We start from the raw sequence: 288,358 nt of genomic DNA, 5'->3' as shown, positions 1-288,358 counted from the left end.
CTTATGATTTTCTTATTATTCCTGAAATTTGCTGATACTTGCTCACCCCAACTCTCATTTGTATTCTTTTAAGGAGTCTGCATTTTCCAGACAGAGCTCTATCTACTTTTTCTTTTACATCTAATTAGTTGCAAGAAGTGCACATACACCTGTTTTTTTTTTCTTTCACTGATAATTTTACTTCTTTCCAACACTCATTGCCATTTTTCAAGTGCCCACCTTCCCTCTTCTTGTATAAGAGCAAATAAATAGTGAAAGAAGGAAAGAAATAATCTAAGAGTTTCTAAGGTAGAAATTTGCCTTTTAAGATTAGGCCAGTGATGGATGTTTCTTAACATGTGTTTTCAGAAAAGAAAAACATAGATTGCTTCATATTTATGTCATATATTTTGATGGTAGGTATGGGTGCGACCATCAGGAGGCAACAACTACATGAGAGTAAAGAATACAGCTAATAAGATACAGCTTCATGATCAGTATTTTCAAGGTGTCAGATCAGCATTCATCTCAGGTAAGAATACTTCAATTTTGATTATATGCATATTTGTGATCTGAGATACGGTCATAAGAATGTCTCCTTTATTTTCTTGTAGGTATACGAGGTGATATAGGGTTATAATTAGAAGTAGGAACTGCATATTTAGGCTAAACATATGGAGATGGTTTTGTTAAACAGATATGGAAATATACAGATTGATAATAAATGGATATAGAATACTAGTTGCATTTCTCATGCATGTTGTAGGAGGCTGGAAACCATCTCCTTATAGTATCATTTACATCCACTCTGCACATGTCATATATGATGCACCAAAACCAGACCCCCCATCCACAACCACATTTCACAGACCTTTCTGTGGTTTTCTCTGACTGCTTCATATTGCCCATTTCAGCCCATTGACTGTACCCTTCCCTTGTAAACCAGCAAAAGAGGGCAATAGATGTAATAAAGTAATGAAGACGGGAAAAGGTGAAAACATGCTATATTGTAGATGCCATATTGGTGGAAGCAAGCTCTTAGAATCAGTCTGTGGAAAGGGCCTTAGAATATACGCTATGTTGAATATAACATGAGAAACTCGTGTGAGGAAACCACAAGAGAAGCGAAACAGTGTTTGTTTAATACATCTCATAGCTACCTAAGTCAGTGGGCCTGCTCTCATGCTGGTAGAATAGCTAAGTGGGTTAGCTGTTTTCGTGATTTGAGCTTTCTGCCTACTGTTGTTCCCATGCTGTTCATGCACTTTATGGTTTTCACAATCATTTGGGAGACACCATCTTGCATTTTGAAAGTATTGACTGTTGGTACAAGTTAATTTTTATTGGGAGCTCTTATTGTAATGTTACTTTTTTTCCTCTAGATATCAGAGTATGAAAGTAAGAGTAGCAGATTGGTGTTCTCAGTATCTAAATTATACTTAGAAGGTATAGCAGCATAAATTGGAAATTAGATTCTCTATTCTATACATTTCTTGAAAATTTAACATGGTCTGCAACACCTAATTTTAGGTCTAGGACTTGCCTGGTTAGATTTTTTGAAACTTTAAATTTTGATTGTTCATGAAAATTTCCTTTTCAGAGGGATTTATCAGTTGCAATCATTTTAGGGACAAGGAGATGGCAGTACAGGAGAAGTGGCAGAAGTGTAGCAGACACATCTGTGCATTTATCAGCCAATAAAGCAGAAACTTTAGATGTTTCAATTAAACTTCAGAAATTAAATTTAACTGAAATTAAAAGATTATTTACCATTGTGAAACCAGAGAGGTGGACTTTGACATGTAAGTACACTATTTATTTGTTATTAACCTAGGTATTTAACAGAATTACCATGAAAATGCAAGCATACAAACAAATATGTATCATCTGTTTTTCATAATGATAGAATATATAGTTGCTTGATTATTAATGCTTTTTTGTCATCTCTTTAGGTGCGATTGGACTTCTTACAATATCAAGTACTATAACAATGGCAGTTCCCTTTGCTCTTGGCCATGTTATCGATATCATCTATACAGCTGACACATTAGCGATGAAACAAAACTTGCAAAATGTTTGTTTGACTTTAACTGGTGTCTTTTTGACTGGTGCTGCTGCTAATTTTGGCCGGGTTTACCTCATGAATGTTGCAGGTATTGGAAGCTGCCAGCTGTTTGTCTTTTTTACAGATGATTTTAGATGCACTTGTAAATATGGTATGAATGGTAATTTTCTTGGGGTGGAAGAAGGTCTTTCCCAAGATTGCTTGGAGTGCTTGCAAAGTCTACCATGTGGAATAATTTGGACTGCATATCGGTCCAAAGCAAGAAAGACAACTACATGAAAATGTATATTTTAGAACAGATAACATGAAATTATGCAAGAGTTTTAGGAAAAAAAAGATGTAAAGTAGTTCTTTTATGGTGTAAGATTGGTGGGTAAATGGAATGAAATAACTGAGGTCATGGTTAATTCAGACATCATACAAATATTTAAGAAGTTGTATGATATTAGAGAATGTTCGAGAGGTGAGACCCCACGAGTGTAAAGCTCTCATAGGTAATTCCAAGAAATATTGCCGTTACATAGAGATGTAGTTGTCCAAGATTTTTTTTTTCCTACCATTCCATATGCAGCCTAAATTATTTTTGTTGTATTTGTCATATTTCCTGTCTTATAGATAGTTATATGGCTTGATTAAAGAAGAAACTGTGCAGTTACTACTCAGTTATTCTTTGTACATAGACACTCACACATCACAACACTTTATGACTTTTGGTCTCAACTGAATACTGCAGGAGCTTCATAAGGATAGGTGGGACTCTTACAGCAGGAAGTAAGTGATTAAGTGTGGCATGAGAGATTCTGTTAAGTTTTGAGGTATAAGCAGAATACAATTTCTATCTTGTTAAGTACCTTAGGCTGAATTATTCATCATTTTATCAGCTTCTGCATGATATAGTGAAAATTCTTTATGGAAATTTCTATAGAAATTATCATTTTCTTGGTTCAGTTTTGCTTCAGAGCATTTCAGATGTTCTTTATGTAAACTTTAAAGTTAAATTGAGTTAGAAAAGAAACAAAATGAGTAGTACAAGGATCATTCCCATAGAATCTAATTACTCGGTATTATAGTAGAAGAAGGTTTGATTTTATTATCATAACAATACTGATGCATGAAACAAGTTGTAGGAATGACAAAACTTTGTAAACATCACCATTTGTTAAAGTTATCCTATCCATAGGCCATACATTCCATGATTCATTGCTGAATATTTTTTAACATTTCTTAGTGTACCATTTTTTTGCTGTTCTCAGTCTTATTCATAATGTAAGCTACTGTAGTACTGTTTTTTCACTTTTAATCAAGCATAAAATTAGAGTGTCCTTCATTTGAAATACATTTCATGTTTTTTCTCTCATTTTCAAAATGAATTCCCCTGAGAGTCTGAATATCAAAAACAAATTTTGATTGCAAAAAGTTTAATGTTAACTATCAAAACAGCTGTTGACAAAAGTCATGAATAGCTAGGGAAACCCCTTCAGTATTTTATTACTGGAAATGATTTTGTATACAATAGGACTGTTGTTATGTTTTGATGTATGTTCAAGAAGACTTTGAAATATTCAGATATTTTACCTGCCAATACAGTACTTTACTTTTCAGGGCAACGTATAACTCGCACTTTGCGGTCATCAGTGTTTGCTGCCATTATGAAACAAGAGATTGCTTTCTTTGATAGGAATAAGACTGGAGAACTTATAAACCGGCTGTCATCTGATACATCTGTTGTCTCACAGTCACTAACAATGAACATTTCAGATGGGCTAAGGTCTACTGTCATGGCATTAGCTGGAGTTGGGATGATGGTAAGCATGATCTGTTAACTGAAAGATATAGGTTAGGTGAAAGGAGTTCTTTTTTTATTTATTCATTATGATCGTAAATTCCTGGAAAGGTTGTATTTATTGGGTTAAATTTGCCTTTTTACTTTGATACAAAAAGTAGCTCTTAGAAAGACTGCCAAACCTCCACCCTTGGGTAGATATCACAATGATAATCTTACTCAAGTGTCATACTCTTCATAGTAGAATTTGTGTAGATTACATCAGATTTTATATCCAATAAGTTAAGCTGATTGAAAGTGGGAGGATTGGGCAAATTTTTCAGTAACTGGTAAGGTTATAGATTTTCTTTGACTTCTGTACATGTACCTGTGTGTTGTGATATACTCTTTTTCCTTCTGTTTGAACTGTTCCTATTTTGTGTTAACTAGAGTGCTATGTTCATCTCTGTATCTATAGTTTTTATGATTTGATCACTGTGGCTGGCTGACTTCATTCTAGTTTTCATTTGTTCCATCAACATTGGGTAGAAATCCTCATCAAAACCAGGCCATGGTTAAGAAAAAAAAGACAAAATGAATAATAGAGAAATGAAAAGTTGAGGGGGAGGTGAATGGAAACACAAGTCTTGAATGCAATTGTATATTCTAACATTTCTACAGTCTTGGTCAAGGAACTGACTTAAAGACAAACAGTACATACTAAGTATAAACTTAGGTGTCCTCCTGACATCTTTGGCTTCACCCACCTCTGCTTGATCTCCAGTTTGTATTGGACAGTTTAGTAGCAGCTCTTACCCAGTTGATGAATCCAGACCAAATATTAATTGTTTCTTTCATTTTATAGTGCATGGCTTTTAGCAGTTTTCTTACTTCAATATGGCTTTGCATGTAGATTACTTAGGCTTCTTCCCATCTCAATATATTGTTTTCCTTGTTGATATGCTGCTCCAAAGCATTGTAGGTTCTTTATACTCTTGCATCTAAATTGTGATCCAGTATCTTTGCCAATCCTCCTTGAGTCTCACCTGAACTCATGCAGTGGCAACACCCACACAGAATGAGGTCATTTTGACCTGAGCCCTTTCCCTAATGTATGGCCTCTTTAATCCATTTACCACCCCTTAACTTAATATTGGTCAACATGAATTTCAAAAAGAAAATTCTAAAAATGAGTCAGAACAAGCATTTGGATAAGATGAAATCAGGAGAGGTGTATGGAGAATAGAAAAAGTTATTAAGTTGCTTTGCAGTATGATGCCTGCTTCTTTCCCTACACATCAAAGCTTTGGAACTCTTTATCTTCTCATGTTTTTCCCAATACCTATGACCTGGAACATTTCAAAAGACATGTTTTTCATTTCTTAAAAAATTCATGGACACTTTCCCTTGTCTTTTCTTTTCCACTTCATAATTCTCTCTTTATATCAGTTAAAGCCTAACCTTGATGTGAACTTTTGTCCATGACTGGAGCCTTCAACATAAAAAAGATAAAGAATTCTAGCCTGATCGTAATTTTCTCAGTATCCACAATTCCTTCCTATGCTCATGCTCTCTCAGTAACTCTGGACATTTGTGAATCAATCTTCTTCCTTATCCTTCAACTTAATCTGATCCAGAATCAGAGGATTAGTATCACTCATCAGATATTACCTATCTCCTTTTTTTTTCCCCCGAGCATCAAACTTGTTTATTTGGACTTGTGTATTTGTAGTTTCTTCCTCTGTTTCTACTTTAAGAACTGACAGTTTAGGAGACCTCACTCTCATCCCTTGTAGTTTTCTCTTCTAGTGATCAGGAGATACATGGGTAGTAATTTTTTCTCCATCCTCAGAGTCAAAAGATGTCTTGCAAACACATTAAAATGTTATTTGTGGATGATATTGATTTATATTGTAGAAAGAAGGTGATTTATAAAGCATTTTGAATTACTGAGGAATTATAAAGTTTTGAATTTTATAAGGTTTGCTTATAAAATGGTTTAGATGTAGATGTCAGGAATGCTGTCATAAGTGTTTATTTATATTCTTGAGCATCTCATACTTCCTTTTATCATGATTTCACAAGCATTTCTCAGAATTATTTTCATGTTTTTCAGTTTTATATGTCAACTGAGTTAGCCATAGTGGGAATGAGTGTTGTTCCTCCTGTGGCCCTTATGGCAATATGGTATGGCCGCTATGTACGGAGCATAACAAAAAGTGTACAGGTGAGGAATTTGGATGTATTTTTGTATTCTCTGTAGTATAGTATATTTGAAATTGTATAAAAGGCATAATACTTGAAAACACTTAACTCACACAACTCATTCTTTGTAATTCTAGATTCTCTATGGCGAGTGCTATGCGCTGGCCCTGCCTTTTGGCTAAATGTTAGAGGCAGTAGATAGCCGTAGTAGTAGTTAGGAACATTAGGCAGGAGCATAAGGTAGTAATATTAGGCAGGAGGATTAGGGAGAAGTAATGGTTGAAGCATAAGGCAGAAACATTTGGTAGACACATTAGGTAGAAGCATTCAGTAGGTACAATAGGTAGGATCCTATGGAAACACTCCGCTTGACTTGCCCTCTGCCAGTTGCCTGTTAAGGCTGAGGTACTAAAGGCTTAGAAGCAACAATGGAGTTTCACCAGTTATGGAGACTTTTACCGTGGTCACTGCTTTGAAGAAGTTCCTTGAGGGAATGGGCATCAGAGATAGATAGAATAGATTGAAGAAAAGGATTTATCCTCTATTTATTTGCAGATACTTTTTATTTTATCAATGAGAGTAATTGTTCCAGATTGATGCAAGGTAAGCATTTTTATTATACTTGTGTTATTCCTTATTTTCCTGTATAGAAACTTTTACTAGTGGATAAGTTATATAAAAATAGATATTGTTAGGGAACAGTTTGACTGTAGATAAAGTCATTATTGCAAAGTAATAAAGAATATGAATATAAGATAACATTCAGATTAGAGATTGATCAGTATGGAACATGATATGGTTCATATGCATGTATGATATGGAACATGATATGGTTCATATGTATGTAAAGTATGACTTAAGACTTATCTAGTTGTCACTTTATCTAAAATATTCATGATGTATATGGTTACTTTGTAAGGTTTGTGAAAGTAAATGTTATTTTAGGATACTCTCGCACAAGCAACACAAGTAGCAGAAGAAAGAATTGCCAGCATTCGCACAGTGAGATCATTTGCACAAGAACCTCTGGAAATGAAGAGGTATGACAAAAAAATTGACAATGTTCTTCGTATGACATATAAAGAATCTCTTGCAAGAGGAATATTCTTCGGACTGGTAATTAACCATGTTGTTGTTCATTCTTTGACTGTGTATGCATGGGTGTTTCTTTGTGTGTATGCATTTATTTTGTATGTAGTGATACATCAGTTCATATGTGTAATTACCTATTTGTACTGTACTGGCAGGGAGCTTTACACTCAAGGGGCCCCTTACCAATTTGTACTGTATTGGGAAGGAGTTTTACATTCGAGGGGTCCCTTTCTTGAATATTCTCTACTATCATACAACCTCTTGAATTTATGCATGATGTCAGTATTAACCATGTCTTTGGTCATTCTGCTCCATTCCTTCATCACTTTACGTCCTTTTAACAAGTTTTTCTTACTTTATTTTATATTATATCCCTAAATTCTTTCTTCTCATATCTCTTGAAGAACTGTTTATTGTCCACATTGTTGATCTCATTTAAAAACTTAAAGGTGGGTAAGTTTAAATCCTGTAGTCTTTTCTTCTAACTTAGCTTTCTTAATTATGATACCATCTTTGTTGCCCTCCTCTGAACCTTTCTTATTAGCTCTTTGTGTTTCTATGGGTGCAGTGACCACACCTGAGAAGTTTTGGTCTAACTTACATTATGAGAAGCTTGTTGAATACTTCCTTATGCATATATTTAAATGTAATTTTGATATTTGCCAGCAGCCAGTCTGTCTCTTTAACTGTTCTTCCAATGAGAGTCTCTGGTGACAGGTTAGGAACGATGCTGATTCCCAAATCCTTTGCACACTCAGTCGTGAAAATTATTTCCTGCTAGATAATATCATGTTGAGGCCATCTTTTGCTTTGTCCCATTCTCATTACTTTACATTATTTCTGTGAATTTCATCAACCATGATTCAGGCCAATTTTGGAGTCTCTTTAGTGTCCCCATGTAGGCTGATGCAATCCTCCTTACTTTTCACTTCCCTCAAGACCTTTGTATCATCTGCAAACATATTTCAGTATGATTCCATACCTTCAGGCAAATCATTTATATAGATCAAGAAAAGTAATGGTCTTAGAACTGAACCCTAAGATTCCACACCTTTAGGCAAGTCATTTACATTGATCAAGAAGAATGATAGTCCCAGAACTGAACCCTGTGGCATTTTTGGTCACTCCAACCCCTTTTAAAAAGGCTCCTCTGACTTGCATTGTTTATTACCTCTCTCTGAGGTAATCTTCTATTCATTGTGAAGGAGTTTCCTCCTTGTTCCTGCATGTTGGTTTAGCTTCTAATTGAGCCTCCCGTGTAGGAGAGTCAGATGCTTTCAGGCAGTCCAGATACAAACAGTTCCACTCAGCCTTCCTGTTTGTCCAAGACTGAGTTCATACTCATGTAGAACTTTAAGAGGTTAGTTATATGTGACCTCCATTTCCATAAAATGGTTCTCCTTCTCTCAAGGAATTGTTCCTTGTTAACAACATGAAATTCACTGAGGAGGTAGAAAGCTGTAATTGTGTCTTAATATTTTCTCCATCATTGTTCCTTGTAAACATCATGAAATTCATTGAAGAGCTCAAAAATTGCAATTGTCTCTTTCTTCATCATGGATAAGTCTGTGATTATTGACCTCTTCCTGTAGCTTGGTACCTTTATTTAGGGTACATGATTTGTTGTCTTGCTCATGATATGTCTCTTAATTATCCATCCTGTATTTTGCGCTCTATATCCCAGACTTTTTTCAAAATTTTTGGATTTTTCCAGATAACTTTCTGTATTAATTAGTTAGGGTACATACAGCAAAGTAGCTAAGAATACAAGAACAAAAAACTGTTTTGTATATGAGGGAACTTTTTCAAACACTTGACAAATTCAAATAATCTTAATTTGCTCATGTATGTGTTTATTGATCAATTGTTTCAGACTGGGCTCAGTGGAAATATCATCATCTTGTCTGTTCTGTACTACGGCGGAGGTTTGGTCACAGAATCTGCTCTCACTGTTGGACAGCTTTCTTCTTTCCTCCTGTATGCAGCATATGTTGGCATTGCACTGGGTGGAATATCTTCCTTCTACTCAGAGATGAACCGTGGCCTTGGTGCATCTTCAAGATTATTTACTTTGATGGACCGTGTTCCAATGATCCCCACTCATGGAGGTAAAAAAAAATTTTCATCTGTCATTCTTTCAATATTATGATGTTATTTTGTACAGCTTTTACCAGTGGCCTTGGTATCCCTATTTTGGACTTTATATTGGTAAATCTTCATTGTTAAGGGATACACAAGGGTCATAATTGCTGATGGTTCACTATGGTGGTAGAATAGCAGGTTCTCAAGATAAAGAACATTTTCACCTATTGACTGAGTCTTGTGTGTATTAGAGAAAGCATTTGCCCTCAAGGAAGTTGCAACACCATTCTACTCCCTAAATATATGTTCACATGGATTTCTTGCTTACTTACCACCATAATATCAGTGGTGTGGCAAATGTGTGTTCATAGAGACCCTGCATCCATGCAACAACTCGCTCAAACCTAATAAGATTATTAGCTTAGAGATGCAGGGGCTAACTTCTGGCTACCAATCTTCATTACTCTTCACACTTTCACATTGCAGTCCTGTTGACTCTGCTCGTGCTTTTGTCAGTACAGTACCATCATTTCATGACCTATGGTTTTTGCCTTCACAGGTGTTAAATCTGTATTCTTTACTCATGACTGTGTCTAGTAATGATATTTTTCTTGATAAGAGCAGAATTATGAAATTTCGTTAAATTACTAGCCACACCAGTTGGATGCAGTTATCAATGTCTAGTGGATGTGTGGAATACTGCCTCCACTTTTGCTGGAAAACCTTCACCTTCCTTATCTTGATCAACTTTCAATGCTGGAAGAGTCCATGAAAATACTCTCCACACCATCTAAGGACAGATCGTCATTATTATATAATTCAGGATCATCTGTCATGTCCTCTAAATTTAGCATAGAATTGCTGTTTCCCCTCGTATAAATTTCATAGAAATTTGCTCTCATATTAGCATGGCTGGAGTGTGACTTTGGGAGAAATTATTACATGCTATCACCTCAGCCACTTCACAGACTTGGAATGGGGCCTTGAAAATTGAGGCACAAAACTCAGTGTGTAAGCAGCCATCTAGAGGCATCACATAGCTTGCATAACTATCCATCTGATGTTAAGGGGGTAATTAATGCATGAGATATGTTAGTTTGGAAGAGAAAGGGACTGTTTTGGGTGTGTAGTTTGAAACTGGGAGAGTATCTACTTACCTACAAGTACCTATGACAGGATTTTACTGTGATGGCAGGGCTAATGCACATTACTTTTTACTCTTTATGTGTCTTGCTTGTTGCATAAAGCTATTTTTTGCAGCAGCTACTGCTTTAGTGTAATTACATATCCAAGGATCCTCAGGTATAGTCTTTGACTAAAAGCTTCTTGAATGTTTTGCTAGTCACGCCATGTGTGTGTTTTAGGTCTTTAACTGTTACATTAAAGAATCATTCCAGCATCTTCACTGGGCATTAAAATATTTTAGCCTGATATATCTGTTGGGAGAGAGTGAAAGGTGCACATGGGATAAAGTGAATTGGAGTGATGTGATATACAGGGGGAGACATGCTATTGGTGAACTGAACAAGGGAATATGAAGCAATTGGGGGAAACCATAGGAAGGTCTATGAAACCTGGTTGTGGATAGGGGGCTGTGGTTTTGGTGCATTACACATGATAGCTAGAGAAGATGTGTGCAAATGAGGCCTTTCCTTTGTTCCTGGCACTGCTTCATTCTTGAAGGAAATGAGAAACAATTATGAAAGAAAGGAAAACCTCTTAAGTGTATTATAAGGTATTACACATGATTTGATGATACTGTATTGCCCTTGCTGATTTGCTTTTAGGTTTAAAAAAATAGCCATTATGCCCTCAACTTGTTTCCAAGTATGTGTTATTATGTATTTCTCTCTCCTTCATTTAAAACCATATGGTTCAAGTTCTTTCAGTTGCTTGAGGTAGTTCAAATGCTCCAATCCAGTAATATTGCTTGTAAAATGTTTTGTATTCTCTCTGTTCAGTTTATTTCCATTTCCTTAATTTGCACTAAGGAATGTTTCAAGAGCCAAAGGATTGTGATGGAAGTAATCATGGAATTTGAAGAGAATTATGGTATGGTATATGGAGATTGAAAGTGAAACAGCAGTGTGTGTGGTATGTAGTTATGGGTATTATGATCAAACAGAAGTGAAGTGGAAAGACGGGATATGTAGTATTTTATTATGTCGTGTCACTCTCTATTATTATTTGTACTCATCCTTTACATGTTACCTCACAAAGAATGATTTTGTTTAGCATATTGCTTTTGTTTTTATTTGGAAAAGCATCTATAATGGATCATTACAACGTGTTTGCAATTTCCAGGTATAAAACTTCCTCTGGATGGCTTCAGAGGTGATATAGAGTTTACAGATGTAAAGTTTGCCTATTCCACAAGACCTGAAGCCATTATTTTTAAAAACCTCTGCTTGTCAGTACCATCAGGTAAGAGTCAGTATTTTGTAGATGTGTTATCAATATGTGGTTGACTGTTTGACATTTATCTCTTACCCTCATATCAGGATCTTCTCAGGATAAGTAGCTTGCCTGAGTTCTTTTAATTTCAAGGTTTTGGATAAGGGCATCTCTTGCCAGTCTACTTCTAAAGAGTAATGAGCATCTGAACCTTTCTGCACACATCACAGAATACGTGACTCGTGGCTGATCTCTTAAATGTCTATCTATCTATCTATCCATCTATATCTCTGAAGCCTGTTCCAATTAGAACTCCATCAAAGGGGCTGCCATGAAAACAGTCTCCATAACTAAAGAACTCCAGATGATCCAGTTATGCCATAATTGTGTATGAAACTCTTTCATAGTATGTGCACCAGAAGTGATAAGCTAACTTGCTTACTGCTTTGTATATTGTTGATAAATTTGACTGCATAGGATGACTCCTCGACTAGAAACTCCACATTTCTGTATTTTTTTTTTTCCCCAGACATATACCTCTCAGTACTCTACTCTGGTTCATAATTCATGGAACAAAATGTGTTGTTCATTACATGTTTTTTAGATTTAAAATTATTTCATGTTATATGAATTTGAAAAGATTATGGATAAAAAATATAACTGATTCTTACAAAAGTAGCGAGTAGTATGTAGAATTTTTTGATAATCGGCTTTATGGTCACATTTACAGTAGATATGATTTACCACACAAAAGTGTGTATTGTTATAAGAATACGTTGGGATTTAAAAGAAAAATGTATTGCTGCGAGAACTGAGAAAAATCAAATTTACATAAACACGACACTACTACTTTTACACAGAATTAAACTCATCTAATCACTATTACGCAGAGCTATGCATTATATGCTTTCATTACAGTATGAATTAAGATATTTCTCTGGGAGCTGCATCTTATCTGATTTGATTCTAATATAGTATCAGATAATGCAAGGCATGAGGCAGTATCAGAAGATATCTTAAATGGTAAGAAAATTATGAAAAAGTGACTAAACTACAGATTAAATTTTGCATGAGATTCAGATATGTATGCCCTTACTAGGTACAAGAAAGACATTGACACAGTTTGAAGTACCTTGCGCTACACACTTGTCTTTGACATTTTTAGGTTGATGCACAACAGGAAGTAGGAAAATATAGCAAAACTTACTTCCGAGGAAAAGAATATTGATTCCAAAGATTAATCTTTGTTAATGCTTTATATCCTCAGTAGCTCTTCTTGATCCCTGCTAATGCTTTTGATCCTAGAGTATATTATTTTTTTTCCATACAACTATATAATATTTTACAGGTTCAGTTGTTGCTGTTGTAGGCTCCAGTGGATCTGGCAAGAGTACCATTGCATCACTACTCTTGCGCTTGTATGACCCATTAAGTGGGGAGATTACTATTGATGACATACCTGTAACTCAGCTAGATCCAGCTTGGTTACGGGAAGTGATTGGCTCTGTCAGTCAGGTAATCAAAGAAATATTATTTCAGGATATACCTATAAATCACATCGAAGTCAGAGGTTAGATTGGGCAGAGGGGAATTTTAGTGTGTAGTTGTGTGAATTAAATATATTACCCTGAAAAACTCAAGAAAATATTGAAAAACAGTGTAGGCTGCATTAATAAATTTCAAAATGGCATTTGATAGTTGATGTTAAGGAATTGTCAAATGCATTAAGTGTATGGCTTTGGGGGAAAGCTTGTGGAAGAGGTTTTAAGCTGAAGCTAGGATAAGACAAGGCCCTTGAATATTGTTATGATTGTCCAACATTTATATGGATGGAGTTGTTAGGGAATTCTTGGAAGGTGATGTATGCAGAGGAATAAAGTTAGAAAATAATTAAGGGGAATGGAACATAAAGATATCCTGTTTGAGGAATAGTTTGCCAATGAGTGAAACTACAGAACTCGGAACATTGTGAGAAGAGTGTGGTAGAAGAGGAAGCTGACTGTGAATGCTAATGAAAGCAGAGTGGCTTTGTTTAAGGGGTTACTTTTATGCTGCAAGATGTGATTGAAAGTTTAGGAGCTGAAGACAAGAATGTCTGGGAGAGGATAAATGTGTTGGAAATAAAATGTTCAAGGACAATATGTGGTGTGAGCAGGGCTGATTGATTGAGAAATGATATGATAGGGAGAAGTGTGGTTATGAGAAGACTATGGTTGAGAGAGCTGAAAAGGGTGTGCTGAAATGATTTGGACATATGGGGAGAATGACTGAGAAGAGGTTAGCACATAAGGTATATATGTGTTTGTCAGAACTGCAGTGGACAAGGAGAGGGAGATTGAACTGGAGATAAAAAAGATGGAGTGAAAATGATTTTGAGTGCTTGGGGCCTGAACATGCCAGAGGTTGTAAGGCATGCATGGGATAAAGTATAGAGTGATATGGTGGAAAGAGAGTGATGTGCTGTCAGTGAACTGAATCAGGGCATATTCATTGATCAGGGGAAACCACTGAAAGGTCTGTTGGACATGGTTGTAAATAGGAGGCTATGGTTTAGGTGCATTACACATGACAACTAGAGAGTGTATGCAAGCAAATGAGGCCCATTTGTGCATATGTTTCTGGTGCTACCTCTGTAATTCAGGAAACAGTGAACAGGAATGAATTTTTTTTTTTTTTTTTTTTTTTTTGAGATCTTGGTGTATTTATGAAGATTCTGCAGGAAGCATCTTACCTAGAGCTGAAAAGTGGTAGGATATGGGTGAATAGATTGATGGATGACTTTAACATGTACCCTAATTAAGAAATGATTTAATTTGTGACAGAAATGCTTTGTGCATAATGTCATCAATCTAGTGTTTTCATGTAGTTGGTAAACTGACTGTCTCTGTAAATATTCTTTCCTGACACCACAAATTGAAATGAATGATAGAATAGTTTATTGTCATATGTTTTGGTTTACCATGTTTATTTATAATTTTATCATCCAAACAGGAACCAGTACTTTTTTCTACCACCATCCGTGAAAACCTACTGTATGGTGCACAGAATCCTGCTGCTGTAACTGACAGAGAGCTTCTTGATGCTGCAAGAGAGGCTAATGCTCTGTCATTTATCAAATCTTTTCCGGAAGAATTTGATACCATTGTTGGGGAGCGGGGAGTAATGCTGTCAGGTGGCCAAAAGCAGAGGATTGCAATAGCCCGTGCCTTAATAAGCAATCCACGTATCTTGTTACTGGATGAGGCCACCAGGTACAATGCTCGTTATGTTTTGTTTGAAAGATAAGTTCATCTAAAGTATTTTTATAGTCTGATATTTGATTTTTTGTATTTATAACTCTGCAGGTTTGCACTGTCAGTAATTTTGTTTCAACAGAATATTTGTACTCTTTTTCTTACATATAAAGAATCCAGTTTGGATTAATCTGAACCATCTGTGTTTGTTTTGTACTCACCGTCTCTCATTATGTTGAAGGGTTGCCCATGCAGACTCTGATGAAGCAATGTATTCTTAAAATGCCAAAAATTTTTCACTTTTATTCCCCTCAGCCACATACTTCATTTTTTCCTTCCAGGACACTTACCTTCCCTAGTTCATTTATTTCATTTCTCTTCAAAGTTGTCCATATAAATGCTTTCTGGTACTCTATTAGGTCAGGGTTGGGAGGACCCTAATTTATGCAACTGAAACATGGTCGTAGGATGAGTTGCAGAGGTTAAAAAAAATGCTGTGTAAGTGAGTTATTTGAGAGGAGCATGTGTGGTATGGCTAGATGGAATGAATTGTAGAGTGGGTGAAACATAATATGATGTGGTTTGGGCTTGTGGAAAGAATGCAAGATAGGAGGTTCACAAGGAGAATGATGACAGTACAATTAAAGAAGTTGGTGTAAGAGGAAGACCACATATGACATGGGAATATGAAGATGAAGAGTACTAGAGGGAGACTTATGGGGGAAGAATGCATGGAATGGTATATGCGAGGGAAGCATGTAAGGACAGGGATAACTGGAGACTGTTGCTGTAGCTACTCCCTTGATGAGAGTTCCTGGAGGGAACTGGCAACAGAGATATAGATAGATAAATAGCACAACAAATATCCATTTCTACTTTTGTTTTTTGCCTTGAGAATAGGGTGTATCATTCAGAATCTTCTTGAAATACTATGGTTAAAGCACATCGATATACATTTATTCACTCTTGTGACTCGGAGAGTTGCATCCCCCGTGCCTCATGGGCACATATCCTTTTTTACACTTTAGCGATACATGCCCTTTGTACTTAAAGTGTATAAATATCTTTTAAGTCTCACTCCACTGTATTGAACAGGAATTTTTTTCTTGTTCTTCCTTATCTTTTTCATGTTTCATTACAATATCATTATTCTGTCCTTTGCTATATATATTGTATCCTGCACTGTCTCTTTGCATTCTGGAGCATCTTCAGTTTTTGCACACTCCATTATCTATAACTTCTGATTTTGCTAAGTTGAGTAATCTTTTATTAGAAATCCAGTGGCAAAGATTATCACTTATTGTTTGATAAGATTGTATGAACAGATTGCATTGCTTTTAAAATGGACTTCTTCCCACTTACAGTGCACTGGATGCTGAGAGTGAAAGCTTGGTGCAGGAAGCCCTAGAAAGGCTTATGCATGGTCGCACTGTTATCACTATTGCCCATAGGCTGTCAACCATCAGGTAATATATTTTTTGGAATGTTATTTTGTTTACAGTCTGAGAGTACAACTTCTTTCTCAAATCAGGGTGTATAAAACCTTATATTGGCATCTCAGAAAGGATTTTAATATTCTGTATTGTAGGTAATGAAAGAAGGTGAAAAAATTATTTAAAGTCAAACTTTATGATGCCATTGCTGTTAGCTTCTGACTTGTTGCTTAACCTCATGTAAATCTCATTGTTCCCTCTTAAACTATCAGCAGCAATATCCAGGTAAAGTTAATTTTTTAGTATATTGTTATTCTCCTAATTTATGAAATTGATTTAGATGTAATGTGTAAACATTTTAATTCAGCCAAGGTTTTGTAAAATGCATCCTTAAGGAATTTAGATTGCATTTTCAAATATTCTGTTGCAAATTGGACCTTTCAATTGAAGAAACAGGTTATAGAATGTTCAAAATTTTTTCTTTGTTTTACTGTATTGCTTGTGGTGCAAGCAGTAGGTGGACAGCTTTACTTATGTTACTTCCAGATAGTAACTTTGGGAAATGTTTTAAATGTTCCTGTTAGGTCATGTCACTTAAGGGCAAAAGTATGGATCAGGTTATAGGGGAAGATTCTCTATAGCCCTTGTGATGTGAATATGATAAATGGTGTACAAGACAAAAGAAAATGGTTTGTATCTTTCACAAATGCTTACTTTCCCCACAGGAATGCAGACCAAATAGCAGTGCTGTACGAGGGAGCGATAAGTGAGTTGGGTTCGTATAAAGAATTAATGATGAAACCAGATGGGATCTTCCGTAAGCTAGTTGAAAGGCAAACTATCACTAGTTAGGAGCTCCTATTTTTGCAGAGGGACGAAGTTTACTATTGGAATTAGTTGTTGCTAAATGTGCACGTTAATAATAGTACATTGAAACTAGTATTTCTGTTATTAGGTACAGTATTTGTTATGCCCTTTACAGTCTGGTCCCAGGTACAAGTGATATAGTCCCATTACTTCAGTTGTAGTGACTAATATTTTTTTCTTTTTGAAAAATCTGACGGTCCTGTGAACAGTAGATAACTCCAAAAATCATATTGAGAGGAATAAGACTTACACATCTTTGGCAAGAAACCTGGGTTATGAGGAAAACATTTGACCGCAAGGTGTTGAGTCAATTTGTACCATCAGAGAAGTATAGCAGACACATGATTTGTCACACCAATGAATTTTTATATTCCAGACACTGAATCTGGTGTATAAATCTGTATTGGTCTTTAATTTTAAGTGAAGTCAGATTAATGCTAAATACGTAGCTTCTGGTTGAGGTGCTAGAAAGATGTAATGAAATGTTATGATCCAAGAATAACAAACTGTCTTTTATACTTCATATTTTTTTTTTCAATTATCAGTATATTGTTCCAAGAATATGCAAAACATAAACCAAAGTCCATATCCATGTCATGCTTTGGTTTAAGAATATTTTTTATTTATTTATTATACTTTGTCGCTGTCTCCCGCGTTTATACAGCAGCATAAATTTTCTTAGTTCAGGTAAGATAACATATAAGAAATTAACTTATTTCAATGTTCATTGTCTAATATAATTAGACATTTTTATTACAAGTGATAAGAGCAGGTATAGGTGGTTTACATCAGGAAATATCTTTGATCTTTGTATGATGCTGTCCTACTGTTGCAGCAAGAGGTGAGCAGGTAAGTAGTTTTACTAGATAAACATTGTTATCATATTGGTGAACAATATAATTCTGTGCATTGCATCTTCTTTTTAGTTTTGGATATAGATCAGGGTGGCTTATGCAGTCCTTCCTCCACTGCTCTATTTATAAACATTACACTGCTCTCAGCATGACAAATCACTTTTCACATTCCTTTGAATACAGTTTGATATAAAGTCACAGATTATTTCATTATTCAATCAAATTCTCTTATAGTAACACATGTGTAGATTGAATCTACAAGAGACAACTCTTACAATCAATTTCCACAAGATAAAACTCTTAAAGTGACTTTCCATTCAAACTTTAAAATCATCGAGTGTCACCCCATGTATGAGTCAGTTTTTTGGGTCGGTAAACCATATTGTACACATCTGTAAATGCTAAAGTTCATAAGTCTCATTTTCTTGTCTGTGCTTTATAATGAAATGTATAGCAAATTAAAGACTATTTAGTTTATTCATCATTGATTGACCCAACCATGGACCAAGAGTCAGGCAAACAGAGAAATTCAGAGCCATAGTACTATTTAGTTTTAGATATTTCTTGGATGTTTGAATATGGTTTATTTTGTATACATAAGAAAAATTATCTCAATTTTTCTCAAAATCCAGTGTGGCGGTTCCTTCACGTACAGTAGATTGTTAAGATGAGATGATATACAACTCCCTCTGGGACTTTGTACCCTTACAAAATTTTCTCTAATTATCTAGGTTACTGGGCTTTGTATATAATAGATCACTTATCCCATTCTTTTCTTTTTTATGTGCATAACAACAAATCACAGAGATCTTTCTCTATGCAAATGTTAATGAAAAGCAGATTAGATCCCATGAAGTTGGGAACTCAGATTGAAAAATAAAAGCAAACAAATGGGAACGTAAATGAAGGGGGCAAATGAGGAAGTGGTAACAACTTGTGGTGAGGTGAGGAGATGAAGGGAGTATTTTGAACAATTGTTAAATGTGTTTGATGAAAGGGTGGAAGCTGTAGAGTGTTTGGGTCGGGAAGGTATACGAAGTGAAAGAGTCATGGAAAGTGGTTTGAAGGAGAAAGGAAGTGGTGAAAGCCTTCCACAAGATGAAATATGGCAAGTTGGGTGGAGTGGATGGTACTGAAGTTGAATATATTAAGAAGGGGGGGTTGATGTGTTACTTCATCTTCCTTTTCAGCATCCTTCCCCCAAGAAGCTTTATCAAAGCGATCCACTGTTATATCTAACTCCTTATCTGATAAAAAAAAAAAACTACAACAAAACTGCATCAGTAGCACACAACTGTGGTACCCTCCATTCTTTCATCATAATTTGGCAGTTCATTGCTATCACCCCCACTTTACTTTCATCTCATATAATGCCCAACACTGAAAAATATTAAAAAAGCCATGGTGACACCAAACATCACACAAACTTGACTCATACTAATTTGAAACCATTCATTCGAACCATAATTTGTTCTCAAAAATGCACTGCTTCTATTATAAAAGCCTTTAAATGCATTCAGAAGTCTTGCATCTACACCATATAGAGTGAAAACATCCCAGAGAGCTTTTCCAGTCACTTTATCTTATGTCTTTTCTAAATTGAATCTATCCCATGCATACCTTACACCCTCCTACAAGTTCAGGTCCCAAACTCTCAAAACCTTATTTGGCTTCAGCCTCCCATCTCTAATTTGGTCTCCCTCTTCTCCTTGTCCCTTTCACTTGTATATATATATATATATATATATATATATATATATATATATATATATATATATATATATATACACCCTCTTTGTCAACCTTTCCTCTCTCATTCTCTTCATATGTTCATGCCTTCTTTAGCTCTCAACCATACTCTTATTACCACACCTCTCACTTACCCTATCGTCTCTTACTTGATGAACTTTCCTTACAACTTATGTTGTCTTCAGACATTTCATTTCTAACACATTCACCCTCCTCCATACATTGTCATCGAGAACCCATGCTTTGTATCCATAGCACTAGGTCTACTGTACCTTCAAACATGCCTGTCTTTCCCCTCCCAGTGTGACCTCTTTCTACATATTCCTCAGTGCTGGCATTGGAGATTCAAAACAGGCATATAAAGGACTTCAGACCAAAGCTAGATTTTCTATACCAACATGAAATAATTCAGTCCATAGAAGGTTATTGTAGTTAGTAGTTAGTAGGCAGTCAACGACCAGGGAGGTATATTATCAGTATGTATGTGGACAGAATGCCGGTACACATGTGTAGCAGGCCAGCACTTAAGTGGATGTCAAATTGCACTCCTTTGACCCAGACAGCTGTCGACTTTGTGCTTCACCCACATGTGGATTACTGGCATTCTGTCCACAAACATACACTCTTTCCTTGTCATTGATAACACTTGACAATACTTAACTCAGCTCTTTCTTTGTAACTATAGATTTTCCTGCAGCTAGCATTATGAGCTGGCCCTGCCTTTTAGCAAAATGTTAAGAGCAACAGATAGAATTAGTAGGTAGGACCATTTAAGCAGGAGTATTAGTTATTAGTAGTAGGCATGGACATTGGGTAGGAGCATTAGCTAGAAGTAGTCAGTAGGAACATACGGTATAAGCCTCTTCAAACAGTGGGCCAGATTTACCTCCAGTCAGTGGCCTGCTAAGGATGAGGAACTAAAGGCTAAGAAGCAGTACTGGGGATTTGCTTGTTGCAGAGACTTTTGCCATGGCCACTGCCTTTAGGCAGTTCTAGTTGGGAACAGGTGTCAGAGATATAGATAGATGAAAGGTTATAGTGTTCATGCAGGTGAAACAGAAATCTGTTAACCCTAACAAATCCACTGATATGATTTTTGTCAGTATTGTTATTTTCAGTTCTCCCTCTAATCTTTTTTTTCTTTTTTTAAGCTCATGTCTTAGTGATTTTATACTGCAAAGCAAAGAAAAAATGGCCAAAGATACAAATTTTTATAAATACAAAACTTATATTCTTTACTCTAACAGTGATGTATCATAACTTTTATAAACCAGGACTCAAGATTTCAGTCCCATGATCAGGAGCAAGTTAAGGTTCATTATCACATTCTCCTTTTGCTGACGTGTAATAATTCATAATGATTTTATTTCGGTTACAGAAGTGCATTCAGCTTGCAAGAAGTAATAATGCCATATGACATTATATAATCCTGAACTTTTTTTTTCAGTTTTAGAATTAATGTTTTTGAAGAAACTTACTACTTCATGAGGAATGGCAAAATCAACAAATAAAAGTACTACTATTGTCAAGGAGTATGGAAAATCAGTGTAAAAATATAAGAAAGGACAAAAAGCTACAAATGATAACCTGTACTGCTCAACACTTCACAAACCATTCCTCAATCACTGGTAATTCAGTATGAATGATACATTAGAATAAAGCAGATGTAGGCTTTGGCACACAACAGAAAAAAATCAAAACACAGATAAGAGCAACCTAGACAAAAGCCTTCCATCAGTAGCAAATTTCATAATACAGAGGACCTGCAAAAAGTTTATATGTAAAGGGAATATTATTGCATTACTAGCACTGCCTTATTCTACCTTACAGTAAAAGACTGATAACAGCCTCTAACAGAAAGTTCACTAACCACAGAGTGAGATGCACATGAAATTTTAACTTATAGATATGAAAATCAAAAGAAATTAATTTTCTATATGAATGAAAGACAACATATAGGGAAAGGAACAAGATTAGGATGTGATAAGAAAAGTGGACATAATGAGGCATGAGAAAATCAGAGTAAGGTATGGAATACAGAATGAAGTGATAAAATGGTCCAAGTACTAGTAGTATATTGATTTAATGTTTACACAAAGGCAGATTAAGATGGTATTCGTGAGCAAGTTGAAATTAAAAAGAAGGGAAAGACTAAGTGTGAGATGGAAGGACAGAGTGAGGGAGTATGTGGCCATGGGAAGTAAACATGGAGAAGTGTGGGGAATTGTTTAAGGATAGGAATGCATTAAGGAAACTCTATGTATACCATTACATATACCATCCTGGTGCATGTAGGTGATGGCATATTGGTTACAGACTGGATATAGAAAATGAAATGTCTACACCAACAAAATGTGAATATAGATATAAGGTACCTATATTGAAAGAATTTTCAGTGACCAAGAGGGTAATTGCATTCATAATATATGAGGAAACTTCTAGAAATAAAATACAAGACTCAGTATTTATTAAAGGTTGTAGAAACATGAAGTACTACTCATTTAAACAAACATATATTCAGTAGTAAGCAGCAATATAGGAAACAACTAATACAACGTAATGATGAATTCCTGGATTTGCAGTGGGCCACATACACTGAGATTGAGATGAAGAGGTAGATTATGATGGGTGTCAAGCTCAGTTTGTCTTTTTAATGAAAAGGGATATGAAAGCTTGACTAACAAATTGAAGCATATCAGTAGTAAGAATACCACGGCCACGCTGGGTGAAGGCGAGACCAGAAGTTCTACGGGTTAAGGCACAAGCACCCCAGGCAGCTACTACTGTAGGAGGGTAAACTGGCTTTTCTGTCGAGGCAGCAGCTGTGCCAAATGCCCAGTATAGCAGAATTGCAGCAGCACCACTGAGGACATCACCTTGGCCTCCACAACGTCTAGGAGATCCTGGAATCTCACAAGTGACTAAAATGTCACCTGATGCAATAATATCCACATTACCTTTACATGCTACTGTGACACCTAACTTTTGAGCTACTTGCTGAACATGTTTTGACGTCACCTGTTCTGCCTTCATGTCTCCCTTCATGACTGCTCGATACAGACGAGCAAACTCTACCCTGTTTGGAGTCAGGATAGCGTTGCCATATCCTTGTAAAGTATCGTAGTTCTCATTAAGGTAGAAGAGTGCATCAGCATCAATAACGAGTAATAATTGGCGGTCCTTAGCTGCTTCAATAACATGGCCTAGGGTAGCAAATGTCTGTGGTCTTCTACCAAGGCCAGGACCCAGCACCAGTGCATGGAGGCGAGGTAGCCACTCTTCTAGTTCAGTCAGTGGGTCATTAGCATCAAGCAAAGGATGGACTATCAGCTCAGGGGAATATGTTTTCAGTGGTACAGCTGCATCACGATGACAGAAAATGTGAGCTAAATCTGCTCCAATGCGTAATGCAGTCATGGCAGAAAAATAGGGTGCACCAGTATATTCCAAGGATCCACCCATGATACCAATGCGGCCAGCCTGACCCTTGTGAGCTGCATAGGTAAGGGGTGGCACAACCTCAGACACCAAGCTTGCTAATTGTGGCCCGTTGACCGACATCTTGCGGACCACCCATACACACCTAAAAGTAGAAACAGCACATTATTTATGATAACTCAAAGGAAAGCAAAAGGATGGGCACAAAGTTTGTATATTTGTACCGAGAAATATTATGGGAAGAAATAAATTCACAGGCACGGAGATTAAGCGAAATCACTGTAATATTTGCTGTGCATGCTCTGAAATTTCCTATTTCTTCATTATGAGGACCGCCATCTTTTGAATTTTCTTTATCTTACATAACTTTTTAAACAATGGCAATCTGTAGCCTTCAGCTTCTCATTTTAGCTCAATTCTCTTAATTCAGGTACCGTCTTGGCCTTCTCTGGACCCTTTCATTTCGGTTTTTATGCTTCTTTAGTTCAATTTATCAGATATAGCATAATCCAGTTTTGGTCTATGTTGGGAATGGTTTATCAAAAATTTTCCCATTCGTTTTTAACAACTAAATGTTTGTTATTCCTTTCAACTGCTGTCATCAGGTTAAATGTTTATTAGTGTTGTTTGTTCTCACCAGGTAATTCTCAAATGATCCTCATCAGTATTATCATTTCATTTTTGTTACAATATATCATGTACACAAGTCCTTTAAATCAGCTGTTGGTTCATCACCTAAAAATATGCTGGAAAACACTGAAGTAGAGGGAATGCACCTTTGAGAATTTTTAGGTAAAACATAGGGCACATAATGTCATAACCAAACTATATGATGTCTCTCCTAAATTAAGGAAGAAGTTTATAAACATGCTACAAGGAGTTCAGTGGTTTACAACAAAAATGATGACAACTGAGAGAGCTAAACTGTGAGGAGGAGAATAGAGGAGAATATCCCATGATCTACCTACATTAGAAAACAGAAGAAAAAAAGGGTATGTATCTACCTTTAAGTGCCTCATCAGTATTGATGACATCAACAACACAAAAATCATCAGGAAGAAAGTGCTCAATAACTGGGGCACATCAGGATCCCAGACAAAAGCCAGGAAATATGTGCAAACTAAGTGAACAAGCTCAGTGAAGATCCATGCTGAAGAACTATAAACAAAGGAACAATATAGAGGTAAGACCTCACATGTTTACCCATATGTTTCTCAACACCAATGGCAGGAAGCTTGAATTTGCTTCCTCTCAATGCCCAGGGTGGGAGGTTGAAATTTGCTCATTAACATCCACATTGGGTTTAACTTGAATCACACGGGCTTTAACATAGGACTTTCTTCCTCTTATTAGAGGAAGTCTTCATCTCTTATGAGAAATCTACAGCCATAATTGGATGGTGATGTAACCACTACACAGCCATCTTGGATGGATAATGATATTGGCTGGTGTTTAATCAGTCTGGTGCCTGTCATTGTGTGTGTAAGGTGACTTTACAGTGTCTAGTGATAAAAATGCTTTACATAATACATTAGTGTTTAAATTTATTATTATTATTAATATAGGTGATTTAAAGGTGATATATGATCTGTAGAGGTCAATGACAGGTGTGTAAGTGGCTAAAAATGATGGTAAATGGTTCAACATGCACTTCGGGGTTTTTGTACACCGCAGTACATTGACTAATTATAGGATTATAAAGTGCATCCATTTTTCACTTCTTTAAACCATCAAGGAGAACATACTTCCAACCATCTCTGTGTGTTTGTAATTGTCTGTGTTTAAACACAACAATTTTCTTAGTTAATTCGCTCATCATGAATAATAATCTTTACTTTCTGCATCAAATTGAGTTCAAAACTTGAAAACGAGAGAGAATATGTAGATGGTTTGATCTAGTTGTTTTTAATAAAAACTATTTGCCTTATATTTACACAGCCTTGGCACAGCCAACTCTCATCACTAGTGTTTGCAAGTGCCAAAATATTACATAAACACGTTAAAAAAAAGTTTGTCTGCTCTCTCAAATGATGGAATGTATTCCAACCCCTTTAATACAGGGTCTGCCTTGTAGCCTCTTGAGCTCTTGTTACTTGTGATGAATAGCCTTAAACTGACTAGTCTTATGATTATGTAATCCATCAAGTATACAATGACTAAAGCCTGTTGAATTGTGACAGTATCTTCATAGGTATAATGACCGACCACTTGAGTATAATGACAGACCCCTTGAGGTTTGATTACAGACCAATTAGTGAATACGTACATCATCATCAGTATAATGACCTACCTTTTATTACTATGACTGTAGGCCTCTTTGATTATAATGCCCATAGCCACCTAAGTAGCAACTGTAAGTCACTTGCATTAAGAGATTGTAGCAACATGAACACACTAACCTAAGGCCACTTGACTACAATGACTGTTGCCTTTTGAGTATGACTATCATTTTGATTGTAATGTACAGTGTAAGAATAATTATTTAGTCATATCTGCATTGGCTGTAGTCAATTGGGCACAATGACTAACATCTCAAGAACAATGACTGCAACCTTGAACAGACTCTTGAACACAATGAATGGTGATACAAGTGAAGTCACCTTTGGCGAGACTGTATTATTGGGAGTACAGTCTCCTCAAAGAATCTACCCCAAAGGAGTCTACATTTTCTTGCTATTAGAAGTAGTGCAGCCTTGAGCTGCAGGATCCTTTAGAAAGGTGCTGGGTAACACCAGGACTTTTATTTTTTTAATGGCCCAAAGTAATTGTAAAATCACACTGATTACCGACAAATACGCTAACTGCATTCTCTTGAGTACAATGACTACACAACTGAATACTGTGACTGCAACTTTATATAATGACATATTGAGTACAATGACTTGCCTCTTTGATATACATAATGAATAGTCCTTTGAGTACAATGACTAGTGTTATAACCAGCCCTGCAATGACAATCCTGTTGAGTATGACTGTAACCTCTTCAGTATGACTAGTCTTCCGAGTACAATGACAATAACCTCTTTGAGTACAACAGCACAGTGCACCTCCTACGTATATTCAATAACCGTACATGGTAGCCCACTGTATGGTACAAAGCGTTTAGTAACCATTTATATAATATATATATATATATATATATATATATATATATATATATATATATATATATATATATATATATATATATATATCTGAGCGGGGTTTCAAGTTGTGCCAGGAACACAACCAGGCGTTTGCAGACGAGCCAAGACAACCCACCTCAGTCGCTACAAATGTCCACTCGGTAGCCAGAAATACCACCACCTGGGTACGAGTAGTTCCTCACGAACTACTGCATACTGATTCACGGAGCTTTTGTTTTCATGACCACATAGTCAAGTCACCACATCAAGTTTCTCTTCATAAGTTATGTGCCTTCACCTCTAAACATAATTCAAATCCATGCCCAACCGGTACTTTACAAAGAGCTCTTAACTACTTTAATATCACCTGCACTTCTCTAAATCTACATTCAACAGTTAACCCCAGTTCCAGCCCAGCACTTGTTCAGTTCAACTAATACACGTAGTATGGGGACCGTCTGGATAAAACCGCGCTTAATTAAACACCAGTAATTCAATTTCATCCATTTATGAACCACATCCACAATTAACCATTCAGAGTCAACATAATCCCTCATTAAGATTCATATTGTTATTATATCCAAATTCTTACCGCATCCACACTTTCCTTTAGATTTCCCTCTCCGATCATTGGTAGGTAAAAGATAATTTTTCACCTACCCACTTGTACCAACGATACATATCACATTACCACAATCACGTACATCTCAATGCTACAGACCTACAGGCAGGGCGAGTGTATGGTACCGATATGGGGTACCACACTCCCACTAACAGGTACCACCACAATACCACTAACAGGTACCACCACAATACCACTAGCAGATACCTCACCACAGTACCACTAGCAGGTAACTTCACCTCAGAACCAAATGTGGGTACTACATAGTTCCACCAGTAGTTAACATTACAGTAGCAGTAGAATTTACCTAACCGCAGTAACAATCGCAGATACACCATAGTGCCACTAGTAGGTACCACACCACAGGTCTACAAGCATGTACCACACTACAACAGCTAGCAGGTACCTCACCACAGTACCTCTAGCAGTTGGCACACCACAGGAGCATTACATCACTGTACCATTGGCCCAGATTTCAGGCACAATATGAGTACTGTACCTGACGATACAATGCAGGAGGGAGGGAGAGAGGAGTGCAGCGGCTGGCGGGGCTCAACACTCACTAGCGTTCCTCTCACACGACACACGACCGGCTTTTTTGAGAATTCCCACCAGATACCCTTGGCAGCCCGCTCGCTCGTCCGACAGTCTGCGCCCGTTATTGCCGAATACATTCAGTTTCAGACATACTGATGACGTTAGACTAGTTTTCAGGTTAGGGTTGAAGTGCCAAGCAAGCAATGGCCAGGCTAGCCACACCGGTTGAGTTGGTACAGCCAGAGAGTGTCAGTGACATTGGCTCTAGTTCTTTGTGTCTGGTTGTTCCTGGCAGGTTAATACTCGACAGCCTGCCTGCCCAACCTACAGAAACTCGACCTATCCACCTGACCAACCTTCCGAAACTCGACCTATCCACCTCCCTAACTTAACTACCTATCTACCTGCCCAACCTCCCGAAACTAGACCTACGGACCTGCCCAATCTCCTGTAGCATAACTTAGGCACCAACCCAGTCTCCTGTGACTCAACCTATACACCAACCTCCTCAAACTCAACCCATACACCTGCCCAACCTCAGATTCAACCAATACACCTGCCCAGCCTCCACCAACTGAACCTCCACGTCAACTGCTTTACTGAATCTTGGCAGTTGGTGAGGGAAGTGATGAGAGCGACAGGTGGTGGTGATTCTCACAGGTGGTAAGGTGTTGACACCTGTCAAGGCAGTGATGATGGCAGGAGATGCCATGGCGGTGGTTAGAGGACGGTGTTGACAGGTGGTATAGGAGATGGTGTTGACAGGTGTGTAATGGGGTGATGAGAGGGGGTCAGGGCCTGGTATTAACAAGCTGTCACTGACAGGTATTTTGGAAGATTGTTCTCGTAATGTGATTAAGAGGATAAAGCTACAAGGTGATGAGTGACTCATACTGACGTACTGAGTAGTGTTGATCGGGGTTAGGGGTGATGACGCTGAGGGATAATAACGACACGTGATGAGGGAAGGTGACCACGTGACAAGGGGTGGTGATGAGGTTGGTGTTTACATTTTGAGGGATATTAACAGTTTGTGAGGTGGTCCTAGTGGTGTTGGGGGAGGAGGGAGAGGGCCTTGGCCGGGCTACACACACTAACACGTATTAATGGGCTGTGGGCGAGTGTTGGGGGGGGGGGGGGGTAGACGTTCCCACTGAGGGGAGGGGAGGTGTCTTACCTCGGGTATAAAAAGGTTTCTCATGACTCCACTTCGAAGTCTGTACTACAGTGGAACCCTAGGCTTCACGGTACTTCATTTGGGGGCCTACAATACAAGGAATACTAGGCTTCACAAAATTGCACTTGGAAGCCAATAATAAACACTGGAACCCCAGCCTCTCAACACCAACTCAACAGACAGCGGCTGTATAGAGTGTGAAATCCCTCGAAAGAAAGGCTCATGAACTGGGAAAATACGTAGATCCGCAGCGAAGGGTGACGAGACACAGGTGAGGGTTAGAACTAGGGAAAGAGAAGATAATGCAGCCTTGAGACAAGAATTTACCGAAGATGACCAAGGTGGAGTATCCGAAAGTGACAGAATGACTGGAAAACGGAATTTACACCTCAACGCGTAGTCATGGAAGTGACTTGCAAAAGAAAAAAAAATCAAACGACTCAAATTGTATGATTTTGTCGCAAGGATCTCGAGTGAGATCACTGTCAATGATGAGGTGTCCCTGAGGATGATTAACATGACTCTGGCGGGACACGTCATACAGGAGGTTGAGGCTCGTGCCGCCTAAAGGACCAGACACGAACGACTGTACAATAATGAAGACAACGAAGAGGATGTTAGAGAGCCTAGATAACACTGGACAGGAAATATGAGGAGTAAGGCATTTAAAGAGAAAAAAGTAAAGAGTTAATAAGGAGGGGAAGAGGAATAAACAGGGAAGAAAGAGCACATGAAACTGGCAACAAACGACCTTCACGGCCTGTAATATATACGACATATCTCTTTGCTCAGGGAGCTGACAATCTTCATGTTCAACTTCGGGTGGAAACAAACCAGATTCTTCTTGAAATAAGTTTGTGTTAGCATTCATAATACTAGCAGGCAGGTTCTATGTAATGTTCTGACCCCTTTATACTGAAAACAATTCTTTATCGGTATGAACACCTCTTGTTGGCTTTACCCATTGTTTTGGGTTACGGGATCACCTGTGGACTCGGTGTTATTAAATTATTGTATAATGTAATCAAGAACGCCCCGTCACCGTGGAGGCTCTATAAAGTGAGGTGTTTACGTTCCTTTAATCTTTCGTTAAGTGGCTCGTGACTCAGTCCTGTTAGTAGCCTTGTGGCTCATCCCTGGTTTCCTTCAGACCAGTCCTGGTCCAACTGACATTCTGGAGAGCAGAACTGTACCGGGTACCTAAAATGTGGTCTCGCTAGTCAGCTGTACAGGGTCAGTAATGGTGTTCGAAGTTTTACTAGGAGAGTTCTTAGCGGTCAATAATGTGTCAGCTTTTTAAACGGCAGCTGCATTTGTTTAATGTTACCTAAGCATACGAATCATCTCTCCGTGAACCCTTGTGTCCTTGTGTGTATTGTTACCAAATTTTTACGGTACAGGGAGGTAGTTCTACAGTAATGGAGCCCCATCTCTTGAAATTCCTTTAACATACAATTTTTGAACATTGTGGATGCTTAGTATTCAGTTCATTACTTAATTTATTTTATTCGTCCACTTCTATGCTATGAAGTATTTCTTTATTGTCTTATCTAACTAGTTTCTTCCGTAATTACTATTTGTGTGTAACGTGAATTTTACACTTTAGTCTTTTCACTTTGTATATATGTATCATGTATTTATTCCTATGTGTGTAACTAAATATCTGTACTGTATAGGGATGGAGTTTTACACTCGTGAGGCCCCCATCTCTTGAACATTTTGTTATTGTACAACTTAAAAGTTATGTATGCTGCCTACAGTGTGTGTGTGTGTCAGAGACAGGAGAATTCATGTGGGCTAGACAACACTATCATCCCTCCACAGATCTCAAGAAAATGTCCCTCACACACACACACACACACTTGCATTTACACAGTACAAATGCTCATTGTTGCTCGCAACGCAGCTGCGTTAATAAACGAGACTTTAAGAGCAAAAACCATCTGCATGAATGACCCGTGGAACATTATCTTCCTCAGTGGTGAGACCTTGAGCACGAAGGTACAACCCTTGAAACGACGGTGCAGCTTATAGCCGTTTGAATTCGTAACGTGGTGGTCAAGTTCTAAATCATTTTCCCCACACGAAAACATGAGACTGGATGTAGGTACTAGCGACTCAGATTGACAGATACTCATACGACGAGAGGTTAGTAGGTAACATAGTTAACCCAGTGTGACGTGGCGTGGACTCCCGGTTGATATTCATAGCTCAGACGAGGCAGGCGAGATGGTTTATAATACAAAACAAAGGGTGAGATATGACCGTTGATGCATGTAGGTCAGTGTAAGAAGGTGAGATGCCATGGACTCCTTGCGATGTTTTAGGATCAAATATTCAAGGTTAAGTATATCGGTGGTGATATCGAACAATCAGGGGGGAAAGAAGTTTAATAATGAAACGGTGATGTACAAGAAAACTCTTGTGTAAGGATCTTATCACGATCTGAGCGACTGGCTGCAGCACCGGTGTATATATATATATATATATATATATATATATATATATATATATATATATATATATTCCCTGGGGATAGGGGAGAAAGAATACTTCCCACGTATTCCCTGCGTGTCGTAGAAGGCGACTAAAAGGGGAGGGAGCGGGGGGCTGGAAATCCTCCCCTCTCGTTTTTTTTTTAATTTTCCAAAAGAAGGAACAGAGAATTGGGCCAGGTGAGGGTATTCCCTCAAAGGCCCAGTCCTCTGTTCTTAATGCTACCTCGCTAATGCGGGAAATGGCAAATAGTTTGAAAGAAAAGAAAGATATATATATATATATATATATATATATATATATATATATATATATATATATATAGGTGTGGGGACTAGATGACATGACAATAAGCAGGAGGAAGAGGAGGAGCAGCAGGAGGGAAGCTGGTGCTGCCGGAGTATTTATAGCAGAGCTGGACGCGGGGGGGTTGACCCCAGTGTGTCTGTACCCACTACTGCTGCACCACACCACCTGCCATGCCATACCATGCCTGCCACAGTCTCCTCTCATCTGTTGCTCTAGTCTGCTGCTTCCCAGTCTCCTAACTCCGGTTTCTCAGTCGGTCCCACGTCATCACACATCACCTGCTCTGTTGCTGGTTATTTTCCTGGCAGGTGCAGCAGCCTCTGCTACTGCTCACTGGATGTAGCAAACTCCCGTAGTTACCCCTAGACCACCGCTGTCATTCATATGTACCGTACAGTAATAATAATACATTCATACCACTAACAAATTGTCCGGTCATGTATGAGCGCTACCAACTGATAAGGTAAAGATAAAATGTATCTAGCTGTACAAGGGGAGGGACAGATAATGGATGACCTGATGGTATATGCGAATACGGCAGGAGAGCAATGGTATCCTAAATACTTAGTCAATGAGGAGTGGGACAAGACAGTATAGCTAAGGTTCCCTGCCCAACCCGCCATTCCCCGAATGATAAAGGAAAGGAAATATGATGATAAAATAATGTGAAGTGAGATTGTGGAAGGTTTGGTGTTCCGGTCCTGGCGGTGTTGATTACGATCTTGTTCTGGCCAACCATCGGGGTTGACTGGCTGCCTGCAAAACATGTCCTTCCCACCTTCCTGGATCCTCTTACCCTCCAGAAGGAACTCATGAAGTGACACTGCTGATCTGTTTCCCGAGCCAGGGACTTGTCTGAGTCGATCCGTCAATTTATTACATTCCTTTACTCGTCCGGAAATCAAAGTATTTGTTTGTTTCAATACACATGTCCCCAAGGTCTGTTGTTACTCCACAATCCCATCCACTTAGGACTTCAGTGTGTGGTCAGTCATGTAATGATAGTGCGAATAATACAGTGAGGTGAATGTCGTCAGGATTCGGGCAAAGCCTCGCTTCACCCAACTGACAACATTTGGTCGACCCTCTCGCTACCTGTCGCTGATGAAGTTTCATATTTAACCTGTTAAGGATAAAGGTACGACCCATTGGTGAATACTAGGAGTGACTGAGAGAGCTTTCAGGGGCGACTGCAAAAAATCTGGTAAATCACAGAAACTTTTCACATCAGTGGCACGACGGAGCTGCTGAGGTATTGTTTAAGTGCTTTTAGTAGGCACAAACAGGCGTCGCTCTGTACTCACTTAAGAGGTACTTTGAAGTGCTTGCTAGGAGTACTTGGAATTATATGGGTTCGAACCATGTCAGACGTGATCGTATGCGAGTCACCCGCGCCACACAGCACCCTCACCTTCAGTGACTCCGTCACCTGCTTTGCCTGCCCGCCTCCTACACGTTACTCTTGCCACCTGCTTCTGTCTAACCCGTATACCACGCCTGTAAACCGCGATTTTACGATGTACCTGTAAACTATACCTGTACCAACTTTTGCCCCTACAAATGAATACTGCATCTGTATCCTGATTTTTGTCTTCCATCTGCAACCTCCTACTCTACGCCAGTGCTGTATCATCCTATTGTATCCAACATATGTGTAGCATACGTGCATACGTATTGCATCTGTATTGGAGGTCCATACAACTTTAGACGACCATACCAACAGTACGGACGCTCCAGCAACCATCTTATTCACTAAGATACTCTAGTCACCTTCCCCACTACCACTACTAAGGCAAATGAGTTAATAAAGCATTCTTATTTAGGTATGTAGGTGCCTGTGTCTGGTACAGTCACAAGGACAGCGTGGTCAGCTGTGGAGTGAGGCGTGGGAGCCGGAACGAGAGGTGGGTGGGAGGAAGCCTTTCCTGCACGTCATGTGAGACGGAGACGTTGGAGCTGGAACGGTAGGTGGGTGGGTGGGAACGAGGCGTGGACGTCGTGCCAGGGGTAGACGTGGGAAGCCAAGACGGGAGAAGGTGGGTGTAAGGGAGCGAGATGTGGCCGCCATGTTAATATACCAGTTAATATCAAGTGTCCACATTAACGAGAGGTGGTGAGTAAGCTCCCTTCCGAGGACTGGCTACCTCCACGTGTTCTTCCCAACTACTTCATCAGAACAGTGAAAATCTTTTGTGCTCTGTGTGCACGGTAGGGAAACCCAACCAGTTTATTACATTATTTTCACACTTATAATCATGACTTACACACACACACACACACACACACGTTGTCATAAATGATCTAACTCGTCCGGCTGGCCGGGTTACACCGAAGCTCTCTCTTATTTCAGCTGTAAGTTCTCAGTGGCTAATAATCTGAGAATCAAGATCAGTCATCAGCATCCAGTATGGATTTCCTGTTTCTTAACGCAGACCAAATGCGTACTCTAATAATAGTTTTACTATTTCATTTAAGGTCTGGCTCGATGGGGACTTTAGTCCGCGACTGGTACCTTCAACTTTGAAAGAAAAATGGGGTCATTATGTATCTTAGAAAAGGGGGTATCATTATGTATCTTAGTATCCATCCTTATACCAATACAGTCAGGATTCTCAGTCAGACTACCACGTCATCCCTGTTTATGTGTGATGAAGTCACCAAAACAACAACCAGTAGCCGCAGCAGGCCAGGAACATGAGTCTACGTGGCTCCATCTGTCAGTCAGGATCATAACTCATTTATGAATTCATCCTGATTCAAACATGTGAAGTTGTGCATTATACCAGATGCACAGTGTAACAAATTGAGTAGTTTTTATGACGGGTGCTACTGGAGGGTGTTTCATAGGGGTAATGCCGAAGGGGATATAATCTGGGATGTATATAGGAAGGAATGTTTGTGGGACGGTATGCCAGTAAGGTGTGTGTGTGTGTGTGTGGAGGGCCCATATGGTCACGAGTAGTTTATTAAAGCCATTTTTTTTTCTATAGGGTGTACAATGATGTTTGAGTGAGATCTAGGTTGGAGTGTTAGAGTGAAGATACACGGGAGGGAGGGTCACTTTTTTTTTTAATGAACAAATGTCCATGAGCGAGAATCGATATTTATAAGAGAGATTGTTCAAAGATACGAGTGATTAGAAAAGATGATTTGAGGAGGAATTTTAGGGACGATGTATTTTCATTTACGAGGAGGGTGTGTCTGAGGAGGTTCTATCTGTGGGATGTTGTTTGTAAGAGAACATGATTCCATACACCTATCGAGATGTGGGATCAATTCTTCTCTTTAACACAGTAACACTTATTGAGATAAACTTTAATTTCTACTGTATCAGCTACTAAATTAGGATTTACGCCCAAGAATTTTCATCTCTACTTTTATTGCCCAAATAGAGAATGTTGATCAAACCTGAAATATCCTGGTGCACGTTTCCACATACGTCAATAAGTTCATTTCAAAAGTTTATATGATTTACAGTACACTGCATACTAAAGATTACATGCAGCTTTTGGGCTAAGATTATTGTCAAATAAGATGATCATGATTAGACGAGCTAATTCTAACGACTGTATTGGTATAAAGATGGATACTAAGATACATATGCACAAACCTATCACTCCCATCTAACCAGTTTTTGACCTCATAAAATTCACCTGTATATACCTAATAAATATGAATTCTGAATGACGACTGTAAATGAATTAATCATTCATTTACCCGTTTATCAGCAATTTTTTCCCCCAGTGGTAAATCCTCCTCCCAAACATAACAGGTTTTCCCTTTTCAGCACTTGAATCACAACAAATCATCTCGTAAGTATGCCTTATATTAGAAAAAAAGAGATTAAACTAATTCTTGCCGTGACCGTGGAATGAGAATGATGCCGAAGTTGATGAATCTTTGCGTCAAGAAATTGTCTGAATCCTTTCTCAGCTGATTCGGGTGCCACAGAATCAGAAACATTTGTATTCCTTGGATCGTCTAAATATAGATTAGTGAAAGTTAGAATATGACGAATGCATTATAGCTACTGACTTTTTTTCCCTTACATTTTTATCGTTATCATATATCTAGGTGAAAATTAATTAAGTAAAATAGTAGACATTATATGTCTCATCAGTGGTTATGTGTATGACGAATAAATACTTGAATGGTCAGGGTGACGCATGTTGCTCCTTTTGAACTACATATTTTCATCTTATTTTGTTGATTTAATGAAGACATATATTGCATATTACTCCTTTGTAAAATAAATTCCCGAGAACGTCTGGTGTATGTGATCTTCATTGTTTACACCTGATCGGAAGAGGACGGTGCCTGACGGAAGTGTCAACTACACACCTATAACTTAATAACAGCAGCACCCCTGCCAAGGCTAAGTTAAAAGTAATTCTGTTTTTAGAACATGGTTAGCACTCGTATATGTTACATTATTTGAAGATGAAAATTGGAGGTTTTCTGCGATATTAATGGTAGGTGAATGATCAGCCCATAGCTGCTTAAACATTGACCCTGACATAGTATGAGGGTAACCAAATGATGGTAAATAATGAATGATTCAAATTAGATTATTCGTATATGGCTACTTTATGTGCTTGAAAATATGTGATTATGCATTGCAATTTCCCTTGCATATGATAATAGTACACAAGAATGAAACCCGTGGGCAGTAGGAAGAGAATGTTGTCTTTAACGTTGTAGGTTACCCATGAATTTGATCTTGTTGGTGGCTTTAGACTGAAAGAAAGTATAATGACAGTACCTATGTAGAGACTATTCATTGTCCACGATTTGATTAAGAGGATTTAGTTGCATTGAAATTATATATTTGTAAATATGTATTTACTTGAAAAGGCACTTAAAATAAATAGTGTAAAGGAAATGTTGGGGTTATTTTGCTGATTAGGTAGCACAGAAAAGTTAATAGTTATTTTGACTTAGTTGTAATTTATTTTTCATTTTGTACTTTGCATCACAGAACCCTGCAGTTAGGGGTTAGTTAAGGCTGATTTGTTTGTTTAAGCCCAAAACCTTGCTTAGACTTCAAAATGAGAAAAGATATGAGTTCTGTGATGCTAATGGACTTCTTGCAGTTAGAATTCATCAGAATTTATGTCTGTTTGAATATTGATATTTAAAAACCTTTTTTCATATACTTCACTGCCTCATATTATCATGCCGTGACTTGTGATATTTGGGATTTTACGACACTTTAGAAGTAATGTTGTGTTGATTTCTTAAACTACTTTTTGATGCAACACCTGTTCAAAGATATGAATTTATGTTGTTAATCTATATTTTTCTCATTCTTATTTACGAAGTATTGCATTAGGGAGGTAGTGCTTGAAACAGACAAAAAAAAATTGGTATTCATTTGCTTACATCCACTGTCATGTATAATGCATTTCAGATAGAGGCCCCTTATTCAAAACCAAGCCCCACATACCTTTCAAAGGTTTCCCCTAACCATATCATGTGCTGGTAAAGTACATTGACAGCATGTTGCCCCCTTTTGAACCATGCCACTCCAGTTTGCACTATCATGTGCATGCATCTTACCTTCAAAATGCTCAGGCCTCAGTAACTCAAAGTTTCTCTCTATCCTTCCATTTTGTGTTTTCTCACATATCCTTTCCATGTGTCCAGACCATTTTAGTGCACCCTGGTCAGCTCTATCAAACATATGCTGCTTACTCCCACACTTCTTTTTCATAATGTCATTACTTGCTGTAAACCCTTCTTACAGCATATATTGCCCTCAGGCATTTCATTTCCATCCCATACTCGTCCTTTTGCAATTAGGATCTACAATTCGCATCCATAAGCATCACTGAGACCACTGTACCATCAAACATACCAATGTTTGCCCTCAGATAGTGACTGATCTTTCCACACACTCCAACATCCTCAGTACAAAGTTCTTTTCAACTTTACTTGACCCCTCTCACCACAATCATTCTATAACCAACAATCAACCCAAGCTAAAATAATAACAGCATACCTCATCATGCATTTGATAATACTTTTCGATACCTTCACTCTGTCAACAAACAGAACATTGACAAAATATCCTCACCATAGTGACTTGTTAAGCACTGAATAATGGTCCAACAATCCAATTTTGGACCACTCCACCAGATATACACTTATGAGACTTCATTCCCCTGACAAGTATCAATTAAAATTCCTGGTTGCTTTTTTGGATATTACCCATCCATTTGATTTTAAAAGATTAGTTCAGCATATCGAAAGACCTGTCATGTCCATGAAGCAGTTTCTACACGAAAATGCTGAATAGTTACTCCTCCGTTGTCCTTTCTTCACCTTGCAATCACAGTTTTGCAGCATTACTTCAATTTTTGAACCAGAGGCCCCCACCTGTTCGAAGTGGCTAGCTTTCTGAGTGCTGTATTAACCCTGTAGTTGGTGACCCTGGAACAAGAAGTTGAGGTAGATTGTATGTATATATGAATACATGATTTGAATATCTCTACTCTCTTGTCCGTAATTTGCAGTTGTAGTTTTGCAGTATTGTGCATGCACTTTAATATTAGAAATTCTTTTTTAGGGTTATGTTCTCTGGCGGGGGAATTGAAAAAAAAGGCAAGATTAAAGGTATTAGTCAGCTTGGCAGTATAAGTAGCAGTAGCAGCACTGGTGGGACCACCAGCAGCAGTAGTAGCAGTCACAGCAATAAAAGTGGCAGCAGCAGCAGTTGCAGTAACAACAGTGGCAGCAGCAGCAGTGGTAGCACCCCACCGGGAACCCCACCCCACGTTCAAATGGCTTCACACGAGAGTTTAAATTCAGAATCTAAATCAAGCTCCCTCAATTCCAAACTTGGACATGAGTCGGTGAGTAAACTAGATAAGTATAGGACTAAGAGTAAAGTTCCAGTTTAGTGCCATCAGAGAAATAGCTGTGGAATATGAGTGATTTGATTTTTTGATAGTAGTGTAGTGTTTGGAAAATAGAATGAGAGTAATGGAGAATGACATTGAGAATTTTTGATATTCTGCAGTAACAAGTTGGTAGTGGCAAGAGCTAAGATGATCAATGGAAATATGGTTTTTACCTCTTTATTATAGTTGTCCTAATATCCAAAGTACTCTGTCTATTTTAGTGGGATACTCAAAAATGTTCAAAACAAAATATTTCCATAAGTTTGTTATAGTTAATCAGAGCATACTTTTCTAAACACAATAGTATAAATGTACTAAGTGCCACTTGTCTATAGGTGCTCTGTTGCTTGGCATATGAAGTACTCCTGGATATTTTTTAGCCATACTTAATGAGGAGTAGTATTTTTGGAATTGTTTATACAATGTACTGACCAGTGTTTGGTAAGAATATAGGAAACAGTGTCTGGTGAATCATTACAAGCATTAATGGTTGCATATGTAATCCCCAGCTGCTGTGAACAGAAAAAAATACCAAGGCCTGTATGCCCTAGCTCCAGTCAATAGAACAAATTTGCTTGGGCATATACACCCATAATAAAGTGAAATGGTTGATTAATACATATATAGAAGTAGATGAAGCACTCAGGGAAATCAGTAGAACCTTTGAACATTTAAGATAACTTTCCATTGCAATGGAATTTTGTCATAATTTTGAGTTTTGTTGTGGAAATATACCAAAGTTAATGGTGTCTCTTGCATCCCTCAACATGGTGAAGAATGTTCTCATTGGTGATTTCTTGGTGCTTTCTTTGCTTGGATGCTTTTGAATGCACAAGCCTTCCAGCAAATGGATATAAAGAAAAAAAAAGAGGTTGTAATGAGGCTAGGATGCTTTTGAGTGCACAAGCCTTCTAGCAAATGGATATAAAGAAGAAAAAAAAGGTTGTAACGAGGCTAGGATGCTTTTGAGTGCACAAGCCTTCCAGCAAATGAATATAAACAGAGGTTATAAAAATAAGTTATATTTCGAATAATTTTGAAAATTAAATAAATCTTGGCAAGTAGGTAAACTTAGGTGCCATTTTTTAGATTCTATTGATTTCTACAAATGTTTCACCTACATTCATGTAAATTTTCTCCATATTTTTCCTGATCTCCATAGCCCATTACACTAGTGTGTAATTGCAGAATATAAAAAGATGCTCCAAATCATAATCCGCTACTCTTCTATTTGGTCAACACAATCATTGCAAAACAAGATCACTCATATTATAAAGCTATATCTGTGCTGTCATTGAATTGGAACTTTACCAGACAAAGTTATTCAGTCTGTTGTCTTTTTCTGTTTTATAAACATTAAGCTTTGGATGAGAGACTGCCATAGAATGCCAGGATTTTATGATAATTGCATTAACTGGTGTTCAGGCAGGATTGTAGAAGAGTTTATAGTAAGAACAGTATTGTAGTTTCAAATATTATTTTTCTGTAGGGACTTAGAACTATAGTGTCTTTAGTACTGCAGTTTCTCTGACATTTTAATGTAGTGAAAAAATATGCCATTATCATTTTACTGAGAAGCGTAATTGGTATGGATTGTGAACTAACATTTGTAAACTTGCTTTTCTTCTGCTTTACTTTTTGAGGCATGAGAAATGGTACTTGGCAGTCAAACCCACCCATTTCTGTGATATGTTGATGAGATATATCTCAATGAATAACTGGCTAAAGTTTTTAAGTATGTGGCTGCCTGGAGATATTATTAATGGTAATCAGATTGTTTAGTGATTGTCATGATCAGTGTATCCAAATCAATTAAACACACTGGTGGCAAGTTTTTAGTAGCCATTTTTTCAGAAGCTCCCTCTGCAAGTTTGTTTTATGGGATCAGTTCTGCCAACAGGCCTATTAAGAAGGGAGGTAGGGGGGTCACTGCCCCAAGGCCCAGGCCCAAGCTCCTTTTTCCAAAAAAATCACACAATCATATTTTTAACATTAAGCAAAAACCGTTATCCTCACTTCCTCATTGTTATGCAATACACTACGTGCATTTTGGTTTATTTTGTAGCTCTGCTCTCTTACTTTAGGATATTCTTTTGAATAAGTTTCTAGCAACTTCTGTTGCTGATAAAGTTCCATTCCCATTCCTGTTGTGGAAGTATGACATGCAAACATCAAGCTGTGGATTTGACTATGGATTCAGGTATTTACACAGCAATGTTTACTTCATATGCATAATTATTACTAAACCTTTCAAGTTCATTGCTAAAGCATTGCCTTTCTTTTCATGTAATGAAAAAATGCATGGGTAGCTCTTTAACCCAGTAACCTAACAGTTAAGGTCTCCCTAATTTTTTTAGTTGTACAAAGTATAAGAAACGTTTTTTTATTCCTAATTGCTTCTCCCACCATAGTGAGGTAGCATCAGGAACAAATGAACGAAGGCTTCATTTACACACACCCTCTCTGTTTGTTGTTTATAATGTACTGAAACCTATGCTCACCATCCACAGCCAATCCCCAAAGACTTCATTGTTTAATGGTTTACCTTAAGAGTGCATAGCCTCCCATATACCACATTGATCCTGTTGATTCTAACCCATGCTTATTTTGTGCTTCTGAATATGTATATCCCAAAATCCTACTTCACTCCATCCTTCCATCTCCTTCTCAGTCAATATTGACAGACAAGGAAACAAAAGTAGAGTATAGTAATTTCTCTCTTTGTGACATTAGATTAAGCAAAAATGATGAATTTAAGCAGTGTCGATGTGGAACATTGACAACACTGTGTAAAGGCCCATCAAGGAAAGTGATAAAGATGAAACAAATGTCAAAGGTCATTGAGTCATCAATAATGAGAGATTATGAATGAAAAAGTGTACAGTACATGGTATCAGCATAATTACACACCCATAACATCTACACAAACTGCATGATTTTCTCCCTCTCTCACACCTTCAAGGTACCTGAAGAGACTTTTTCTCCAAAATTGTCCAGCTCCAAATTGCCCCCTTTTCCACATAACCCTACCCAGAACTTAGCCTTGAAATTGTGATGGTAATTCTTGGTCCATAAATGTGTGGGAGATTGGGTTGCCATGATACATGTAGGTATAGGAGTAGAGAGGAATAAGTGTACTATGTTCCATTTATATAGTTGTGACATATTCTCCAGTCCTATTTAGTGTAGAAAAACCTGTAAACTCTTATATCTGATTAGTTAGCAGTATGATATGCATAGTAAACCTTAACATTTGAATGGCAGTAAGCATCAGTTGATGTTCTCTTAGGAAATGACAGTTGACATCACTTGATCTAACTTTTGTTGCCTTTGTTTGAATATCCAGCAGACTTATCATTTGGTTAGTAAGTAGCATATGTAGGTCTTTTCCATATATTCATGTTACTAACCACCAAATGCCATGCATCTGTATGAAATAAAAGTAATAGTAGCAGATAGTGAAACCCTGCTCAAGAAAAATATGAAACCTATATCGTCACCATATGTATCAGCCACTCTTCCTCACAATCATATTCAGCAGAAGGTTGTGTTGTATTTCTAATTACTTTTCTGATATTCACTGCCAACATTGTTCCTATGTGTGAAATAAGAGTAGACTACAAAACTGAGCTGAATAGAAAGAAATGTCTCCCTGACTTTGCCATTTACTCAGTAGTGGACCAGCTGATAAAAGGTTATTCATATTACTTTTGGAATAGTCTTTTGCATTTGAATACCATTCTGTCATTTAACATTGGATATTATTATTATTATTTTTAATGCACATATGAAGATGGACACTGCAACCATTATTACCAAGTAAGAGTTAACACACTGTCTTGAATTTCAATTATAAGTCTAGATTGCTAATACCAGGTAAGATATCATGAAATTATGTTTGACTGTTATGGTATAGTTTATATGGGTTCTCTGCAATCAGCCTTATCATGTAAATGACAGAAGACGAACCATCTCTGAGAGTAGGAATTCTGGTATATTTCTGGCGTAGAGGTGATATCTCCAATGTTTTGTTTAATTTTTGCAGTTATGGTGTTATGTCTCTAATGTTATCAAAAAAGTTAAAGGATTAGTTGCTTGCAGAAATATCCTACTTATATGAAATGGATATTTGAATTTTGAAATAATCTCAAATTTTTAAATATGTATGAATATGATAAAAGAAATATCCTTTTTGTTTTAATCAATAAGTATGTGCTTACTTTTAGATTTCTATATTTAAACAAAAACAGGTATAAATAGTTTAATGCTTGTCAGAATAATACTTGATCCTTTTCACAGTGGATGCTTGTAATCAAATTTACCATATGTACTCCTTGCAGAAATGATACTTATGCCTCTCTAAAGTGAAAAGGAAATGGGGCTTAGCTGTTACTACTGATCTAATAAGATTTTCTTTCTTAGTTTTCAGCATCTTAGTTTCTGCCTTGTCTGATGGGTTGATATGGAATTTATTGAATACAAGCTTTTATTTTCTATTAACCATCCTCAGCAAACAATTTAGAGCTTATCTTTGAGTATGACATTATCAGGATTTAATGAACTAAATTTTTTTTAGATGGTTTTTCATCATTCTTGAAAAGAATAATGATTTAGTAAAGTTTAAAGTTGGTAGTCATACCTGGTAAGGTTCACACAAAACCCACTAGACAGTCTTTTGTCATAGCAGAATCATAAATGTTGGTCATACTAGGCAAGATTCATATAAAACCTAGAAGATTACCTCTTGTAATAGGAGAATTGTGAAGGAAGTCAAGATTAACTGTTTAATCAGCGTATTAAAAAGTGGCAGTCATGAAGTGAGCATGATTAGCTCAGGATTTAAGTGAAATTTGAGATAGCATGATTTCTTATATCTGGTCACAGCAGCAAGTAAAACAGGCAAAACATGTCTTACGTTTAGATGTGTATCATTTGCACATTTCCATAAAATTTGACATTTTTAGATGAGCTATGTATGTGTACAGGACACAAGCAAGCTCATGTATTTTACCTATTTTTCTTGCTTTTTTAATATTATTTTTGTGAGATCTAGACACAGTTTTTTGTTGATTTAAAGGATACATATTTTTTGAGTCTGACTGGAAGTTAGGGGCACTTGGTTGAGTCTCCTCTGGGTTCTGCTTTTGACAGCAATTAGTTATTATTATTTTTGTATGTACTTTGGTATGGTTGTATTCCCTCTTAGATAATTTTTTTATATTTTATTCATAGATTTATTTACCTATTTTATTTATTATACTTGGTTGCCGTTTCTTGCGTCAGGAAACAGATGAAGAAAGACTGATCCACTCGTATACACACATATATACGTACACGCCCATACATGTACTTATACACATCAACATATACACATACACATTTTTATTATACTTGATCGCCATTTCCTGCATCAGTGAGGTAGCGCCAGGAAACAGATGAAGAATGGCCCATCCACACATGTACACACACATGTATATATACATAAACACCCATATGTGCACATATATGCATATATTCATATCAACATTACACATATACATACACATACTTAGACATATACAAATATACACATGTACACATTCATACTTGCTTGCCTTCATCCATTCCTGGCGCTACCCCGCCCCACAGGAAACAGCATTGCAACCCCCTGCTTCAGCGAGGTAGTGCCAGGAAAACAGACAAAAAAGGCCACATTTGTTCTCACTCACATATACATACACATAAATATCTGTTTTATTCACATATTTGCTTAAATTTTTGGATACTTACGTACATACAAAAAGAAAAATCTTCAATCCAAATTTCTTATAAGTACTCATCACCACTTTTAGAAGTGAAATTACCTCATTAATATATAGTTTTGAATTTTTAGATGGTACTTATCTTGTTGTGATATTAAGTTATTGTATTTCCTGGTTTACTTTTGCACTTTTCTGGGAGATTTTATTCTTTCGAATATATATTTTCCTGGCACTACCTCGCTGGAGCAGAGGATAGCCATGCTGTTTTCCTGTTGGGCGGGGAAGCGACAGGAATGGATGAAGTCAAGCAAGTATGAATATGTATATGTATGTAATGTCTGTGTATGTGCATATGTGATATGTCTATGTATGTATACATGTATATGTGGGTGTTTATGTATATATATATATTGGGAGGTGAGTTTGAATGGTGAAAAACTGGAGGAAGTGAAGTGTTTTAGATATCTGGGAGTGGATCTGTCAGCGGATGGAACCATGGAAGCGGAAGTGGATCATAGGGTGGGGGAGGGGGCGAAAATTTTGGGAGCCTTGAAAAATGTGTGGAAGTCGAGAACATTATCCCGGAAAGCAAAAATGGGTATGTTTGAAGGAATAGTAGTTCCAACAATGTTGTATGGTTGCGAGGCGTGGGCTATGGATAGAGTTGTGCGCAGGAGGATGGATGTGCTGGAAATGAGATGTTTGAGGACAATGTGTGGTGTGAGGTGGTTTGATCGAGTAAGTAACGTAAGGGTAAGAGAGATGTGTGGAAATAAAAAGAGTGTGGTTGAGAGAGTAGAAGAGAGTGTTTTAAAATGGTTTGGGCACATGGAGAGAATGAGTGAGGAAAGATTGACCAAGAGGATATATGTGTCGGAGGTGGAGGGAACGAGGAGAAGAGGGAGACCAAATTGGAGGTGGAAAGATGGAGTGAAAAAGATTTTGTGTGATCGGGGCCTGAACATGCAGGAGGGTGAAAGGAGGGCAAGGAATAGAGTGAATTGGAGCGATGTGGTATACAGGGGTTGACGTGCTGTCAGTGGATTGAATCAAGGCATGTGAAGCGTCCGGGGTAAACCATGGAAAGCTGTGTAGGTATGTATATTTGTGTGTGTGGACGTGTGTATGTACATGTATATGGGGGGGGTTGGGCCATTTCTTTCGTCTGTTTCCTTGCGCTACCTCGCAATACGCGGGAGACAGCGACAAAGTATAAAAAAAAAAAAAAAAAAAAAATATATATATATATATATATATATGTATATGAGTGGATGGGCCATTCTTTGTTTCCTGTTGTTGCCTCGCTGACATGGGAAACAGCAATTATGTATAATAATGATATGTATAATATGATTTATTTATTCATTTATTATACTTCATTGCCATTTCCTGCATCAGCGAGGTAGTACCATGAAACAGACGAAGAAAAACCCATCCACTATTACACACGTATATGCATACACACACATACACAAACATATACATACAGATTCATACACATACGTGTACATATATACACGTGTATATTCATACTTGCTTGCTTTCATCCATTTCCAGCCCAGAGGAAACAGAATCGCCACCCTTTGCATCAGTAAGGTAGTGCCAGTAAAACAGAAAAAAGGCCACATTCTTTCACACTCAATCTCTAGCTGTCATGTCATATACATATTCATTTACATATTGTTGCTAAATGATGTATCATGGCCTCTGGTTGTCCTTTCCCTTCATTTTTTAAAGAACTGTTCACTGTCAGCATCATCCATCTAATTTAGAAACTTTAAAGCTATATGGGAAAATTTAATGCTTCTAGCCTTTCTCATTAGTTTCTTCATTCGAGGACCATCTTTTTGTGTGTGTAATTACCTGTTTCTATCGTGCGGGGAGTTATACACTTGTTGGAGCCCATCTCTTGAGCATGTGTATGAGTGTGTATGGCGAATGTAAGAAAGCAATTGTAGTGAATGTAAATGATCTACCTCTGAATCAAGAATGACAGAGTTGGGGCAAAATTTAGCTGGGTAATTTTTCTTATGAATTTCATTTTTCATAGATTGATTTATCATTTTCTGACACACATTCCCTCCAGGAAATCCCTCAAGGGGTTAGTTGTGGCAAAAGAGTCTCCATAACTGGTTGACTCCAGCGCTGCTTCCTAGCTTTTAGTGCCTCACCCTTAACAGGCCACTGGCAGAGGGCAACTTGAGTATGAAAGTAAAAGATTGTGCAGGCTGGAGAGAAGAATATCCTTTTTGATTTATTAGTTTTGAATTGGGTCTGGGTAGTGCCTTGTAAGTTAAGGAACAGGAAGTTCATTATGTGAGTACTGAAGAGAAAGGGATTGGGTCTGGAAGAGGAGTTGGATGTGGCAGTTAATCCAATGGCATAGGCAGATCACATGGTCTGAGTTCCTCATAGAAACTTTTGCTGCAGAGATTTCCCTTTCCTACAGATGACTTTTTTCCTGATGCATTTTTTTCTTTTTTTGCCTAACTTGATGGTATAGCTTTGCAAACCCAGTACCATCTTCACCTACCTATAATAGTCCAATTTCCCCATGTAACATTAATTTTTTTCACAAACTCTTAGTGATCGTGGATACAAGTGTTAAGTCTCATTTATTCTAGAAACACAATAGGTTTCATGAATATTCATCTGTTATTTTAAGTATTGATTATTGTTGAAAACAGCTTTTGAAGATCTGGAGATAGTCCATAGCTGAAATATTTAGAATAGATTTCTCCCATGCTGCCATACTTTAAATTCAGAAAATCAGCATAAATAGTTGCACAGGTATATAGTAGGTGAGAAACAATAAAGTACAAAATGATAGAGAGTGATTTAGATTTTGTTTAATACAGTGATAAATAGAATAGTTTAAGTATTCACTTGATTATGAAAACTGAAAAGAATCTAATGTTTGACTGAGCACTGTAAATTAAAGATTTAAGTGTTCTGTTGTGAGTTATGCATTGCTCATGTGAATCTAGATTTCTCTCTTTTTTATTGTTACTTAAGTAACCTAGAATTCATATATATTTATACATATGTCTGATAATAAATATCAGAAGGGCTGTGTGTGAACCTTGCCAAATAGGTAATTAGTCCTTTGTAAGATATTCCATTAAGCCATTGTATTCACTTAGATTTTTGCCATTCACAAATTCATTTTCATGAAAAACATCCAAAGAAGTTACAGAACTGATAATGTCATCACTGCAAAGCTTAGTGTCTGACTCTTTACCTTTGTTTGCATGCGGGGTTCAGGCGGGGTCACCCTCGGCAGGGTCTCCCTCCCCCCCAAAGAGCGCCTGCTCTTCAAGTTCCACCTCCACTGACCAACAACATCACCACCAACTCTCGCATGTCCTCAACGCCACTTCCAAAGTGAGTAATTTGGGCTGCAGTAACTCTGAACATGAGCTTAAACCCCATGCTCAGAAGATGACTTTGATAGAAACTCATCATGCATACTGTAGCAGTACTCTTGTACTTATTCACGTAATGGAGATGACATGGCTGTCTATTTACTAGATATTTTATCTTGAACGTCCTCTGAGAATGGGCCTGAACTGGAGATTAATGATGCTGAATTTTGTGCTTGTTGCATCCTTCTCTTGGTGATATTTAGCTGGGGTTCCAGAATATATTTATTCATCCAAAGAAACAGTATTTCATCCTAAATAACACTTCATCTCTCCAGTAGTAGGAGAAAAACTGTCCTCAGTTGTGAACACTTGAAAGTATATTCCTTCTTGAACCTTCCCTTTGAGTCCTTCAGTTTGATTATTTGTTCTTATGCTAATAATCTGCTCCTTATAAGTCTCAACAACAGTTTCAGTTTGTGTTTTTCCAATTCCTTGATGTTGCTTTCTTTTGCATGTAAGCGTTTGAATGAATGATGCAGGTGGTTATGGACATTGTTCTGGTTATAAGGATAAAGGACTGAAAATTTATGATTTCTTTTTGAATATACATATCAAACTTGGTGCTGAAAAAGATCAGGTTAAGTTTCCTGAGTGAGATATAAGGATTATTATTCACATGACCTCAGGACCACTTTTACTGTGAAACCTTACCACAGTGAAAAGTTAAAAGCTGAAGGATACTACAGCCATTTCAGGCATACCTGGCATCCTGGTCCTATGCCAGTATCTCATACCAACTGTATGCTCCATGATTGCCTCCACCTGTTATTTGGCTGTCAGTCAAACTGTCACCAAGTCACTTTGTACTCTTACACAAATAAAGACGTTATGGTCAATTAATCAGTGAAACAATATAGAGTAGCGTTGAGCAGTGCTTATGGTTTTGTCGAATCCATTAAGAGAGGTTTCCTTAGGGGTATTTGTCAGTGTATGAATTGGTTATGAAGAGTGATTTATGGAAAATGTTTTTTTAAGATATGTTAAAAAAAAAAAACTTAAATCGTCAAAATCAATGATGAATAACAGATTGAAAAGATTGATGCATATGAGTAAAAAGGAAGACAAATTAGGATTTCAGAAAAAGAATGAACACAAATCTAAGGGAGCATAATGATTTATTTAGGAAGGATACAATAGTTGCAGGAAGTAAGTCTGTAAAATGTAATGGTGTGCTTCACAACTATGGAATATTGTATGTCAAAAAGGATGAAGTTCATTTGATGTGAAAAAGTACTTTAGAATATTGAATTGAGTTGATAACATCACAGGAAAGTGTATTGATGCAGTAAGTTAAATGAGGGGAACTTGATTAGATGTGAGGTAAAGTAGAATATTGTAGAATAAGTTGTTTTAAGATCAATTATACACTTTAAGAAATATAAAATATGGGTTTTAGATGGGATGGACAGGGAAATGTTCAAGAATGGAAGTGAAGTTGCAGTTGAATGGATTCAGATATTAAGAGTGCCAACATGGAAATGTGATACTTTGCCTAATGATAGGAGAGGTGGTGGTGGATGGTTATGGGATACTGAATGGAAGCTGCTGTAGAACTCACACTATGCATGCTTACCTATCATTCTCTTTTATGAAGAGTGTATTTCATACTCTTTTTTTCCCCTGACTTCACAAATGCCTGTACCAATGATGACCTTTGATGATTACAAATAAAGTAAGAAAGGACATGATCAATTTAGTCAATGATATCCGCAGATTTTTAAAACTGTATTCACTTGCCCTTGGCCATAGATGACAGTGCGTGATGGCACCAGAACTCTGCGACCTGATGAGCCTTCACTAGTTCCGGGAGAGCATCTCGAGGGAACAGCAAGGGAAGTAACCTACCTCTGCCCATACACAGGTCCAAAGAAAGGCACCCTGTCGGTTACCAGTTATCGATTATACTTTCGGAGTCCTGACACTGATCCTCCATTTGAATTAGAAGTTCCTCTGGGTGTGGTGAGTTTTAGTATTATAAGACAGATGATAATAGAGTGTAAATGTAGATAAATTCAAATAAGTTAGGTAGATTTAATTTTATAATGCCTTTATGACCAATTTTTCTTTCTCCATTATTTTTATATGAATACATATATAAAGTGATCAAGAGGAGTACAAGAGAAAACTATTGCAGTTCAAAAGAAAATTAAGAGAATTGAAAAGGGAGCAAATTGGAAGGTATAAATGAACTTCAAAGGAAATGTGAAAATGTTTTGGAAGGTGAAAAAGTTTGAAGAGAACAAATGGAATTATCGTGAGATCAAATGGGAGTGTTAACAGGCAAAGTGGGGAAGTGAACATTGTAAAGGATTGCTGTATGTGTTAGACAGTTGACACACATACATGATGGGTTTGTACTGTGGTGGCATTTGAAAAGAGAGTCATGGCAAATGGTAAGGTGGAAAGAAAGGAGGCACAAGAGGCAGGAGTGGATAGGATTGCATTTGAGTTTCTCTAGAGAGGGGGAGACAGTGCTTTTGTTTGGTAAGAAAGGTTGTTCATCATTTGTTTGGCTCAAGATAAGCTGTCTAAGTACTGGCAGAATGCATGTAGAATGCCCTTTTACAAAAGCAAGGGGCGGGGATGAAAATGAATGACCAGATCACATAGATATACCTTTTCAGCATTTATGGTGAGGTGTGTGAGAGTGTGAATTTAAGGAGTGGGAGTATGCACAGAGCATTTTACTGGGGAGGAGCAATATGGTTACAAGAGAGATGAAGGGAGTATGGATCAGGTTTTGATTTGAAGAACTTGTATGAGAAATATTTGGAGAAAAATAGTCAAGTGTATGTAACATGTATTGTCTTGGAAAGAGCATATGATAGTTAACAGGGATGCTTTGTGAAAAGTGTGATGAATATATATAGGGTAAATGGAAAAGTATTAAATGCAGAGAGGAGTTTTTTCTTGGGAGAGCAATGCATGTGTATGGGCTGGAAGGAAGATGAGTGGTTGCTGGTGAAGGTGGATCTGAGTTAATGGTATATGATGTCACCATAGCTGTTCAATCTGTTCATGGACTGGGTGGTGAGTGAGATAAATGCAAGATCCTGGATTGAGAGGCAGGTCTACAGTGTGCTGGGGTTAGAAGCACATGGTAGTTGAATTAGCTGCTGGTTGCAGATGACACAGTTCAAATAATAACACCAGATAGAAGCTCCAGGAGGTAGTGTCCAAGTTTGTGTGAGTATATGAAGGGAGAAAGTTGAGAATGATTGTGAACAAAACTAAGATGAGGTGCAGAAATGGGTGAGACTTTATGGTTTAAGTTTAAATTGGAAGGACCTTGAGGAATGGGAGTGCTTAAGGGACCTGAGCATAGACAAGGAAAATATGGGGAATGAAGTGAATCAAAAGGTAGAAGAGGGAACTAATCTTAGGACAAAGATGGAAATGTTTTTAAGGTGAATGTGATGGCCTCCCACGTATTCCCTGCGTGTCGTAGAAGGCGACTAAAAGGGGAGGGAGCGGGGGGCTGGAAATCCTCCCCTCTCGTTTTTTTTTAATTTTCCAAAAGAAGGAACAGAGAATTGGGCCAGGTGAGGGTATTCCCTCAAAGGCCCAGTCCTCTGTTCTTAACGCTACCTCGCTAATGCGGGAAATGGCGAATAGTTTGAAAGAAAAAGAAGAAGTGATGGAAATGAAATGCTTGAGGGCAATATGTGGCATTAAGAGAGTTGATCATGTGGTTACACTGTCCAAAATATTTCTGGTACCTTAATTAGTTATAGACAATAAATATTTGGCTGATGCATCAGTTTTTAGGCCACTGGATGATAAGAAGGTGCATTAGATGCCATTGACGAAATGTGCCTCTGTTCTAGGAGCTGAAATGTTTTCCTAATGTGCTCATATCACTGACATATTTGTAACTTTCAGGTGTCAAGAATAGAGAAAGTGGGTGGTGCAAATACTAGTCGTGGTGAAAATTCTTACGGTATTGAAATATTCTGTAAAGATATTCGAAATTTGCGGTTTGCCCACAAACAGGTATGGCCTTTAACTAGAGCATTTTATCAGTTATAATTTTGGTATAGTTTTTTCATTATTTTAAAATGTTTCTCAGTTGTCTTTGTTGAAATGATTGCAGGCATTACTTATCTCACTTTTCAGGCTGGTATATTTTGAATATGTCATTTTGATATTTCTGCATGATTTTTGAAAACCTCTTTCTCTGATTGTTATATGCTTCTTGGAAGCAGCACAAACCTGGATTTTTTTTACAGGGCATATTACCAAATGACATTTTTTTTCATTCTCCCATAGTAATGATGCTGTTCAGCTAGATTTTTGTCATTATCTGAACTGAAAAGTTATTCTTGACACTCATCACATTCTGACACATGCCACACTCATCTTTAACAGTATGGGAGGTCCTTGTGTTTTGAGTGGGTTACGTTCCTGGACTCTGTTTATAAGTTAGAAAATATAAAGAATGCATGAAATGGAACAATAACCTATACCTTAATGTAATGACATATTAGATATTGTATCTCAAAGTAAATGAAGTTAATAGAACATCACATTCAAGCAACACTTACTGAAAAAAGATGCAGTTCATCTGTTCATCAGTGTAATTGATCGTACATCAGACTAGGAATTAATCTGATGCTATCCCCCTTACTTTTCACTTCCCTCATGACCTTTGCATCATCTGCAAACATATTCAGGGAAGTCATTTTCATGGATCAAGAAGAGCAATGGTCCCAGAACTGAACCCTGTCATAATTCTGATCACCTCAACCCATTTGAAAATTTCTCCAAACATGTGTCCTTTCTTCTCTCAAGCTGAGATTATCTTCAGTCCATCATAGGAGTTTCCTTCTCATTACTGCCCAGTGATTCAATTTCTTAATCCTCCTCCTTTTGTGGTATTGTCAAATGCTTTCTGGTAGTCCAGATGCAGACAGTCTTTGGAGATGTAGACGTTCTGTTTTAGATGAGCCACAGTTCCAGTTGTGTAATGTAATTGTGTGCTTATAGATGATCATAGAATATTACTTTTACTTAAAATGAAGAGATGCAGCTGTAACTTGTCGCTTTCTTTAAGATTTTTTTATTTTTTTCAGCTTATCTGGTTACAGATTGTGACTAAGTCAAATGTAGATTAGTGCTGAATTTCAAGATGAGTTTCAAATAGATTCAAGTATTTTTATTGTTGTCTTCTAGAAGTGGGGTAGCTTTGACTACTTAAGCATTTTGGATGTAGTTTCAGTAATATTATGTTTTTATTGATCCTCAGGAAAACCATTCTCGGCGAATGGTAACAGAGAAATTGCTGCAGCATGCATTTCCTGCTTCTCATAAGCTGCCTTTTTTTGCCTTTGAATACTGTGAACAGTATCCTGAGAATGGCTGGAGTGTATATGAGCCCATTGCTGAACTAAAGAGACAGGTAAGACCTAGCTGCAGATGTATCTCAGACTTTGATGAACTATATGTTGTGCTGATATTGCTCTCGATTTAGGACAAATTTTTTAATGGCTCAGAGGTTTGAGAGCTAATTCTACTGGATATTTGTGTTATGGCACTCTCATTATGTTTTAGGGCAAATAAATTAGATTAAAGTATTTGGTAACAGCTCTGTATGTCACTTAATGTGGACTGTCAAAAACTAATTGTGTAGACAAGCCAGTTGTGTGAGAAGATAGATGAATTTAGTATGTGACGCAACAGAGATATGAGCACTCAAGTTAGGATGAAAGAGATTCTTTGTTTTTTGTTGGACGTAGATTATATGGTTGAATTAGGTGTAAACACATTGCTGTTAAGAGCTAATTACTAATGCATTTAGTAATCAGTTTTTTTGTGTTTGTTTTGCCATGTCAACCATACATGTATTTAAGTTACAGTCTCCAAAAGTTGATAAATGAAACTGGGAAATATTGTAGGTTACCCAGTTTAGGAAGAAATAGATTTGCTAGAAAATGTCCAGTAGGGGCAACAGCAGGGAAAGGATAGCAGCCATAGGTTTACCCATATCAAAAGAGAGAGGGGAGATGGGAGACATTATTATCAATGTGTTGATTCCAAGGAGTTTGTAGAAGCAAGGTGGCATGCTAGTGGTTACAAAAAGAAACTTAGGCAAGAGAAGTTAAGAGATGTAAAGAACTTTTATTGTAGAGATTCTGAAGATAAAGGGAACATAGTAAGGGAAGAAAGGTTCAACATGTTGTTTTATAGAAAAGAGAGGTTTAGACAGTCCCACTGATGCAGAACTCTCAATGTGCATGCACAAATGGTTAATTGCAATGAGATAATTGCAGGAGAATGAGAATTTTTTGTTGTTACTCATATAGGATGTACATGAATTCTGATAATCATACAGGAAAGGAATCAGAGATTGGGAGGGAAAAGTTTGTATGTTGGGAGTTATTTTCATATTGCACATTTTTTGGTGATAGTTATGAAATAGTTTATCTTATTTACTGCTGAACATTATTTCTTGCTACCTAGGGACTACCAAACGAGTCATGGCGCATCACCCGTATAAATGAAGAGTACGAGTTGTGCGAAACTTACCCAGCAGTGTGGGCAGTTCCGGCAGCAGCTAGTGAACATGACTTACGTAATGTGGCAGTTTTCAGAAGCAGAGGAAGGATTCCGGTAAGATCAGAACTTCATATGTTGTTCTTATTTACTTCCTTGTCTTTGTTGATATATTTTACTAACTGGTACATCCTTTGCTGTGAAAGAAAAAATTTCTTTGATGATTAAGTGGGTGGGTTTGTGGCAGGGGTGTGTAAATTCACCATGGCTGTTTAATCTGTTAATGGAGGGGATGGTGAGAAAGGAAAATGTAAGAGTCTTGGAGAGGGGATTGGAGCAGGTATGCAGTCTGTTGGGGATGAGTCACTTGTGGTTTGCTTATGACACAGCACTGGTGGCAGATTTGAGTGAGAAACTGCTGAAGCTGGTGCCTGAGTCTGGTAGAGTATGTATAAGGAGAAAGTTAGGAGTAGATGTGTTTAAAAAAGCAAGATTATTAGGTTTAGTAGTGGAGAGATACAGTTTGGTTGGGATATGAGTTTAAAAGGAGAAAAAATGGAGGAATGGAAATGACAATGAATGGAACCATAGGGCTGAAGTGAGTAATGGGGTGGTGATAAGAGGGTAGGTCCTGGAAGCAATGGGGAGTGTGTGGTAAGAGAGACCACTATCTTTAAGGCTGAATGTCACTTTAGTAAAATCATATTGGTAATCAGAGTGAAGTCTTCGAGATTTAAGATATATAAGATAATGGAAGTTGAAAAAAGATTCATTACATTTAGGAATGTATAGTAAATGAGATTACTATCTAGGAGAATGGATCTCTTTGCTGATAATCATAGAGAAGACTGAGATTTAAGTTTCTTAAGGTACTGGAAATTGAAAAAAGATTCAAAAACTCCAGAGCTAGTAGAAGTGAAAGTAGTAAAACAGTAGTAGGAAGGGTTAAAACAGACACCCAACTATGTTATGGGCTATATGAAAAGCTTGTTTTGAAGATGACAAAAAATTGCTTTATAGGCTAAAGCTAAAGATGAGAACACTGGGCACAGGTTCTTATGCACATTTCATCAAGACACATATTGGGATGATTTACCTAGAATTTTTTTTTTTTTCTGTGTTTGGATATCACATTATTTTTTTTAATGTTTGGAGTTCATTATCATTTATTTTATCCAATGTGATTTTTGTTTCCCAGGTACTAAGCTGGATTCACCCAGAGAGCCAAGCAACCATTACTCGTTGTGCTCAACCACTTGTCGGTGTCAGTGGAAAGCGTAGTCGAGATGATGAATGTTACATACAACACATCATGGATGCTAATGCTCAAAGCCACAAGATATTTATCATGGATGCCCGGCCAAGGTAATGAAAGGAATATTTCATATTGCTTTTACCACCTTTATTGGTTTCAGTAGCAATACACTGGATTTGTATCAAGATTTTATATACAGATGCTTCTTGCCTTACGATGGGGGTTACATTCCGATAAACCCTTCATAAATTGAAAAATGTTTTAAGTCAGAAATATATTTCATACATCTAATACTGTACATCGGACCCACCAAACATCATAACTTAGCCTCTGCTGATGGTAGCAAATGCCTCTGCCAGTTTCTTTGCTGTGAACTTTCGTAGTGCCTCGGGTATAACTTCATGCTGTGCAATTATCTAACATTTCATCCTAAGAGTAATTGCCTTCCTCTTCTCACCAGTGGCAGGAAGCTCAGATAGGCATTTTGTAAACATGATGGGATGCAGAAAAACAGAATCCAAAAAACGCTAGCTACACAGTACACTGTAGAGTAACAGTTGTTTACAGTCGTGATCACGTGGCTGACTGGAAGTTGCAGCTCACTGCCGCTGTGCAGCATCATGAGAAAGTATCATACCACATATCTCTATCCCGGGAAAAGATCAGAATTCAAATTTCAAAGTATGGTTTCTACTGATTGCGTATCACTATCACACCATTGTAAAGTAAAATAATCATAAGTCAAACAATTGGGGGACATTTGTATATATGTATATTTTTTTATACATATTAGCCTTTTCCCATGTTAGCCAGATAGTATCAAGAACAGAGGACTGATCCTTAGAGGGAAAATCCTTGGCTTCCTTCTCTGTTCCTTCTTTTGGAAAAGTAAAGACTGGAGGAGAGAATTTCCAGCCCCCTTATAATTGCCTTCTACAACACACAGGGAATATGTGGGAAGTAGTCTTTCTCCCCTACCCCCAGGGATATATATATATATATATATATATATATATATATTTTTGCTTTGTCGCTGTCTCCCGTGTTTGCGAGGTAGCGCAAGGAAACAGACGAAAGAAATGGCCCAACCCACCCCCATACACCTGTATATACATACGTCCACTCACGCAAAATATACATACCTACACAGCTTTCCATGGTTTACCCCAGACGCTTCACATGCCCCGATTTAATCCACTGACAGCACGTCAACCCCGGTATACCACATCGCTCCAATTCACTCTATTCCTTGCCCTCCTTTCACCCTCTGCATGTTCAGGCCCCAATCACACAAAATCTTTTTCACTCCATCTTTCCACCTCCAATTTGGTCTCCCTCTTCTCCTCGTTCCCTCCACCTCCAACACATATATCCTCTTGGTCAATCTTTCCTCACTCATTCTCTCCATGTGCCCAAACCATTTCAAAACACCCTCTTCTGCTCTCTCAACCACACTCTTTTTATTTCCACACATCTCTCTTACCCTTACGTTACTTACTCGATCAAACCACCTCACACCACACATTGTCCTCAAACATCTCATTTCCAGCACATCCATCCTCCTGCGCACAACTCTATCCATAGCCCAAGCCTCGCAACCATACAACATTGTTGGAACCACTATTCCTTCAAACATACCCATTTTTGCTTTCCGAGATAATGTTCTCGACTTCCACACATTCTTCAAGGCTCCCAGAATTTTCGCCCCCTCCCCCACCCTATGATCCACTTCCGCTTCCATGGTTCCTTCTGCTGCCAGATCCACTCCCAGATATCTAAAACACTTCACGTCCTCCAGTTTTTCTCCATTCAAACTCACCTCCCAATTGACTTGACCCTCAACCCTACTGTACCTAATAACCTTGTTCTTATTCACATTTACTCTTAACTTTCTTCTTTCAAACACTTTACCAAACTCAGTCACCAGCTTCTGCAGTTTCTCACATGAATCATCCACCAGCGCTGTATCATCAGCGAACAACAACTGACTCACTTCCCAAGCTCTCTCATCCCCAACAGACTTCATACTTGCCCCTCTTTCCAAAACTTTTGCATTCACCTCCCTAACAACCCCGTCCATAAACAAATTAAACAACCATGGAGACATCACACACCCCTGCCGCAAACCTACATTCACTGAGAACCAATCACTTTCCTCTCTTCCTACACGTACACATGCCTTACATCCTCGATAAAAACTTTTCACTGCTTCTAACAACTTGCCTCCCACACCATATATTCTTAATACCTTCCACAGAGCATCTCTATCAGCTCTATCATATGCCTTCTCCAGATCCATAAATGCTACATACAAATCCATTTGCTTTTCTAAGTATTTCTCACATACATATATATATATATATATATATATATATATATATATATATATATATATATATATATATATATATATCTTTCTTTCTTTCATACTATTCACCATCTCCCGCATTAGCGAGGTTGTGTTAAGAACAGAGGACTGGACCTCTGAGGGAATATCCTCACCTGGCCCCCCCCCCCCCCCCTTTGGAAAATTAAAAAGGGGAGGATTTCCAGCCCCCCGCTCCCTTCCCTTTTAGTCGCCTTCTACGACACGCAGGGAATACGTGAGAAGCATTCTTTCTCCCCTATCCCCAGGGATAAAATGCAAATAACTGGGAGATGTATAAAAGAAAGAGGAAAGAGGTCAAGAGAAAGGTGCAAGAGGTGAAAAAGATGGCAGATGAGAGTTGGGGTGAGAGAGTATAATTAAATTTTAGGGAGGATAAAAAGATGTTTTGGAAGAAGGTAAATAAAGTGCATAAGACAAGAGAACAAAAGGGAACATTGGTGAAAGGGGCAAATTGGGAGGTAATAACAAATAGTGGTGAAGTGAGAGGGAGATGGAGTGAATATTTTGAAGGTTTGTTGAATGTGTTTGATGATAGAGTGGCAGATATAGGGTGTTTTAGTCAAGGTGATGTGCGAAGTGAGAGGGTCAGGGAGAATGATTTGGTAAACAGAGAAGAGATAGTGAAAGCTTTGCGGAAGATGAAAGCCGGCAAGGCGGTGGGTTTGGATGGTATTCCTGTGGAATTTATTAAAAAACGGAGTGACTGTGTTGTTGACTGGTCGGTGAGGACATTCAGTGTATGTATGGTTATGGTGAAGTGCCTGAGGATTGGCGGAATGCATGCATTGTGCCATTGTACAAAGGCAAAGGGGATAAAGGTGAGTGTTCAAATTACAGAGGTATAAATTTGTTGAATATTCCTGGGAAATTATATGGGAGGGTATTGATTGAGAGGGTCAAGGCATGTACAAAGCATCAGATTGGGAAAGAGCAGTGTGGTTTCAGAAGTGGTAGAGGATGTGTGGATCAGGTGTTTGCTTTGAAGTATATATGTGAGAAATACTTAGAAAAACAGATGGCTTTGTATGTAGCATTTATGGATCTGGAGAAGGCATATGATAGAGTTGATAGAGATGCTCTGTGGAAAGTATTAAGCGAATATGGCGTGGGAAGTAAGTCGCGAGAAGCAGTGGAAAGTTTTTATCGAGGATATAAGGCATGTGTATGAGTAGGAAGAGAGGAAAGTGATTGGTTCCCAGTGAATGTTGGTTTGTGTCAGGGGTGCATGATGTCTCCGTGGTTGTTCAACTTGTTTATGGATGGGGTTGTTAGGGAGGTGAATGCAAGAGTTTTGGAGAGAGGGGCAAGTATGCAGCCCGTTGTTGATGAGAGGGCTTGGGAAGGAGTCATTTGTTGTTCGCTGATGATACAGCACTGGTGGTTGATTCGGGTGAGAAACTGCAGAAGTTAGTCACTGAGTGTGGTAAAGTGTGTGAAAGAAGAAAGCTGAGAGTAAGTGCGAATAAGAGGAAAGTTATTAGGTTCACTAGGATTTAGAGACAAGTAAATTGGGAGATAAGTTTGAATGGAGAAAAACTGGAGGAAGTGAAGCGTTTTAGGTATCTGGGAGTGGATTTGGCAGCGGATGGAACAATGGAAGTGGAAGTGAGTCACAGGGTGAGGGAGGGGGTGAAAGTTCTGGGAGCATTGAAGAATGTGTAGGAGGCGAGAACATTATCTTGGAGAGCAAAAATGGGTATGTTTGAAGGAATAGTGGTTCTAACGATGTTGTATGGTTGTGAGGCACGGGCTATGGATAGGGTTGTGCGGAGGAGGGTGGATGTGTTGGAAATGGGATGTTTGAGGACATTATGTTGTGTGAAGTGGTTTGATTAAGTAATGAAAGGGTAAGAGAGATGTGTGGTAATAAAAAGACTGTGGTTGAGAGAGCAGAAGAGGGTGTATTTGGTCACATGGAGAGAATGAGCGAGGAAAGATTGACAAAGGATATATGTGTCAGAGGTGGAAGGAATGGGAAGGGGAAGGATGGAGTGAAAAAGATTTTGAGCGATCGGGGCCTGAACATACAGGAGGTTGAAAGGCTTGCGAGGAATAGAGTGAATTGGAACGATGTGGGATACCGAGGTTGATGTGCTGTCAATGGATTGAACCAGGGCATGTAAAGTGTCAAGGGTAAGCCATGCAAAGTTTTGTGGGGCGTGGATGTGGAAAGGGAGCTGTGGTTTGGGTGCATTACACATGACAGCTAGAGACTGAGTGTGAGCGAACGTGGCCTCTGTTGTCTTTTACTAGCGCTATCTTGCACGCACTTGGGGAGGGGGGGCGGTGCCATTTCATGTGTGGCAGGGTGGCAGCGGGAATGGATGAAGGGAGCATGCACATGTGTATATTATATGTGTGTATGTATATATATGTATACATTGTAATGTATAGGTATGTATATGTGCGTGTGGGCGTGTATGTATATGCATGTGTTTGTGGGTTGGTTGGACCATTCTTTTGTCTGTATGTATATATATATGAAGAAAATTTAGGGTATTTTATGAGTAAGAAGGCCATATTTTCCCTCAGTGTAAATGCTGTTGCCAATAAAGCCAAGGGTGGTGGCTATGAAAGCGAAGATGCATATCAAAATGCTGAGGTGCAGTTCCTTGACATCCACAACATCCATGTTATGAGAGAGTCTCTTCGCAAACTTCAAGGTAAGCCTTAAGTGTACAGTATTGGGGAAGGAAGTAATATGTCTACCTATCTATCTACATCTCTAATGCCTATTTCCTCCTGGGATTCCCTCAAGGGGATGGCCATGCCAGTTTGAAGTAGTACAAAGAATAGAGTGAATTGGAACTTTGTGGTATACCAGGGTTGATGTGCTGTCAGTGGACTGAACCAGGTGCATGTGAAACATCTGGGGTAAACCATGGAAAGGTCTGTGGGGCCTGGATGTGGATAGGAAGCTGTGGTTTCAGTGCATTACATATGACAGCTAGAGACTGAGTGTGAACGAATGTGACCTTTTTTTGTCTATTTTCCTGGCACTACCTTGCCAATGCTAGAGATAATGATGAAGGCAAGCAAGTATGAATATGTACATGTGTATATATGTATATGTTTGTGGATATGTGTGTATGTATATGTGTATATGTTGATATGTATATATATGTATATGTGTGTGTATGGGCATTTATGTATATATTTGTGTATATGAGTGGATAGGCCATTCTTCATCTTTTTCCTGGCGCTACCTTGCTAACACAGGAAACAGCAATTAAGTATAGTAAATAAATAAATAATACTTGATTACCTTTTCCTGTGTTAGCAAAGTAGCACGAGGAACAGGTGAAGAAAAGGTGCATTCATTGACATCCATTCTCTACTGTTATGTGTAATGCACCAAAACCATAGCTCCCTTTCCATAGACCTTTCCATGGTTTCCCCAACCCACTTCTCATAACCTGGTTCTTTCCATTGACAGCATGTCAACCTCTTTATATCACATCATTCCAGTTCAACCCATCCCATGCACACCTTTCACCCTCCTGCATGTTTGGGCTCTGATCACTAAAAAAATTTATCATATCTTTTCATCTTGAAGCAATTTGGTCCTCTTTAATATGCTAAAGTGAAACTTGAATGTTCACACTTACACATGCACTTCATACATTTTTTTTTTCTCTCACTAAGTTCAATTCTCAAATAAAGCATCATCTCCATTCACTCCACTCCTTTTGGAAAGTGCTTCCATTTCATCCAGTCCTGAGTCATTCCTCTAACTTCTTCATCTGAAATATCCCAAGCCCACTCAGTTCTCTTTCTGCATTTATCTGTCTTCCCAAGGTTTGCCTCTCCTCTTTGTACCCTCCACTGTTTTTTAATACACTTCTTGACTAATCTATTACCTGTTATACATTCCAAATAGCCATACTGTTCTAAAAGATTTTCATCTGTGTACAGTTTCAGTGAGTTTTGCACATCTCAGATCCTTCTCACATCTTCAGTCTGTCTTCGCAACTCCACCTTTGCTCAAGTTACCCATCTACATTGCTCCTGTTTTTTACCAGCCTTAACGTACATAAAGTTGGGCATCACATCCATACTGAAAACGGTGCTGAAGCCTGCTGTAATGCATCGTTATGAAATATTAATCTAGACCCTGTGTGACAGATAGGAGGATGCCTGTATTTTGGTATGAATTTCGTAAGAGATATTTATTAAGTACTCTGCTTTCTTAATTCCCAGTATTAATGTAGCCCACCATAAAGCATGCTTATTAGATGTAGTTTTGCAACAGCATGACAGTTAAGAGAATGGTGGTATTTTGAGATCAATTTGTCAGGGATGTTTAAAGATACCTCATTTACCAAGCTTTTCCAATTCTAGAGGTATGCTACCCCCACATTGACAATGCCCACTGGCTGAGCAATCTGGAAGCCACCCACTGGCTAGATCATATTCGTTGTGTGTTGAGTGGAGCACTGCGTATAGCAGATAAAGTGGAGAGTCACAAGACCAGTGTTGTTGTGCATTGCTCTGATGGCTGGGATCGTACTGCACAGGTTAGTTGAAATGTCCTTTTATGTAATAGGTCTGATTGAGGCCTTGCCTTAAATGAGAGGAATAAAGGGAAAAATTTTAAAAAAGCAGGTGAGACAGTCTGAAGATAAAAGGTAAAATAAGTGTTGTAAATGAACAAAGATGCAAAGGTCAAGCCTAGGAGCATTACTCTAAAAGATAGAAAATAGGGCTAGCAGTTCTTATATGTAAGATGGTTTTGGGTGACATTTCGACACTCTTAAGTCAGAGTAGTAATAGTAATACTTCCCTGGGTGATTTCTTAATGCAACTTACTATATAGGATTGTAATAGGATTTATCTCACCTAGATTAATCATGAATTTGACTGAATCCTACTACACATTCAGAAATGAAGATGGAATATTTGTTATAAATGAATGTGCATTGCGTCTGGCTGAGCTGAATATTAATATACTTTTTTGTGATATCCCTTTTATATTTGCAATCAGTTATATGGTACCTTGATTGTTTTTTGGATTTTTCTTATAGCTGACTGCCTTGGCCATGTTAATGTTGGATGGATACTACCGGACAATCACTGGTATTGCAGTTCTTATTGAAAAGGAATGGCTTAGTTTTGGCCACAAGTTTGCTCAGGTAAGTATAATATTTTTTTTTTATTCCTTGTTTCATTTTGTATCTTTATCCCCACTCCCTTCTGTTCTTCAGAATGATCTCATGTAGAAATTCATTCATAATCCATTTTAGCTCAGATTCCTTTCTTAAAACCTCTTACATGTGGATATTCTCACCCCCTTATCTTTAATACCGCTGGTTTACTAAATCTAGGGGTCAATATTCCATTAATTCAACCCCTATTTTGATACCTGATTAAGCAGAAAAGAAATGCACGAAGTACATTTCAGCACACACAATACATATAAATTTTTTGTATGTGTTCACCATATCCAACATGAGTTAGGTAGCATTAAAAACAGACAACTGAGTCTCGAAGGGGAAAATCCTCAATTGGCTCATTAGATTATTGGATTATGTGTTAATTGGTAGGCACGTGAAAGAGAGACTTTTAGATGTTAATGTGCTGAGAGGGGCAACTGGAGGGATGTCTGATCATTATCACGTGGAGGCGAAAGTGAAGATTTGTAAAGGTTTTCAGAAAATAAGAGAGAATGTTGGGGTGAAGAGAGTGGTGAGAGTAAGTGAGCTTGGACAGAAGACTTGCGTGAGGAAGTACCAGGAGAGATTGAGTGCAGAATGGAAAAAGGTGAGACCAAATGACATAAGGGGAGTGGGGGAGGAATGGGATGTATTTAGGGAAGCAATAATAGCTTGCACAAAAGATGCTTGTGGCATGAGAAAAGTGGGAGATGGGCAGATTAGAAAGGGCAGTGAGTGGTGGGGTGAAGAAGTAAGATTGTTAGTGAAAGAGAAGAGAGAGGCATTTGGACAGTTTTTGCAGGGAAGTAGTGCATATGACTGGGAGATGTATAAAAGAGAGAGGCAGGAGGTCAAGAGAAAGGTGCAAGAGGTGAAAACGAGGGCAAATGAGAGTTGGGGTGAGAGAGTATCATTAAATTTAAGGGAGAATAAAAAGATGTTTTGGAAGGAGGTAAATAAGTACATAAGACAAGAGAACAAATGAGAACATCGGTGAAGGGGGCTAATGGGGAGGTAATAATAAGTAGTGATGAAGTGAGAAGGAGACGGAGTAAGTATTTTGAATGTTTGTTGAATGTGTTTGATGATAGAATGGTAAATGTAGGGTGTTTTGGTCAAGGTGGTGTACAAAGTGAGAGGGTCAGGGAGAATGGTTGGTAAACAGAGAAGAGGTAGTGAAAGCTTTGTGGAAGATGAAAGCCAGCAAGGCAGCGGGTTTGGATGGTATTGCTGTGGAATTTATTAAAAAAGGGGGTGATGGTATTGTTGACTGGTTGGTAAGGATGTTTAATGTATGTACGGTTCATGGTGAAGTGCCAGAGGATTGGCAGATTGCATGCATAGTGCCATTGTACAAAGCAAAGGGGATGAAGGTGAGTGTTCAAATTACAGAGGTATAAGTTTGTTGAATATTCCGGGGAAATTATATGGGAGGGTATTGATTGAGAGGGTAAAGGCATGTACAGAACATCAGATTGGGGAAGAGCAGTGTGTTTCCAGAAGGGTAGAGGATGTGTGGATCAGGTGTTTGCTTTGAAAAATGTATGTGAGAAATACTTAGAAAAACAAATGAATATGTATGTAGCATTTATGGATCTGGAGAAGGCATATGACAGAGTTGATAGATATGCTTTGTGGAAGGTATTAAGAGTAGATGGTGTGGGAGATAAGTTGCTAGAAGCAGTGAAAAGTTTTTATCAGGGATGTAAGGCATGTGTACGAGTAGGAAGAGAGGAAAGTGATTGGTTCCCAGTGAATGTTGGTTTGCGTCAGGGGTGCGTGATGTCTCTATGGCTGTTTAATTTGTTTATGGATGGGGTTGTTAGGGAGGTGAATGCAAGAGTTTTGGAGTGAGGGGCAAGTATGCAATCTGTTGTGGATGAAAGGGCTTGGGAAGTGAGTCAGTTGTTGTTCACTGATGATACAGCACTGGTGGCTGATTCAGGTGAGAAACTGCAGAAGTTGGGGACTGAGTTTGGTAAAGTGTGTGAAAAAAGAAAGCTGAGAGTAAATGTGAATAAGAGCAAGGTTTTTAGGTTCAGTAGGGTTGAGGGACAAGTTAATTGGGATGTAAATTTGATTTGAGAAAAACTGGAGGAAGTGAAGTGTTTTAGATATCTAGGAGTGGATTTAGCAGTGAATGGAACCATGGAAGCAGAAGTGAGTCACAGGGTGGGGAGGGGGCGAAGGTTCTGGGAGCTTTGAAGAATGTGTGGATGGCAAGAACGTTATCTCAGAGAGCAAAAATGAGTATGTTTGAGGGAATACGTGTTCCAACAATGTTATATGGTTGCGAGGCATGGGCTATAGATATGGTTGTGCTGAGGAGGGTGGATGTGTTGGAAATGAAATGTTTGAGGACAATATGTGGTGTTAGGTGGTTTGATCAATTTAGTAATGAAAGGGTAAGAGAGATATGTGGTAATAAAAAGAGTGGTTGAGAGCACAGAAGAGGGTGTATTGAAATGGTTTGGCCACTTAGAGAGAATGAGTGAGAAAAGATTGACAAAGAGGATATATGTGTCAAAGGTGGAGGGAACGAGGAGAAGTGGGAGACCAAATTGGAGACAGAAGGATGAAGTGAAAAAGATTTTGAGTAATTGGGGCCTGAACATACAGGAGGGTGAAAGGCGTGCAAGGTGCAAGGAATAGAGTGAATTGGAACAATGTGGTATACCGGGGTTGACGTGCTGTCACTGGATTGAAAGAGGGCATGTGAAGTGTCTGGGGTGAACCATATATATATATGTCTGTGTATGTATATGTATTGTACAAAGGCAAAGGGGATAAGAGTGAGTGCTCAAATTACAGAGGTATAAGTTTGTTGAGTATTCCTGGTAAATTATATGGGAGGGTACTGATTGAGAGGGTGAAGGCATGTACAGAGCATCAGATTGGGGAAGAGCAGTGTGGTTTCAGAAGTGGTAGAGGATGTGTGGATCAGGTGTTTGCTTTGAAGAATGTATGTGAGAAATACTTAGAAAAGCAAATGGATTTGTATGTAGCATTTATGGATCTGGAGAAGGCATATGATAAAGTTGATAGAGATGCTCTGTGGAAGGTATTAAGAATATATGGTGTGGGAGGAAAGTTGTTAGAAGCAGTGAAAAGTTTTTATCGAGGATGTAAGGCATGTGTACGTGTAGGAAGAGAGGAAAGTGATTGGTTCTCAGTGAGTGTAGGTTTGCGGCAGGGGTGTGTGATGTCTCCATGGTTGTTTAATTTGTTTATGGATGGGGTTGTTAGGGAGGTAAATGCAAGAGTTTTGGAAAGAGGGGCAAGTATGAAGTCTGTTGGGGATGAGAGAGCTTGGGAAGTGAGTCAGTTGTTGTTCGCTGATGATACAGCGCTGGTGGCTGATTCATGTGAGAAACTGCAGAAGCTGGTGACTGAGTTTGGTAAAGTGTGTGGAAGAAGAAAGTTAAGAGTAAATGTGAATAAGAGCAAGGTTATCAGGTACAGTAGGGTTGAGGGTCAAGTCAATTGGGAGGTGAGTTTGAATGGAGAAAAACTGGAGGAAGTGAAGTGTTTTAGATATCTGGGAGTGGATCTGGCAGCGGATGGAACCATGGAAGCGGAAGTGGATCATAGGGTGGGGGAGGGGGCGAAAATTCTGGGGGCCTTGAAGAATGTGTGGAAGTCGAGAACATTATCTCGGAAAGCAAAAATGGGTATGTTTGAAGGAATAGTGGTTCCAACAATGTTGTATGGTTGTGAGGCGTGGGCTATGGATAGAGTTGTGCGCAGGAGGATGGATGTGCTGGAAATGAGATGTTTGAGGACAATGTGTGGTGTGAGGTGGTTTGATCGAGTGAGTAACGTAAGGGCAAGAGAGATGTGTGGAAATAAAAAGAGCGTGGTTGAGAGAGCAGAAGAGGGTGTTTTGAAGTGGTTTGGGCACATGGAGAGAATGAGTGAGGAAAGATTGACCAAGAGGATATATGTGTCGGAGGTGGAGGGAACGAGGAGAAGAGGGAGACCAAATTGGAGGTGGAAAGATGGAGTGAAAAAGATTTTGTGTGATCGGGGCCTGAACATGCAGGAGGGTGAAAGGAGGGCAAGGAATAGAGTGAATTGGAGCGATGTGGTATACCGGGGTTGACGTGCTGTCAGTGGATTGAATCAAGGCATGTGAAGCGTCTGGGGTAAACCATGGAAAGCTGTGTAGGTATGTATATTTGCGTGTGTGGACGTATGTATATACATGTGTATGGGGGGGGGGGTTGGGCCATTTCTTTCGTCTGTTTCCTTGCGCTACCTCGCAAACGCGGGAGACAGCGACAAAGTATAAAAAAAAAAAAAAAAAAAAAAATGTTTATGTATGTATATGTTGAAATGTATAGGTATGTATATGTGTGTGTGTGTGGGCGTTTATGTTCATACATGTGTATTTGGGTGGGTTGGGCCATTCTTTCGTCTGTTTCCTTGTGCTACCTCGCTAATGTGGGAGACAGCGACAAAGTATGATAATAAAATATGTACATGTATATCCCAGCCTGAGCCAGAAACCCACTTACTGACTAGCCTTGAGAGGAAGGTGAACAGCTAATTTAGCTGTGGGCTGACTGCGATGTACAGGATTTGAACCCAGACAAGCCCATGCATGACTCATTGTGTAAGACTGCCTCAGAATTCAGCTTTTGGTCAAGCGCATATACCTGCTATTAGTTTTTATGTTAAAGGTAATAATGTATGTATACTGGTTGAAGAAACCATATTTTTTTCACATTTATGTCTTAGTGCAAGTAACTGTTCACCTTTTCATCTTTTTTAATGGCTAACCAACATGCAGAATCTTTTATTTTTTTATCATTGCTGCATGATCTTTGCCACTTAAAAGTATGAAGATGACTATTGTAATCAATATTTGTGGAGGATATTACCCACAACACCCAGTTTGAAATATGGTTATAATCAATAAAATTTAGACAAATATGGATAAAATGTAATATTAGTGCTTTTTTGATTAATTTGATTAACTTTGTAAGTGCTTTAATACTTTCATGTAGCCACTAAGATCTGTACCTCTAAATTTTGAATATTTATTCACATCTGCAGCGTATTGGGCATGGTGATGATCGCCATCAAGATGCTGACCGGTCTCCAGTATTCCTGCAGTTTGTAGACTGTGTTTGGCAAATCATGAAACAGTTCCCACATGCGTTCCAGTTCACTGAAGACTTATTAATTACGGTGCTGGATCACCTCTATTCTTGTCTCTTTGGCACCTTCTTGTATAATAGGCAAGTATATTGTAGATTTGAGAGTTTATCTTTTATATAATTTCTACGAGTACTTTAGTCTTGAGAGAAACTTGTTCATCTTTTATGATTTTTAAGTCATTGACTGAAGGCTATAAATAAGTTGTTAAAAGAGATTGATTTGTGTTTTTGTATGGTTTAATTGTTTTCCTTCATGAAATGGTCTCTTTGTTAGCATTGTCACCATTAATTAAAATGTTGCACATTTGTTGCTTACAAGGTGATCCAACCAGAGTTAATGTGGGCATTAGGGAAAGTTGGTATGTGGCCCTCTAGAACTCCCAAGGAGATGGGGTTAGGAACCCATTTAACAGGAAAGAGAGTGATAAATGTTAATCAGTATAAAATTTATGTTTATTCCATAGATTTTCCTTTGAGTTATTTTATTAATATTTCAAAACCTTATCTCCCCACTTCTAAGTCTTGAAGATTTTGCCCCAGTGTCCATACCATCTTGGTGGGCCTGCCTGTAAGTAATCACTTGATATGTACATGATCATTTCCTCTTAGTGCACTACTAATTTTGTGAGAGGTAGGTCTTAAGATTACTTTTTCAATGTCATGATGACTTTGTACATTTTAATGTCATTCATATGTTACGGAAATGTCAGTTTGCATTTTGCAGCATGGTAGGCTTTGATAATCTTTTTACATCATGGTAGAAGTGCACATCAGACTGGATATCCATATAAGAACCCCATTCAGTCATATATTGTCTCATTCTTTTTATCTTTCTCACCTCTGATTTTATGCAAATGCTCTTAGTCATATTATTCTGTTACATATTTACAGATTCTTTTTCATGTTTATTCTTTAATAATTTCCTTGACATCTCAGCAGGTTATACACCACGTACTTAATGGTATTATCCCTAGGGATAGCGAAGCAAGACAGCTATCCATGTATCTCCTACTTCTTGTAGATGGTGACTAGGAGGGGCAGGAGTGGAGGCTGGAAATCCTAGTCTCCTTCTGTATTTTCATTTTCTAAATGTCATTAAAACAGACACTAAGCAAGGATTTTTTCCTCATAGGATCAGGTATCAGTCCCTAACGCTACATCACTGAAATAGGGAAGACAAACAGGTATTAGAAAAAATATATAGTATCTTTTTTGTTTCCAGTCTTTTCTTCATCAGTATTCCTAAACTCCATGTTCATATCTCAGGAACTTTTTCTCAAGTATTTTTTCTCTCCTTTACACATTTAGAGTTGGACACACCACTTAAACAGCTCTTGTAAATGCTTAAAGACTTATGCATTTACTGGTACATCAGGTATATTTAGAAAATACTAAATTCTCTCTCTTTTCTTTGGCAGTGAAAGAGAGAGGATGGAAAAGGAGGTAAAGACAAAAACAGTGTCTCTGTGGTCGTTAATTCTTAGTAATCCATCAGATTTTGAAAATCCCTTGTATAACCCAGCAACTCGTCACCATGTACTCTTTCCTCTGACTTCCATCCGTCATCTTTGCTTATGGGACAAGTATTATTGTCGATGGAATCCTTCAATGCGACAGCAGGTAAGATATTGAAATATATGTTTTAGATTTATTTCAGTTTTAAAAGAAAATTAACTCTATTCTTTTCTTTAAGTATATGATACTGTAATTTCTTTTAAAACAAATAAATCTATTTATTTTATTTCATAAATAGAATAAATAGATTTATTTTAGTTTTAAAAGAAATTACAGTATTATATGCTTAAAGAAAAGAATAGAGTTACTGAATAGGTGAACAGTGAAATATAATAATCTTACAGGAGCCAGTTCACATTCGTTTCAAGGAGCTACTGCACGTTAAAGGTCAACTTGAGAAGCGGGTTGATGAACTCAGGAAGGAGTTAGCAGCAAGACAAACCCATGACTCTCCCCGTGTAGCTTCGGCTATTGTGTGACTTATTAAAGTTGTCTGTTTCATAATAGTCGCTGAAGACAAATGTAAGAGAATACCTCCATGTGCCTGAATGTATTAGGTAAATTGGAGAGCTGCAAGACTGTCAGCATAATCCATGATAATATTTCTGTTGACTTCCATCCACATCTGCTTCACATACACCATTCTTTACATTCAGGGGATTTCAAATGCAGTGTCCTTCCCAGATATATGAATATTTGATATCAATTTGAAATACATGATGTGTGTGAAAAGAGATAAGTTCAACATGTATTTAATCTTTTGCATTTGAAATCTGTTGTACACTTTATCCAGTTTAGATAGATGAAGGAGTAAGATCTTTATTTTTGTGTGCTTTTTTTAAGAGATACTTTTACCTTTTATTGCAGAAAAGCACAGTACTTTCATGTAATCCATTTACCTTAAACTGTAATGTTACAAGGGAGAGACTATAGCTATGATACTATACAGAGACTGTCTGTTAAAAATTTCATTTTCATGTTTCAATATGTGTTTGATGCACATACTTAACAAGTTATTGTTATATGTAAATATACAGTGAGTTTCACCTTACCTTGTAGAATTGTAAAACATAAGCTGTAAAATAATGCTGTAAGACTGTTTAGTGAAATTAATAATGTTTAATTTCTTGTTATAAAAATTGTATATAGCCTTGATATCTTGAAAATATTTAAAAATTAGATTATGGCAACAACAAAATCTGTTAATGATAATTTGTTTTTACTCATGCCCACTTGGGAGATGGGAAAAAATCTTTTCAGAAAAGAAAGCAATTTGCTAGTCTAAGGCCTACAGTGGCACATTGTACAAAATTTAGGATGGTTTACAGAGCTATAAAATGTTTACAGGATTGTACACTCTTAGCTCATTTAGTTATATGTTTAGTGAACTGCAGAACTTCAGAAAGAATAAGAAAATGTTTTAGGAGGAGGTAAACAGTATAAGAACAAGTGCTGCTTCTTAGCCTTTAGTGCCTCACCTTTAACAGGTCACTGGCAGAGGTTAACTCTACCACAGTGTTTCCAAAGGCTCTTCCCTACTGTTCCTACCAGCTACTTCTACCTAATGTGTCTTTCTAATGTTCCTGCCTAACGTTTTAACCTACTACTTTTACCAAATGGTCCTGCCTAATGGTCCTACCCCTTGTTTCTGCCGAATGCTCCTGCTAAATGTTCTTACTACTTCTATCTATTATTCCTACCATTTTGCAAAAAGGCAAGGCTAGCACATAGTGCTTATTACAGGAAACTTTTAGAGTTACAAAGTTGTGGGAATTAAGTGTTGTCAGGTGTTAACAATGTGTGGCAAGGAGAGATTGTATGGTTGTGGACAGAAGTGCTGGCTCATTAAGCAGCCATCACTAACCTTCCCAATACCCAGGTGGGTAGAACCACTAAAATACCCCCCTGGTTGGTTGCTCTTTACCAACTACTACAAGGATATAAGTTTGCTTATTATACCAGGTAAGTTGTGTGAGAGAATGGTGGTTGAGAGGCTGGTGGTATACACAGAATGTCAGATTGGCAAGGAGCAATGTGGCTTTTGGATAGGTATAGGCAGTGTGTACAAAGTATTTGTGTTAGAATTTGTGTGATATATACTTGGAGAAAGAGAGTGAATTGCATGTGTCATTTATGGATATGTAGAAAGCATATGACAGGGCTGACTGAGGCTTAATGCTATGAATACTTGGGATAATGTGAAAGGCACGAAATACAGTAATGAGATTTTACCAAAAGAGTAAGACCTGTATTTTAGTAGGAAGGAGGATTAGTTCAATTTGAAGGCATGTCTCTCAAGGATGTATGGTTATTCAATCATTTTTTTTATGAAAAAGAAGGTGGTAGAGATAAATGCCAGGGTCTTAGAGTAATAGGCAAGGCTACAATATGTACGGGATGGTAGTGGCATGAAAGGTGAATCAATCACTGTTTGCAGAAGACACAGCTATGCTGGCAGACTCCAGAAGCTAGTGACGGTTCAGGGGTGTGAGAAAGGAGAAAATTGAGAAAAACTTTGAACAAAAGTAAGGTACTGAGGTGCAGCAGGGGTGTGAAACAGGATGTTTTGATTGTAAGTTTGAATGGAGAGGACCTGGAGGAATTGGAATGCTTGAGGTATCTAAGAGTGGACATGGCAGTGGATTGAACCATAGTTGAAGTTTGTCATAGTGTTGGAAGAGGGGGCAAGGGTCCTAAATACAATAATGAGCTTGTGGAAGGAGAGATCATTGTCTTCAAGAAATAAGTGCTGGTATATGTGATGGTGCTAGGTAAAAGTAGTAAGTAGGATCCTTAGGTAGAAGTATTACATTGTAAGATTAGGTAGAAGTAGCTGGTAGAAACATTAGGTAGGAGCCTCTGGAAACACTCTGCTAGGGTTGCCTTCAGCCTATGGCCTGTTAAGGATGAGGAATTAAAGGCTAAACAGTGGCACTGGAACTCACTAGTTATAGAGACTTTTTCTGTGGTTACCCCTTTGGGGAGTTCCCAAAGGGAACAGGTGTCAGGGATATAGAAAGATAGCTATGTGAAGATAGTCTAGATAGTGATGTATCAGTGTTAGTCTTAAGTCTTAATTGCAAACAAAAGGAAGAAGATGAACATTTGGTAGTGATATACATAAAGACAATATTCAGTGTGACATGTGTCAATTGTGTAAGGAGTGATAGTGTAAGAGAGTGACCAGTATGTGCTGAAATAAACCGGATACATGGACTGATAAAGAAAATTTTTGTGTCAGAATTGGAGGGTGGAAGGGGAAGTTTAAGAAGGAAATGGAAGGGTAGATTGAAGGAGGCTCTGGAGTATGAAGGCCTAAACTTCCAGTAGGGTGAGAGGCATGCAAGCTATTGAATGAATTGGATTGATGGGGGTTGATATGATGTCAGTGGGCTGAACAAGGGCATATGAAGTGATCACAGAGTAGTCTGAGGGGCTTGCCTGTGGATAGTAGGCTCTGGTGTTAGAGCATTTTACATGACAGCTACAAATTAGAAGTATGCCATTCATTTATTGATGGCTACCTCATGAAGCCAGGAGACACTATTACAGAAAATTTTTTTGGAAACAAGTTCAATACATATAATAATAATGGCTTCAGAACTGAGGCCTCAGATTTTTAACCACTTTAAATGTCTTGTATTTACCATGTCAGTACCCTTTTTGATTGTTGGGAAATTGCATCTGAAGATATTAAAGGTTATGTGGATGTGACACTATGAAGTGAACAACCCAGAGCATATCATAGCACATACTGCCCTGCCGCCAGTACTCATACTCATATTCTCAGTGTGGAAAGTACTACCATGATGCCTTAGGGTCCCCTCTCTAATGTTTCTTTCAGAGTAGTTTTAAGGTGCTGATAATGTGCAACTTCCAAGCAAATGTTCCCAAGACCTTATCTACAGTCATAAGAAAAGCTGGTACTGTAGAAAGTGTACTTCCCTTTAATACAATTAGTTGTGAAAAGAAAGTTCATCCAAAAGACACAACATTCCTATATACAGTATATCATAATACAGATACATACACACAAATGACTATACACATATTTTTTTTTCCCATACATATCCGACATTTCCCGCATTAGCAAGGTAGCATCAAGAACAGGTCACGAGTCTTAGAGGGAAAAATCCTCACTTGACCCCTTTCTCTGTTCCTTCCCTTTGTAAGCAATGCAGGATGGGAAGACTTCCAGCCACCTGCTCCCACCCCTTTTAGTTGCCTTCTACGACACACAGGGAATACATGGGCAGTATTCTATCTCCCCTATCCCCAGGGATTTTATATATTATTTTATATTATCATACTATACTTAATCACTGTTTTCCATGTCAGTGAGGTAGTGCCAGGAAACAGACAAAGAATGGCCCATCGACTCGTATACACATATATATATATATATATATACTTAAATCCTCATACATGCACATATACATATCACCATATACATACATATTGGGAAGGATCACAATTTTGCACGTGATCAAGTATATTCCTAAGAGTCCATGGGGAAATTAAAATACGATAAGTTCCCAAGTGCACTTTCTTGTACTAATCACATCATCAGGACGCCATTTGGTAAACATGTGATTGTCCAAGAAATCGCATGTTTAACAAATGGTGTCTTAGCTACATTGTTGTATATCAACTGACTGTTATATTTCTCTTTTGTGTCTCCCCTAATGATATGATTATTACACGAAAAAGCACTTTGGAACTTATCGTTTTTCATTTTCCCCGTGGACTCTTCGGAATATACTTGATCACGTGCAAAATTGTGATCCTTTCCAATATGCATGTAAATATTGATATGTATGGCATTATATTATATATATTATTTTTTATTTTTTTTTTTATACTTTGTCGGTCTCCCGCGTTTGCGAGGTAGCGCAGGGAAACAGACGAAAGAAATGGCCCAACCCCCCCCCCCCATACACATGTATATACATACGTCCACACACGCAAATATACACACCTACACAGCTTTCCATGGTTTACCCCAGACGCTTCACATGCCTTGATTCAATCCACTGACAGCATGTCAACCCCGGTATACCACATCGCTCCAATTTACTCTATTCCTTGCCCTCCTTTCACCCTCCTGCATGTTCAGGCCCCGATCACACAAAATCTTTTTCACTCCATCTTTCCACCTCCAATTTGGTCTCCCTCTTCTCCTCGTTCCCTCCACCTCCGACACATATATCCTCTTGGTCAATCTTTCCTCACTCATTCTCTCCATGTGCCCAAACCACTTCAAAACACCCTCTTCTGCTCTCTCAACCACGCTCTTTTTATTGCCACACATCTCTCTTACCCTTACGTTACTCACTCGATCAAACCACCTCACACCACACATTGTCCTCAGACATCTCATTTCCAGCACATCCATCCTCCTGCGCACAACTCTATCCATAGCCCACGCCTCGCAACCATACAACATTGTTGGAACCACTATTCCTTCAAACATACCCATTTTTGCTTTCCGAGATAATGTTCTCGACTTCCACACATTCTTCAAGGCCCCCAGAATTTTCGTCCCCTCCCCCACCCTATGATCCACTTCCGCTTCCATGTTTCCTTCCGCTGCCAGATCCACTCCAAGATATCTAAAACACTTCACTTCCTCCAGTTTTTCTCCATTCAAACTCACCTCCCAATTGACTTGATCCTCAACCCTACTGTACCTAATAACCTTGCTCTTTTTCACATTTACTCTTAACTTTCTTCTTCCACACACTTTACCAAACTCAGTCACCAGCTTCTGCAGTTTCTCACATGAATCAGCCACCAGCGCTGTATCATCAGCGAACAACAACTGACTCACTTCCCAAGCTCTCTCATCCCCAACAGACTTCATACTTGCCCCTCTTTCCAAAACTCTTGCATTTACCTCCCTAACAACCCCATATATATATATTATATATCATATATATATATCCCTGGGGATAAGGAAGGGAGAAAGAATACTTCCCACGTATTCCCTGCATGTCGTAGAAGGCGACTAAATGGGAAGGGAGCGGGGGGGCTGGAAATCCTTCCCACTCGTTTTTTTTTTTAATTTTCCAAAAGAAGGAACAGAGAAGGGGGTCAGGTGAGGAAATTCCCTCTAAGGCCCAGTCCTCTGTTTTTAACGCTACCTCGCTAATGCAGGAAATGGCAAATAGTATGAAAGAAAAAAAAAGAAATATTATCCCTGGGGATAGGGGGGAAAGCATACAGCCCATGTATTCCCTGCATATCACAGAAGGCTACTAAGAGTGGTGGGAGCAGGCTGGAAGCCCTTTTGTGATTATCTGTGACAGAATCTGGCTTGTTTTGATCCATAATATCTATTACCCATGCAGCACAGTTTATGATTTTGTACTTCTTGATAGACACTACATGTATGTAGTGAGGAAACACAATATATAAATTGTTTTTATGTAGTGCATTCATTCGCCCTGTCAAGCAGTAATTTTTTACTGTGTTTATAGATAATGAGGTTAGCTTCACCAAACTTCATTTGTAGTATACAAGCAAAAAAGCCTTTGATATAATAAGATGTACTGCTTTCATTGTTCAATGGATGAATAAATGGATACATTAGATAAAGACAGTAATTATTTATAATGTTATTCCTATACTGAAATATTTTTTCAAGTGTGGTGGATTATGATCTTGAGGTTAGGGGAATAGGACAGGTCTGAGAACAGTGAATTTCAGTTACAGAAGGATTATGTCAAAAGAAAAGAAGGCAAAAGCTCTGGTTTTAAATGTCGGCTACAGTGAATGCAGTCAGGGATGCTATATGCCTTACATTTGAAATAAGCAATTGGTGCTATATTTTTCACAATTGGAAGTGTCCTTTTAGGTAATCCTACTATAGCTAAATTTTCAAGATTTTGTGTTTTCATTAAAAGAAGTGCTGTCTTCATTGATGAGATCTGCCCTCTTAGCTAAAAGCACCTATTCAGTCCACTGACTAAAAAATGGCTGCTTTTGAATAATGATGAAATATACATTACTTTATCATCATATTTTGTTAAATTACATTTAGATTACATATATTTTATTGAAGAATCTTCTCTCCACTCAGATTAGAGAAAAGACTAAAGTAACTCTGTTTAAGGTAAAAGTGTTGATTATTGTAAGAATAATTAGTAAACTCAGATCATAGATCTGCAATTAATAAGTTGCTTTAAGTGGAATTAAACTTCACATATTACATTGTAAGTACTGTATAGACAGTGTGTGCTTCTTTCTGCTCCCAATAATTACATTCTTGTTAGGAATAAATACTTTGTGACTTTAATGTATGTCTTAATGCATGTAAATCTACATTTTGTTATAACTGAATGACCTTTCTTTTGATAGCTCTGGCAGTATTATATTGCCGTATTCTGTACAATGTTATCTTCTTAAACTTTTACTCATTCACAATATCTGCAGTCCTTTGAATTATTTATATAATTTGATTTGGTTTGGCCATTTGAATTACAGTATGTGAATGCATAACTATCATTTTGTAGAGTTAAGGAAAGTCAATATACCTATTGAATGGGTGTTTTGCACTTGTATTTCTATTTTAGTTTATAATTTCAGTGTTAATCTGACATCATAGTCTTTTCTCTTATACAATCATCTTAAAGTTGTTTGTGAAAGGTCTTAATGATTAAATTCCATGTTAGTGATTTGTGAAGCATAATTAGGTACCAGCATCTTTTTATCATATCTCAGCAACAGGTTGACATCCTCTCAGACGAGGAAGGTAGCAAATAATAACCTGTAAGGTACTTTAGTCACAATTATTACCATTGCCAATGTAAAACATATTGCTGTACAATGATGACCTGTGATTACTGCTTTTCAAACACCAAATAGGTACTTTATCCATTCCCTCAAACAGCTATGACCTCTCATATCTATGTTCCAAATGCATTATTCAAATGATATTAGAAATCATATTTTATAATTTATGGTAATGCATTGTACATTTAGCAGCCTACCATATTTTTTTATTGTAAATATTTTGTACACATTAAAATTATGTATAGACACTAACAGTATTACTTTTTATAACCTGTGATTCTTTTACATGATCTTTTCAGGAACCAAAAGTCAAAGGATGTGAAACATTCATGGCTTGTGGAAACTCTTTTTCATCACAGTTTTGAATTGTTAACTTGCTCATTAGATCTCATGCCCACTGCATAAAGTCTGCCCTTGGTTCCCTCAAGCCCATCATTTTCAGTGTGATGTGTAATGTATCCAATTCTTCTAGTCTCATTAATTTTCAGTAGAAATGTCACTAAGCCCACCGCCATGAAGCAAGTTCCAGTCATGATTTCGGATCTTGTGACTGATATCTGATATCTAAAGTTTTAGGTTGACATCAATATGCTTTAGTGTATGAGAGATTTGCAGAGAATTTGAAGAGTATTTGATTTACCTTGTGAATCAAACAGATAGGCAAAAAATACATGTGCCTCAGTGTGCTGCAGTTGTCAAGTTTTTCTAATCTAATATACTAATTTGGTCAGTTGACTGAAGAAACATGTTTTCCAAACTTTTTTCTGCTATTCATGCTAGAACAAGCCATCCTATTTGCTGAAAGCACAAGCAACACTCTAACCTTTGAGGATTTTTTTTTCTTTTAGGTAAGTCAGTAGATGGTTACCATATGATCATATGGTTACCCTGTGATCATTTCAGTATTGCTGTTGAAAGATAACCTGCTTTGTCTTATTTCAGCGAAGCAAGGAGACATCTTGAAACTCATGTCCAGATTTTGATGCAGACTATGTATTATAGTGAAATTTGACACAAACAAGTATAATGGTCACATCATTACAAATAAGTGGGTGCAATATGATATAAACAAATCTTACATTCCAGCAAACTCTCTCAGTTGGTAGCTACATCCCATGTCAAGGCTTTCAGTATCACCTCACAAGAGCTCACTTGTGCAATAAGAAGTGCCAGCATTTATTGCTTTCCATATACAAAAAGCCAATGATAAGCATTTACTATCTTCATTATGATAATTTTCACATTTATTCAAAGACTGAGACTTTAGATTTAGAGAAATACTTAAAGCTATGAATAATTTTCAAGTGAAGTTTGATATACATAGGGCATTTCCTCTCCTTTGCCAAATTCTCCTAAACATGGAATTTACTCCCTATCAGTGATCATGTATTGAACATCATTAAATCAGCCTCTGAGACATGGGATGTGGATGTTGTATGGACTTGGTGTGAAATCCTCAGTGCTGATCAGAAGCAGTAGTAAGTCCAATAGTACAGAGATGTCTTGATACTTTGCTGTTCACTGATATGTGTAACCTGATGAGCCTAAGACAGATGAATCTGAGCATTAAGATTTGTCACACAGGCGAAAATATGTTCCTATGTTCAGTTCCTCCAGCAAGATGACTTCTTCCAGGAATAACCTAGCAAACCTATGACAATAGTAGAATGAGTTTAGGCCTATATTTAACAAGGTGCTGCGATTATATCTTTCTTTTTCTCCCAGAATATCACAATTGTGCCAGGTATGTTAACTGAGAAATCTTATACAGCTATTTTGACAGCATGAAAAAAATCATCCTGAGCTGGTTTAAAATTCGCCCTAAGAATCAACCTTTGTTCTATGTGTTATAACCCAAGTAAAAATTGAAAGCTTGACTAGCTGTATGCATTGTATCGCCTGAGGATGTTGAAGATAAGATCGATAATCATCTCTATTTACAGCAAAATACCTACATAATATTTCTGTGGAAGAACACGAGACTACCGTGCAAGAGAGTTTATGGTAGAAATAAACCATGATTAACAAAACCATGACTTACATTTAATGCAATTACTGTAGCATCCTTTTATCCATGATATTTCGCTTTCATTCGCAATTTCACTCGTCAAATTGTAATATATTATCAATTACTTGCATCTACTTACGAAATTGCTTCCAAATAATTATGTATATCGATATTTCACCAACATACTCTGAAAATACTTTTTCCTAAAAAAAGAGCGAGGAACTTATTTTGGTATCACCCGTTTTCTTTACCAAACGTACTACAGTATGAAACTAGAGAGACAAATACGGATATTATTATCAAGAATTATGAAATTGAAAGTACTCTTAAGAATGTAACTGAAACAGAACATATTTTATGGTATCACTAGAAATAAGGAATAGTGTCATATATCATTTTGACGATTAGAAAGAGCTATTTACGATATTTGCCCAAAGCTTCGTCCTTCACTGAGGGTCATTGTGATCAGCTGAGTGAATGGGGGAAGGACGGAGGCAGGTTGTTATTGTTGCCTGTCAGAGGGGCTGAACGCACGCGGTTCTAGGCGACACCAAGTTTCTGATAATTTCTTGTTGTTCTGGTGGTTGTCACCCCTATGGGCATTGGAGATCTCGAGTACTTGCAGAGTTGTGGCCTGCATGACCTGCACAGGCCGGTTAGATAACAATCAGGACAAGAGGCGTTGAGCAAAGCCTTAGCACAGGTAAGGGTGATAAATACTACGTAACAGTTAACCCATCACCTAACATAGATGGTTACAAAAATTGACATGACATTTTGTTTGGATTCACTCTCATAATTCACTGTATCATAATGATGCCGCTGACATTTGTAGTTGGGATATTGAAGGTTGTAACATTTAGGGAAAAAACGTACACGTTAAATTAAGTGCCAAAAAATATGGATAAAGGTTAAGAATAAGTTTAAGATCGTATATTTATATAATTATGTTAGATGTGTATATTTAGATACTATCATGATTAGTGATCACTTGCGGTAAATAACACCAAGTGACCAGAGCTTGTAGGGAGAGGGAAATGTCGAGGTAAAATAAAACCTTGGTTAGTTTAAGGATTCTATAAGTTGAAATTTAAAGGAAATTAATGAGAAATAATCCCGAACAAAAAGATATATAATTCAGAGCTAGTTAAGTAACTCGAGTGTATGATTATTTATTAACATTGCTGGGTGGGAAGCATTCTTTGTAAGATATGGTTGTCAACAATTTGATGTGAATTCTCCTTATTTAAATAAGTTTATGTCCTCAAACAGCACCTTACAGTTGCATATAGACTGATGTTCAAGAAACAAATTAGTATACCTGTTGCCAAGACCCACATGTGCATGTCTGGAGTGTATAAAATAGGTTTCCTTTCAAAGTTTGATACTTTCATCCACATTTTGGGAAGGTCTTTCTTAAATTCTTCCCTGGTTTGATTTTGGTAATAGGAAGAAATTGTTTGCATTGTATTGCAATATAGAATTACCTGTGTCATAGCATGAGGGTGTTCTGATGTATTTGCTGTGTAAATGAAATAGGTTATCATGTTTGGTTTATTTTAGAAGTTAAACTAACACTGTTAGGAAACTTAGAAATGCAAATATCCCCATGATGAAGTGGCTTATATGGGAACAGTGCACAATCAATAGATGTCATAATCGATTAGCAAGTATTTGCTAATTACTTAAGGAAAAAAAACTTGAAAGAGATGTGTCATTTTTCTCCTTTTAGATACTCTTGTTATACCAATTACTGTTCATATTTTATCCATCTTTTTTTATTTTCGACTTCCTATCCATTTACTTCATGTGGATCAATTTCATCCATCCTCATGTACTTATTTATCTTAAACTTTCCTCCAGTTTTTTGTATCCTTGGTGTTTCTCGTAGTGCTTCTTGATTATTTATTTTGCCCCCTAACATCTTCATTGTTTTGTCCATCTTTATTTGATATGCTTCTAACTATAAACTTTTAAATCTGTCTTTCCTGATCTTCCTCTTCTCTCGCAATTATCTGTACTGCCATAGATGTTCTTCGTTAGTCCTTATCATACTGGTACTTGACATGTGGTCATAACATCAAGGTTTTTATTGCTATTTACGGTCACAATTTGTTGGTTATGGGGAGAGCATTGAAAACACCCACATTGCTCCATTTCTCAACCTTGTAAAACATGCCATGTCTTTACCCCTACACACACTCACACACATACTCACACCAGCCAAATCAGATACCCATTGACCAACCAGCCCCTTGGGGACAATTAACGCCTGGGTTGGGTGTGGGCTGACTGCTGTGCTTAGGATTTGAACCCATGAGGGTCCTTGTTCATTCATGGTTAGTCATGCTAGCCACAACACCTCAGTGACCTGTAAATACAGCATCATCAAACACAGTAGACCAAACCCTTTAGAAGAAAACTTGGTTACAGGTAGAGCTGAAGGGATAAAAGGCATCCAATGTTAGGTTTTAGTGAGCTTAACTGGATTTTAGTGGGTGCATTTATGATTTTTTTAATTACATAGTATTCTTACAACTTCAGTCATTACTTTCTATTTTTGTGATTCTAGGCATACTGTATGAATATATGTACTCTGTCGTTGATAAATGTAATTATATGTTTGCCATGGATTGGGTTGGATGGAGAATATTCTTGCTGTAGGGTCATTACATAAATATGGTAATAGTAACTTTGTGTTGAAGAACTTCATATATTGAGGACCTGTAGAAAACATTTACCCTCTTTTAATGCCTACTTTGGCTTTATATGTTTAAGGAAAGCCATTCTGCATAGATAAAGCTGGATAGGATTAATTTCATATAAAGCAGTTAAGGAGGCTTGTCGATCAGTTCATCTCACTATATATATATATATATATATATATATATATATATATATATATATATATATATATATATATTATACTTGTTCACCGTGTCCCGTGTTGGGAAGGTAGATCCAGGAACAGATGAAAAAAGACCACATTTGCTTACATTCAATCTCTACCTGTCATGTGTAATGCACTGAACTACAGAGGATGGATGTGTTGGAAATGGAACATTTCAGAACAGTGTATAATGTGAATAAGGTTGATTTGATATGATATGATAAGGTAGTAAGGAGAGTATGTATGAAAGCTAAGGAGATATGGAGAGGATGGGTATACATATTGGAAGTGGAGGGAATAGGAAAATAGGGAAAAATTAGGGAGGGGTAGAAGGATGGGGTGGATAAGGCCACACGTGTTTAGGGCCTGAACATTTAGGAGGGTATGAGGTGAGGATGGGATAGAGTGAATTGAGGCAGTGAAGTATTGAGGGGGGCAACGTGCTGTCAGTGGTCAGAACCAGGGCATATGAACCACAAGAGAGGTCTGTGAAGACTGGTTGTGGAGATGGGGCACTGGTTTTAGTGCATTACACATAGATGTGAACAAATGACACCATTCTTCATGTTTCTGGTACTACCTCACTGTTTTGAGAAACTGCAAACATGTATGGAAAAAAGATACTTTTATTTATTTGATTATTTATGATTTTATCAGAGCATATGTCAGGCACCCATTTATTGACAGCCCTAAAGGATTGGTGGCTTGGTTGGCCATGAGTTAGCTGCCTAGTCCAGGACTCTGTTTTAGATTCAGTTTAATGTGAACTTCTATACTGCAGAGTTTCCTAAAACCTGAGAAAAAAAATTTCATTGAAGAATTGATTTTAGAAATCCCTATTAATTAATACAAAGAGAAATGAAATGTACATGTGCTGGTAGTAGCAAAAAAAAAGTTCATGTTATGAACTGTATGTGTTTACTTGATTGGTTTAAAAAGTAAGTAGAAATTATTAATATTAATAAGATATTGCAGGTGGTCAAAACATGGGATTCCTAATCAGCTTACAGTAGTTGATGAACAGTTGTTGGCTAATCGGTTTACTGTAGATTGCACCATTTTATTGTATTTATTTTGAAAATTTAAAGTTTAGCATGTTTTTCTTGCATTTGGTTTGTATTAGTATACAGAGATTTTTAATGTTTGAAAGATATTTGAACAGTGGCCAGTAAAGTAAAGCAAAGGTGTTTGGGCGAAATATGCAACAATGGGGTTTTCTGTCACTACTCCTTTGGTCATAATGCGCCAGATTAGATGGACCAGGGTATATTATTGCCTGTAAGATTCACTTTGATTGATGCTGTATATGCAATATAAACTTTTATTTTTATATCTAGTATAACCTCACTTTTGTTAGTGAAAACTTTGTTCATGTTTGTCATGATATCTGTTGAGAAGTTGCAGACAAGAATGTCTATTTTGCAGTTGTACCATATTTCATCCTGTATTGATTGAGTATAAGAAACCAGTCTTATGCACTGTATTGGTATTGAATCCGACTGCATCATGTATATTGATTATATGTGTTTGCACCGTCACTTTGTGAGAAAACACTGTATAGCATAGCACTGGGTCTTGAACACTTGTTTCCCTCTGTTCGCCCTTTTCATAGGAATTAATTCTTAGTCAGAAGTGGGAGAGACTAGTGCCCTTCCATTCCCCAACAAACACATTAAATACATTCATTTTAAACATACGACTCAAGCGCTAAGCAAATGCCTTCCCAACGCAGTCTGAAACTCCATTCCATCAGACATTCACCCATCATAAGGTCCCCATATATGTCAGCTAAACTTTCTGTATATTCGAGACACCATCTGTCTTTCCAAAATACATACATATCTCAAGACCCCTCATATTCAAGGTGCAACTTCTATCCCGAAGATACGAAACACCTACATCACAGTTGTTTAGCTGTCAACCCCCCCCCCCCCCACACACACACACACACACTCACAAACACACAAAGGAAACTTGCAACGTCACCACACTTCCTGGCCTGTGTACCCACACGGTGAACGGGGGCCCTGTTGAAAGGGATCCCTCAAGACAGGAAGATTAGTTATGTATTTTTTTTTTCAAACATTCGCTATTTCCCGCGCTAGCGAGGTAGCGTTAAGAACAGAGGACTGAGCCTTAGTGGGAATATCCTTACTTGGCCCCCTTCTTTGTTCCTTCTTTTGGAAAAACAAAAAAATGGGAGGGGGGGGGGATTTCCAGCTATATATACATATTCAGACCTCGAGCACTCAATATTTTTCACTTCATCCTTCCATCTCCAGTTTGGTCTCCCTCTTCTCCTCTGCACCTCTGACAACTCTGTCTTCCTCTCCTCACTCATAGGAATATATATATATATATATATATATATATATATATATATATATATATATATATATATATGGGGATGTGGAAAATACTTTCAAAGTATTCTTGCTTCTTGCAGACTACTAAAAGAAGGTGTGGGGAGGGGGGGACAAAAGAAGGAACAAAGTAAGTAGCCTACTGAAGATTTATCCCAAGACAATCGTCTCTTCTGTTCTTGGCGCTTTGCTCAACGGGAAACAACGAACAGGTATATTAATGTTGAATAAACGAGATTTTTAGGATTGTTTTATATATATATATATATATATATATATATATATATATATATATATATATATATATATATATATATATATATATATATATATCTGTAGCAGAAGGTTCTTTGTGAGGTTATTTTAACGCTGGCGTGTAGATAGTTTTTAGTAAGTTTAGGGGTTATTAATAAATGCTGTGGGATAATTCATGTTGAAGTTTATTAATAGATATTGCTTACTTCATCATTCATGGAGGAATGGCTCGGAGAAACAGATAACTCAAATTGTTGGGTTGAATAGTCCGAGAAAGGGGAACCCATAACTTTCTGTTACGATAACTTTAATGCTGAACTGATGCATAGTTGGTCATTTTGCGTTGAAGTGATGCATAGCGTGCCTAAGAAGACGTCGTGTTTGTCACCAACATCCCAGAGGCTCGTTCCATCTTGTATACTGTGTCTGTAGGTCAGGTTAGTTCGTGTGTGTATGTGTGTTATACCTGTTTATACTTGTTTCCGTTAGCAATTCGATGGGTCCTACACCTTTTTGTGTCAAAGTTTAGAACGAAATCGAACCCCATAAAGATTTAATTGTATTAGCATGTCACATGTGAATTCATGTTGTCATACATCATTGGTACATCATGGAGAGTTATTTAGAGTACTTTATCGTATCTTATGCAGACCTTTCAGCATATTGCAGAGGAACTTCATTCTCGTTTAACAATTGCTATGGTAGTACTGCGGCAGAGTGCTCGTGATGTAGTTTTCAGAATTCAGAGTCCAGAAACTTGAAAAGGGAGGGAACTTAGTCTGGAATTTTGTATATGTACAGGAAGCATATGATTTTGTGTACTGAGTATATGTGTCAAAGAGCCTGAGTTGAAACTTGAACACAGAGGAACGGGCATAATAGAAGAAGGGGTGGGGGGGGGGGGCAAGACTGTTTTGTGATTAATCAAGGATAATGAAGGGAACATGTCAAGACATGGAGGGAAGCATGTCGGTTCGGGTGAGGTCAGGTTACATAGACAGGGTCATAGAGGCTTGTAGTATAAGGATACGCTTTGAAACAAGGCGATGCTAGTGGAAGACCAAGGCAGGAACATGGAGGGTGGGGAGGACTTAGGTGGGAGCATGGAAGGTAGGGTGGAAGAGAGGTGGACAGGAACGTGGAGAGTGAAGAAATGTATGTAAATCTGTTGATGCTAAAGAGGAACGATAATTTTTGTTCACGTGAAAGTTTGCTTGTTCATTACGTGATATTCATAGTTGCTATGGCTCCTAAAGTATTATGGTCGTGTAAACCTGGTTTTCGAAAATATCATTTGTGTTGATAATCATTTGAGATATAAAATCTTGTCTTTAAGCGGGCTGATACAATTTCTTACCAGCATATCCGGTGTAGTAGTTAGATAGAGGGTGATGTTGGCTAGATGCCAGAGGTTAGTGAAATTGTGTGTTGGGTGAGGACCAGGGATCCCTTGGCAGACGGCACAGCCACCCTGCCAAGTGTTACATCAGAGGCTGGCTCGCCACATGTTTTCTTTTCTGTTCATATCTTCCCGTTGTCCTCATCAACCACTCTGATACCAACTTACCCATCCTCTAAGAGCCCTGCTTGTACATATACCTACACTAACATCGTCACACGTTTGTAAAAGAGAATCGGACTTGTCTGACTTGTATAAACATACGAGACAGTCCTTGAGAATGACGTAGATAATCTATAGTAGATATGTATTTTGCCAAACCATACCCTTATACTTGGTTTTGCCTGTTTTCTCATCTCAGAATATTGCATCTTGCGTACCCACCATCTCTGTCATTCAAGACAAATTAGAACTCAGCGGAATTGAGGGAAAAGAACGTTTGAATAGTCATGAGAGGTTAAAAGATCTCGAACTCCACTGTCAAGGGGGAAAAGTAGATGCATGGAGTACAAGAACTTCACTGAGGAAGGGACAGATTAAGTCCGTAATAATACTTGGAACAGCAGGAAGATAGAGACAAATAAATGAGAAAATGCTGAAAAAGGTATTTGACATACTACAAGTGGAAACATAAGTCGATATGGGATAACACAAATATTCAATGGAAACATGGATGAATGGATACCAGTAAAAGTTATATGAAACTAGGATCGATTGTGCGAAAAAAAAAATTAATGAAGCAAGATGAACGCTGAACGTTACCCCCTGCGTAGGAGCAGAATCATGTAGGTACTCTGGGCCAGATAACTTTTTTTTTTTTTTTCCAAAGTGAGTTTCGACGAAGTATGGAGCGGTGTTGCTCAACTCACTTGTGGTGGTGGACGATTAGGTGAGCCAAGCTATAGCATAGCTCGAAGCTGGAGGTCAGTTTTTGTCCGAACGGGTGGATACGTAGTACGGTCTTGATAATTCGTGGAGGCTGGGCGACGGTTTCAATACGCCATATAAACTAGTGCACGTTTGGTCTGGTTAAGAAGTATTGATATGATTATTAGGGGAAACCAGTCCCGTGTGTGCACAAACTTTGTTGATTTTCTCTTTGGCAAGGAGATCGATGAGTGACTAGACTTGAATGGGCTTTGTTGCGCGGGAAGATCCATGGAACGAGTGTTAGTGTTGTCTGTAAGATGTAACTAGTTACAACAAGGTTACAACTAGTTATGACACACACAACACACACACACACACACACACACACACACACATTAAAGGAAGTCATGATAATTTTGATATACTTTTTTTTTTAAAAACATCAGGTTCCAAAAGCAATTATAATTTACATATCAGGAAGGTTACCAAATGCTGTATCGCTGATAGGGTGATGATGCAATTCTCACGTTAGACTTGCTGGGTAGAGATGAAATAAACATGGAATGCTTCAAGAAGAGTATGCGTGAGTGTGACAGCATATGGAGAGTGGTGTGTGAGTGTGACATCAGCATATGGAGAGAGTGAACTGTACACTGACAGAACCCCTTATCTAGAGCGCGACGGTTACGCCCTTGAAGCACGATAGCGTAAGCTTTGGGTATGGTGGTACCGACGAAGTCAAGGGCTTTATTGGCGTGCTCTGGCTTAAGAGGCGGGGTCCACACGAGTGAATAACTCCTTCATATGTTCAGACAGGTAGTGATACACACACACACACACACACACACACACACACACACACACACATACGCATGTGAATCTTCTTCACGATGAAACTGATTTTGCGAGATTCAGATGTTTTTGTGAAGGGCGAAGAAAGCACCTGTAGTGAGTACGAAAACAGGCAGATAAGACAGATTGAAGTACAGGTACCAAAAAGTAAAAGAAGTATAAATACATGTGATAGATATCCATGCACGTGGCCTTAGTTGCCAATGTAATCCAGAAGGCTGTTTATTGACCTTGAGGCTTGAACATAGTTGCAGCCTCGTCAGTTTTAGATTTGTATCCACAGGACGCAGTGGAGATGGGAGACGAAACTGGCATCACAAGAGGATTATAAAAGGATGCAGGCACATATAAAGACGTAATGGCCTATAACGAGGTTACACAAGGTGTACGAATAGCACTAGTATCACACAGCTTTTAATCAGTGTTAGACGAGTTGCAAGGTTCGGAGACAGATAACATCAACGTGTCTGTGTATTTCCTGGAGTAAGGTCATTGCTGACATACATATTAATGTCTGTGCAACGTATGTAGCGTGTTCAATAAAACACTTGCTAGATATATTAACTTACGTTATAATGTGTCGTTACCTCCCGAATTTAGCAAGTGTTTGGATGATATAAAGTGTAACAGTAGGCAAATAATAATAATAATAATATTAATAATGATAATAATGATAATGTATTATTTCTACAATTATTGTACAAGGACTTTGTTAGCAACCCTTCCTGGTCGTTCTCATATTCTGTGAAGAGGAAATGTATACATAGAGCTTTTTAGTTCTTTAATGGACTCTTACGAGGATATTATTTAGTATGAAAGGTAACTTAAGCAGTAGTTTTCTAGAAGTTTTTTGACAAAGGTGTATAGCTAAATGAATAGGAGACTGATGAATAGGAGACTGACATTGCAACATTTAAAAAGTTATACAAATTTAAAACTTTTTCATACTCCTAATGATTACAAGCAAATTGGCAGTTATATTTCCACACACGAAAGCAAATATGCACATTCAGATACATGGTGACTCATAAAAACTTCCCTCTCTCTATGCACAAAGAAAAAGAAATCGTTCCTAATCCTGGGAATGCAACATTGTACATCATTGGTACCACTGCAGCCTCCAAGCCGACTGGTCTGGCAACACTGATACCTTGTGAGTGATGGATCTGTGACGTCACCTCCCTGTGGCCCCTCTGTATTAGCCCTCTAACGACACTTAGGTCAAATATTGCCATCGCCATTGGGTCAGACAGGGCATAAATCATAGTGTTTGGGCAGTACAGGATGAAGGTGGTGCTTAGTGACATGAAAGATGTTTATAACCTTGAATGGATGTCGGAGTAGGTGGGGAGTGGGATAAGCTGCTTATTGTGTACGATTCCACAGATTAATCTCAGCAAAAGGAAGTTACTCATGGTGTTCGTACTGTAGTTGGTAAGTGTGGTGTAAGGAGAGAACGTTTCTCGTGACGACACAAAGTTCTCAACGTCCTTAGCTTGGATACCCGCTCCCAGCTGGTCGATCGGGCTTCCCGCGCACCGCCGGTCCAAACCAGAATTATCCACTTCTTTATTAATACTGTGTTATTGACAGCCGCCGTCTACAGTTATTTCATTAGACTTTTTTGTTAAAAGATCTGTTATAACTGTGTCTATGTTTTGTATCACATCATGGAAATCCGTATCGTTCGTTAGTATTATTGTAAAATGGGATTTAGCAACAGTGGGGGTTACGTAAGGCGAGAGAGCGACCGTTCAACTTTATACAGTAATGGTCGGAGCTTCCCCATCGCCATGCTCCACGATCAATGACTTTCTTAGAACTGGAGCATATCACGGGACCCCACAACATCAGCTGGGGCTAATCACATTTAAGTTGTCGTAGTTGTGTACGATTTTTGTGGGATACCTCAATTGTTGGATAGTACTGGCGTGTTTATGGTCAGGAATGCACTGGATGGATAGGAAGCGTTCCGTGATGATCGGATGCACACGTGCGTTGGATTATATAACCCACGATATTGATTAGTTAAGCTTTTGGGCACGACGGTACGATCCTTGTGTATAACGACATGGCAGGAACAAAGGATAATTACCCTCGAACTGTTGGGGTCGTCGTACCCTTGTGCTTAAGAAATTTACAGTGAATTAAGGGACTAATGCAATATCTGGACTTCAGACGCATCAGGTTGCACTTACACGATTCAAATGAACATCAAGTGAGACAGGTTGGAACAGGCATTGTTCGTGTGGGATTAAGTTGGTTAAATTGGTACAATTATGCGCAGGAACATGTGTCAGCATAAGATGTGAGTAGGGAGCTGCATAGCCACACTATTGGATGCTCGCAACCTGCATATTGGTAGAGGGTACATTGTGGACATCACCTCTTGAGCACGCCGATACGACCCATATTTATGATAGTGCAACGCCAACCACGTCGAACAACAAAGATTGATTATTAAGCAAACTTAGAGAACTACATTCCCGTAGTTAATGTACTTGAGGTATCAAGATTTTATTCAGATGTTGAAACTTGGTGATGAAATCTCGAGATATTAACTTGACGGATTTAATGAACTAGTACACACACACACACACACACACACACACACACACATATATATATATATATATATATATATATATATATATATATATATATATTATATATATATATATATATATATATATATATATATATATATATATATATACATATGTTATACTTGTGTATGTAGGTGGGTTAGGCCATTGCTCGTCTGTTTCCTTGCGCTACCTCGCTTACACGGGAGACGGCGATTAAGTATAATGAATAAATAAATGAATAAGTAAATTTTAGGGAGAATAAAAAGATGTTCTGGAAGGAGGTAAATAGGGTGCGTAAGACAAGGGAGCAAATGGGAACTTCAGTGAAGGGCGTAAATGGGGAGGTGATAACAAGTAGCGGTGATGTGAGAAGGAGATGGAATGAGTATTTTGAAGGTTTGTTGAATGTGTCTGATGACAGAGTGGCAGATATAGGGTGTTTTGGTCGAGGTGGTGTGCAAAGTGAGAGGGTTAGGGAAAATGATTTGGTAAACAGAGAAGAGGTAGTAAAAGCTTTGCGGAAGATGAAAGCCGGCAAGGCAGCAGGTTTGGATGGTATTGCAGTGGAATTTATTAAGAAAGGGGGTGACTGTATTGTTGACTGGTTGGTAAGGTTATTTAATGTATGTATGACTCATGGTGAGGTGCCTGAGGATTGGCGGAATGCGTGCATAGTGCCATTGTACAAAGGCAAAGGGGATAAGAGTGAGTGCTCAAATTACAGAGGTATAAGTTTGTTGAGTATTCCTGGTAAATTATATGGGAGGGTATTGATTGAGAGGGTGAAGGCATGTACAGAGCATCAGATTGGGGAAGAGCAGTGCGGTTTCAGAAGTGGTAGAGGATGTGTGGATCAGGTGTTTGCTTTGAAGAATGTATGTGAGAAATACTTAGAAAAGCAAATGGATTTGTATGTAGCATTTATGGATCTGGAGAAGGCATATGATAGAGTTGATAGAGATGCTCTGTGGAAGGTATTAAGAATATATGGTGTGGGAGGCAAGTTGTTAGAAGCAGTGAAAAGTTTTTATCGAGGATGTAAGGCATGTGTACGTGTAGGAAGAGAGGAAAGTGATTGGTTCTCAGTGAATGTAGGTTTGCGGCAGGGGTGTGTGATGTCTCCATGGTTGTTTAATTTGTTTATGGATGGGGTTGTAAGGGAGGTAAATGCAAGAGTCCTGGAAAGAGGGGCAAGTATGAAGTCTGTTGGGGATGAGAGAGCTTGGGAAGTGAGTCAGTTGTTGTTCGCTGATGATACAGCGCTGGTGGCTGATTCATGTGAGAAACTGCAGAAGCTGGTGACTGAGTTTGGTAAAGTGTGTGGAAGAAGAAAGTTGAGAGTAAATGTGAATAAGAGCAAGGTTATTAGGTACAGTAGGGTTGAGGGTCAAGTCAATTGGGAGGTGAGTTTGAATGGAGAAAAACTGGAGGAAGTGAAGTGTTTTAGATATTTGGGAGTGGATCTGTCAGCGGATGGAACCATGGAAGCGGAAGTGGATCATAGGGTGGGGGAGGGGGCGAAAATTTTGGGAGCCTTGAAAAATGTGTGGAAGTCGAGAACATTATCTCGGAAAGCAAAAATGGGTATGTTTGAGGGAATAGTGGTTCCAACAATGTTGTATGGTTGCGAGGCGTGGGCTATGGATAGAGATGTGCGCAGGAGGATGGATGTGCTGGAAATGAGATGTTTGAGGACAATGTGTGGTGTGAGGTGGTTTGATCGAGTAAGTAACGTAAGGGTGAGAGAGATGTGTGGAAATAAAAAGAGCGTGGTTGAGAGAGCAGAAGAGGGTGTTTTGAAATGGTTTGGGCACATGGAGAGAATGAGTGAGGAGAGATTGACCAAGAGGATATATGTGTCGGAGGTGGAGGGAACGAGGAGAAGAGGGAGACCAAATTGGAGGTGGAAAGATGGAGTGAAAAAGATTTTGTGTGATCGGGGCCTGAACATGCAGGAGGGTGAAAGGAGGGCAAGAAATAGAGTGAATTGGAGTCATGTGGTATACAGGGGTTGACGTGCTGTCAGTGGATTGAAGCAAGGCATGTGAAGCGTCTGGGGTAAACCATGGAAAGCTGTGTAGGTATGTATATTTGCGTGTGTGGACGTGTGTATGTACATGTGTATGGGGGGGGGGGGGGGTTGGGCCATTTCTTTCGTCTGTTTCCTTGCGCTACCTCGCAAACGCGGGAGACAGCGACAAAGTATAAAAAAAAAAAAAAAAAAAAAAAAAAAAAAAAAAAATGAATGAATATATATATATATATATATATATATATATATATATATATATATATATATATATATATATATATATATTGTTTCTAAATTACCTAAATGCTTCAAGACACGAATGTTCTCAAATGAAAAATTAGTTTTTTTAAAATGAAAATTGCTCAGTATCATCTCACTTGCAGTGTTTATAAAGATGTTATCTTAAGAGTGGGAAGCTACTGGTGTCTGCATGACGTCATATCGTCAGACCGATGAGATACAGTTCCTTGTCACCACCATCTTTTTGTTTGATATATATGAATGGTTATGTGTATCTTTTAGATGTTTCATTACAAATTAGAAAACTGTAGTGCAGCGCGTATTCTGTAAGCCATTACTACAAAGTTCTTCTGCTCTTGAAATTAGAATACTCTCCAGCTTTGAGTGTGTTAATTCAATAAACAAAGGTCGAAGTTGCATCGTTTATTCACATGAAGCTGTTTAATTTTGTCAGTAAACGAGAAAAATAATACATGGCAACTGAGGTGCAGCGAATATTGCCAGAAGGTTGTTGAAGTGTTTATTTTTAACACGACAAAAGTCGATATTTCTAATGATACAAGATTTTTCATTTGTTTCATTACTTACTTTTCTCAGTATTGAGTCAACTCTCGTTTGAAAAGACCACAGACGATAACATGAAGCTACGACTATAATAAACAAAATTATTTGATAGACACGTGCCTTCGAACTATCCTAAACAAAATTGTTAGCCACGTGCCCTCGAACTATCCTAGCACTAGGACCACTTTCCCCCTTCCAGTCTCCATACAGGCACACCCCATTCTTATTGTCCAGGTAGCTGCCCCCTTTGTCGTGTTCTGACCATTGACCCCATTGTCACTATCTAAACTTCCATTTTCAGTATCCAGTATCTGATCTCCAATGTTACTATCCAAGCTCTGATTCCCCCTTAACATTCAACCATTTGTGACTGACGGTACAGGAAATAGTGCTGGGACTTGCCTAGTGCTAGAGGTGTCTCTGATCCCAGAGATGGGACCCAAGGGGTCTTAGTGATAGAGGTGTGTGGTTCTGGAGGCCTCTAAAGGTTGGTGTAATTGATGACTGTGGCTGCTTGGTGCCAAGACAAGCTGGGGCCTGTCTGATGCCAAAAGTGCCGGGCCAAGCTAGGTGCCAGGACTGGTGGGGCCTGTCTTGTGCTAGAGGGTGCTGGGTCAGCTTGGTGCCAAGGGTGGATGTGAGAGAATGGTGCTTCAAGTATCGGCACTTGACCCCAGCGGTCGTGCTGGAGGCAGCTTATGGTCGTGTTGAGGAGGCTTGTGGCCTCCAGCCGTACGCCCACACAGCTTTATCTCCTCTCCACATCACAGGACGCGCCACTTCCCTCCGTCTCATACTTCTTAGGTTTCACTTTTGTTTTTATGACATCATACCTTTAAGATTATTTTTTAAAGTACTGAATGTTTATAATCTTTGTTTCGCATATACTTAAGTTACTTCTAGTTCCGTAGGAGGCAACGCTCTGGTTTCTTTTGTTTGTATTGATCGATTACTAATATAACTATCTTCGCACAGTCCCTGTCGTATTGTTCTTGAATACGGCCCAAAGTGTCACCTCTGGAGCAGACAAATGTCCGTTGTGCAGGCCTGATAGGTTTGTCATGTCACCATGAAAATATTCGATCACGAACACTACAATGTGAGTCACTGTAGAGACGGCTAGCGTTTGGTGTCTTGAAGACAAGCAAGTTTTTTTTTTTCCCTCCCGAAGGGAAGGTATTCCCGGGACACCACTTTTACCCTGCTGGTTATGGTACAATGTGAGGTTCGTGTGATTCATTACCGGACTTTCAGGAAAAAGTTTTGAGGTTCAGAGGGGGAAACGAAAGGGATAGGTTTCGTATGTACCCACGTGGGTACAGTATATTGTTACAGCTGTAGGAGACCGTTTTATTGATTTATTCCATCAGCCGCCTAGGATTTTGTACCTACTCACGTGGGTACAGTATGCTGTTACAGCCGCAGAAAACCGTTTTACTGACTCATTCCATCAGTCACCTAGGATGAGTTTGAGTTCCCTTGTTGAGACTCTTCGCTGAGGCTAGGCTGGTGTACAGTGTCTTATTACGATTGCTGTGTTGCGGGGGTTATAGTTTTACGCTTGCGTTTCCCCGTCTTTTGAGGTCGTTTTATGTTATAAACTCGTGCTGCCCAGTTCTTAAACCTTGTTTAAATGTCACACACAAACATGCCAGCGCCATCCAAGTCCCATATATCGACTAGCACCGAGGTTGGGTGGGGTCCTGCTGCCGAAACAAACATTCGAACCCATGAAGGCCCGTCATGTTGACTCAGCAACTGTATGTAATTCTGTGTAAATATGCGCAGATAAACTAAGAGACATATACTACAAGGTAAACGCCAACATAAATCATAAATATATACCAGATATAGCAGAAGAAACCTTAAGGAGTTTTATTGTTATTTTAGAAGCAAAAGAGTCATCACCTAATTGGTTCATTGATTACGGAAAACGGTGACTTGGTGTAAATCACCGTTGTATTTCGATCGAAGATACACTATAAGGAATAAACAAATTAATAAAACGGCAGGCCCCAAGACAATGAGGCACAAACAAAATAGTTAAGCCCTTCATAGCCTTTGATTTTTTCCGGGTAGTGACATCCTGTAGCAAGTAAGTTAACTTGCTACAGGATGTCACTACCCGGAAATTATCGTCCACTTAACCTTTGTCGTTAGAGAACTTTTGGAAACCATCAGTCGAGACTACTGTAAACCATTTAGAGGACCTCCACTGAATAAATGATTCTGGTCACGGTTCTGGACAAAATCACTCCAATGTTATATATACCACCGACTCCGTGCCCCCGGCCAATGTATATAATTCATTTATAGCCGCTTAAGAAAACTATTGTGTCACACCAAGAAGTTTAGTAAGGGATTTCTCTGAAAAAAAATCAGCGAAATTTAAGATCGTGTGGAAATTGGATTGAATATATATATATATATATATATATATATATATATATATATATATATATATATATATATATATATATATTTATTTATTTTATTTATTATACTTTGTCGCTGTCTCCCGCGTTTGCGAGGTAGCGCAAGGAAACAGACGAAAGAAATGCCCCCCCCCATACACATGTATATACATACGTCCACACACGCAAATATACATACCTACACAGCTTTCCATGGTTTACCCCAGACGCTTCACATGCCTTGATTCAATCCACTGACAGCACGTTAACCCCGGTATACCACATCGCTCCAATTCACTCTATTCCCTGCCCTCCTTTCACCCTCCTGCATGTTCAGGCCCCGATCACACAAAATCTTTTTCACTCCATCTTTCCACCTCCAATTTGGTCTCCCTCTTCTCCTCGTTCCCTCCACCTCCGACACATATATCCTCTTGGTCAATCTTTCCTCACTCATTCTCTCCATGTGCCCAAACCACTTCAAAACACCCTCTTCTGCTCTCTCAACCACGCTCTTTTTATTTCCACACATCTCTCTTACTCTTACGTTACTCACTCGATCAAACCACCTCACACCACACATTGTCCTCAAACATCTCATTTCCAGCACATCCATCCTCCTGCGCACAACTCTATCCATAGCCCACGCCTCGCAACCATACAACATTGTTGGAACCACTGTTCCTTCAAACATACCCATTTTTGCTTTCCGAGATAATGTTCTCGACTTCCACACATTCTTCAAGGCCCCTAGAATTTTCGCCCCCTCCCCCACCCTATGATCCACTTCCGCTTCCATGGTTCCATCCGCTGCCAGATCCGCTGCCAGATATCTAAAACACTTCACTTCCTCCAGTTTTTCTCCATTCAAACTCACCTCCCAATTGACTTGACCCTCAACCCTACTGTACCTAATAACCTTGCTCTTATTCACATTTACTCTTAACTTTCTTCTTCCACACACTTTACCAAACTCAGTCACCAGCTTCTGCAGTTTCTCACATGAATCAGCCACCAGCGCTGTATATATATATATATATATATATATATATATATATATATATATATATATATATATATATATATATATATATATATATATATATATATATATATATATATATATATATATATATATATATATATATATATATATATATATATATCCATGTGTGTGTGTGTGTGTGTGTGTGTGTGTGTGTGTCAGAACAAATAATTTTGATCATGAAGTTTTAAGTATGACTGCCGCGTCATGCAGGGTTGCCATGCCTTGTCGCCAAGTGGATCTGTGTGAACGCCGTCCTTCTCAACAAACTATTTCTTTGCAAACTTCTGGGAGACATTCTCCTCCTCATCTGCGGAGTCAGGTTCTTAGGTTCTCGAGCATGACATTTCGACCCTTGGGTACGGTGGCCAGGCTTCTAACTTGCCCCTTAAGAGTCATGGAGACCAAGCCATTATATGCAAGGGTCGCATCTTTGCCCTCGAGGGTCATACTGCCGTGGTCAAGGATCTTACCGTTGAACTCAAGTGGTTAAGATCGTCAGTCGTTTAAGATCGTGTTTGATCCAGTTTTTCGTCTTTTAAACCGTATGAGTAAAGTGTTGTGTGTTGATGGGACAGAACCCCTAGGTTATTCATACGATTCAGCATGTTAGCCTCATAACGTATCCTCAGATTAGCGAAAACATCGTCTCAAAAACACTCCCTCACAGTATTAGGGGATGATGATACGTGCCGCTGGAACAGCGCGTTCTTCTGGGCTTGAGCTCAAGGTGGATCAGTCGTGGTAGGCGCCAACATCGTCAGCTTGCTTTGTTGACGTACGCGGTGACGACGTCGGGGCATTGATCATCCTCGGAAAAAGATATGATAGTGATGATAATGATATTAATGAAAATTTTCATTGAATTTAGGTTACAGTTCCTGAAAATACACAGGTGAGACCTGGTGGTAGGTCACAGTAGGTAACACGTTAAGTAATCCTAAATGACCTCAAGATATGTTCTTGAGAGCAAGACGATGAGTCTCATGTTGAGATAGTTATTGAGATTAATGCCAGCGTTTGTCAGGTCGGGGACTATTGCCACGGCATCGACCAAAACCTCTATAAATATACAGACCTAATTACTAAGTCGAGAAGAATGGGAAAGCCAAATTTGAAAACATCAATAAAGTTCATTTGTCTGTGTTGCCTATGTCATCTTTTGTCTTATGATTTGTTACGAGATTAAATCAGTTCGAAGGTTATCAAGGTTACAGGCTTGGGAGGGGGTCACTAGGGGGTCAGCAAGGTACATTATATATAGCCTGTGATCACCGTCCACTTGGCACTGCTGCGTCAACCTTCACCGGATTTGGAATGAACACCTCTCCGAAAAAGTAAGGCTTCTTTGTCTATAACTTCTTGCGCCACGGTTTCCTATATATATATATACACAGATGCCTGCCTGAGGTTACACAGCGACTGAAGAGCAGCTCCCTTTGGCAAGGATGTGTTATCATCGGTTGACGAGAGTACATATCTGTCAAGGGAGCCCATCAATTTCTTGCTTCTGACTGGAGCGCAGCCTTGAAGCTGCAGGATAGGAATTCGGGTGTTGTAACCCTTGGACCCCTTGCACAAAGGCCTGGCCTTAGGATTGTTTATATATATATATATATATATATATATATATATATATATATATATATATATATATATGTGTGTGTGTGTGTGTGTGTGTGTGTGTGAGTGGTGTAGCATGATCGTGTGTACCAAAGCTTTCCTTTCACCCATAACACAGCGAATACGTTTCTTTCTTGTTTAATGAGGTGCGGAATTGGAATTCTTATTGTGGTAGAGGATGTGGCGGCGGCTAGACTTGGCATGACGCGCACATTGTGTGCATACAGCCAGGCGGATATCACGCCAAGATTGTCGTCTGTTTTTGTCCTTGTCGTCAACAACTTCTCGGTAGCCATGTGATGGTATTTTTGCTTCCAGTGCCTGTGGCTGTTTTCATCGTGGTGTTGTGTCCTACCATTCCTGTTTTTGCTTCAAAGATTTTACTGCGTCGCATCTTCATGTTTACCGGGAGAGTCTTGGATTTTTTTTTCGTATGGTTGATTTGGCACCGGTAGCGGATCTCCCCGAGGTCTTCTTCCAACGTAATTTTATATGTAGGATCCACATTGGCTCACCTCTGAAATTATGGGACACTTGCCTGACGTTGTTACCCCAGTTCTTATTTGTTTACCTTTCATTACCCACCTTGTTTTCCCTAACGCTTGGATCCTTACCTCCTGTACCATGGTGACTTTACTCCTACCTCGTCCTTTGTAATGTGTTCAGTCTTATCCTTCTCCCACGATGGCTTCATTCCTACGCCGTCTTCCATGGTACCTCAGTTCATGCTCTTTCTCCTTGTGATTTATTGTTATTATTATTATTATTATTATTATTATTATTATCATTATTATTATTATTATTATTATTATTATTATTATTATTATTATTCCCTCCACCTTCCTTGAGGGTGTCATCATTCCCACCACATGTCCATGAACACACTGCACCTCCTCAGTTCTCAGTAGGGTCTTACTCACCCTTCGTCGTGGAAGTTAACCCAAACGTTCCACTCATATTTTCCCAGTCCTCTCGTATTATTCACTTCTTAGGGACTCCCCATCCTCAGAGGCTACGTATTGGACTCCAGTTGGTTCATATTTTTGTCGAGTCTTTATAGAAGTGAACCAAATTCTGGGCGAGTTTGACAGGGACTACGTCCCCTTGCAGGTAGGGGTGGATTCAGAGAGATAACAAAGGCATGGAGTACGAGGACCCGATTAGAAAGCTCGGCGCGGTGTGTACTGTTGTACTGTGCGAGTGTACGTGGACTCAACCTGATGTCTTTCTGTTGTAGGTCCGTCGAAAGGTCCTTTACGAATCGTTTATCCTTGCTTGGTCGCTAGTCTGGGTCCAGACCTGCCGAAGACGACGTCCTTCCTCTCCATTCTCTCGGCCTTCCGAAAGGCTAACGTCACTCGGTCACGTCATATTGCGATAGCTTCGGTAGTAAACGGGGTCGTGTCGCAAGTGTTACATGAGCATCTTGTATGGACTTTCATCACGGCAGATGTTGTGGTTGTGGAGGCTCGAGTGGAAACCACTGTAGCGCTCCGTAAGTCGAGAGTGGCGCGAGAACCTCAATAACAGACGGAGGCTTTGTGTACGGGTAAGGTAAGTTCAGATGGCAGACTTACGACAGCGCTCCGGCCTCCTCCTTCCGCCTCCAGGATCTCGTCCTTCAACTTTGGACTTTTCAAACACAAGTGAGCGAGGCTGACTGTCGTGGTTGGGTGAAGGTGAGCATCATAACATTACCTCTAAAACCACACAGTCTCGCTCCGCCCGCGCGGGGTGTCATTGTGTTGTTGTGACGGGTATTGTTGTTGGCCCAGCTTCATCCTAGTTGTGATGACTGGCGCTCCTTCTTCGCGGAGGAAACATTTGTGTTTTATTTCTTTCAGTTTTTGAATGTTTTATCGCTGGGGCTATCTCGCGAAGGCGGGAAAGGCCAGACAGGCCGTCAGATATAGAATCATTATTATTATTAGTAGTAGTAGTAGTAGGATTGTAGTATTACAGCGAACCCGCGCCCCTCTTTATACTAGCTCACATAAGGTTTGGTGGGCTTTCTCAGGGCTGTTACTTTTCCATTTTTTATGCCGTTGGTATGAATTTTATGTCGATGTTTCCTACTTGAAGAAGCTGATTTATATTAACGTTATATTGCATTTGCCATTTTCTAGACCATTGAGCAATTTTACCTAAATCCTATTGTATAGTTTTTCTGTTGGTATAGCACTGCCGATCTGTGTCGTTTGGCAAATTTAGACACTACGAGTTATTCAGCCCCACATAATTGTTAAATCCTATCTTCTGTTGACATGCCGGTGCCAATCTGTCATCTGGCAAATTTAGATGCTATACAGCCCCACATTGTTGTCGGTAATATTTGTGATGAAAAGCATTGGTCCTAGGACCGGACCGCATTGGTCACGGGTAACCACCACGGCAATGATTCACCTTTCATTGCAACTCTTTGTTTTCATATGGCGTAACCAGGCTTCTAGGCAGTTTCCTATTGCAACCAGTAATCCCCCCAAGCCCTGACAGGATGAGATCGATATACAGATGGATGGAGAGATACAGAGATTAGAAAGACAAAAAACATTTTAACGCCACTAGATGCCAGCAGTGATAGTTGTGTACCTTTTTGGGATAATTCACATGATCCCGTGTTGATGTCATCGACCTCACGTCTCCCTGTGTTGACCTTGACGTCATGTGATTCCGTGATGATGTCAGTGACCTAGCTGCTCGTGGTGAAGTTGGTCAATACTGGCACGTGAGGGATGGTCCAAGGGGAAGAATAGATGCATCGCGCCTCCGCCAACCTGATCTGGATGGGATAATGGAGGGAAACCATAACAGAAATATATATATATATATATATATATATATATATATATATATATATATATATATATATATATATATATATATATATATATATATATATATATATATATATATATATATATATATACGAATCTTTGTTTTCTTTTGTAGACGTGAGCAGTTATGTCCAGGCCATTAGGATAGGCGAGAGGGAGGCTTCTGTTTCCCATTGAAACTATATCTTCCCTTCCACCCAACTGTATTACCCTCCCATTGTAACTATAGCTTCTCCAGCACGTCTCTCTCCGACTGAAACTATAGCTTCCCTTCCACTTCATCCTATCGTATCCCATCCTATCCTCCCACACGCTTCATTACGAACATCCTTAGTGCAACCGTTAGCGTTGCTATGCATGTCTCCGAAGAGTTTGGAATCGAATCCTGAACGGGGCTGTTGGCTCAGCGGACCCACCTGTTCATCCTTCCCTTTGGGCTGGTCAGTAGATGAGTACATGGCTTAGACTGGTGTGTGTGTGTGTGAATAAAGACATGTTATATGTATAAGGTTGAGAAATGGGGTAACACGAGTGTGAAACTCTCCCCGTAACACACAAAGTACTCAATCACATACAGTTAATGGAAGGATGTTGACAATGTTACCAATTATCGTGAGCCTTGGAAACTGGTCTCCTGACCACATCATACACCAGAACACCCTCAACAGTTTCCGGAACTGGACCACCGCCAACCACGTCATAGCCTTGCTTCCAAATAGGTTCGGTCACTAAATGTCTAAGCCCTCCTCAGCTCCTTCCAGGTTTCAGTCCGCCAGTGTCCTCGGTGTCACTCTAGACGACAGTCCTAAGCTGAAAGTATACGTCAGTACCGTCATGATATCTGCTAGCAGTAGTATCTGCACCACGTCGACTCAGCACACAATGTAGGACTCTTCGCGTGTGCTCAGGAACGTCTACACAACTTTAATTCTTCCCGGGCTGACCTCTGCTTCCACCGCCTGGGTTTTCCCTCGTTCCCACCGTATAACAGCAAAGACTGGGAAAGATATAGAAAAGCAGCATATAAGATCATCCTCAACCCTTCTTACACCATAAATCAAGAGGCGCTGATTAACACATCGGTCCTCTCATTTCTCGAATTATCTCATGGGCCTCATATGATAGGCTTAGAAGCTACTTAACCAGCTCGCCATCGCTACCGCATGCCACCAAGGATCCCCACGTACCTTGGAGCGCAGTTCAGCACTGAACCTACGTCAGAGCCCATCTCAGCTCGTACAGATCGCTGTACCTTCAACATTCAGTAGACACCCCAGTGTATGTGTAAACATGTTCGTTTGATCTCGCTTTTTTTTTTTTCTGGTCCCACTGATTATAGTGTGTGTATTCTGTATATTCTCATTTTTTGACAGTTTATTCAATGAACTATTGATTATTCTAATGATTACAATGAAAATAGTCTCGGTTTATTAGATTGTGTTGGCAAAGGCTGTATAGGCAGTAGAGCTGCAGTGGGAGGAGCCCAATTTGAGGTTGAGAGAACTGACCAGGGTGTACTAAAATGGTTTGGACATAGGACGAGCGAAGGAAGTTGTCGAAGACGATCTACGTGCTAGAAGTGGAGGGGACAATTGGGTAAGGGAGGGAGACCGAGAAGGAGATTGTACGAAGCTTCGGATTGTTGGGGCCTGAATATTCCGTACGTCGAGAGGCGTGTGTGTGTGTGCATTAAAATGAATTGTATCAGTTTGGTACATAAGGAGCAACTTGCTGGGCTGAACCAGAACACGTGATGCTCTCAAGGTAAACCATGGAATGGTAACGTGGAGCTAGGCTGTGGACAGGGGCTCTTAGTTTTAGTCATTGTACACCACAGGTAGGGTGGGTGTGTACAGCACAGGAGGCAGCTGTTGTTCTCGTGGTCCTGACGCTACCTTGCTCAGACGGGAGGACCTGTTACGTATACGGGAAAATTATTATTTTTATGATAATAATAATAATAATAATGATAATAACTAATATTATTATTATTATTATTATTATTATTATTATTATTATTATCATTATTATTATTATTATTTTTATTTTTATTATTATTACAAAGGAACCATACCAGCTTACTGGATACACACATCTGCTGAAAGGCAGTATACACAGACGCGACACAAAATGATGCACCGCACACTCACAACACTTCAGTAGACACCAGTGATACCTCTACTGGCGTCAGTGGGTCATGAATTATAATTAGTATTCCTATCAAAACAGTGTCATTGCCAGTGTGTTAATTAATGCTCCACGGCTCTTGTTGTTGACAGTGCAGAAGTGTCGGTGTGAAAGGCAAGGGTTACTTGTGTGGCGCAGGTGGGTACAAGCTGGTGTTGTTTTGTTGAACGTGGAGTGTTACTGGGGTTGATCCTTGGGTATAGAGTGTCACTGGGGTTGAACCTGAGGTGTGGAGTGTTTACTGGGGTTGAACCTGGGGTGTGGAGTATTACAGGGGTTGAATCGGGTGTGGAGTATTACAGGGGTTGAATCGGGTGTGGAGTGTTACTGGGGTTGAACTTGGGATGAGTGTTACAGGGGTTGAACCTGGGATGTGGAGTGTTACAGGGGTTGAACCATGAGTGTGGAATGTTACTGTGGTTGAGCCAGGGGTGTGGAGTGTTACGGGTTGAACCTGGGGTGTGCAGTGTTACTCGAGGTGAGTAGAGTTGTAGTGGAAATTGTGAATCTAGTAAAGTCAGTTGAACTTAAAGTTCAGGAGAATGTAGTAGTCTTTTAACAGGTGGGATGTGAAGTGTAACGGAGTTTAATATCTTCGAGTACGACGTTACGACCCTTATAAGCACAACGGTATAACCCTAAGTACGACCCATGAATACACGAGTCTGACCCCTTGAGTACGACGCGTCGGGACGACCTTTGGGTATGATGGCGTGACGTCTGATGACGTGACCTTTAGATTAAAATCCTTTGATTATGTGTTTAAGCTGCTGTGATAGAGTTGTAAAACCGTTGGTATCTTACGATATCAGTTTGACTGTTACGGTTATCTTGAACGCGTCGCCAAGCAGCATTGCGAAAGGATAAGAATACCCGTTAATTTGAATCATACATAAGTTCAGAGCACCTTATTGCCAAATGTTAATTTTCTCTGGGTTGTTATTAGGATGGGTGTGCACCCTAGCTGGTAACACTTGTTGCTTGTAAGGTAGACCAGTCAGTAAGGGGGTTAGCAATACTGTATAATCATCCATCTGATGTAATGATGAACTTAAGATATTTTGATGTATGTCTGCTATGGTGTCAGGTTGTGAGGGTCTTGTGTTTGCAGTCCTTCTTGGTGTCCTGACTATATGTAATCTGAGCACGACCCGTGAGCCGTTATAACGTAGGGTCGTACCATCGTATTTGCAGGTCGCGCCATCATGCATGCTCATGGGTTGTACCGTCGTGCCTATGAGTTGTCCTGTCGTGCTCATAGGTTGTCCTGTCGTGCTCATGGGTTGCCCTTTTGCGCTCATGGATTGTACTGTCATGCTTATGGTTTTACTGTCGTGCTCATGGGTTTTACAGTTCGTGTGTTTGAATGATACTTTTCGTACCATGCTTATGTATGTTAGTAAACGATAATCGTGTGCGAAGGAAGGTGTGAATGGTGGAAGTGGGGTAACTCCTCATGGATACGCCATATTTTAGGAAGCAGAACTGTCTTAAATCTCCCATGAGCGAGTTCTCGTACAATATCCTCATGATTGTAGATCTTGTAGCTACGTACAGTCCCCAGAAAGTGTAAGAGAGGACCTAATAAAGACATAAAGTATTTCAAAGTATTTCAATAGGTAAAGGAAAAAAATGAGAGAAAGGTCTTCAAAGTGGCAGAATTGATATCAAAAGTTCAGAATTGATATTAAAGTTCAATATTTAACGAAGCGAGGTTCAAACTATTAAGAAAGAGCCTCACACAGAGAATTATGATTGAATGGAATAATCTTCCACATGTAAGTGATGTCAGTACTACAAATTGATTTAGAACCAGACTTGATAAGCACCTGCTAGACATAGATAAATATTGGTCTTGCCTGTACAAACCATTAACCCTGAAGTGTAGGTGTATAAGACACGCTTCAAAGGCAAGGAAATTAGTTTTTACTCTCCATAATTGAACTTGGACTAGTCATTCTTTTGGTTCCTTTTTACTTGAACCAAAATCATTGTATGCTTAACTAATGGTCTTTAGGGAGCTATTTTTCAAGGTTAAGAGTTTGAGGTCAAAGTTTGTGACTACATAATGTTTCGTATCTTGCAATTAGTTGATGTCTGAGAGGGAGTGGTTCGACTGAGGTCTCTGATAACGGTCCCCAAGTAACAGATGATAGGTGCTGTTATGCTGTAACGATTGAAAGGGATTTTTTTTTACGTAATTCTTACATAATGGAGACGATAGTTGTATAAACCCCCCACCCATGGTGTCTGGAGATAAGTCCACGTTCCCCGTCTGTCTATCGTAGCGTCATGCCTTGATAATTTTTGTGAAGGTAATCTTTTTAGGGTTCATAAGTAACGTGAGCTGAAATGCATGGTCGTCAGTTTATGGCCTCGCTAAAATGCTTTAATGATTACTTCTGGAATGCAATATAGATAACTGGAAATGCTCGGGTAATACAGTGTTAGAAATCAGTTAGTTGCAGAATATTATTCATGAGGTATCTGTGATCAGGGTGACGTGTGGCCGTATGGCCCTTATGGTCTTTGGTGATACGACTATAATGTTTCGTATTGTGAGGCCGCAACCACGCCTGTCGACTAGGATGCTGCTGTCGAGGCCACACAAGATCGCCGTAACTGTTGTACAGGCTAGGCCACACAAGTTCGCTTTAACTGTTGTTGTACAGGCTAGGCCGGAGGACAAGATCGCCTTTACGATAACTGTACTTACGAGGCCACGAGACAAGATCACCCTGACGTTGGCTGCCCTTGCATTTGTATTTACGCTTCAGGTCTAGCGAAACAACTAAAAATAGAATAATGAATATCCTATTATCCTTAACTTTATCTCGCGGTAGATGCGAATTTTATTGATTTCCTCCCGTGAAACATACATTTTCAGGTATTTACTCCGTAAGACCCGTGGACTTAAATACTTTGAAATTCATGGCACATCCGCGATAGGTATAAACAGAACAATCTGCAGTGCACTCCCACCTCTTCTTGTCCACCAGTGCCCGATCGTTTCATTTTGGGTTAGAAATAAAAAGAATGAAGGGAACGCCTGACAGGGTGTAGATATAAAGGTCTAGAAGTGTCCACTCGTCCGCTTTAGCTATAAACATCACATCCTCGAGCGCCTACTGCTGCGTTTAGAAATAACATCCGACAGCGCCCACGCATAGGACTGTTGCCCATTATGTTGGTCACCAAAATATAACCTTTCGCGTGTCCACGAACTAAGTTTAGAGGATCATATGATTATTAGCGTTGGTCTTGGACTTATGTCAGAGCACCTTGATGCTGTTCCTAACAATGAAAGTGATATTATTATCTTCGCTATGATTATTGGACTGAATTATATATTCATTCTTTGCGTATGACGGTACGACTGTACTAGCACACCGTAGCGATCCTTGGTTATGATGGCATGGCCTTTCACGTGAACCTTAAGGGACGTGCTTTCGCGCTCAATAGGTACCCCGTCGTGCTCAAAAGGGTTTAAAAGAGCGTCCTGTGAAACCTGGAGCCGCTAGGCGTGAGGTAGCGTAGCTGGTCATCTGCATATCTCCTGCTGGCCTTTGTTCAGAACAGCAGCCAGCCACAGGCGGCAACAAGGAGCTATTCCTGACACACAGGATGGCTCACTTACCCATGGGAATTGGGCGTCCCCGCATTTTGCCATCGTGCGGGGTTGATGACTTATCCGTTCTTAAGATAGGTGTATTGTCTCAGTTCTTGATATAGTTGTGATACCCGTTGTCTCAGTTCGTTAGCAATGCTTCTTGTCTTATTTTTGAAGATAGTTGTTTAGTTGCCTCAGTTCTTAAGATGGTAATATTTTGTTGTCTCACTTCTCAAGATTATCTTGATACCTGTTGTCTTAGTTCTTAAGATAGACGTGATACCTGTCGTCTCAATTCTTAAAGATAAGTTGCGTTCTGTTGCCTCATTTCTTAGGACAGTCGTGGTATTTGTTGACTCAGGTCATAAGATACTTGTGTTACTTGTCTCATTTCTTAAGAAAGTTGTGGTACTTAACGTCTCATTTCTTAAGATGATTGCATTTCTTGTTATCTCATTTCTTAAGATAGTTGTGATGCATGTTTCAGTGCCTAAGAGAGTTGTGATATCTGTTTTATCACGTAATCTCAAAAGAAATATCACCGACATTCACTTCAGTCCTGAAGATCATAATGATCCCCGTCATCTTTGAAAATTCCGCTAGTCGTTCAAGTTGGGTCCGATTATTCCGTTAAAGGGCGTCGCTGGCCGCCAACCAGTGATAACCGGCTCAGCCAGTGTCTATCAAGGTCGTCCCACGCATACATATGTAGTCTGCTGTTTTCAAGCGTTACTGTTGCCATGTTCATGTGTCTCCCTTTTCGTCCCCCATGTAGGCTACTGTATTTTGATGTGCTGTTGCTTATATTTTCTTAATGTGTAAATTAGTAAGGGCTCGTTCGGGCCTATCAATACATTGCAGATCAGCTAATTTTTATGATTAGCATACCTATGGCTGCCCTGAAGGTACAGGTCAGACATAAGCCCGCGGGCCACTCTTTTATCGCAATGTACTCTAGGCTCAAGGTTTTTCTGACCTTTATCATAGTATATGGTGGCCCCACACCCGCACCAGTCGTATATCTCTACAAGATTTCGTAAAAGAAGTATGTGGAATTTCTCAGATGTCTTATACAAGGACTTGGGGATACAGGGCGAGTTCTTTTCCTCGTATTTATCCCTTGTTCCTGATCTCTTGTATTTGATTTTTTTTATTTCCCATGTTTCATGATTTCGTAGTATTTTGTATATGATATTTCATGTATTCTATTTCCAACTGCTTTTATTTCATAGTTTCTGAACATCCGCCTTTCTATATGAACTGAGATACCAGATGTCCGACTCTGTTTATTTTGAATTCCCATTTTGTCCAAAATTGTGTATTGATATATCCATTTCCACGTGCTTATGATGAGTGAAGTAATGTATGTAATAACAATAAAGTTAAAAGGGTTCGAAATATTAATGGGAAGATGGAGGTAAAATAAGGTGATGATGGACTTCATTTATATAACGATGTAACAATGGAGGTCATTAATATAATGGCGGTAGTGGAGGATAGAGGTATAATGCTGTGATGAAGGAGGCCAATATTAATGTGACCTGAGTAATCAGACCCGAGATGAACGGGGTTTTAATTTTGTTATGAGAAAGACAGGTAACAGGACGTCTGCTTTTTTTTTTTTTTTTTTTCACGCATTGTAGAGAAATCGCATTATACACCATTTACAAGCTGCATGATATAAATACGAGATCTTTTAAAGAGTTAGGTGTTATGACCTGGATATGCAGTTGATACAGAGCATGCAAAAGGAAGGATGCAATTTAAATGGCGGTTGTTGGTTCGTAGGGCACACGCAGAGCTGGTCTGCTGAGGTGGATGGCATTGATGACAGAGAGGACTTTTAGACGCGAAGTCGTTTTTCTTCTTTTTAAGTCCTGTTATGCAAATAGATTTTTTGTACATAGCTAACGCCTGTATTATCAGCCGAACCTAGATGACCCCTCGAGGGAGGGCTAGTCCCCAACCAGACGACCTTACCGGTTGGAAAGTACGTTTGTAGGAGTAGTCTGTTGAGGAGGATGGTTTTGCCTATGTTAGCGAGGCTTCTCGAGCGTGTAGAGCAGAGACTAGTGCGCCTGGTTATACTCAAATGGAACCACGAGTCACCCGGTCAAGCTGTTTGTGGTAAACGATTTCACTGTGCCAAAGCTCAAGGATTTACTGAGGTAGGCAAGGACCGCAAGTTCCCGTGTCATCTTTTTGTATTTTGACTCGCCGCAAGAATGGTAAACTTATCGTGTCCGATATCGTATGTTTCTTATTGTCTGACTGGCAACGGGAACAAGTGAGATGGCGATGGTTGTAAAATGTGGCACATTGTCACATTCCTTGGATTGCGAGGAAACATCCGAGTCTGCCCCATTCACTGGTCTTTCCAGAGGGAGGTTATTGATTTGTTTGTAGAACCTTAGCGGCTCCAGGTTCCAGGGTGTTCTGGTGCTTACTCCCCCCCCCCCCCCTCCAGTCTTACATATTTCAAAATCACACAAAGAATGATACCGTTCCTTCCTCATTGTCTGAATACATGGCACATTGTGTCTCTTCGATATGTACTTTAGGTTGAATTAAATTGCGTAGGTGGATTTGCCACACACACACACACACACACACACACACACACACACACACATATATATATATATATATATATATATATATATATATATATATATATATATATATATGTATATATATATATATATATATATATATATATATATATATATATATATATATAGAGATAGAGAGAGAGATAGATAGAGAGAGAGAGAGAGAGAGAGAGAGAGAGAGAGACCATTATAATTACACGGTTGATTGTGCCTGATCACATTGTTACCAGCGCCACTGGAAAGGTTTGATCATTACTGCCGCCTCAGAGTTACAGATGACTGGGATCGTGACTTTTATCACGAGTTTAAATTTTATTTATTCTATTAAGACATTATTAGAATCAAACGGAGACGCAGTTTTTTTCACTCAAATTTTCCGTAATTACAGAATTTGATTAATAAAAGATATTGATTATTATTGTGTGATAGGAGTAATATGATTTTGAATATATATTAATACGTAATGTTAGATTGTCAACAGTTTTTAGTGTGCGTTTTCTGGTAAAGACATGGAAATGTTGATTTTGTACTGATTTAGGTTACTTCTATTACTATTTATATTGTCCGATTTTCATAGAAATATATCCTGTCCAGTGTCCGCAAGAGAGAGAGAGAGAGAGAAAAAAAAAAGCTAAGGTTTACTGTCTGTACAAGCTTATGACGCTCTCAGGGTGAAATCTTCATGCATTAGGTCCCTGAAAATAGTATTTCTAGCGGTATAGGCACCAGCTGCCCGCCTCAGCGTGCCTTGGGCTATCTGAAGACGAGGATGTTTCTTTACTTCTCATTTTGAGAACTTCGCTCTGTGCGCATTATATTTTCCACCTGTGCGTCAAGATGGTGGCTCTTACCTTTCTAGAAGCAACAAAATGTGGGTACACGTGAGATTTCTTCTAGGCACACTGGGCGCTCAGAACGCACGATTAGGCGGCTGCTTTTAGCAGCACTTAATCATTACCTCGCGTCATTCAGATCAAGAGCCTACAGACCCAAAACATGGACTTAAAATACTTCATGAACCTTGCCTATTGCTTGCCCAGACGTCAGCAGGTGCTCAATCATGGCCAAAGCAGAGATGACGACTTATCAATATGAGTGTGACACCTTTGAAATTACCAATAACCGAAAGTAATTGAAGATTTCCATATAAACAAGTGAAATACCTGAACCAGAAAATCTGTGTTATTGAAGGACAACGACAAATACTTTGAGACAGGTTATTTACATTGTCCATCAGGCTAAGCAGTTAGAGAGGATAAATGATCAGTATTCATCAGGCTGAGCAGTTGGAGAGGATAAATGATCAGTATTCACTTTAGAAAAAAAAAATTGTTTCATTATCATAGTTAAGAGTCTGATTTTTGTAATAAGAGAATGCATTTGAATTTCCCCCGGACCCGTCGACAGGAAACTTGAATCCTAGCGACGGCTGCTCGATACATAGGCTTGCCATGATTTAACAGAAGGACTTTTCAGTAACTGAAAACAGCTAACTTACCTCTCTGCGCTGACCATAATAGCTGATTTTGTTTACATATTGTGCAGCACATTGTTTAAAGTGAGAAGAATGGGAGACCCTGTTTACGGTGCTGACAGCTTTTTGTGTGTGGGGGGGGGGGGGGGGGAAGAGGGGAGCAGAACTTTTTCCACTTCAGCGTTCACAAGGTGAGTTTATCTTGTTCGTCTCCGTAAAAGTCTAAACGCGGTGGTGTAACATTTTGGATGTTTTGATGGCAGGAAATAAATACAGAAATGATTCCTCTTCCAGCGGCAGCACACATCTCTTAAATCTTTTAGCGTTTTACCTTCACCCTCTTGTAAGTCTTTGTGGTAATTCATTGATATGGCCCGGAAGGTATAAGTGATATTTGCCATACTTGTTAAGCCTGCTGGATTGAAGGTGGAGAGATGCACTTCCCTTCACCCCCTCCCCTCTCCCCCATTCACCGTTATAGTCCCAAGGTGGAATTTAGTGGCTTTGATGTCAGGAAGGCTTGTCGAAGGTCGGACGAGTCTCTCGCCACCTCACGCCATGGTCGGGTGGGAGCGACGTTGGCGGCGGCGCAGTTGCTAAGTCGTTTAAGGCGCTCCGGAGGCCTGTGTATCAACCCCTTGAAAAGAGTTGTCGTGGAATGTTGTTTCTCAAGTGTACTAGCCAAGGGTTATACTTTGGGTTACACAGTTTGACTACATTCATCTCCGGGCAGACTTCTTTTTTCTTCTAGCAGTAGGAGCTTATTAGTCCACTATCTCTTTATGTATATTATGATACCTTACGGTAAAGTCCGGAAATTATATTGTTTTTCTTAAATTTCGCGGGAAAAGGTCAGCATAAACAATCCTCTCCAAGATTGGCTGGCACGTGCGAATGGCGAACGCTGATTGGCTGTGGCGGAGGTGTGTCGAGGGGCCAGCACCTGATCGATGACATCATCTCGCCGCGACGCACGAGGGAGGGGAATTTTCCACCTCTTCCCATAACACGCACACAGACGCCCTGCGCACGCGTAAAATTTTCCATACTTTGACCGCTATAATGAACACAGGTTTCTTCTCTTATCTGTAAAACCATGTGCGGCGGTGTTTGGTTGAGCAAAACGGTGGCCGTGAAGGCTTGCTGTGTGATGACGCACGTGCGGCTGTGGGGCGCAGTTGTGCTTTGGGCGGCGGCAAGCGAGGCTAGTGAGGACTGTAAGGTTGTCAGGGCAGTGTGAGTCTTGTGCCTGTACTGTTGACACGCGTTCAATTGCTGGTCACGGTAATTCATCTGACGCCACTACACCTGCACAGTTCGACCATCTAGATTTATTTTGTAGTACTGAGAACATTTGGTGATAATATGCGAGACTTGAGAGTTGCTTGCATCTGTACGCCTCTGTTGACTTCGACCATTTTCCACTATTTAAGATTGTTGACTTTAATGTGTATTTTGATAGATATATAAGGATATTGGGAAAAGATACAAAGAAAATTGAGCCTTAGTTTGGCGATTGCGTCATTTAGATTTGTCTGGCCAAAATTTAGAGGTGAGTTAACATTATTTTAGTGAATTTCTTTACTTCGCGACGTTATTTATTACTACAGTTTAGTAAGTGAAGACACATTTCACTCACTTTAATTATATATATATATATATATATATATATATATATATATATATATATATATATATCAGAAAATCTTTTTAAGGTAACGTCTCATTCCGGTAACCATTATTCAATTGCTTTGTTACGGGAAACAGGTAGTATGTACCGCCGTAGGAACACAAGGGAAAGAAGTATCGCTTTTTCATCAGTGATAAGACCTGGTTGGGCCAGATGAAAACACTTCTGCTGGAAGGAGTGTGTCCCTTCATGGGAGAGCGAATTCCCTTTAAGATTTACGTGAAATAACTTGCTTCGTTTTCACCACAGTTCCACCAATTCGTATCATTATAGTTAAGCGAACCACGGCCAGACGTCTGTAGGTTGCTAGGAAAGTAGCGCTCAAGACTCTTTTTTCCCCCCATCACTTTGAATTTTATTTGTACTTTTTAATCTGTATTTCATACATTTCCATTCATATGTCATTTTCATTCGTTTTTTGTAATAAGTTTGCCGTAGATGTACATTGAAGCATCTCTAGTGCACACCTTGACATTTTCAACATGCCACGGCTTACTGGTACTTCTTCCAATCACCGAGAACCAAACCAGCATCTCTGACTGTAGCCATATAATGAAGATCGGAATCGGAATTATTATATTAAACACAGCCTTCGTCCAACATTTGTATCCTGATAACGACATAATCATTTCTTTATCCCCAGAAATCATAACGTCCTTGTCAGGTCGTTTGGGTCATTTTCTTATACATATTTCCTTTATGCTTATGTCTCAATATTCGTCTTCTCTGCCTTGACCGCCGAATGCATATCATTCACATCCTGTTTGTCGGGCAGTTTCAGGCTGTAAGACTTTTATTGTCTTGGATTTTGATCGAACCTATGGCACTTGTCAGTTTGCTTGAATGTGGGTTGAGACGGCACCAACAACTGAGGCCGTAATCAATGCCATCCTATTAACGCTATTATATACACTAGCCTGAGCCAGGTACCCATTTTATCGACCAACCCTAGGGTTGGATGAGCAGCTGGGTTGTCTGTGGACCGATGCCGCATTCAGAATCTACCAAATGTTTCCCGAGTAGCACAGATGTATGATTACCTCACTTACCATAGTTATTTTCATATTTATGTCGTATTATTTTGATAATTGGTATTTTGGGGATGCAGTCATGTACGCTATTTGACCGTAAATTTTTAATGATGTATCAACTATTGGAAATAAAAGAAATATGTTCTTGAAAAGGCTTCGTAATATTCCATGTTCATCCCGTATGACGTTATCATCTGTTTGATTGAATATGAATGTTTGTGAGAGTCCTCTTCATAAAATCTCTGTAAAACTTTAATGTGTGTCAGTAAGAATGCCAGTAAGAGAATCATTTGATATGTGGGTGTTTGCTTGTTTTGGAATCAGTACGTGTGATCATATTAGTGATATATATTAATGATAATCGCTCCGGGACCAATTTCAATGAGTCATGGTGTTACCAGGACCTTTCTAATGGCTTCTGCAGCCCACACACCGCCACTTCCAGTAGCAGTGAAGTGAAGACTCATCTGGAGTTAAAGGTACTTTGACGAGACTGTACTCCCAATGGTGAAGCCATCTGGAGTTAAAGATATTTTGACGAGACAGTACTGTACTCTTAATGGTACAGCCTCGCAAAAGTGACCTTATTCGTGGTGTAACCTCGAGCAGTCGGTCTGGAGAGTTATTGTGGCCTTTTCTTCGTTTGTTCTCGGCGCTTGCGCATATATATATATATATATATATATATATATATATATATATATATATATATATATATATATATGATGTGTGTGTGCACCTCTTTTAGGTACTGCCATGGCTGCTATCCATTCTAGCTACTCTTGATGTCCCCCACGTGTATCCTTCTTACTGAATTTTTTACTTTCTTCCTCTGTTTGTGTGTCACTTCTGATGAATTTCCAGCAGAATTCGTTTTAGCTTGCAAGTTTTCCTAGCCTGCTGTAGTACCTCCTGGCTACATAACTCCATGTTGTTTGTTTTTATTCAAAGGTAGTAGTATCAGAAGTTTTCTTACATGTGTTTAAGGAAGACTGCAGCTAAAATGAGTACTTTGCCTCCACATGTTGAGGTCACCTACATCATGAGTGACATTTATTGGTATAATTGTGAAGCACATTTTCACACTAATTGTGTATTGAATTAACAAATGCCAGGATTTAAAGTGCCTTGAAATAACTTTTTGTAATTAGGAAAGAGTGGGTAATTTGTATGGTAGAAGCATAGAGGGCCTCTCAAGAATGTTCAGAATCGTGATGGTTCAGCCATAGCTGATGATTGCCTGAATGTGAAATAGTACCAGAATCTGAAATGTTTGATAATTTGATTTCTTAAATGATAAACTGTAACTTATTTAATTTATAGATAAGTAAGGTATGATTCTATGAATTAGTTAATTTTTTTGTGAGAATTGAGCTCATTGAAAGTTAAAGTTTGTATAGCTTATGCATTGTTGATTATAAAAGTTTTTACTACCATCTTTGAGGCATTATATATTCAATTAGATTATATTCTGCATTTTTTTTATAAAAATTAGAATTAGTTTTCTTGATTTATAGAACTAGTTTCTTTTAATTTTTTCTTCTTTGTCTTAAGAATCCATATTGGAAAGCCCAGAGATTCTTTTAATATGAAGATAGCTTTTCTAATGATTTTTTTTTTCTTTCTTGCAAGCTGCCAAGATGAATAGTAATCGGTAAGTATGATTATGCTTTGTGATTATATACAAAGAATTAGGTGTAGGTCTCTTTAATTTAAGAGTAAGTTAAATTTTTTCACCATAAGGAGAGTATTTCAATTAGAGAAAATTTTTTGCTGTCTGGGATGCATGGGTGGGATGTTTGATCATTTTACTTGCTAATCTGTCTAATACTTTCTCTGTTCCACTAACAAAATTCTCTAAGCAGAAAACAGTTATACAAGATTAGGTAAGTGATAATGTATTAGGAAAACTAAAAGTTTTGCATTTCATTTTATGCATCATCTTAACGTTATCTTTTTATGTAATTTACCAAGAAAATTAGTACAGTACCTTTGAATTGTTATGAGCACTTGTATGTGTTTGGGGAGAGATGTATTTGTTTGGAGAGAGATTGAAACGTAGTTAACGTTACCTCATGCTGCTTTGATCCTCATGTGAGAAATCACCAAGGGCAGCTATTTCCTCATATGAAGTCTAATTAATCATCTTCTCATTTGAATTTCTGGCTGATGTTTGACTTCATCTGGTATCCATAGATGGTACTAACAAACTATTGGGAAGCCAGATTTACACACCCACTAGTCATTGCTAGAATTAAAGAAAGTTTGTCTTGTTGTTTGTACTATTGATGAAAATGATCTTATTTTTCATTCATTTTGATTATATTTGTGTGTAAATAGTATATAAACATGTAAATCATGCATATGATAGATAGAAAATACATATGCAAAATTATATAAATGATACAAATGAGATGTGTTGAATCATGCCTGGAAAAAAATTATTTAATATTTTTAGGTTTATGCATAACAATATCACTCCTTGAAAGAAACCATAATCATCATATACGTGTACTGTATTCATTCCTTCTGTGTTCTGCCTTCACTCCTTGTACTTTCTGTTGTGCTGCAACATATCTTGACTAGCCTATCATTTGCAATTTGTTCTGCATGACCATAATGTCTTGAAAGACTTTCATACTTGTGTTTTTCACATGACTTCCTCACATCACATAATCTTTTCACAGCATTCTTCATTTTGTCAGTCCTCCCAATTCCAACTATAAAGTACACATAATCCATCTGTCCTTTTTTTTTTTTATCCTTACCCATGGACACTTGGGTTTCACTGCTGTATACCAACATTAGAATGGATACTCCTTCATGAAAACCTCTTGCCCATTCTGCACGTAAACTTTTTCTATTCACCAGAGCTCTTAGTGCACCCCCAATTTTTTGCCCCTTCATGACCCATTTTCCCACTTTAGCATTCCCACCATGATCCTTACTATACCTCACATCCAAATTTTTAAACTCAAAAAGTAAAATTTATTTAATAAACTCAACAATATAAGTCAAATGGTTTTCTTTAAAAAGCTTCTGTGGAGGTGTAGTTTTTAGATATCTATTTCTTAACACTATATTTACTAGAGTAAGCACAATTTCTGCCTGATAGAGATAGCATTCACTACATTTAAAGATTTACCTCTTTACTTCAAACTGTAAAATAAAGTAGTTAAGGTAAATACAAATGTTTTTGAGAGAGTTAGAGTCTGTTAGGGTTTATTTGGAGCATGAGGGGAAGTCAGACCCTGATTTCTAAATGACAGCTTTGGAGGCAGACGAGTTAAAAAACTGTATAAGCTGCTGTCTGAGTTTGGGAGAGTATATGAAAGGATGTTGAGAATTAATGTGAATAGGAGTCTGGTTTTCAGGTTTAGCAAGGAGAGACAGGTTGATTTGAGTGTGAGTTTGAATTTGGAGAACCTTGAGTAATTGGAGTGTTTTGATACATGAGAGTGGATATGGCAGTGGATGAAACTATGGGAGCTGAAGGGAACCATGTGTTAGGTTAGGTTGGCAAGGACAAAGATGGCTATGTTTGATGAATATGATAGTCCTGACAGTTCTGTATGGTTGCAGTGTCTGAGAAGATTGTGTATTGTGAGGAGGGTTGATCATGTAATGATTGACAGCATAAAAAAAATGGTGTAGGAAGCAGTGTATGAATGAGGGAGCTGATCAGGGCATGCTGAAATAGTTTGGACATATGGAAAGGATGAATGAGGAGAGATTGACAAAGATGATATACTGTTCTTGTTAAAAGAAAGAGAGTTAGAGGATGGGGGAGCCCAAGGAGGGGATGGACGGGTAGAGTGAGAGACTTGTAGTTATCAAAACATGAACATGCAGGGGGTGGGTGACGGGCTTTCATGGAATAGAGATAATTGGTATGATATGATGTACAGGGGTTGACATGCTGTCATTGGGCTGAACCAAGGCATATGAAGTGATCAAGGTAAAACCAGTTATAGGTCTTTTAGGGATTGGCTGTGGATAGGGAGTTGTTGCTTCTGTGCATTTGCATTATGCCTGACAACTAAACAGTTGATGTGAGAAGATGGGGCTGTTCCCTCCATTTTTCCTGGCTGTACCTGTCCACCATTGGGATCAACTAACAATGATGAAAGATATCAATAATTTTCCTGTTATTTTTTATCTTTTTATACATGTTTGCCATTTCCCACATTGGCAAGGAGAATTGGCATTGTTCACTCATATCAAGTCTTTAGCTGTCATATATAATGATCTGAGTGGAAAAGTATGGAAATAAGATGCCTGAAGACAGTATGTGGTGTGTGGCAGGTTAATTGCATTAGGATTGCCAATGTATGAGAATGGTGTGGTAGTAAGGGGAATGTGTTTGATAGAACATTAGGCAGGAACAATATGTAGACACATTAGATGTAAGTAGTCGGTAGGATCATTAGGTAAGAAAATGAAACACACCTCGATTTGCCCTTTGCCAGTGGCCTAAGAGTGAAGCACTAAAGGCCAAGAACGGCTTTGGAGTTCAACAGTTATGGAGAATTTTGCTGTGGTCACCTGTTTAAGGGAATTTCCAGAGGGAATAGGTATTAGGGATATGAATAGAGCAGTGAAACCATGTTCTAATCAAATCGTTGTACTGTTAAACATCATGCAAGAATGTTTTAGTAAACTAAGACTGACAAAGCATCATTCATTCATTTACAAATCTTGAAGTAGAACTTATGATATTAAAGAGTATGAGTTTAACACTTACTTTACTTTTTGCAGGATGGTAGTAGCACAACGGGGGGTCATCCCACCCCCTAAACATTATGCCGATGCTGCATGGTTCAAGTATATTCTGTCATGTGCTGCAGCTACTACTGCTGAGATGGGTAAGTTATCAAGTACTTGATTGGGAAACACAAGTGAGACTTTTTTGGTCTTAATGATAGGTGTGAATTTTTTAATAGCTGTCCATCATGTTTTATCTTACTTAGACATGTTATTTTATAATGCAACTTATAAATTTACCTCTCATAGTTAATTTGAAAATCATCAATGTAAAGAATTGTTGATGATAGGTAACAGTATTGAATGATTGAACTAACACCTTTTTTTTAGTTTTTTTTTCAATGGGTATAAACCTCCTGATTTATTGCATTGTGAACTGATTTTCATCCTCCCATTCATTTGGGATGTGCAGTGTCATAGCTCAGATTCACGTCAGTCTGCTAGTTATTTTTTGTTTAATTCTTATATTTTTAGAATTTACATTAACCATTTCATTGCCCAATTTTCTAAAAAAATTACCCAGTCCAGTATGCAATTATTTTTTCCTGACAGAAGATATCTTTATCATTTATTTTTGAAGAAAGTACCCAAAAATGTGGTGTACTTTCCATTATATTGGTGTACAAGGGTGTCAAGTGGACAGGGGAGAGCCTGGGGTGTTGACATAGGTGTTCATTATTTATGTAGGTGCATGATAATGATGATTTTTTTCTTGGCATGATTTTATTTTACATACATACATACATCTGATTAAATTAGATCCCTTATAGGTTTTTCCAGGCATAATTTCATACTTCACATATATATTTATGTATCTTTTATGTGCACATACTTTTATGGGTTGAGTAGTACATATTATTTATGTATTTACATATCATTTATATGGGCAGAATATTATTTACAAGACTATATTAATGAACAATCTTTTCATAAAAAATAAACAATAATATGATACAAATGATTTCTTTGCTACTACTGTCGATGCTTGTGACATAAGGCATCTCCTATTACTGATGAAATGCACCTTCCATATTAATTGAGGGGAGGAAGAGGCAGCCCATGAAAGTACAGCTAGAGTCCTGATACTGTTGACTGTTGAGGTTTGGCTTGAGTCTTCTAATGGTTAACCATTTCACCCTTGCCATGACCAGTGATCAGACAGTCCACTTACAGCATCTCTCAGCATGTTCTTTTCCAATAATCTCTTCTTTGTGCACGTATCGCATAACCCTTGAGCTTCCATTGACCCCCTAAACCTCTCGCCCACAAATGCTTATGTATGCACTTTTTCTGGAACCATATATTTGCAGATGTTTTATTCTTGAAAGTATGCAGCCTAACACACTTCTACTATTCTCAAATTCTTTGAAACTCTAATTCTCACTTTCTTAGAATCCCAGTCCCTTCTTTTTGATCAACAATATGGCTTTAACAGCCCACGGTCCACAGGTGATAATTTCTTCTGTTTGACTTACCTCTGGTCCTCCTTTTTCAAGGATGTTATTGACACTTTTGTCATGGCCCACAACATCTCTAAAGCATTTGACAAAGTACGGCATAAGTTTTTACTTTCCAGCTTCTTTTCCTATGGTTTTTCTGCTTCCCCCTTTTCTTTAATGTACAGCTTCCTCACCAGCCATTGCATTGTAAGTCATTGATGGAACAAAGTCCCCATGGTGTCCTTCAGTGTTCTGCCTGATCCCATACTCTCTTCTCTCCATAAATGATCGCTCTTCATTGTTTTTCCTCCCTCCTTTTGGACTTTTTCAATATCCCACAGTAGAGAAGCGGTAACCTGGTTAAATTCAATGGTGCTAAATGCAGTATCTTCCTATATCTCTTTATGAGTGTCACTAGTTTCCCCTTTATTCAGTTTCGTAACACCATAATTCAGCTATAATAACGTAAACATGTTGAGCATAACCATATCCTCTACTATATCCTAGAAACCCCACATAATCAATGCTCCAAAGCAGGAGAGATTGTGAACAGTTATTATATCTTTAGGCATCACCTCTCTCCAGTCATCCCTTTTTCTATGCTGCACTGTTGCTGCCCTTTTCCCATTCTACAGCTGTTAATTTGGGAACTGATATCATAAGCTGTTTGCATGTGTCCCTACAACAAGGTGTGGACCTGCTACCCACAGTTTCTATGTGGAGACGGGCCACTCAAGGATTGACAGTCATGAAACCTCTTTCTTTTCTTGAACTGCTACGCTGTGGAATTCTCTTCCTTTTTTTGTCTTTCCCTCTTCCTGCAACCTTTTGAACCTTTGAGAATGAAGTCAGGTATACAAATGCCTGTTGAGCCCTGGTAAATTGCTAAAACCTATTTCCTTTACTCTTTCTCATTTCACCCTTGATGGCCTTGACTGAGATATTTTTTATCTGTACCTTTTTGGTCAATATAGATATAGAATATTTTAGAGATCTTTCTCTTTATTAGATGGTTTGCCTGTAGATCATATACCCTTACATTGAGTTAGTTTATATTTTGTTTATGTTTATATATGTATATATGTGGCTCATGGTAGTTTATATTTTTTTTAAGTTTATATATGTATATATGTGGCTCATGGTGAAGTGCCAGAGGATTGGCGGAATGCTTGCATAGTGCCATTATACAAAGGCAAAGGGGATAAAGGTGAGTGTTCAAATTACAGAGGTATAAGTTTGTTGAGTATTTCTGGGAAATTATATGGGAGGGTATTGATTGAGAGGGTGAAGGCATGTACAGAGCATCAGATTGGGGAAGAGCAGTGTGGTTTCAGAAGTGGTAGAGGATGTGTGGATCAGGTGTTTGCTTTGAAGAATGTATGTGAGAAATACTTAGAAAAACAAATGGATTTGTATGTAGCATTTATGGATCTGGAGAAGGCATATGATAGAGTTGACAGAGATGCTCTGTGGAAGGTAATAGGAGTATATGGTGTGGGAGGCAAGTTGCTAGAAGCAGTGAAAAGTTTTTATCGAGGATGTAAGGCATGTGTACAAGTAGGAAGAGAGGAAAGTGATTGGTTCCCAGTGAATGTCGGTTTGTGGCAGGGGTGCGTGATGTCTCCATGGTTGTTTAATTTGTTTATGGATGGGGTTGTTAGGGAGGTGAATGCAAGAGTTTTGGAGAGATGGGCAAGTATGCAGTCTGTTGTCGATGAGAGGGCTTTGGAAGTGGGTCAGTTGTTGTTCGCTGATGATAGAGCACTGGTGACTGATTCAGGTGAGAAACTGCAAAAGTTAGTCACTGAATTTAGTAAAGTGTGTGAAAGCAGAAAGCTGAAAGTAATTGTGAATAAGAGCAAGGTTATTAGGTACAGTAGGGTTGAGGGAGAAGTCAATTGGGAGGTAAATTTAAATGGAGAAAAACTGGAGGTGGGGGTGGGGGAGAAGGAACACTTCCCACGTATTCCCTGTGTGTCGTAGAAGGCTGTCTCCCGCGTTTGCGAGGTAGCGCAAGGAAACAGACAAAAGAAATGGCCCAACCCACCCCCATACACATGTATATACATACGTCCACACACGCAAATATACATACCTACACAGCTTTCCATGGTTTACCCCAGACGCTTCACATGCCTTGATTCAATCCACTGACAGCACGCCAACCCCGGTATACCACATCGCTCCAATTCACTCTATTCCTTGCCCTCCTTTCACCCTCCTGCATGTTCAGGCCCCGATCACACAAAATCTTTTTCACTCCATCTTTCCACCTCCAATTTGGTCTCCCACTTCTCCTCGTTCCCTCCACCTCCGACACATATATCCTCTTGGTCAATCTTTCCTCACTCATTCTTTCCATGTGCCCAAACCATTTCAAAACACCCTCTTCTGCTCTCTCAACCATGCTCTTTTTATTTCCACACATCTCTCTTACCCTTACGTTACTTACTCGATCAAACCACCTCACACCACACATTGTCCTCAAACATCTCATTTCCAGCACATCCATCCTCCTGCGCACAACTCTATCCATAGCCCACGCCTCGCAACCATACAACATTGTTGGAACCACTATTCCTTCACGCATACCCATTTTTGCTTTCCGAGATAATGTTCTCGACTTCCACACATTCTTCAAGACTCCCAGAATTTTCGCCCCCACCCCCACCCTATGATCCACTTCCGCTTCCATATATATATATATATATATATATATATATATGTATGTATGTATGTATGTATATATCTTTCTTTCTTTCAAACTATTCGCCATTTCCCGCGTTAGCAAGGTAGCGTTAAGAACAGAGGACTGGGCCTTGGAGGGAATATCCTCACCTGGCCCCCTTCTCTGTTCCTTGTTTTGGAAAATTGAAAAAAAAACGAGAGGGGAAGATTTCCAGCCCCCCGCCCCCTCCCCTTTTAGTCGCCTTCTACGACACGCAGGGAATACATGGAAGTGTTCCTTCTCCCCTATCCCCAGGGATAATGTGTATATATATATATATATATATATATATATATATATATATATATATATATATATATATATATTTCTTCTTTCAAACTATTCGCCATTTCCCGCATTAGCGAGGTAGCATTAAGAACAGAGGACTGGGCCTCTGAGGGAATACCCTCACCTGGCCCAATTCTCTGTTCCTTCTTTTGGAAAATTGAAAAAAAAACCGAGAGGGGAGGATTTCCAGCCCCCCGCTCCCTCCCCTTTTAGTCGCCTTCTACGACACGCAGGGAATACGTGGGAAGTATTCTTAATCCCCTATCCCCAGGGATAAAAACAAAGTTATTATTATCTATTATACCAGATCGATGTTTCCCAAGTCAGCGAGGTAACGCCAGGAAAAGACGAAAAAAGACCCATCCACTTATATACATAAATATAGGGGGTGACTGTGTTACTGACTTGTTGGTGAGGATATTCAATGTATGTATGGTTCATGGTGAAGTGCCTGAGGATTGGCAGAATGCATGCATAGCACTAATGTATAAAGGAAAAGGGGATAAAGGGGAGTGTTTAAATTACATGAAGTGTTTTAGATATCTGTGAGTGGATTTGGCAGCGGATGGAACCATGGAAGCGGAAGTGAATCATAGGGTGGGGGAGGGGGGGAAAATTCTGGGAGCCTTGAAGAATGTGTGAAAGTCAAGAACATTATCTCGGAAAGCAAAAATGGGGATGTTTGAAGGAATAGTGGTCCCAACAATGTTGTATGGTTGCGAGGCATGGGCTATGGATAGAGTTGTGCGGAGGAGGGTGGATGTGCTGGAAATGAGATGTTTGAGGACAATATGTGGTGTGAGGTGGTTTGATCGAGGAAGTAATAATTGGGTAAGAGAGATGTGTGGTAATAAAAAGAGTGTGGTTGTGAGAGCAGAAGAGGGTGTTTTGAAATGGTCTGGTCACATGGAGAGAATGAGTGAGGAAAGATTGACAAAGAGGATATGTGTGTCGGAGGTGGAGGGAACGAGGAGAAGTGGGAGATCAAATTGGAGGTGGAAAGATGGAGTGAAAAAGATTTAGAGTGATCGGGGCCTGAACATGCAGGAGGGTGAAAGGCGTGCAAGGAATAGAGTGAATTGGAACGATATATATATATATATATATATATATATATTTTTTTTTTTTCAAACTATTCGCCATTTCCCGCGTTAGCAAGGTAGCGTTAAGAACAGAGGACTGGGCCTCTGAGGGAAAATCCTCACCTGGCCCCCTTCTCTCTTCCTTCTTTTGGAAAATTAAAAAAAAAAAAAGAAGAGGCTCAGTCCTGTGTTCTTAACACTACTTTTTTAATGTGGGAAATGGCAAATATGTATGAAATATATTTGATATGTGATGATGGTGTCTCTTTAGAAATGAAACTAGAATTGCATTTCTATTTCAGTAACATATCCTTTGGACCTAGCAAAAACTCGGTTGCAGATCCAAGGGGAGAAGGGACTGAATGGAATTAAGGTAAGTTTTAAGTACAGTATAATTAGGTTGTATGCTCTGGCTCCATTTACATCATATGAGCATATTTTTAGGAAGTGTCCAATAGTAGTTTGGTAGGTTGTAGTGAAATATGTTGTAGTATAATGCATGTATCACAGAGTTTCTGTAAGCGAAATATCATTCCATAAGACAAAGATGATGTTACTGAAAAAGACAAAGTATATTTTCATTTTCTACTTTTGATGTTACTATGAAAATTGTTTGATGTGTAACTTTTAAGTCAAATACCAGTACCTTAGAAGAGAACGTTGTCTCAGAAATTTAGTAATTTTGCTCTCTAATGAAAAGGTACTCACATCCTGCTAATTAAGTTACCTAGCATTCATAGCATATAGTGTTGCAATGTAGGATCATCAGTTTGTTCCTGTCTTCAAAACTTGATTAGCATGGAGTCATCTGGCTGTTTTTGTTTTCAATGTCATCCTTTTAAACAGTGTGGCCTTGGTGTAATGTTTAAGGTGATATTTTCCAGTGAAAATGCCACTCTTTAGGTTAGTACCTCTTTCAGTCTAGCTTTTTTATTTGCATACTAATTTCTTTCTCATTCTTTTCAAGATAATGTTTTTCTCTTGATCTTTCATGCCCTTACACTTGGTTTACTTTTTGCCTTTTCATGTTTTCACTGATATAGTTGATTAATGTACTTAGTAACTGGTCCTACATTAATCATGTGCAGTTTTCACTAGCTCCAAGCTTTGTTTTGTCATCATTTCGATTCAACACTGATGTATCAGAAATGCCGAGATCATTTTTGGTGAAGTTCAGGTACCTCCATTGTCATCAACTTCTCAGATAGCACAGAATACTTGTGGAACAAGTGGAGTTCAACTCCACTAAGATAGCACAAAATACTTGTGGAACAGGTGAAGTTCTTCTCCTAGTAAATCTGAACATGACTTAAAACTTGTGATGCTTTGCATTGAGCTTTCTGAGTGGAGTGCTTTCATTAGTCATTTGTTCTCTTGAGTATGAATGACCTTGACCTCCATTGAAAGATCAGCAGAAAATTATGGACTGTTTTGATAAAAGAATTTGTCATTTTATACATAATACATAGTTTGCTCAGAAATGCACCAAAAATTGATGTTTGGTATTTTAGCAAACATCTTGTTTTTGGCCTTTGTAGTACTGCCATTGTTATGGAAAATTTTATGAAAATATGTAGAATCTGTAAGTTACTATAGAGATGTTCCTTCTTCATTTTGGATCTTTGGATCTTTATATTATATGCTTTTTTTTTTTCTTTTCCCAAGATGGGTAATCTTCTTTTTACTAAGGTACCTAAAGTATAGTGTGCTTTTATCTTCCTTCTTGTCTGTCCCTGTACCTTTGATTTGGCTAGGCTCTTCTCTTTGGGATGGCTACTTGTGGGAAATAATAATAAAGGAAATTGGTAAGTGTTTCCTGTGGTGTGCTTTGTCTCAGATTGATGGCATCCTCAAGGTGGACCTTCATTGCCCTTTGCCAAGACTGAGTTGCCTAGTAAGTGTAGAAAATAACATGTTCCTCGAAGCATAGCCTGTCAAATATGATAAATACTGATTTCATTTTACTTATAGCAAGCACCATACAGAGGATTGGCTAGCACTGGTGTGGGTATCATACAAGAAGAAGGTGTGCTCAGATTATGGCAGGGTGTAACCCCAGCTGTTTACAGGTGAGAATATGATACCTATAGGGTACTTCAAGGTGGTCATCTTTAAAAGATTAGGTAGATAAGCTTCTTGGATGGGAGATTAATGCATGTAAGGATTTTATTTATGTATATATCATATGTCATGGTTATGTTGAGTTGAATATATGTACCTGTATTTTTTATTCATGTTGAAATGATATAGAGCTGAAAGACTAATCCCATGCTCTACCTATCACCCAAAGAGTGTGTTATCATGAATCATAGGTCAACCATTTCTTCTTTCTTGTTATCATGAGCTCCCTATTTTTATGGTTATTTTTGTATTTTTTCTTTTCTAAAGATACATTTCCAAACTCTAGAGGACTCAGCATAGCTATTTTTTATTTTCTTATTCCCTATTATATGTCTTTAAACTTTTTCTGTTGTATGTACTCATTAACTTTATTGCTGAAGTAGCAGTTATTTTCAGTTTTTATTTTACAAAAGATAGGGAACTGCTTTATTTATTTGCTTGTCTTTATTATCTTTATGGATAGAGGTAAGTTTTATCATCTATGATTACTCTCAGTTAGCCTGCTTCTACAAAATAGAAGCACAGGTAGAGTGCTCTTATAATACCCTCAGCATCTTTGTTGGCATCTACATCAGTATTCCAACAATAACCACAGTCAGACTCAGGTTAAGGTCTTTGAAAATATTTCAGACATTATCATATTACTTACTTTTAATTCCCTTGTTATAGGTGATACTTACAGGGCCATCTCCTCTAGGATGCCCATTCCATGTGGGAGCCATAGGGCATTGGCCTTATTCAACCGCAAGTCCTCTGGCTCCCTCTTACTAGCCAAGTATCTGGTATAGGATTAACTACATCCACTTAACCCTCACACTAGTGCTTTCTTATCTCACACTTCCACCAGCATTGAGCTTATGGTTTAATGGTTTCACTCATTTAAAACTCTTATGGTTCACTTGGGACAGTTTCATATCTAGTTCATATATAACCATATCCAAATAACTCTCACCTGCCTGCTTCTTCCCACACTTTTATGCTCAGTGACACAAACAATGGCCATGTCTGGCTACAACCTTCTAAATTTCTGTAAGCCATTCCCACTTCTGGTCTAGGGCTACCAACATCATAATTGCAGTGCTTTCAGCATGTGTTTGAGCAGAAATCAGAAGCAGCATTGAAAAGACAGACTACACTTTTACGTTGGGAATGCCATCTAAGTGTACGAAGGGTATGAAAGGTGATTAATGGTTTGTAGGGTTAGCTCTTTTGTTTGAGTCTGGCTGCAGTGTGAATATGTGCTTCTATCAGTTTGTGAGTTTTTGCTGAGAGAAGTCTGTGCACCCTCCATGTCTGCAGTCATGTCTTGCCAAACTTATTATGTCTCTCTCTATCGGATGGATTGATTTTTTCTCAGCATTCAACACATTTAACCTGAAACAGTGATGATACATTTTTCTTATGTTTTTGAGCCTTTGACTTGACTGATATGGTGCAGGTCAGAGGCCAGTAGTGTAGTAAAGATGGCCTTTGACATTATGGATAGGTTGTGTTGAGGATGTGGTGAAGATAAGGATCTTTTGAAGATGACCTTAAACCTGACCTGTAAAGGTCATTTTAAATGGCAATGATGTTGAGGATGTAATGAAAATAAAGTGAAGTGAAGGTGAGGATATAACAAAGATGGCTTTGATGTGACCTGTAAGGGTCAGGTCAAAAGCCAATTGTGTTGAATGTCTTCGAACATGAGGATTTATGGAAATTAAAGTTTTGTGCACATTGCCTTTAACCTGCAAGGGATAGATCAAAAGCCAATACAATGAAAATCCGTAAGTGAATATGATGGTGAGTGATATTGAAAAGGGAGACATTGTGTTTGCTTGTGAAGTGTGACATTTGTAGTACGAGATCTGTATTCATATTGATAAATTTAGTGTAATCCTGTCCCATAATCATTCTTTGGCAAATCAAATGACAAACAATTTTACCACAATCATACCCAAAAAGGACTTCGAATTTGTATGTCTAATGACAAATACACTGATAGAGGAATGTGTGTGTTCAGGTGATGTTTTTTCTTCATTGATATCAAAATCCACACCAGTTTTGAAATATTCTTAAAGCTTAACCATACCCAACAGGGAGCGATAAGTTTTCTTTAGAATGAAGTCATATCTAACCATACTTTTTTGTCAGCTCACTTTCTTTTGCTTCACTAAGGTTAGTGCCGGGAAGAGATGACTGAGCCTTTAAAGAAAAATCCTCACCTGATTCATTTTCTTCCCCATTTACATAATTAACATAGGAGGAGAGGATTTCCAGTCCCATGCTCTCACTCTTCTTAGTCATCTTCAGTGACATGCAGGAGATATGTAGATAGTGTTCTTTCTTTTCTAGCCTCAGGAATAAGTATATTACATGCAAGGAATGAATTTTTTTTTTTTTACAGGCATTTGGTATACTCAGGAACACGAATGGTACTCTACGAGAAGGTGCGTGATCACCTTTTCACAACACGAGCAGATGGTACGAGGCCTGTCTGGTATGTTACATCTCACTTTGTGAGATTTTTTCTTATCTCTGCAGTTCACTTCTTAAGATAAGCTTTTGATTTAATACAATGTCAGAAAAGTTTATGAATTTTTATGGTTTTTCCAAATCTCAATTATTAAAGTAAATATATCATGGTTATTAAAGTTATTTTTAGTGGATATTGTCACCTTCACAAGATTCACTTTTGGTTTTGACTTTTTTTTTTTTTTTTTTTTTTTTTTTTTTATACTTTGTCGCTGTCTCCCGCGTTTGCGAGGTAGCGCAAGGAAACAGACGAAAGAAATGGCCCAACCCCCCCCCCCATACACATGTATATACATACGTCCACACACGCAAATATACATACCTACACAGCTTTCCATGGTTTACCCCAGACGCTTCACATGCCTTGATTCAATCCACTGACAGCACGTCAACCCCGGTATACCACATCGCTCCAATTCACTCTATTCCTTGCCCTCCTTTCACCCTCCTGCATGTTCAGGCCCCGATCACACAAAATCTTTTTCACTCCATCTTTCCACCTCCAATTTGGTCTCCCTCTTCTCCTCGTTCCCTCCACCTCCGACACATATATCCTCTTGGTCAATCTTTCCTCACTCATTCTCTCCATGTGCCCAAACCACTTCAAAACACCCTCTTCTGCTCTCTCAACCACGCTCTTTTTATTTCCACACATCTCTCTTACCCTTACGTTACTCACTCGATCAAACCACCTCACACCACACATTGTCCTCAAACATCTCATTTCCAGCACATCCATCCTCCTGCGCACAACTCTATCCATAGCCCACGCCTCGCAACCATACAACATTGTTGGAACCACTATTCCTTCAAACATACCCATTTTTGCTTTCCGAGATAATGTTCTCGACTTCCACACATTCTTCAAGGCCCCCAGAATTTTCGCCCCCTCCCCCACCCTATGATCCACTTCCGCTTCCATGGTTCCATCCGCTGCCAGATCCACTCCCAGATATCTAAAACACTTCACTTCCTCCAGTTTTTCTCCATTCAAACTCACCTCCCAATTGACTTGACCCTCAACCCTACTGTACCTAATAACCTTGCTCTTATTCACATTTACTCTTAACTTTCTTCTTCCACACACTTTACCAAACTCAGTCACCAGCTTCTGCAGTTTCTCACATGAATCAGCCACCAGCGCTGTATCATCAGCGAACAACAACTGACTCACTTCCCAAGCTCTCTCATCCACAACAGACTTCATACTTGCCCCTCTTTCCAAAACTCTTGCATTTACCTCCCTAACAACCCCATCCATAAACAAATTAAGCAACCATGGAGACATCACACACCCCTGCCGCAAACCTACATTCACTGAGAACCAATCACTTTCCTCTCTTCCTACACGTACACATGCCTTACATCCTCGATAAAAACTTTTCACTGCTTCTAACAACTTTCCTCCCACACCATATATTCTTAATACCTTCCACAGAGCATCTCTATCAACTCTATCATATGCCTTCTCCAGATCCATAAATGCTACATACAAATCCATTTGCTTTTCTAAGTATTTCTCACATACATTCTTCAAAGCAAACACCTGATCCACACATCCTCTACCACTTCTGAAACCACACTGCTCTTCCCCAATCTGATGCTCTGTACATGCCTTCACCCTCTCAATCAATACCCTCCCATATACTTTACCAGGAATACTCAACAAACTTATACCTCTGTAATTTGACATAATTTTCACATTTCTTGAGATCTTTAGTGATATATCTGTCTTGACTCTTTGTTTGCTGTAGTTTTTTAATATCTGGTTCAAAAACTGATGTAGAAACATTCTCACATTGATGCAGAATCTTGAATATAATCAAGTCTTCCCCTGTGTTCCTCTTCTTCCAGAGGATAGCAGTCATATAGGTTGAGAGAGAGCCTTCTTACTATTCTGTCGTAATCCCAACTAAAAGTAATTGCAAAACCTGCAGATAATATCATCATAGACCAACAGGCATTCTGCTTTCTGTATTTGCTATGTACTCCTGTGTTGCCAACTTCCAGCATCCTATTTAACATATGATATTTTCATGTGTTTGTTGGTACTGATAATTGTGATATTAATGATTTAAACTTTAACCCAAAAGGCAGGCAATAGTTGGAGGAATCCTAGTTGGAGGTATTGCTCAGTTCCTTGCTTCTCCAGCTGACTTGATCAAGGTACAGATGCAAATGGAGGGAAAAAGACGCCTTGAGGGGAAACCTCCACGGTAAGCAAATCTCTTTTGTACTAGGAATGATTTATTTACTTCAGAATTTTATACAAGACGTATTAAGGGAATTGCCTTATAGAAGAGTTAAACTCAATTGCTTTTACTTCTTAAGGCTGAGAATGATCTAAACATGGGTTTTGTTAGCAATAGACTCTATCCTACCTGTCATACAGGTATTTTCTTTTATGCTATGTATTCCATAATTATAGATGCATTCTCAATTACCTTCTGTCACATTGCAATGTCCTCAGCTTTCCTCTGTTTAACATTTGTACCAAAATTACTTCCGAGACCTGAGTATATGGAAGTGATTCATGAATACCCAAGCCTTTATTGTCTCTTTTACTACCACCCCTTTCTCTTGTGCTGTCTTTCCTTATATGACACAGCCACCTCACACTATGAATCATCTTCAGGCATATCATTTTCAACATTCCAACCTCTTTCTTTTGCATTCAAGACTCATGACTAATATTCCTATACAAGTGTCAGGACTGCAATACCTTTAAACATACCTATCTTTACTCTAACAGACACTCATCTCTTTCTCCATAGATTTCTTAATGCCCTCTGCCACTACTAGGCATGTCTCTACAGCACAGCACTTCTTTCTGGCTTTTCCCAATCAAAGTTACATTCACACCATCCATTTCCTTTCTTCTGTTGCACCTCATTACCCTATAAGATAATTTTCTTCATATTGACTCTGAAATTTCTCCTTTCACACACTCTACTAGACTCTTGTCACCAGCTAATTGAATTTTTCAGAGCAGGTCACTTGAGCCATGTCATCTGCAAACAGCAGCTTACTCACCTCACTTTTCCCTCATTTTGGATCGGTGCAACATCTTGAAATGGAGAAGCAGTAACCTGATTGAATTTAGTAGTACTAAAAATCAGTATCACCTTATATCTCTTTTGTAATGTTACTTATTTCCCTCTGATAAATTTCAAAACGCCACAGTTCAACCATTTAGATATATATATGTATTAGGCATAACCTTAAGGTGCCATAATTATTTTTTTCTTTCATCTACTCTCTTTTAGAGAGAGTGGAATGAAAAGCTTTCTATCTCATTATGCTCCATGCATCACTTCTCTCCAATCATCCGTTTCTCTATGCCACAATGTTGCTCCCCTGTCCCTATTCTCTTGGTTTGATATTGACCACTGCTCTCTTGACCTGTCTGCATGTGTCTACAATGAAGGTTTGGATATGAGATATGTGTCTGGCTGCTTCTTCCCACAGTTTGTGGGTGTAGACTAGCCTCTCAAGAATTGACTGTTATGATCCTCCTTTCTTTGAATGGCTAAGCTGTGGAATTCTCTTCCTCCTTTCATCTTCCCCTCTTCCTGTAACCTTTCAACCTTTAAGAGTTAAGTCTCCAAATACTTGTAGAATGCTGATAAATTTTTGCATTCTTTTTCTCTTGCTCTTTTTCTTTTCCTTTGGTATTGACATGACTGGGGCATGTTTTGCCCTTGCCTTGTTAGACTCCATATAAAAAGAGATACCTTTGAATTGGCCAGCATACTGTACTCCTTACTTAAACTAAATCAACTCTAAGGAGTTGATAGAGAAAAAATTTGGTGGTTTTCATAGACAACATCAGCATGAAGATTTCTGTTTTGGATGAAAGTAGGATGCAAAATGAGATATGTTCAAGCGAATGGCTAGTTTATGGCTCCAAGTTTGTGATGAAACAACAGGGACAGAGGCATACTTTAATTCATGCAAGATGAACCAGTCTATAGGGTTAGATGGTTGGAAGATCACTGTACCATATATTTTTGGGATTATGCCTAATTTCAAACGCAAAGGGAGCAGGACCTTCTCATTTTCCTTACTTACTGGCTGGATCCTATTAGGAATATGATTAATGTGTACCTACATCTTTGAATTTCTGTTATTTTTACACATTCCTAGTGTAAACTCTTAGTATTCTAACGGTTTCATATTGTCTTATCATTAGATGTAAATGTGCAATATTGAATATGAAGTGGGAATAAGTTATGAAAGACATTGGTAATGATGAACTATCTGTTTCTTTGTTAACATTGGTAATGATGAACTATCTGTTTCTTTGTTAATTCTTTAACTGCAGATGTGATCAAAGTGAATCTGTACTTTTACTGCAACATTCACATTTCTCCATTAATCTTTTCACCACGGCAGTCCTAATCCCCAAGGTACTCTCTGCATGTGGGATATTCTCAGATATTTAAAAAAGAAATATCTCCATAAATTTGTTATTACAATAAAGTAGAACTTCATTTTCAACTCAACTAGGAGAAACATTGTTTAAGTCTGCTGCATTCCATTTAACTCATATTGCTATGTTGCCAGGCATATAAAATATTTCAGGAGTATTTTCAGGCATGTTTAGTGACATGTATGGTGTTTTTGAGTATTTTTGTCATAGACAAGTGTTGTGTGGTTACTAAGGGTTTCATTGCTAATTCTCTTATCTTGTGAAAGAGTCAGAGCTTCACAAATTATTAAGTAGCATAAGGGTGTAGCTGTCATACAGACCAGTGTTTAGAAAATGAAATTATATACAGTTGTATCTGCATGGGATACCACCACATAGATGCATATTTCACCTTGAAGGTAGAAGCAGGGAACTGGATATAACTAATTGTATATATATGCCCACCTGCAGTGAAAGGGTTGCTGATACCCATTTATCAGCATTGCCACTGATTTTGAAAAGAAAGTGAGCAAAATGGTAAAGGGTATTTAGATACTGTATATATTTGAATTTATTGTTTATGTGTGTTTGATATGAATACTATACAGTATAGTTCTTTCTTTCCAATTTGGAAAGCTTTGAAACTTTAATCAGTTTTGAAAAAATATTTTGATTTAGAGAATGAAAAAGTAAGCAGAAAACTAAAAAAATATTTTATTTATATTTGTTATTTATTTTGCTTTGTCGCTGTCTCCCACATTTGCGAAGTAGCGCAAGGAAACAGACAAAAGAAATGGCCCAGCCCACCCCCATACACTTGTATATACATACACGTCCACACACGCAAATATACATACCTATACATCTCAATGTACACATATATATACACACACAGACATATACATATATACACATGTACATAATTCATACTGTCTGCCTTTATTTATTCCCATCGCCTCCTCGCCACACATGGAATAACATGGCTTATTCATTTCAAAATTATATAATCAGTGAATGTGTGGCAGACTGTCAGGAAAGCCTGCTGTGTCAAGGAGGTCTGAAAAGTGAATCATAGGTTTATGATAGTTTCAAAAGGAAAACTATTTTTTGCTTGATAATTCTTTTGTACTTCCTTTTTGGTATTTTATGGAACTAGAAATTTGCAGTATTCATAGACATTTTCCTGTGTTGCTAATGAGGTTTGTGAAGATACTCTTTTTTGTTATTTTATTTCATTACAATGTACAGGAAAGCAGTGTTACCAGACTCCACGTGCATGAGGTTATGTTATGGCCAAGTTTGTATCATCATCAGTAGATGAAAAGGAGTACAAACTCTTTGAGGGACTTTATTTTAAAGGCATTCCTCGAACTGGATCTAGTGCAGCCTTGAAGCTGCAGGAGCCACATATAAGGGATCCTGAGCTAATGTAATTGAATCAAAAAATGAAACTTAAAGAGTGTATGTATACAGATTTGACCATTGATCATTTGTTTATAACAGGCGCTTGCTAAGGTGGGAGGCAGTTAGTTGCATCAGTAAATTACTCTTTGTTATATCTGAACTTCCTCTCACATCTCTCTTTTTTTTCCAGAATTCACAGTGCTAGTGAAGCTTTTGTAAAAATCTACAGTGCAGGGGGTCTTCGTGGGTTATGGAAGGGCTGTATGCCCAATGTGTATCGATCAGCATTCGTCAATTTAGGGGACCTTACCACATATGACTCAGTAAAGAGATATTTTGTTACCTCATGGGGTTTTTATGATAATTACTGGACCCATGCATTGTCTAGGTAAGAGAATCTTTCCCCTATTCTTTTTTACATTTTCCTTTTTAATATCTTAGTAGAGAAAGTTTTAAGCAAGAGTGAGAAAGTGCTTGCAGCATTTATGGATGTAAAAAAGAATACATATGATAAGGTGAAGAGGAAAGCTCTGGGGAAGTGAAAGCTCTCAAGAAGTTCTGATTGTGTATGGCATGCAAGGAAGGTTTTTTAATGTTTGTAAAAGCTATTATCAAGGAAGTATTACATGTGTGAGGGGAGAGTAAGTGGTGGTATATGAGAGAATGGTTTGAAATAAATGTAGTAATGTGTCATTGTTGGTTTATGTCTATCTCTGTATCTATCTATAAATGTCTCTGATGCCCATTCCCTCCAGGAACTCCTGCAGGGGTATGGTCACAGCAAAAGGATCTCCATAACTGGTGAACTCCAGTGCCACTTCTTAGCTTTTAGTGCCTCACCCTCAACAGCCCACTGGTAGAAGACAACTCTAGCTGTGTTTCCAGAGGCACCTACCTAATGTTCCTACTGACTACTTCTGCCTAATGTGTCTACCTAATATTCCATCCTAATACTTGTACCTATTGCTCCCACCTAATGTTCCTACCAGTTACTTCTATCTAATGTTCCTACCCACTACTTCTGTCAGTTGCTCCAACTAGCTTTTTTTTCTAAAAGGCAAGGCTAGCACATAGCACGTACCGCAGGAAAATCTAGATAATGAAGAATGAGTTGTGAGTTAAGTGTTGTCAAGTGTTATGTGTGACAAGGAAAGGTTGTATGTTTGTGGACAGAATGCCAGCAGTCCATTTGTGGGTGAGGCAGAGTGGAAAGACAGCTACACTTGAGTCAGAGGATTCTATCTTGACAACCAATGAAGTGCTGACTCACTGCCAGGTACACCTACCAACTATCACAATGGTTATTTGATGTTTTTAAGGATAGAGCCTTGTATGAGGTAAGATAATAGCAGAGCACTTCTTAGTGATACTGAAATGCTGAGAGTTGCCACTGTTGCTGTTTGCAAATGATACTATGCCATTAGCTGATTCAAATGAGAGTTGGATAAGAGTATACCTAGTTTGATGATATATTTAGGAGAAAGATGCTGTAAGTGAATACAGGTAAGGTTTTAGTTTTTGAAAAGAATGGAAGATCTCAGTATAGTATCACTCTGCATGTGAAGAACTGAAATCTTTGGATGAGTTGAAATATTTGGAAGTAAAGATCAGAGAGGATGGTAGTAGTATAACTGAAGTTGAGTAGAGGCTTATTATGAAGAAATATTGGAGATGCACCAAAAATGTAAAGCCAGCTTATGTCATTGCAATTGGATGAAAAGGAGCACAGCCTCATCAGAGAACTTCTTACTCTAAAGAAGTTCATCATTTACCTGCTCCTGATTGTACCACAGCCTTGGTGCCCAATAGAAAGGTTCCTAAGGTTATATAATATACTCAAAGAAGTGTATGTACATGAATATTATAAAAGAAGGTGATGATTACATACATGCTGTTTTAGGATTCACTGTTAGAAAGAGTGGTCTCCTGCACTGGAAGATTTAGCCTTTTGTACAAGAACGAGAAAGTATTGTGTTAAAGGATATAACATTATTTGGTCCATGTTTTTAAGGGTGGATTGGATATGTCTCATTCAAATATTTCCATGTAATTGGATATGCTGCTCTAGATATCTATTAAGAGGTGTGCTAGAGAAGATTTGATACTGCAGTCTAACAGTTTTATCATTTAGTGGATGATGAATGAAACATATGATCAAAAGTTAAGATCGGATGGGAAGTAGTAATGGAAATTCAGTAGTAATGAAAAGTGAATGTCTGTTTAAAGTGTGCAATGAATGTATTTTTTATTACAGTAACCCACTTCAATAGAGTTCATCACAAACATTCTTGGTAGGGTCCTAAGAAATTGCACACTTCTGATGCGTATGTAGGACTCTGATAATTAGGGATTAGACCTTGTCCGGTGCATTGTGTTGAACTTTGTATAAATCTCTGTGTGCTTTCTGTATGTGCCCTTAACAGGATCTGGAAAGCATTTATGGAATGGTGGAATGTATGGATAGGAATTGATGCTCAGCCCCTCGCTAAATCGCCTCCCCCACGTATCGGACTTAATTTGCTGTATAGAAAGTGAGGCATTAAGATGATCCTTCATTTAATAATAATTGAAAAAGCATAAATTGAAACTTTCTTGCAATACAGATTTACAAAATAAGAGAATGTAAAAATTTACCTCAGACTTGTTCTTATATTAAATATCTGAAAGGTCTTTCTTTACTTATGTTCTTATTATATTGATTGCTGTCTGTGAAAGAACAGGAATGCGCTGAAGATGGAAAAAAGAAATGGTGAACGAACCCCACCCAAATCATATGAATAAAGTACAGAGGGCAATACAAAGTCAAGCATACTTACTACACTGTTGTTACCATGGGAATTACCAAGAGCTGTACATGCTGAGTCAAAATGCCAAAGATGTTGAATTAGAAATAAGTGATATGGTTGAGAATCAATACTTGCATCCATTAGCAAACGCTCTGCAAAACAGGAAGACCCTCCAAAATTTCACCGATCATTCTAACACACATTTGGTTCGCTTTATTCTGGCTTCTCAACTGCCGTCAATGATATTGTCTTAATGTTCAATTAGAAATTTCATTCTTTGCAGCCAATCCATTGTCAAAAATATTCACTGCAGGTGTCTACCATCGGCATTTTGTTTTCAACATTTAAATTTACAAGGGCATTCGACTTCATATTTAACGTTACTAACCTACATTTCCATCATAATGAGTAAAAAAATTTGCATTCTTTCTTCCAGCACAAACACCAATTTGACTCTAAAACAGATTAGTTAGTTTGTTTGTAACTATATATCCTTCAACATAGCCATTTGCTACAGATTAACATGCTCGAGTTTTCAAACATTTATTTTATAATTTATTATATAATTTTTTTTTTTTTTTTTTCAAACATGCCCATTCCGCAACGAGTAGCGTTGAACAGCGACCTGGCCCTTTTTTGGAATATCCCACTGCCCCTTGTTCCTTCTTTTGGTTACATCAGAAAAAAAAAAAAAACAGAAACATTTCAGCCCCCACTCCTCCCTTTTTCGCCTTAACGCACCCCAGGAATGGAGTATCCTAATCCCCTTACCCTAGGATAACTGTATTATTATTATATATATAATTTATTTTACATTGATTGGGGCCAAATCCTCCCTCTCATTTTTTTTTTTTAATTTTCCAAAAGAAGGCCATCCTCTGTTTTAACGTACCTGCAACGCAGAAATGCGATTATACAAGACTTCAACAAATATACTTCTTTCTTCCTCTTTCCAGGACTCTTGCATTTACCTCCCTAACAACCCCATCCATAAACAAATTAAACAACCATGGAGACATCACACACCCCTGCCGCAAACCTACATTCACTGAGAACCAATCACTTTCCTCTCTTCCTACACGTACACATGCCTTACATCCTCGATAAAAACTTTTCACTGCTTCTAACAACTTGCCTCCCACACCATATATTCTTAATACCTTCCACAGAGCATCTCTATCAACTCTATCATATGCCTTCTCCAGATCCATAAATGCTACATACAAATCCATTTGCTTTTCTAAGTATTTCTCACATACATTCTTCAAAGCAAACACCTGATCCACACATCCTCTACCACTTCTGAAACCGCACTGCTCTTCCCCAATCTGATGCTCTGTACATGCCTTCACCCTCTCAATCAATACCCTCCCATATAATTTACCAGGAATACTCAACAAACTTATACCTCTGTAATTTGAGCACTCACTCTTATCCCCTTTGCCTTTGTACAATGGCACTATGCACGCATTCCGCCAATCCTCAGGCACCTCACCATGAGTCATACATACATTAAATAACCTTACCAACCAGTCTAGCTTTAACAAATATTAGACCTTTTCTCTCTATGATTATACATTTCTGAAAGGTCATTCCTATGCACTGTAAGTCACACATAGCTGATGAATTGCATGAATGTGAAAGAAACAGGAATGCTGCTTTGAATGATGGAATTAAAGTCTGTGGAATGAAAAAGAAAGCAAAATCATGATGGAATAAGGAGGTACAGAGGGCTAATAACAAAGATCAAGCATACTTTAAACTGTTGTTACAAATTGTAGGAATTAGTAAAGAGATGAACAATGTAAGAAAGGAGATGCCAAAATGATGTTAGAATTTAGAAAAATAGAGTGGATATGGGATTGAGAATGAAACTATGTAGTCCATTAAAGCAGAAGGATTTGAAAAAAACAAGGAAAGAAATAACCCCTCCTAAATCACAGCGGATCATACTTAGAACACATTATGATGGTATTATAGTTTGGCTTTTAAAAATGGTGTTAATGATATTGTTTGAATATTAATTAAGAAATTAATTACTTTTGGACAGCTTGACATGGCTGTTGTCAAAAATATTGCACTGGCAGGTGTAACCATTGGAATTGTTGGTTTAGACAGGTTTAAGAATTTATCAAGGGCATCAGAACTATTCATTATTTTATAGTTATAATATAATTTTCCTAGTCCATTAATGAGGGAAAAAAATTTGCATTGTTTTCTTCACAGACAGCAGAACACAATTTTGATTTATAAATAGCAGATTGTTTAGTTTGTTTTATGTTTATATCAGCTCAGTTTAGGTTCATAAAATGATTCTTAGCCATGCTAGAAGTATTTTAAGAAACATTTTATATATATATATATATATATATATATATATATATATATATATATATATATATATATATATATATATATATATATTTTTTTTTTTTTTTTTTTCAAACTATTTGCCATTTCCCGCATTAGCGAGGTAGCGTTAAGAACAGAGGACTGGGCCTTTTTTGGAATATCCTCACCTGGCCCCCTCTGTTCCTTCTTTTGGAAAATTAAAAAAAAAAAAAAAAAAAAAAGGAGAGGGGAGGATTTCCAGCCCCCCACTCCCTCCCCTTTTAGTCGCCTTCTACGACACGCAGGGAATACGTGGGAAGTATTCTTAATCCCCTATCCCCAGGGATAATATATATATATATATATATATATATATATATATTTGGGAGTGGGGGGCTGGAAATCCTCCCCTCTCACTTTTTTTTTTTTTTAATTTTCCAAAAGAAGGTCCAGTCCTCTGTTCTTAACGCTACCTTGCTAACGCGGGAAATGGCGGTTAGTATGAAAGAAAAGAAAATATATATATTTCTTTCTTTCAAACTATTCGCCATTGCCCGCGTTGGCAAGGTAGCGTTAAGGACAGAGGACTGGGCCTCTGAGGGAATATCCTCACCTGGCCCCCTTCTCTGTTCCTTCTTTTGGAAAATTAAAAAAAAACGAGAGGGGAGGATTGCCAGCCCCCCACTCCCTCCCCTTTTAGTCGCCTTCTACGACACGCAGGGAATACGTGGGAAGTATTCTTTCTCCCCTATCCCCAGGGATAGATAGAGGATGTGTGGATCAGGTGTTTGCTTTGAAGAATGTATGTGAGAAATACTTAGAAAAGCAAATGGATTTGTATGTAGCATTTATGGATCTGGAGAAGGCATATGATAGAGTTGATAGAGATGCTCTTTGGAAGGTATTAAGAATATATGGTGTGGGAGGCAAGTTGTTAGAAGCAGTGAAAAGTTTTTATCGAGGATGTAAGGCATGTGTACGTGTAGGAAGAGAGGAAAGTGATTGGTTCTCAGTGAATGTAGGTTTGTGGCAGGGGTGTGTGATGTCTCCATGGTTGTTTAATTTGTTTATGGATGGGGTTGTTAGGGAGGTAAAGGCAAGAGTTTTGGAAAGAGGGGCAAGTATGAAGTCTGTTGGGGATGAGAGAGCTTGGGAAGTGAGTCAGTTGTTGTTCGCTGATGATACAGCGCTGGTGGCTGATTCATGTGAGAAACTGCAGAAGCTGGTGACGGAGTTTGATAAAGTGTGTGGAAGAAGAAAGTTAAGAGTAAATGTGAATAAGAGCAAGGTTATTAGGTACAGTAGGGTTGAGGGTCAAGTAAATTGGGAGGTGAGTTTGAATGGAGAAAAACTGGAGGAAGTGAAGTGTTTTAGATATCTGGGAGTGGATCTGGCAGCGGATGGAACCATGGAAGCAGAAGTGGACCATAGGGTGGGGGAGGGGGCGAAAATTCTGGGAGCCTTGAAGAATGTGTGGAAGTCGAGAACATTATCTCGGAAAGCAAAAATGGGTATGTTTGAAGGAATAGTGGTTCCAACAATGTTGTATGGTTGCGAGGCGTGGGCTATGGATAGAGTTGTGCGCAGGAGGATGGATGTGCTGGAAATGAGATGTCTGAGGACAATGTGTGGTGTGAGGTGGTTTGATCGAGTAAGTAACGTAAGGGTGAGAGAGATGTGTGGAAATAAAAAGAGCGTGGTTGAGAGAGCAGAAGAGGGTGTTTTGAAATGGTTTGGGCATATGGAGAGAATGAGTGAGGAAAGGTTGACCAAGAGGATATATGTGTCGGAGGTGGAGGGAACGAGGAGAAGAGGGAGACCAAATTGGAGGTGGAAAGATGGAGTGAAAAAGATTTTGTGTGATCGGGGCCTGAACTTGCAGGAGGGTGAAAGGAGGGCAAGGAATAGAGTGAATTGGAGCAATGTGGTATACCGGGGTTGACGTGCTGTCAGTGGATTGAATCAAGACATGTGAAGCGTCTGGGGTAAACCATGGAAAGCTGTGTAGGTATGTATATTTGCGTGTGTGGACGTATGTATATACATGTGTATGGGGGGGGGTTGGGCCATTTCTTTCGTCTGTTTCCTTGCGCTACCTCACAAACGCAGGAGACAGCGACAAAGTATAAAAAAAAAAAAAAAAAAAAAAAAAAAAATATATATATATATATATATATATATATATATATATATATATATTTTTTTTTTTTTTGCCGTTGTCTCCCGCGTTTGCGAGGTAGCGCAAGGAAACAGACGAAAGAAATGGCCCAACCCACCCCCATACACATGTATATACATATGTCCACACACGCAAATATACATACCTACACAGCTTTCCATGGTTTACCCCAGACGCTTCACATGCCTTGATTCAATCCACTGACAGCACGTCAACCCCGGTATACCACATCGCTCCAATTCACTCTATTCCTTGCCCTCCTTTCACCCTCCTGCATGTTCAGGCCCTGATCACACAAAATCTTTTTCACTCCATCTTTCCACCTCCAATTTGGTCTCCCTCTTCTCCTCGTTCCCTCCACCTCCGACACATATATCCTCTTGGTCAATCTTTCCTCACTCATTCTCTCCATGTGCCCAAATGTGACCAAACCATTTCAAAACACCCTCTTCTGCTCTCTCAATCACACTCTTTTTATTACCACACATCTGTGACCAAACCATTTCAAAACACCCTCTTCTGCTCTCTCAACCACACTCTTTTTATTACCACACATCTCTCTTACCCTTTCATTACTTACTTGATCAAACCACCTCACACCACGTATTGTCCTCAAACATCTCATTTCCAGCACATCCACCCTCCTCTGCACAACTCTATCTATAGCCCACATCTCACAACCATATAACATTGTTGGAACCACTTTTCCTTCAAACATACCCATTTTTGCTTTCCAAGATAACGTTCTTGACTTCCACACATTTTTCAATGCTCCCAGAACTTTCGCCCCCCTCCCCCACCCTATGATTCACTTCCGCTTCCAAGGTTCCATCCGCTACCAAATCCACTCCCAGATATCTAACACACTTCACTTCCTCCAGTTTATCTCCATTTAATAATTTATTTATCCCTGGGGATAGGGGAAAAAGAATACTTCCCACGTATTCCCTGCGTGTTGTAAAAGGCGACTAAAAGGGGAGGGAGCGGGGAGCTGGAAATCCTCCCCTCTCGTTTTTTTTTAATTTTCCAAAAGAAGGAACGGATAAGGGGGCCAGGTGAGGATATACCCTAAAGGCCCAGTCCTCTGTTCTTAACGCTACCTTGCTAACGCAGGAAATGGCGAATAGTTTGAAAGAAAAAAGAAATATATATATATATATATATATATATATATATATATATATATATATATATATATATATATATATATATTATTTTTTTATTAAAAAAATATATATATATATCTGAGACGGCACAGGCAGCTGAGGCCCTAATCATGACTATCTCATTTATGCTATATATGTTACTTTCATTATAAGACGGTTTATATTTCCTCTTCATTTATATGTATGCCAGGCTATAATTCTTTTTCCTTGTATGAAAATGGATAAGAAATGGTGCATAGTACCATACCTAGCATAAGGGCTGATTGAGTGAATGTAGAATATGTGGAATGGTATTGTTGTTACAGTGCGTGCTCAGGCCTGATAGGAGCTACTATGGGTACACCAGTGGATGTAGTCAAGACCAGGGTTATGAACCAGCCGACTGACGACCGGGCCAGGTGGGTGTGACTGGTCCACCTTGGCCAAAATTGACTCTTGTCATCGCACTTTGGACAAGACTGGTTTTGTGTATGAATGTAATAGAAATTTGGTGGTAGGCTGAGTAGCTGATTTAGGATGCCACGTAGTAGACAGTTATATTATTGACTCCTTGTGGACTAATATGTCAAAAAATATACCCTTAATCAGGTTGCTCATACCTATCCACCTATTTTTTAACTATGTGTTCAAAGGACTTTACGGGAATTCCAACAAGGAGATATTACCAGCTCAGAATCACTTCTGAAAGTAAGTAATTTAGCCTTATAGATTGACTGAAGATGCATACCTTGTTGGAAGTCCAAACAATCGACAAAAGACATGGCATGTGCAGTTTGAACAGGAAGTATATGTATTAGTGTTATTTGTCTTACAGCATAGTTTCAGGGCTGGTGTCTGCCGTTTTGGGTTGCCCAGCTGATGTAGTCAAGGCCAGGGTAATGAATCAACCAGTTGATAGCAAAAGCAAGTAAGTTTGGTAAAGGATAACCATGGTGTTCTTATTTTTCACTGTTCTTTCTGGTGTGAAGAAATGTCTAATACTGTAGTACCATCTTCTCTCTTTTTTCCTCAGTTCATACCTACTCTTTTTCACCCATTCCCTTTCATATCATGTTTTTCTTCCCTCCATTTTGACTTTGATTTTCTGTCTGTACCCACCTATCTTCATTCCTATACACTTATAGTGATCCAGAACAAATATGTATTGATGATAATGGAGGAACAATGAAAATGGTACATAAAGCATTCTTTTCTTGCTGATGATGAAGTACTGGTAATGAGGGATTTTAATTACAAATATATAGACAGGGGACATTGAACTCTTATTGGGATGGGAAGGATGTATTGAGACATGTTTTAAAAGTGTACACAGGAAAACTTCCCATAATACCAAGTCCATGAATACAATAGGATGAGAGGTACTAATGTGTCATCATTCTTAGATCTTATCTTCACACATACTATCATGGATATTGAGAATATTATATACTGTACTCTAATTGAAAAAAGTGATCAGGTCACGCTCAGTTTTAGCCATGTGGTAAATGAGGATGTAGAACGAGCAGAGGTGTGACAAAGGATGAAGAGGAGGTGTGATTGTGGAATCTATACAAACCATAATGATTTCTCTGGAAGCAAAGATTAGGAAATGGAGTTTAGTAACCAGGAACCAGGGCTTTTTTGGAGAGAGATTCTGTGAAATTTGCAGCACAGGAGTAGGAACTTGGGTATCTCATGCCTCAAATGCAAAGAGAACAGTAAGAAAGAGGAAGGAATGGTTCAATAAGAGATATCAAAAAGCAAAGGAGCTTCGAGATGCGCAGTGGCAAAGATACAGATGGGACTCCAGTTAGCCAGCATTTGCAAAGTATAAGAGAACTTGAGTATAGAAGGATATGGAACAAGGAGCAAAGAAACTTGAAAAAAAGATATTATGAAGGCAGGAACAACTACACACGCTAAGGACTGAGAGGGAAGAATTGTTGAAGATGATGTAATGATATGTAATGGACTGAATAGCAAGTTCAAAGTAGCAGACACCATAGCCCTTACACCAGTGATAAGGAATGGGGAGGAGGTTGTAGGAAACAATGAGATATCTAGATAAGACATCAACAGAATAGTCCTGATGAAATTTCACCATATGTGTTACTTGGGGGTTGGTAGTTAGATATGGAGTGGGTTGAGTTGGAGGGTTTTTGTGCTATTGCATAGAGCTGAGTGCCAAGCATGGTGAGGAGGGATTTTAGTGGGAGGATCTTTGTTTCAGTGCATAGGTTTTCAGTGTCTGCGTTAACAGATTCCACCTTCATGCGGTTGTACTGCAAGTGAAAAGTCATTGTAGCAATGCTGTATCATTGGGAGTGCAGTTTCATCAAAGAACTTGTCATTCTAAAGAAGTCTGGATCATTTCCGTGCTAGTTTGAGTGGCACAGTCATGAGCTGCAAGAGGCTCTAAAAAGGAAATCCTAAGTAACATCAGGATCCTTTCTTTGAGAGAGTTTCTAGGTTGGTTATGAATTTGTAGATATGTAAATAATGCTTTCATTCTTGTTCACAGTTTCTTGCATTACCTGATATGCTAGATAAACCTCTTGGAATACTTTTCAGGCTGTTACTGGAGAGAGGCAGAGTGCCAAGGGAATGGAAAAGGGCAGTTGCCATACATGTCTATAAGAAAGGGGTCTGTGAACAGACACTGAGCTATGGATTGGTTTCACTGATTAGTGGGGTCTGTAAGGTTCTTTTTGTTGGGAGTGAAGTTATCTTTAGATACAGGTAGCTGAAGTGTGAGGTAGGAGTAAGCTTTGTATATCTACTCAGGAGTTGGTGGTAAGATATGGAGTGGGTTGTATGGGAAAGGTCTAATGCTGTTGCATAGCATTGAGTGCCATGCATGTTAGGGGGGATTGTATTGGGGGGATTTTTGCTTCAATTTTAAGGTACTGAGTGTTTGTATTACTGGACTTCACCTGCATGATGTTACATGACAAGGCTGTGTCACTGGAAGTATTGTCCCATCAAAGAAGTTCATCATTTCGCTGCTACTGCAAGAGGCTCTAGAACCCTTTCTTAGAAAGAGGTCCTGGGTCAATTTTGAATGTATTTTATTTTTTTCGTATATTTGATTGTCATTTCCTGCATTAGTGAGATAGCATTAGGAACAGACAAAAAAGGCTGTATTTATTCACATTCTCTAGCTGTCATATGTAATGCTCCTATCCACAAGCTGGCCCCACAAATCTTTCTGTGGTTTACCTATGTGGCTTCATATTCCCTGGTTCAGACCACAGACAGCAAGTCGACCTCTGTTTACGACATTGTTCCAATTCATTCCCGTGCATACCTTTCACCCTCCTGATAGTTAGGCCCTGATTGCTCAAAATTTCTCTCACCCTATCCTTCCACCTCCAGTTTAGTCTCATTATTCTCTTTCGTTAAAAAATACCGGGAGTTGTTGGGTGTAGAATGGCAAAATGTGAGGATATATGTAACAAGAAAAGTGAGTGAAGAATGGGAGTTATTTAGGGAAGCAGTTCTGGCATGTGCAAGAGAGGCAAGTAGCATACACAAGGTAGGCGATAGGGAGATTGGAAAGAGTAGTGAGTGGTGGGATGAGGAACAGTTGTTTAAGAAAGATAAAAGAGATGCATATGGGTGATACTTATAGGGAAGGATTGCAGATGATTTGGAGATGTATAAAAGAAACTGGCAGGAGGTTAAGAAGATGCAGGAGTTGAAAAAGAGGGCAAATGAATGTTGGAATGAGCAGATATCAGTAAACTTTGGGGAGAATAAGAAGTTTTGGAGGGAGTTAAGATATGTAAGAAACAAGAGAATGAAAGGGAATATCGATGAAGGGGATAAAAGGAGAAGTAATAACAGATAGTGATGAAGTGAGGAGGAGATGGAGTGAATATTTTGGAGGACTGTTGAATGCATTTGATGATAGAGTGGCAGATGTAGGGTTTTTGGGTCTGGGTGGTATGCAAAGTGACAGAGCCATAGAGAGTGGTTTGGTGAAGAGAGGAGAGGTGGTGGAAGCCTTACATCAGAGGAAATGAGGCAATAAGGCTAAAGTGGATGGTATCGCTGTTGAATTTCTTAAGAAAGGGGATGACATGTTGTTGATTGGCAGAAACCATGTATAGTGCCATTGTTAAAAGGCAAGGGGGATAAAGGTGAGCATTCAAACTGCAGAGGCATAAGTTTGTTGAATATTCATGGTAAGTTGTATGGTAGGGTATTGATTGAGAGGATATATTGCAGTGGAATTTATTTAAAAAGGGAGGGGTGACTGCATTGTTGATTGGTTGGTAAGGATATTCACTGTATGTATGGTTCATGGTGAAGTGCCTCATGATTGGCAGAATGCATGCATAGTGCCATTGTACAAAGGCAAAGGGGATAAAGGTGTGTGTTCAAATTACAAAGGTATAAGGTTGTTGAGTATTCCTGGGAAATTATTTTAGAGGGTATAGATTGAGAGGGTAAAGGCATGTACAGAGCATCAGATTGGGGAAGAGTATTGTGTGGTTTCCGAAGTGGTAGAGGATGTGTGGATCAGGTGTTTGCTTTGAAGAATGTATGAGAGAAATACTTGGAAAAAGAGATGGCTTTGTATGTAGCATTTATGGATCTGGAGAAGGCATAAGATAGGGTTGATAGAGATGCTCTGTAGAAGGCATTAAGAGTATATGGTGTGGGAGGTAAGTTGCTAGAAGCAGTGAAGTTTTTACCGAGGATGTAAGGCATGTGTATGAGTAGGAAGAGAGGAAAGTGATTGGTTCCCAATGAATGTTGGTTTGTGGCAGGGGTGTGTAATGTCTCCATGGTTGTTTAATTTGTTTATGGATGGGGTTTGGAAGTGAATGCAAGAGTTTTGGAGAGAGGAGCAAGTTTGCAGTATGTTGCGGGCAAGAGGGCTTGAGAAGTGAGTCGGTTGTTGTTCGCCAATGATACAGTGCTGGTGGCTGATTCGTGTGAGAAACTGCAGAAGTTGGTGACTGAGTTTGGTAAAGTGTGTGAAAGAATAAAGCTGAGAGTAAATGTGAATAAGAGCAAGGTTATTTTATTAGGTTCAGTAGGGTTGAGGGACAAGTTAACTGGGAGGTAAGCTTGAATGGAGAAAAACTGGAGAAAATGAAGTGTTTTAGATATCTGGGAGTGGATTTAGCAGCAGATTGAACCATGGAAGCAGAAGTGAGTCACAGGGTGGGTGAGGGGGCGAAGGTTCTGGGAGCGTTGAAGAATGTATGGAAGGTGAGAATATTATCTCAGAGAGCAAAAATAGGTATGTTTGAAGGAATAGTGGTTCCAACGATGTTATATGGTTGCAAGACATGGGCTATAAATAGGGTTGTGCGGAGTAGAGTAGATGTGTTAGATATGAAATGTTTGAGGACAATATGTGATGTGAGGTGGTTTGATCGCGTAAGCAATGAAAGGGTAAGAGAGATGTGTGGTAGTAAAGAGTGTGGTTGAGAGAGCAGGAGAGGGTGTATTGAAATGATTTGGTCACATGGATAGAATGAGTGAGGAAAGATTGACAAAGAGGATATATGTGTCAGAGGTAGAGGGAACGAAGAGAAGCGGGAGACCAAATTGGAGGTGGAAAGATGGAGGGAAAAAGATTTTGAGTGATCAGGGCCTGCATACAGGAGGGTGAGGGGTGTGCAAGGAATAGAGTGAATTGGAATGATGAGGTATGCTGGGGTCGATGTGCTGTAATTGGACTGAACTATGGCATGTGAAGCTTCTCGGGTAAACCATGGAAAGGTTTGTGGGGCCTGGATATGTATAGGAAGCTGTGGTTTCAGTGTATTATACATGACAGCTGGAGACTGAGTGTGAACGAATGTTGGCCTTTTTTGTGTTTTCCTGGCTCTACCTCACTGAAGTGGGGATAGCAATGCTGTGTCCTGTGGAGCAGGGTGCAACAGTGTTTACCATATAGGAGGAAGTTTTACAATTTTACGGCCTCACCTCGTATACATTCTCTACAATAGTAACAGTTTGATTTATGTATGCTTTCTGCATTAACCATGACCTCAGCCATTCATCTACTGCTCGTACTATAAAAGTTCTTCTTCGTATCTTATTTAACAAGTTTCTTGCTTAGTTTCATGTTATGTCTTGTGGTTATTCTGCCCCTGCATCTCTTATAAAGCCATTTACTCTCCACATCAACTCTTATCGTGATAAATGGGAGGAAGTTTTACACTCGTAGGGCCCCATCTCTTTTCCATTCTGTACAATAATGCTACCTCGATTTATGTATGCTTTCTGCATTAACCATGACTTCTGCCAATCTATTTCATTCATCCACCATTTATACTATAAAAGTACTCTCGCATTTTTTTTTTTTTTAGCAAGTTCCTTGCCTAATTTCATTTTATTTTATGTCTTGTGGTTGCTCTGTCTTTGCATCTCTCAGAGAACTGTTCACTGTCCACATCATTTCTCTCTTGAAGAATGGAATGGAAAACATTTAAGCTCAAATTGTAAGATACACAGAATCATCATCATGATGATACAATTAAAAGAATATGCAACTTATTAACCCAGTTTCTGAAATATAGTCAGGTTATTTGAGAGTGTGTGTGATTAACTAGAAAAGGCATCATTAATTTCTCCTTTTTTGTGGCTAGCAAAAAAATTTTAAAGATTCTTTAACCATATTTTGTTCTAACAAGATTCACCTTAGAAAGACCTGAGGATGAGGTATAGTTTTTGGTTATCATTAATCAGAGCTAACAATAACCCTCATACTAATCTTCCAAAATTTACTCCCTGTCATTTTGCTTTTGAAGACTGCTATTTAGGGATTTTGATTTGAACTGTATTCATAAGGAAGACAGTTTCTTTAATGAGTACTTTATATATTTATGTATGTCTTTCCTTTTTTCGTACTTTATTGCTATTTCCCACATAAGCAAGATAGTATTCAGAACAGATGACAGAACTGTACAGGAGAAAATATCCTTATTTGCTTATTCCTCTTTTCCTTTTGGAAAGTAGTAGAAGTAGGGAGAATTTTGAGCCCCCCCCCCCCTCCTACCCCTCTTAGCTGCCATCTATAACACACAGGAGATATATGGGCAGTGTTCTTTTTCCTCTTCAGGGATATTTATTCATGCATTAATTTTGCTCCATACATGCAGATTTTGTTAACCCATGGTTATAAAAATGTAGAAGTTACTCAAATGATTTGATTTGTTGTGACAAAATTGCTGTCCCATTTAGTTGATATGTTGTACATACATGGCTGTATAAGCCCATCCCTGAAACTCTGAGTTTACCCAAGAACTTTACATCTGCACACAGAGGTATCCCATTCCACATACTGTTCAGCTCCTTTTTACTTCAGTATCATTTTCATTAGCTTTTTATTTTACTTCATTTTGTTACTACTGTAATTGGATTCATGTTTTTAAATGCATTTGGTTTAATGTTTTTTGATGTAATTTATATGTTGGGAATCATTTGCTGTGTGTGGTGAATTTGAAACATTATGGTGTATAGTAAATGTGTAATAAAGAAAAAGGTATAATGATGTAATAGCTTAATGAATCATACATTCAGTTCAGTGCTAGGAGTCTCCAGCTTATGAACACGTCCTGCGAACGCTCTTACTTGTGAACAAGTCCCATAAGGATAAACTTTAGTTCCTAGTCTGAATGCCCATACTTAAGAATAGTGGAACTACTTGAACATGTATTTTTCATTAAATCTTGCTTGAGATGATGTTTTATAACTATATTTATTTTAGAATACAGTATTTATTACATTATTACAGGTATGTATAAGTATTTACAAAATTATCATTATCATATTTTTGACCTTTGAACTGTTCACCTTATGAACAAGATGCAGGAACATAACCCATATGTAATTTGGGGATTCCTAACGATTAGATTTTTTTTAGTGAAAATCTTGTCGAGCATTACCTTGGTTCTCGTCACTTACTCAAAGCCAAATTAATGATAACATTTACAAGCATTGGAACCTAAAATCGTGTTATTCCATTGTTTACTATACACCGGTAGTATTGTATGGACATGTAGTATGCAGTGAAATGAATTTAAGCTCTTGGTTATGAAACCTGATGCTCCATGTCTAACAGTATTAGTAATTGCTGAAGTGATTTTCAAAAACATCAAAAATATCTTTAGTGTATTATCTAGCTTGGGAAACTTGTTTTTCCCCTACAAATAGGTAAATAGAAGGGTTGTCTTGGTACAAGGGTAATGTAGAACTCATGGGAACCAGGATCTGTTGGAGATTTGGATAAGGTTAACAAAGGATGACTCAGTTTGGTATAGACCCAGCTTCTTAATAGTTAATGTTGTATTACTTTATCTGCAGATATCCTGACAAATGATATTCATAATTGAATCTACATACTGCTAAAAACAAGAAAGGTTTTGCTCATATAATGTGGTGACCTGAGAATTGTGGTGACTTTAACCCTTAAGCCTGTAGTATTGGTATGAAATAACATCCATATTAGAATATTTCTGTATCATATGTCATTACAGAAAATACCCAAAAAGTATTTACTTTCCTCTATATTGGTGTGGGAATGATGTTTCTCCTTATCTATGTATGTATACCATGATTATAGGTATTTTCCTGATGTGATCTCATTCTACATACACCTGAATATGGTAGTTTTTGTTGGAACTCTTCTTTACTGCTATCTTTTTCCATGTAACTCCTACATAACATTATCAGTTTGTAAGAAAAGGATCAGTAGAAAAAGCCAGTTGATTATTTTTGTTTTAAGGTAGAAAAATATAAGCAGATATTTAGAATAGATAGATGAATTTATAAATAGAAAGGTAGATAGGTGATTTAGCAAAGATTACCATTAGTTCTCAGAGCTCATCTTGAATGACCTTGTAGATTTTGGTGGTGATTGAAACTGTTAAGAAAGACCAGCATGATATAGTAGTTTTATAATTGAACAGAGAACCTTCCCTGCTAGGCCTTGTTTATAAGTTAGTTAGCCAAAACTTATTTTTTTTGTTGCTCATACTTCACTAATATCTCATACATAAAGAAAAACAGAATTACATGATAAATAATTTTATTTTTTGAAAGACAATGCTCCCAAACTCTGAGATGCATTTTCTGTCCTTGGGTACATTCAGATGCCACAGTACAGTAAGAATTGCATCATTTTCATCTTTTGCCTTATGCCTGCACATGTTATTGAACTAAAGAGGTTGATACATGGAAGCATGCCACTCCTCTTTGAGAAACGCATCAGGAAATGAGTTTTTCAATAACATCAAATGATTTGACCTGAGATCTTAACATCTTCCCATTGTAATGGAACATTGCTTAGGTAATAGAATCTAAACATGTATATATTTAAAGGCATGGAAATTACTTTTTTCACCTATGGACAAATGTCTCAAGCATCTGAGAGAGCTTGTACTTAGTGGAGTCAAATATCATTTTACCTCCCAAAAAATGTGTCCATGAGGATGCAGACACTTTGACCATCCAAAAACATATGAGGGCAGCAGATGCTCATTCACAGGATCCATTGACCATACAGTAATATGCTTGGGCCTGTGATGTCACATTACAGGGGTGAGGAGGTGGCAAGCAACCTGTCACTCATTTATTATATTTGCTCCCTGGTGCTGCTCAGACTTGTTAACTGTTGCTCGGCATCAGCTTGTGGTGTCTTCCCTTGCACTTCTGGCCTTCAGAGATGTTAGATTGATATCATATCTTTGTCTTTTATCAAGGGTTTTTGATGACACATACCATAATTACTTTATCTCTTGGAAATAACACCATTTTTACATGCAAAAGTATGGTGGCAACTTAACTTTGTCATGATGGTTAGGAAAGCTTTTTTTTTTTAGATTGATCTTAGATCTTTAATTGTAGTTAACAAATTTAACAATGAAAGTTCAAATGACCACTGACAGGTACATGGCAATTTGTCCCATGACATACATTTTTCTTAACTACCTGGACATGTATTTATGCATGGAAACTTGACTTTTAGAGTGATGCCTCAAGTTGAGCTCTAAAACACAGAACCTTATCATGTTGATTTCACTCCATGTATATAAACAACTTTGCTATATTGGAATCAGAAGAAGATTGACTAGCTAAATTGATCAGAGATAGTTTCTAGAAAGCAGGTTTCGTAATGATGTAGGAAAATATTAGTTTGTTTCAGATCACAAGTTCGCTTAGGGACATTTTGTACTCCCAGACAAGTTCACTGTGTCTCTCAGCAGACAAGGCTGTAGCTTATTTACAAGTACTGTTGCTCATGTTATTAAGTTTTTGTCATTATTCATCTGATTTGTTATATCGGGATGTTTATCAGAAGACCTTTTTGGCATGGACAGTACAACCCAGGTGGCCAAGTATTTCAGACACCTCGGTAATTGCTTCAAAATCAATTCTTAACAACACAGAAATGACTGCTTCCTTGCAACATGGTATTTCACTCTCCTAATTACCTATTTATCTTTTTGAATTACCTACTTTTACTGTCTGGGGAGGGTGTTTTACACTTGAGGGGCCTCATCTCTTGAACATCCTCATCTGTCATACAGCCTTTTGGATTTATGTATGCTGTCTCCCGTAACAATTTTCACAGTCCTTCTGTTCCATTCATCCACCACTCTTATACTATGAAAGTATTTTTCACATCCTTTTTCACAAGGCCTCTTACGTAATTTCATGTTATGTCCTCAGGTTGTTCTATCCCCACATCTCTCAAAGAACTGTTCACTGTCCACATTTGTAAATTTAAAGGCTATGATCAGGTAATCCCTCACTTTTCTCTCTACCAAGGTGGGTAACTTTAAAGCTTCGAGCCTTACCTTGTAACTTAGCTTTCTTAATTCTGGTACCAACTTTATTACCTCCTCTAGAACTTTTTATCTTTATTAGATCTTTGTGCTTCTTTAGGTGTGGTTACCAAACCTGAGAAGCATCTACTAGTTTTGGCCTTATGTAGGATATGAATGGCTTGCTTGATATTTCCTTATCTATATCCATGCCTTTTCTTATTCTAATGTGTCTGTTCTGTTTTGTCTTTAACTTTTTGAAGAGAAAGGGGGTCATTTTAAGTTTAGGCACAACATATATCTGACGCCAGTGGACTAAGAATAGTTTCCAATTCCAATTCGCTCTGTCTCAGGCACACCTTTCACCCATCTGTATATTCAAGCCCCAATCTCAAAATCTTTCTCTTTCCATTCTTTCATCTCCAATTTGGTCTCCCCTTCTCTTCCCCTCCGCTTCTGACATATAGATCTCTTTGTCACCCTTTATCAATATATATATACACAGACATTTATTTATTTGTTTATTATACATAATTGCAGTTTCCCGCATTAGCGAGGTAGCACCAGGAAACAGATGAAGAATTTCCCATCTACTCATATACGCATGTATATACATAAACACCCATTAACGCACACATACATTCATATACAAATCAACATACACATATATACACATGTACATATTCATACTTGCTTGCCTTCATAGATATGTTTTTTATTATGCTTAACCGCTGTCTCCCGCATTAGCGAGGTAGTGCAAGGAAACAGACTAGGAATGGCCCAACCCACACACATACACATGTATATACATAAACGCCCACACACGCCCATATACATACATATACTTTTCATCATATACATACACAGACATATACATATATACACATTTACATAGCCATACTTGCTGCCTTCATCCATTCCCATCCCCACTCCACCACACATCAAATAGCATTCCCCCCCTCTAGTGAGGCAGTGCCAGGAACAGACAAAAAAGGCCACATTCATTCACACTCAGTCTCTAGCTGTCATTTGTAATGCACCGAAACCACAGCTCCCTTTCCACATCCAGGCTCCACAGACCTTTCCATGGTTTACCCCAGATGCTTCACATGCCCTGGTTCAATCCATTGACAATATGTCAACTCCAGTATATCACATCGTTCCAATTCATTCTATTCTTTGCATGCCTTTCACCCTCCTGTATGTTCAGGCCCCAATCGCTCAAAATCTTTTTCACTCCATCCTTCCACCTCCAGTTTGGTCTCCCGCTTCTCTTTCCCTCCACCTTTGACACATATATCCTCTTTGTCAATCTTTCCTCACTCATTCTCTCCATGTGACCAAACCATTTCAATACACCCTCTTCTGCTCTCTCATCCACACTTTTTATTACCACACATCTCTTTTACCCTTTCATTACTTACTCGATCAAACCACCTCACACCACATGTCCTCAAACATTTCATTTCCAACGCATCCACCCTCCTCCGCACAACCCTATCTATAGCCCATGCCTTGCAACCGTATAACATTGTTGGAACCTCTGTTCTTTCAAACATACCCATTTTTGCCATCCAAGATAATGTTCTCGCCTCCCACACATTCTTCAACGCTTCCAGAACCTTCGCCCCTTCCCCCACCCTGTTACTCACATCTGCTTCCATGGTTCCATCGCACTGTCTCACAGAGATCTACTGGGTTCATTACACATGACCTCCTTTCCCTAACACCATTTTGCCTCCAACTTATAGGTGAAAAAAGTAGATCTCTGTGAGCTCAGTGTTAGAATCTTAGATAGAAGGGAAGGCTGAGTAGATTGTTTATACTATCTTGGCTACAATGATGCATCATTCTCAGTGAAGATCGTGAACACACGCTGCTCAGTTGCCCCTCACCCTCCCCGTAGGGACACACACAACATCACGAAACATTACGACTTGTGATCCCAACTAGTTCATGTGTGTGGCTTTCTGAGAGCTGCAGGGGTCATTTAGGAGAAGGAAGGGCTTTGAAAGCAGAATGGTTAGGTATATCAAAGCCTTATCCAGCCATTTCAGCTCTGAGGGTGATATAAAACCTGGGTTGACTGTGATCCCACTACCTCATCCTAGATTCAAACTTGATTGGCCCATATGTGATTGATTTTCAGTAATGCTAACCACTGTGCCTGTTTTATGATGGCTGAAGGTAGGTATTCTCATGGATGGGATTTAACCCCTGCTGTGCAAGTGCACTATCAGATTTCGTGGGACTGCCTGTGGTAGAAATAATGGTTGTTCATCCTTTGAAGAACACATTTGTAAGATGATGCCAATTCTTATTTTTACCAGATAGTATGAAATAGTCCAGCTGACAAGTTTGGCTATTGTATAATGGGACCCTTAATGTAAGTTACAACTAAATGAAGCCCTCTGAATCTTGCACCTCATGTTGGAGGACTTGAACTAGACCCCTTGTTTAGTACATTATACAGAACAGCTACATGATTTTAGGGAATGCTAATTGGACACTACACTAAGAGACAGGTAACTTAGGTGACATTTAATTGAACAACTCTGCATTCACAGAAATCTTCAGGAAGTTTTAATTCTGTGAGAATGATTATAGATTAAAGTTAAGTTGGCAGGACAGTTGGTTCTTGAAACATTGTTTTAACACTTGTTTTAACACTAAAGGTAAGTTTATTAAGCACATTGGTACGATTGTATTTGTAGTGTTGCTTTGCATTCCGTGTGGTTTTATAGCTTTTATGCTTGCATTTGACTGTTGTGCATGCAGTGATGATTCATATACCACTCTTAACTAGAAGTTCTTCTATGCTAAGGTTTCCATATATCATTTTCTCAAGCACATTATGTAAATGTACACAGTTATCACTATATTAGCTTGATTGTTTGAAAAATTAGGAGAAATTTTGAAGTGCCATAGCTTTCACATTTGTATTAGTGTCCCAGATGTGAAAAGTTTGGTTCCAAGAGTTGGCTACCTTGTATAGTTAAGTTATACTGACATAAACTTGTATATCATTATGCAAAAGCCCTAAAGTGACTGTGTTGTATGTAATGTTATTTGGAGACCTTAGCATGTTGGCTATCAGACATAACTTTTTTATGATAACATGTTTATGCATGTTGTCATTTGCTTGTAAATGAATAAACTTAGTTGAAATGTTGTTAAGGGCAATCATTTTTGTAGTTTTTGAGCAAGTAAAGATTTCAGCCCTTATCAGCCTCTCAATTCTTGATGAGAAACTACGTTGTACATTTCAGTGAAATGATATGGAAGAGGCCTAAGCATCTCTTTGTGTATAGTTTATTTCTTAGATGATAATAATATACTGCAGCTATTTCATTTTGAATTGAAATGCTTTTATATGTGCTTTAACTATTATCATATATATGTAGTATAAACATTGGTTCAGATGTACTTTTCTACAGAATGAAGTCAAGTTTGCCATTCCTTTGCTTATCTCTCTAAAATTAAACCTTCAGAATTTGATGTCGTAATGATCATAACATTGATTTTATTTAACTGTTTTGCAGAAATCTGTACTCTAAAACCATGTAAAGATTGAAATTTAACTGTATTTATTAACATGCATTTACAAATATTTACAGAGGTTTGCTGTATAGAAATTCTTTGGACTGCTTAATGAAGACTGTCCGCAATGAGGGTTTCTGGGCACTTTATAAAGGATTTGTCCCATGCTGGCTACGTATGGGACCATGGTCACTCACATTTTGGTTAACCTATGAACAGATCAGAAATATGTGTGGTACATCTGCCTTTTAGGTAATAGTCCATGTTGTTTGAATATTGGCATTGGGAAGTAACCCCCTCGTAGATAGCTTTAGATTTAAAAAGTTCTTTTGCAATTAAATGACAGGAACTATGACAAATGAACAAATTGTGTGTCTGTGGATTAATGTATTTGATTAGCAGGGTTGTGAGTCTATCCCAGGGAATTAGGCTTTTTCCCCCTGCTCCCACCCCTTATAGTTTCCTTCTACAAAACACAGAGAATATGTGGAAATTATTCTGTTTCTTTGTGCTACCTCGCTAACGTGGGAGACAGCATCAAAGTATAATAATAAAAAAGAAATGTATATATATATATATATATGTATATTCCTTGCCCTCCTTTCACCCTCCTGCATGTTCAGGCCCCGATCACACAAAATCTTTTTCACTCCATCTTTCCACCTCCAATTTGGTCTCCCATTTCTCCCCGTTCCCTCCACCTCCGACACATATATCCTCTTGGTCAATCTTTCCTCACTCATTCTCTCCATGTGCCCACACCATTTCAAAACACGCTCTTCTGCTCTCTCAACCACGCTCTTTTTATTTCCACACATCTCTCTTACCCTTACGTTACTTACTCGATCAAACCACCTCACACCACACATTGTCCTCAAACATCTCATTTCCAGCACATCCATCCTCCTGCGCACAACTCTATCCATAGCCCACGCCTCGCAACCATACAACATTGTTGGAACCACTATTCCTTCAAACATACCCATTTTTGCTTTCCGAGATAATGTTCTCTACTTCCACACATTCTTCAAGGCTCCCAGGATTTTCGCCCCCTCCCCCACCCTATGATCCACTTCTGCTTCCATGGTTTCATCCGCTGCCAGATCCACTCCCAGATATCTAAAACACTTTACTTCCTCCAGTTTTTCTCCATTCAAACTTACCTCCCAATTGACTTGACCCTCAACCCTACTGTACCTAATAACCTTGCTCTTATTCACATTTACTCTTAACTTTCTTCTTTCACACACTTTACCAAACTCTTTTTCTTTCAAACTATTCACCATTTCCCGCATTAGCAAGGTAGCGTTAAGAACAGAGGACTGGGCCTCTGAGGGAATATCCTCACCTGGCCCCCTTCTCTGTTCCTTCTTTTGGAAAATTAAAAAAAAAACAAGAGGGGAGGATTTCCAACGCCCCGCTCGCTCCCCTTTTAGTCACCTTCTACGACACGCAGGGAATACGTGGGAAGTATTCTTTCTCCCTTATCCCCAGGGATAATATATATATATATATATATATATATATATATATTTCTTTCTTTTTCTTTTAAACTATTTGCCATTTCCCGCGTTGGCGAGGTAGCGTTAAGAACAGAGGACTGGGCCTTTTTTGGAATATCCTCACCTGGCCCCCTCTGTTCCTTCTTTTGGAAAATTAAAAAAAAAAACGAGAGGGGAGGATTTCCAGCCCCCCGCTCCCTCCCCTTTTAGTCGCCTTCTACGACACGCAGGGAATACGTGGGAAGTATTCTTAATCCCCTATCCCCAGGGATATATATATATATATATATATATATATATATATATATATATATATATATATATATATATATATATTTTTTTTTTTTTTTTTTTTTTTTTGCCGCTGTCTCCCGCGTTTGCGAGGTAGCGCAAGGAAACAGACGAAAGAATGGCCCAACCCACCCCCATACACATGTATATACATACATCCACACACGCAAATATACATACCTACACAGCTTTCCATGGTTTACCCCAGACGCTTCACATGCCCTGATTCAATCCACTGACAGCACGTCAACCCCAGTATACCACATCGATCCAATTCACTCTATTCCTTGCCCTCCTTTCACCCTCCTGCATGTTCAGGCCCTGATCACTCAAAATCTTTTTCACTCCATCTTTCCACCTCCAATTTGGTCTCCCATTTCTCCTCGTTCCCTCCACCTCTGACACATATATCCTCTTTGTCAATAAATTTTTTTTTTCAGTATTATTATTATTATACTTTGTCATTCCACCTCCAGTTTGGCCTCCTGCTTTTCCGTGTTCCCTCCACCTCTGTCACATGTAACCTCTTTGTCACTCTTCCCTCGCACATTCTCTCCATACGTCCAAACCATTTTAACACACCCTCTTCTGCTCTCTCGACCACATTCTTTTTATTTCCACACGTTTCTTACCCTTCTATTACTTACTCGATCAAACCACCTCACACCACATGCTGTCTTTAAAACTTTTTATTTCCAGCACATCCATTCTCATCCGTAGAACCCAATCTATAACCCATGGCTTGTAACCACATAATTTTGTTGAACTACTATTCCTTCAAACATACCCATTTTTGCTCCCTGAGGTAATATTCTCTCCTTCCACACATTCTTCATTGCTCCCAGAACCTTCTGCCCCTCCTCCACCCTGCGACTCACCTCTGCTTCCATGGTTCCATCAGCTGCTAAGTTCACTCCCAGGTATCTAAAACACTTCACTTCCTCCAGGTTTTTCTATTCAAACTTACATCCCAATTAACTTGTCCCTCATCCCTACTTAACCTAATAACCTTTGCTCTTATCACATTTACTCTCAACTTTCTCCTTTCATGCACTTTTCCAAACTCAGTCACCATCTTGATTGCCTTTATACTCCCTGCATTTCATAGAAGGCAACTAAGGGGTGCAGGGGCAAGGGGCTGAAACCTCTCTCTTTTTGCATTTCAATATCTTAAAGATGGAGCTTGGCAAGGAGTGCTCTTTCTTCTCAAAGGCTCAGGCTGGGATGTGTGATAGGTAGTAAGTTTTAGGGAAGGGACTAGTTTGTTCTGGCATTGAGTGAAACAAAACTAAAGGGTAAATGGGAAGAGTGGTTTTATTTAAAGTCAGGGATTGATGGGAGGGCACAAGCTAAGGAAGAGTTATAGGAATGAAGCCAGAGTTCTGGAAATGTGTGAAAAAAATTGAAGATGAACTCCAGTCTGATGTGGGTAAAAATGTAAATAGTTTGTGAGAGATAGGTGATTATTAGTGCTTATGCACCTGGCCATGAGAAGAAAGATAATGAGTGACAAGTGCTTTGGAAGCAGCTGAGTGATTGTGTCAGCAATTTTTATGCAAGAGGTCAAGTATTAGAGATGGGTGGTGTACATGCAAAAGTGAGTTATGTAGCACTTGGAGGGTATGATTGTGGGACATAGGGTATACATAGGGAATAGTGTGCTGAAGAAGGATTGGTGATTGGGAATACTTGACTTTAAAAGAGGGACATACAAAAGAATGCTTAGATTATTAGGAAAGCTGGTGGGAAGACATTATTCATAACTACTAATTGATAAGCTTGCAAAAGAGAGACTCTTGGATATGAATGTGTTGGAGGGCCAGCTAATGGGAACTGATCATTACCAGGTAGAGGCAAAGGTGAAGATGTGAAGAGATTTTTGGAAAAGAGAAAATAGTATGAGACAAAAAGGGTGGTAACAGTAACTAAGCTTAGAAAAGAGACTTTGTGAAGAAATAGTGGGAGAGATTGGATGTAGAATTGCAAAAGGTGAGAGTAAACGAATTATGGAGAGTGGGTGAGGAATGGGAAGTATTAAGGAAAGCAGTGTTGGCATGTGTGAGAAAAGTGTGTGGCATGCAGAAATGTAGGAGGTGGGTAGGTGAGAAACAAGTTAGTGGTGGGTTGACAAAGAAAGGTTGCATCTACACACATCCATTCTTTAGCTCTCATGTGTAGTGCACAGAAACCACAGCTTCATATCCACAACCACACCCCAACAGAGTAAGGAAAGGTTATGAAAGAGGATATGTGTGTCAGTAGTGGAGGGGACAAGGAGAATGCGGAGACCAGATTAGTGATGGAAAGATAAAGTGAAAAGGTGTTTTAATGGTTGGGGTCTGCACATGCTGGAGGGTAAAAGGTGTGCATGGGAGAGAGTGAATTTGAGTGATGAGGTATATAGGAAGTGATATGCTATCAGTGGACTGTGCTAGGGCACTACTAATTAATAACATCCAAGTAAAGTATTAAGATTTGCATTTTCCACCTAATACAGTGCAACTAGACTTAGATAAATGCCATAGCCCTTGGGTCACATGATGTTTCAGAAAACTGTTTCACAGACTTAGAACCTTTGTTCTTTGCAAAGTACTGTCAGCACTTTAGAAAATGTAACAGCTTTTCCCATTTTACAGCTCTTGAGGGAGTTCAGAAAAGTCTCACAATTAGTCAGATTTTTTTATTTTCTTCACAGGGGACTGTCGGTGCACATGAAGAGAACGTCAGATGAAACAGCTTGCCTTCTGACCTAGAGTGAATGAGTGTTTACTTTAAGTTTATTTTCTTTGTGAGAATGAAATGGATGTGTTATTAAGTTGCATCCTGCAATCCACAGATGCATTATTAACAGGGATAGAAGTATGATTTCTTTTTACATGAATATAACCAGAAAACTATTAAAATACATTTATTGATGTACAAGTCCTTGCTCATGATTTTTTCTATGTATAGATTGGTTTAAGTATTTTGTGAATAACAATGAGTAAAGAGTGCTATGTAGTTGAAGAAAAGCATACCAGGATTTTATGATATTGGTAAAATCTCTATATTGTTTTTTAGAAATTTTGAAAAGTTTTAATTGATTATTTAAAAGTCCAGTACTAAATCAAACTTAGTATTTTATCTCAGAAGTTATTTGCCCTGGCCATATTGAAGTATAGGAGTTGGTATATCTGTTCGAGTAGTTTATATTGCTATTGTTGATGTGCCATACAAAGTGATTCTTAGTAAAGTGTCAGATGTAGGATATATCATCATAGATAATTTTATAAAAAGTTGCTAACTGTTGCTATGAAGTCTGATACTACAATACTTGTGGACCACAGTATCTTAGACTTGCAATACATAGTTGGGATTTTTGTGTTGTCTGTATTATGTGGTGATGGAGAGCTGTTATAAGTTGATTCTTTGTGATGGTTTACAATGGTACCTGTGTGTATAGCTATCAGCGCACATCTCACTATTGCATTGAATATAATCTGATACAGACAGATCATAGGCAACTAAATTTTTTGACTGCATCAGTCAGTTGTGAGCTGGGCAGATGTTTTCTGCTAGGTTCAGTTATCCGTCAGGTAAGACCATCATCTAGATGGTGATATGATAGTTCTTATACAAAGTATTCTTTCATTAGGGTGTCTATGTACAGTCTAACCAGCGCCTATTAATGGCAATGCATATTTTGTAATCCCATATGCTTTGTATTTACAAAGTTTAAAAGTTTTAGTATGTTACAATTTTTTTTGTTCTGTCTTAGGTTCCACTTATGACAGAATTCTTTTAAATTCACTGTTACTTTACTGACATTCAGTGTTTCCTACCCTCCACTAGGATAGTTAATTTAAAACCTGTCCTAGCTGGATTAAATACCATAAATCTTACCACATTCATCCTCTTTGGCCTTTGGATTTTTCACTGAAGCTTCAAGTTCCCATTAATCGCTACTTTTTTGTTTACAGGTGTATATTCAGCTGAAATATTTTTTCTGCTTTCTCATGCATCAAATATCTTTTGTTACTCTCTCTTAATTTCCTTTTAGTATTACCCTCTTTAATAGATTTGTGGGAATCCAAAGTATTTGTGGAAACATTTCCATTTTCAGTCACATGTAAACATGCAAACTAAGAATATGGGATAATAGTGTTGCTACCATCCTTATCAGACTTAAAGACATAAATGCACATTTGAATTTTGAGAGAAACTGCTGCTGTTGCTCACTATCATATTCATGTTGCTGATCACTGTATTATCCATTATCCTAATACCCAGGAAGAACCTTATCTCACTCAGCAGGCTTATAGTGCACTTAAGTTCTAGCTTTTTGGAAGGCTCTTTGGAACATAAAGGAGCATTCTTCCAAGGAAGCTAGATAACCACCCCACTTTGAATATGGGGTATGGTATACAACTTTAGAAATATAAAATCAAGCTAACATTTCCTTATTCTTGCTATTACAACTTGCTATAGCATGCAGAATTGGTTTTGTTTCATCCAGATTTCCTGAATCGTTTTACTTAGCTCATTATCAGTGGGATGCCTTGTGGAAACAGTGTAAGTTGTTTGTTATGATAGTTTTATGACACAAGAATGTTTGTTTCTGAAACTGATATTTTGGCTGTAGACATAATTGATAATTAGAATGTGAAACAAGGCTGATTTGATTATTTTTTGGTGATGCGTGAAAAATTTGTAAGTGATGGAGAAATATGTGAAAAAGTTTAAAGTTCAACTCCAGTATCAGCTAAACGCATGGCATTTAGTGATGTAGGCTACATGGAATATAACTGGAAGTATTTGCCTTGTGATAGTCATTCAAAAAGTGCAATTGTTAAGTCGTTGGATTATTTACTGTATAAATATGATAGGTTGTATGAAAAAAAATGGTGGTATTGTGTGAAAGCCTCAGTATAAGATTTCTTTGAACTTAACTTTATTGTAAATTATTTCTGTTTTTGCATAACACTTCAAGAAGTGTGATTGAAACTGTTGTGAAGATGCACTCATCATAAATTCTGTTCAGACTGTGAGGAGAAAATAGATATATATTTATATATGTATACCATGGAAAGGTCTGTAGGGCCTGATTAAGGAAGGGGTCTTTGGTTTTGATGCATTGTACGAGACAGATAGAGGATGGATGTGAACAAATGCAGCCTTCCTTCTGTTCCTAACACTACCTCACTAATGCAGGAAATGGCAGATGAGTATGAAAGAAAGAAAAGAAGTACTTGGATGGAGTGGTGAGGTAGGTATTTGTAAGAGTCTTGGAGAAGGGGCAAGTATCCTGTATAAGGGGGATGAGAGGGCCTGGAAAGTGAGTCGGTTGTTGATTACTGATGATATAGCACTGGTGGCAGATTTAAGTGAGAGATTGTAGAAGGTGGTGACTGAGTTTGGAAGAATGTGTGAAAGGAGAAAGTTGAGGGTGAACATGAATAAAAGCTAGGTTATTGGGTTTACCAGGGTTGAGGAACAGGTTAGTTCGGGTGTAAGTGTGAATGGAGAGAAATGAGAGGAACTTCAGTGTTTTAATTACCTGCAAATGGAACCATGGAAACAGAAGCAAGTCACTGGATGTGGGAGGAGGCAAAGGTTTTGGGAGCACTGAAGAGTGTGTGGAAAGCGAGAATGGTATCTGGAAAGGCAAAAATTGGTATGTTTGAAGAAATAGTAGTCCCAACAATATTATGTGGATGCAAGGCATGGGCTATAGATAAGGCTATGTGGAGGAGGGTAGATGTATTAGAAATTAAATGCTTGAGGACAGTATGTGGTGTAAGATGGTTTGATCGAGTAAGTAATGAAAGGGTTAGAGAGATGTGTGGTGATAAAAAAGGGTAGTTGAGAGAGCTGAAGAGGTTTTACTGAAATGGTTTGTACATATGGAGAGAATGAGTGAAGGAAAGGTTGACAAAGAGGATATATGTGTCAGAGGTGGAGGGAATGAGGAGAAGTGGGAGACCAAATTGGAGGTGGAAAGATGAAGTGAAAAGGATTTTGAGTGATTGGGGCCTGAACATGCAGGAGGGTGAAAGACGTGCAAGGAATAGAGTGAATTGGAACAATGTGGTATACCGGAGTCAACGTGCTGTCAATGGATTGAACCAGGGCATATGAAGCATCTGGGGTAAATCATGGAAAGTTTTGTGGGGCCTGGATGTGGAAATAGAGCTGTGGTTTCGATGCATTATACATGACAGCTATAGACTGAGTGTGAACGAATGTGGCCTTTGTTGCCTTTTCCTAGCGCTACCTTGCGCACATGCGGGGGGGAGGGGGGTTTTCATTTCATGTGTAGTGAGGTGGCGACGGGAATGAATAAGGGCAGACAGTATGAATTATGTACATGTGTATATATGTATATGTCTGTGTGTGTATATATATGTATACGTTGAGATGTATAGGTATGTATATGTGCGTGTGTGTACGTGTATGCATATACATGTGTATGTGGGTGGGTTGGGCCATTCTTTCGTCTGTTTCCTTGCGCTACCTTGCTAACGCAGGAGACTGCGTGTGTGTGTATGAGTGGATGGGCCATTCTTCTTCTGTCCTGGCATTTTCTTGCTGACGCAGGAAACAGCACTTAAGTATAATGATTGTTATGAATAAATAAATAAATATATATGTGTGTGTGGGTCTTACTAGACTCCGCCTGCATGGGGTTACACCACAAGTGAAAAGTCGACTTTGGTAAGGCTGTATTGTCAGAAATACAGGCCTGTTTAAGAACTTTCACTCCAAAGGAGTCCATCACTTCCCTGCTACTGGAAATACCACATCCTTGGAACTGTAGGAGTTCCTGTAAAGAGTTCATGGGTAACACCAAGACTCTGTTGTAGAAAGGGGTCCACTGATACATATTTATGAAAAGAGAGCACACACACACACACACACACACACACACACACACACACACACACACACTGTGAGAAGAAAGTTGCTTTTAACAAGGTCATATCATCATCACTGGACAAGGGGGAGTGCATTCTTGTCAAGGAACCTCTTACTCCAAGGTATTCCATCTTTTCCTAACTGTTGATTATAGCACAGCTTTGAAGTTGCAGGGGGTCCCAGTTAAGGGGTCATTGGAATATATAATTGAATGATTAGTATGTGTATGTGTTAATGTTTTTTTCTTGGTTATTCTACCCATATTTTCTCTTGAAAATTTTTTTCATTATTATCTGTATATTTAACAAACGATTTATCTCTTGAAATTTTAGAATACTTGTTGCATGTACGAGTTCTGTATTGATATTTTGTGAGTATGTCTTCTAAATAAAGACCTAGGCACTAAAGCAGAGTATCGAGAGTAAAAAAAAACATAAATTGAGGCTTCCATACATTTTAGTAAATGTTGCCAAAAAGACTTTTCTTCTGTCTCATCCAGATATTTATTGTCAGTGATACTGTTTATGAGATGGAGAGGAGAATCTTCTGTCTTGTTTATGCCTCATTCTCTCTCAGGTGTCATATTGCATATAGAATCTTTCTGCATTTAACAACCACTGAAAAATTTAGTACTGTTTGAGCTTCCTATTACGATTTTACAGGACCAGATTAGTAAACTGTATTTTTTTACTTTTTTACATGCAAAGAAGAGCTTCAACTTCACCTTGAAAGTCAAGGCCAGTAATTCTGAAAATTATATGAAAGTACTTAATGTGAATTGAAATTGCCACTTCATCTGCTGTGTTAATAGCTGTTGTTGACAACATTAATGCCAGACAATATGAATGGTACTCATAGTAAAATTAGGGTCACAATGAATTCCAGATTCATACTCAGTTGACTGGAATTTTTGCAGTAAAAGTACTGACAAAAATCAGCAAGGAAAGCCATGAAGCACCATATCTCGGTTTTTAAGACTTTTTTAACACTGCAGAAGCTCTTACTGACATGAAAAATTATCTGATACACCAAAGTGTAAGATTAATACTCTGCATTTACTCATAAGGAACCGTGTTGTCTATGAATTAGGCAGTTTTGGCAGGGTGTTGTTCATTATAACTTGCCATCAGCTAGGAATTATTAAAATTGGCAATGAATCTTACCCATTTTGCTTGGAGAATGCCACCTTATTTTAGTAAGGGATTTAACGCGTATTTTTCAGTCAAAAATTGGTCGGAGAGTATATTTCTGAAGTTAAGATTTTGCTCTTAAACATGTGTATCAGCTTAGACCTGAGAAGACTGGAATTTAACACATTGGAGGCCAATTCTTAATGTATTCATTCAAATACATAGGCTTTATCAGCTTCCCAAAATCATATGCTATAATGTAGTATGAAATTAAACATATGATACAAAACTGAAAACATAGAAAAATTCAGTTACCAAGATTTTATATGATTAACAGGTTTCTTTGGTCATATTGATATAATGTTGGTGCTCATTTTCACCCTGTCTATATTATCTTTCATACTTTCAGTATCTTTTATTGGTAACATAAATTTAGTAATAAGGTAGTACAAAATATTGCAGGCACTCAAAAATATTCCAAACTCCTATTTTTATTACTTGAAAGAGATACTTGTAAATATTTGTATGAGGATATTATGCAAAACTCAACACATTATTTCATATTGTGGAGTGGTATTACAATATTTCATCATAATCAGTGTTCATTTGGGATCATTGTAATTCTTAAGTTAATCAGTCATCATCAGGCATTACTACAGTTTATAAACTAATTATTGTTCTTATGATGGGGTTATTTCAGCTTATAGTCATTGTTCATCTGGCATCAATACAACCCATTTAATTGTTAAGTAGTGTTCATCTGGCATCATTACTGCTCACAGTTGTAAAGGATTGATCTGTTGGTCTGCAGTATGTCACAATTAATGATTTTATCAGTTTAGTTAAACTAGTGTAAATAGATATACAAATACTTGTATAAATTGTAATGATGGTAATTGATTAGAGATAGTTGATTTCCTGAAGATTCTTTGAGACAGCCAATTGGGACTATAATTATTTTATGCCTGATTATACCACTGAAAAAATTACAGCCAACTGAGATCCAAGAGAAAATATCAGATTACTTGACAAAGTTATTAATTGTTAAGTGCTTGAAAGATAAATTATTTAACATTAATAACAGAATGGATAATACCATCATAACTTGTCAGGAAACTGTAAATATCAATATACATAATGCAATACTACAAGATGATTGATTATTGAAGATCATAAAAACCTCATTTAAACAGTCTTGTCAACCAGAACATGGTTTGTCCAGTAATAAATATTTTCAAATTTATATCATTTTTTATCTCTGCCAGTCTAGTTCTCATTGAAGCTCATTATGGTTTACTGTTGATGGAGCAGAACTATAACACTTAATAAATAAATAAATAGATGTTCAATATTTCCATCTTTGACTGGCCTAAAGAGTGGAATTCTAGTTTGAAATAAGTTAATGTAAGTTTATTGAAAACAAAATGATCAGTTCAGATTTATATAGAAAAAGCCAACTTATTTTGAGTGCAAGAGGGTCATGCTGCTTGTGATAATTGTTTGAATACATATGAGTAATTTATGTTTAATATTTCAGTATAAGGATTGAGTATCATAAGTTTCTCATCACACTTTCTTTTTCAGACAACATAAAATAATGATAACGGTAATACTATTTATATTAGCAAATATTGTACATGAAATTTTAAAGAAGCAAATCAAAATGATGAACTATAATTCTTTTATGAGAGCACTATATTATGGCTAGTCAAATGTCATGCTTGAGTGTCTCGACTTTTTATACATTACTTCTCACAGAGCAGGTAATTTGTCCACGTAGAGCACCCAAAAGTGATTCTTGTTCCATGTGCGGCAATTACTCACTCTACAGAAAGTGAATTGTATTAAGTTGTTTAAGTCAGTCACACCATGTTAATGGTCATACTATAATGCTGTTACGTTGGAATGTTAAGAGTTACTAGACTCTGTCTGCATATGGTTACTCTGTGAGTGGAAAGTCGCCTACGGCGAGGTTGTATCGTTGTCTGTTGATGAAAGACAGTATAGTCTCGTTGGAAAACTTCTTACTCAGAATGAGTCCATCATTTCCCTGCTGTGTGGCCTTGAAGCTGCATGTGGCTCCTAGAAAAGGGTTTCTGGAGTAACATCAGGGCCCATTCAAGAAAGATGTCATGTGGCAGTTATAGATAAATGAATGAATATCAGAATGTTGTATATGATGATAAGTGATATCTGGAAATGGACACATGGTCCATATGACTGGGGAATCAAAAATAGTTGGACATAATTTCAACCAGTAACCCCCATTTCTACTATCAGCTACTATCCATGTTAAACATTATCGAACATTGATGGAAAAAGATTTGCATGTATATCAACTATTTATTTATGTTCTTTTTACATGATGGATCAACAGATAAATTATGTTTAAACTATACTCTCCCCAGTCACATAAGATTTTCAAACAAATTTGTGAGTAGCATACACTTGAATGCAAAATAGGTTAGCTTTGTTGTCAAAATACTGTGAACAGACAAGATCTTTCTTCTAACTACTGTTACATTTTCCCCCCATGCCACCCAACCATTGTAATGGGTTGAGGAAAAACATTCAAATGTATAACAGAAAAAATTAGCTATATAATTTGCTTAAGTCATTGGACAATGCCACCAACTGGGATAATTGTGCTCACATTTTTTTTTTATAGAGCAGGTTGATGAAACCTAATAACATCACATATTTTGTGATGTATGAATTTTTTACAAAAAAACTTATTTTGTATGGGCTAAACTTGAGACTATAGTTTTCTAAGATTTGTATTTAATAGCTCATTCGCTTGAATGTTTTGAAAGAAGCTTGTATTTTTACAAGCATGGAAGTAAGTTTTAATTGCATACAGAAAGACTGAAATTCACACAATATTTATAGAACCAATTGAATGAGCACTACAAGTGGAATGACATATGGTAATATATTGATGTCTATTATAAGTGTATTTTAGTACCTTGCAAGTGATAGACAATAAATATTTTTATTTAAGTTTTGGAAGAGTTTCCTTTGTTAATCCTAAATTTCAGTCTCATATATATCCTTAAGTAAGGGTGTCTGTGTAAAGCATTCTCCATTTATCTTGAACTTGGTACTTTTTAAAAAGTCTTTCTTTAAGATAACTGAAAAAAGTATTCCCTAACCCTTTTCTTTTGACCTTACATTTTGATAAGGCATCCTATTTAAAAAAAACTCAAGGCATTTCTCACCTTGTGTTTATATTGCTTGATGTGACCATCTTTGACCTTACAATTTTTTTTTCTCAAAGCAATGTTAACTTTTCATATCTCCTTTACTTACTCTACCCATTCCTAACACGTTTGACTGTCAGGACATTTATTATAGTATGAACTTGTCTAAGCCTCTTAGGTTACATCTTTCATATTTTGCCAGTAAATTATTAGTAACCTACAAATCACCCCATATGATTAAAAGGATGTATTTGTTTTTGGTGCACTTGATCATAATCTTCTCTTCAGGGACATACAAATAACTATCACTAATGGAGGTAACTACATATGGCTGTGAAGTTTAAAACTTGCAAGAATATTATCAAAGAAAAAAAATTAATCATGAAGTTGTTGCAAGTGAACATAAAATATTGAAAAGTAGTTAGCTGTTTTTATAGCAACAGAATCATTACCCAGTCAATTAGACCATTAATTAATTAGGGCAAAGGGTGATTTGGTTTAAGGCAAAGAAACTATGGCAAATATCTTTAATCCATTCTCATTTCTGTTGTCATCCTAATTAGTAGTTCGCCTTACCTTTCATTGAATACCATAGATATCAAGTTTACCTTTCTATAATAATCATTGCTTTCATGGTAGGTAAGCCCATTATCCCCTCTTAACGAGAATTCGGTATAGAGTGACTTGTGTTTATTTGTACGATTAGGTTTTAAGAAGAATCTGAATTCTAAACTAATAACCATGGCGATGCTTTGCTCAAGAGGGAACTGGCGAGCACACACACACACACACACACACACACACACACATATATATATATATATATATATATATATATATATATATATATATATATATATATATATATATATGTTTCTTTTCTTTTAAACTTCGCCATTTCCCGCGTTAGCGAGGTAGCATTAAGAACAGAGGACTGGGCCTTTGAGGGAATACCCTCACCTGGCCCAATTCTCTGTTCCTTCTTTTGGAAAATTAAAAAAAAAACGAGAGGGGAGGATTTCCAGCCCCCCGCTCCCTCCCCTTTTAGTCGCCTTCTACGACACGCAGGGAATACGTGGGAAGTATTCTTAATCCCCTATCCCCAGGGATATATATGTATGTATATATATTACGAGGATAGGGAAGAACGAATACTTCCCACGTATTCCCTGCATGTCGTAAAAGAGGAGTGAGTGGGGGGCTGAAAATCCTCCCCTCCAGTTTTTACTTTTCCAAAAGAAGGAACAGAGAAGAGGGCCAAGTGAGAATTTTACCTCTTAGGCTCAGTCCTCTGTTCGTAACGCTACCTCACTAACGGGGGAAATGGCGAATATGTATGAAAAAAAATTATATACATTATATATATATATATATATATATATATATATATATATATATATATATATATATATATTGTAAAAAAAATATAATGATACCTATTTCATCCTCAGCCAGTGAAATACATTTTAAAATTACTAGTTCTACTCGAATGTGTTTGCTTAGCAACACAGCCATTAGTAAATCCTGGCTTTTGCTCAGAAACCAAAACATATCAAATGTTCAGTGGAACTCCATTTATTTTTTATGCAAACACGTAATCAGCGAGTACACGAACGTGAGCTTCAGAAGAACGAGAACATGAAAAACTAGTGACCAATCTGTATTATCCTCAACCTGCTACACCAGTTTCAGTTCTTGTTCCATGAGAACCGCTTTCCTCGGACCTCTACGTAGCATCTCTCAAGTTTCGCCACAAACATAGAGGTATATGATTAGTCTTAGTCCATAAATAATGTTCTTATTATCAGTCTGTCAATTCTAGTTTAAGAACACAGATACTATCTGATATGTTTAGTTCTATCATCCATTTGTTTAGCTATTTCACCATGGTGGTTCATGCTAAGAAAGCAATGCCCTTCACATAGTCTTTCTCTGCATGTAGTTCTCGGCGCCAGATTGTGGCATTGCCGGCTGGTTGATCTTAATATGTGGTCACACCATTCCTGCATTGCTTGGCATTATGTTAAACATTAGCAAAACTATTTTGCTCTTGGCAACTTTAACCCCGCTTTCCTTGTCTTTACTAAGGTTTCACGATTGAATAAATTCGATTACTTAAAGATTCTAATGTGATCAAAATATAGGTAAGACTATTAGTAAAGGGTTGTAAGACTTGCTAGTCTTGTTCTGTGTGATGTATTGGATTTATCAGTTGTTATTGTTGTATGATAAGCTTCACCTCGTGACGCCATGATTCGTCAGCACCGTCCCTTCCCACAGGTCTTGAGCTGGTTCTGTTGATGTTTCATGCCATTCTATCTTGTGTTGATATCACTACATAGTTACAGTATGGTCCTCTGTTCTTTTTGTATCGGTTTATGTTTTGATTATGTGTGCCAACAGCCAAATATTGCTGAAAATGCCCAAAAAAATACCCTCTAACCATAGGGTAATGTTAGTGTGCTGAGCAGCCACTGTAGCTGCAGTCATACTCCAAGTCCCGACGGCCCAAGGCCAGCAGCCATACTTGATAGTGGTACCAAACACCTCCACTGCTTACACTCAAGGGTGAGTAATCCATTAGGAAGAATAGGCTTGAGCCTGAGGCCCAGGGACATATTAGGACCCGTATGTTTTGTTAGAGGAAAAATGGTTCCATGTCAGAATGGGGACAATAGAATAGACCCGTTTATGTATGATTTAGAAACTTGTAGATAGGCCTGTAGCTTAGGACTGACAGCATGGTCGAGTGGTTAGTGGTGAAAAAAAAATCCAGGGCTGTGGCCAGTGGTAAGGGTTGGGGAGACCTGTCTCACCATATATCCAATATCGGGGGGAAAAATCCCCTGAAAGTATTGCGAAATGTGTTGCGCAATGTTGTCTTCTTTAGAATTTAGTAGTTTTTCTAAATTCATGTTAGACTATATCATTTTATTACTTGCACTGTACGTGCATACCACTCCACACAAGACCTTTTGTCATGCCCCAAAGCAACGATGCCAACTTTCTAAATGCCCGTCTGCACAAGACAGCTCCCTTACACCCACGTCAGCTAACTCTGCCTCCCAACATGTACAGCAACCGTGTCCGCTGGCCACTCTACTGTCCGAAAGCAGAAGCCACACCAACTGCCATTGTGCATTTATATCATACACCCTCTAAGCCACACCCTCGATCCAGAATGTTGACAAGGCAACGTGTGACTCAGCCGCATGAGGGTAGTGACGTGAGGGCTGACCTTGAACAGTCCTGCCGCCCCCACCTTCACCATTCCTTCCTCGCTCGAACAAGGAAAGCTTTCGGGCAGATCGGCCATCACTTACCCAGCAGGAAGTAACGTGTATATGTTCACGTTTAAGAACAGAGAATCGTGTGAATTACATGTTGTTGAGTGTTATCGTAATAGCAATCCATCTTACACGTAAGACAAGTATGATATGGAATAGTTGCTCATCCTGATTTTCATTCTGGATTCAGGAACCATCAGTGTTTGTTACAACCTCCGACAGCTCCTGTGGCTCCTTGTATACTTTATAAGATGTGATTGGTAACGATGTTGTCTTTGTCACCAAGAACGTCATTTTGATCTTCAAGCCTCGGTTTGATTTTAAAGGACACTGATGTCAAATGGATTCATTTTCATGGGCCATGAGTGCAGTTGCTGTGATATATAAAGTTCATGAATATTGTAAATTCTGAGTTCAGCAGCAGTCCTAATCATCCACATGATTGAATGTTACCCTTTAGAGAAGAGGCTTTTGCATGGAAGAGGCAAGAATGATTATTATTGATTTGCTCTGCAGTTAATTAATACACACATCAACCAGTAGAGGTGATGATGATAACGTTATGTACATCTGTTGCACTTTGCACGAAGGTGCAGCTGATCGCGACAGGAGGGCAGCAGGCTGTCATCGGGAGAAAATATGTACATGAGAAAGGAATGTGAGACATGACGGAAAAAGATAATCACGCTGACACCAACAGATAAAAGTTTAATGCTCATAAATACCGATAACGAGGTACAATCTATATTTTGGTTCATTTGGCTTTATTTTGTGGTTTGTTGTGTATTTTGATACGTTATATATATATATATATATATATATATATATATATATATATATATATATATATATATATATATATATATATATATATATATATATATATATATATATATATATATATATTTTACTCTGCCTCCTTTTTGTTATCATCGTATGACCTATTTTTGCTCGCATACCATTTGTACATCATGTGACGACTCATACTTTCACAAGAAGGATTTGTATCTGTATATAGAGACAGATAGTCTTTTCATTGATTGAAATTTGAGAACAAAGGAGGACAGGTCAAAATACTCAAGACCATCGCAACTATGGAAAAAGGTAAAATGTCAAGGGAAGGTGGGTTGAACAATTGAAGGAAAGTAGTGTGTGAGAGTGGCAGCAAGATTGAGAATTGTGTAAATATCTGAAAAAAAAAATGTGAATGGAGTAACTGTTACTAGGGCCTGGGAAAAGCACTTTGGACGTGTTGCATGTATTGGAGGGGCTAACTAAAGGAATCTTGTAACCTGAACGAAGTCTCTGCTCTGTATCTTCTCGTTGCTTAAACACTGGAAATTAAAATATTCACTGCAAGACAGCCAATACAGTTTCATAGATTTCACTTGAAGAGATTTACTTCATGCGCAACAGAGATTCGCAAGTTTAGTTATCATTTAAGAATGTTTTCATACTTGCGAAGTTTAGCAATTCGTTAATCCTTTTGTTATTATGCATACAGAAGAACTTTTTCTGTCGTCCACTCATGTTCTAAACCTCTCTATTTTATGATATCCCAAAATATATTGCTTAAACATACTGTTTTTCTCCCCTAGAAATACGGTATACATGATTATTTTAACATATGGATACAAAGGTACGTGACCTGCTGCTATTTCCAACGGATGTGGGATTGCCCGCTCTTGCTGACGTCATACATGTCAGTCTCGCGAGTATTTCTCAGCATATTTTCATTCAAAGTTATTCAAAAACGAAGGGAATGATTGTGTATCTATGAATATGGACAACGCTTCGTTCCCTACAGAACTTTCCATCTTGATTATGTAGGAACTGGGCTTTCTTGAAATTTCCTGTTTGCACAGTTCAATGAGAGATTTCTTACACTCGTGGGGGTCCCGTCTCTTGAACTTTCTATTAGTTCACATCAAGTAGCCTTTTAAGCCTTTGAAAAACGCCGACTCTCACAGTTGAGTCATATTTCTTGACCTATCTTGCATATCATACAACTTTAAATTGTATTATGCTATTTACACACATTTTATCATTCTGTTCCATTTATCCACCATTACGCCGTAAAAGTGCGTTACATCTCTATGACAAGTTCCATGCTTAATTTCATGGACTAAGTTTTTTATCTTTATCTTTCGAAGAATGCTGTGTGACGTCATCAAACTGGTTTATAAAGGAAATGTGGTTAGGTTACCTTTCATTCTTCTCTCCTCTGTGATGGACAAATTCTGGTATCATCTTTGTTGTTCTCCTCTGGAACTTTGTTATTTGTTCTTTCTGCATCTTTTAGGATTGGTGACCAAACATGAGAAGCATATACTAGTTTTGACCTAATGTTGGATATAAACTCGATCACATACTCCTTTGACGCGTCTCTCATTAGGAGCCGTCAGGTGTCCATCACAGCAACATTCATTACATACAAGGAATGACTTTTCTCATTCTAACATTAAAATGACGACTACCACTTGATTTGGTATCAAGGCAACGCTTGCCAACAGGCCGCTAGGTCACAACGCCACAGTGTCTGAAGCAGACAAATACCCACTTCCCCCACAAGCATGACATTGTCAAAGGATAAATAACTTCATTAGTACCGGGAGTAATGGCTGACCATCCAGTACAATTTTTTTCTAATTTCTTCAAGGTGCAATGCAGTATATGTGCGGTTGTATACATTCCTTTTATGGTAACTTTTCTTTGTGGCAGTTTGCCAGGATATAAAGCGCAAGGACCATGGCTGCCATTGACTAAAACCTTTACTGCGTCATAAGACCATCCAGCAGACTTAACTGTATTTCAAGTTCATATCATAATCTTTGTTCGGTCCTTATCTTTGATGAGTTGTGCCTTCATTGTTTAAACTTTGCTAAGTTTAAGGAAACCTTCAAAAACCTTGTTTTTTTAAGTGTTATCACAGTTTTGAATACTCTCCATTTCCTTCATAAGCTAAGCATCTTTTGCAAGCATATTCAGGTATAACTACGATCCTTCTGGCAGAGTCATTTGCATAAGTCAGTAACAAAAGAAACCTCAGCGCCGAGACTCAAGGAAAAAAAAAATACTGGTCTCTATCCGTGTGACGTACACAGTTGTTGATGTTAATGTCATTTTCAAAGGCCTACTTTCTCTATTTTTTTTCTCAAGACACGGGATGATCTCCCTTATTTTCTTGTAGAATAAGCTAATATTGTTATGCATGATTTGATCATATTGAGATAGGTTCGCTTGTATGGAGCACCATTGGGAGAATATTTACAAAAATCGATTCTTTCTGAGTTATCGGGAAATTCTGTTTGAAATGCATAACATTATTATACATGTTACATGGTGGTTGTCAAAATGTTTTGCAGCATACAGTGAGATAAGAATTACAGTAATTATAATTTTAACGTTATCGGTATGTCGACAGAAAGTGAATATACAGCTGAACAAGAAAAAGACAACAAAGCATCAAGTTTCACACGACGGAAACGAAGACAGTAATGAAACTGGTCATGACGTCATTAATGTTACATTGCTGAGTCACGAAATTTCTTCGAAGTTTTGAACTTCCCGGCAGAAGAAACATTTAAAACCAATTATCATGCACTTAGCGAAATTTTTATGAAACCCTGTTGTTCATGGATATCATAACTTAAGAGAGGGCATTCGAGTATCTTGTTATGACCATGCAAAATACAAGGATAACAAAAACGCATGGAAGAAACATATATAACTTCCCCAAGTCTGTGAGATTTAGTCACGTTAAGTTCGAGGACTAGTTCCCGTATGGTGACGTCATAGATATTTTCACTGGAGGATGGCTCTAGATAAACAAAAAGTAAGGGTTCTGGCGCTCCTCGCAGTAGTAGGCGTATTTCATCTAGTGGGAGTTGGCTTGCGTCCGCAGAAAGGTGAGGCTAATCCTTTGCCAACACGTCTCAAAAGTGAAATAGATGGAGTCAGAATTCCATGGTGGTGTTTGTGGTCGACAGGAAACTGAATTTGGGACGGATATAAGTCATGGTCATGGGATACATGTCGTGGCGGCACGTGATAAGATTAGGTTTATTGTCACCCGTGTGATAGGTAAAAGAAGTTGAACAATGTGTTAACGACAATAGGCGCTACTGAAGATAGTGTATTTGATATTCGTCCATTATCGAGTAAACTTCGTTTGTTACATGTATGAAAGTAAGTTAGATTCGTGTACCGAACAGGATTTTCTTGTTTCCTTGCATACTGTGGCTGTATGAAGTGTTCCTTCCGAACGGTAAGGTTATGATATTTTCAGTGACATGCCTTTTGAAATTTAGAAAGGGCTTGACACTTAGTACCTTGCAGAATTGCTATCTGTATCTACATAATTATTTTGCCAAAAATTCGACATATTAGTTGACACCTTGGGGTAGATATTTTAATGCCGGTAGGTAATTTTCCCTTTGTCCTTTAATGGTGGATTTAGGAAGACAGTCCTTTACGGTTGCTTTAAGGTAAGCAAAAGGGAGGGGCGGAGCCACTAGGTTGAAAGTTAGGTAAGGTTGATTGGTTTAAGAGGGTTTGAAAGTGTACCATACTCAGCATCCATGGAGGCCTACAGCAAGTAGGCTCTGGTATAATGTATAATGATTATAGTAGGAGGCACAGTTTACCAATGAAATCTGATTGTATTTGCTGTTGTAGTGTTTTTCCTAGAGTATGATAAGGGCGAGGTGTAAAAGACAAAGGACAACTAAATTGAAAATGCCATTTTCAGGGCATTTTGGGCCAGTGTCTAATTTTTAGACACTGCCAGCATTGGTCTCGCATAGTAATTTCAGGTGACTACAAGTTCCTAAGGCCGGGTTTGGGATCATCATAATTAATTTTCTGTGAAAAAGAAGGTGCAAGGCATTGCATTGAGCAAAACTGACTTAGTCAAAGCACTGTTTAGGTCAGTTTAGTAAGGGTTAATTTATCAGTTGGAGGGCACATATATTTTAGTTAAGTTTTAATGAAAGTGTAACGGTTGAAATCATTACACCATAAAATTAGGTGTAGGATATGAGATGTAGCACCTCCTACTCTATAGTATTGAAGTCATTACAAAGCATGCAGGGCCTTGAATAAGAGGAAAATTATGGATTAAAGGCATTATGTCAGTAGTTCGATAGGTAAGGAATCTGTTGGTATCATATTGGCCAAAATGTCGTCAACATGAGGAATCCCTTTGGTATCTTGAAGTAATTCGTGAAAGTTCTCTCACTTTGAAGGAGGACATTCACAGAGTAATGTCTTGTTGACAGCTGTCATCATACCATGTCTGCTTCAGTAGAACATTGTTTGGTTTGTAAATGGTCATGCAAGTTGAATGAAACGGTAAAACCATGAAATCTTGCCTGTTCGGTCTAGGAATGGTTAATTTTGTGTTAATACATTCCACTGAATGCTGCCATGCATTGTAAGATTTGAATCAAACAGAAATTTTTGTATATGTCACATAAGGGGATCCTTTCAGCACTGTCAGATTCTAATGTCTTTAAACATCTGAACACTGGCATATCTCTTGAAGCAATTGATGCATGGCATGGGGCAATGGTGGTTTGATGGTGTTGAAATTTGATCATGAAAAGAATCCTTGTTTCATCTGTAGTGCTTATAAGGCATGACATCCAGTGTTGGTATTAACACTTTTTATCCTGCTCTACTTTTACCCTATCGTAAAATACCTTGCAAATTGTTTGATAGTGATAGATGAGTAATATGTGTGAAAATGGAAAATGTTACACTCTTAAATTATTCATTATAGTGGCAACAGTGATTCCATAAACACAGAAAATGGAAGTCCTCCATCATGAATTACCTGATTAGGTTAGATTGCATTTACCAGTACACTAGAAGATGGTGTCCTGTTATTAGGGTTAAAGGTATGGTACAAGTAAATTTTTAGCACATGGCAAAAGATAACCAGTCACAGTCAAGCAATGGCTGTTGAGTAATTAGTCACGCATACTGGGCATCAAGGTATTGCAAGTGGAGCTTCAAGCTGAGTGCAGTAAATTTTTGAACCCCTTACAGTTGGTTTGACAGCTTTAACCCAGCTTTTTCCGTGCATTTCAAGATAAGAGCTCTCCAGTGGCTCCATTGGCTTGGTGAAATTGGAATAGGTCTCTGCTTATCAGAAATTATGTTTTTAGAAATATCCCTTAACTGAATATCGCTGAATAACATTAGCTAAATACAACTGAGGTTCCGGAGGAATTTTGTAGAGTTGGTGAAATACACGTTTGATAGTTGAGTTGACCCAGTTGACTAATGGAGATTGATTTTATTAACAGTTTATTACTTTTTTTTAATGTACTTTTATGAATTTGTTGTTTGATTTCCTACTAAATGACGTAAATCTAAGTATGTGATGAAATGATATTCTCCATAGTCTTTCTGGAAAATGGATCTTTTTCAAGGAAACTGGGAAACGATTTTCCTCTTACCGTGAAAGATTTGTATAAGAAAATATAACCAAGGAATAAGTGACATTAGATTCCCATGTAGAAATTAACTCCCAGTGAATTGCAATGCATTCCATCAGGTGGCATGTAGTTCTTTTTGTATCGGCAAAAACTTCACCTAATATTGATGTCACTCATATAACTACCCTTGTTGTATGGCTCCATTGCTTATGAAAGTGTATATATGGTTTCATTATGAGATTTATTGTGTGATATTAGGTGATGTTTATTGCTTAGGAAGACCCTGTAAAACAGGAAGTAATGCATGATCTGTATGATTCACTGTTTCTAATGTGTTAGGAATACAACCAATGCTAACTGTTCATAGATTTTGTCAATTGAGCGAAATAGTAGAAAATGTGATTATCATTTACTGTTATGTTACTAGTTGAAGTACACATTGAAATTACCTTTTATTACTTTATTACTGAGTGATCTTGTTCAGCAAAGTTAGTGTAGTGTTTAGAAACTAAAAAGGCAATGGAGTATGATTTTGAGCATTATGCTTGTATTCTACATGAAGTGAGGCAGTTGTGAAGGGGGTTGTTAACATTGGGGGAATTGTTCGGTTGATTTATGTAAAAGTAGGTCAGATAAGTATGAAATCTGCAGAACCTTAGAAACCTTAAATGACTTATTAGCAGAGATTTTTAGTAGAAATATGATACCATTGTGTGTTCTGCTGTTGGGGACCACATACATGAAAGGAAAATGTTGCAGTTACTTACTAGGAACTGCAGCACCTTCTTAGTTACACTAGAAGAATATTAATTCTAGGTGAAACTCAGAAATATGAACAAAAAATTACAGCTAGGTGTATATGATTAATGTAATAGGTGTCATATTTTAAGAATCAATGTTTATAATACTCTTTTAATGTTAGTCTTAGTTTTTCTGAAAAAGAGATGGATGAATACATTTTGATAAAAAGATTTTGTCTTGCTGATCATAAGGTAGATTCATCTGAACAGATATATTTTGTCTTTCAGATCAACATGAGTCTGTACCCATCATTAGAGGATATGAAGGTGGACCAGTTGGGTCGAGTAAGTAATGCAGATTTAATTTTTGTTTTTATGTGATACTCTATTTTAGTACAAACTGTTTAATAAATCACTGAAAATGTGCGATACCGTTTGCTAGTTTTTTAGTGTTCTCTTCCTGCACCATAAGGGTTAGCTGGTTATTGTTTCATTATTATAAAGATGTCAGCAGTTTTGCACATGCAACAGATATCTCTGCGTAAGAAATGTCCATGAAATATGCAGTGCATCTTAAGGATTTACAGTGCCGAGTTGAAGGCCCTCCCCGACCTAGCCTGATCTTGAACCCTGACCACCACCTCACCAGACATACATTTATCTGAAACCACACTTTTCAGACATACATGAGTCATATTTTCCCAACAACTCTTTGTACATCACCCATTCCTACAGTACAACAAACACCAGTTCAACCCGCCCCTAAAACTTTCTCACCTACGATGCATTTACCATAATGAAGACAAGGAAGATTTACTGCCTAATTGCTGTGCATTTTCCCTACACAAATACACACAGCACTATCACACCTTATGATCTGTGGTCCAACCCATGTGGACATAGCAGCTTTCTGAGTGTTGCAGGAGCCGCCTAGAGATAGAAGGGACTCCTGTATATTCATGGGTAATTTTAATGCAGAGTGGGTAATAGGGTATAACTGGGGACATGGGGTATTTCATTACTGACAACAAGCTTGTGTTGTTGGAGTAAGTTTTCCATTGCTGTAATTATAATGTTTAGTAAACTGAATTATTCAGATTCCTGTAGTGTTATGATAAGAACTTGTTTTTTTAAGTTTTAGTCTGTGTTTTCACATTTAATATGAAACTTTTATTGATATTATTTTAATGTTCTAAGTACCAGCATAATATATAAGATGTAATTTTAGTTGGAGATTCCACGTAGGAGAGCTATTATGTATTTTAAGAGTGTATCTCTCTTTATAATGATATTCTTTTGTGACACGATGTAATGTACTTTTTAGGCTCAAGTCCAACTGGTGAATGAAATGGTAGCTTCACAGGGTGGAGGTATTGCAACAGCTCCTCCAGTGCATGAAGCTCATGCTCCACCTCCCTACCCTTTGCACCCTCCAGAAGTCCAGTCAAAGGTACATTTTACATACAATTTGATTTGAGGCAAAGTATTCAGTGATAGTAGGTAGGAAGAGAGGATGAGGAATGTAGGGTGTGCAATAGGGGTGTGTAATGCCACCATAGTTGTTTAATTGGTTTATGGATTGGGTGCTGAGGGAGTTGAATGCAAGGATGTTGGGTAAAGGGGGCAGGTCTTCAGTCTGTAAGAAGTGGGGAAGCCTGAGAAATGAGTCTGGTACAGTTTGATGATGATACAGCATTGTTGGCAGACTCGAGTGGGAAATTGCAGAAGTTGGTTTCTGAGTTTGGGAAAATGTGTGAATGGATAAAGTTGAAAGTAAATGAACATAGAATCAAGGATGTCATGTTTAGCAGTGGAAAGAGATTGGTTAGTCAGGATATGAGTTTGAAGGAAGTGAAGTTGTTTAGATACTGGGAAGTGGACATAGAAAAAAAAGGAAACATGTGAGCTGAAGAGAATCTAAGGATGAGTGATGGGGGAAAGGTCTTTGACACATTGAGGAATGTGTGAGGTTGAAGATGTCACAACATACATCAGACTAAAATTTGATTACACTTCATGGGTCTGGTCCCCGTACCTTAGGAAACACAGATATGATTGAGAGGGTCCAGAGAAGAGCAACCAAGAGTTATGTTTAATGGTATAATTGTCTTGACACTGTATGGATGCTAGGTGTAGGCTCAAAATGGTAATGTACAGAAGAGGATGACTTTGCTTGAAGTGAAGTGTCTAAGGATGATATATGACATGAGAAGGGTTGATCAAGTATCGATGAAAGTGGTAGAGAGAGGTGTGTTAGTAGAAAGAAAATGCGTGAGAACTGGAGAGGATTTGCTGAAATGATCTGACATATGGGATGGTTAAAAATGAGTGTATATAGATCAAAAGCTGAGGAAACAAGAAATGGGAAACCGAGCTGATGTTAGGAGGATAGAGTTTAAAAAAATTGATTGTTCAGGGCTTGAAATGATGAAGGGTTTATGGCCTACGTAGAATAGAGTGAATTGAAGCAATGCGATATACAGGACTGGAAGTGCTGTCAGTTGACTGAACCAGAGCATATGAATCGGTCAGTGGAAACTACAGAAATGTCTTGAGGGCTTGGTTGTGGTTGGGGTTCTCTGATTTAAGAGCATTTATCATTATAACTAGAGAGTTTCTTTGCCTGTTCTTGGCTGTCTCAGTAACACAGGATATGGTAAATGAGTGTGAAAAAAATTTGGTGTATAGCATTTTTTTAAGGGAAAAATAGTGGACAATTATGGGCAGTTCAGAAGTTTTGGGATTCTATATGCGTTGTATTTCTTTTCTTCTAATAGTACTGTTGACTTTTTAGAAAAATATTGCCGAAATTAGAGTTATAAATTTCATCCAATAATCTACTGTTACTATCACCCATATCTTTTGATTTCCAGACTGACCTGACTCATTTATATCCTGCTCTGGAAGACTACATGGGCCTGGAATTCACACCTGATGTGATTGCTGCCAATATGCCAGAGTACCTTCCTGTTGCTACAGCACAACCTGTAAGCTTTATTTAAAGATGTTGTGGAAAAAGTTTTCTTTTATGTATGAATTTTGTAAAAAAAAGATTTGTCTTTGTTTTGTTCATATCTTTGCTTATTAAAGTTGGGCAGTACATATAGAATCTCTTCTAGACTTCTTGGTTTTTGTCTGTCTTCTCCATCAGATGCCAAAGAGAAACATGCTAAGAGGAATTTTATAGATATGTTTGTTCGATTTGCAAACTCCAGTATGAAGTATTCATCACATTACTTGCAGTGAAAAGGGAAAACGAGTGAAAAGAAAGATTACCTAAAGGAATATACATGAAAAATAAAGATAGTGGTAAATTTTGCTAGAAAGTTTTATGTACATTTTTTATCTATTGTGTGTTTTTTAGATTTCTAAAGTTGATATACTTATTTTAGTAGATATGTTCAAACCATGATTTTTCCCATCTCTTTCGATGGAGCTGTAATTGTACCACTTAACCCATTGATCATATTTGGTATCACTATGACATATAGCTTATTTTGGAAACAGGGAGTTTTATGTAGATGCTGAAAATTCTTATTTCTTCTGAATGGTTGCTCCATTTTTACAAAGGATAAATCCGTCCTTGAATGGAGTACTGCTCTCACTTCTCGGGCAGTTTTCGCTCTACATGCTTACTAGACAAGAGTCAAGTCTAAAGCAGTCTTATGTATCAACTCTTCTGCAAAGTTGGTTCACATACCCTCTTCTATTATTATTAGTGTAGTCGAGTTTTTCGTCCTAGAAGTTGGTTGCTTGTGTGACTCCGCCATTAGCTAGACTATGCACTACCCGTAAAGCTTCTGCATTACATAATTACTCTGTGGCTGTCAGCAGCTGGAGAGTGTTTTGTTTCCTGTTTCTTCCCTACATCTCAAAGTTTTGGAAATCTGTACATCATACTTTTTTTTTTTATTAATGATGACCTGTCCTTTTTTTATTTGCTACATTGTCAGAAATTCTTCAGTTTTTTTTCCCCCTCTCTCATTACCCTATTTTTTGATAAAGGCCCAACCTTGATGTGGAATTTTACTCCATGGCTAGAGCCTCCAACTTGAAAAAAAGAAAATATAGTTTTTAGGGGGAAAAGTGACAGGTATTTTCTATATGCATTACAGTAACACTAAGAATTATATAAACTAAAGATATTACTAGTAGAATTAGGGAAACAGTAAGAATAGAAATAATAAAAGAATTGTTAATGAAACCAAATCATTTAAAAGATAATTTGATGTTTATGCTTTTAGCCACCTTTGAGAATGGCCTGCAGCTGTCATATGTATTTGTTTTTTGCAAACACTATTTCTACCCATCTGTATTTTCTTTTAGTAATACACTGCACTGTTCTTTAACCTTATCATATGTTTATGCATAGTGTATGCGATGCATATAAAAGGGGAAATACATGCAATACATTTAAATATGGAAATATAAGCATGAAAGGCAAGGGGGATAAGAGTGAGTGCTCAAATTACAGAGATATAAGTTTGTTGAGTATTCCTGGTAAATTATATGGGAGGATATTGATTGAGAGGGTGAAGGCATGTACAGAGCATCAGATTGGGGAAGAGCAGTGTGGTTTCGGAAGTGGTAGAGGATGTGTGGATCAGGTGTTTGCTTTGAAGAATGTATGTGAGAAATACTTAGAAAAGCAAATGGATTTGTATGTAGCATTTATGGATCTGGAGAAGGCATATGATAGAGTGGATAGAGATGCTCTGTGGAAGGTATTAAGAATATATAGTGTGGGAGGCAAGTTGTTAGAAGCAGTGAAAAGTTTTTATCGAGGATGTAAGGCATGTGTACGTGTAGGAAGAGCGGAAAGTGATTGGTTCTCAGTGAATGTAGGTTTGCGGCAGGGGTGTGTGATGTCTCCATGGTTGTTTTAATTTGTTTATGGATGGGGTTGTTAGGGAGGTGAATGCAAGAGTTTTGGAAAGAGGGGCAAGTATGAAGTCTGTTGTGGATGAGAGAACTTTGGAAGTGAGTCAGTTGTTGTTCGCTGATGATACAGCGCTGGTGGCTGATTCATGTAAGAAACTGCAGAAGCTGGTGACTGAGTTGGTAAAGTGTGTGAAAGAAGAGAGTTAAGAGTAAATGTGAATAAGTGCAAGGTTATTAGGTACAGTAGGGTTGAGGGTCAAGTCAATTGGGAGGAAAGTTTGAATGGAGAAAAACTGGAGGAAGTAAAGTGTTTTAGATATCTGGGAGTGGATCTGGCAGCGGATGGAACCATGGAAGCGGAAGTGAATCATAGGGTGGGGGAGGGGGCGAAAATCCTGGGAGCCTTGAAGAATGTGTGGAAGTCGAGAACATTATCTCGGAAAGCAAAAATGGGTATGTTTGAAGGAATAGTGGTTCCAACAATGTTGTATGGTTGCGAGGCGTGGGCTGTGGATAGAGTTGTGCGCAGGAGGATGTGCTGGAAATGAGATGTTTGAGGACAATGTGTGGTGTGAGGTGGTTTGATCGAATAAGTAATGTAAGGGTGAGAGAGATGTGTGGAAATAAAAAGTGCGTGGTTGAGAGAGGAGAAGAGGGTGTTTTGAAATGGTTTGGGCACATGGAGAGAATGAGTGAGGAAAGATTAACCAAGAGGATATATGTGTCGGAGGTAGAGGGAACGAGAAGTGGGAGACCAAATTGGAGGTGGAAAGATGGAGTGAAAAAGATTTTGTGTGATCGGGGCCTGAACATGCAGGAGGGTGAAAGGCGGGCAAGGAATAGAGTGAATTGGATCGATGTGGTATACTGGGGTTGACGTGCTGTCAGTGGATTGAATCAGGGCATGTGAAGCGTCAGGGGTAAACCATGGAAGGTTGTGTGGGGCCTGGATGTGGAAAGGGAGCTGTGGTTTCGGGCATTATTGCATGACAGCTAGAGACTGAGTGTGAACGAATAAGGCCTTTGTTGTCTTTTCCTAGCGCTACCTCGCACACATGAGGGGGGAGGGGGATGGTATTCCATGTGCGGCGAGGGGGCGATGGGAATGAATAAAGGCAGACAGTGTGAATTGTGTGCATGGGTATATATGTTTGTGTCTGCATGTGTATATATATGTGTACATTGAGATGTATAGGTATGTATGTTTGCGTGTGTGGACGTGTGTGTATATACATGTGTATGGGGGTGGGTTTGGCCATTTCTTTCATCTGTTTCCTTGCGCTACCTCGCAGACGCGGGAGACAGCGACAAGGCAAAATAATATAATAATAAAAAAGCATGAAAGTATGGAGGACTGATAAGCATAAATGCCAGGATAAAAGTCTTTCTTTTTTGCTCTTGCAGAATGCAGTGGGTGTGATCTCAGCATCAAGCGTATCACCTGTAATGCCTTCTGGCATTGTTGCACCACTTTCTGGATCATCTGTTGGGCTTCATCGAGCTCAAGTCACAAACAGCATTAGAGAAGTGAGTTTGCCTGATCTTTACATTTAGTGGTTTGGACAAAAATATTTATGATGACTAAAATATATGAAATTCTGCCATGTTATTAAGGGCATACTAGTTCTTAAATGACTGTGTGCTTTTTAATATTGTATTTGATGGATTAATTAACCTATAGTAGATGTAAAACAAGGAACAAGGGTAAAGGGTTTGCCAGCCATAGTTTCTCAGGACAGTATTAAAAGAAATTCTGGAAATATAGAACAAAATATATGAATTAATTCGGGATTGATAGAAGGCTTAAGGTAAGTTGATCGGAAAGGATTTTAGAAATAGTGAAATACATGTAGAAATTTTTGATGAGTAGAATGCTTATGGAAAGTTAATAGGAAAAGTTTATGGAAAGTACTGATTTTATGGTTTGTATGGAAGATTTTTGAATGCCAAGAATGTCGATATTTAAGGTGAAAGCTACCACAATTATGATGTGCTGTTCTCTTAGCTTAATCAAAGGAGGAATTGGGTATTATGGTTGGAAAGTGTTGTGTAGGAGGGAGATGTTGAGGATAAATGTGAATACAGGAAATGATAAGGTTCTTATTTCTGAAAGAGATGGGCAGTTACAGTGTAATAATGCTTCATTGGAAAGGAATGAGAAGTCAGTGATCATGCAGAAAAGAATTATAGATGTATTGAAAGATAATGACATAATGTGAAACTTTGTGTGTGTTTTGTTCAAGAAGATTGTAATAGAATGCTTGTTCCAGCTCATTTCAGTAATTTTATACAAAAACACAAGCCTTTGTACCATAAAAAAACACTTCACTGGCATGAGAACATGGGTTTGTGTTGACCAGGTGGGTGCTTATCTCAGACTGACAAGCAGTGATGAGTCAGTCTATTTCGTTTTGAAATCTGTACTTAGATTGTGTTTGTAGGTGTACTGGCAAAAAAGGTGATATTGCTTTATTAGAATATTGTAAATAAGTTTACAACTATGTGTATGTATGTATAAAGAAAATTGAATGCCAGTAAGGTAGATAAAATATATACCGAGGTGATGCACAAGAAGCTGTCACATGTTCTCTAGATGTCCCGGACCTTGTTCAGGAACAAATGGGCTCTTCCAAAATATCCCAAACAATATATTGAACTTTTACAAAAATTTCTGTTAGATCCCAAACTTGGTCCAGTATGGTCTGAAGAGTCTCTAGAATTCCAAAAATTTCTGTTAGATCCCAAACTTGGTCCAGTATGGTCTGAAGAGTCTGCTAGAAATACTGGTGTAATGTTAGGGTAGTGGATGGTTTGAATGAACTGACTACTGAAGCTGTGAATGCTGGCAGTTTACAAAGGCTTGATATGTTACTTGATGGCATAGAAAGTAAAGGATACAGGACTCCATGAATGTAGAATTATCCCTGTACTGCCTAGAGAGGTAGTTTATTGAATTCCATAAGAATAAGGGTTTACTGTATATAAGATTTTAATATGCTTACCTGTACTTACACTGTTAGTGAAAAGTCACCTTCAGCAAGGTTTAATCATCATCTTTTGACAACTAGAGTATAGTCACTTTGAAGAAATCTTAAATGTTACTGTGGTTGTTGCATATTTTTTTTATATATCTGTAGTTTTCCCATGCATATTTCTAATTTCTTGATTTCCAATTTGTAGTCTTTCCATTTTACTTCAGGGTTGTTATATTTTTTCCTTATTATCTCTGTTGGTATAGTTTTAGGTATTATATTGTAGTTGATGATTCTGTTTGTTTTTGCTGAGCTGCTCTGAGGGATAGAGGAATTCTGCTTGTTATTAATAAACTTTACTGAGCTGCTCTAAGAAAGAGAGGACATCTGCTTGAGGATAAGAAATGTCACAACCTTGTGGCCAAAATTTATGTAAACAGAGGACGTTGTTAAGTTTGTAGAATGTGGGGAGTGTAAGATGAAATATAGAAAAAGTGGAAGTTAGGAATTGGATATTAATGCAAAACTTGAAGTTTCATGTTTCAGGAGGCTTGAAACATTTTTGTTCATTGAAGTAAGCACAGACTTTGCCTATGACAGGTAGCCTTAGATGTACTTGGAGTTTTGAAGGGAAAACAGAGCTATCGTTTGACTGCTAGATCTCTGAGAGGAATAAGATATTAGGAAAGGTAATAGCAAGATGACATGCCTCACAAGAAAGGTCAGTAGAAAGATGCTAGTGCAGGTTGAATTTAATGAAAAAGGATTGGGTTTATTGGAGGAGCAAAGATCTTGGGAGGAGCTAGTTCTGTTACATTTTAAGCATTCTAAACACCCCAGGATTCTTTCAGTTCGGAGTTATAAAGACTACAGTCAGATTTGCCTTTATAGATTATTAGCCTGTGCAATTTTTAAAGAAGTTAGGTATTGCCTAGGTGATGTAGTTGTCTTGTTGTTAATGAAAGTGCCATGTATTTGTGTTCATGTTAGAAAAGTATGCTGTTAGGCTCACAGAAGAAAATTTGGAGAGTTAGGATTTGATTTTTTAAGTTTTTCAAGTTTCCTTTGGCTAGCTGTACAATGCAGACCACACCCTTGTGAGGAAAAGCATAGGCATGAAAATTGAGTAGGTTGCTGCTGTGATATTGAAGTTCTTAATTTGTTGAACTTGTGTAATGATTTGTAATACATCAATTTTTTTTGTAGGTGACACTTTGCAAAGATGCTGATGGTAAAGTGGGTATGCGTGTTAAGGCAATCAACAAGGGAGTGTTCGTGTGTCTTGTCAAGAAGAACTCTCCGGCAGCTCTTGCTGGTGAGCTTTCATGTGAAGTTTTTGTTTTGTGAGGATGTAGATTTCAGTAGATAGATGACATGAAGTCGCCATAGGCATCTACCTTGAGTTACTTCGTTTTATTTTTATTTTTATTGCAAGACTCGTATCTGTTGTGTGATCCTATCCATCCTGTAGGCTGTTAGAAAAAAGAGTATACTTAGGACACAAAAAGTCCTTATGCTGGCCCTCAATGATTGAAATGAATTAAAAGTTACACTGTGAGAAAAGCAGTAACAAGGATTGGGTAGTACTGAATGAATTATTTAGTAATCTACAAATGACAGTCTACCAAATTGAATAACAATGATTAGATATATAGCACATTAACTTTAAACAAAGTCAAGTTACTTTTTAAGTATCCATGGTAGAGCATTGTTATAGTTGAAATGCTTACACAGTGTTTAGGAAGTATCATCTCAACACAGCAGAAATTTCTTGTGCAGAATTTAGTGGGGAAGATATAATTGACAATGTATGCAGAATATAGGGTTGTTAGCACCATTGACACTAGGTAGGACAGTAGTCCTTCATGCTTAGTTTTGGAGGCCATTAGTGTGTTCAGCTCACTTCCAAACTTTGTCAAGAAGGTTCAAGTGGGTTTGAGGTCTTGACATCCAGACAAGAGGTATGTATTAAAGTTGTATACAGATCAGAGCCTTAAAAGGGTTGATATCCCACTTGCATGCAAAAGGTGTCTCATCTACCACGGTGCCATAATCTCTAGGGAAATTCTGTTAACTTTTTTTCGTACCGTGATTTATTGTTAGATTCAGCCATAAGATACTGAGATGGCTATTTGTTTTGTAGAGTATCATTTTCAGTTTCAGTATTGTCATACAGCATATCACCATGCTCACAGGTGTTGCCCTTTGCTTGGGTCATCTTTGCTGCAAATCATGCATGCCAAAAAAAGGCTGAAGAATGAGTTGTAGTCTGTGGTAAGTGAATCTAAACTCATACATATAATTTATTGTCAGGGCTTCGTTTTGGAGACCAAATCCTGCAAATCAACAGTAACACAGTGGCTGGCTACTCAATGGAGAAAGTGCATGATATACTGAAGAAGAGTCCAACAAATGGTATCAGCTTGGCAATTAGAGACAGGTAGGACACTTCTTCAAGGTATACTTCCATTGTGTATTTAGTATATTTTTATTCCTTTTTCTTTTGTTATGAGAAACAGAGGAAACATCTAAACTCATTAAACTTGTATCTAGTCATTGCTAAAACTGTTGTGTGGATTTTTAAATGTTTTGAATCAATTGCCTTTATTACAGTATTCAAGAAACAAACATGTATATTAGAACATCTTTCATTTTTACTTTAATTCCTAGAGGGGTTGCACCAGGAACAGACAAAAAAAAATGCCTCATTAACTTGCATCCATTCTCTAGACGTCCGAATAGTTTAACTACATCTTCAGTTAATGTCCATTTGTAAGATGTTTTCGAGAGATTAATGGCAAAGAAGTGGAAACTGTGAATAAGTGTAGGTATTTAGGAGTAAAATTGATTAAGGATGTTAGGGGTAAAGCAGTTGAAAGTGGTTTTACAAGGGAGAAAAACTGTAAAAATACTGAAAGCTCATGTAATTGGAACAAATTTAGTGTAATGTGTTCAAATTGCTTCGATGAATGATCTCTTGCTCCAGCTGTAAAATATGGATGTGAAGCCTGTGTTTATTTGAGAGTCAGGATAGTTATAAAAAGGAGGTGTGGATATAGTTAACATGCATAAGGTAGCAGGCATCAGGAGACTTAAAGCTCCATTACAAGTTAAGTTTTTTAAGGAAGTTATTTTTAGACTGTGCTGCATTCTCATCTTGTTGTTTTGAGATGGAGGACATGGCTTACAGGAGTATCTGTTATGCCACAAATTTTGACCTAGTAATGGAAATTAGAAACAGTTTTGATGATAAGTCTGTAATAAGAATTGTTGGGGAAAAGTCCCTTTTCAGGGAGACAATCTATGGTTATTTATCATTTAATACTGCCTTATTTTGAAGTTAACAGGTGCTCTTGTTTGACAAGTTTAAAGATATTGCACAGGTTCCTGATGGGTTAAAAAAATTTGATCATAATTTGCCTATTTTAAACAATTTTTTTGCTTATTTGTCTGATCTTTTTAATTGCCTAAACACCAGATTAGTTATTGATAACGATATCCTGACTCAGGTATTTCAGCTGTGGTTTTATTTGTGTAAATGCTCATGTACAGCACTGCAGTTGATGTAAGAGTATGATTGGAAATGAATACTTTACTTTCATTTTTTATTTTCTTTTAAGGCCATTTGAGCGGACAGTTACCCTACACAAGGACAGCACAGGTCACATTGGATTTCAGTTCTGTGATGGTGAGGTAACAGCTTTGGTAAAGGATTCATCTGCAGCACGTAATGGGCTTCTCATAGATCACCATCTTCTTGAAGTGAGTAGTACCCTTTTTCAAAAACTTTTTGAGGTTAGATGTAGCCTATTTTCATAATAAAGTTGTCTGTTTTCTTTTGTTACAAGGTGGGAGGTGGCATAGTACATTTAAACTACTTGATCCATTCTTGTGTTGATGTTTCACTATATTCTATTAGTTAAGTAGCATTTTATCTATGAAGGATATCCACCAAAAGTTTCTTTGCACATGATGGGTTATTTTTGGTGTTGTTGATATTTTAGGTAGATTTCATACAGCTTATTTCATGTTGATTGGTGGATTGTTCCTTGACATCACCTCTTGTAGGAATGCATATATCTAATGTTGTCTCATAATTGCCATCATTCTAGGACTGACAACAAATCAGGTAAATGAAATCATATGTATAATTGGCTCACTAATGAAAGCCTTCCCACTTCCAACGTACTGTAGACCCATCTTTCCAAGAACTTTTCAGTTACCTCCCTCACCACCTCATCCATAAACAGACGAGACTACTTTGGTGATATAACATACTCTTAAGGCAGACCTACCTTCACCTAGAACCACCTGCCCTTCATCCTTCCTATGTACATGCATCATACTCTCCTGATGAATAATTTCCATTGCATCTAGTAGCTTTACTTTCACACCTTATATTTGCAGCATATTCCACAAGGCATTGCTGTTAAGTTTATCTAATGTTTTCTTCTGATCCCTCTTCACCTTGCCTTCCTATCTTGGCCTGGGTCCATAGATGCCTCATAAAATCCCTTGTTTCTCTTGAGTTTTTCTGAAAAATTCTTCAAAGCAAACACTTGGTCCGTATGAACCATAGCACTCCTGGAGACACATTCCTTCTCTCAATTTATGCTATATGCTCTCCACTATCCTCTTAGTTACCACTTTTTCGTACATCAAATATATGTGCACATTTTTTTTTTTTTTTTTATATTCACATACACATATTAATTTCCAAATGAATTCTGGATATTTAAGCAAAAATCGGGTGTGGGTAGATGTGTGGTGCTTTTAGTAGAATAATGTTTTGTATTATAGTCATGTAGATGCTGTCTTTATATCTTTGTATTTACCTGTCTTTTTTTTTCCCCTTTTCTTGTGCCAGGTAGGCTTATATGCATGAATTATTTTTTTTTCTTTTTCAGGTCAATGGGCAGAATGTGGTTGGCTTGAAGGATAAGGAGGTATCAGCAATCATCAATGAGTGTGGGCAAGTGGTCACTGTCACCATAATGCCGTCCTTTGTATACAAACACATGATGAAGCACATGGCAAGCTCCCTTGTTAAGTTTATGGATCACTCTGTACCAGATCTGTAAAGTGCACAAATGATGGCAACAAATGATTCTGTCAAGTTATGGGTTAACTTCACTGGAAATTTTATAATTGCTTATTTGTTAGGTTGAAGGAACAACAGATTGCTTGGTAAGAGGCATTTTGGACCAAAATGGGCATTGTCTTAGATAAGAAGTGAACCAAAACGGGCATTGTCTTAGATAAGAAGTGAACCAAAATGGGCATTGTCTTAGATAAGAAGTGACCACTGAATTTTGCTATTTTTATATATTCTGTTATATGACAAATTTTGACAGTAATATATGAATGTCTTTCCTTCTTACCCTGTATGAACCTGATACTTTTTAGGTCTCCTAGTTTTGTTATTTATGTTGTGTTTATGTTCTTAAAGTGTAGGTTTCAGGAAATGAAATGGATTTGAACTTTTTAGGTCTCCTAGTTTTGTTATTTATGTTGTGTTTATGTTCTTAAAGTGTAGGTTTCAGGAAATGAAATGGATTTGATTCTTAACCTTTTCAGTCATGTACATGCTTTTGGTACATGTGGGACCAGAGTTCTATGCACGTATGAAATACCTGCTGATGTTTCCTAACTCGTTTTGTACTTCCTGGGGTGGCTTTGAGCCATTAAATGGTACCATGTGTCATTCACAGTAATAATTTAACCTCAGAAATTTCATAGGTTTGTATTAGCATACAACCACCATAGGCGAAGAACTCTTATTTGAGCATACATGTGGCAGCCATAGATATAAACAAGCTGCAACATGGAAGGTAAGATGCAGTTTTGATGGAACATAGTTATGTGCATTACTGGTTCATAATGATGATGATCACTATGAAGTTTTGTTTGGGCCTATGATGACAGTAAATGGTGGAAATAGGCTTACTGCCAAATTAACAAACTATCATAGTACTAAGGATGTATAAAGGGATAACAGCAAATGAAGAAGGTTTGTCTTTTTACCATATGTCGAGTTAATGTATAAAATCAATTCCCAAACTTTCAATTTACTATTTTCATTAAAAAGAGAAGACTGTTAAGGACTGAAAGGGTGAAAGGTCTGACCAAGTATAATCATATGTCGTGATCAGGATTATTGTACAGAATCCTGTCAGTACCAGTGGTTGCATGTTTACCCATCCTTTTATTTCCAATTTACATTTCCTCCTGCATCTATCCCATTCATTATGAATAAACCGCAACTTCTCAGTTACATTATTCTTGTAAGGGACTTCTGTTTATCATATTGAAATATCATGTTAGTACGAATCACAGATGTTGCAATATGCTGATACTGATAGAATTTTTTATGCTGCTTAGATCTTGGGAATCCAGGTCAGTGCATCATATAGTTAAACTAATTAATTGTAAATGTGCTCCTGTTTGTGTATTTTTTGAAAGTTGATGGTTTTCATGGAAGTACTGGCCATTCATCCAGAATTATGACAAAAGAGCAGAGCATATTCAAAAGAAAATTTTCCTTTACTAATGAATGTTTATCATAATATATATTTATTTTTCCTTTATTAACAAATGTGTATCAGAATGAATATTTTATTCATAAATATTTTGTCCAATGATTTTGAAAATACCTAATTTTATTTGATAGCTGTCACCGGGTATTGTCATGTTGATTTTCATAGTTGAGATGTATAAACACCTGCATAGTCAATTTATGTTGGGCAGAGGTGTCACCAGACTCTGCCTGCTCATGGTTACACCACAAATGAAAAAAATCATCTTTGGTGAGGCTGCATCATTTGGAGTACAGTCTCGTCAAAGAACGAATCATTCCAAAGGAGTCTGCTTTTCCCTGCTCTTGAAATATGTGCAGCCTTGGGCTGTAGGAGCCTTTAGAAAGGTCTTGGTTAACTCCAGGACTCTTTCAAAAATTGGTTGTGGGGTTATTTTCAATAGATATGGGGCAGATGCGTATCTTAGAATGTTAGGAGTCTGCCTGACAGAAATTATTATTGTGTTACACATCTAAAAGACAATATGAAGAAGTATTACACTGGACAAAATTTTTGGTAAACAGAATGTTAATATGTTGACTGTATAGTAATGTACGTATTGTAAAAATTTATTTACACAAATAAATTTTGGGGATAAGTACCATCTTATGAGTAGCTTTAGTGAGTTTTTACATGATTAGCAGGGGGTAGCAAATAACAGTATTGGTTTAAAGAAGTACAATAATTTCAACATTCATATCTTAATCACTGCTGCTTGACATTGCCATGTCAGATATGCTGTATTCTAGGTCATACTGAAAACATGCATTGGTTCTGTCCACATTGCCTTGTTCGAAATCAAGTGGTTAATGTTATTGTCATAAATTTGCTTACAATATCTCATTTATGAAGGTCAACTTGCTGGTACCTTTGTGTCGTATGGTATGTTATATTAGATATTTCCATGCTTACAAAGTTTTATTGGACATTGAACATGTGAATCATTTATGAAAATAACTTGCTATTTGATAATAAAGAAAAGGATAGGTAAACTTTTCCTTTACAGATATCACTATCCAAATGGTTGTTGCATCAGTGTTATCATCAAGGCTTTAATATGGAGGTGGGTTTTGAAATTTAGGTTTCAAAATAGAATAGGACCATAGCTTAGACAACAGCATTAGGTGTGGTAATTAGTGACCAGTATTAAATTTGTTGCTCCTTCATTGTAAAGTGCCATATATAATTGATAATATCCTATTGTAATGGTCTTTGAGAAGTTGATACAGCTTGAAGAGTCATTGTGGTCCACAGACTCACAAATTGACATTTTTAATGTCAGTTGAGTATTTGCTTTGCATGCAGGAGTCTCACTGTTAAATGATCTAAAGTCTTGTTAGAGTATAATTACAATCCTCGCATAATGTAGTGGACTGGACCGTATCAGTGTGTCAGTGATATTGTATATGAATTATTTCCAGCACATCCAGTTTTCAGCCTTTTGCTGTGGTTCATATACTTTGAATCTGTAAACATTTAATTTTTACAATATTCTCTAAATGTGTTGCTTTATCTTTCAGCATAAAGATTGTGGGCACAAAATGTGAAGAATTGCTTCGATTGAATTATTTAGAAAATACATTATTTTAAGTGGCATTAAGCTTGGAATGAGTTGTGTCATATTTACATGTGATTAGGAGGCATTCTTTAACAATACTTAAATGACATTATTATAGATATTTATCAAGGTGGAATGTATAAGCAGATTTTTAATTTAAACTTTTCTATAAGATTGTCACGTAGCTGTAGAAATGAGTAGTTGGTTGGTTAGATGTCTTTTATATATATATATATATATATATATATATATATATATATATATATATATATATATATATATACACACAAAGATACTTGGGTGTTGTATCCTTCCAGTATGATATAATACATATGTTCTTTATAATTCTCATAACATTATTGAGCAGTTGTATAGGTATTGTAAATTTGATAATCTAGAGATAGCATTAATTTTCTTTCATACAATGGTAAGTGTGTGCAGAAAGTCATATAATTGTAATACTGCAGGTATGTTGGAGACATTCATTTAACAAATATGAAAGAAAGCATTTGTAAAATAAGAAATATTACAATGTACAGGACCTATTCCTGCTTAATTCCTCTCTGAAATATAGCATTTGTGTTTTAGATGCTATGTGAGGTATGTGATAACTTGTAAAATTCGAACAGAGAATATAATCTTTGTTATAAAGTCTTAACGTGTAGAGTTTTTCTCCTGTTTGTTGCATTTGTTATAAGAAATTATTTATAGTGAAAAACTAATGCTATTCCTTGTGATAGCATGTACTTTCACTGATTTTTTTTAATCTTAGTCCACATTTACACAAGGTGGATCATGGATGTACAGTCTCTGTTCCCCCATCTTCATATTAAGTCCACTTTATGATGAACAGCTTTGTCTGGTATTATGTATCGTTTTTCCAGTGGTCCTGCAATTAAGGTCAGGATCTGATTGAATCATGAAGAGGAAAAGGAATTTGAACTAAGTTACTGTAATTTAAGGAATTTTTAAGGTGGAAAGTAATTATTTTTAGAAGGTAAAGGATTGTACGTATTAGTGAAGGCACGAAGTAATTGCAAAGCTTTTAGAGTATGAGAAGAAAATCACAGTGTCCAACGCATCAGTTAACACTGGCAACACAGTCATCATGGATAGGATAAACAAAGAACATAAGATGATCCAGATGTCAAAAGTGGGGAGGAAGACCAAGAAGGAAGGATGTAGCAGAGGAAGTTTAGGGTATATTGGTGAAAATTAGCATTGCTCACATCCACCATCTGTCAGAAATCTGATCCCCTTGTCCACGATCAGGCTCCACTGATCTCTGGTTTACCCCCAACCACTTCACTTTCCCTGATTCTACCAATCAAGAGCACATTGTCCCCTGTAAACCACATCACTCCACTTTGCTATATCCCTTGCACACTTCGCACTCCTACATGTTTCTCCCTTTTCTTGTTCCCTCCACCTCGGACAGGCTTACCTTCTGTCATCTTTTTTTCTCTTTTCCATAGGTCTAAACCATTTCAGCTTACCCTCTTCAGCTCTCATGCATACTTCTTTTTACTACACCTCAGTGTTAACCACCTTAAACCACTTAGTGTTCAAACCTTTTATTTCCATCGCATTCATCCTGCACTTATATATTATTATTATAAGACCCCCATCTAACATACATTGGGTACTGACGAGACTACTATACCATCAAACATACCTATCTTTACCCTTAAGGACACAACAATTTCCATGTGTTTTCCGTTGCACCCAAGACCTTTTCTCCGTTGCCTACTCTGTCTCTGTACCTTTCATGGGTCCATTTGCTACCACAACCACGTATCCCAGGTGTCTAAAACACTTCACTTCCTCCAAGACCTCTTCACTGCTAAAAATTTTATAAAGTTTTCATTCACATTTACTTTCAACTTTCTTCATGCATACAATCCCAAAGTCAGAAACCATCTTATGTAATTGCCCACTTGAATCTTCGTATCATAAGCAAGCAACTGACGCCTCAACCCCACCTACCCCAAGCAGATTGCCTACCCACTTTTTTTCTCCAAGACTTCCTTTTACCCCACTTCCCATCCCACCCAAAGGCATTTTACAAGCATGGTCACGTGACATCGCACAGCTCTGCCTCAGATCCACCTTAACATGGAATTGGTCATCATCCTATTTACCTTGCACACGCGCCTTTTTCTGATGATAAAAAGATAGAAACTCTGCAAACAGCTTTCTTGAAACACCATATATTTGTAGCACCTTATACAAGCATCTCTCCACTCTATCTTATGCATTTTCTTGATCCGTAAATACCACACACAAATCTTTCAAATGTCTCACGCGCCTTCAAAGCAAGTAACTGATCCACACATTGCTATTTCTTGAATCACATTGTTCCTTCCCAGTCTGATGCTCTGTGCTTACAAGCACCACTCGTCCATACAACTTACAAGGTACGCTCAACATTCTTGTACCTGTAGAGTAATTCCAACACTTACCTGCTTCCCTTTTGCCTTTATACATTAGCACTATATGATCTTGCTATGAAGATTGGTTTGCCTATGTAAACATCCCTGATTAGATCTGGAATAAGTTAGTCAATTAATCCTAGATTGTTAAGGAATGCTGAAATCGTTAAGAGGCTGATGTCTTTACTCGGGTAAGGCATATACTCTTGATTCAAACCCATCCGCTCGACCATGGGTAGCCCTTGGAAGTCGGTATGGTAAGGAATGCTAACCGGTACATCACGGATATCTACACATTTCGTAAGTACTTATATCAGTAAATAACATCACAAATATTTACTTATGGTTGTGATTTATGTGAAAAAAAAAATAGATACTACCCTTGTGAAGCTTTATAAACTTCAAATTATTTTTTCCCAACAATGCTTACGTTTTCATTTGCCTAACATTTTCTTTAAAACAATTCTAGTTCTTATTTTCTTTAAAACTGATCTAGCTCTTATTTTCTTTAAAACTGACCTAGTTCTTATTTTCTTTAAAAACTGATCTAGTTCTTATTTTCTTTCAAACCGATTTAGTTCTCACGTTAGTCGCCAGATGATGTGTCATGTTGCACCGCGTCTTATACCGTAAGGCGGAGCTTTCATGTCTTGGTATCATCACTTCCCATCCATGTGATCCCGTGAGCAATCTTGTTTAGTGTTCTTGTTTACTAACAGTGAAAGCCCACATTTTTGATAATGACGTTCCTCTGGCTTTAAATATATCAGTGCCGGTGTAATGGTAAGACAAGTTTAGTGAGAAATATTTAGAAAAGTGTTTACTAGAACCAGCAGTGCCAAACGAAATGGAAAGAAACTAAAAATAATTGACATTCTAATCGTGTGGGGAAAACAGATGGAAAACTTCACCCGTGAAGTAATAAGTCAGCCTAAAGTAAAGTACATTAAGGAGGAAAAGCTGTGCAGAGTAGTTTTGTGCTTGAATTGGTAGTTGACAGTCCCAGACGTTTGAGTTGTGTAGCATTAGATTAGACAAGTCTCAGACTTAGGCTCAAGCAGCGAGATAATCAAGACTATTCTAAAATCTGTTGAAGTTCTCATTTCTTTGACCTGTCATTAGACACATGGAGTGATTTGGGAAGATAACTGCAACAGTACATCAGGACAGAGATCATATCTGCTCCTGAGCCAGTATTTATTGAGGGTGTAAATGCTCTAAGAATTATTTTATAACACCTTGAGAAGGCGTTAAAATTTTAGATTTATCATTTTGACGTTGACGACCTTAATGACCCTGGCAGTTATTTGAATAGGCCTTTAGCCCAAACAACCAACCAGCCATTTCTATGCATATGGGCCATGTTTTTAGTGAGTGTTGTATATGATGAAAAAAAAAAAAGATTAGTTTAAGTATTTGATTGATGTGTTAGAAGTGTTATGGATGGTGATAACAACTCTGATATCGACAGTGTTAATTACTCTGGCAGTTGGTGGGCCTGAAGCCCAAAAACCAACCTTTTAGTATCTTGAAAGACCATTTATGCTGTGACTTATGGTGTTAGAATTATCTTGAAAAACAAAGTTGAATGTTTAAGATTTCTTTAGGTTGAAATGACATTGATCACCAGAATGACTCTGGCAGTTGATAGGTTTAAAATCCAGTTAGCCTCACATCCAACAGCATCCAGGTTAAACACAAGATGAGCTGACTTGGAGATTGACACAGGAGGCTTAAAGTCAGAAGAGGTTCTGTGAATTTGATGTCCTAAGACATCTTGCTCAGAAAGGTAAGCTATCTTAAGATGAGAGTTTTGGTAAACTTAGTAAATATCATGAGTATAAAGTTGCTATTTTTTGGTGCTTATCGTCTATAAATATGTTGGGAGAACATCAGATTTATGTAGAGGATATGGAAGGTAGAGATTTACATTAGTGAAGCTTGAAATCTAAATGTTTACTATGCTTTATTTTATTAAGCATTGATAATATATTGGATGGAGAATACATTAATATAGTATGAGCTTTTTATGCTGGATAAACATCCGGTTATCAGGTGTCACTTTCCACATCCAGGTACGAGGTCCTATTGAATTAATTGGTGAGAATTCATACTTTGTACAACCATCCTGACACATGAAAAAGCTATCTTAGCTCCTGCATTGCTGTCAAGGTGAATGTAAAGTTTAAGAATTTACCAATTTTTGTCAGTATTAAGAAGTGAATGGACACAGTAATGAGATCTCATCTGAAAACTTTATAATTAGACATTCAGCTTTGGAAAGTTGCATTTGATAGCCATATTGTTTTGCTCTTTTTATCTTACAAAAATAGATTGTTAGAGGGGATTTTTTTTTTGTTATTATTATAGTACATAATTATGAATAAATGTGTGCTACTTGTATTCCAGGTGAAGTTGATAGTTTAACAAATACACACACAAGCAGAAGCTAGTTTTACCATTAGCATATTTTTTTATTAACTCTTGTTAATCTTGGTAACAAGTTATTCATATTTCAGATAAATCACCTCTGAACACCTGCAAAATCCCAGTAGAGGCAATACAGGTTTGAAGGATGGAGCATCAAGGAATATGGAACTTGTTCAACTCCTTCAACAAGAAATACTTCTGGGGTAAACTTGACAGAGTCAAGCTTAGCTGGAGTCCCAGAATGACATTGTGAGTTAAGACTTGCAGTTACACATTTTGCCATTTGACACATATTAGTGATAAGACGTATCTGAAATTGATGAGCACTTTTTGAAATGTTGCATTCAAAGAAGTCACAGGATTCTGTTTTAAAATACTTCTTCCAGTAATCAAAGAGACAGTCATCCTATGAAAGCTCATATTATTGCATTTGTAAAACTTTAATAATTCATTTGCATATGAAAGTAATGTAATTGGTATTAGTATCCTCTCACTTGTGTTGCATCACAAAGTTCGTACAGATATGCTTGTGCTAATCAAACTACAATGTGCCAAGCTTATCCAACACAATGATACATTAAGAAATTACTGAGAGGTACAAATTTATTGTCATTATTCTTATAATGATTACATTTAATTTTTGTAGATATTAGATGATAGGATTTTCCCCTGGTAGAAACCAACCAGAGTCACAGATGTCTGATATTGCTATCCTATACATGCTAAGTACTTTATTTTATCTTAGTATATTTGACTTCTGTGGCTTTGAGTTGGAAATTGTTTAGTTTTTAATTTCACACTTTTGTATTCAGTATGGAAAACATTCAATGGCAGCTCATGTATACAAGCCGCTGAGCTGTAGCTTCTCTGTCATTGAGCTGACTGATGTACGGTATATCTACACCTAGAGTTGAGAAGAAAAAATCATGCCAACCTATTCCTACAGACTATTTATTGAATCATTCTTTCTGAACTGAACAACATTTTCAATAAAAAAAACTTAAACACAAATATTTCACATCATCCTGAGACAGAAACACCCATCCAGCAGAGGAAAGCCAAATTGGAACTTTATTACTTGAAGCTCCAGTGCATCATATTATGTTAATAGTGAAGTCACTTTCTCAGTTTTCTATGATGGCATGGGTTGGCTTCTGTATTGCAATAAGCTGGTGTTTTATGTTCTTACCGTAATTGGGCTCTCAGTTTTGGTGTATTACACACTTGAAAAAAAGCAATACAGAAAAATCTCATGAACTCACTAAAAGTTATGTATGATACACATTCTTCAGAAATGTGAAACCTTTAAAAATTCCAGTTGAATGCTGATGACGGCTGCAGAGGCAGAAATATATTTTTCAACCTTGTCGAGAAATAGAAGTTTTCCTTAATATTGTGATGGACAAAATACAGTATTGACAGCCTTAGCAAAGATTTTTCTTGTTAGCTGTTTCCCACATTAGTGTGATAGTGCAAGGAACAGACAAAGAAATGGCCGCATTCCATCACATCCAATCTCTAGTTGTTATGTGTAACAAACCAAAACTATATTTTCTCTTTCCACAATGAGGCCCCATAGACCTTTCCCTGGTTTTCCTAGGTTAGTTCGTATGCCCTAGTTTAGTCATTGACAGAACATTGCCCCTGTATATCAAAACTCACCAATTCACTTTCCCCTGTACACACATTACACCCTCATGTGTGTTCAAAACCTTATTCACCCTGACCTTCCATGTGCAATTTGGTCTCCCCCATGTTCCGTCCACTTCTGAGATATACCATCATTGTCAACTTGTCACTCTTTCTCTCCACCTGTCCAAACTATATCATGTCACCCTCTTCAGCTCCCTTAACTATACTTTTCCTGTTAACATGCCTTTATTACTCCTACTCATCCGATGACAAGAGCAAAACCTTTGCCAAAGGTGACTTTTTACTCACGGTGTTAATACATGCAGGTAGAATCTAGTAACGCCTTGTATCTGTATATTACAGATGTGCCGGAAAGACAGCTTATCGAGTGAGGGGACGTTCATATTCATCCTGCACCATTCGCCTTAGTCAGCCACTTTTGTCTCAGAGGCCTTACAGTGACACAGTTAACACACTTCTGGTGGGTATTAAGTAATACCTTTATCTGTTAAAAGATTTTAACCATTACACCTCTTGAAAAAGACTATAGAAATGTTTGCAGTTGGATTTTTTATTAAATGCTGATACTTATCCATGTAGACATAGCCAGAAAAACTTAAAAGAAGTTAATGAACTACAAATGGAGCATTTGGAATTGTTACTTTCACAATTTTTTTGAATAACTAATCGTTTTTCCTACCATAGTGCATCAAGCTATGAATACTTAAAATCAATGTTTTACTGAAAGGCAGGGCTGCTTTTAGTCATCACTGCATGTCTTGCAAAATGAATGTGACTGTTTCTCTCCATTGCCATACTCATTACATAATTAGCATTTCAATTTTCATCTGGAATTAAGTTCAACCTTATATCAGGTTTTCCTTTCTCGTTCATACAACAAGTTTCCATTTAAATGTTTCAGTAGTTGTTCAATGCATATTTTATATTTCTCTTGGTTGTATATTAACCCCAAAATGGCTTTGTCCTGAATTTTGATGGGGTACCCAGGACTGAAGTTTATCAGCAAATTCAAAACAATATCTTAAGTTTATCATTTAATAGATGTCAAGAGAGGTTAGAAAAGGAAAAAGAAAAACCAGGTAAATATATTTTAGAGTTCATGCTGCACAGATATTTGAATTGGGCATGCTGTGCAAGGTCAGCTTATCACATGTTTGATAACATCTGCTGATTCATACATCATCATCTCTTCTCTACCATTGCCAATGGATTACTTATACACAAAGAACTTTTCCTAGTGCTCACTGAATCATTATCACCATAATTAGATCTCCAAAGACTATCACTGATTAGCAATTAATTGATATGGGATGCACACCAGGGACAGTGATTGCGACTCTACTATTCTTTTCGTAGTACCTTTCATAAGGGATCTATATCAACCATATTATGTGCTTTTTCCAGATCTATATGTGCCACGCAAGTTACTCACCCAGTCCTAGTATTTCCCACACAAATTCTTCAAAGTTTACAATCTATAAATGCCACACAAGTCACTCATTTTATCCTAGTTTTCTTACACAAATTCTTTAAAGCATACTCTTGGCACACACACCTAATACCTCTCCTGAAACCATATTTTATAATCTCTTTTTTCTCCAGTCATTTGCTCTGTACATGCCTTTGCCTTCTCAGTCACTGCTGTCTGCTCACAGGGTATAAGGTAGATTAATATTTTTATTTATTTATGACTATCTTGCCTCACTGTTAAACTGTTGAGAGTGTTTTTCATATTGTGCTTCAAAGGCATGAAATAAATTTGTACTTATTCTTGACCTTATGTGGCTCCTGCAGCATTCAGGAAGCTGGTCACATACATCAGTTGGGACCACAGGCCATAAAGTGTTGTGATGTTTGTCCATCTCTGTGCAGAGAGTGCAGGGTAGTCAAGCAATTTTTTTATGATACTTGCATAGTGGACATGAAGGGTCTTGGGATATGTTGAAACTGTATTTGTAGTGTTGATGTACATAGTGTTGGTGGAAGAGTGAAACTTGTTTGATTTGGGAGTGTAGTTTCTGATGGGTGTATTTCTAGTGGGATGGAGTTTAAAACTGACTTTGATAGTCAGTTAGGTAATGCTTGTCAAGTTATTTCAATGTATATGTGTTTAATTATTGTTATATTTGTTGAGGCTGGGGGAATCAGTAAGTAGAGGATTCTGAAATGTGAGGAATGGGTAAAGCTTTTTATCTCTGCTAACTGATTGTTGGTCAGGTTTAGAGTGTTTTGGGTGGGAGAGGTCTTGTGTTATTGCATAGAATTTGGTACTGAGCCAGTTGAGGTGGTTCTATATTGGGAGGAACTTTGTTTATTGAGGAGGTGTAAAGTGTTTTTGGTTGCTAGGCAGCCAGTGATTGTTTTGAGTGCACTGTTTTGTATGGTTTGCAGCTGTTATATTCACTTGTGAGAAGTTGGAAAGACCAAGTAAGTGAGCATAGTTTAAAGTGGTTTGGATGAATTATTTGAATGAGATGTTGATGGTTTCCTTTTCTGGTGCAAATTTAGTGCCAATATCGTGTGTGTTGAAGTGATGCGTAGAATTATTGGTGGGAGAAACTGTCCATTCAAGGTGACTTGAGGATGTGAACTGGATTCATGTCTGTATGGAGTTAAAAGAGTGATTGCAGACTTCTTTGGAGATGTAGGCATTCTATTCTAAGTCAGTCATTGTTCTAGTTGAATAATACAATGGTACATGTTTGTCTGCCTGTTGTATAAAGTGGTTAAGGAAATGATGCAGCTATGGTATGAGGTAGTTAACGGGTAAGGAAACAGTTTTAAGTAGGAGCTTTTGGTAAGAAAAAGGTGGTTTGACTAGATGGAATGAAGAAAGAAATGAAAGAGTGTATGCAAGATGTGGTATTGCAGAGAATGCAAAGGGAATTAGTTTTGGGATGGTAGAATGGGTGAAACATAATACTTTGAAAGGTGGTTTGGGCATGTGTAAAGAATACAAGATGGATTTTACAAGGAGAGTGTATGATAGTACAGTTGAAGGGATTGGTGAGTGGAAGACCACCTGTTACATGGGCAAATAGGGTGGAGGAATACTGGAGGGAGAGAAATAGTAGAAGAGTGCATGGAATGGTGTATGCAAGGGAGTTCCTGGAGGGAACGGGCATTAGATATATAGATAGATAGATAGATAGATGAAAGCTGGTAAGACAGCTGGTTTGAATGGTATTGCAGTGGAATTTATTAAAAAAGGGGGTGACTGTTGTTGTTGACTGATTGGCAAGGATATTCACTGTATCTATGGTTCATGGTGAAGTGCCTGAGGATTGGCAGAATGCATGCATAGTGCCATTGTACAAAGCAAAGGGGATAAAGGTGAGTGTTAAAATTACAGAGGTACAAGTTTGTTGAGTATTCCTGGGAAATTATATGGGAGGGTACTGATTGAGAGGGTAAAGGCATGTACAGAGCATAAGATTGAGAAAGAGCAGTGTGGTTTCAGAAGTGGTAGAGGATGTTTGGATCAGGTATTTGCTTTGAAGAACATATGTCAGAAGTACTTAGAAAAACAGATGGATTTGTATGTAGCTTTTATGAATCTGGAGAAGGCAATTGAGAGTTAATAGAGATGCTCTGTGGAAGGTATTAAGAATATATGGCGTGGAAGGTAAGTTGCTAGAAGCATTGAAAAGTTTTTATCAAGGTTGTAAGGCGTGTGTATGAGTAGGAAGAGAGGAAAGTGATTGGTTCCCAGTGAATGTCAGTTTGTGGCAGGGGTGCATGATGTTTCCAATGTTGTTTCATTTGTTTATGGATGGGGTTATTAGGGAGGTGAATGCAAGAGTTTTGGAAAGAGGGGCAAGTATGCAGTCTGTTGTGGATGAGAGGGCTTGGGAAGTGAGTCAGTTGTTGTTTGCTGATGTTACAGCACTTGTGGCTGATTTGGGTGAGAAACTGCAGAAGTTGGTGACTGAGTTTGGTAAAGTGTGTGAAAGAAGAAAGCTGAGAGTAAATGTGAATAAGTGCAAGGTTATTAGGTTCAGTAGGGTTGAGGGTCAAGTAAATTGGGAGGTAAGTTTGAATGGAGAAAAACTGAAGGAAGGAAAGTGTTTTAGATATCTGGAAGTGGATTTAGCAGTGGATGGAACCATGGAAGCGGAAGTGAGTCACAGGGTGGGTGAGGGGGCAAAGGTTCTTGAGTGTTGAAGAATATGTGGAAGGTGAGATCATTATCTCGGAGAGCAAAAATGGGTGTTTGAAGGAATAGTTGTTCCAACAATGTCTTATGGCTGCAAGGCATAGGCTATAGATAGGGTTGTGCGAAGGAGGGTGGATGTGTTGGAAATGAAGTGTTTGAGGACAATATGTGGTGTGATGTGGTTTGATCGAGTAAGTAATGAAAGGGTAAGAGATATGTTTGGTACTAAAAAGAGTGGTTGAGAGAACAGGAGAGGGTGTATTGAAATGGTTTGGTCGCATGGAGAGAATGAGTGAGGAAAGATTGACAAAGAGGGTATATGTGTCAAAGGTGAAGGGATTGAGAAATGGGAGACCAAATTGGAGGTGGAAGGATGGAGTGAAAAAGATTTTGAGCGATCAGGGCCTGAACATACAGGAGGGTGAAAGGCGTGCAAGGAATAGAGTGAATTGGAACGATGTGGTATACCAGGGTGGATGTGCTGTAATTGGACTGAACCAGGGCATGTGAAGCATCTGGGGTAAATCATGGGAAGTTTTGTGGGGCCTGGATGTGGAAAGGGAGGTGTGGTTTTGGTGCATTACACATGACAGGTAGAGACTGAGTGTGAACGAATGTGGCCTCTCTTGTCTTTTCCTAGCGCTACCTCGCAGCAAGTATGAATATGTACCTGTGTATTTATGTGTATATCTGTGTATGTATATGTTGAAATGTGTAGATATGTATATGTGCGTGTGTGGGCGTTTATGTATATACATGTGTATTTGGGTGGGTTGGGCCATTCTTTTGTCTGTTTCCTTGTGCTACCTTGCTAATGCAGGAGACAGCGACTAAGTATAATAAAAGATGAAAATAAAGATAAGAGTGCATGGCTAGACAAGGGAACAGTTTGAAGGGTCACTGTTTGGTAACAGAATAGTACAATGTAGGTATGGGTAGGCTTCGGAATGGTCCATAGCATTAACCATGAGACAAAGGAATGGGCTGAAGGAGAACCTCTTTGTAAGAAAATGGTCTTAGGGAGAAGCAAATATGTAAGAAATTGGTTTGGAGGGTGAAATACAAGGCAAGGGATTGGCCTGTTGGGGTTGTTGAACAAAGAAAAAGTGTAGAATATGAAGAGCTTAACAAGGGGAAGTTCTGAAGCAAGAACCAAAAACCAGAATGCATTTTTGCAGTCTCCATATGGTTGTTGTCTTTACCATCACAACTGTGAGAGAGGAGTGCACTATTTACCCATAATGATTTTAGTGCCCTGCATAAGGATGTAATTTCTTTTATTTCAGCATGAGATGATCCATGCTTACTTGCATGTGACTGAAGGCCTGAACTACCGTGACAGTCATGGGCCAGAGTTCAGGAAGCACATGAAAAGGATTAACAACTTGCAAGGGTCAAAGATAACAGTAAGTCATTCATGAAAATGTTTTTTACAGTAAGATGTTTTTTAGTCCTATCAATATTGTATTCATAGAGTTCCATTTCACATGTAGAAGAAAGACACCCCTGTCAGAATTGTACTTGATACAATTCAAGGCTTAGCAAAGAAGAGTGAGACACTTGGTAAGCTTCTCGCAGTGTAAGTATATAAATTACACATGAACAATAATGGAGGAAAAGTACTTAATGTTTCGATTTATTTAGTGGGATATTGTTGAAGTAAGGTTGAACTTGCGAAGCAAATTGAGTCTTAAAAAGACTGAAGTCGTAGGTAGAGTAAGTGTAAGAGGTAATGATATGCATTATAGGTTTGAAATAATGACATGTGTGATGGAGTTAGAGGTGGAAGTGCAGCCTAGTCAGTTGTAAATCAGATTCAACAAATCGAAATCAATTTAATTAAAGCATATGGGGAAAATGGCGTAAAGATTTTGTCCATAACATGATATGTGGCATGAGTTCAAAGAGAAGCTGAATTGAAAATATTGAACGGGAAATATAGCAATTAAGGAGGTTTAAGTTAAGAAATGGTTTGTATTTTATAACATTCATACATATGATACTTTGCATGTGATATTTTGCACATTATTGTTTGCATAGTTATATGAATATTACTTTCTTCCCTATAGATATACCACAACTTTCAGCGTGAGGTTGACAAATTTCGCATTCATGTATACAGATGTGATGGGCCTTGTATCACTAAACGTCCATATTATGGTATTCTTCGTCGAGCCATTGAACGACCACCTAATCCAACTGACAGATGGTGGGCTCGGCATAAACAAGAGTGTGGGGGTACTTTTCACAAGATTGAAGGACCAGGGGCTATCCCAAATGCAGGTTTAAAACCAAAAGTGGAACCAAAACAGCTAAGCCGTCCTAAAGATTCATCTTCATTGGACTCCCCAAATCATAAATATCAAGATAGTGACAAATGTAAAACTAGAACAGATAGAGATAAAGGAATGCAGTCTTTAGAAGCAAGTTTTCTAAGGAAAGGTGTGAAGCAGTCCTTTTCAAGTTTCAGTAAGGATAGCTTTAATGAAGCTCAAATATTACAGAAAATAAAAGCCAAGTACTCTAACATTAAGCAGGCAGTATTATTGTCAAAAGAAGAAACAGAGAATGCTTACCGAGTTTGTCAAAAAAATAGGTCAAAAAGAGGGAAAAGCCCTGAAATAGGCACTCTTGTTGATGGTAAAGTAAATCCTAATTACATTCCAAAGTCATCACATAACTTGAATCTTGGAAAGTACTTGAATAAATATCTGCAAGCTAAGAAATTACTGCACCACGTCCCATACAAACCTGAAGTATTAGATATGAAAAGTAGAACGACAGTTCCCAACATTAATATTCAGAAGTACATGAATAGATTACATGAAGCAAAGAAGATAAAAACTCACATACCAAAACCTGATCATAAATCATCGGGGCATGTTGTTGCTTGCACTGCATCATCAGATATATCAGAAAAGAGATTAACTGAGTCTCTCAGGAAAGGAAATAAAAGAGATGAATTAAGTTTCACAGTTTGTCCCATCTGTAGTATCTCTGTTGCAGCTACAGCCTACGAGCAACACCTGCAGGAGTGTTTTGGGGACGACCTAGACACAGAAATGGATATGTCTTTTGAAGAAGAAGGACAGACAGGAAAGTATAATTGCCATGAGAAATGTACTACAGAAGAAACTAGTGAGGTGGAAAGTGAATGGAATCAATTAGAAGCAAAAAACTGTCCGAACTGTGGGTGTCTTGTCCTTGTTGCAGAGATGAAACTACATCTAAAGTACTGCATTGATTCTGAAGATGATGATGTTGAAATTGAGTCACAAAGTAAGACACCAGACGAGAACCAGAAAACTGGGCTTTTGGATTCATACCGTGAAGTTTCCAATGTTGTTACCTGCCCATCTTGTATGGAAAAAGTTACAGAGAACTTCATTCAAGAACACCTTAATGAGTGCCTGAAATTACTTTCAGAAGAATTATAGCTATTACAAAATTAATTTTATAAAGACTTTAAGAATATAAGGATAACATAGAAAACCAGATTATTCGAGTAGTCAGATTCAAATGCACATTAGCTAATCTAAAAGTTTTACTATGCTTTGGATATACTTTTGGAACATGGAGTGCTAAGAGAAACAGCTCACAGGGTCATTATACCATTGCACATATTAAGAGGCATTCCTGATATTTTTTACCTGTGAGATGTATACAGTATATCATTATTAATTAATGAATAACAAATAGTGTATAATATTTTATCATGAATTACAGTCATTTGATGAATAGTGATGATTGTAGTAGAATTAGTGAGAGGGGCAGCATGTCAGTAAGACACAACAGGTGGGAGGGAGTAGGCAGTGGATAACATACAGCATTACTCTGGCTGAAGCTAGTTCATCTCTGCATCTCTGAAGTTATGATTTAGGTTTTGATGATAGGGATAATGGTGATGATGGGGGTGTGGTGATGATAGAGGTGGTGGAGGTGATGAGGAATATCGTGGTAAGGGGCGGAGAGGTGGTGCATCTATCAGTTTCTTTGGTAACACTAGGGGCAATACTGTGAGAGGCTATTGAACAGCTAATGTCTACCCACAAGATTGTGTGTAGAGCAATCTAATTGGCCAATTGAGTATATACAAAGTGAGCTGCTTTTGGCATGTTGTTAGTGTTCGGCCTTGTGACTTTTGACTTCTTTTATGGATTTTTTTTTCTTTTCTAGTAAAACTAGAGCTCCAAGATGCAAGCAAGAGCACCATAACAAAACAGCATTCTGAGGGTTAGCCCTAACCAGGGTATTAGTATAACAACAATGCTATGAATAATCTCATACTATGTTAGTAGCTTTATTAATAGGTTTTAGTGAGTATTTCACTGATAGGCATGATAAGTGACATATTAAAAGGGTTAGGAAGACCTTGGCACATATGGTGTGGTGTGGTTGCACTGTAGTTCTTTCAGAGTTACACCTTACTTTTAGATGATTTTAAACTAATTGGTCATTTAATTTTAAAATACAGCGATGCATGCACATACTCTAAAATGTAGCAGTTAATGCAGAGGGACAGCATATGAAGTTGGCCAACATCTGTCAGTGGTATGATTTGATTAAAAGAATTAACTGACTGACTAAAAGCTCTTCCCTTTCCTTTGTGTAGATTAATTCAGCTTTGAAGCCACACACCAAATTAACAAAACCACTGTGCAAGTATTTGCCAATATAGTAACTTTAACTCTACATCAGCTTCCCCTCTGCATACCTACCAATTTCATCCCCCTTCCCCAAATATGGTACAGGAATATCAGGTAACCAGTAGCCATAAGCACCTTAAAACCAAACACTTATCCACACCCATAGATCTTTCCGTGAAATTTTGCAAGGAATTCTCATGCAATAATTTCACCACCAACTGCCAAAATTAGTGCTTCACTCACAGTCAAATGCCCTCCTGCTTGGTAGACAGTGTGTCACTGAACTACCCATGTCCTCTTACCAAGAGTTTTCATAGCATATTCCCTGTTGCCATCATTCCAATCCCCAGTCTAATTTGTTTAAAGTTTTTTGTTTGAGTGGGCCTCTGCTGATTCACAGGAACCTTGCTGCTGTATATGGAATCCAAACAACCAACACTTTTATCGAGCTGCTATTTTGATTTAACTAAGATTGCAGTATTATCTGCATCCAGCAACTGTGGCAACTTCTGTTGTTTCCCCCATTAACTTTTAAACAGTAGTATTTCTTCCCTGGTTTATCCCCATATGTGATTTTTTTTTTCCAAAAAAAAAGTCTTCATTGTAAAGAAAATGTTGAAGAAAGTAGTGTACTTCATTTATGTTGGTGTGGGAGGATGTGTAGATGGAGAGGCCTATTCTGGCAGCATGGATGCTCATCTGTGGATATATACAGTAACCATAGTTTTCCCCAAGCATGATTTCATTCTATATACACCTAATCTTGTAACACAATTTATGATTGTTTCAAAGCATGATTTCATACTATACTTTTTTTTCAAAGTACTAATTTTATGTTTTTTTGTTTGTTTAAGTTTACATTTTTATTTACTGACAACTTTATAAACATGAAAAAATGAACAAATAACTTACTTTGCTCTAAAAATTTCAACACTAATACCTCATATATTTTTTCATATATTCTAAAACTATAATAGTGATTGCGTACGGTTGGCATCATACCTAGATGATGTGCAATATACAGTATGCACTCTCTTTTATGTTTAGTGGATGACGTGAAATGCTTGATATTATTTTCAGTTGTGACAGTAAGCTGCTTGTGTCAGGTTTGGATTATTGGTGGAAGTAAACATTAGCTGGGATTATAGACTAATGGAGGAGGCTTTAAATTATGTGATGATGGGAGTAGTCTTATAAGAGTTACCAGATAATGGTAGCAGATTAGGTGTTAAACAAAAAAGAATTTTTTCATGGGCTGATAGGTTGTATTCATGATTTGCCACTTCATTGTTTGGCAAAAGGTAAAGGGTAACTTTGAGAGTACAAAAAACAGACTCCTCCCCTCTGTAAGCATGTATAAATGGTCACACATATTCCCAGTAGTTTTAACAAAGTCAGGTAGAAGATTCAAGGCCTTAACTTGACATGAGAATACACTATTTACTGTAAAGATTCTTTTTTGATTATGTACTTACTGATCTTGTTTTACCGATGAATAATTCAGTATGTAATGTTGGTTTATGCTGTAAATGTTGATTAGTGGAAATATTCAGTTAGGAGTTTTAAGTGTTTCTAGACTGCTTTTCAGGTGAATGAATGAGAAAAAGTATCTACCTTGTTCATATGATTTTCAAGATGTTATTTTTATCTTTTAGTGTACATTGAGTAGATTTTGCATTTTAAATACATGTATTAGTCTTTATATATTTATATATAATGGTATTTCTTACTAATTTACCTTATGCCCTATTCCTTGTTATGTTTTTTGTAAATTTGTTAAGTACATTATCATATGTAATTTTAAGAATGTATATGCTGTATGTGATAAGGCATTTTAAATATTACTTGAATTTTTGTGAATTATGAATTTAACGACGAATGTCTGTAGAAATTATTAAGTAGTTTTAGTATATCTGGGTATTGTTCTTTTCTGTTTAGCTCAGAAGAGTGAGGTACTAAACATTTGACCTGTTGAAGTAACAAGAAGCTGAGATACTATTTGAGTTAAAATACATAAGAGAATGATGACCTCATGTGATCAGCCACTGGGTATTTGCTATTTAATGGGATTTGACATGAAAGCACCTCAACAAATCCCCTTTACTTTAGTCAACCAGTAGATTGCCTTGTTGTAGCAACATGTCCTTTTTAGTAGAAAAGATAATGGACTTGACATTAACTGTGTCATTAAAAGCTCTGAAATCAATCCATCGGTTCAGTGGGTTAGGTCAGTTTCACAAAACTTCCACATCATTTAGCTTTCCCCTTTGTTTTTCTGCCATCTACCTCTGGCCATTGTGTAGAAAGTGGAACATAAACTTCCACACTTTAAAAATGCTTATTACTTTTTCACCTTACACACTAAGGTGATTCAGCACTTGAGACCAAGGTCTCCATTTCTGTCATTGTCATATACAGTATGCTTATTAATTGCAATCCCAATCATTCCTCTTAACACCTGAATTATACTTAACCCAAATCAAGTTTCTCGCTTCTTTTTTCCATTCCTTCATTGGTGTACTTTTTGTCCTTGTACCTTATACTGGTCTACAGTGGCTAGAAAATTGCAACCTGATAGTTTAGCATAAAACCTGGTAATTCTTCCACAAGTAGGGGAAAGCACTTGCCTATACCTGTATTTTGCAGGATAAATGAAAATACCATTGTAAATAACATTTTATAATCTAGTCAAAATCTTTTCAAATAAACAATGCAAATATTTTTTTTTTCTTTTTTTCATCTTGGGTTAGTCTTTGGGTATATATTACAAATGCGTCTTGCTGGGAACTACAGCTTGTCCTGAAGCAGCCAGGTGGCTGGTCCTCAGTGGGCAAATTCCATCACATACACTCTAGCTTCCAGTGAGATCTGCATGTCATCTGTCTGACATCAGGCATGGAACATAAAGCATTTTACACAAATTGTGCAAATCTATCCTAAGTGTTCCATAAAAAACTTTACATTTTGTAATAATCTTTAACAGTCTTGCAGCTGTGAGAACTGATGTTAAAAATTATCTAGTCACTAATACTAATAAGATTCCAATGCTGTATAGTGGAAGTGTGCTCAGGTCCTCCTAACAGTGCATATGCTCTGCTAGCAGTACTAAGACACCTTAGCAGTGCCCATGCCCTGCTAGCAATACCATGTCACACCAGCAGTGCTTATCCATGCCTTAGTGGCATTTCCATACCATGCTAGGATTTATCATGCCCTGCTGACAATGCAACCCCAGGAGTGCAATCCAGTGAGAGTGATAATGCCCCACTAGCATTGCTATCCCACATCAGCATTGCTCTTGCCCTGCTAGCAGTGCCACATCACACCAGCAGGGCCTATACCTCATTATAGACACTGTAACACAGTAGCTGGATAAACGTCCCAATAGTAGTGCCTCTTTCACATTTGTAATACCAGTAGCTTGCAAGCAGTGCCACACCCCACCTGCAGTGGCCTAACCCCACTAGCAGTGCCAAACCACAGCACACTAGTAGTGCCCATGACCCACCAGTAGTGCTGCTGCAACCCCAGCAGTGTTCACACTGAGTAGTAGTATCCATGTCCTATTAAAATGCCAACATCCCTTCTTGACAGTAACCATGCCTAACTAGAAGTACCAACACTCTTAACTTTTTTGAAAGCATCCTTAAGTCCATTGTACCCCTCTCCCCTCCCAACTGCCTACTATGGTGTCACATTTTCGTTCCCAATAATGACTGGATCATATGATCCCTGGACTCAATGAAACCCTCATTAAACCATTAGTGAGGACTTAACACCTCAGGAAATCATTATTTTGTATTTCTGCATTAATGGGCTTGAACTGACTGGATATCATTTCCCACTCATACAGACATGAAAGGCAAAGTTTCTTCAACAAATGAAGTAATGGAAAGACACCATTTTACCAACATCCTTATGGGATGGAGGAAAGAGAATTCATTGATTAACAAAGAAGGCAAGGTCTATGAACTGTTAGAAACATTTCTTGCACTACAGGTATAGTACTCTCGGTTACACTCGTGCACTGAGCTAATTAACAAATTATGACACTCTTGCTTCTAAGTTAACAATACTGGCAAAATTCTTTGATTTCTTGCACAAGAAAATAGTGACCCTTCTGTTCTGCCTCTAAATCATAGAGATTAAGAACCACTTAAACTGTCAGTGCAGTTTTGCAGCAACTGACCGAGAGATGCAGAAGTCGAATACAAATAAATATTTATTTTCAGTAGATAGGCCTGTTATTGAAACTGACAAATCATAGAGTACTTCATTTCCCCTTAAAGCAAAATACAAGTACCTCAAATTCTTAGGAACTAAGTACTATGAATCAAAACTATTTATATTTTGAATTCAATTATTGTAGTGGTATTTGTGCAATCTTTTAGAAAGAAGTCAAGTGATTTTCTTACAGTACATGAAAAGTTGGAACCCACTCCTTACAAATGTCGTAATAAAGGTATAAAACTTTAATAGCTACTAACAGTAACATCTTTGAGTTTGTCCCAGTCTTAAATAAAACTAAAGAAAACTTCTGATACCTTGTACATATAAGAAGACTCAAATCTGTGCTCCTGGAAGATGATTCTAAAGGATAATGAATAATACATTGTACCTTACATAAAAAAATCCAGGCTATTTCTAGTTACAGGTGGGATAAGAAAATACAAAATTTTCAGTAAATACAAATTTGTGAACTCAGTACATTATCTATAAGTAAGGGAAATGGTTGATGTAAATGGCAAAAACCTGAAAAGGATGTTTTAGGGGGATCAAAGACTGACTTAGAGGCAAGATGACTAGGTCCTTTGCAGCCACAAAAGGGGGTAAATGTAGTATGGGTCATGAGAAATCACAAGTTAAAAGCCAGGTAGGCTAATATTTTAGCAACAAGGGATTAAATGTTCCCAACATTCTTTCAATAGATGGGTCTGACATAATGGCTAGTCAGTGAGGATCATACTCTTCTAAATAGCTCAGTGGATTGGACAAAAAAGTTAAATGGGTTGTGAAAATCCACTGAGGCATGATTCGACCTGAAGGCAAGTGACAAGGGCAAATACCAGTCATCTGCAACCAGAGGGGTTTAGTTGAAGATGGGTCAGAGGGGCAGGGTTAAACTGAAGCCTGGTTGCAAAGGGTCACAGATCCTCAGCAGCCAAAGGGGCACTAAAAAAAACAAAAATGATAATAATAATAAACAGTCATAATGACTGCTACATAAAAAAAATCACAAGTATGATTATCTGCCCAATCATCACTAAACTGAAGGGAACTATTTACCTTTAATTCAAAGGTTCATTAGATAAATTGTGCACACATTTCCTGGTCACAGTACCTATATACAGCTATAATACTGCTCCTGAGAGCTTTTTGGCACATCACACAGATGTATTATTTATTAGCAGTGGCAGTTTCCTAATGAAGCCACATTTTAGCTGTATAGAAATCCATCATAACTAACAACATAGCAGACTTCTGCTTCTTCCACCACTGATTTGGCTGGGAAGCCTGCACTAAAACTCATAGTATCTCAGTCTGACAAAGAAGAGTTGTGTCGTGTCAGGGTTGTTGGGTTTGTAAAAGTGGAGTTGTGTCTCGTTTTTCTTGAGCCATCCTCCCATGCAGGTGCTGATTTTACTGTGTCCCATAAAGCTGTTGTTTTGTCAAAGTCAATGGTGGCATAGCCTTCAGCCACATGATGAGGTGACTCAGTACCAGATACTACAGATCCTAGCGGACTCACAGGTGCTGCTTGAGAGGAATCAGAATTAGGATCTAAATCAAGGATGATATAGTTGACCTGTGAAGAAGGCTGGTGGTCTGTGTCGGTAGTAGTGGTGGTGCCAGAGTGAGAGGAACCTGATCCTGCAGACCCTGCGGTCAGAGAAGGTCGAGGAGGCACTGCAGGTACATCTTTTTCCCTCCCATAGTTGACATATACATGTTGTTCTGGGACGATATTAACATACACTTGATCATTTAAACTCACCTCATAAGGAGGCTTATTTATGTTCGCATACGACTTTGGGCGCTTTGACTTTGTAGAATTTAACTGTGATATAGGTCTATCTGGGTAAGAAGTTGTATAAGAAGTTTGCCTCCCACTATAGTTACCAAATGACACTGTTTTATCTATAAGATTTACTAACACTGGCCTCATAGGATCTGTTGGTGTGGGTGGCTGGTCTCGCATGTCATGACCTGGAGTTGGTGGAGTCTCTTCAGTCCGGGTCACATCAAAACTACTTTCATAGGCGGGTAAAGGAGGTGGGCTAAGTGGTGTAGAGGGTGATGCTGGGGGATGAATTGTCCCCAGCCCACGAACACCACCACCAACCACAACACCAGTTGGCCCACCATACGATACACCACCACCACCAACATTTCCGCTTACAGCTCCAACAACACTCGAACCAGTTGGCAAACCTATAGGGGCAGGCCCCACATTGTTCGGGACTCCACGTGATCGTTGTACAGGCTCCAAATAATCCTCAAGATCTGCATTCCCTCCAGTTCTGCTGTTGTGGGTATTGTCTGGGAACCAGTCTCGACTTCCATTGGAGCCCAGTGGTGGAACCATGTCTCGAGATGCTGCATCTTCTGTGATGTTTTGGATTTGGAGCTGCAGCATGTTAAAAAGTGCCTCTGCCCGTCTGCACTTAAAGGCATAGATACCTGGACCTGTTGGGCATCGTCGTCCTGACTCAAAGCTGAATAGCTCTGCATCAAAGCCATAACGACGGAGACAGCGGAGTGGCCAGCGAGTAGCGGACTTGCCGCGTTGGTGAAGCACCAAATCGGTGTCAGTCACCTCCAGTTTAGCGGCACTGAAGCGGTGGCCAAGATCATCTACATTTACCACCTGGAAGATGTTGGCATGTAGGTCGTTGATGTCAGGCTTACTGGCCACGCACCCCATCCTCGCGCCCTGCAAGTATTCCAAATTAAATTAGTATAAGTACTTCCAGATTACAAGTGTATGGTACTGTAATAACTATCTAGTAACAGTATGGAATATATTTTAAAAGTTTGTATCTAGTAAAAGTATGGAATATATTTATAAGTTTTCATTCAAGCTTAGTGAACACCATAGCCAGCATAACTAAAATGGTGTTTTGTGACAGTTTTGAAGATTAGTATTGTAAACAGACACTTTTTATATTACAGGTCCATATAATCAAAATGTTGCATCAATTGTGTACATACTTTAGTTCTAACACTTCATTTGTTCCTTAATTTTTAATAAAATGTTTTTGAGATGCATAAAACTACTCAGACTGCTGTTGTCACGTTTTAGGAAATTAACCCTATCACTATTAGCCCAATTTTTGCCACTTTACAGTTCACTGTGGGTCCTGACTTTCATCCAGTCATATTTAAAGCTTGGTGTCTTTAACATCATGCTGTTTAACTGGTATGATGAAAGAAAGTTACCAAAGGAAATAAGCCTCCTTCATATGAAAGAGAATGCTGGGCTTAAGTGCTTAGGTACCCTCTGGATATTAGAGGATAGAGTTTGACATTTCTGTGCCAGAGTAGAATTTAAATGGATTTTCCACATAAATGAATTAGTTTTATGCAAAATACTTTTGGTGTTTACATAGACATTATGTGCTAAAATACACAATACTGCACTGATGCAACAAAAATAAGAAAAATGCAATAGCACACTCTTATGTATGGCTGCACTAAGAAACTTACATCACACCCCCAGTGATTCCTTAGAGTTGTGGTTCAACCATATGCAAGTTCTGCCTATCCTAAACACTCTAACCACTCTACTGACCCATAAACGGAGACACTCTTCAACAATCTAATAGCCAGACATTTATTCATGTTCTTGAATAAATTCAATTATTGATGGTACTTGAGAGCTTAGCTGTGACTTTCTTAAAAGATAATGTGAGAGGACAGTGTTTTAGTTATGGTCAATTTGATGCTAAGGCTTAAATATGAGAGATTGTTCTTACTTCCCTAACTAGGCTAAAATAAATAGAGATGGTATTAGATGAGCCAGAAGAAGAGAAAAATTTTAAAATGTTAAAGTTGAAACCTCAAGGGTAGAGAAGCTGTCTTTTTTTTTTATAAGAAGAAAAAGACAGTTAAAGGATGAGGAAGTACAGAAAATGAATAATTAACTATGAAAAACAAGAAAGTTAAAGGATGAAGAAATATAGAAAAAATGTTATTCCAAATTCACAGAGCTTGAAGGAAATGAAGGTGAGAACAGCCACAGAAAAGGGAAGACAAATAGCACTAGCAAATGTATTACTCACAGAGAAGGGTAAGGAGAGTTCCTTTTGGAAGAACAAAACAGATGAGTCAGGGAAAATGCCAAGAGGAAAAGCACAGAGAACGAAGACTGTTCAAGAGAATGAAGGACAGAAACAAGGAAATAATTTTTAGGATGAGAAAGAGAAACAACAGGTACTGACTTGTACAGGAAGAGAGATCTGAGCACTTAATTAAACACATTAAATAGAGGAACATTGAAATTTACTAAAGTTTGTTAGAGAAATTAATCCTTTCTGAGACTGACTTAAATAGGGAAATGTGTTGGAGTGAGCATGGTAAGTTACATATAATGTATAGTATTCAAACTGAAAAATGGGGGTGAAAATGTTTATTTCAGAGTAAAAGAAAAAAAAGAAGATGAATCATTACAAGATTAAGCCACCAGATAGGCAAAACCAAACTTGCATGCTTTAATGAAGCAGAGGAACAAAAATGATCATTGATGATATTTGGACTGAATGAGGGAAGTATCCCATTAAAAGAAGAAAAGGTAGTAAAGGAAGAAATTGAGAGAATTTAACTAGATACAACAGGCAAGGTAAACAGAGTTTTGAGGATTTAAAAAAAAAAAACTATTAGGAAAATATAAGGATAAAACGGGATGATCTGTAAAGATTATAATCAAAATGGAGTTTAATCGTTGGAAAGTACTAAGGTAAGAAAAGAGGCTTGCCTAATATGAGACAACTCAAAGAGAGAGAAAAACTTGAGAAACTATCATATGGGCTAAAAATCAGGAACATCAAAAGAGAACTTAGAAAATCACTTTCACCATTAGTTCCAAGACTTCAGGTATTAGTAAATAGCAGACAAGCACAACTAAAAGTAATGAATGTATATGAAAGGTAAATGGGAATAGAGTAGGAGTTTAAAGACTGAATAAGTGAAACAACCTCATCTTTTTGGAAATAAAAGTTACTAGAGAAAATCTAATCAAATTTTTCCTGAAGGCTAAATGACAGCTTTGAAGGATAAAGAAGACAAAGGAGGAGGGGAACTGGTTATTTTATTAAGGGACAACCTAAAGTTTCAAGCTATACTGGTGAATGATTCATCATTAAAAAATACATCAGTGAGGAAAAGAAAAATTTCTGTAATTGTCGTGATAATTTACAATCCTTTAACAAGTCCAGTGAACCAGAGCAATCATTTAAAGAAAATAAAGGAATAATTATGATGATACCAGAGATAGTAATACTGATTGTTTTCACCTATACCTGGGGACATCATATAACGATGAGGTTATGTTTTCTGAAAAGGTGTTAAGAAAGAGTTTAGAGCAAAAGGAGATTTGGAAACTGCTCTTAGCCACACACAATTATCTCTGTGAGGTCGGTAAAGTGCCAGACAGGGCCCCCCCCCCTTTCAAAGAAGATTCGGAAAACGAATTTGACAACAAATACCAGTATCTCTTGGCAACTGTGGTCTGTAAAGCAGAGGAAAAGATAATCAAAGAGCAACTATGTGACTACTTGCAAAAGCAAAAATATCAAAAGTGAGAGGCTACATGTGATCTTGGGAAAAGAGGTCATATGTAGCAAATAATTTAGACTTCTTTGATATAGTGAACACTGCGATAGAGATGAATAGTGAATTGCATCTTCCTGAACTGGCAAAACAAAATTAAAACCATCCCTCAAAAGGAAAAATTTGTAAAGCTGAATTCTCAAGCAAGCACAACATAATCTTATTGAAAATTTTAGTATCATGGGTGCTTTTTCTCAAATGGGTAGGGGTAACCAGTGGCATACCTCAGGGAACAGTTTCAAGACTGCTGTTATCATAAGTCCATGATATGACTACTAGAGGGACTGGATTCAAACATGAATATGTTTTCTTAAGTCATGCAAGATGTAAGAAATGAAATGGACTGCAAGAACTTCACAAAAAAGGTCCTAGGTTTACATAGCTAACCAACTACATTTCTCAAATTTGGTCTCATAAAGATATAATTGAAAAGGTTAAGAGAGGCCCAACAAAAATAATACATTAAATAAGAGAGATGAGTTACAAGAAGGATAGAACAGTAATATACCCAACAAGGAGTGGGAGAGTTGACAAAAATGTTTTATAATTAAGTTTAAATCAACAGTCAACATTTCTTTGAAAGATGCAATCAAGAAAACTGATATAAAAATCTGAAGAAGAAATTATATAGAAACAGTTGTGGATGAATGGAATGCAGATAGTTTGAAGAAGTGGAAATGAATGACAGTAGGGAAAGTCAAGTTATGAGGCCCTACAAGTATACAGCAGAACTCCCTTCTCTGGGCAAAAAAGATTTTTACATGTGAGTACACCCTGGCCATCCCATACACTGATGTATGTTTACTATCCTCAGTTCTGGGCCTTTCTTTTTTATTATCTATGTCGGTGATGTGGAGACAAAACTCACAGTTATAACTTCATAAATTTCTCTCTACTCTTCTAACCCTACACATCCCAAAGATGTATACACCATAATGCCCACTTAAAACTGACCTTCTCTAAACCCATATACTTCTAATCCCTTACACTCTAAGACATACAAACCATGACCTGCCCTCTCACATTTCCATGATTGGTATTTACCTGGCATTGTTTTTGTAGGTCTCCTACCCCAACAGCTTGAACTGTCTCTCTATTCTTATTTGGTTCATTGGTCAACTAAGCAGTTGGACTAAGTTGTTGTAGGCCATTACATGCAGGTCCACATAACCACCACAGTCAAGCTGGTCTGGGACACTTTGTAAGTACTGTTGCAGGGCCTTCTTTTATTTCTCCAAAGTGTATCCCGGTGTTTCTGAAGGCTGCAGGTAATGTGCTAATCAGTCTTGGGCCCCATACGTTCATGTTTTTTCTCTTATAGCATCTTTTGATTTTGTTGTAGTATTTTAGTCTTCCATGCCTGTTGTGCAAACGCTGACATACACCTCCTGTCTGCATTCCAGGGAGTACAGCTCAGTGACTTTCCCTGGCCCACACATTCCTACAGAATGCTAGGCCACGATTGCATGACTCTCATCGATGACTCAAACAGCAAGACACCCCCCTCCCTCCTCCTAATCAGTATGCTGATCCCAACAGCGTGACTCCCTCGTTAGCACATTGGCCCCGACAACGAGAATCCCCAACTAGCACACTGGCCTTGACAGGACCCCCCCCCCCCATACGTAACTGGCCCCAACAATGTGACCCCCCCCCCCCTCCATCAGCAGATTGGCTCTAACAACATAACCCCTCCTTCTGCATGCTGTCCCTGACAACGTTCCCCCCCCCCTCCCCAATCAGGAGGCTGACCCTGACAACGTGACTCCCCCCCCCCCCCCACACACACACACTGGCACCGACAAAATGACCTAGCCCCACCCTATTATCATGCTGACTCAAAAAAATGACAACCCCCCCCCCCCATCAGCATTCTCGCCCCGTCATAGTGGAACACTCATGTCAGGATGCTAACACCAACAGTCGAGCCATGCCCCAATCCCCCCGAGAACGTTGCCCCCCCCCCCCCCTTCCGGACCACGCTGGACACGTAAACATAGATCCCTTCATCTTTGAGCTCACTCGATAATTACTTGTCCCCCGCCAGTCCATGCTGGCCCAATCGTCCACTCTACCCCGTCAATACACTCCCTGACTACGTTAAGAGTTGACACTAATGGGCCCTACCGTTTGCCTACCTGGACTCGAAAAAAGATTGCATTTGTTCTAAATGTCATTTAAATGCTATACAATAAGCTTCATCTCGAACTTTGTACCACCAGAAACAACATGCCGTTTCATACTATTTACAGTGCTTACATATATCCTATGCGTGTTATGTAATAACAGAAACAGAACTCTGGTGCATATTGCTGTTGCATCAATAATTAAGCAAAAATGGATTTCCTTTAATAAATTAACCGTCAGTTCTAAGGGATCAGAAATATGGTATATGTTACATGGTAACTTGGGATATAATACGATACATAACACAAAAGTTCAACTAAAGACGGAAACCATGTAATTAAACTCAGCTACTGGTAATTTTCTGTTCCACAGATGCATATGCTACAGCGGCGCATGGGTATCTTTAATCTTTAGTTGGTTTCATTGCTCAACCTTAGGTTAGTCAGTCCAAACATATCCAAACGTAGAGAAAACTCGGTTGAAGAAACTTGGTATAGAGCTCAGGAGGTTGTGAGAGACCAGACAGAAACCTGGTGGAAGATTTATTTTTGGGGGGATGGGGGATCTCTGCATTACCAACCACCACTCGGCAGTTTTATCCTTGTATATATTAAACATTTGAGGATAGAACACCTGTTTGGGAAGAGATCATCATCTTTGACTTGAAATGCAACGATTGTTTTTTTCTTATGGAAAAACTTATTGTAGGCCTACGACGGTACACGCTTGTCGGTGGCCCAGCCAGAAGGCAACTTCCAGGCATTTTTTTTTTTTTCAATTTGTTTCACAGTGAGCAGTACTTTTTTTTCCTGTGTCAACAGCATCGGTTTTCAAAACGGGCTAAAACTTGCTAATGCATTCGTTTAAACCCTACAAACTTCAATTATTATCATTTTATTGTTAAAAGAACCTTGGCTAATTAGCGTACTCGTATGAACATCCACATTAAGGTGTTTTGGGCACCTCAAAGCTTTTAAAGGCAGCGGCAAGCTTTCCAATGGAAGAAGGTGGTCAACACCAACCATGTGCCCCAATAATGCGGGTTTTCTTTATCTATATTATTTTCAAATGGCCGTTTGGAGCCGAAAATGACGGATATGTGACTTGTACGTGTAAACGACGCTCGATCGCGAAGAATATTTTTATATATAAAAAGTTTTAATATTTTGTTACGGTTTAAAAAAAAAAAAAATGCGTCCTGATAAGGCGACATCCCCCTTCACGACATCGACCCTGACCCATCTCACGTAAGCACGTTATCCCCACCTTTCCCGGTCAAGCATGTCCTCCCCGACACCATAGTTCTACCTTCCCGGTTAGCATGTTGGGACCAGACAACGTGTTACCCCCGTCAGCAGGGTCGGTAGCATCAAGGTCGGGGGCCGCGTGAGTCACGGGTGGTGGCAGGGGGTTCCTATAGCAACTATAGGGAGGGCCTGGCGTCGTGCTCCCTCTCCACACACCAAACACCGCGAAAAGCTGTCGTTGCTGTCTCTCATATGTGCTGTGGGCGGACAGACAGACACCGTGTGTAGGTCGCCCACACGGGGTGAGACCAACGGCGACCCACTGGGCGGGAAACAATGCGGGAGGAAGGCGCGGGCGGGGTGCTCTCCCCCCACCACATACATACACACACACACACACACACAGTACGGCGGTGGGTGAGTCACACCAGGCGAGCACCGCCTCCTGTCTGGCGCCGCTACCCTCCCTCACTCACCCCACCTCCCCATCCTCCTAATACTACCACACTTATACCAGCCTATCCGAATACTACCATATTTATACCAGTCTCTCTCAATACTACATTTATACCATGTAATATTACCATACCTGTGCGTCTCCTATTATCATACGTCTCTTAATACTACCATATTTATACGTCTCCTATTGTCAAATTTATCCCAGTCTTTCCTGTTACATTACTACCACACTCAAACCAGCCTCTCCTGCTAATATGAGACTTAATCCTGTTTCCTAATACTCATATGTCTCCAAAAATTATCACGTATACATCGGTCTGTTATTACTTCCACAACTATATGTCTCGTAAAAATACCATACATATACAACTCAAAATTACCACACATTCCAGAATTAATACTACTTCACATACTAATCTCCATCTAACACTACCACTACTATGACTAATTCTAGTCTACGAACACTGGCACAGATAATAAACTCCCAAAACTACCACGTCTCCAAAAATTACCACATACCAGCCAATCAATACTCACACTCATATCAGCCTTTCTAACAGTCACACTTATACCAGATTCTCTTAATTTTACCGTGGCTTTTCCTTCATTCATCCCTTATGCTTCTTCCAGCGTTACCACACATATAACTCTCTCCTAATAACATTTTACTAAACACACCATTCTCTATCAATAGCACTAATACTCCTACTAAGCCACTTCACGCAAGGAGATCCCCCACCTGATCGTGATCTGGTCGCATCTATCACTTCCCCTACCACCAGCCACACAAGCATGTACAACAATGGTTTGAAGTTTACGCATGTTCAAACATTTAGGCTGATTAGAGTAGATGGATGCGCGTCGAGAGACCTTTTACACCAGCTGGAGACAAAGACACAACGAGCATGACGGTTTTAACCTTACAACACTTGACTGAAAACATGAGATTGGTGACAACACATGGACGAAAACAAGTAAAACAAGACAATAACTCCAAGGGCAGGTCGTCTCCCACAATTTAGTAACTCAAGAAAATAGCTCAATTAGATGCTAACCCCCTGAGCAAGATGGCACTACCCTTGAGTATGATAGCTTGGTCGAAGAACCTAACCCACCTTGGTTGTACCGTTGGTTCATCGTGCTCATGAGGTTAACAAATAAGTCACGCTAAAAAGGCAACATACACAGTCATCACACTGACAAGTTAGACCCTTCCTAACACTTCAGCCCCATGGTCCAGCTCAACCCTCATCCTAACAGTGTCACGGTCCAGCACAACCCCTTCTATCACACTAATCCACTGAGACAGTCCGACCCTTATGACACAAATCCCACGGTCCAGCCTAACCCTTTCTAGAACACTAGTCCCATGGCCCAGCCCAACCCCACCTATCACACCATTTCCTCAGTCCTGCCCAGCCCCTACTGTTACACGAGTCACAAGGTGTCTAAACCCATCCCTTACAACAAACCAATCCCATGGTCTATTCCCAGGCCCTTCCCATCTCACCATTCCCACGGTCCAGCGTTGCCAACAATGCGGAAGGAATTCAGCACTGCCAATAATAAATAAATTACATTACGAGATAGTGAATAAATGTTACGAGAAGGAACATTAGCGACGTAAAATAGATGCTATGGTTATGGAGAAATGCCTACGTACCTCCCAAGTGCCCGACCACAGCGTGACCTCTAAGTTATATATGTTTTATTGCTGAGGCTCAACAGTAACGTAGTGTCCTCAACAACCCGCACACACATACTGTGCCACCTCCCACCTCTTGTCTATTGATTCAATAAAATACTGTTAAGACATCCTTACGAAGCATGATCCTCGCTTAAACTAAATACGATGATCAGTTGGTTTGAAATTTTCACCACCTAATGTGCGACTTGTCAGGTGTGGCGACATTTTAAGAGTGCAGTAACAGAAAAAGCACATCATAGTAAACATGAATTCACTACATATTAAGAAAAACAGGTTGAGGCCGACTCAACACATTATAACGGACAGCGTAGTAAAATGGTGTGAACTGAGTTTATGGTGAGTGATGAGAATATCCTGGAGCCAGCGAGTTTCACCAGCCTCCTCTCTGGCCTTTGAAGACCAGGATTCTTCAATGCGTAAACAAGCATTTCCCAAGGTCCTCTCCTAAAACTTTTCCTGGTTTCCTGATCATACATGCCGTTGCTCTGTAATGTGTGTATACATAGAATGTCACGGGGTGGCGATATACTCAGTATCACAACTAAAACTTAGATAAATTTAGATAACCCAACCTAACGTGTGGAACGCATAGCAAGTCGTGTGCAAACGTATCCATACAAAAGTCCATTCGGTCAGTGATTGCGTCGGATACTCCTTACATATATGAATCCAACTGTAAGGTCATTTCAAAACAAAGCTTGCCAGGACACTAAATAGTCAGAACGAAATGCAAAACAAAATGTTAGATCGAATAAACAAAAAAAAATGAAAAGTTGCTGACGAAGTAAAAGGTAACTTCCTCCCCTAGAGAGCTAGGTACTGTCGCAAAGCAGCGTACTTAACCAATCTTTAACTCGACACGACGGCTGGAAATCCTCTCTCCTTGAGGTTGCACAAACATTCACCAACCTTATAACCAGAAACAGCAAATTTGGTGAAGAGAGAAATATTTAATTTTCACTGAAAACGAAGTCGATTCAAGTTACCAGATATCTCTTTCCAGTTTCTTGGTTTGTTTCTCCTATGTTCCCCTTATTCCTTGGTTTCTTGTAAACGTTTTATTTAAAATTATTTTGTCATAAGTGTTAGAAAGTATTTAAAAACTCTGCGTCAGTTCTGGACCATATCTAATTAAAAAAAAAAATAAGCGTAGAACACATTTTTTGGATTTTCGAATTCTAGTCTTTGCGCATACGTCACTATATTTGTTCCGTGACAAACGTGACACTGGAGCCTCTACTGAAGTGACTCGGGAATTACTTTAAATATCGCCCAACATCGCTTCATATGTGTGTGATATTGTACGGTCATAAGTGCGACTCGAACTTCTGCAACTTTCAAGGAAGTGTCCCGCAAGTGAAAGACGTGCTTGTATCACAACATTCGATTTGGTCGTCATAACCTGACAGGAGCCGAGTCACATCGCTCTACGAGGCCAATGTCTGCTCCGCCCCTCCCTCCCTCCATCTACCTACCTATATAAGGTAAGCTCTAACCAACTATATAAGGTAAGCTCTAACCACCTAGATAAGGTAAGAGACATTTCTTCAATTTACACTAACCCCAACCAAGCCTACAGTAGAACAGGTCAGGTTTAACTGGAAATATTTACCGACATTTGTTATGATCATCCACACATTTTCCATGTTCTTCAGAGTCCCTCCTAGTTCTGAAGCTGGTAACTCGTTAGGGTCGGAACTTTATTTTATTTTTTTTTTCGAAAAAAAAAATTCCAGTATAGGGGCACCAACGAAATAACTATATAAAGTTCCAGTTTAGGGGCATCACTAAAAAGTTTCAATTTACGGGCACCACTCAACACCACCTTGGAGGCCTAGATTTTTGCTCAGCACAGTTCGTGTTAATGTCCAAGATATTATTACCTCCTTACTTGCCATACTGGGTACATGAAACTGTAGAAAGTGAACATACCTAGTGGGGATTTTTTTTTTTTTTTTGCTGGGGTTAAGATGGAAATTACCGTAAATTTAGGATGACAGGAGAAATTAGACATTTTGTTGACATCCAGAAGTGTTTCTAACCCTTCATTTTTTTTTTCCCCCATTGAGTGTATTTACTTACCACAACTGCATGGAACCAATATTTACAAGGAAGTGGAAAGCAATGTTTTTGGTATAATTTTTCCTAGATATTAAAAAAAAAATGCGTTGTCTTTATTGAGTTCTGTTGATTTTCGTGTTTTACCTTACATTTAACCTTATCGTTATAGCCCTTGCATCATGCTCCCCTGGTCTATATCACAATTACTAAGCAACATTCCACTGATATGTTTTTCATCTAGATCCATATTTTTATTTTGTAGAACCCCTAAATTGGAACATTATCGAATGTGAACATTTTTACTTTATAGAATTTAATTATAGGATAGATGATGAGACCAAAGTGGACATGATGAAGCACAGGGAAAGCGTGAAGGACGAAAACATAAAAAACTAACGTACCTTTATCTATCATTTAATTGCACAGACGATGAGCCTAACCTTATTTACCATAAAACTGTGGAACCAGGAGAAAGTATCAAGCAGACTTTTATATTCCAACTTTCAGCGACTCTGCTGTTGAAGTATCGACCTCAAAGCCGCTTTGGCTTGGTTTCCGTGTTAGTCTTTTAACATCGAAATTGTAAATGTTCTGTAAAATCAAGCACCCTTAACTCAAATATCACAAGGCGTAAAAAGTAATCAGTCCATCTTGATCATGAAATTTTATAATCAGTTACTGACTTTGGACTTACCCTAATTTTCATACCCTCGAGCCATGTATGATGAAACTGTCCATATTTACATGCTTCCTTCATTAAGCATACGAAATCTATATACATCATATGAAACGTGACTAAACTACCCTGAAACATGACAGAATTGTCCTTTTTCACACCGTTCAGTCATTAAACGTGACGATGCTGTTCATGAAACGTGATTACATTGTCCACTTACTCCTAGTCATAAACGTGATGTAATTGCCCGCATACACCTTTAGAAACGGGACGAAATGCCAACTTCCACACTTGATTACGAAGAAACGAGAGAGCGTAAATTCGTCATATGAACGGTACATTTCATTTTAAATATTTTCACCAGATATAGAGGGTCCCCCATCTACAGATCTCGCACCCTAGCCAAACTTACCGAATAAAAATCTGTTCGTTCAAGGAAGTTTGTTACCTCGGCTTTCATGACACAACGTACACATGGGATGTAAGGAATAAAAAAAAAACATTTTAGCACTGGTACATCCGATGCAACTGATATGGTTAGTGCATTACATATCAGCAGTCTAATGATAATATGTACTAATTTCGCCCGGTAGGTATTTATTGAGAATGCTACATACGTAATCAATTTAAACTAATATATATATATATATATATATATATATATATATATATATATATATATATATATATACATCGATCACTTTTCATATTTTCATTGACTAAACTCGTGTAAAACAGAATAGTCGTAAAGAAAAAGAGGAAACTAAGTACTGTAGGTGTATAATACATGTCCATAGCTGTCCTTGAGCTGGTACTGCCAGCACTCGTCTCAAAGCGCAGTATTAACTACTGGAAATCATTGTCATGAAGGGCAGCTCATAAATGTTGGTTATGTTGGTGCCCGTCGAGTATCAGAATGGTAGTTAAATAAAACTAAAGGTTCAAAGCTCGATAATCGAACCAGGTTCCTTCGCCATGAATACATCAGGAGAACCGCAGTTTGCTTCACGTATGTTCACCTGCCACCCACATGAATATGTCGATACCAATACAGAAGTGACATTCATCCTTGTGTCCTTCCTAACAATCCTAAACGGAAAATGACGTAAAAAAGGGGGGGTGGGGGTGACAGCGAATCATTAATTGTCCACCATCGTCCTTCTTTCCCTTACTACACTTGCCATGCCTCTTCATTCATTTTAACATTTGCCAGCTCTATACCCTCATTTTTCCGACCATCACGAAACAGTTTCTTTTGCTCATACGTCCCTCACCATATGTTTCCCGATGATGATTTGTGCATACAGAGGTCACAACATAGACTGTTCAGCCACTTCCAGTTATACCATCCCTGGTAGAGGAAGTTTTGAAATACAAATCGTTTTTATAATGTAGGCGATGGTATGAATACGGCCCACACATACAGTCCTAGAGTCCAGTATAGCTTAGCTTTTACATTCGCTTATTTTTTTTCCTTGTATCATCTCTTAGAGTTTTAAATGGTCTGTCATGGAAACATAAGAAACATTTCAAGTATGGGAAATTTCCCTCAACTCTTGAATAATGCATAGATGGGAAAGGTAGAAAACACGGCATGATGGTGAATGACAAGGTTATCAGAAGAACAGTATCGGTATCTTAAATTCTAAGTCTATATACATGTAAACAATACGAATGCAAAGGATTAAAACCACCAAGTTCAGAAACCACAGTGATCATGGAATTTCTGGCGAGCTATGGTAGACTTACGTGAAACGGTTACGGTGGTAAAAAAAAAAGCCTGGTACCAAAAGTATTCTGACAGACAGAGACCCTGGAACATTATGCTACTTAATAACTTTAGCACGACTGCCCAACCTTTGAGTACATTGGCGTGACTTTTGACTGGAGTCTGTAGTCAGCTTAAGGTCAAGTTGCTGTACCCAAAGATCTTAAACGTTGTAGTCCCTATATTAAAGACACTGACTGAGCAAAGGGAGTCGAGATAAACCCATGACAGCTCCCAAGGAAACAAGTCAGACAAGAAGCAAGCCTTTCCCTTGCGTGACAATAATGTAAACAACGGCAGCCTCTTCATCTGAAGCCATAACAGCTCTACTCCAGTCTCCACCGTTCGCAAAACAATATGATGAAGGTTGCAAACATCTGTTAATCCCTTGAGCACGACAATAAGACCCTGAATATGATGGCATGGCCTTTAATCCGACCCTTAACGGTAGAGGTCGGTTCTTCATACCCAAAGTGTGGTATCGTCGTGCTCAAGAAAATAGTGCCATGTTCGAATAAATAGGTAACATCATGACTTTGATCCATATATATCATGGTCATGTATCTTTAATACCGAAAATGACATTACGAAACAAGTTGTAGCGTACTGTGAGGTAGTGTTTTATGTGTTGCTGTTGTGACGTAGAGCATCTGTGCCACATGCTTTTATTTCAGTCAGATCGGGTTGTTTTGTTCATTTGTAGACATACTAACGTGTTGATTACTTCCAAACAAAACGAAGTTGATAAGATATACGCACCCTGCTTTGCATAAGCATTTCATAAATGTGACCACGGTGTCCTATCAAAATAGTAAATTAAAAGCGGATTTAGACTAGATCTTGCTAGTTGTCACATCGTAAATCAAAGTTAAACTTCTGACGCCATCTCAGTTCTGATCTTAAGTTTATTTGGAAAATCCCGAGACTTGCAGTTCCCTATCTGCACGAAATAAGTTCCCAATTGATACAGCAATAATGACTCGTAAGTGTAAGTGTAATTACTCATTGGAATCATCTGGGTGTAAAATAATTCAACACATTACCCTTAGCTATCACAAACATTGTGAATTGTTCGATTGAGAATTTAAAAACAAGTGCTTGGAAGAGTACCAGAGTGCATCACATCAAAGGGGATGTGGTGGATACCTACCTACCAAATCATATGGACCACGAACTCGCATTGCGTACATAAAGGTGCAATATACAGCTTCACCTTAGGCCGACTAGTATCGGCTTTCCTTCAGAATCGAGGTACGGGAATTTCACTACGTACCCATGATGAGTGGAAATAGTGTTTTGACGTGGAACTTGCAAAAACGTTGTCTTAAATTTGAAGTGGTTTTCTTTCTTGTTTTGATGCATGCTGCTACCATATGTACATTGCCGTGGTAAATCATGCTGTTGGCATTACAATTACTTAAAGTTGGGTTCTTCGATGTTTCTACGTTGTGACAAGCTGCTACATGCAGATTTTGATATGTGGTGTGTTCATGTTCCTTTGTCATGGTGTGTTGCTGTGTTGAATATGGCGAGGTAATAATAAATGGCGATACCAGTAACACTAGTAAAAGGTTTAGTGATTAACTGCTGCCAAAGCCAGACATTAGCGAAATTATGAAAAGGGGAACTGTGAAAGTCAGGAAGGGTCAAAGCATTTAAATAAAGAAGAGAGGAGGGGTGTAGAATAGCTGTGTTGAGAACTTGAGGTTTTGAGCTCGACTATGACGCTGTTATACTTCAATGTGTACTTTTAGATGTAACTTTACACAAATGCCTTGATAACTTAGAACGATGCTTTGTTGAGGTATATTATGGTGTGACGTCTATTATGTTCTGATGTGTTACTGTCCTGTGTTCAAGCACAGTCGAATTCAGAGGAATGGCTTCTATGATATGCTTAGTTTGTTACAACAGGTTGCTCACTGTTGTATATTGATGTTATGGTGTAACACTTACTATACGGGGACATGCTGCTAAGCTGTGATGTATTACATTACGACAGGTTACCGTTTTATGATGCACTAATGTGTACAAAAGATGCTTTACATTGAAACTTGTTATATGTCCTTTTTCCTTTTGTGACATTGCTGTGGTACCATAGAAAGCTTGTGATTATTTATTCTTGTGTTACCCTGACCAAAAATGCTCCTGCTGTTCTATGTGATGTTGCTCTGTTGTAATGAGCTATGTAACTCTCCGCAGCGTGTGAGGTGGAAGGTTCCTTGCGCTTAGACACGTAACACGTTGCTGTCTTGTGACGATGCTTTGTTGTGGCATGTTGCTACAACACGCTCTCTCGTACCGTTGCTGATATATTGCTGTACTGTGACATATTCTTTTATTTTATTGAACTGCTGTCTTTAAACATGTACATAAGCGATATATTTCAAAACTCGTGAAAGACGCTGGGTTACCATACTCGGTATTGCAAAAGGTTCTAGAGTTCAGTGTAGTTGATGGTGACAGTTGATTTCATGACACGGTGGTTTGGTAAAACTCTGTTCTGTTATGTGGTTGTTGTTAAAGTAATTATATTAGTATATGAACTCCTAAGCTGCTTTTTTATGTGATGTGTTCTAACGCTGAGAAATTTTGCTTTTACTGTACTGTGCTGTACCGTTTCTGTTGTGATGCTTTTAAATGATACAGCTATGTTGTGTCCTTTTGACCTGATGGGTCATGCTTATTTTAAAACTTCATTTTGTTAAGGTATTCCAATGTTGTGTTGCAAGTTAAGACGAAGTGTCATATCTTTGTTTAATCAAAGTTGCAGAGCTTTCCTATAGTGTTTGCTACAACACTTATTGCAATTGTTTTTGTTTCAGTTTTCCAAGTTATAGAAGGATCAACAAATTCTTGTGTTGTCAAGTTAAATTATTTTGAAGTTCTAAGTTGCAGTGTTTTAACTGGCGTGTTGCACTTGATCATAATGAATGTGCTGTAGTCGACATGTGTTGAATATTCCTTTACCATAAAAAAGTTGTTAATGGCAATGGTTTTTAAGTGTCCCTTAAATAACGTAGTGCCACTTATGCCGTGAAATCCCTGTGGACGCGTTATGTTGCAGAGCTGGGAAAGTGTGACAAATCAGTTGCAACATATTGCTTACATTCAACATGTCGCCGTGTTGACATATTTTGCTTAATCATGCCGCCGCCTTATAGTATGTTAATGTGTTTAGTAATGTTAGCCTCAGAAATTAATCTTTTTAGACAATATTTACATGCTGTGATGTGTTATGTTGTTACAGTTATGTAAAATGTTCTAAATGTTTTTTGTGACGCATAACAACAATGTAATGCTGTGTTCAGACATGTTAAGGTTGTTTCGCGTTGTCATGCGGTCTGCTGTGATGTTACTTGATGTAAAATGCTTTGTTACAGTCTTGTCGTTACATTACCGTGACGATGTAATGTTTTGTAACAAGCTGTTGTTTTGTGACGTAGTGAATTTTCGTGTTGGTGAGTTTGGAGTGAGGTTCACGGGGGAGGGGAGGGGTAGTGAGTGAGGGGAGGGTGTGGCCGGTCTGGAGGAGGTGTCACCTGCGGGAGGACGTACCTGTGGCTCACATGGGGGTGGTGTTGGCCTCCCTGCACACCGCCGGACATACGAGGCTCGGGGTGAGGGCCCTGCTAGGGGTGGTGACTGGGGCTGGGCTCGTTGAGTGACACGGAGGGACAGGCAGTCTGTGGCGGTTGTGGTACTGGCTCACTAGAGTTCGCCTTATGCCTACGGCCATGGCGAGAGTAAGGAGGGCCTGGTGGAAGGGCGCTGGGCTACAGTGACGGCGGTGAAGAGTGGCTAGCGAGGGGAGGTTCGCTCCTGCCACCTCCGCCATCACAACACGGTGGCTGCTTCCCTCAATGATCCTGGCTCACCAAGCTCACTGGTGGAGCCCCCGCCCACACTTGCCCACCACTAATCACTGACATGAGTGCCAGTCTCTCAACGCACAAAGGCACATCCAGGCGTCAGAACAGCGGGGTAAATTTGACACTGCCCCATCTACATTGGCGCTTACACGAGGGACGTCATCGTACTGAGGCAGCTCATTACAGCTGCGACGCTGCCAACGGTGCGCTCGATGCCAGTTTATTGCATTTTTATATACGTATTATCACCGTAACAGGGATGCTAATACGAAATATCTCGTTAGATTATTATAAAAAGATATAATAAGAATCAAGCATTATTTGATAAGGACGCTATGTTGACTTTTCCAAGATTAGTTCCTGTGGCGAATGATAGCATAAGCCAAAGTCTACACGCAGCTCTCGCGGGCCTGCGCGGCGCAATGGACCACCGCGCTCGCTCAAACTACCTTACCAACAACACAGAATCACTCCTTTGTCACGTCTAGAACCATACTTAATGTGTTCTATATTCACATAACTGACTTTCTTTATCAAGGGTTTTCATACGTGTGCTTTTCTGCTTCCGAGTTAATGATATGCAGATATATGACCGAGATCCAACTTTTTTACTGTTTACCCTATCAAGAATACTGTAATTTTGCACTGTATTCGAGGGAAGATAAATAGAGGTGCTATATTTTTTGTCTCGTGATTAAAGCACTTTAAAGGGAAACTGGTTATTTGAATTGTTCTCCCTGTCTTGAGATGCAACTATTAGTTTTCCTTGTACAGTATCAGTTTCCTTGTTGCCTCAAAAGTGTTACCCTCTGTCACTTTAATCCACAACTAGGAATATCGTCAGCAGAAAGTTGATCCGTAATGCCAACATTAAGAATCTCTTATTAGTGGTTATCATTCTGGGAACTAACAAATTCGGGTATCAAAAGTAAATTTTCAAGAGAAAAGGGATCCCATCCATGAGGTGCCTTCATGATAATTGGTAATATTAACCAGTTTAACTAGCTATGCATAAACGTCATAAAGTTTCGTGAAGTAAGTTGTTCATAAACATATTTAAAGTTTTTAATTCCTATTTTCACGATCTTAAGAGTACTATATGTAGGTGAAAGCTGCGCGTTCCAACCCCTCGGTACTAGCGCCTCAACTTTTTAGATTCAAGGTCAGAAATGAGGCAGATTCAGATGAAAGGGCATCTCAAACGGAAAGAAAATCAGCTTGGATTAAACAGGACGCAGCTTAGTTGGGAGAGACTGGGTGGAGGGCAGCTTGGACAGCATACCGGATAAAATGTAGATTTTGTGGAAGGCAGCTTGAACGGCGTACCGAATAAAAGGTAGATTGCGTGGAAGGCAGCTTGAACGGCATACCGGTTAAGAGGTAGATTGCGTGGAAGGCAGCTTGAAAGGCACAGCGGAAAAAAGGAAGATTTCGTGGAAGGCAGCTTGAACGGCATACTGGATTAAAAAAAAAAAAAAAGGTAGATTGCGTGTAAGGCACCTTAGATTGGGATACAAAGCCAAATTTGATAAAAGACAGCTAGGAAGGGAGGGGATGAAAAGAGGGAAGACTAAATGAAAGGCATCTTAGATGCAAGAAACTAAATAAAGGCAGATAACATAGTAGACAGACTGTATGCAAGGCAGCATGTACACCAAATGAAGCAGAATAGTAAGAACAGAAGAGCTTATACAAATGTCGGACAGAAGCCTCGTCTTACTGATTTTGGTAGTCTCCCTTGAATTGTTAAAGCACAAATATCATGCGACTAGTGAATCTATACAAGTTTAAATAATTCAAATTGCCACTTGCATGAGATGAAGATGCCACTTGGATGAAACCAGTTGTATAGTATCAGGACATGGCGACTCTTCCTGCTATTGTAGCAGACAGTCCCTTCGATGTTACCGTAAATACCTGTTCTCTAAAGAAACAAATTACAGTCTTCATCATCAAAGGTTGACAAAGCCAGAGATCTTGAACACATGTAGAATTTCTAGACTGAAAACAGCATCGCAAAATATACTTAATGACGGCTTTCTAACCGGCCACAGCGTCACTGGTATGGCATGAAGTGCTGCCCTTGTAACTTAGCCCAGTGGTACAAGAAATAAAGAAGAAAGTTTGAATAAGCAACATTTAATAGTGAATTGTTCTCCATTCTATTAACTTGCGCTTGCAGAAACTTAAGGAAATGATCGACTGTCGTCAGTACTTTTTAACAAAGCGATGAATATGAACGTACTTAAATCAGAGCTTGACAAACACTTCATTGATATTGATTAATAGTGAATATGCCTGTTCAAAAGAAAATTATGACTTGCATCATCCTTTATCTTTTTCAGACTCGTTCTTTCTCTGAATATCTGGTATCGGACTTGATCAGAGGGTGTTTTCACAATACACTTTCCTTCTCAGTATCCATATTAGTAAATGTTATTAACTCCATGCTACACGGTGCTCCACAAACACTTCATTGATATTGATTAATAGTGAATATGCCTGTTCAAAAGAAAATTATGACTTCATCCTTTATCTTTTTCAGACTCGTTCTTTCTCTGAATATCTGGTATCGGACTTGATCAGAGGGTGTTTTCACAATACACTTTCCTTCTCAATATCCATATTAGTAAATGTTATTAACTCCATGCTACACGGTGCTCCATTAGAATTACTTTCCAACTAGCTGATGTGTCTGAGGGAGGAGTGGTGAGCGGGGAGGCCCTTTGCATTGCTTTCCTGACTTCATTAGTGAAGAAAACGAATTTAGGACGTATTTTCTGTCTCCCAGCAAGTCTGTTAACTAACTTCCCCATGTACACAATCAATCCATCCCATGCTACATATCCTTAGGCATGTCATTTCCAGCACATCCACCCCCTTCAGTTACCTTTTGCTCTTCCAGCACATATGCATACCTTACTCCTCCGATGAGAACCCCTCATTGAATTTTGTATTTGTAACCTTACATTTGCCATATATACGTAACACCTTGCAAGCCATCTCTCAACTCTCACAAGGTATTACTGTCAACACTTATCATATGCTATTACTAGGTACAAGTCACTATCTCTTAGTATTTCTCGCCCATTTCAAAGGGCAAACAGCTAACTGGTTCACCCATAATCATCTCTCCTAAAACTGCATTGCTCTTACCCAATAGTTCCTCTTTGAACGACACTCAGCCACCACTGTACCATACGCCCTTCCAGGTGAACTAAAGATTTATACTATGGTAATTCATTCATTTTTTCCCATTTTGCCTCAATACAAAGACAGTACGAGTAATCAATATAGACTAGCTAGTCCGTGTATGTTGGCGTGATAAGGGTTGCTGATGTTTAAATCTCTATCTATGTTACATTGCAGGCCAGCAGTCACTTTCGGTAAAGCTTTATCGTCGTCAGTGAGATGGACTGCAGTGCAAAAAGTCCATTTTTTCCATGCTCCTGGGTAGGTTGCAACCTCAAAGAAGCAGGGGACATAGATTTGTATAATAATAACATGAAACTGTCTGGGGAAACCACGGAGAGGTATGTGGGGCCTGATTGTGAATAAGTTGCTATGGTTTCGGTGCATTGTGCATGACAAAGAGTGTATGTAAGGGAGAGGCAATTTCTTCATCTGTTCCCGGCGTTTTTTCGCTAACGTGGGATATGACGTACATGTATAAAAAAAAAAATATGTATCATAACGGTAATAATGATTATCTTGCTATTGATATAATTTTGACGTTTTTGTCAGTCTGTCACTGTGTGGAAGGAGTTAATTTATATGCCAGTTTCGTATCCTAAGAAATGGCACTGTATAACCTTAAACAAGCACCTTCACTAGAACAGCTGGCACCATACCTAGACCCACCAGCACTGTTCCTGGAACTGACAACACCATATCTAGAATAACTAAAACAACCATCACCAAACTTAAAACAACTGAAATTGTCTCTAAAACAACTTAACGGCTTGCACCATATCTTAGAATAGCCTGCACCACACGGTACCTATACCTGACACCAACGTAGAACAACACTGCAACTAGCATTGTATCTATAACAACTGCCACCATACTAACAATAACAGGCACTGTACCTATAACAATGGGCATCATACCTAAAACTACCAACACCATACCAAAAGTAAATAGTACCATACCAAAGCACATAGTACCTTACCTATGCCATGCCCATCATCCACCTTTGTATTCAGGTCCCCAAGCATGAAAATCTAATCCCCTTCTATGAAAACTGCTGAAGCACTCGTCTAGCTCTACCAAAAATCCACATTCCTTGGTGTGAGGCGAAGAAAAATTAGAACTTTAACCAAAGTCTACAGAAATTGAAATGCAGTTCATAAATGCCAAGTTTTAGGTCACTAGAGATAGGGAAATCGTGTGTATATTTTGTTTGCTTGAAAGGAACAGGGGAAAAGGGGGCCTCCTTTCATAGAGGACATTTGTAACATAAGTGATACAAATGCAACCTTAACCAATGCCTATAGATCATCCTAATATCACATGCACCATAATAGCTAATTTGTGTTGCTTAAAACTGATTTAATTTATTACCCGAAATCTGTGCCACACTTTATTTAGCATGTTAAAACTACTATGTACATGCCTTTGTGAGAATTACTGAAAACTGCATCTGATCTTTCTTGTCAGAAATAAAGCCCAGAATTTTGACAGTATACTTTCAGTGAGTCTTATAAATAGTTAAAAGGAGTATCATGAATGAAATGAAAAATAGTTGAATATAAAAAATGTTTATTACCTTATGCTGATAAAACTATGGAACTGTACATGTGAAAATTCATTTTTGTGCATATAAATTACTTAATTTGAAAAACAGGATAGTTACTCCATGACAACAACATGATCCTTTAATTTTTTGGTTTTCTTTTTCATTACTCTACCTTTTGCATTAGCTATTTTTCGTCTTTTGGATTCTTTAGAAGATTCTTGCTTCTTTCTCTTTCTCTTCATTGCTAAGCGAGGATTTAGAGCATACTGCTGATGGTCACGAGCACGTCGTTCCAATCGTTTTTTAGATAGCACAACCTGAGCTGCAGTGAGGTGACGAGTATAAATTTCTATACCAACTAACTTCTTCACAAGTGTCGCAACTTCACGGGTTCGAGTGGCAAGAGACTCAGGAACATGTTCATCAGACAATTCACGTGCAAGATGCTTTATCATGTATGTAAGGAGTGTGGGTGCTTTTACTTTATCTTCAGCTATAACAATCATACCTGCCATGAGGTTCAGTAAAGCTTCTCGAACTAAAGTGTAATTCTTTCCACTTTTTTGGAGTTCTTCATAAGCCATGTTGCCAATGCGACGAATGACCCAAGATGCACTAAGTACAACACTGTCCTTTCCTTGAACAGTGCACTTATCCTGAACATTTTCACCTTCAATATTGTTACTCGCAAAAACTTTTTCGGGGAAGTCTTTTGATTTCACTAATGACACCTTACAAGAATGACGAATTAGGTATATGAGATTCCTCACTACTGAAAGTGAGATCTGAGTAAGAAGAGAAATATTAACTGAAGCTTGTGTTTGCAGGAGTTCACAAAGATCTAGTGCAAGGGAGCGAGCCTTGTCTGTTGTAGCGACAAGTGAGGGTGATGTCTCACCTTCTACAGGATAAGCAGCTAATAAACGGCCTATTAAATTTGCTCCACTTAACCTAACCTGAATATGAGGGTATCTTAAATGAGCTTGGACGTAGTCCCACATACTTTCAGTAACATGTTTACTCCATTTAGGATGAGATAAGAAGGCATCTACTAGCTTAGTTAATACTAGCAGCAATGCAGATAAAGTTGTATCCAAATGTTGAAGATAAATATTTGTGTCATCCCCACAGTCATCCTGCTGATTATCAATGCTAAGCTGGGTACTGTATCTTGATGGACTAATGAGTTTGATTACCTGTGGTGTAACGGTTGATAAAAGACTATATGGTAGTTGTTTAACAGGCACATCTAAGAAGGCATCTAAGGCTTTGGCAGCTAACTGTATAGCTACTAAATCTGATACAGTTCTTCCATCATGTAACAGCTTCATGCATAATTCAATTAAGAGCTCTTTCCTTACCGATCTCAGAAAGAGGGTCTTTAGTGTTTTATGCAAAAGCAGTTGATTTTCTTTTGATTCCTCTTTTATTTGCTGTTCAGATAAACTAAGCCACAAGTTTGCTTCTATATTTTTTGTAAAGAGTTTTGCAGGGAAATTTGTAACAATTTCATTGATCATGGTTGTGGCAGAAACCCGGCCCTCTTCAAGTGCATAAGATACATTGCCAATAAAATATAGTATTTTAGAAGTGATTTTCTTAGGCTTCATAGGATATGTTATGAGATATGTGTAGTAAGTAATGCGAGCTTGTTGCAGTGCATATTGCCTACTACTGGTAATACTCATTTCTTGTACATGTTCCATCAATTCATGCACTTCAAAGGCATCTATCTTCCTGGCAATAATGGCCTGCAGAACAATAAATGCTGTTTGCTGCTGACTGTTGTCTTCAAGACTTCCTTTTACATACTGCAGCAATACAATCACCTCTTCTTCAGTTAGCATGTAAAACTTTACTGTTTTAATTATTGAAGCTAAAGTCTTAAAAGACAACTGAACAAGATCATGGACTTTCCCCTTAACAAGCTCCGAGGAGGAAAACTTGTTCAAGATTACAAACATTTGCCCACATATGATTTTTAATTGTTCCCGAAGGGATGGGAGAGGGAATTTGATAAGCCAATTGATGCATTTTAGAGCTTGTACACTAACCTCAGGATATTCAGAATTAATGCACTGTGTCATTACTGAAACATATGGATCTAACAACTGCTGGTGTTCAACCTCTTTTGGAATGAGTTTTTCTCTTCTCATTAGTTTACATAGGAGAAGCAAAGCAAATTCAATCAAGACATGAGCAGTTGCTTTAAATGAAGTTTTTGGATTAATTCTTGTTCTCTTTGGCTCTGGTAGAAGCAAAAATGAGTCAGGTTTCTGAATATTAGTCTTTTTAGTTACTCTTTCAACACTTTTGTCGTATGTTATGTCAGGCAACCTCTCATTTAGTATGCCATATATAAATATGGATTTCTGTGTTAATGATATGTTGCCATTCCGCTCAAGTCCATTAGAAATCTCGTTCAAACATCGAACCATCTTACTTATAATCTTTCTATCTTGTGTTCCTGTTAGTATGTCTTTCAATGGCAAAATTATATCTCTGAGCCTCTCTGTCGATATGAACTCAGCAGTAAATGACAAGATATCATAGCCTCTACTGCTTCGTGCTTCCCTTGTTTTACTGGTAATCTGCCCGATATTCTTTTCCTCAGCTTGGATCCCAAGGATATCTTCTTTACATATGTCTACCATTTGTGCCATGCAAGCATCTACATGCTCTGAAGTCAGAACAGAGCGCAAGTTTGAAAGAACTGAGTGTAGTGTGTACACTAACACATGTGCTTGAAAACCGCTTGTTAAGATGCTTTGTAAATCTCTTACTAACCAAGGTAGGTACTCTCCCCCTAGTTCTCCCATAATCTTAACAAGCATATTGCGTGACTCCACACGAATACTCTGTGCCTTAGATTTTAGGAATGTAATTATTTTCATTAGCACACTGTTAACATTTGCATCAAGGACTTTTTTTGGGAGTTTTTTAAGAAGCTTTATTAATGCAAATGCAAGGGGAATGCGTTTAATGTCATCATCCTCAGGGTATTTACTTTTGTTAAGCTTGTGATCTGTGTCTGCTTTAGTTCTGGCTGCCAGAGTCTTTTGAATTTGTGGAATGATAGTGCTGACTAGTAAACGGTAAACCTTCTGGGGCTTACTTATGGTGTGATCATTGACTGTAACTGACTTGATGTAACCCTCTGCATCCTCTTCAGTCTCCTTATGCTCTTCACTCATTTCTCTTTCTGACTTCGTAACATCTTGTTCATCTTTTTGAGCCTTCTGTGTGTCTTCATTATTGTCTTTGACAGGATTCTTTCTCACAGCAAACTCAGGCTCCTCAGCATCCTCATGGAAACCATTAAGCACAGCATCTATAACCCTTACTCCAAGTTTCAGATATTTGAGATCTTCTTTCAGTAATATGGACAAATAGTTTCTTAAAACTTTTTGATATGAATACCATGGCAGTAGTTTAGCAAATGCTCCAACACAACTTACTGAACTTGCTGTTAAGAAGTCATCTGTTGCATACACTTCCTTGAAAAGATAAACAGTAACCATTGGCATGAGGTAGTCAGTGAGAGTTTCCTTTCTAAAAGTAAGATCTCCATTGTTTAATTTATCTGCAAGCCTTCCCATGGCTCTGGCTCGTCTGTGCCTCTGAATGTGTCCCATATTACTGAAGAAGTCTAAGTCTTCTTCAGTTTCATCAGCTAGTTTGTGGAGATCCATTAGCCTGTCTGAGTATGGATGGCATTTGTGGACTGCATGACGAAGAATAGAAATAATTTCAATTCTAACAGCTTCCTTTTCTATTTGGAGACCGTGTCTTACCAGTGGGAGAAGTGTGTCCACTACTATTTGCTTGAATTCGACAGGCTGAGCTGACTGCAATCGTGCAAACATATCAATCGCATGAGTTAAACAAAGACTTGACATATCTTTTAAGGAAGAGTCTTCTTCATGACAGATAACATGTATGTTATTGTACACAAGAAATTGACAGAAGTCCACATCAAGAGATATTTGGGTCTGGCAATATGTAGTAAGTCTCTCATATCCCCCTAGTCGCCTTTCAAAGTCAACTTCATCAACCATTCTAAGATTCCATGAGTTAAGATCACCTGCCATATCTGCTAGATTTTTGTACTGTGGGTGAACTGAAGATATGGCATTGACAGCCTGACATAGAGCATCTCGTGCTTGACGGCTCTCCAGACAACCAAATTGAGTAATCAGTGGTCTTAAATATTTAACTGTATCATCCACAACTAAAAGATGAGAACAGGTTTTAAGTAGTTGAGATATCTTTTCCTCTTTTTTAATATGTTTCTTGACAATAAGAGGTACAATAAGACTCAAGAGGTCATCACTAACATCCTTAGAAGTAACCCACTCTGTCAAACTGGTCAAAATATTAAGGTCACGAGGCAACACATTCTGACTTTTACCCAGCTGGGTAACTAGCTTCTTCATGCTTTGCAATATGGCATCTAAGTGGGGTACAAGCAGTGCTGTACCATAGTTCTGCTGACATCTGCCATCACGTGAATAAAGTTTTTCAACATGGACAAAATGAGAGCCAACAGGAATGGGCTTTAATAACTTTCCTTCTTCATTACTTGCAGCATGATAATCTTCAAGAGAGAGCAGTTTTTCTATAATGTTTAAAATAACATCAGTAACTGTCCTACCACATTTTTCATGATTTAACAACTTCACAATATAAGGCAATGGAGTCAGTGAGGAATCTTCTTCATGACATTTTGCTAGTAAAGAAAAGTACCTTGGGTTTTCTGCCCAACAGTGGAAGAGACCTAATAAAGGTGTGGGAGTGGAGATTCCTTCATCTGGAAGACGTCTCAGATTTGGCCAAACTAATGCATGGAAAACAGCATCAAGTTCGTCTGATGACCAGCAGTACTCTTCATACCTTTCAAAGAAAGCCACGAGCTGCCGTTGTGCTTTTTGTCTCAGCCGTTTAAGAAATGAAATATTGCGCTCACTTATTTCTGCACGCTTTTCCAGTAGCAAAGACACCAAGTTAACTATATAAACTATAACTTTCAATAAGAAAGGAACCTTGTCTACTAATAGATTTCCAATATTTTCAATTATACTTTCAAGTGTGGTGAGTGCCCCTTGCAGTCTGCTAAGAGGTACAACGTTCTGTATGTTGAAACTGTGACGGCTGCGAATCACAATATCTAGGGCAGTGCCATCCAGATGGCTCATTAGCACATCGAAAGCGAGTTCAAGAAAGGTACTTAATTCTGACTCCCTTGCACCAGCCAAAAATCTTAGTACAATACCCTTTCGTACTGAAACCTTGGCCTTACCACTACTATTGGCACCTGTCTTGAAGTGCATTTTGCCATACAGAATCCTCATTAGATAAGGCATTAAGTCCTTACGGTGCTCTTCCTGCACAGACTGTTCTGACCCATCAATACTAAAAAGAGTTAGAGCATTTTTGAAAGACTTATCATCCAAAATACTAGACAAGCTTTCTTTGTATGGTATGAGATAAGGGTGATTATATGTCATTATACATTTAAAAGCTAATTTCTGAAGAGCAGGAGATGGATGACTAAGGAAGTCCTGGTACATCCTTTGTAATTTCTTTGTCTGGAAAAGCATCTTTGGATTATGAAATTTTGAAAACACAGCTAGCTGTTCACAAAGTGACTTGATGGGAGCTCTTCTAAGGGGTGAGTGATAATTCTTTACTTCTTGAACAAGAGAGGTGTCAGTTTTCCTGTTTTCAGTACCAATTAGCTCTTCCTCTACAGATTGGCCATTAAGGTCTTCACAGTCAGTTGTGGTATCTGCACCTTCGACACTAAGATCTTGTGTAGGAGCTATTGTGAAATCTGCCGGAAAAAGCTCTTCTTCAATAAACTTAAAAAACATGGGCACAAGATCTCTACTTTTTGCTTCACAGACATCAGGAAATTTTTCCATTGCATTCCACAACAAGTCTCTATAATTAAAGTAGTCTGGTTGTAATGGTACTTTTGTGAAGCCAGGGTGGCTTGAAAGGTAGTGGACAATATCATTAAGAACTGTATTTTCAAAGTGAATATCTTTTTCAGGGTCCACTGGATTCCCTTGTAGTACCTTCTTTGCAGCATAACCAGCTATCTTTAACTTGGAGAACCAGATTGGCCAAAAAGAATTTTCTGGCATAGTATGGGCATAACTAGATATTCCATTTAGAACTGGAGACCAAATATCTTTATAATTTATGTACAACTGTCCTAGGAAGAAGAAGAGAGGAGCGTGGCTGTATGTTCCACATACTGGTTGGTAATGCATCACATGATCTGCATCCAACATACATGTGAATCGTAAACGATCCTTGTATTCCCAGGGTGTTACTGCCAATGATTCTGCCTTCAGCATAATCTGAAACATATTCTCAGTATGTGCTAAATTCTCTGGGAGTGGTGGTAGAGTGACTGGGAATAGTGAAAATATATGGGTTACTAATAAACGGACCCGAGGACAGGCTGAAGCCAGAGCTGGTGCAAGTGTAGCATAAATCTCCCCCAAGAAGTTTTCATTCATGATACTAGGATCTTCCTCTGTAGATGCAACAGTGAAATGCAAATCAATTGCTCTTAAAATATGTATGTTTTCTCTGTACTGTGGCTTTTGTTTCAAAACTTTTATCACCTGAAGCTGACTTAGGCTAGCAAGAAAATCCTTACCTGTTAGAACATGTGCCATGGCCTCAATCAAAACTCCCAATAGAAACAAAATTCTTCTCGTATTCAATGGGATATCAAGTTTGATATTAAATTTTGTTGCAAAATCTGCAATGTCCATCTTAGAGTTTCCCTTTTTTTTCGGAAAAACAGTTTTATCATCATTAATTACCTTCTCAGTTTTATCATCCAACATTTCAACAGCATCACTGAGAATCCATACAAGATAAGGTGCAAGATCTTGATAGTCTAAAGGAGATACATGAGGCACACATGATAAACATAGCAATAACTCTTCAAGATTCGAGAAGTCTTCCTTCAGCCCCTTACTTATTTTATGCTCAATTATAGAGGGAATGCTTTTGTTATCAACACTGTCAGCTGTTGCAAGAATCTGTGTAAAGTCCAACAGGTATTTTTTCCAAGTATATAAATCTTTACCTGTGCCACATGGTGGCTGTTTGCAGAACACAAGAGAAGCAATCATAGATAACACATCTTTCTTAACACTCTCCCCCTCACTGGTCCTAACTAAATCATTCATGAGTTGTATTACTAGTGGAAGGATGTCTGTGTCAAAACTTGTAAGTGGTACAACTTGCTTTACAAAGTCAAATTTAATCATATAAGAGTAACTAGAAGCAAGAAGTACTGATACTGTTTGATCAACAGCTGTTCTGGTGACTTGATGATGTGTGGTAGCTAACACAATGGCAACCATGTTGAATACAGTACTTCCAATGTCATCTGGCAAAGGAGTTTGGATCACAGATGTAAATTGTTTTAACATATCAGGTATATCTGTCAGCAATGAACCATGTTTGTAACTCACCAAAACCTGCACAACCTGCAAGACTGCATGAAGATGATGACAAGAAACTTCAGATGATTGCGCATGGGGAAGTAAAAACTTGACACTATTCATTAAAGTAGGCCACACCATGGAAGCATCTTCCTGCCATGTTGTCTGCCATCTGATACTTTTATCTGGCTGTTGAGATGTTACATAACCAGCCATATTTTCAACAGCATATGAAACTGCTTCCAAGGCTGGGCCTGGTGGTACATTTTCATCTCCCAAAAGGTCCAGTAACTCGCTTAGTATCTGAGATGTTGAGCTTTGCAGTCGTTGGACTACATCAGACTTCATCATTGCAGCCATAAGTCTTCCCACGCCTTGTACCTGACTCTCATCCTTCTTTAATTTCCTTAATGCCATTCCCAGAAATGTGTCCTTCTTAGGAAGTTTCCTTAACAGAAATCTAAGACTTTGGGCAGCAAGTTCATTGATGTACCAGGGATGTGCTTTTGAAAGTAAAGTGGCATAATTATGAACATGGTACAGTTCATACAGATCATTACAGAGATATTTCTGTAAAACCACAAATAAAGATACAATGCATAAAAATACAATTTCTATTTGCTCAGGGTCTTTTGTGGATAGATGTACCATCAAAGCTGACAAAAAGTTATAAAAGTGCCTTTGATAAAACTCATGAGGGATGTCATTTGCAAAGGCTACTGTGAGGTCTAAAAGTGACTGTAAGGCCATAGAGCTTGGTATGGCCAGGTGATCTGCCAAACACTTGGCAACATGCTCCTCCTGATGGACCAATTGAACTGTTGTCTGAATGTTGCTGCCCAGGTCATTTTGAAATGCCTGAAAGAAAAGGCCATCATTAGCTTTAGGCACATTTAACTACAAACATTATGAGATGATATGAGACACTGCTACATGTCACTGAACACTCTGCAGTATGATACTGTTCATAATCGTCTTCCTAAGAAAGAAGTTATCTGAAAGGAATTAACTGAAGAAAGAAAAGGTTTAAAGGAAATATCATATCTGACAGTGGTTCCAACAAATGAAAGAAGAGTAAGATAACATAAAAACAATGAAATGGACACAATGAAGATAAGTAGACATACCTGGAAAGCTTCTGTAAGATCAAGGTCTCTGTACTTAACAAGAGTCTGATAGAAGATAGTAATGTTTTCACCATCCTCGGTCTGTGGGCGCTGAAGAAGAAACTTTCTGGCACTGACTCGAAGTGCCCTGACTTTCTCCCCAAATCCTTGGAAAGTGAAAGTGTTAGTGGCTTTGTGTCGATGAGGTCTTTCCTTCATCCTTTTCAATCTAAATCTGATAAGAAAAAGATAAACTTGTATGTAGTAAACTGAATTTGTCAGCAATTAATTTTACACAACAGCTTGTGTTAGTTTTCAAGGAAAAACAGTTAATCAAAATATGAACAAGGCTTTCCTTAAGGACTAGGCATCCATAATCTTTGCTACCCTACAGGGTTAATGTTTGGCATCCTAATAATGAAAAAATATTGGTTACAATAAAAAATGTATACATGTGTGTAAGAAAGAGGTTCATGACATCAGATTGTCATCTCTTTTCCACTATTCTATCCATTTTTAGATATGGATGTATTTATTTATTATTTATTTATTTTGCTTTGTCGCTGTCTCCCGCGTTAGCGAGGTAGTGCAAGGAAACAGACGAAAGAATGGCCCTACCCGCCCACATACACATGTATATACATACATGTCCATACATGCAAATGTACATACCTATACATCTCAATGTACACATATATATACACACACAGACACATACATATATAAACATGTACATAATTCATACTGTCTGCCTTTATTTGTTCCCATCGCCACCTCGCCACATGGAATAACAACCCCCTCCCCCCTCATGTGTGTGAGGTAGCGCTAGGAAAAGACAACAAAGGCCCCATTCGTTCATACTCAGTCTCTAGCTGTCATGTAATAATGCACCGAAACCGCAGCTCCCTTTCCACATCCAGGCCCCACAGAACTTTCCATGGTTTACCCCAGACGCTTCACATGCCCTGGTTCAATCCATTGACAGCACGTCGACCCCGGTATACCACATCGTTCCAATTCACTCTATTCCTTGCACGCCTTTCACCCTCCTGCATGTTCAGGCCCCAATCACTCAAAATCTTTTTCACTCCATCTTTCCACCTCCAATTTGGTCTCCCACTTCTCCTCGTTCCCTCCACCTCTGACACATATATCCTCTTGGTCAATCTTTCCTCACTCATTCTCTCCATGTGACCAAACCATTTCAAAACACCCTCTTCTGCTCTCTCAACCACACTCTTTTTATTTCCACACATCTCTCTTACCATTACATTACTTACTCGATCAAACCACCTCACACCACATATTTTCCTCAAACATCTCATTTCCTGCACATCCACCCTCCTGCACACAACTCTATCCATAGCCCATGCCTCACAACCATACAACATTGTTGGAACAACTATTCCTTCAAACATACCCATTTTTGCTTTCCGAGATAATGTTCTCGACTTCCAAACATTCTTCAAGGCTCCCAGAATTTTCGCCCCCTCCCCCACCCTATGATTCACTTCCGCTTCCATGGTTCCATCCGCTGCCAGATCCACTCCCAGATATCTAAAACACTTTACTTCCTCCAGTTTTTCTCCATTCAAACTTACCTCCCAATTGACTTGACCCTCAACCCTACTGTACCTAATAACCTTGCTCTTATTCACATTTACTCTTACTTGGTAAGAGTAAATGGTAAAGTGTGTAAACTTTTACACACTTTACCAAACTCAGTCACCAGCTTCTGCAGTTTCTTACATGAATCAGCCACCAGCGCTGTATCATCAGCGAACAACAACTGACTCACTTCCCAAGCTCTCTCATCCACAACAGACTGCATACTTGCCCCTCTTTCCAAAACTCTTGCATTCACCTCCCTAACAACCCCATTCATAAACAAATTAAACAACCATGGAGACATCACACACCCCTGCCGCAGACCCACACTCACTGAGAACCAATCACTTTCCTCTCTTCCTACACGTACACATGCCTTACATCCTCAATAAAAACTTTTCACTGCTTCTAACAACTTGCCTCCCACACCATATATTCTTAAAACCTTCCACAGAGCATCTCTATCAACTCTATCATATGCCTTCTCCAGATCCATAAATGCTACATACAAATCCATTTGTTTTTCTAAGTATTTCCCACATACATTCTTCAAAGCAAACACCTGATCCACACATCCTCTACCACTTCTGAAACCATACTGCTCTTCCCCAATCTGATGCTCTGTACACGCCTTCACCCTCTCAATCAATACCCTCTCATATAATTTACCAGGAATACTCAACAAACTTATACCTCAGTAATTTGAGCATGTATTTATATTTGTATATTTACATTGTGGTTTTTCTTAACATTTAGCTGTAGATGTAATTATTCATTAACTTAAACCATCTTTGGTGTTTTAAAAATTTTCTCAGTATTATGGGTTCTGGTATATTTCCTTTTATTTTTCAGTACAAATTGAATATTCATTTATCCAAACTAATTAAGGCCCAAGTTGGTTCTCAGAAGAGAATTTTTGTTGGAAGTGAAAAACTGAAATCCAGCCAATGTAACCACAAAATAATGGAAGCATGTTGCTCTGTATTGGTGACTGTAGTGTGGGGGAGTGAATGTCATACATGTCAAAAGTAATGCCATGTGAGTGGCTGTTCAAAGTGATTAGGTGGTGTAGGCTGGACTCTCTTCTGTCTGGGGTAAAAAGGGTGATTAAAGATTTCTGTGGAGATGTGGACATTCCGTTCTGGGTGATTTAACTGTACGGTGCAACTCTGCAAATGTAGTGCTGCAAGTTTGTTGTTTGTGTAGTGTCAGGGTGCTGTTTTGTGACTGTGAGGTTCCTTGCATGTGAGAGAATTTTTACAATGATCTGCAGGATGTGATGGAAGGTCACGATCCTTATTTGTCCAAACCATTCCATAATACACCGAAGGTGTAAAATTAGCTACCTGCTCCCAAAAAGAAACAAAAGGCTTACTCCTGCTTTCTCTTTCAGCAACCTCCACTGACAGATTCCCCCACCCATAATGAATATAACACTAACAAATCACATACACATTGAAATGACCTGACCATGAGAGAATTTTTACACTGATTTGCAGAATGTGATGGAAAGTCACTAGATCCTTTTTTCAATCCAAACCCCTACATAATTAGGTATCTGCTCCCAAGTAGAAACAAAAGGCTTATTACTGCTTTATATTTCAGCAAACCCCAATAACAGGTCCCCCCATCCATAATGAATATAACACTAACAAATCACATACATCCCAAAATGACCTTACCAGCACTACATAACTGCCCCTTCAGCTTTGTCTTAAACACCACCTAACCTGACATACACTCATTTGATATCATACTCTCTATTAATTATACTTCATCGTCTACCGTATGGACATCACCAATTTAACATAACAGCTTTTACACCTTCAGTGCAACTACCACACTTACTGCTCAATTGCCCTGCAGTCTCTCTCCACAGACACACACACATCACTACACTTTATAACCTGTGATCCCACCTGGTGGACATGGCCAGCTTCCTGAGCACTGCAGTGGTCTCAGAGCAGATAGAAGGGGCTCTTGGGGTAGGAAGGCAGGAAAGTAAACATAAACATAAAAATCATCCCACAACAGGGTTCATGGCAACCATAATTATGTATTTTTCAAATAACAAAAAAGATACGGTAAGCATCACTCCTTGTGGGTTAGGGGAAGTTTCATAGGTTTTTAATTTTTTTTTTTTTACCAGTGATCCACCTATATTTAATTTCTCCATCTTCCTTGATATGCATAACTCTCACCACTATTGCCTATTTATACATTTTTCCTGATGTACACAACCCTCTACTCTTGCCTTAAGAAATAGGTTTGAATAGATCTTTTATACATTCTAGATTTTACAGTGTGGAATTTTACCTATAGCACCTCCTACTCCTACAAGGTGAAACCCTTACAAAATGCACAGAACTCTGAATCAGAAGGAAAGTGTTCAGTGTAAGTGGTATGTACCATTTTGTCAAAATATGTGTTCTAGAAAGTTAGGCATCCAAAGTAATTAGAACATTTGCAAATGATCATTCTGCAGGCAGTTACAGTAAAGCATCCACCTGGCACTCTGTTTAGATTCTATAGAACTTTGAAAACAAGTTTACAAACCAAATGAAGTTGTAAAAAAATAACTTGCCTCTGGGGTCTAGCAATACTTAAATTTCCATATTATTGAGGAGATGCACTTCACTGGGTAGTACCATGTGTTGTGATTTTCTAAAGAACCTTGACTGAATATAAGTTGCAAATGTGTTAGGCAGATTCAGAAATCTATATCTATGTATCTGTATCGCAGATGCCTGTTCCCTCCAGGAACACCCTTAAGGAGGTGGCCATGGCAAAAGTCTCCAAAACTGAACACCAGTGCTGCTTTTTAAGTCATTAATGCCTCACCCTTAACATGCCAATAGCAGAGGGCAACTCAGCACATTGTTTCCAAGGGCTCCTACTGAATATTCCTGCTGGTTTCTTTTACCTAATGTAACAATGTACTTAATATGTAGGTGAGGCAGAAAGAAAAGACAGCTACCTCGGTCAGAGGAGTGCAACATGGCAACTCGAGTGCAGGCTCACTACGCACTCATCACTAACCCTCGTGATACCCATGCAGGTAGTCCTGGTAATATACCTCCCTGGTCAGTGCCTGCCTGTTGACTACTATCTGCCTAGATATCTATGTACATAAAGAAATCAAATTACTGCATAAAGGGATCTGTCCCGAACAGAGTGGGATTGTAATACAATTATAGGTATTTGAATTTATTGTTTACATATTGAGCCTAATGGTGCATGGCATCATTCGATGATATGCATCTCCTCAAAAAAAGATATAAATTATCCACTACATAATTTGTAATCATGTAGACAAGCAGTGGCCCTTTTATTTTCATAATACTATTTTCCACTTCTTAGTATTTAACCCAACATTTCCCTCTCCCTCATAATCCTACTCTCTCTCTGGTTATTATTTATCGAATTAATGGTACACCCAAAAAACCACGCTCGTATTTCCTTACATATACACCAAACAGCTATTTCATAGAAGAACGAAGATCCTGAATAGGGTCGTCCACTTGCTGATATATTACCCAGTCACACAACAGAAGAACGCCCAGGACAATATTCACTCGTTTCTCTGTCAGGATTGAATGAGCACCAGCCTTAACTGTTTTCGTTACATATCCTTGAAAGGCGACAGTTCTGTGCTGAGACTGTTCTCTGGGCCGCCTATAGCACTTTACCTGGTGGGCTGTCAAATCAGCCTTCAAGCAGTTAAGGCTGATAATCAGTTCCGAATTGTTTGAAGATGTTTACTCACCTTCATATACTACGAGTTGTCAATATAAGTGCAATGAATCAACCAAGTTGAGTAAACACTGCACGTGCCTTAGTGGCCTCTTCAACTGTCAGGGATCATAAATTTAAATATTTATACGGTTGTGTTTATCTTTTGTCAAGGGTATTTGTTTCTCTTAATCAGGGAAGTACATCAGAGAGACTACATTATTCTTGATAACCTTCATCACCTATTTGAATCCTTTAGGTATATAGGATATGTAGATACTTTTCATCATTGTGTTCAGATGCATTGTAAGTCTTTGTTAAATTCATCATCACTAAAACGACAAATTCAGCATATGAATAATACATTAATCGGAGACAGGTCACCTAGATTGAGAAATATCTAATCTTTCTAATTAGTTTTATTTGTTTAACTCTTAACGTTTAGCAGACTTAGTGTGGAAAACTAGCACGTGATTTCTCCTGTTAAAAGCTTTTAAAGTTTTAATGTTTATCATATTCTTCAAATCCTGTTTGCAACATTTTTACATGTCAACACTGAGTGAGACAAGTAATCTTATATTAACATTCCCTGCCAAGTTTCCGGTCACATGCTAATAGGGAGAGTTTTTCTTCTTAGAATTATCTTTCATCCCCTGAAGAGAGTTGAAGATTTTTCATGTTTAGCTTGATATTGACGGCTGTAATGACCTTGGCAGATTATAGGCCTAAAGCACAATCAACCTGGTAGACATACGTTCCTTTTGCTTCGGTTTAATGCTTACTTTAATCTGTTTATCTTTTCCTTGGTGTTGGTTTTCCTTGTATTCATGCATTCCATGAAAGCTGGTTTTAAAATCCATCTACAGGAGTTGAATGAATCTATAAATGCAGACCTGTTGCACTCTTTGTCCTTTGTTTTTCACCCCTTCTCGTAACCATCTAACTCATCATCGCTCAAATACTTGAAGATTCTTCTCCCTTACTAGACCTTCTTGTTCATATCCTTTAAAGAGTTAGATAATTGCTTGGAAAAAAGTTTGCCATGATACTATTAAATATTCGAAGTCGGGGAGGAGACCAATTATACACGGGAGCCATGGATATCCCCTTTCCGAGAATGGGACCTGTAATAAACCTTTAGATATTTATGCTTATATTGTTGATTATCTGTATCTAAAGCTTTCAGGCTAATGTTTATTCAGGTTCAATTAAAACTTTTATGGTCTCACTTTGTAAGATTATTAGTGTTATCTAAAATCAAGTCTGAAAGGGACTAGGTGATAGCGATTTTCCAGGCCGTAGTCATGTGTAATATGTTACTTTAGTATTCTTTGGTTTGCTGTTATCCACTTGTATTCATAGTTCTGATTGGACTATGCTGTGGTATACTACCAAAATATAATACAGTAAGCTTAAGAAATATGAAATTACATCATTCCCATGATTATATGTATATGAAAGTATTCAAAAAGAACGTGTTTTGTAATATTCTTGCCTGAGAAGTTTTACAATGGACTAGCACAGGTTGTTTCCTCATAATCATTAAATCTTCAACAATAAGCCAGTACTGTGTGAGTGACACAATGAGTCTTAGAATCTGACCCCCTTCAAATAAGATTCCCTTATTTTGACCACAGCAATTATTCTATTATATTTTCAGTCTTTTAGTAATATTTTTGACTCTACTTTTAAAGAAAGAAAGTCAACCTATAATTTTTCCAAGGGGCCAGAAAAGCTTCTCATGTCCATTTGTCATTTTTTTTCTCATCATACTCTCTTTTCACTTTGTGCATTTTATAAGTTCCATTTGTTCTTTTAATCGTCCTCTTGTAATGCCTTTATCTCATTACATCTACAATGGGCTCCTAACTTCCACTCATTTCAAAACCAACACTGTAGGCATATCTCATTTTTAGCACCCTATCAGTTGTTCAAAACACACACTCATTACATTCATCCTTTCTTACATATAATTTTCCATCTTTGTTAGCACACTCTACGCTTAATAATAACCTCTTTGGGCATTAGTTTAACCTTATCAGTTGTTCAAAGCACACTCTCATGACCTTCATCCTTTCTTACATATAATTTTCCATCTTTGTTAACACACTCTACACTTAATGATAATCTCTTTGGGCATTAGTTTAACCTCTTTTTATTATAGCTTCTTTTTTATTCAAAACTTTAAAATATTTACTCTCGCCTTCTCCTCATAACTATTATCTGATAGTTTCATTTATTGGACTCTTAATCATCACTTGACTTCCATATATCTATATTCCACTTTTTTGCATGACATACTTCCAGTGCCTTATGCCTCTGTGGCATTAAGGCATGCCTCAAACCCATCTGTAGCACCTAACCTTCATGTTGTGCTTTCCTCTTCATCCTTCAAATTCTTTTGGTAAGTAAAGTTCACATCATCATTTTGAGGATTTTACCCATGATCTTTCCTCATTCACATTCATATCCATTGACCATCTATGACAAAAACTTTTACCATCATTTGGTTCTGTCCTTTACACCTTCGATCATGCCATATTTTTATACACCCGACCAACAACTTATTTTTTATCTGCTTTGTACCAGTATCACTTATTTTTTATTCATACTTTTGGCTGTTTGCCAACACATGCATGATGTCATACATATTCCTTATTAAGTACTTTTTTTTTACAGATAACTAGCTTCCCCATTTTACTGAAAGTATCAGGAACAGAAAACATTGGCTTCCTTTACACCCATCTAGTCAACTATCATTCAAAACATATACATTTTACATATATTCTTATGTACAGTAGTATATAATAATGCAGATGACTTTAGTTATATGCTCAGCTTTTTTTATATAGTAGAATTTTATGTTTTTGAAAACATTCCATTTTCTACTGAATTAATCAAGGTTATGTGTTACTTTTAGGAATTACCACTTTAAGATGGCTAATGTAAGGGTTAGATTAAATATAATTCCAGATTTGATAGTTCTCTATATTTTGTGTAGTATGGTTTGGAATGAATGTAAAGCGGGGAAAGGTTTAATATAAGGATATATATAATATAAGTGGTGATGTTTAAGGTTTTTTTGGATACAAATATGACTGACATTGACTTATCACAGCATACTTCAGATTAGGTTGACTTTCATCCTAGGCTTTTCTGCAGGGATTGAGATTACATTCAAGATATATAAGAAGTGCTACAGCTGACGTGTTCACTGTTGTTATATATGCAGATAATTAATATTCACAAGAAACAGAACACCCGTATGTAGGCCCTCGCATGGTTCACCCATAACATTAAAAACAAATTATGTAATGTTACATGTTCCAAGTCTATTCAACCTGATTCATTATTTTTGATGGATATCAAGGAGTGCCAGTTTGTCTTCAGGAAAAATATAACACGGTGATTGCCATGCTTAACTATTCCTTGATGTGGATCATGGAAAATTGTTTCTGAAACACACAATACCAGTTCCTTTCTCTGGTTCAACAAAAGCCAAGAGATGTCAAATGTGCATTTTCTTTAGTTACTGCCTATACTACAAGGTACAATAGTTATTTCATGTAAAATGTATCATTCTTGCATCCCATCTTCTGCTGCTCCTTTACCCATAATTTTACCTGAATATGGTTTTCTTCATTTTGAATTTTTTTTTAGTTATATATCCCTTTAAGAATTCTTAAGCCTTCCTTACTTGTCACTTTTAATCTCATTCAAAAGATTAAGTCTGTTTTTGTGCTGAATTAGTTTAATAAGCAAGGGCTGATAATTAAACTATGAGCAAAGTGCAATTGAAATAAGCAAACTTATGTGTACCGAAGAGTAATTGAAATAATTCATAGTTGTGGATATGGAATGAAGTGTTTTCTGTCAAGTGTGGGCAAGGTAATGTGTAAAGTTTGAAAGGGCATGGTTGACAGTATGTTTTACTGAATTGTGCATGTGGAAAGTATGTACATTATACTGGAAAGAAATGTTACAATATGAAGAGATATTCTTTTTATATTAGTGTAGAGTGTTCGTGGTAGATAGTGTAAATGAGCTGAACATGCAACTCGGGTATGAGTAATTAACTATTTGTAATGTATGGGGAGAATTTTTAACTTGTGGGAACCCATCTCTTCCACACTCTATTATCATACAATCTCTTTAAGTTTATGTATGCTTTATGCATTAACCATATCTTCAGTCAATCTGTCCCATTCATCCACCTTTCTTTTAATGTAAAAGGAAGTCATTACATCCTTATTTATGAGATTTTTACTTAATATTAAGTCCTCTGATTGATCTTCCCCTTCTCTTCAAGAACTGTCCACATTGTTGATGTCTTTTTAGAACTTAGTCTGTGATGAAATAACTCTTCAGTCTTCTTTCTTCCAAGGTGGGTATATTTAAAGCCTTCAGTCTTTCCCTGTAGCTTAGTTCTCATACCATCTCGAGACCTACATTGTGTGCTCTTTGTAGTTCTTCAGTTGATGACTGATCATGTGTAGCATGTTCTAGTTTGATATATTAATGTGTGATACATTAAGGTAAACTCTTGGAGAACCCTTACTCTTTTACTTTTAAAACTTATAACTGTCCATGTGGTCATACAGTATCTCAAAATACTTATGCTTGTTACTAGTAGTAATATGTTTAAATAGAACTAGTTGAAACAGGAGTGGGGTATGTACATCTCCCTCTTGAAATCCTGTTTAAACATTTTCAAATGTTTTAAGACACTTGGTGTTAATTTATGTTATACTGGAGAAATCATATTCCACACTGATTAAATCAGTTTTTATTGCCATGTATCCAACTATACTGAAATGTATAAAATGTTGAAAACTTGTGACTGTCACTTTATATGCTTTATCATGTGGTATCATGCTCTGGTATAAAAAACAAGATTAATGACATCTTATGCTACTTCCCTTATACATTACCTTTACAACAATAATTAAACCATTTGAAATGATATTCTCTCCCTATTTACAAAATTTATCTAAGTACAATGTCATACAATACTAATATTTTCCGTAATAATTTTTACCACATATAAACACCTGACAATATTTTTCTTTTTTTAGAGGTTGTATAACCCTACAAACCCTAAATCTACTAATAATCCAAATTCTAGAATATATTAAAATTAGACACTTTAAAAGTCCTATATCCTTGTTAAAAATTACAATCCTTAAAACTTTTAAGAGAATACTTTTTAAAACAGATCATTTCATACTATATTGCAACAAAATATCACTAAATGAATATAGATCATAATACTCATCTTGTCCTATTGCATAACCTTCAAATACTTTCTCTGAATGACCAACTTGTAAAAGTTGTTTCAGTTACTGGGATTATAATCAGTACAACATTTCATATGAATAGTATAAAATGTATACTTCTTGTACTTTAAGTATCTTAAATATCTAACCTATTATTGTACATTTTACTGAAGTAGTCATAAAATGAGGAAAGTATTTTGTGGTATGAATGACTGATATACATTAACAGTACTACAGTAGTAAAGGAAACTTTTTGCAATTTTAAAAGCAATTCTCTTATCCTTTTAGCTAATATCTATAAAAAGGATAAAAGAAAGATCACATTTTAGGAAATGCCAGACTAGCATGCAAACCATGATATATTGTACTACTCTCATTACTTGGTGTTCCTTGATATAATTCATTTTACTGTGATGTAGCTCAAGGTGGCATTGATGACAAGTGACCCATCACTACAAATTGTACAGCATGGATCTTTAAAGTATCCTCTAAACGTAAGGATAGAAAGCAGTCAGTTTCACTTCCACACACTGGTTTATCAGAAAATATTTGTACTAACATTAGAACACTGACACACCACCTTTTTAAGTATAGTTTTAGCTACTTGTGTACTGCACTTTGAAATCTAAAATCTACTGATTTACACATTCTAAGCAGTGAGCTTCAGTTAGAACTATTCATCGATATTGTTACGTCTACTTGGTGGGAAAGATTTAGCTATGGAACTGGTTGGTTATTTATATACATACATCTAATGTCCTTTTCAAGTACGCATTATTCAATAAACTAATTTTTGCCATTTACATCACACATTATTTGTACCATGATGCTTGTCATCTACAGTGCAATGTTATATTGCACCGGAGAAACACCAAAGCTGTGTAGCTATGAAAATATGCACTTTAGTGATTTTATTATGGTATAAAGGGGGTCTGTGGGTTATGAACGAGTTTGTAAGTTGATCTGTCCATAAGTTTAACAGTAAAGAAATGCATGAAAATCAGAGTAGATATCTATACCTGACAAATAATGTTAGACATTATATTCCAAAGTAGAACATCATATTAAGCAACATTCCATGAAAAGAGATGCAGTTCTACAGATCTTAAATATATGTAATTGATTGTATGTCAAATTAAAAATTAATTATTGTTTTTTGGAACTCATTTATTAGTATAGGTGTTCATAGGTTGGATGCTCGTAAGCTGGGGACCCCCTGTATAATATTATAGGTGTACTTCTCTGAATTATATATATAAAACAGCTTTATTATGATTAAAATTTCAGACTTACAGCCTACAGTACTGTCATTCATCTAGCAATCAGGTACATTACTTATTAAAAAAATACTGCACCAACACATAGGAGGGTATTGATAAGATCCCCTGTTCTGGTTCTGAAGAAGCAAATAATGCTGTTGAAGTCTTAATGTTTGTTTTTTCCAATGACTATTAATACAGAATTTAGACCCAACCGAGTCATCTGTTCTGACCAAAGCCCACACTTCATGATAATGTTGCAGAGTTGACACCATAATACCCAAGAATTTTGCACATTGCACAAAGTCATAGGATACTCTGGAATTTTGTAGTGTTGGCAACATGCTGCATTTTTACAAATGAATAAAATTACGATGCAATAGCATTGTATGTCAAGATGTACACTAATTTGGAAAGGTCATTGTCTGATGGGACAAAGTAAGGTATGCTTAACGGTATGGTAAATGCACCAATGCTCTACGGATGTGTCTTGTGCTTGAATGTGAAAAAGGGGGATATGTTGGAAATATTTCCGAGGAGAATATCTGGTGTCAGGTTCATTACATAAGAAATAATGTAAGAATTCTGCTTGCTAATAGATGCTGTCAGACGGAGAGCTGACTAAGGCATTTTGAAATAAAAATATGGAAAGCACGAATGAGCAAAGACTGTGGCTGACTAGAAATTTTTTTTTCAATTTTTTGGCTGAAGTGGAGGGAGCAAAGGGAAGGGGAAGACCAAGGATATGTTAGGCTAGAGTGAAGAAGGCTTGGGATATCAGGGCCTGAAAGTAAAGGAAGATGAGTCATTCATGGGATATTATGAGTTATATGTGGTATTTGGGATGGGTGTGTGTGTGTGTGTGGAGAGAGAGAGAGAGCTGTTATTGGTCTAAACCAGGGTATAAGTAGTCAGGGGTACCAGTAGAGAGGTCTATGGGGCTTGGCTGAAGATGGGTGCTCTGTTTTTGTTGCATTACAGAAGAGAGTGGATGAGCAAAGCAGACTGTTCTTCATCTGTTTATGGTGCTATCCTGTTGCACAAAAGGTGATCAAGTAAGAAAAAATATGCATCTTTTTTACAAAGGGAAATAAGGAAAGGGAGAAAACCAAGGAGCAGGTAAAAGGATGGAGTGAAAGAAATGAAGCTTTGAGTGTTTGGGCCTAAACATATTTTACATCCATACAACACCCCAAGGAATATTGTATCTGAGACATGGTGGCTTTGCCTTTTCAGGACTTTCAGCCCTCACCCATGTCCACTCACAGGTATCCAAACCACTTCTTTTCCTCCAAGTTTTCTACATTAAAATGCACACTTCAAGTAACCCGTCTCTGCATTGCTAAACCTGATGACTTTGCTTTTATTCACACTTAATCTCAATTTTCTTTTAAACACTCACCAACTCAACCCAACATATGCAGTTTCTTACTCAATCTGCCATCAATGCCGTGTCATTAAAAAAACCCATTCTAATGGGCTTCACTGTTTCAGAATTCATTTTCTGACAGGCCCTTCGAACTTCACTGGACTTAATTTAGAATTAGACATTTATGGACAAGTCTGTTACACCCCAAAGTTAGTCCGTTATGTTACGAACCCATTGGACCAAGTTTGGAATGTAATGGAATTGTCCGTTAATTCTTGAACTTGGTTTGGGTGTCAGAGGAACAAGTTGCAAATCACATGCATTTTCTTCATTTTACTATCTAAATATTTAATTTTTGTCTTTTCAGATACACAAAGTTTTAACAATGATCTACAGTAAATAATATAATGGTGCTGTATTATCTTTTAATCATTTACAACTAAAAAGATAAGTTAAAATTTCAAGACATAACTAGGTCATTGCCAACTTGTTTGTGATAAGTGCCCACTTGGTCAACACACCAAACTAAGAGCCCAAGTTTTCATGCAAATTGCTGTTTTTAATGGTAGAAAGCCTTATCTTTTTGTATCAAATAATGGCAGATGAAAGTGCTGTTTGGCATATGGAGAGAATTAGTGAGGAAAGATTGACAAAGGGGTTATATGTGTCAGAAGTGGAGGGATCAAGAAGTGGGAGACCAAATTGAAGGTGGAAGGATGGAGTGAAAAAGATTTTGAGCCATCAGGGCCTGAACATGCAGGAGGGTGAGGTGTGCAAGGAATAGAGTGAATTAGAACTATGTGGTATACCGGGGTAACATGGGCATTTATTTATATATATGTGTATGAGTGGATGGGCCATTCTTCGTCCGTTTCCTTGTGCTACCTTGCTGACATGGGAAATGGCAATCAAGTATAATAAAAAATATAAAAAGTGCTGTAAGTGTTTGCATACTAAGTGACCCAGGAAACACCCAAGCTTTGTTGAAAAACTGAAAATTATTGAACATCATGACCCTTGGAAGAATAGCTTACAACCCATTTCTAACCTTCTCCCCTTATTTTATTTACTCTCACCCTACATAACTCCTACTCAGTTTCTCTTGATGTTTCTGTGCACTGATGGACACATGAGAAACTACAGAAGCTGAATTCTAAGTTAAGGAGAGTGAGGGAGAGGAAGAGGTGAGAGGTAATGTGAATAGATATTGTTACTAAGTTTTGCAGTTGAGAAAAAACTGGTTGATTAAAGTGAAAGTTTGAAAGAAGAACCTCAAGGAAATAGTGTTTTAGAAAACTGAAGGTGGACATGGCACAAAGAAAAAAAAAAAAAAAGGAAAGGACATCAGGGTTTAAAGTAGGCTAAGATTGTAGGCACACTGAGGAGTCTGTGGAGAGGTCATTGTCCGAGGCAGTTGATGAGTATGTTTGTTAGTAAAGTGATCCCAACAGTGTTGTAAGGATGCTCGTCATGGGTTGAAAAAGTATATGGAAGTGAATGTGTTGGAAATGAAATGTTTGAGGATAATATATGGTGTGCAAATGCCAGATCATATAAGAAATGATAGGGTAAGAGAGGTGTTTTAATAAAATAAATGTGCATGAGAGCCAATGAAGGTGTACTGAATTATTATGGACATATGAAGATAAGTAAAGAGAAGTTGACTGAGCAGGTGTACATGCTGGCAGTGTAGGGAACATGGAGAAGGGGGATACTGAGGAGGAGGTGGAGGGATGCAGAGAGATGTTTTGAGTATTCCTAACCTGAATGCACAGGTGGGTATGAGGCATGCATTGGCCAGAGCTGTTTGGAGTGAAGTATACAGGGGGTGATGTAATGTCAGTGGGATGAGTCATAAAACATAAACCGATCAGGAGAAAATGAGAGAGAGATATGTGGATCTTACCTGTGGATTTAGGGTACTGATTCAATGCAAAAGCCCCCTTGCACTTTTTTTTTTCATTTGTACCTAGCATTATCTTGATGCTGAAAACAGCAATCAAGTATGAATGTATATTGAACAAGTAAGAATGTGTTTTTTCATACTTGTTCATCTTTTCCCACATTAGCGAGATTGCACCAGGAACAGAGGAAGAAAGGCCTCATTCACTCGTGTCTTTTCTCTAGCTGTCATATGTAATTAATGAAATCACAGCCCCCTTTCCACAAACAGGCCCCACCGACCTCTCCATAGTTCCAATGACTGCTTCATGTGCCCTGGTTCAAACCACGGACATCACATTGTTCCAGTTCACCAGTCTCTTGCTGTCTTGTGTAATGTTCTGAAACCACAGCTCCCTCCATATCCAGGCTCCACAGACCTTTCCATGGTTTACCCCAGACACTTTACATGCCCTGGTTGTCCATTGACAGCATGTCGACCCCCGTGTACCACATCATTCCAATTCACACTTTTCCTTGCATGCCTCTCACCCTCCAGTGTGCTCAGGCCCCAATTGCTCAAAATCTTTTTCACGCCATCCCTCCACCACCAATTTGGTCTCCCACTTCTTGTTTTCTCCACCTCCAACACATGTATCCTCTTTGTCAATCTTTCTTCAATCATTCTCTCCACATATCCAAACTAATTCAACATACCCTCTGCACCCTCAACCACTCTTTATTTCCACACATTTCTCTTACTCTTTCATTCCTTAGTTGATCGACCCACCTCACCCCACAAATTGTCCTCAAACTTTTCATTCCTGACACATCCACCCTCCTCCATACAACCCTGTCGGAAGAGGGTGGATGCATTGAAAATGTAAGGACAGTATGTGGTATGAGGTGGTTTGAGTTTTCCTGGTACCTCTTCGTTGTTGCAGGGAATGGCAATGCTCTTTCCAGTGGGGTGGGGTGGCACCAGAAGTAGATAAAGGCAAGCAAGTATGAATGTGTGTACATATATATTTACGTGTGTATACGTGTATGAGAGCGGATGGGTCTTTCTTAGTCTGTCTCCTGACGCTAAGATGGGAAACGGTGATCAAGTACAGTATAATATACATATATCCATACTTGTTTGTGTTGGCAGAGGGAACAGGCTAAGGGGGCCATGTCCTTTCACATCCATTGTCATTTTCTCATGAGAACTAGAGAATGGATGTGAGTGGATCCGGCCGTTCTTCACCTCTTCCTGGTGCTACCTCACTAAAATGGGCAACGAAGATCAAGTGTGAAAGAAACTTGTTTGCCACTTCCCACATTACCAAGGTAGTGTTAAAAACAAAGAAATATTCATTCAAGATGGTGTTAGAAACCAAGAAATATTCATTTATTTGCATCGAGTGTTACCAGACTCCATGTGCTTAAGGCTTTAGTGAGTAAAATAACTTTTGGTGAAGCCACATAATTTTCAGTTGATGAAACAAAGTGGAGCCTCATTAGAGAATGTTTTGCTTCTAAGGAATCTAACCTTTCCCTACTACTGACTAGTGCAACATTGTGCTGCAGGAGACTGTAAAAAGTGTCTTGGGTAACACCAGGACCTATTCAGAAAGGGGTGCTGGGATGATTATTATAATACATACACCTAGTTTTCTTAATCACTTAACACTACAGCATGAAGGTTATGCTGACTCCTTTAGAGAGACGAGTTATTTTCCATCCACTGACAGTGTTATAACCTCACTAAAGACAACTTTCCCTTTGTGATGTAATCTCATGCAAGCAGAGTCTAGCAGATTTGGGGAGAGGGAATATAATTTTCAGTCATGTTACTATCTGAATTTCCAACCACATCTCACAATGACTTTTCACATTCTACAAAATTTGTATATAAGAAAAAAAAATTTAACAAATCACTTATTTATTCATGGTACAGGGTATGGGCATTAATGAAAATAATGGCTAGATAATAGCTTTCAAATAAAAGAATAATTTATCTTTATAAAATGGCAACATAATATTCCCATAATACAAAGCCTTTGAGCAGTTACATACAAACACCAAATTCCCATTCCTATCTCATACCACTTGTACTGATGGTCTTTGATCGGTATACTGTTATGATTCATAACTCCAAACCCCAACCATATTTCACAGGTTACAATGAAAGACCATTTCTCCTTGCATAGATGTTGAATATGAAAATTCAATCAATCCATTTAAGAGTATAAATAAACAAATTGGCATATATTAAAAGTCAATAATGTTAAGAAACCCAGCTGCATTCTGATAATTTTAAGGCTACAGATGGCCATCATGTGGCAATAAGTTATCCAGCAGCAAAGGCATTTTTACCATTATATAGAAAAGGAAACGCTACTATGTACACATGAATGCTCTCCTGTCTTTAGGAAATATGAACCTGTTCCAACTTACATTCCTGATAACATTATGGATGGTTTTACCATATTTTGTGGGGAAAAGTTTCCAACGAGGGCAACTTACCAGTGACAACAAAAAGAATTATTGTATCTTGTCTTAAAACTTTTTTCATCAAATTATTCATTTTGCACTTACACTAAGTTAAATGGGCAATGACTTATCTAAAGGAAAGACACAAAAATTGTACACAAAAACTGGTCTTAAATACTGTACAACAATCCATTCACAGTAATTTGCTCTTATTCCTTACATTTTTAACCTTAGAGATAATAAAAGGCAAGGTTGAGATACTTAATTACCATTCAAAAAATGGAGAAAACAGAAGAAAGGATGATCAATGTTAAGTCCAGAAAGTATGCTTTTCAGAGCTGAATACATTTTTGCTGTACTAGGGAACAAGGATGAGGGGTCTGACTAGGTGAAAAGGATGATAAAGCATCTTTAATAAACTAAGGAACAGGTAATTACTGAGAAGTGACTAGCGTATAGCTTTTGAAATGAAGTTCATATGCATGTTTATAGCTAAACTCAGCAGTGAAGGAATATAAATAATTATAATAATGGATATTACCAGCAAGCTACTCAACTAAGTAATTTCAGTAGATACCTGCAGACATTAAAAGGATCATTTCATTAAATGTAAATAAATAGATGTAGCAGCCATAAGACCTTATTACACTGGTCTGATGCCACCTTTCGCATTCTTCAAAAATATTTCAAAGGACTTGCAATATCCTGCATTAACACATTTAATAAGCTAATCTGCATCAAACTACATTGTCTAGTTTCAAAATACTGTAAATCACAGTCCACTGCTTGATAAACATGTACTGAGACCATGAAATTGCATATGAAGATGTCTCATTTCAACAGCCATAATAACCACAGACCCAGTCATTGAAAATATTTACAGATGGATATAACATGAGCTTTAACAATATAGGTATTAATAAACAAGTCAAGGAATTTTGTGGCACAAAATCAAAGAAAGCAACAAGGAGATACATGTATCTGGAATAAAATGCACTAACAGGGGTCACCAGTAGAAGGTAATGATGAAAGTGGGAAGCAGAGGATAGGAAAAAGATGGAAAATAGGACAATTAAGAGCAAATAAGAGGGATAGAAAGGAAAATGGTAAAGGGAGTAGGAAAGGAAACCAAGACCATACAACTAAAATTTGTTCTGGTTGGGAATTTTACACCTTTTTATGCAAGTAAGACAGAAGGGACGGCAAGTTTAGCATGGACCAAGAGATCATTGGTCAAATTGAAACAATCACTGTATTGGGTCTATGGGGATGTATTACTGCGATTCAATGGGTGCCTTTTCCTCTGCTGGAGGAACATCTGGCTCAGCAGGCCCTTCCTCAGTGTCAATAGCTGCCTCTTCTCCTACGGCTGCTTCAAGAGCCTGACGGGCTAATTGCTCCACAGCTTTAAATGGACTTTCACTGTTGTTATTCTGAAAACACAAAATCAATTTAAATCAGATTTTCTCCCCCTTACACTTTCTTTGTTTTAATATAGCTTTACAGTGAAAACTTACCACATAAAGAACTTAGACTATCTGCATTTCACAATGTCAGTAGTTAAACAAAAGAAACAAACATTACATCAGACTGCTGCTTCCAGTGGCCTAAAAATATGAACATTTTTTTATGTAAGAGGCCTCCAGAACAACTACTACTAAATTATGTAACTATGATCCTTAAGTCAATTCCCATTTACAACTGGGTGGATAAACTGCCTCCATGCACCTTTCTGAGGAATAATTTTGCAGAAATGTTCACTGCTCTGCCAAACTCATAGAAACAAATTGTCTCAGCAATACAGGTTACTAAATCCTATCAGTCTTTTCCCTCCCCTATGTTTACTGTCCTGCAGGAGCAAGGTAGTGTCCAAAACACATGGCTGAGCCTTTGAAGAAAAGCAAAATCTTTGCTTGACTCCTTCTGTTCCTTATTATGGAAAGTAGTATAGAATGAGACAATTTCCTGCCCATTTCCACCCATTCCAATTATTCTTCATCAACACACTGAAGATGTGGACAGTATTCTTTCTCCCCTATCCTTTAATTTTACTTATAGGAAATTACCTGATAAAAATAGAAAACAACTCCTATGATGAGAATGAGGAAGAGCATTTTTATCAGCAAGCGCAGATACACAGATGTCTTGCTGGTGCTCTTGATAGGGCTCGAGTCTTTGCTGGTGCTTGTTGCATTGGTGTGTCCAAAATGTCTAGTATCAAATTCTTCTCTAAATTTACCACTGCAACATAAAGTATATATTTAGTACCTACGTCTAATTATCCAAATCTTGATTTCATGTTATAAAGGACAGCTACAAATTGAATTTGTGCAATGCCTGTTTTCTTAAAGTGGGTTTCTTTTTTTTTTTTCTATCTATATCTCTGATGCCTGTTCCCTTTGGGAACTCCCTCAAGGGGATGGCCAAGGCAAAGTCTTCACCAAATTTTGTCTTAGTGTGGTGACCCCGTTTGTGCCCAGGTTCAGTTCATACACTTTCATTTTAGATTTGAGGGGGAAAGGCATGCATGTGATAGAGTGAATTGGAGCAATGTGGTATACAGGGGATAAAGAGCAGTCTTTGAATTGAACCAAGGCACATATAATAGCCAGTGGAAAGCACTGGAAGGTCTGTAGGGCCTGGCTGTAGCTAGCAGGCTATGATTTTGGTGTATTGCACATGACAGCTAGAGAATGGATGTGAGCAAATGAGTCTTTTTTCCTTAATGTAATGTGTCTTGTGTTAATACTGGGATTGGTGAACAGGTATGAAAGCTAAAGTACACAAATAAAACATATGTTGACAACTTTAATTACGATGATTCAGATACTAAAAATACAGAAGTAATTTTTCTTTTCAAATTTCTCACGCCAATGCAACCTAACCTAATTCTAAAATTTCCTTCAGTCCAAAATGACAAAAGATAATGTACTGGCACTAAAGAAAATACTCAAAAATTACTATAATTGGCCATGTGGAGTGATGAGTAAGCAGAAAGAGGTGTGGCTTTAAAAGTCTGTGATTTGAGGGGAAAACATGAAGGTCTTGTTTCTTAACTCTGTAGAACTGGGTGTTGTGTTCTCTTAACATGGGTAGTAGACATGATTTTTAGAAATATTACACTAAGCACATTAATATGTGTGAGAGGAGGACAGGGAAGTCTACAATGTCAAGATAGCAGAAAATAATGTGGAGGTGGCAAATGACAAATATTTGTGTAAGTATTACACTGCATAAAAGAAAATACCCTGTACTCCACTACAAATTATGAAGTACAACAAATATAAGCCTGGAAATATTCTGGCTCTATTATATAATGTGAATGTAGTGAATGTAGGTTTGCGGCAGGGGTGTGTGATGTCTCCATGGTTGTTTAATTTATTTATGGATGGGGTTGTTAGGGAGGTAAATGCAAGAGTTTTTGAAAGAGGGGCAAGTATGAAGTCTGTTGGGGATGAGAGAGCTTGGGAAGTGAGTCAGTTGTTGTTCGCTGATGATACAGCGCTGGTGGCTGATTCATGTGAGAAACTGCAGAAGCTGGTGACTGAGTTTGGTAAAGTGTGTGGAAGAAGAAAGTTAAGAGTAAATGTGAATAAGAGCAAGGTTATTAGGTACAGTAGGGTTGAGGGTCAAGTCAATTGGGAGGTGAGTTTGAATGGAGAAAAACTGGAGGAAGTGAAGTGTTTTAGATATCTGGGAGTGGATCTGGCAGCGGATGGAACCATGGAAGCGGAAGTGGATCATAGGGTGGGGGAGGGGGCGAAAATTCTGGGGGCCTTGAAGAATGTGTGGAAGTCGAGAACATTATCTCGGAAAGCAAAAATGGGTATGTTTGAAGGAATAGTGGTTCCAACAATGTTGTATGGTTGCGAGGCGTGGGCTATGGATAGAGTTGTGCGCAGGAGGATGGATGTGCTGGAAATGAGATGTTTGAGGACAATGTGTGGTGTGAGATGGTTTGATCGAGTGAGTAACGTAAGGGTAAGAGAGATGTGTGGAAATAAAAAGAGCGTGGTTGAGAGAGCAGAAGAGGGTGTTTTGAAGTGGTTTGGGCACATGGAGAGGATGAGTGAGGAATATATGAGAGAGGATATATGTGTCGGAGGTGGAGGGAACAAGGAGAAGAGGGAGACCAAATTGGAGGTGGAAAGATGGAGTGAAAAAGATTTTGTGTGATCGGGGCCTGAACATGCAGGAGGGTGAAAGGAGGGCAAGGAATAGAGTGAATTGGAGCGATGTGGTATACCGGGGTTGACGTGCTGTCAGTGGATTGAATCAAGGCATGTGAAGCGTCTGGGGTAAGCCATGGAAAGCTGTGTAGGTATGTATATTTGCGTGTGTGGACGTATGTATATACATGTGTATGGGGGGGGTTGGGCCATTTCTTTCGTCTGTTTCCTTGCGCTACCTCGCAAACGCGGGAGACAGCGACAAAGTATAATAAAAAAAAATATAAAAAATTATATAATGTTACAAATGAGTCCTCCATCACCAAAGGATTACATCCATGATAAATAGAACAACTACCATGCAATTTGTTCCAAGCAACTACAACATGGTTGTGAGAATGGTGGGAACAAGGATGGTAGGGTACCATACTTACTTACTCTGGCTTAAATCATTCTGAGTCACTTAATTTATTCCCATGGCACCATTCAATCTTCATTATCCTCATCCTGATACAATATTACATGATCCTCCTCATCACTTACATCATCCAGTAACCACAAATTTTATGTAGATGCATTGTATACAAGACCTGGAAAGTCAATGGACTTGGATCTACAGCATCTATTGTAGAAATACTGAAGAAAGTAACACCCCCCCCCCAACTTCCTAGCAATGGAAACAGGCTACTGATGGTATCATGTATCAGTAAGATATTTAAACAGGCAGGTAGTTAAAATAAGTGATGTTAGTTCAACAGGCTACTGATGGTCCTATATATCAGTAAGATATTTAAACAGGGAAGTAGTTAAAATATCATGTGATGCTAGCTTAAATTTGCTAAGATAGCATCACACAATGTTAACTGTTGTTCAGGATTAAATGTGCAACATTGCAAAGTGGACAAACTATAAATCAGTTAGTACCTCATGCTACTATTATTCATAAATCTGTGCACAGTAACAGTTTCTGAAGAACTGGAGGTAACAGTGCGAAGAGATCGACGTGGAGATGGGGTATGTCGTTCAGGGTCATAAACAACACTGGGCTGGTTGCTTTTCTCACCTAAAAAAAGAAAAGATTACAATTACATTCTTGGACATGTAAAAAAAAAGTACATATAAACAGTTTACTCTTTCTAACACTGAAAGCAGTGTTTATAAAAGGAACACCATGTGGGGAGAGCAAGGCTGGGTTTAAAAACACTGTACTGTGAAGTTCTTGAGTTCAGGTGTTAGATGTCTTGACAAAAATGTAAAGGAAAAACAAGGCAACTTTCAGCTTAGCATTTTGTCCAAAGTGACATAATGGATAGATATTGTGTGGGCTGATTATCACAGCAGCATTGCAGAAGTTTATCTTCATTTCTCAGCTAAATTAAACAGAGGTGATGTAGCAAGAAGAGTACAGCTTTCTACCTCAGCAACATTAACCTGTATATTAGACCATGTAATTTATTCAGGAAATAAGTGCCATGAGGTAGTATTATTTGTTTCTGACACTTCATGAATATGGGAAAAACAATTAAGAATGTACATATAGTGTTATAGTACTTAGCAATCCTATTACCATCCAAGCTATAACAAATGAAAGAATCCAATAGTTTGAACAAGCAGACTCCATTACTTTGGCTAATCATCTCCACAGTAAAGCAGCAATTAAATCTATTCACAGTTACTTCGCCACCTCATGCAGGAGACTTCCTCCACATACAAACACACCACATGCTTTCCAACCCAACTTCAAGCCCCAACAGTCCCTCGGTCAGTTTGTGAATTTGAAGTCACCAGATAATTCCACTCAAGTGCTTCACTATGCAAACTAATTTATTAGTGAAACTTCCTTATGAACACACCTGAATGTTCCAGATTGCTTTTGCCATACCATCAGTGTTTCTGTCCAGCAATGTGCCCCTTTGAAAATAAGACTTCAAATTTCCCCAGTAATGAAGCTCAGAAAAAGTCATTTTCCCAATCCCTAACTTACTCTGGTAAAGTTCTGCATTTAATTGGACTGACAAAAATATAGGAAACTCCATAAACCCTCAGCAATTTGGTAATACGAAGACCTCTTTCACTTGCCTTAGCTTCATAAACTTTACAGACCGCAACCTAAAGAGGAACAACACCTCTGCAGTTCACTTTCATTGATCATCATAGCCTGATGTAGCCAATAGTGAAATAATGACAAAGCCCTCAAGTTTGGGTTAAAAGGGGTTTCTTATGCTAGCACGTTATAGGAATACATCCCAACATTAAATGGGGCCAACATGAGTTCTAGGAGTACTTCAAACTGAGAATACAGTAAGAGTTATTCGCTAGCCTTGCCTTTTCGCAAAAATGGTAGGAGCAATTGACAGAAATAGTATGTAGGAAAATTAGATAGGAGTATTAGATAGAAATGTTTGGTAGTAGCAGTAAGTAGAACACTAGGGGGGAGCATTCGGTAGAAGTAGTAGGCTGGAACATTTGCTATAAGTAGAAGCCTCTGAAAACACTGAGCTACTGTTGTCCTCTGCTAATAGTTTGAGGCACTAGAGGTAAGCAGCAGCACTGGCGTTCACCAGTTTTGGAGACTTCCCATGGCCACCTCCCTGATGGGAGTTTCTGAAGGGAATGAGTGTCAGATATACATACATAGACAGAACCAAGGCATGTGAAGTGTCAAGTAAAGATCTTTTGGACCTGGCTGTGGATTGGGAGTTGTGTTTTTGGTTCATTACAAATGACAACTGCAGAATGGATGTGAGCAGATGCAGCCTTTCTTTGTCTGTTCTTGGTGCAACCTCAGTAACATTGGAAACAGTGATCAAATAAAAAACATTACAAAAATGCATACAAAACATATTTATTGAGAAAAATAAGCTCAACTGTGAACAACATACCAGATGACAACAGTATACGTCTACGAAAGTCTGTGGCTTCGGAAGGGGGAGGACTAGTTGCCATTGTTTGTAATGTTTTCAGTGACTCCACGACTGACGAGCGAGTTTCACGTGGCATTTCTACTACAACCTCTAAAAAATAAAGAAAATTTGTATAACTAAATGAGTATAACAGTTAAGTACATTATTTAACTTCATACTGGAAAATGACATCTAGATATTGCTGGATGGGAAAGGGTGTTCAATTTTCTAAAATTGTGCTTATTTCCAATAGCCCTCACTCTTCTTGCAAAAATACCAAATAAACAACAACACAAAGCGTATGATCATGCTTCACAAACAAACCCTACTAAACAGAAACACAAATTCAACACCAATGGCATAAAAAATTAACAGAAACATTAAACCAACTACAAAACCCCCAATATCCAATAAACCAGAATTACATCCAAATCTAACCTCCCACCTACAGCTACACAAGACAAGACAGGCAACAAAGCCATGGAGGATAGCTTATAAGACTTCCACCAAACTCTCCAACACCAGAGTGTAAAAACTTGTTAGATTATTACATCCAAGAAATACAATCCATATGAACAACACTTCACCATACAAACCTCATAAAAAAGATGTCTACATACTGGACCCCCATCACATGACCTTCCAGATATACAGACGTTGTAGACTGTATATATCAATGAAAGACAAACATGAAACGCAATGAACCACCCAACTCTGGCACACATTGTTAAAGATAATGAGTTACCATACCAACTTAATGCCCACTAACAAAGCACTTCTGATGCAATCCAATGATATCCCTTCCACCAAAGAACACACATACATATTCATTTGGCACTACTCAGAAGTCAGCCACAAACCAACCACATAACTAAACAGGAAAGTCATGAAAAAAACAAAATCCATTCAGGAACAACTACTCACCCACCCTATACTTCCAGATAAAAAAAAAAAATAAATTATTGTCTTAAAGAAGCATCCTGTAATAGGCCCTGACATCACTTTGGCCCAATCACAATCTAAGCAGTTACAGAAATAATCGACCAATTTTGGCTACACAACATAATCTCTTAATATCTGGAAACTTGCTAAGAAAGTACCAATCCTAATACCTTCCAAACCACCCAAATACCCCTCCTATTACTACCCAATACCACTTCTGTCTACGGTATCCAAACCTTGAAAAACTTCGATAATAGAATCAAAGAAAATATCCCGCTCTTACCAACACATCAGGGTTTTAGACCCACCACACTACATACAGGCCTCACACAATATATCCAAGATAGCTTCAATCAACCACAATTCCTGTCTTGCACAATATTAAGGAAAAAAAATTTTCATTGCACTTGACACTCCCGACATATCCTCGTACAAAATGGTTGGCTAACTTCACAGCCAGTCACTCGGTGGCTTCTTTTCTTATGACCCTCAAGGTCTATAGTGGAGTTCCCCATTAAGCAGTTCTATCTCCAACCCTCCTCAATCTCTCCCTTCAGAACCTCCAGTGAACCAGATTAAGAAGGTCTTCTCACATGCAGAGGACCTTACAACATCTTGACACCAAAGTAGCAACATGCAACACTATACTGTACATCTGGAACATCTTACCCAGAACAGAATGTTTACATCTCCAAAGAAGTCTCCAATCACCCTGATAACATCAGACTCAAATCCATCCTGCACCATTCAGTCACCTTGAGTAAACAATCACTCCCATTCAACTTCACACCACCTATTCTTGGCATCACATGTGAAACACGACATTTAATACCAACATAAAACAAAAGTAACAATTAAACTGAGTGCCATTAAAACTTATATCGATACCAAATGTTATTAAGAAAAAGAATCCCTTAGTACCATCTACAAATAATTCATCCACACCATCCTAAACCATGCCTTGTGAGGTATATGAAAGGTTGATAGGAGATTGAATAAGAAGATATATACACTGAAGTTGGGGGGAATGAAGATGAGACGGATATGCACTGAAGTTGGGGGGAATGAAGATGAGGCGGAATGAAACAAACTCTTGAGTTCTTAAAGCTCAAACACACAGGAGGGTGTGATGTACACATGTGATAGTGAACCAAAGCACTGAGGTACACAGGGCAACATGCTATTAATTGGATAAAGAATGGCATATGAAGTGCAACCACACAAAGGACTGTGAGACTTGGCTATTGAAGATGAGCTTTTGTTTCAGTGCATTATACATGACAGCTAAAGAATGGATGTGAGCAAATGACTGCTATTTCTGTTTGTTCTTAATGCTACATTGCTGAAGTTGAAAATGGTGTTAGTTGTGGTGGTGTATGTGGGTGGAACTTACCTATTCCATGCAGAGGCTCCAATTCGTGTCGTCTTTCATTTCTTTTATAAACATCATCAACCAATTTCTGATAAGTTAAAATGAACCATGAACAATAAAAATATTTACCTTCTTCACTGTCTGAATATTCTTCTTCTCCAACATCGCCATTGTACGATGGAGATTCTATAATTTCGCCCCCTAACAACGTAAATAACTTTTTCTGGTATACCTGCCGAGTTGTATCTGTAAAACAGAAGGAAATACATCAAGATATTACAGTATATCAATTTGGCCACTCTTCAAGAGATCCCCTACATAGTAAAAAATGTATAGGAACTTAACCTGATGTTTCATGACATTTTAAACCCTGCCACCATGAACTTTAATATTTGCTTAACACCTATTAATGGATACATAGACTTAATCTATACACCATCTCATGTTTATAATGCTACAGGTTGATTTAATAAACAGCAAAAAATAAGAACATGCAGTTATCACTCAGAAACAGTTCTCACCAACAATAGGTCCAACAGATGCTCCAAGACCTTCCAGTCGACTGAAGAGTTCATCATCATCAAGTTTAGAAATGTCTAGGCCATCAATCACCATACTAGTCTCAAGTGAGGCCTGAAGAAAATATAAAATAAATTTTAAAAATACATGCACAGACACATTTGAATGTAATGCATGCCCTTGAAATGGGTTGACAGCCAAAGATTGAGAGCAAAATTACATTTCTTGGGGTGGGTGTCAATAAGTAATCAATTTTTGCTGAATAAACTGATCTATCCATCTAAACTTTACAAAGCTGCAAGTAATATAAAGTATAATCAAATCACAAAGTAAATACAGGAATATATGTAATTAAGATACTGAAAACTCAGGCACTTTAGATTTTTTTTTCAATTTCTTTAAATAAGTAGGAACAAATATGGGAATCTTTATTTATCTATAATTGCTCAAAGGACCCCATTTCCAAGAGTTCCTTAATCTCTACTACTTTCAGTGGCAAGGAAATGATTGACCCCTTTGGAGTGAGTTCTTTGATGAGATTGAACTACCAATAATATAGCCTTGCCAAGAGTGACTTTTTCACTCACTGTATAACCTTGAGCAAGTGGAGTCCAGAAATACCCCTAGTGTTTACATACATACATAGGTTATATATATATATATATATATATTATATATTTTTTATTATACTTTGTCGGTGTCTCCCGCGTTTGTGAGGTAGCGCAAGGAAACAGACGAAAGAAATGGCCCAACCCCCCCCATACACATGTATATACATACGTCCACACACGCAAATATACATACCTACACAGCTTTCCATGGTTTACCCCAGACGCTTCACATGCCTTGATTCAATCCACTGACAGCACGTCAACCCCGGTATACCACATCGCTCCAATTTACTCTATTCCTTGCCCTCCTTTCACCCTCCTGCATGTTCAGGCCCCGATCACACAAAATCTTTTTCACTCCATCTTTCCACCTCCAATTTGGTCTCCCTCTTCTCCTCGTTCCCTCCACCTCCGACACATATATCCTCTTGGTCAATCTTTCCTCACTCATTCTCTCCATGTGCCCAAACCACTTCAAAACACCCTCTTCTGCTCTCTCAACCACGCTCTTTTTATTTCCACACATCTCTCTTACCCTTACGTTACTCACTCGATCAAACAACCTCACACCACACATTGTCCTCAAACATCTCATTTCCAGCACATCCATCCTCCTGCGCACAACTCCATCCATAGCCCACGCCTCGCAACCATACAACATTGTTGGAACCACTATTCCTTCAAACATACCCATTTTTGCTTTCCGAGATAATGTTCTCGACTTCCACACATTCTTCAAGGCCCCCAGAATTTTCGCCCCCTCCCCCACCCTATGATTCACTTCCGCTTCCATGGTTCCATCCGCTGCCAGATCCACTCCCAGATATCTAAAACACTTCACTTCCTCCAGTTTTTCTCCATTCAAACTCACCTCCCAATTGACTTGACCCTCAACCCTACTGTACCTAATAACCTTGCTCTTATTCACATTTACTCTTAACTTTCTTCTTCCACACACTTTACCAAACTCAGTCACCAGCTTCTGCAGTTTCTCACATGAATCAGCCACCAGCGCTGTATCATCAGCGAACAACAACTGACTCACTTCCCAAGCTCTCTCATCCCCAACAGACTTCATACTTGCCCCTCTTTCCAAAACTCTTGCATTTACCTCCCTAACCACCCCATCCATAAACAAATTAAACAGCCATGGAGACATCACACACCCCTGCCGCAAACCTACATTCACTGAGAACCACTCACTTTCCTCTCTTCCTACACGTACACATGCCTTACATCCTCAATAAAAACTTTTCACTGCTTCTAACAATTTTCCTCCCACACCATATATATATATATATTCATTATACTTGACTGCACTTTCCCATTTCAGCGAGGTAGTGCCAGGAAACAAAGAACAACCCATCCACTCACACACTTTTTTTAATTTATTATACTTGGTTGCTGTCTCCCGTGTTAGCGAGCCAGTGCAAGGAAACTGACGAAAGAATGGCCCAACCCACCCACATACACATGCATGTACATACATGTCCACACACAGACATATACATACCTATACATCTCAATGTATACATATATATATACACACAGACATATATATACACACACAGACATATACATACACGTGTACATAATTCATAGTCTGCCCTTATTCATTCCTGTCGCCACCCCACCACACATGAAAGTAGCGAGGTAGTGCAAGGACACAGACGAAAGAATGGCCCAAACTACCCATATATATATATATATATATATATATATTTTATTTATTTATTTATTTTGCTTTGTCGCTGTCTCCCGCGTTAGCGAGGTAGCGCAAGGAAACAGACGAAAGAATGACCCAAACCCGCCCACATACATATGTATATACATACACGTCCACACGCGCAAATATACATACCTATACATCTCGATGTACACATATATATACACACACAGACATATACATATATACACATGTACATAATTCATACTGTCTGCCTTCACTTGTTCCCATCGCCACACATGGAATAACAACCCCCTCCCCCCTCATGTGTGCGAGGTAGCGCATATATATATATATATATATATATATATATATATATATATATATATATATATATATATATATATATATATATAGAGGTAATAACAAGTGGTGAAGTGAGGTGGAGTGAGTATTTTGTAGGATTCATGAATGTGTTTGATGATAAAGTGGCAGATATAGGGTGTTTTGGCCGAGGTGGTGTGTGAAGTGAGTGTCAGGGAGAATGGTTTGGTAAACAAAGAGGTAGTGAAAGCTTTGGGGAAGATGAAAGCCGGCAAGGCAGCAGGTTTGGATGGTATTGCAGTGGAATTTATATTTAAAAAAAAAAGGGGGGGGGGGGGTGACTGTGTTGTTGATTGGTTGTTAAGGATACCCAGTGTATGTATGGTTCATGGTGAAATGCCTGAGGATTGGTGGAATGCGTGCGTAGTGCTGTTATACAAAGACAAAGGGGATAAAAGTGAATGTTAAAATTACAGAGGTATAAGTCTGTTGTGTATTCCTGAGAAATTATTTGGGAGGATATTCATTAAGAGGGTAAAAGCATGTACAGAGCATCAGATTGGGAAAGAGCAGTGTGGTTTCAGAAGTGGTAGAGGATGTGTGGATCAGGTGTTTGCTTTGAAAAATGTATGTGAGAAATACTTAGAAAAACATACGGATTTGTATGTAGCATATATGGATCTGGAGAAGGCATATGATAGGGTTGATAGAGATGCTTTGTGGAAGGTATTAAGAGTATATAGTGTGGGAGGTTTGATAGAGATGCTTTGTGGAAGGTATTAAGAGTATATAGTGTGGGAGGTAAGTTGCTAGAAGCAGTAAAAATTTTTACCAAGGATGTAAGGCATGTGTACATGTAGTAAGAGGAAAGTGATTGGTTCCCAGTGAATGTCGTTTTGCGGCAAGGGTGCGTGGTCTCCATGGTTGTTTAATTTGTTTATGGATGGGGTGGTTAGGGAGGTAAACGCAAGTTTTGGAGAGGGGCAAGTATGCAATCTGTTGTGGATGAGGGGGCTTGGGAAGCGATTCAGTTGTTCGTTGATGATACAGCACTGTTGGCTGAATCAGATGAGAAACTGCAGAGGTCAGCGACTGAGTTTGGTAAAGTATGTGAAAGAAGAAAGCCGTGCATAATTGTGAATTAGAGCAAGGTATTAGGTTCAGTCAGGTTGAGGGGCAAGTTAATTGGAGAGAAAAACTGGAAGAGGTGTTTTAGATGTCTGGAAGTGGATTTAGCAGTGGATGGAGCCATGGAAGCGGAAGTGAGTCACAGGGTGGGGGATGGGACAAAGGTTCTGGGAGCGTTGAGAATGTGTGGAAGGCGAGAATGTTATCTCAGACAGCAGAAACGGGCATGTTTGAAGGAACATTGGTTCCAACAATGTTATATGGTTGTGAGGCATTGGCTATAAACAGGGTTGCTTGGAAGAGGGTGGATGTGTTGGAAATGAAATGTCTGAGGACAATATGTGGTGTGAGGTGATTTGATCGAGTAAGTAATGAAAGGGTAAGAGAGGTGTGGTAATAAAAAAGTGTGGTTGAGAGAACAGAAGAGGGTGAAAGTCATGCAAGGATAGATTGAATTGGAAGGATGTGGTATAGTGGAGTTAACATGCTGTCAGTGGACCAAACCAAAGCATGTGAAGCTTCCATAGTACACAATGTAAGGTTATTTGGGGCCTGGTAGTGAATAAGGAGCAGTGGGTTCATTGCATTACATATGACAACTAGAGAATAGATGAGAGCAGATGTAGCCTTTCTTTGTTCCTGGCACTACCTTGCTAATGCGGGTGGGGGGGGGGGGCCTGGAAATCCTCCCCTCATTTTTATTGATTTTCCAAAAGAATGAACAGAGAAGGGGGCCAGGTGAGGATATTCCCTCAAAGGCCCAGTCCTCTGTTCTTAACGCTTCCTTGCTAACACGGGAAATGGCGAATGGTATGATATATATATATATATATATATATATATATATATATATGATAATTGTCCGTTGTTTCCTTTGTTAGCAGAGTGGTACCCACAGATGAAGAAAGGCTCCCCTTGTTCACATCCATTCTGAAGCTGTCATGCACTAAGCATATATCAACACATGTATAAATACAAACAATTTTACTACTGCATGCCCAAGAATCATAAGCAGACAGCATACCACTGAACTACTTATGGGCTAAAAGCACTAGGGTCCCCATCACACACTGTAGGCTAGTAGAGTGAGGCAGGCTGCCCACACCAGAATCCCGAGGACTTTGGAGAACAAGCTTTGCTGTCAACTCTTTATTTGTAGAAATTATTTGGACAAAGGAACATAATCTATAGCATTATTTTTTCAGCTAACGATTATAAATTTGATAGGGCAGGCTTGCCTGAGGGGAAATATTTCGACTGAAACATTTCGAGAATTCAACAGAATGTAAGAAAACCTTACTTGCCCTCCCCAATGAGATGCTAGACACTTACAGCCCTAGCAAGAGTTTATCCCCTATTACTATATACAGACACTTCGAGCCCTAGCAAGAGCTCATCCCCTAACACTATATGCAGACACTTCAGCACCTTCTCATACTTTTCATCTTATTTTGATCAGAAGTTACCCTAACCTAGATTAATTTAATGTACTTTTATATTCCCTTTGATCGCCTTAGCCATTTTTACTGTCATTTATTGTTCATAGGATTACTTCAGTGCTCCATTTTAAATAACTTTCTTGATTTTGTTTATAGATTTTTATGCATAATTGTAACAATTCTTCCAAAGTCCCTTTTCCTGAGGTACCCCTAAACTACAGCTACCACTTTATTTTCCTAAGCAAACTATACTTTCTTCAAGCTTCACCATAAAAGTTTCTAGGATTCACGAGTTTACAGGTTTTCATCTTTGAAAAGTCTGTCTTTCTACTCCTGCCACATTAATCTATGGCTTTGTTCTCTTCCACTAGCACAAAATAACCTCCCAGGACCCAATGGTGTGTTGTTTGACTTCATCTGTATTCAAACACCTGTCTTAAGGTCTGTATATGCAAAATTAATGTGGTATAAGGGGAGTAACTACTTACCGAATCCTATTTTCAAAAACCAATTAACATCCGGATAAATTGTGAAATACCCGGAGAGGTATACCTGTACCAGTTCACGAGCTATATGGACCCATTAAATACGACAATTAGCCACTGATTAAGTCTCGCCATGTTTCTGTTAGTCAGAAATTGCATCATGTCACCTAAGAGTCGTAACTGTTACAGTCAGAGTTTAGTTTAAGACTTTCCCAAGCGTGCCTGAATAGCCAGCCAGGTCGCAAGCTAGGTGAGGGCGCGCCCATGGCGGTGCTCCATCCACATGTTTGAATTAACGTACTTTTCATCGCCATCACTTCATAATAGCACGTCACCAATACACAGTTACGCAACACACATAAGGTCCAGGGTTATGAAGCAGACCTACCATCGCATCTAATGATGAGGCGAAAAATGGTATATTTAATCCCAATGCGCGTAAGCTTCCTCTCGGTATCAACAACAACACCAGACTGCCTCCGCCGCCGCCGCCGCGCTAGTCACCCCCAGCCACCTAACCCATGGCCTCTTCCCGCGCAAATCTTGATCCTTACTACATACCTCAAGACATCTTTAATCCCTCAGTTAACAACCAGGATACGTGCTGGGACATTCAATAGCTACTAACCTGCGTATCTACTTCGTTAACAGGTATATCTTCATCATCTGATGAAAAATCACCCTTAGACTGTTCTACTGGAGCAACATATTTTTCGTATAGTCGTAAGTATTCATCTTTTTTCGCACCTGAGGATGGTAATTCCACTCCATGCGTTACAAGTTCATTCCGTAATTGCTCTTTCGTTAATCCAGACATTGTATCCGTTAAAAAAAATGCTCAATCCGAACGACGCACACCCTACTGGCTGCACCTGCCACCCAAACTGTCTCTAAAGTTACTTTCGGTACGGTACTACGGCCTCAGCAGGACGGCACAATAACCGTACACATGATTGGTCTACAGTGGACCTGGAGGCGGGACCTGCTACTGGTCGGCCAACAGTAACGCCGCTCACAACAGGCCTTAGCCCTCCTTTAGCCTGCACCTTTCCTGCCCTCAACCGCCACATTTAACATTTGGGAACACACCTGTAGCGGGGGGGTCTTAACTATAACAGATCGTTGGATGCCTCTCCGAACTTGTCAGCGTACTTGTATATTGCAATAAATATGTTGGTGGCGTTTACTAACCCGCCGCGGCAAATTCAAATTCATCTCGTTACGTAACGTCATAGTTTGCAACTAGGGTTTTTTTTATGTTACTAACGCTTAAAAAATATATATCGTTATTTTCAGGTCGGTTACCCCTGAGAGTACCCCCTACCCCTAGCTCTACTGTATTTATGGACCAGGTCCCATGGCGCGCGCAGAGGTAGACAGTCGATAACAGAAGAGTTTGGTCTGCATAATACACTGTCTGACGCGTGGAGTGTTTGTGGCGGGGGAGTAGCAAGGCACTTTGTTACGGCCACTCTGTTGCTAAGCCACACATACGCTGATGTACGCCAAGCTACGCACCGTTAATCATGATACGCGTTTACTACTGTTGAATGAGATTACGTTAGGTATACGTGACTGACATTCTTTGCCCTTGCGTTGCATTATTTTACCCCATACCAGTTAATTGCCCATATGCATATAAATTTCAGCCTGCGTCATTGTAATCTAAATGAGTCTAGGAGTACGCTGATTTTACCAGTTTTGTATGTCAAGGTAATCTTCTCTGGCCTGATAGGGTCCACCAGTTTACTGCCTCCACGAGTAAGAATCCGTAGTTTATGATCGAACATTAGAAAATTTTATGGATCCTTGACTAAGAGCTTGCTTGCTTTACCAGTATTAGCTGAAATAATTAATTGCCTCTCGGCTCCGTGGAGCTTTCTCTGCTCGTTATAATGTTTATGCGGCAGGACGATGTGGGAACGCTCGCACTTCGTCCTAAGATTCCAGTATAGCTGTGATTTTGGTTTTGAGAGAAAAAAAGAGGTAAAATACTCGCACTTCATCCTCTCTCTTTCTTTCTTCTACATACAGAAAGAATGAATGTACTGGGGAGTATATAGGCTCCTTGTCACACCTCTGTACCATCGGGAAATGCCTACGAAAGCTGTGGATTAACTTTATTGACCTTGGGATTTTCCTCCCAGTACTTTTCATAACATTAGCGTTCAGTTGGTCACAACTATAAAGGAATTGGACCCCTGGACCATATATAGAGTGCGAGTGTGTATGGTTGGAATAATTTTTTGAGCAAATGAATATTCAATTTTTTTTCGAATGATTGGTTACAAAGTTATGTTGGCCTCAATGACCCTGGTAGTCGGTAACCCAAGCTCAGTTACCAACCCAACCTCTACTCTTCATATTCATTGGACTTATATATAATGGTTACGTATACCCATATATATATATATATATATATATATATATATATATATATATATATATATATATATATATATATATATATCTTCTTTCTTTCAAACCATTCGCCATTTCCCGCGTTAGCGAGGTAGCGCCAAGAACAGAGGACTGGGCCTTTTTTGGAATATCCTCACCTGGCCCCCTCTGTTCCTTCCCTTGGAAAATTAAAAAAAAAAAGAGAGGGGAGGATTTCCAGCCCCCCGCTCCCTCCCCTTTTAGTCGCCTTCTACGACACGCAGGGAATACGTGGGAAGTATTCTTAATCCCCTATCCCCAGGGATAATATATATATATATATATATATATATATATATATATATATATATATATATATATATATATATATACTTTTGAACTTTTCGTAAGAATAAGCCCACTTTACAAATATCTTTTTTGTTTTATTTAGATAGGAATCCCATTACGTGCTAGTGTAGTAATTGACCCCATTTTTATTTCATGTGATAAACCGTATAGTGCGATATATGGTGGAAATGTGATACCAACTGGCTCATGACATATTCTCATTTTAGACTTTCGTAATTCATTCATTGTACTACATATACCTCAATGGTGAGTTGAATATGAATGAGACTTGAACTCGGTCCACTTTTCACCAATATCTAGCAAATCGCAAAATAAATAGTATTATATTTATGATAAAGAATATTACTATCTTCACCATAGTAGCTATCAAAGTTTCCATGAAATGAGCCCATTATGGCAGTATTACCCTCTTCATAGCCTATAGCAATAACTGATAGTGATTCATTTAGTTGATTTTGTAATGTATTTGCAGTAATAGCTTATACGAGTCACCACTGGTTAATTCAGATACCAACGTATGTTCTCTGGGACGCCAGGCTTTCGCTTTGCACCATCGAAGACAGTGTGAAACTGGCCCCCTTGTCTGCCACCTATGATAAGCCTAGCCATGTTCGCTAGAGTATCGTTTACGTTCCACATCCTGCAATATGAGCTTCGCCAAGCTTGGTCCAGCCTAAGACTTACGCCAATTTCACCCGAAACTGCCACTAGTTGCAGCCATTGTATTAACATCATATGAATATAATTGCGCAGCAAACCCTCAGTTTAGTGAGGTAGGAGTAATGTGCAGCTCCAAATTGGACACAAAAGTATAGCTATAACTTTCTCACAGGCCACATATCGCCCAGATCCGGAAGTGACCCACGGCATAGTTCAATCCTCAACGAAAACTTGTCAGAGGCTACACTAACATGTGCATTGTGAACAAACTCGGCGACAGGCTGACCTGGTCAAGACATCCCCAGGTGAATGCCAGGCAACGTGACTAACGTTTGTGGTGGTAAAGAGCGAGATGGTCTAACCCCATCATAAGATCATTATCCCGACACGATCTTAATCTCCCAGGCTAACTTCAAACCTTGACCCATCACGGAGCAATATTGGTTCACTTTCCCTCTTTTATAGGTATTACTTTGGTTTTTGCTCCCGAAAGCTGGCTGCTTATGTACCCCCAACATTCGTTAGACTCGGCATTAGCAGTACTCAGCAAACTGTTGTGTGGCCTTTGGAAACTGACGGGTGGGCCGTTTTTGATAACTCTCCCTCGGCCTCGAAACTTTGGAATTCTCCACCCTCTCATGTCATTCCTAATGACCATGACCTACCACTTTTAAAAAGACAGATTTTACCCTTTCATTAACATCATACTTCATTTAAGGCCCGGCCTTGATGTGGACTTTTGTCCGTGACGAGCCTCCAGCCACAACAAATTTCAAAGAAATCTGCAGTTAACGAAATAATGTTCCTTCGTTGTATGAAATGATTCCCCCATGTCCTATGCCTCATTTGTATAGATGTGGACCATACGACACCTGACAGACGAGAGCCACCTTGATCCACTATCGTCTTTTTACTTCTGAGGTGTAGTATTTCCCCCGGGCCCTGCTTACGTAGAAGTGTGAGGTATCTCCATGACAGACCTCTTCCTTTCCCTGAGTCATATCTACGGATGAGACAGAAGATTAGGCATAATGTCATCCGTTTGTCCCATGAGCCCGACTAGGGAGGAGCTGGGTTTCTTGGGATACTTTCATCAACCACCGTTTACTTACATCCGAACATAAGGTTTACTTAGAGCTGAGGTGCTGCTTCATGTCGCACTGATATCGCGGCCTTAACCACCGTAACATCAGTAATGTGTATGATCTACCCTTCAGCCAGCCGACTGTTATACCGTTTTACCCCTCAGCCTGTCTTCATCGGTGGCGCCCGTCACATTGCAGGCGGAAAGTTCACCTAAATCCACAGCTCTGGCTCTCGCTGGTACAACTTGACCCCTCTCCCACAGCAGCAGGTCCTCCTGGCATTGTTTTACTCCGCTTGCAATATCACCTGTTGCACCCAGCTTGCAATAATTTCTAGACTGGTTGTCTCCCTGTGCAGGAGCACGAAGCGCAACAGGTGTAAACGCGTCCATGCTGGAAATTCTCGAGAAAGACAGAGTTTCAGAAAATTGTCGTCTCCTGGATCTGGTGGCCAGTGGCGGGTATTAGGGATGCGTCCGCACGAAAAAAAAAAAATAATGGTCCCCCCCCCCTTCCTTTTAAGTTGCACCCTTCCGTCGCTCTCGATGAATTACCGTTCCAGTTGGAGTCCTCCTTCGATATTCTTTCTTTTGAAACAGACAACAGAGATAACTCTGTTAGCTGCCAGAAGCCTCACGAACCGAAATAGTACGATATTATCTTGAATCCAAGTCCAGTGTGATTTGTACAAATAGTGCTAAAATAAACCATCATTTACTCTTATAAGATTGATCTTTTAGATAAAGGAGGGCTGCATGTTTACATTGAAATAGCTTCACACGTTAGAAAAAAAAATCTGGTTAGGTTCTTCCTCCCCTCCTTTCACAAGAGCAACGGTTCAGACTGGCAGAGTGCCAAGTGTGGATCACAGGGCCACGACAGGACCAACCTTATCATTATATAACCCCAGGCCTCTCTTTTTCCGGGCTGCACCGATTGCATTGTGTTCCTATATATATGTATATATATTTATGAAAAAAAAACTCGCTCTTGCCTTAGACTTCAACAGCCTCTACTAACAGATCCTCTCTACTTCTAACAATCATAACACTATCAAAACATTTAAATACCGAAATCACAGGACGAGAAATATTTTGTGGACCTCAGTGGTGCAGCAGTTATCGTTGCTGACTGTAACGCATTAATATGCCACCCATGGTTGACACACACGTGTTCGAATCCTGATTGTGGCAGTCGGTACACAGTCATTCCAGCTGTTCATCCTTCCCTTGGGGGTGGTCGATAACATGGGTATCTGGCTTAGTCGGGTATAGATATCTGAGCCCTCCCTCATTGGCAGTAGAATCAAATGGAAATCAGGAGATTCTTAGCACCCCATGATGCCGAGAACCAGAGGCCATGGGTTTGTTGCGCTCTTATGATTATATTTAAAAAAAAAATTGTGCAGACGGATGAGAGAACTTACGTCAAGAAAGTTAGTGGGGTTTGAGTAGGTGTATGGTGCTTGTAAGATGGCAGTACTAGCCTGGTCATCCCGT

At 38.3% G+C, this 288,358-nt stretch overlaps 9 protein-coding genes across 39 annotated transcripts in view; 5 read left to right on the top strand and 4 right to left on the bottom strand.

Annotated features, from left to right (window-relative positions):
* LOC139757233 (ATP-binding cassette sub-family B member 10, mitochondrial-like) overlaps positions 1–18,443 on the top strand; it is a 23,521-nt gene extending 5,078 nt beyond the window's left edge. For all 3 annotated transcript variants that reach the window (XM_071677477.1, XM_071677478.1, XM_071677476.1), the window contains exons 3-14: positions 400–511; positions 1,608–1,781; positions 1,932–2,132; positions 3,647–3,849; positions 5,923–6,033; positions 6,957–7,127; positions 8,977–9,211; positions 11,490–11,609; positions 12,928–13,094; positions 14,571–14,830; positions 16,177–16,278; positions 16,971–18,443. In XM_071677477.1, the coding sequence (XP_071533578.1) occupies positions 400–511; positions 1,608–1,781; positions 1,932–2,132; positions 3,647–3,849; positions 5,923–6,033; positions 6,957–7,127; positions 8,977–9,211; positions 11,490–11,609; positions 12,928–13,094; positions 14,571–14,830; positions 16,177–16,278; positions 16,971–17,097 (1,983 nt within the window). In that variant the 3' untranslated portion in view covers positions 17,098–18,443. The remainder of the gene's footprint in view (positions 1–399; positions 512–1,607; positions 1,782–1,931; positions 2,133–3,646; positions 3,850–5,922; positions 6,034–6,956; positions 7,128–8,976; positions 9,212–11,489; positions 11,610–12,927; positions 13,095–14,570; positions 14,831–16,176; positions 16,279–16,970) is intronic.
* A 3,724-nt stretch (positions 18,444–22,167) lies between these two features.
* On the bottom strand, positions 22,168–35,404 carry Naxd (NAD(P)HX dehydratase). 4 transcript variants are annotated; one of them, XM_071677481.1, is made up of 2 exons: positions 35,279–35,404; positions 22,168–23,298 (listed from the first exon to the last, which is right to left on the bottom strand). In XM_071677481.1, exons 1-2 carry the CDS (start codon positions 35,380–35,382, stop codon positions 22,353–22,355), a joined length of 1,050 nt encoding a protein of 349 aa, XP_071533582.1. In that variant the 5' UTR covers positions 35,383–35,404; the 3' UTR covers positions 22,168–22,352. The 4 variants fall into 4 exon arrangements, with proteins under 4 accessions (XP_071533582.1, XP_071533584.1, XP_071533585.1 ...); XM_071677483.1 differs by having other exon boundaries at positions 35,285–35,397; XM_071677484.1 differs by lacking the exon at positions 35,279–35,404 and adding an exon at positions 27,400–27,536.
* Positions 35,405–35,711: 307 nt separating this feature from the next.
* On the top strand, positions 35,712–72,542 carry mtm (phosphatidylinositol-3-phosphate phosphatase). Of its 2 annotated transcripts, XM_071677479.1 has the most exons (14): positions 35,712–35,805; positions 37,988–38,273; positions 47,327–47,446; positions 49,237–49,446; positions 51,370–51,480; positions 52,733–52,885; positions 53,947–54,096; positions 55,178–55,344; positions 60,156–60,286; positions 61,965–62,140; positions 62,648–62,755; positions 67,835–68,019; positions 69,357–69,558; positions 69,798–72,542. In XM_071677479.1, exons 2-14 carry the CDS (start codon positions 37,992–37,994, stop codon positions 69,930–69,932), a joined length of 2,130 nt encoding a protein of 709 aa, XP_071533580.1. In that variant the 5' UTR covers positions 35,712–35,805; positions 37,988–37,991; the 3' UTR covers positions 69,933–72,542. The 2 variants fall into 2 exon arrangements, with proteins under 2 accessions (XP_071533580.1, XP_071533581.1); XM_071677480.1 differs by lacking the exon at positions 47,327–47,446 and having other exon boundaries at positions 69,798–70,081.
* Positions 72,543–79,740: 7,198 nt separating this feature from the next.
* Positions 79,741–170,170, top strand: Ucp4A (Uncoupling protein 4A). Of its 12 annotated transcripts, none has more exons than XM_071677470.1 (11): positions 79,741–79,958; positions 115,461–115,482; positions 118,587–118,693; positions 124,432–124,502; positions 126,101–126,198; positions 128,640–128,732; positions 130,861–130,983; positions 134,773–134,970; positions 143,859–143,951; positions 157,431–157,605; positions 161,842–170,170. In XM_071677470.1, exons 2-10 carry the CDS (start codon positions 115,469–115,471, stop codon positions 157,603–157,605), a joined length of 972 nt encoding a protein of 323 aa, XP_071533571.1. In that variant the 5' UTR covers positions 79,741–79,958; positions 115,461–115,468; the 3' UTR covers positions 161,842–170,170. The 12 variants fall into 12 exon arrangements, with proteins under 12 accessions (XP_071533571.1, XP_071533574.1, XP_071533566.1 ...); XM_071677463.1 differs by lacking the exons at positions 79,741–79,958; positions 143,859–143,951 and adding exons at positions 111,687–112,324; positions 143,350–143,442; XM_071677462.1 differs by lacking the exon at positions 79,741–79,958 and adding an exon at positions 112,020–112,324.
* Positions 170,171–171,847: 1,677 nt separating this feature from the next.
* LOC139757231 (syntenin-1-like) lies at positions 171,848–197,484 on the top strand. 9 transcript variants are annotated; one of them, XR_011714550.1, is made up of 10 exons: positions 172,055–172,134; positions 181,129–181,185; positions 182,165–182,290; positions 183,714–183,827; positions 187,126–187,248; positions 189,900–190,008; positions 191,007–191,133; positions 192,314–192,455; positions 193,601–194,147; positions 194,230–197,484. XR_011714550.1 is itself a non-coding variant. In XM_071677460.1 (9 exons), the coding sequence occupies exons 2-9, from the start codon at positions 181,135–181,137 to the stop codon at positions 193,772–193,774; spliced, it is 966 nt and encodes a 321-aa protein (XP_071533561.1). In that variant the 5' UTR covers positions 171,848–172,134; positions 181,129–181,134; the 3' UTR covers positions 193,775–197,484. The 9 variants fall into 9 exon arrangements, 5 of the variants coding, with proteins under 5 accessions (XP_071533561.1, XP_071533562.1, XP_071533560.1 ...); XR_011714549.1 differs by lacking the exon at positions 172,055–172,134 and adding an exon at positions 172,650–172,938; XR_011714548.1 differs by lacking the exon at positions 172,055–172,134 and adding an exon at positions 177,464–177,565.
* A 2,366-nt stretch (positions 197,485–199,850) lies between these two features.
* LOC139757229 (uncharacterized) lies at positions 199,851–214,865 on the top strand. Of its 4 annotated transcripts, none has more exons than XM_071677452.1 (6): positions 199,868–199,940; positions 200,866–201,047; positions 201,778–201,937; positions 203,684–203,801; positions 208,784–208,903; positions 209,567–214,865. In XM_071677452.1, exons 3-6 carry the CDS (start codon positions 201,834–201,836, stop codon positions 210,932–210,934), a joined length of 1,710 nt encoding a protein of 569 aa, XP_071533553.1. In that variant the 5' UTR covers positions 199,868–199,940; positions 200,866–201,047; positions 201,778–201,833; the 3' UTR covers positions 210,935–214,865. The 4 variants fall into 4 exon arrangements, with proteins under 4 accessions (XP_071533554.1, XP_071533553.1, XP_071533552.1 ...); XM_071677451.1 differs by having other exon boundaries at positions 199,920–200,041; XM_071677453.1 differs by lacking the exon at positions 200,866–201,047 and having other exon boundaries at positions 199,851–199,940.
* On the bottom strand, positions 214,807–236,070 carry LOC139757230 (uncharacterized). Its single transcript, XM_071677456.1, has 2 exons — positions 235,576–236,070; positions 214,807–219,077 (listed from the first exon to the last, which is right to left on the bottom strand). The coding sequence occupies exon 2, from the start codon at positions 219,066–219,068 to the stop codon at positions 217,680–217,682; it is 1,389 nt and encodes a 462-aa protein (XP_071533557.1). The 5' UTR covers positions 219,069–219,077; positions 235,576–236,070; the 3' UTR covers positions 214,807–217,679.
* Positions 236,071–240,633: 4,563 nt separating this feature from the next.
* Positions 240,634–254,719, bottom strand: LOC139757227 (small subunit processome component 20 homolog). The gene is made up of 3 exons (XM_071677445.1): positions 254,580–254,719; positions 249,227–249,440; positions 240,634–248,957 (listed from the first exon to the last, which is right to left on the bottom strand). The coding sequence occupies exons 2-3, from the start codon at positions 249,422–249,424 to the stop codon at positions 240,741–240,743; spliced, it is 8,415 nt and encodes a 2,804-aa protein (XP_071533546.1). The 5' UTR covers positions 249,425–249,440; positions 254,580–254,719; the 3' UTR covers positions 240,634–240,740.
* An 11,521-nt stretch (positions 254,720–266,240) lies between these two features.
* Positions 266,241–283,276, bottom strand: LOC139757226 (uncharacterized). 3 transcript variants are annotated; one of them, XM_071677441.1, is made up of 7 exons: positions 282,995–283,276; positions 276,716–276,827; positions 276,324–276,440; positions 273,860–273,991; positions 271,902–272,040; positions 268,875–269,049; positions 266,241–268,241 (listed from the first exon to the last, which is right to left on the bottom strand). In XM_071677441.1, exons 1-7 carry the CDS (start codon positions 283,181–283,183, stop codon positions 268,083–268,085), a joined length of 1,023 nt encoding a protein of 340 aa, XP_071533542.1. In that variant the 5' UTR covers positions 283,184–283,276; the 3' UTR covers positions 266,241–268,082. The 3 variants fall into 3 exon arrangements, with proteins under 3 accessions (XP_071533542.1, XP_071533544.1, XP_071533543.1); XM_071677443.1 differs by lacking the exon at positions 282,995–283,276 and adding an exon at positions 282,755–282,892; XM_071677442.1 differs by lacking the exon at positions 273,860–273,991 and having other exon boundaries at positions 267,933–268,241; positions 282,995–283,256.
* Between the last annotated feature and the right edge of the window lie 5,082 nt (positions 283,277–288,358).

The sequence above is a fragment of the Panulirus ornatus genome, chromosome 25 (assembly GCF_036320965.1).
Source record: "Panulirus ornatus isolate Po-2019 chromosome 25, ASM3632096v1, whole genome shotgun sequence".
NCBI lineage: Eukaryota > Metazoa > Arthropoda > Malacostraca > Decapoda > Palinuridae > Panulirus > Panulirus ornatus.
Note: the sequence above shows the minus strand (reverse complement) of the source record. Positions and strands in the feature narration are given on the sequence as shown.

Excerpts from the sequence above, each read along its gene's own strand:
- Naxd (XM_071677481.1), bottom strand. The coding sequence starts at position 35,382 with ATGTTTCTGATTCTGTGGCACCCGAATCAGCTGAGAAAGGATTCAGAC. Across the intron at positions 23,299-35,278 it reads ATTCTCATTCCACGGTCACG|GTGTGTATGGGTGGTCCGCA; the intron begins GCAAGAATTAGT and ends TTCTACTTTTAG.
- mtm (XM_071677479.1), top strand. The coding sequence starts at position 37,992 with ATGTTCTCTGGCGGGGGAATTGAAAAAAAAGGCAAGATTAAAGGTATT. Across the intron at positions 54,097-55,177 it reads GAAGCAGAGGAAGGATTCCG|GTACTAAGCTGGATTCACCC; the intron begins GTAAGATCAGAA and ends TTTGTTTCCCAG. Across the intron at positions 68,020-69,356 it reads GGCACCTTCTTGTATAATAG|TGAAAGAGAGAGGATGGAAA; the intron begins GCAAGTATATTG and ends TTTCTTTGGCAG.
- Ucp4A (XM_071677463.1), top strand. The coding sequence starts at position 112,204 with ATGTGCGGCGGTGTTTGGTTGAGCAAAACGGTGGCCGTGAAGGCTTGC. Across the intron at positions 112,325-115,460 it reads AAGCGAGGCTAGTGAGGACT|CTGCCAAGATGAATAGTAAT; the intron begins GTAAGGTTGTCA and ends CTTTCTTGCAAG. Across the intron at positions 134,971-143,349 it reads TGGACCCATGCATTGTCTAG|TGCGTGCTCAGGCCTGATAG; the intron begins GTAAGAGAATCT and ends TTGTTGTTACAG.
- LOC139757231 (XM_071677457.1), top strand. The coding sequence starts at position 177,904 with ATGAAGTGTTCCTTCCGAACG. Across the intron at positions 177,925-181,128 it reads TGAAGTGTTCCTTCCGAACG|ATCAACATGAGTCTGTACCC; the intron begins GTAAGGTTATGA and ends TTTGTCTTTCAG. Across the intron at positions 190,009-191,006 it reads CTCTCCGGCAGCTCTTGCTG|GGCTTCGTTTTGGAGACCAA; the intron begins GTGAGCTTTCAT and ends ATTTATTGTCAG.
- LOC139757229 (XM_071677453.1), top strand. The coding sequence starts at position 201,834 with ATGGAGCATCAAGGAATATGGAACTTGTTCAACTCCTTCAACAAGAAA. Across the intron at positions 203,802-208,783 it reads ACACAGTTAACACACTTCTG|CATGAGATGATCCATGCTTA; the intron begins GTGGGTATTAAG and ends CTTTTATTTCAG. Across the intron at positions 208,904-209,566 it reads TGCAAGGGTCAAAGATAACA|ATATACCACAACTTTCAGCG; the intron begins GTAAGTCATTCA and ends TCTTCCCTATAG.
- LOC139757230 (XM_071677456.1), bottom strand. The coding sequence starts at position 219,068 with ATGGGGTGCGTGGCCAGTAAGCCTGACATCAACGACCTACATGCCAAC.
- LOC139757227 (XM_071677445.1), bottom strand. The coding sequence starts at position 249,424 with ATGAAGGAAAGACCTCATCGACACAAAGCCACTAACACTTTCACTTTC. Across the intron at positions 248,958-249,226 it reads ATCTTACAGAAGCTTTCCAG|GCATTTCAAAATGACCTGGG; the intron begins GTATGTCTACTT and ends CTTTTCTTTCAG.
- LOC139757226 (XM_071677441.1), bottom strand. The coding sequence starts at position 283,183 with ATGTCTGGATTAACGAAAGAGCAATTACGGAATGAACTTGTAACGCAT. Across the intron at positions 276,828-282,994 it reads TTAACGAAGTAGATACGCAG|GCCTCACTTGAGACTAGTAT; the intron begins GTTAGTAGCTAT and ends TATTTTCTTCAG. Across the intron at positions 272,041-273,859 it reads ACGTATACTGTTGTCATCTG|GTGAGAAAAGCAACCAGCCC; the intron begins GTATGTTGTTCA and ends TTCTTTTTTTAG.